This window comes from Eschrichtius robustus, chromosome 8 (assembly GCF_028021215.1).
Source record: "Eschrichtius robustus isolate mEscRob2 chromosome 8, mEscRob2.pri, whole genome shotgun sequence".
Lineage (NCBI taxonomy): Eukaryota > Metazoa > Chordata > Mammalia > Artiodactyla > Eschrichtiidae > Eschrichtius > Eschrichtius robustus.
Genome location: NC_090831.1, coordinates 106,568,503 through 106,810,212, shown reverse-complemented (window position 1 = coordinate 106,810,212; position 241,710 = coordinate 106,568,503). Strand labels below are relative to the sequence as shown.

The window sequence follows — 241,710 nt, the reverse complement described above, 5'->3', positions numbered from 1 at the left end:
CCAATGCAGGGGACACGGGTTCGAGCCCTGGTCCGGGACGATCCCACATGCCACGGAGCAACAAAGCCCGTGTGCCACAACTACTGAGCCTGCACTCTAGAGCCCGCGAGCCACAAGTACTGAAGCCCACGCGCCTGGAGCCCGTGCTCTGCAACAAGAGAAAAGACAGTGAACATACCTTTTACTCCCAAAAGTTTCCTCGTGCCTCTTCCCATCCTCTCCCATGCCCAAGTAGCCACTGATCTGCTTTCCATCACTGTGGATTAGTTTGCATTTTCTTGAGTTTTATATAAATGAGATCACACAGTATATTATAGTAATTGGGCTTTGAGCTAATAACCTTGACCACAGAGTTGCATCTAGTATTTGGAATCCATGAAACAAACCTCCCTGCATAACATCAATGGTACTCAGAGTTTTATTCTCTAAAAAGGCAATATTGGAAGGGGAGAAAATAACTTGAATATGGAACGGTGTTTGGAGTAAGATTATCAAATTCTGGGGATCAGCACGTTGCCCTCACCATCCTGCTCATTTTCTGGTTAAACAGTAAAACTTTGAAGCCTAGTCCAACCCTAGGTCCTTGCAACGACCAGTTGACTTTTCTCTGTTTAAGGAGTTCGGCTTTTATCACCAAAAGCTGTGTCTAGGACTGGAAAACATGTGGAAGGGTTAATATAACTCTCCCCAGCCACTGAAAAGTAACCTTTGGAATATATATCCTAGTGTATGTCAAGAACATCCTCTCCACAGCTATAGCTTTGAAATCCAGAACTCTTATTAATGGTTCTCACTGCTTACTCTGCAGTGTTAACAGATTGATTCAGACGAATTCTTACAAACAGTCTTGTTACTTTTGGGCATAGCAAGGATACCCACCTAAATTTCAATTTAAAAGGGAACTGTTTGGGATCAGGTACCCTAATGTAGATATTGTGTTCCTGCTTGACACTGTCTAGTGGAAGTAGAATGAGAGTCTTGCACCTGAACTTACCTAAGTCTGAAAGTTCCCATGGATCTGTTCCCTTATTTCCATGATTGACTTAGCCAAGAAATTTTAGTCATGATTATGTGAAACACAAATCACCCGCTGGGGCTATTCCCAGCAAGACTGTACTAAACTAAAGTAACTTGTAATTTTTATGTACCTGTTCTATAAAGATCAATAACTGAGAATGTAGGGTAAATAAGACAGGAACTTTTGAATGGCATCAGGACCTCATGAATGCAAAGTATGTGTCCATCTTGTGTAGCCCGGGTATTAAATCGTTTTACAGGGATGAAAGCCAAAATCCAAAGAAGTTAAACATTCAAGATTATGCAACAAGGTATGCCTGATTTTTGTGAGATGTATTACTAGCAAATGAGAAAGTTGCCTGTGAGAACATTCCTCTGACAAAAATGGGGAAAAGCTGTCAATATTTCTCTCCTACTCCACAAAGACTGAAAAGTTCTTTAGGTCAGTGAAAAGCTGAATAAGGGGAAGGAGTCTTGAATTAAAAGGGAATATTTTGTTGGGTACAAGGATGAACTTGGTGGGGATGAGGGGCCTGCAGGAAGGATGTAAGGTAAACTACAGGGTGCTAGAGGGGTATATTCATCCCCCGGGCCATGAGCATCAGTATTCTGTGGATTCCAACTTAAAACACTAGCAGAGGCCACTACCAACCGGAACTTTAGCGTAGCTAGGGAGCAGTGAATGGCAACGCATTGTCCTGCCTTTAACCTCTGGAACTTAGAGTATCTGTTATTTTGGGCGGGGAGGGGTAGTGTTCATCCACCACTGGCTACAACACACAGATCTACAAGAAATGACGGCCAGGTATGCTGTTTTTTTGTTTCTGCTTTTATTTTTGTTTTATTTTTAAGAAATCAAAATATAAGTAGAAGCCCAAGGAAGATTTTCAGCAGCCACTGAGCTGCCTGCAGTGTTGCAGAAGTCAGTCAGATGTTCCTGCCAAGCTTTGTAATTCATCAACTCGATATGACTGGTGAGAATGACACTTAACCTCAGTGTCTTCCTTACAAAAACCGTGAGAAACGCATCAGATAAATCCCAAATGAGGGACATTCTAAAATGTACCCTTAAAGCCATCTAAGTCATCAAAAACAAGGGAAGTCTGAGAAACTGTCAGACCAATGGTGGCTAGGGAGACATAATGACTAAATGTAATGTGATCATTTGGATGGGATGCTAGAGCAGAAAAAGAGTATGCGATAAAAACTAATGAAATCTGAATAAAGAATGGAATTTAGTTAATAATGATGTATTCATTTTGTTTCATTAGTTGTGACAAATGTTCCATAGTAATGTAAGGTATAATGTAAGATGTTAACAACTGGGGAAACTGGCTGTGGGTTATATAGGCACTCTATTAGCAACTTTCCTGTAAATCTGAGACTATTCTAAATTTGTTTATTTAAAAAAAAAATCACTAAAATCTGCACAGGGCACTTAACCATATAAAGATGCTAAGCCTTGTTCATAATGAGAAATGGTAGACATACTATTTCTCACCTATCAGGTTGGCAAAAATCCAAAAAGTTGACACTATAATCTGTTGAGACAGTGGGGAAACAGCCACACTCACAGATTTATCAGAATTTTGCCAATATCTAGCAAAATTAGACACATATTTATCCTTTGGCCCAGAAATCCCATTTCTGTGGAGCCATCCTAAAGATATACAGGCAAAAATATGAAAATACATAAATATGCACAAGCCTATCCACTACAGCGTTATGTATAATAAGTAAAGATTGGAAACAATTCCAATACCCACTAGTCAAAGGTAGTCAAAACAAAAACCTGTATCCAATTAAGCCTCTAGAATCCAGGGTCCAGATCAAAGTACCAATTTATAGGAAACACAGACAAAATATGTTAACAGATGCAGTCAGGAGCATCTAGGCAAAAACAAAATGCAGAACAAAAAATGCAATTTCTTCCACAATTAAATGGCAAGGGAATAAAATTTCTCTAGTTGTCTTAAATTTTTAAATGCTAGATATTTGATAAAAATTAATTAGGTGCGATATTGTAGTTTTTTAGGATGTGCTTGTCTTTTAGAGATATATACTGTTTATACCTGAAATATGTCTAGGATTTGCTTCAAAATAATCTCAGGGTGGGGGTGTGGTTGGGAGTTTAGATGAGAAAGACTATGAATTGATTATTGTTGGAGCTACTACATGGGAATTTCATACCATTCTCCCTACTTTCACAAACGTTTAAAACGTTCCCTAATAAAAAGATAAGAGCAGAATTGTTCAGGTCAGAAAATTACATCTATGAGCCAGATTCAAACAGTGAGCTACCAATTTGTATGCATTGTCCTAATATATTTAATAGCATATGAATATACATGAGGGTAACAGATTGTAATGGTCCCTAGTTGAAATCCACCCCTTCCTTTTTCACCATTTATTATGGGAATTGATTTGGACAGGATTTTAGACTCTGCACACATTTAAAAGTTCACGCCCTTGCTTCAGCCGGCTTCCTTCTGGAAAGCAAAGCCAGCCAGCCTGAGTGCTTATGAAGGCCCCACTGACTCATCAGCCTGGAAGGCAAGCCCTCCCTGTGTCAGCGGCCCCAGAGCAGGAGGGCAGGTGCTGGGGGAAAGAGGGCCAGCTGGTATGAAACATATGGTCTAGTAGGATAGCATGGGAGCAACCGGTACTGGAAAATAATAGCTGAGTCTGTTTTTTAATATTTATTAATCCAAAAATATGTAAAATTCCACTTTCTACCCCAGGTTCTTGGACTCTAAAGGGAGGTAGCTGCCAGCCTTAAGTATCTGGTGTAATACCCAAGTGCTCATCTCTATCTCTGGAGGAAGATGAGGAAGTGGGGCTCAAGCTAGGGAACCCCAATATCCGGTCCATGCCCTGCAGAGGACCTGCCAGGGAGACCTGACCCACAGCACTTGGCTCTTTTTGCCAGAAGAAATGGGGGCAACCGCAAGTATGCGTCACTCTGGGGCAACTCCCTCTGTACAACTAGGCCCCCTGGAGTTGGGGGGAGTTCCTTCCCTCCTCACTGGTGCCGATGGCTTAGTTCCCCCAGTTCCCCCACAGCCAGCCCAGGAGAGGCATATCCAGGAAGACAGAGTCCTCAAAGCAAAACTGGCTTCCAGTTTCCATCAGCTTCTGAGGAGAACCTGGAACTCGGGCCTCTTTTCCCTCTTATTCGTGACCCAGATCCACTTCCAGAGGACCCAGAGATAGGACCCTGCCGCCCACCAGGTGCCCACTGAGGCCGTCGCACCTCCACATCAGTCTGCACAGCCACCCTGGAAGCCTGGGCCAGTCACTGTCTGCAGCCTCATTACTGCATGCCAACTGGGTGCATGGGCCAGGGCCCCTGGCCAGCACTGAGGCCTGCCACAGGAGGGGCTTGGGCCACAGGCTGCAGCTGCTGCTGGGACTGCCAGATGTGATGGAGCTCCTTGAACTGTTCTACCATGCGGTCTTTGAGGTCTGGGTTTGAGATCTGTAGCCGGATGCTATCAGCCGACCAAGAAAGCTCCCCTGAGAACATCTCCAGCAGCAGCCGAGCTGCTACAGGCACCACCTGGGGGGCAAAGAGGAGAAAGGACAGGGAGAACCTTGGCAGGGCTGTCCAATCCAGTTGTGCATGAGGGCGTCCTCCAGGGGGCGGGTGGTGGGCTGCATCCACCAGGAAGACGGGGCACCAACTTCTACTTCATAAAAAGGCTGCTTATGTGTGGGCAGCACTGGTCCTTGATTAACTCTGATCACTGAGTTCACACTACCCAGAGGGCCCTGCGCCTCCACCCTGGGGCAAGGGCCTAGCCCCAGGATTCCCCAATATTCAAACCAAAGCAGAGTTGGGGGGTGGGGGGTGGGAGTATACCTGTACAGTGATGAGCTTCTTCTCTCGGGGTTTGCGATCAGGCCACTCCTCCCCAAAGCAGAAGAAGATCTCAAACGGTGGTGGGGTGTTGGTCTGGCCCTTCTGGAACAGGATGAGCTCTGCATTGAAATTGAGACCCTTAGTCAGAGGCTGGCACCATGCCCCTGGATGAAAGGAGACCAAGAGGAACACGACGTGGGGCCCTCACCATTGAGAAAATGCTCCAGGCTGAAGAGCTTGGTCTTGACCTCCCGCTGGATGGGGTTGGGGTGTGAGCCATGGGCAGAGGCACAGGGCCCGCTCCAGAACACCTTGCACTGGCACAGGCGGATGGCATACAGATCCTGGCCTTGTAGCTGGAGGATGAGCCCGCGGTCCAGGACATCCAGTAGCTGGTTGGTATAAAAGCGCTGCTTGTCGCTGGGGATGTCCTCGGGGCTGGGGAAGTGCACTTGTTCTAGGCTCACAGGGCCAAAGAGCTCCACCTGCTCCTGGGTGGCCTCCAGCTGGCTGTAGAAGAGCCGGCAGCCATGGGGGTTGCTGATGGTGAGGGCCCGGGGTGGCCTCCCCCGGTACTGAAACTTGATCTCCAGGTCGGTCACTGCAGGGCAGAGGGGCAGGCCCGCCCCGCCCGTGAGCCCCATGCCTCCCCATTCTGCAACCCACTGACTTTCTCTGCCTTCTCTGCCCCATGGCCAGGCCATCGTCAGCTCTCCCACTTCCTTCCTCCACCCAAGCAGGGACTGGCGTGGGCGTTTTTGTTCTCGTCATCCTCCACCTTCCCAGCGCTGCTTTTCCCTGCGCAGCCCCCCGGGGTCCTTACGAGGCAGCATGTGAGGGCTGATCAGCAGGTCGGGCAGGAGTTGTTCGCCTGTTGGGGGCAGGCTGGCAGCCAGGGTCCCAGGCTGTGGGCTCGGCAGGACCTCAGAAAGCAGCTCCCCAAAGTCAGCAGGGTTGCCAGGGGCAGGGCCCAGGAGGCTGGGGTCTGGAGCAGGGGGACCCAGCACCACAGGCGGCTGGAGAGTGGGTGGCCACTTGACATCCTCTTTGGGTAAAGAATAGGGTGCCATGGGGGGGCCGGGCTGCACTGCTTCTACGGAAGGTGGCGGCGGACAAAGCTTCAATGCCACTTCCAGGAGCTGCCTCCCAGGCCCACCTACTCCCAGCCCTGGGCCACCCCCCAGCCTCCCTTCAGCCCCCTCCCAGGTACCCGTGGTACCTGCAGCTCCTCCTTATACTAAACCCCCAACCACACCGCCTCCCAGCCCCACCTGTGAGGCTCAGGCTTGGTAACATCCTCTGGAGCTGAAAGGAAGACACAGGCAAAGGAGGAGGGAGGAGGTCAGAGAGAGAGAAGGGAGGACAGGTTATTAAATTGATCTGATGCTAAAGAATGAGACCCACAAGGCAATTCCCTGGCCTTCCGCTTAGGCGAGGCCAGACCCTGCCTCCAGGCCCAGCTCGGCCACCCCAAGCACGTCAGTAGGCTCTCAGTGCCCCAGTTTCCGCCTTCTGCAGGTGGTAATACCTACTAAGCCCCAACTGCTGAGGGTGAGACCATGTGTGAGCATGCTTTATACCAACAAAGTCCCAGGGAGGTTCAAGGTGGTGACTTTGTTCCTGTCTCCAGAATCCCGAGAGAAGAAACTCAGAGAAGAGCTGCAGAGACAGAGCTGCAGCAGAAACAGCTGCAGAAACAGTTCCATTCTCAGAGGAATGGAACTGCTCCATCCTACAGCGGAGTAGGACAGCAGAAACACCCTAGCAAGGCCCACCGCATCAGCGCAGGCAGATGCTGCGAAGAGCGGCCCCCGAGCTCACCTCTTCCTCTTCCTCCTCCTCCTCCTCTCCTGCACCGAGAGTGTAATCCTCACTGGGCTGTGACTCTGCCGAGTGAGGGAGAGAAAAGAAAGACAGGAAGGGAGTTCAGTGGGGGAGGAGGAGGAAGGCCACCAGGGCTCCATGTGGCAGCTCCTGCTGCGGCTTCTCCCCCTGCCCAGAGCTGCCCAAACACAGAGTGAGTGAAGGGCCGCACAGCCACCAGCAATCACTAGGGACGCCCCTGACCCCACGGCACTCTGCTCCCTGGGCCACCCGACCTACATTCACTGGAGCCGAGAGCCAAGAACCAGGATGGGTTGAGGAAGACAAACCTGGGGGCCTGGTCCATGCCAAGCCATTCCTGGCCTCACAAATGATCCACTCCTGGGAGCCCTGGATGTTATGACCTAGCAGCATGCCCCCGACCACTGCTCGTTGGAGGGGCCCCTGGCCCTTCCTGCATAGCCTCCCAGGTGTCCCACACAGGGCCAGACAGGATACCTGCAGGAGTGGGGCCATTGGAGCAGACCTCGTAGATCTTGTAGGGCTGAGGCGGCATGTCCCGGGGCCCATCATAGATGAGGTGAAAGTCACGGCTCTTGTTAAGGGCACAGCGCAGGTTGGCCTTCCACTTGGCCGGATCAGCCTCATCCACCCCCTCGGTGTACTTTCCCGTCTCCTTGGCCCAGGCCTAGGTCAGAAAGACAAGACAGGTGACCACAGAGAGCCTCACCCCTCACAAAAGCCCCTCCTGGCCAGTGGGAGTCGCTGCTGTGCGGTGAAACCTTCAGCGACACACTGGTGGAGCCCAAGTGTCCGTTTGCAAGGTGGGAGATAGGAGGCCAGTCCCTTGGGGCTCCAACAAGCTAAAGGAAATCTAGGTGCTTTGAAGGGCATTGTACTCACTGGTCCTAAGGTGGCAAATAGGTACAATCTCTGAGGAGGATGGGGTAACATGGTGGATAAGAGCATGGGATCTGGAGCAGAACTGGGTTTGAATCCAGAATCTGCCACCACCCGCTGTGTGCCAGGGTGGGTTACTTTGCCCCTCTTTGCTTTGATCTCCCCAACACAGTGCCTACCTCACAGTGTGGCGGTGAAGACTCAGGGCTAATGCACATAAGCTCTCTGAACTGTGTCTGCACTCGGGATGGACTCCGTACACTTCAGCTGTTGGTATTATTATAATTATCATTATTTTTTGGCCTCGCTGCACGGCTTGCGGGATCTCAGTTCCCCGACCAGGGATTGAACCCGGGCCGTGGCAGTGAAAGTGCCAAATCCTAACCACTAGACCACCAGGGAACTCCTGGTATTATTATTTTGGAGGGCAATTTGGTTGATATCAAGATTGCAAATGTTTCTGCCCTTTAACCCAGCAATTTGACTTCTGGGAATTTATCCTACGGATGCAGAAACATCCACACAAAAGTTTGCACGTACAAGGTTATTCACTGCAGCTCTGTTTACAAAAGAAAAAGACCCCAAATAATCTAAATGTCCATTAATGGGAGCTGGTTAAATTATGGCCAACCCATAGAATGGAATACTGGGCAGCAAGAAAAAAAAAAAAAAAACAGGGAAGTTTTGATATACTAACATGTTGTAATCTTCAAGAAATGAGGTACAGAAGAGTATGTAAACATCTACCATTTTTGTCAAAAGTTGGGGAAAGAATAGGTATATATTTGCTTGTATATGCACAAAAATCTCTCAGGAAGGATAAACAAGAAACTGATAATACTAATTGCCCCATAGGAGGGGGTTGGGTGGCTGGGGGACAGTCTCCCATAAGGGAGACTTTTTGCTGTTAACCATTTTGCACTTCTTAAATGTTGAATTGTGTGACCATGTTACCTATTCAAAAATAAGAAATGGATTTGAAAGGAACCTTGAAAAGGTAAAAATACCAAGTGCAAAGACTAAGAAATACATAGCCAAAGCTTTAAAACGAAGCATTCCCTTTGACCCAGAAATGTTTAACGAGGAACTAACCCCAAAGAAAATCATTTAAGATGTGCCAAGGGTAAGAGTTTAGAGGGCGTCCATGGCAATGTGGTCTTCAACACAAGAGACCCTGAAAGCCACCTGAGGTGTCCAAAAACTGGGACTGGGTGACTAAAGTGTGCTTACCCCTCCAATGGAACATTCAGTGGTCACTAAAGGTGCTGTGGCATTTGTTGGAGAGGAAAGCTAGTCCTGATGTTGGGTGAAAAATACAGGTTATAAAACAGAATCTATGGTTTGATTCCATGTTTACACTTCATATACACACACATGCATAAAACTGAAAACGCAAGCAAAAAATATTCATAGTAGTTACCTCCTAGTATTAAGATTAAGGGGGAATTCTGTGGTCTTCTTTTAGCGTATGTGTACACCAAACGTGCACCCTGGACAGGCACTCACGTGTGATGAAAATGACACAAGAACAAGGAGGAAGAGAAAGAGTTACAGGAAGGTCTCCTGGGGGGTCCTTCAGTCCTCACCGTGCTCTGGGGATCAGGTTAGAAAGATGTGCACTGTGATGATGCCTGCGGCCCCTTAGCCCAGGCCTGGGGTCACCTGCAGCAAGGCAGCTAGGAGAGTGGCCAGCCTGAGATGTAGAGGGAGTTCTCTGCTAGGGAGGGGGGCCTCAGAGGTCCAGGCAGTACGCCTGTCCAGGGCTTACCTTGAAGATGGTGTTATCTCCATCCTGGCTGGGGCCGTGCCGCGTGGCATGGCGCCAGGGGATATAGAAGCATTTCTTTTCGCCATTGACCCACTGAAGCCCCGGGTACTGGCAGCTGTTCACCTGGGCCACCAGCCAGGGCTTCAGCCGTACGCGGCGGGGCGGAGGAAGGGCAGCGGGGGCAGGCTGGTTCATGGCAAAGGCGTCTGCCGGAGAGAGCAGAGGGGGAGCACATCAGCACGTCAGCTGGCCGTTCCCTGCAGCAGGGGACGTGGGGGCGCTCGGGGGGCCGAGGCACGGGGCCGTTAGGGCTTTCCCTTCCTCCAGCACGGGCGGCCGGAGTCACTGCCGTCCATCCAGGTGCTCAAGTCAGTTCTCCTCTCCAGCCACCAGCTTTCCTGTCACAGTGTCCCTGCATGTGGGCTTTGTGTTTGGGGGGAAGGAAGGAGGGGGTGTACAGCTCTAGTGGATGCTGTGGGTGCCCCACCCGGACGCCCCGTGCCAGGCAGGGCATCAATTCCCCAGCTGCTGTGAGGGCGGCACAGCACAGAGCCGCCGGTCGCCAGAGAACCGCCCTCGGCTGCCTCACTCCCGGGCCGGGCCCACCCCTCCACACTGGGGGGACAGCCCACAGCCAGTGGGTGACTGACACACGGGGACAGAAGGCTGGTCCCCTGGCTTCAGGTGGAGCAAATGTGCGCTCCAGGCTCCTCGTGGGTTCGGGCTGAAGCCAGCCTCCAGCTGAGTCCACATCCTGGCTTAGCTTTCTTCCTGCCCCAGCCCTGCTCCCTCCCTCTCCTCCAGAGAACCCCTCACCAAACCACCTTCTAGGAAAGCCGGCTAAGACAGAGGTAGAACCTGTGAGTCAGGGAGGGTTTTCCCACCCAGTCCTCAGAGATTCCTTTCTTCCTCAGTTTCCCTCAGGGATGAAGCTTCCCACCCTCCCCTGACCTGGACAGCTTGAGAGAAATCCCATCAGCCAACTCCCTCTACCGCCTGCATCACTGGCAAGGACAGCCGCCACCAAATTTAGAACTTACCCTTTTCAAGCCATCAATTCCTAGACTCTGGTTCCTCCCACCAACCATGCATTCATTCAGCAGCACCTAGTAAGCATCTTATGTTTGCAGGCCCTGTGCTGTGGGATCCACAGAGGCAGGGTCCCCACTGGAGTGAGTGCCACCCCCCGGGCCGCAGTCTCCGCCTCCCTTGTCAGAGGCCAGCTGGCCACAGGGAACCCCTGCCTCCTTCCCTCCACCTGCCAGCCCCTCTCCAGACCCAGGACTGAAACTTCTCTTCACTGTCCTGAGCCCCCTCTTGCCCCGCTCCACTCCTGGGTAGTCTCTCCCCTGCCATTGCCCTTAACCTGTGAGCCAGGGTCAGAGACAGAAAGGACCGAGCCATCATAGACCCCCATCCTGAGACTCAGAGGGGACTCTGTCGCTGGTCAAGGAAGGAACAAAGGGCTGAGCCACGATGAGAAATCAGGCTGCCTCCCGCCCAGGGCTCTAGTTTCTGAGCACATGTGAGTTAGGTGGGTGTGCAAGCGTGTGTGTAAGAGGGCACACACTGCCCCGGCACCATGCTCCTCTCCCACTTCCTTGGTACCACTGTCCCTCACACAAGATGCTCCACAAGTAATGGAGAGGGAGTGGTGGCAATGAGGATGGGGTGGGCCAGGGTCTTTCCCAGAGGCCGTGCTTCCTGGAACAAGGGTACCCACACTTGGCCTCTGGGGTGGGCCCCCCAGCACTCACATGCCCCTCTCCAGAGTGCCATGGGCGGTCCTGAACTCTTCTCCGTTGAGGTGAGTGGTTTGGGGCTCTTACTCAGCCTTGCACTGCCTCTTCCCCATCTTGTTTACCTTCCAGGTGGGTGGGCGACCTCTTCGAGGGCAGGAGTGCCTCCTGCTCTTCTTCCTCACCACTCGCCCCCCTCCCGGACACCCTGCCATTCAGTGGACCAAAATAGGACTTGAGAAATACCTACCAGATGTTGGAAGCATCTGTCCTCCAGCTGTTTATTCCCCCCACCGCCGCCCCACAACCAGCCCTGCTCTCCCCAGGATCGTCCTCTGACTCAAGGGTGAGACCAGACCCAAGAGGAAGGCTGCAGGGGCTGTGATGCAGGTGAGGGTCTCAGGGGGGCAGGCCTGTCAGGGAAGGAATGACTGAAGGAAATGGGGTATCTGGGTAGGTGAAGTGAACACTCAGTGGGGTGGGAATGAGAGGTACCACCGTGTGACAAAGAGACTAGGGTTGAAGTCAACACCCAGACAGCCTCCACTGAGACAGACTAGACCCAGGTTGAAGAACTTTCCAACAGCTAAAGCCACCCAACCACAGGCCGGACTGCTGCTGGGAGCAACGGTTTCTGGGAGTACACAAGCTCTGGCGGGCTTCCTGGCCTGCACTGGGACACACACACACACACACACACACACACACACACACACACCCCATCCTCCCAGGCCTGCTTTGGAATTTCCCCTGAAATTCCCTGCCCCAGTACCTTGCTGGGTAGTGGCAGCTAAGTGCCACCTCCACGCCGCTAAGGAGTCTCATCTGCAGGCCTCCCCTCAGAGCAGTGCCCAGCGCTGGGCCGGGACCGGGAAGGTGGGAGAGCGTCCAGCCCTGCCCCCAGGCCTCAGAAGATGGGTGGCTCGGTTCCCTTTTCTGCACTAGCCTCCACCCAGCCCCAAGGGAAATGAAAGTGGCCAGACCGGACAACTCGGAAACCTGACTCACTGTGAGCTGGGGGAGGGAAGGGATGTGGAGAAAATCACATTTGGGTCCCCCAGACCAAATTCTCAATCTCTCACCTTGTAGCCCATCCCCCACCCCCCAAGCCCGCTGGCAGTCACTGTACACGGTGTGGTTCACAGCACCGGAGAACCTCACCCAATATGTATTTGTAGCATCCCCACCCTCCCAAAGGCCTGGGTCCTAGAATAGAGGGGTGGCAGTCACCAGTAGCAGGCCATTCTGGCTAAGAGAAGGTGGACAGAGGAAAGCTCTGTTGACACAGAGGACAAGGCAAGCTTTCCTGATGACCCACACACATGGTCAGCCCGCAGCTGTGCCAAAGGTGGTGCGGCTGGGAGGCCAGAAAGGTCGTGTCCTCTGCCCAGGGCAAGAAGGAAGTCAGGGCGAGGAACACTGCCTGGCCTGGGCCAACACTGCTCTTCAACACAAAGGTCTTGAAATTATAACTCTGACCTCTTGACAGTAAGGTGCAACCCCTTCAAGCAGTACAGGGAGGGGCTGTGGAGAGAGCCTCCCATGACAAGCCTGACCAGGGCCAAGAGAGAGTCTGTCCAGCATGCCACAGAAGTGTCTTCAGCCACAGGGGGTCTGCCTGCCTCCAGGTGCACCAGGACCAGGCTCAGCATCAGCTCCCCAAGGAGGCTTCCTCCCACCGGGAGACAGGCTTAGATCTGATTCAGACTATCCCAATGCCAGGAGTTCCGAATTTCAGTGCCTTTGTGCTCCATCCCTACTTTCCCTCCACGTAGAAGCAGTAGCCCAGATTCCCAGGGTGTCCCAGAAGCTATAGCACAGCGCTGAGAAATTCCATCCTACAGCCCCTACCTGCTGCTGGGAGGAGGACTTGATTTTCCATCAGAGGTCAGGCTAGTCAGGGGGTCTGCCCTGACTCCTTGACAGCTGAGCCGGTCTGCAGCCCTCAGACCTAGCCTTGTGGATTTGAGCACTGGAGAGCGGAAAGGCGGAAGTGCTTCCATGGGAACATCAAAGGAGGTGTGGCCTGTTGAGGACCCGAGGAAGCCCCCAAAGGTGAAGGGGCAGCCAGGAGCTCCTCCTGAGGGGGGGAGGCCCCACATCTCCTGAAGTCCCAGGAGCCAGCCACCAGAGGAGCCTGGAACATTGTGGGCACCAGGGACCCCCTAGGGGAGGAAGCTCTGCAGCCCCCAATAGTGGGCAGATCAGCAAGCCCTTGCACCTCCCGAGTTTATCTGATTCAGACGTCTCCCCACTGTCTCCACACCAGGCTCCTGGAGAAGGCAAGGGGTTCCCTGCCCCCGGCAAGACCTTAAGCCCCGCCCCCTCATGGTGAATTGACCACACCCTGAGAATAGCTGAGGCTCTGGGGCAGCTGATGCGGCGAAAGAAGCTTTTCTCGGCTTCATTTCGGGGGCACGGTGGGGTAAGGCCAAGGCGCAGGGGGAAAACCCCAAGATAGGCCCTTTAGGTAAAAAAGGGTGGTTTCCCATAGCTTCTCTTGACTTGCTGGAAGCCCGAGCGCCCTAGCCCGATAGCTCTGCTCTGGCCCGGCTGCCCCTCCTGAGGGCCTCTAGCTTCCTCCATCGGCCCCGTCCTCGTCCTTACTGGTCCTGGTCACTCGTCCCAGGTCTGGGCGCTCGTGGAACCCAGGCCCGGCCCGGCCCTCTGGACCGCCCCCGCCAGTGCTCCCCGGGTGGCTTGCCCGCGCCTCCTGGGCCAGCCCACGAAACCACCACCCCCCTACCCCGCCCGGGGCGCTGGCTTAGGGTCTGCCTCTCGGACGCTTCTCCGGCTGGTGGCGCCCCCGCCCTCGTCCCCCCTCTGATGTGCCCAGGGTGGCGGCGTGGCCGGGAAAGTCCCCCTCGCCCCTGCTCCCGAGTGCCGGATCCGGCGGCTCTGGGGTCGCGGAGACAACCCCGGCGCAGGTGTTCATCATCTCCTATCCCGCATCACGGTCACGCTGGTCTCACTTTCCCTCCGCTTTTAGACTCTTAATTGTTTCGTTTCTAAGTTCGGGGGAAGGCCGTAAAGAAACTAGTCTAAGAAGTATCGCGCCCGTGGTTCCTCTCTGTTAGAGGAGGGTCAGCGCCTTCTTTTCTCGGCCACGAGTCGAAGGACGGCCGGCGCCTCAGCCTGACACCATCTTACTACACACTCTCTGCCCCAATTCTTGCCATTGGCCTTAAGATCCAGGGAGGATGAACCTTTTTAAAACTCATTCTCTTACTCGAAAGGATGAGAGGTGCCAGGGGAAGAGGGATCGGAGTGCACAGAAAGGGGGAATCGGGGTTTGCCCCTCCCATGGCCCAAGCCGGGCGCCCGGGCGCTGCCCATCCTTGGCGGTGGCGAGACGAAGGGAGAGAAGCAGCAGAGCTGGCGCCCCTGGCAGCAGTGCCTACTGCGCCGCCCGCGCCTCCGGGCTCCCCGGGCGCCTTCGGGACGAAGGCTGCTGGTGCGGGGCACCCCACGCTGATCAGGACGTAGGAGGCATCTTGGAGGCCGCCAGAACGGCGGGGCGCGCCCTGCCTTACGCGACACCCCCGCGTACCCCCACCGAGCTCGGGCGCCAGGAGAAGCCGGCGCTGACCCCTCCCGCCCGCCCGCCCCGCTCCGGTCCCCCGCCCGCCGCCGGCGGGTGCCCCGCGGGCGCGGAGAGGAGCGCGCCGCAGCCGGGACGTACCTGTCTGCGGTGCGCCCGGTTGGCTGCGCCCGGGAGCACGGGCCAGGCGGTGGGGCCGAACTGCGCCCTCCCGGAGCCGCGCTTGTCTGTCCGCCCGCCCTCCCGGCACTTCCGCATCACCGCCCCCGCCCCTGGGCCGAGGCCGCCGAGCCTGGGTGCGCGGGCAGCGCTCCGCCCTGCCCCGCGAAGCCACCGTGGGGTCTCCGCGCAGACCCAGCGACCGAGGGGCCGGGCTGAGCCTCGGGCCAGGCTGGTCCCCCTGCAGCCCAGGGCCTGGGGGAGACGCCAGGCGGCGAGGTAGCCTGGACTGACTACTGGGCTCCTTCAGCAACCGGGAAGCGCGAAATAGTCGTTCGACACCCCTAGCCCCCCACCCCACCCTGCCGCTGTGCTCGGCTGGGCCCGGGAGCTTCCCAGCCTGTCCCTCCGGGAGCTCAAGATCGGTGCGGACTTTGGCGATCAACCGAGCCACGTACCAGCGCGGTGGGGCGGACTGATAGACAGCCCCCGGCCCTCGCCCGCCAGCCTGCGAACTCTACCGAGGGTCGCCGGCACCCAGCCGAGGGTCGCTGGCACCCAGACTCAGACACCCCCTTCACGACGTGCCTGCAGACAGGGATCCTCAGGCTACTCTGTTCCTTTCTAATTCTCAACCTTCGCACCTGCCTGCCCCAGGTCCCCTCCCTGATCACCTTCCGGGCCTCTCAGGGTCAGCTCCTTGGTCGCTTGTCCCACCTCTTCACTCACCGCTATCTTGACTACCCGTCTGCCGTTGTGAACGCTTTTCGGTTCCACAAGTGGGCCTCTTCGCTGGCCTCAACCTTCACACATCCTGTTCCCTCTTCAGGAGCATTCTTCGCTTGGGAACTCCTGCTCGTCTTCAAATGTTGTTTCAGCATCACCTCCTTTGGAAAGCTTACCTTGACTTCCCTTCCTAGGTCAGGTTCCCGACCTCTGAGGCTCGTCCTCGCTGGTTTTCACTTAGGATTTTAATGTCTGATTCCCACTGGAATCAGCTTACTCAGGGACCACTCCTGTCTTTTCGTCTTCTATTTTCTATAGTAATTTTTAATTAAAATCTTTTTAAACGAAGGAAATTTACGTCAGTTGATTAAATTTTAGGTAGAAACTAAAATACATAAGTTCTAAAAAACACTATTTGCCCTTTAAAGTTTAGAGCCTGTATTTTTAAACAAATACAGCCATATTAGTTAGTTGATGAATCAGAACTTTGACCTTCCCCTCCCCTCTCCATCTCTGCAGGAATACCTAGGTTGGTCTTTACCCCTGATCTTTATCATGACTCTTTATGTGTTGTCTGTTTTTCTTCTCTCCTGCATCTCTCTCCCTCTCCCCCTCTCTTGTATAGCCCTAATATAAAAGGGAATATAATTATATGTATTTTATTATTTGTATCTGCTGACTCTTTCACTCTTTTATATTTTTAAAATTTAAAGTGTGGATGCAGAAAATGAGGATAGGGAGATTGTTTTGTATTTCTTTCTTTAAATGTGAAACTGCTATTTACTTGAAAATGGTTGCCCCCAAAATACGAACCTTTTTCATTGGAGGTCAGTTGTGCTTAATAGAAAGTATTCTATGTTGGACTAGAAAATATATCTGGAGCAATAGTCAAGAGGAGCCTTCCTTTATTGTTAGTTGCACCACACACAGCCTAAGGGAGCGTGAGACTAGGATTCTGCACTCTGCCTCCCCACGATCCCGTGTCCTCAGGTGAGGCCTCCCACCCTTAGGGTCTCTGAACTTTGTCAAGAACCATTCGGGGGCTGTGTGTAGAAGAAGGGGCACTGCCCTTGAGCTTGCAATCCAACTCTGCTGCATTCAAGCTCAGCGACCTTAGGCAGGTCGTGTGACTGTCATTCCCTGTGGTAAAAGGGAGGTGATGTTATTGAGATCGCAACATTGGCGTGATGCTCCAAGGATAGGGGCTATGCAGGGGCTCCACTCGGCTTGGGTGCTGCCTTCCCCAGACCAGGGGAACCTGAACCAAGAACCACTCTGGGCCATAGACATGGCATAAGGAGGAAGGGGTGAGGACAGAGAGCATCACTCAGGCTCTTCCAAAATTGAAGGGTCCCCTTGCTTCTGGATGCTGTCTTATGGTGAAGTGCAAGCAAAGGGGAAGTGAGACTACACTGGTGACCCCCATGTGATCACTCCCAGTCCCCCGCAGTGGGACCGGGGTACACGGGGAACGAGCAGACTCGACCTCCACAGCCCCAGGAGCCTCAGCAGAGATGTGTATCCAGGCCTCTTATTCCCAGTGGTGAGACAGCCCCTGCCCCGACTTCCCCTGGCCGGGGCATCAGACTGAGGGTGTGGTGAGAGGCCTGATTCCTGTAGAAGCCACCGTGAGTGTGTATCTGTGTATGGGGATGGGGGAGCCACATCACCAAAAGGAACCGAAAGAAGCTCAGGGTGAGTGGTGGGGAGAGAAGGTGGAGATCCAGCAGGCAGCTGGACAAGACCCCCTCCCAACTCTGGACCTGCCCCCCTCAACACAGGCCTGGGCAGATGACAGCTGGCTTTGCCCGCAGTACCTCCCATCCAGGAGACCCATCTCCTCAGTCTGGGCTGTCGGGCTTCCCCAGGCTGGCCTGGTCCTCAGATGTCCTCCCGTTTCTGGGAACTTGCTGGCTAGACACTGGGCTCTGGACTCCAACAGGGCTGAGTCACACCCTGGCTCTACCACTCGGGAATTGTGTGACTTTGAGCAAAGCTCGGACTCTCTTGGAAGCCCCATTTCCTGCCTGTAAGGTGAGAATGATAACATCACAGTCACAGATGGACTGTGAGGCCTACATTTAACAAATGCTCAGTGAGCGCCTCCTACGTACCAGGAGAAAGCGGCGAACCAGAGTCTACTTCGTCTAAACACCCTGCCTTCCTGGAGCTCCCATTCTATGGAGTGAGCTAGACAATAAATGCTTCAGTAACAAAATTGGGGGGACGGGGCGCTTCATGGGTTGTTGCACAGTCAGAGCAGAGGCGCCACATGATCTGACTTAGGGTTTTACATGGCCACTCTGGCTCCTGCCTGTAAAGCACATAATACCACGTCTGACACGCGAAAGTGGTAGCTTCACTGCTACCGATGCCCAGGACGCCACAGCTGGGGCTTCCTTCCCCTTTCTTACTAAATGCTGCCTCCTCAGAGCATTCTGAGGTGTGAGCTGGAAGTCCCCCACTTGGCCAGCAGTGTCACGCAGACGCCTCTAGACCTCTTATCCCACCCCACCCCCTTCCAAATCTGCACTCTTTCTATCTCTTCAAATGGCCTGAGTCCCAGGAAGCTACACAGCCACCCTTGTCCATCCCAGGTCCTGGCTCTGTGTTCCCTTAACCTTGTTGAGAACAAATGCTACTTCCCTTTTCCTTCGTGGTCAGCCCCTCTCCTCTCCCTAATCCTCTGCAATCTGGCTCCCACCCCCTTTCCCACGGATTCTGCTCTGGACCTTGGACCCAGAGCTCCAGCCATCCCTGAGATCCTCAGGTACGCCTCAGAAACTCCAGTCTCTGCATGTCTTCTTTACTTAAACTCTCAGATCCTGAGGTTTCACTATTGCCTGGGTTTCTCACCATCCACTGTAAATAAATGCCCTGGGATTTCGCTCCTCGCTCAGCTCGGTGTCTTAGCACCCTCCCGCACCCCGCGCTGCCTCGCCCCTGCCCTGCCTCTCAGTGCAGTCGTCATTGGTCCTTCTGCTGATTCTTCCCCCACCTGTATCTTCCACCCCGACACCAGGATGCCTCTTGCCCAGATCCTCATCTCCCCACTCTGCCCCCGCAACTACCCTTGGTCTGATTCAGACACTCCTAAAATCTGCTTAGCTCAGTGTTTTGCTCAAACCACTTCCCTCCCCAGTACTGGGCTTTATCAAGGAAGGGGCTGGGGCCAGAGCCTCCACCCTTCCCGCCTGTCTGGAGGACTCACTTGAGAGCATGCAGCACTTGGACAAGGAGGAAAAGGAAGAGGAGGAAGTCCAACCTGGAAACCACAGTCTTCCAGGGCTCCTGCAGTGGGAATGGCTGAGCCCCTGCTTTGTGGGGACGGAGGCCACCCCAGTCCCGCAAGAACCAGCTGTGGACTTCAGAGTCCTCTCTTGTCCCAAACAGACTTGGTTGAAGCCCAGAGTCCATAGGTGTTCCCACCGGGGAGAGGGATCCCATCCAGACACACGAGGACCACCCGTCATTTGATGTGGGATGCAGGGGGCCCCGTGGCTTATCAGCCAGATTCATCTCAAGCCCCTGCAACTTAGAACGAGGGCTCGGGATCACCCCTGGGGCAGGACTGTTGTGCCTCTAAGGTGGGAAAGGAGGAGGGACTCACTTGTGTCCAGGATGGCAGGGTCAGCCCAAGGGCATGGGGGGGGGGGCTCTTCTCAGCTCACATCTGGACCTCAGGATGGTGGAAAGATGACAGAACCACCCTGGATGGGAGGGGACTCTGGGGATGGCTCTGGGAGTCCAGAGGAGGCACTCTCTGGCCTGGAGTGAAGTGTGAGGTTATGGGAGGGGGCAGGGGGCATGATATTCGTCCCACGTGGCCTCTCAACACTTCACCATGGGAGGGGGATGTCCCAGCTGCCCCTCCCTGGCCTCCTAAGGGGTGGGCTGGCTGGGGGTTGTGGCCTGAGGACGTCATGTATGTGGTAGAGGCAGGGGAAGGAGCTCTTGGGGGCCAGGAGCCAACAGGGCTGTGGGAACAGGTGTTTGCTTCTTGCCAGCCAGGTACCCCTGGGCCAGGGCTACCGCCCTGTAGGAGTCAGGCCTGGGGGCCCCAGATGGGGAACCCCCAGGCTGCTCTGCTGCTTCTGTGGCCTCTGAAGCTGGGGGCAGAAAGTCAAGAAAGCAGAGAGCCCTGAGGGCTGAAGGACCCCGGGGGGCTCCTAGATCAGGACCTACTCTGCTCTCTTGGGTCCTCCTAGAGAAGGAGGGTGTCAGGACTTGCTAGAGGGGAGTCTGGAGGGAGTTCTGACCAGGCCAGTGTCCTGGAATCTCAGTGTTTCACAGTTTTCCAAGCCAGGAGCCAGCTGGAGCTCTGATGCTCACCCAGGCCCCCTGTGCCAGGCCGACTGGGGCCATAAGGGTGCTGGTGGGCATGCAGGACCCAGGAGTCTCCACCGATCTGTGCCAGTCTGAGGACCAGTCTCCCTGATTTCTTTCAGCCTATTCTCCTCCCTTTCTCCTGGAGCAGCACTTCCAAAGCTGCAGGGAGGCTGACATGACCTGACAGCTTGTCCAGGGGCCATCACCGGGGGTGGAGGTTGGGGTGAGATGGGAAGAAGAAAGGGACACCTGCTCAGGTAGGAAAGAACTTATGGGGGCTTCCTCGTCACCCGCTAACTCACTTCAAAAGCTTTGCTTTGCAGTAACACATCAGGGGAGTGCCTGAGAGGACTGGGCAAGAGGGCGGTGAGCCCAGGGATCTTGGGTCCACCTGGAACTCGGCCGTCTAGAGAGCAAGTGTGCTCAATCCTGCGTCCTCCTGCGGTTCAGGAGCCACGGGGGTCAGGAAAGATAGTAGGCCATGGGCTTCTTGCAGAGGGACAGCCCATCCCAAGCTACAGAGAAGAGCCAGGAGAAGCACCGCCAGGCTGGTGAAGGCCCTGTTGGAATGGGGCGTGGTGTTCTGGAGAGGCAGGCCACCTGCTGGGCTGGCTGGAGGAGCAAATACAGCCAGGTAATACTGATGAGCCCCTGAGACATGCAGGATACCGCTGAGCACTTTTCATACATTACTGCATTTAACTGTCGCAACCAGCCACCGTGACGTGGGCATCATTCGCACATATCCCCATTTACAAAGAAGCGAGTTGAGTTACTTCCTAACCTTGCAAACTTGAGTGAGTTACTCATCTTACTTCTTTGTATTCTTAGCATAATCTCTGGTGCTCCTTGGCTTGAAGAAGCATCACCCTGATCTCTGCCTTCATCTTCACACGTTGCTCTCCTTGTGTGCATGTCTCTGTGTCCAAATTCTCTTTTTTCATAAGGACGTCAGTCATACTGGATTAGGGCCCACCCTAATGACCTCATCTTAACTAATTACATCTGCAAAGACCCTATTTCTAAATAAGGTCACATTCAGAGGTACTGGGGGTTAGTACTTTAACACATGAATCTGGGGGGGACACAATTCAACCCATGACAGAATTTAACATGTAACCTACTCTCCACCAAACACTGGAGTCACATTTAATTCTCCCATCAACTGTACAAGGTAGGGATATGTATTATCTTCATTTTATAGATGAAGACACTGAAGTTCAGAAAGGTTGGGCAATTTACTCAAAGGCACACAACAATTAGTTAAATGAGGCACTGGGATTTGAACTTGACCACGAGTGATATTTGATCACTTTAGAGTCAGACAGACCTGGGTTCAGGTCCCAGCTGTGTGACCTTGGGTAAGGCATTCGGCCTCTCTGAGTCTCAGTGTCCTTGTTTACACAAGGGGTTAATACTATACTGTCAGCAGCGAAGAACTGCTGTTCAGCAGTGGGGGGGTGAGGTCTAGCCCAGTGCCTGGCACACAGTAGAAGAAGTGACGTTAATTTAAACATAGCAGTAGCCACTTCCCAGAGCACATCCTGTGTTCTGGTGGTTCTGGGTGGCAGCCTCACTATGGCCAGCTGTCCTCACTGAGTCCCTGGGGCAGGCAGAGCGAGGGAATCATGCAGATCCCACACTCTGCCAGTCCAGAGCTCCCTGGGGCTATCCCCCCACCTCCAGCTGCCCACCTGACATGCTCTCCACTGGGAGAAGAGAGGGAGCTGGCTGCTAGGGGCCTTCTTCCTCATGTTCAGGCCCCGGGATGTTGTCTGTATAGAAAATGTGGCCCGTGTACGAGCCAGAGAATGATCGTGGCCCCTGAGAGAAGCTGCCCGCTCCCCAGCTGTCTCTTCCTCAGGAACAGGCCCAGGAGAAAGCATAGGGTCAGAGAACAGAGCTGGGTGGGTGGATGTGGGACTGCGGGGAAGGGCTGACCACAAAGGGGCAGCATGAAGCGATGGCAGGTGTTCTGCATCTTGATTTGATCGTGGTGATAGTCACACAACTCTCTGCACTTGCCAAAGCTCAGAGCTGTACACTAAAAAGAGTGAATTTCATTGTATGTGAATTAAAAATAAATAAAATTTTTAAACAATAAATGCTGGAGAGGGTGTGGAGAAAAGGGAACCCTCTGGCACTGTTGGTGGGAATGTAAATTGATACAACCACTATGGAGAACAGTATGGAGGTTCCTTAAAAAACTAAAAATAGAACTACCATACGACCCAGCAATCCCAATACTGGGCATATACCCTGAGAAAACCATAATTCAAAAAGAGTCATGTACCACAATGTTCATGGCAGCTCTATTTACAATAGCCAGGACATGGAAGCAACCTAAGTGTCCGTCGACAGATGAATGGATAAAGAAGATGTGGCACATATATACAATAGAATATTACTCAGCCATAAAAGGAAACGAAATTGAGTTATTTGCAGCGAGGTGGATGGACCTAGAGTAGAGACTGTCATACAGAGTGAAGTAGGTCAGAAAGAGAAAAACAAATACCGTATGCTAACACATATGTACGGAATCTAAAAAAAAAAAAAAAAAAAAAAAGGTTCTGAAGAACCTAGGGGCAGGACAGGAATAAAGACGCAGACGTAGGGAATGGACTTGAGGACACGGGGAGGGGGAAGGGTAAGCTGGGACGAAGTGAGAGAGTGGCATGGACTTATATACACTACCAAATGTAAAATAGATAGCTAGTGGGAAGCAGCCGCATAGCACAAGGAGATCAGCTCGGTGCTTTGTGACCACCTAGAGGGGTGGGATGGGGAGGGTGGGAGGGAGACGCAAGAGGGAAGAGATATGGGGATATATGTATATGTATAGCTGATTCACTTTGTTATAAAGCAGAAACTAACACACCCTTGTAAAGCAATTATACTCCAATAAAGATGTTTTAAAAAATACATTAGATAAATAAATAAATAAATAAAAATTTAAAAAGCCATTCAGAAGATCCAAATTCTAAATGTCAAGACGTTTTAGGAATAACTTAACAAATTTATTTAGGTTGTGGTTTCCTTTTAATGCAAGCAAAAGACCGATATAATATAAATATGCCTTAAAGAACACTTTAAGTAAGTTTTAAATAAAAATTCTAAATAATTTAAAAAAGAAAAGCAAAAGAACAGGTCATCACAGAGAGGCAGGGGTGGCACCTGACCCCTACCCTCTCCGTTTCTCCCTCCCTCCAGCCTGGATCTTCTGGGCTCTTCCCCTGGTTGTCCTGCTATACCTCTGCTGACTTCCTCCCGCTCGCAGGAGGCTGAGTATTGTCTCTGGGGTTTGATGACTTCTATCAGGCTCCCTGACTGCCCCAGGGACACAGAAAAAGGAGCTACCCTCGGTGTGGGTGGCTGCAGGTAAGAGGCGTGTGAGGCAAGGTTGTGGCAGGACGCAGGTGGAGATAAACGGAGGCAAGTTTAGAACATTTGCAGAGATGTGAACAGGATTACGAAAGCCACTGTGAAACTTCCAGGCAGCCAAGGCCTAGCATCAGCAGGGAACTGTCACCACCCACAGAGTGGCTGTCCTCCAGGACCTGCGACTGTGCGAGATTGGGGGCTCTACCTCTTCCACTCTCCCACCCTCCTATTTCTTGCCAGTGCCTCCCCTTAGCCAAATCCACCCAGAATCCAGAGGCCAAGGGAGTCTGTGTCATGCAGGTCCAGGTCAGCCGCTTTGGGGCATGAAGTAGGGCAGAAAAAAGCAGAGGGTGGTGGGGACATGGGGCAAGAGGAGAGAAACCAGAGCCACTGGGAAGGGAGGACTCTCATGGGGAAATTGGGAGCATACCCTGGGCCCATGGTTACCTCAGGCTTCTACCTAGGGACAGCCAGGCATCCCAGCTATTCCAGGGTGGGAGTTCCTAAATGAATGAATGAATGAATGATAAATTTGAAAATGGATGAGTGACAGAAGGAATGGGAATGGACCTGTTCCTATTGGCACTAAGAAGAAGGTGGATCATTTTTCCCAGGATCCCCACCCTTGCAGGCCTTTAAGGACTATTTCCAGAGTACCCACTTTGGGGCCCTACACAGGACCCTGAGCAAGAGAAGCAGAGGCCATGGGCTGGGCAGGACGGGGGCAAGGTGGGCCATCAGGTACTGGGGAGCCTGCAGGTCCTGTAGGATGAAAGGCTTTGCTCCTCCTCCCTCACACTGGAAACCTACTCTGGGGCTGCCTCCCGTCCTGCCCCACCCTGCTCCCCAGGCCCCGCCTTCTCCAGCTGGGCCACTCAGGGACATAGGCTGGGTTCACAGGGCTCAGTCAGGTGTTGGTGCTGCAGGGGAGGGGAGGCACAGCAGGGTGGAAACCAAGGGACCTGTCACCCTGATTAGTACAGTGTGCACGTCTGCAGAGCAGCAGCCAGGATCCCCAGAGCGGGCCTCTTGGCGGGAGGAGCAGAGCCTGGCCTCGGACCCGTGCATGCTCTCAGAGTACCCTGGGAGGTAAGGCAGGTGGTAGCTGATGGGGAAAAGGAGGGTAGCCGCCATTCCCACCGAGACCTGACCCGACAACTTGTTGGTCCCTGGGGGCCGAGGGGAATTGTGGACCAGCTCTGGGGTCTACACCGAGAAGTATTCCAGGTGCAGGTTGGAGAAGCAGGGGCAATTACCAGGGGAGCCTGACCACAGGGCCACCAATAAGCCACGCCCAGACCTTAGAACACGCATTTTCCTGGATCTGGACATCCGTCCTGACTCATAAAATCTGAGGTGACCCTGAGGACTGTGCAGCCCCACAAAGCTCCATCAAAGCTGCAGCCTCTCTATCACTGGGGCTGCCACCCTGTGGCCATCTCAGTGCCTCAGTCCTCCCTCCTGTGCGCCATCGTCCAAGGCCATCCTTCTTCAGGCAACTTTCCTGCCCACACGCTCTGCCCAGGACCTTTCCTGGGGACAACTTACCCGGATGGGACAGGAAGACAGTATAGTAAACTGTCCAGAGGTAAGCCCTAGAGTAACCACTAAGAAAATAGAAAAAAAATACAGTTAAAAAAAAAAAACTCATTAAAGGAATAATAAAAATGTTATACTAGAAAATATTCACTTAATGCAAAATAAAGCAGTCTAGGCGAAATAGAGGAACAAAAAGGAAATGATAAATTTAGAAAGCAAGTAAAATGGCAAATGCAAATACAACTATATTAGTAATGTGAATGGATTAAAACAAGATCCAACAAAATACTGTCTATAAGAGACATACTTTAGATTTTTTAAAAAATATTTATTTATTTATTTTTATTCAGTGGCTGCATCATGTCTTAGTTGCGGTGCGTGGGCTTCTCTCTAGTTGTGCAGTGCGGGCTCAGTTGCCCCGCGGCATGTGGGATCTCAGTTCCCTGACCAGGGATCAAACTGGCGTCCCCTGCGTTGCAAGACGGCTGCTTAACCACTGGACCACCAGGGAAGTCCCAGAGACATACTTTAGATTTACAGATACAAAAAGATTTAAACTAAAAGAATAGAAAAAAGTTTTATCATGCAAACAGCAACCATAAGAAAACTGGAGGCTATACTGTCATCAGAGAAAGTAGATTTTAAAACAAAAAAAGTAACTCAAGATAAAGAGGGGCATTTTATAATGATAAAAGTGTAATGCATCAGAAAGGTGACAATTGTAAACATAAGTGCACCTAACAACAGATCCATACCTCACTCCGTATACAAATGTTAACTCAAAATGGATCAAAGATCTTATATGTAAGAGCTAACACTGTAAAACTCTTATAAGAAAACACAGGGATAAATTTTTCTAACCATAGACTAGGCAATGATTCCTTAAATATGTTACCGAAAGTACAAGCAAGAACAACAACGAAAAAAAAACAGATAAATTGGACTTTATCAAAACTAAAAACTTTTGTGCTGCAAAAAAAAACACCACAAAAAATGAAAATAACCCACAGTATGGGAAAAAATATTGACTAGCCATATACCTGATAAGTGACTTGAATCTAGAATATATAAAGAACTCTTACAACAAAATAATAGAAAGACAAATAACTCAATTTTTTAAATGGGCAAAGGACTTGAATAGACATTTCTCCAGAGAAGACACATAAATGACTAATAAGCTTGTGTAAAGATTTTCAACATCATGAGTCACTAGGGAAATGCAAATCAAACCACAATGAAATACCACTAGGATGGCTGTAATCAAAAAAATCAGATAATAATAAGCGTTATCAAGGAAGTAGAGAAATTGGAACCCTCATATGTTGCTGATGGGAATGTGAAATGGTACAGCCACTTTGGAAAACAATTTGGCAGTTCTTCAAAATGTTAAAGGTAGAATTACCATATGATGCAGCAATTCCACTCCCAGTAATATATCCAAGAGAAATTACAGCATATGTCCTCACAAAAACTTGCACATGCATCTTCACAGCAGCATTATTCATAATAGCCAAAAAGTGGAAACAACCCAAATTCTATCAACTGATGAATGGATAAAGTATGGTACATACATACAGTGGAATATTACTTGGCAATAACAAGGAATGAAGTACGGATACATGGTAAAACATGGATAAATGTTGAAAACATTATGCCAAGTGAAAAGCCAGACACAAAGGATTACTTATATGAAATGTCCAGAATAGGCAAATCCATAGAGAAAAAATGTGGATTAGTGGTTGCCTAGGACTGGGGTATGGATGGTGGTGGGAAATAGGGGGTGAATGCTGAAGGGTACGGGGTTTATTTTTGGATGACAAAATGTTTTAAAATTGATTGCAGTGATGACTGCACAACTCTATGAATATACTAAACTATTAAATTGTACTCTTTAAACAGGTGAATTTATGGTATGTGAATTATATCTCAATAAAGCTGTTACCCAAAATAAAAGCAAAACATACAGGAATTTGAGGTCACTACTCTGTGCCAGGACATCTGGTGCCTCATTATGGCCCCAGCTGTGGTTTTGACCCACTGGCCTCTACTCCCTTGCCATCTGACCCCCTCTCTTCATATTACCTGGAAGGAACAGCTGCCACTTCCCCTCCCTCAGCCCCTGTCTAAGATCTTGCTTGTCTCAAAACTGTGGAGCGGGGCTATGGTGCTGAGTGAGATCAGGTCCTTGACCAGAGGCCCCGTGGCAAGTCTTGGCCCAAACTCCTGCAAGACTGTCTCTTCTGTCTCTAGGGGGCCTCATTCACGTCATAGCCAATGTGGATCTCTTACGAAACTTTCCCAGCCAATGGAAGGGAGTATTCTGTCTTGAGAAGCTGCACTTTTCACTAATTTGCACAAAGTTGCCTTACAGTCTGAATATGCGCTGTTCTGTACAGTAGCTACTAGTTACATAGGGCTATTTCTATTGAAGTGAATTAGAATTAAATAAAAAGTAAAAATTCAGGGGAGTTCCCTGGCAGTCCAGTGGTTAGGGCTCCACGCTTTCACTGCCGAGGGCGCGGGCTCAATCCCTAGTCGGGGAGCTAAGATCCTGCAAGCCGCGTGGCACGGCCAAAAAATAAAAATAAATAAAAATTCAGATCCTCAAGTGCACTAGCCATATTACAGGGGCTCAGTAGCCTCATGGGACCGTCGTATTGGACAGTGCAGATATAGACATTTCCATCATCGCAGACAGTTCTATTGGACTGTGCTGCTCAGAACCACTGGAAGAGGCTTTGTGGGATCTTGAGAGCAGGACCATGAGGGATGGGAAGAAGCGAAATGGGTGGGAAGAAGAGGAAATTGCAGACGGGAAGCCACACATGTCTCCTCCCCTCTTTGCCCCACCCTCTTAGCTTCTCCAAGCCCTAATGGGATCCCCAGGGAGCGGTCTTTGAGAAAAAAGACAGTCAGAAAAGAGATTGGGGAAGCCCCAGGTTCTCCAGTGCACCCAAGGCTGATTGGCAAGCTTCCCTCCAGGCTGGAGAGCCTTGTGGCTTGGAGGTGCCTGTGTGGCGCCTGGAAATATTTTGCCAATACCCCCCACCAGGTCCTGGCTCTGCTGCGAGGTTCAGATATGCACTCTGATTGCCCTGGTCTTTCTTTGCCAAAAACAAAAACAGAAAAATGCACACACACTCCTAAGATCCCAGCAGGTTCCATCTGACGAGGAAGTACTGAGTTCCGACTGTGATATTAACCTGTGAGTGGTGATGGTCTAGTGTGTGAGCTGACACTGGTACTTGAGTAGGCATGCTGCAGCTTGGCACAGTCCCTGGAACACAGTGAAGTGGACCCCTGAAGGCCTTTTAAGGGGCAAAGGAAGTCCTTCCTGGAAGGGGGCTGGCGGCCTAGTTATTCTGAATTGCGGGGAGAGGTGGCCGGCTGTGGGACACAGCTGTGGAATTAGAATCTCAGATCTGTGATAAACAGCACATCCCCCCACCCCACCCCACCCCCGTCACAGCTGCTCAGCCGGTCAGCCGGGGTAACCTTCTCCTGGGGTGAACATGATGTTGTGAGCAGGGAGAGAGGGTCCTAGGGGAGTAGGGAGGTGGAGACAGGAGCCACTGAGGGAGGTGACTTGGGGGCAAGTTGGTGACTCGCAGGGGCAGATGGGGATGGGGGTTGGGATGCTGCACATCCTGTTCCCAAATACCACGTCCAGACGACATCGTGTGGCGCACACATGCTTGCACGCGGTTGTGTGGGCCACGTGAAGGGTGTGGAAGAACAGACCTTGTTACCATTGGTTACACCAGATGGGAGCGATGGGCAAGGAAGGGCTGGAGCAGGTGTAATGATGGGCTTTGCCTTTATTCCTTTGTGGTAGTTTATTTCATTTGTTACAACTGGTGTGACTTGAAAGGTCAAAATTTAAGTACAAAATTTAATCATTTACTAATCCCTTCTCTCCCTCCCTCTTTACAGCAAACTTTTGCTTCCAGCCACCAAAGCCAGAGGGAGAACCAAGCTGCTGCTATTGACAGTACAACCTGAAGGAGGTAAGGAACAGAAAGTAACTTATGTTGGGATCTTCTGTGTACCAGGTGCTGCACATGTGTCAAGCACACGTCACATGTTTGTTGCCTCATTAGACTCTCCCAGCCTAGGGTAGAGGTTATTACTTCCTTTTCCAGATGAACGATTTTGGCTTAGGGAGGTAGAGTAACTTAGCAGAATATGTGGTAAGGTTAGCATATCAGCTAAGGGCCCAGGAGAAAAGAGAATTCCCCTCAAAAGGGTTTAGCTAAAGAGAACTTAAAGGAGGGACCATTTACAGATCTGCAGACACAGTATAAGAGAATCACCAGGGAACTAACAATAGCAGGGAGCCATTGCCACTCCCTGGGCTGAGCGGGTAAGGGGAAGGAATAGTGGTACCATGGGAGCTGTGGTGAGCAGGAGGAGGCCAAGAAGAAATACCCCAACCGCTATCCTCTCCTGCCCTTCAGGCCCTGCCTGTGCCTCTCATTGGCTGACCCAACAGGAAGCCAGAGGGCACGAAAGCCAGAGTGATGCAGTCTGTAGGGGCTGGAGAGGGAGAATGAATGGAAGAAGTAGAAAGGGAGATCAACCAGCACAGACAGTCAGTGGTGGAGCAGGATTTGAACTCAGGACTCACTGACTCTAAACCCTGGAGCCCTTCTGCTGCCCTACATAGCCACACACGCTACTGTGCCCACACACCCGGCTGGGTCCCAAACACCACTCCATACATGGGGACATCCTGTCAAGTAAGGACTCAAGCCTGGGCCTGAGATATTCCGTCTTTCTCTAGCCAGAATGTTCCTGTTCTAAAGAAAGTACTGGATTTTGGTGAGGATGGTGGCATCTGGTTCCACTAGCCCAGCAGAGAAATGTGAGCCCTTTATTCCAAGCCTGACTTTTGAGTGCGCCTGCGGTCATGTGCTCATGCCCCTCCCTCTGCCAGGATCCACATTCCCCTTCCCTTGGCCTGGCCCGGGCGTTCTGGCTATCGTTATTCCTGATTCATTCATCCCTATATTCCTGTATCTGGCTCAATACCTGGCACCAAAGAGGCTCACACTGATCAGTCACGGTGGAAACTCAACCTCTCTCCAAATAACACCCTTTCCTCAGGGCTCTGGGATTTTATTTCACAGAGCGAGTTTTCCAGACGCTTCTGTACCTTCTGTTGCAGATAAAGAATGTTAATATTGTCTTTTCAGGTTGGGCCTCAGCAGGAGATGATGATGATGTCAATAAAAATAATAATATATTTTGGGTGTTTAAAATGTGCCAGGCACTGTAAAAAGATTTTTATATTCATTGTCTCATTCGTCAGACAGCGCTTATGCAAATTCTCTCAGCTGCACCTTATTCCAGTTCTCCACAGGCTGCAAGCGGCTCTGCACAGGTGCATCCCAGTGGCGTCTTGCCTCAGGCCCTGGCTATAAATCTCTCCTGTTTGGCTTTGGAATTTCTCTGTTGCACCCTCGGTAGCCCACTTGAGAACTCATTCACACCTAACTGAGAGCAGCTAATGCCCTCCGGTGCTACCCTAGACCAGTGGGGCACTGATGTCAATGTGCTTCCTCTTTCTGGCTGAGCTGCTTTCATACAGATGGTCCTGTGGGACTGGACACACAGATGCCCATAGCAGCGACCAGCTCCTCCGTAAGGCAGTCTTGTATCGGCTTTTCATCCTTCCCTGTTTTGCTCTCCCTACCCCTCATTCCTGCTGCCTGGGATCATATTCCAAAATAAACTTGCATGTAAGCCTTTGTCTCAGGCTCTGCTTTCAGGGAACCCAGGCTAAGACAATCCTTATAACAATCAGGACGGAGGTACTATTATTATCCCCACTTCACAGGGGAGGAAGCTGAGGCTTAGAAAAGTTTAGTAACCTGCCAAAATCATACAGGGGGTAAGGGCAGAGCCACTGAAACGTTTAGGAAGGAAGGAGAGGGTGTGAAACGCTCCTCTCAGGAGAGGGAGATTGGATTTACCAGGGAATTGTAATAGAATTTCTGGCAGTCTTGTGTGTCTGTTGAGGTTTGTGGCCATGAATTTGAAGCAAATCCAGTCACCCAAGGGCCGGGATGTTCTCCAGCGATACTCAGGTGCTCCGACGGAGGTACTGTGGGAGGGCAAGGGTGAGGGGTTGGGCAGAGCAGTAAGCAGCTGGGAGCCAGGGTGACCAGGGGTGTTGGGGGGCTTGGGCTCCTGGTGATGATAAGGAGTGTGGGCCCTGGGACCCCAAGGACCTGGCATTGAATCCAGGCTCTGTGGTTTACTCCCAGCATGACTCTGAGCAGCTCACCTGACTTCTCAGATCCCTCATCTCTAAAATGGGAATAAAGGCATCCTCACCCGCATGGTTGGGGGGACAGTTAGAGATCCCATAAGAGAAGTAATAAGAGCTAATGCCTACGTGCCCAGCCCCATGCTGAGTGCTCTTTCCAGCCGTTAATTTACTAACCCTCACAAACACTCTGTGAAGTGGGTGCTGTTAGAGCCACAGGTCACAGAGAAGAAAAATTAGCCACTGTAAGTTAAATGACTTGCCTGAGGTCACACAGCAGAAAGCATCAGACTCAGGATTTGACCTGGTAGCCCTCACCAGAGTCTGCTCTTAGCCTCTCCTCCACCCAGCCTCCCAGGAGACCTGCCTTCTAACAGGCACCATTTTCCTTAACCCTGGTGGGAACAGAGCTGCCACTTCTTAGTTCCTTTTCCAGCCGGCTGGCCCTGGCTTTCCTCTGCTCCTGTGAGCCTAGCTCCAGGCCAGCTGAGGCCAGTTCTCAGCATTGGCTCACATTCTCCCCGTCCCCTGCCGCTAACTGCTCAGGGCCTATTAGGGGCCCACACTTCTGAGGAGATACACTGCTCTCCCTTAAGGTACTTGGAGAGTGGGCTTGAGGGACCTTTAGCCCTGATGTGGGCTGGGGGGTGGGAGCAGGGAGCAGGGTGGCTCTGATTTGCTGGCCTTTATGGGGAGGGAGACTGCTTTGGCGGGCTTCACGGCTCCACCCTCCATGTCCCTTCGCCTGTGAGCTTGGGGCCCATCCCCACCTCCCCTGCTTCCAGCTGCACTGAGGAGTTTCCCAGCCTTGTGGCCCACGTGACCAGCTTCTCTCACTTCCTCCCTTTGGCCCCCTCCGCCTGCTGAGCCCAAGGCCCAGCCCTGCCCCTGGCCCGGACCCACCCCCCCTACACACACACACAGGCCAAGCCTGAGCCCAAGAGCTGGAAAATGGGCTGGAGAAGAAAGGCCTTGGCATTTGGGGCCAAGCCTGGGGCTGCTGGGGTGGATAGGAATGGTGAGTAGAGTCCAGGAAAGAAATGTAGAGGTGGAGAGAGGAGACCGGGAGCAGCACCTCTTGTTTTTATTTATTTACTGAGCACTTAGTCTGTGCCGACCACTACCCTAGCCTAAATTCTTTATCTATCTAGTCTCTCTTAATCCTCACTGTAAGTTTATAAAGTAGATATTATGATCCCCAGTTTACAAACAGGGAAACTGAGGCAACTAGAAGTTAGAGGCCTAAGGGCGAGTGGAATTGGCCAAGCAGGGATTTGAACCCGGCTCAGTTTGCTTCTCCTGTAAACAGGTGAGGAAGGGAACCCCAGGGTGACGAAGTTACCCAAGGGGCTGGGAGACCAGCTGTCCCAGAGCCCAAGAGTGATGAGTCTGTGGGGTTTTAGAGCCTGCTCCTGGGTCACATGCAGGAGAAGTCGCCCCCATCCCGTCCCAGCTTCCTGCTCTCCCGGGGGCTCCCCTGCACCTCTGAGCCAGGTCTGGGGTCAGGATGGGGCCGGGCCCCGGGGTCGGGTCGAGGTGCCCGTCAGGAAGGCAGGCTCCAGGGGGCGGGCTGACAGACACCAGAAGCCCTCCCTGAACAAAGGCTGGGTGGGAGGCGGCCTGGCGTTTCCACACCCCGCCTCTCCCAGCGCCTGCTGTGCGGCGACCACAGTCAGCAAGGCGGGGTGAGCATGGCTAGGGCCGCGGCCGCTCTGCTGCCCCTCGTTCTGCAGCTCACGGGCCTGGCACTGGCCCCGGGGACCGGCAGAGGTGGGTCGGGGCACCAAGGGCTTGGGGGCAGACAGGCAAGACCTCACCTCTTGCTCAGCCCAGTCTGAGGGAACGGCTGGGGCCGGGGGCCGCCTCCATGGGCCCTGCCTCGGGGTGCGTGCGCCTCCCAGGCCAGCCTGAGTCCTCCCCGTCGGTGGAGGAGCCAGCATGGTCGGGGCAGCACGGAGACTGTGGCATGGGGTCCCGGAGCAGGACAGGGCTTCCTGCTCTGGCCTCGAGAGGAATTCCTGCAGGCAGCGGTGGGGGAGAGTCTGCCCTGGAATCTGGGAGTCTGAAGTTAATTATTTGTCTTGAGAAAGGGGAAAAAAAAGAAGGCCCGCCATGGGAGCTGACTTTGAGTCTCTGTGTCTGGCTCTCATCCAGAAGGACAGGCAGGAACAGGGAGGTCAGGGCCGGGACTGTGCAGGGGGGGAAGGGAGGGGAGCCGAGGACAGGTCCACGGGGAGCAATCAGGCTTTGTGCAACAATCAGGAGCTCTTTCTGCAGGTCTCTCCAGGCAAAGGACCGGCCCGATCTTCCCTGAGGGTCCCAGAGGACCCTCAGCTTCTCCCCGACCCCTTTCTTGGGCCTGATTAAGCAGGCCTGGAGGGAGTGGCCTGAAAGGAGGAATCATGGGGGTGGGGTGGGGTGTCGAGCTGGGGTGGAGGGTTTAAGATACTGGGACCCCATCCTTGCCCGCCCTTCATGGGGCTGGGAAGGAAGCGAGGTACAGGGGCCTTACCAAGACAGAGAGCCATTCCAAGTGACGACACCCTGCCCAAGGTAGGGGTGTGGGTGGGGGGCGGGGGGGTAGCAGGGTGGGCTGAAAAGATGAATGGCACTTGGGAAATCTCACATTTGGACTTGCTGCTGGGAACCTTCAGATGTGTGATTTAGAAAGGTTGTGAAAGGAGAAGAGGAGCACGTGGAGGCAGGGAGTCTTCAGCCTCCTGAGCGGCGACAGAGGGTAGAGGAGAGGGGCTGGGGGGGATGGGTTGGGGGATGACTGGCTGAGACCAGAGACTGATGGACTTTGGGAGGGGTACAAAAGAGAGAAGCTGAGCCCCAGATTTCTGGGTAGGTGGGGATGGCATTAACGAAGCCGAGGAACTCAGGACAAAACAGGTTTGGATGAAAGAAGACAGTTTAGGTCTTGGACGAGAATCTTCAGCCCCCTTTGGTGGAGGCAGTGGCGGGCGGGGGAGTGAGCAATATTGTTCCCCCGCTTCACGGGACTAGTGTCCACGAGAAACCCTTTTAGCCACCCCCAGGCCCAGCCTCACTAATGAGCTGCCTCGGTGGAAAGACCCCTCCCTCTCCCTCCACCTCTTCCTCTGCTCACTCACTTCCTGCTCCAGACCCTCTGCTGCCCCGCCCACCTCTGCTGGGAGGAGGGATGATGTTTGTGGGAAGGACACCTGGAGTCGGACAATGACCCCACCACCTTTGTTTCCCCGACGGTAGGAGAGGGATCAGAATCAGGTGGAAGTGGCCGTCCCCAACCCCAGGCCTGAACTCAGAGGTGCCCCCTCCTAGGACCCAGTGTGCTCCAGAACCCGGGACAACCTGTCTTCATTCTCATGGTGCCTTGAAATCTAGTTGGGGGCCCTACCAGCACCCTCCCCAAACCCTTCAAGAAATGCAGCCAAGTCCCGCTTTCTGGAGCCCACTCCGCCCTGTGTGGAGTTCCCAGGGCCCTCTGCCACAGGCCTGGAAAACAGTGGCAAGGCTTGGGAGTGGCGGCAGAGGGAAGAGTTGCCCCTCCCTGTGCACGGAAGTGGTGCCCTTTCTGAAGGTGAAGACAAGCAGAAGGAGGCTGGGGTTTGCCCGCAGACCCCAGGTACCTGAAAGCAGCCCCGCCTTTCACTCCTCTGTCTCCCTCTCCTGCACTTCAGCCTGTGCTGGCTTGTGGGCCCTCCCAGCATGACATATCAGCTCCCCAGGCTGCCCCTGGCCAAGTCCGTGGCCTGAGTGAGGCTGGATGACCCTGGCACAGCCCCCATGGCTGGGGACCCCTGCAGAGTCAGGGCAGGCTACAGGGAGGCCCTGATCTAGATCCTGCCCCCAGGATCCCAGTGAGGCGGGGTCCCTAGGGCTTTTATACCTGCCTGAGGCTCTTACTACTTGGGAAAGCTGGTCTAGGTCACTTTCGTGCACCCAGGGCTCTCTCCTCCTCCTCCTCCCATGCTTTCACTCCAGCCCCCCTCACAGACCACCTCTCCTTCCCTGGATGGGGGGTGGCAGGTGGACAAGGGTGGGGCACAGGATAGACATCAATGGGAAGACAAACCCAGGAAGCCTGGCTAGCCCCTCACCGATAGGCCCTCCCTGGATTCTTGTGCTTTCAGGGGGGGCCGTCCCCAGGGAGTCTCTGGGGCTTGCTGACATCCACGACTATCAGCTGCAGGCGCCCGCCCACTCCTCAGCCCCTGCTGGGGCCCCCCAGAAGCGGTGGCGCCCCCTGGAGGAGCGACTGGGAAGGCTGGAGGCTGAAGTCACAAAGCTCAGAGAACAGGTACCACTGGAGGCAGTGGGTGTGCGTGGGGCAGGGCAGGCCTCATGTAGTGAGAGGGAAGGAGAGAAGGGGGGCCCGCGGGACCCTGAAATAGAGTTTTGTTTTAAATGTACATAGAAAGATTCTTATCTGAACGGTTCTTTTTCTTTTCTTTAATAAATGTATTTATGTATTTATTTATTTATTATTTATTTTTGGCTGCCTTGGGTCTTCGTTGCTGCACGCGGGCTTTCTCTAGTTGCGGCGAGTGGGGGCTACTCTTCGTTGCGGTGCGAGGGCTTCTCATTGCGGTGGCTCCTCTTGTTGCGGAGCACGGTCTCTAGGCGCATGGGCGTCAGTAGTTGTGGCTCGCGGGCTCTAGAGCGCAGGCTCAGTAGCTGTGGGGCACGGGCCTAGTTGCTCCGCGGCATGTGGGATCTTCCCGGACCAGGGCTCGAACCCCTGTGCCCTGCATTGGCAGGCGGATGCTGAACCACTGCGCCACCAGGGCAGCCCCGACAGGCGGATTCTGAACCACTGCGCCGCCAGGGAAGCCCTGAACAGTTCTTAACATCGGTTCTTTCATACCAGGGAAGAACCTCCGGGTCTTTGTTTTGTCAGATTTTCACATTCTTTCGTGTATTCGGCAAACATTATGGAGCACGATCAGGAAAGATTTCCGATAGAAAAAGGTCTTTAACTGTTGGGTCACAGGCACTGAGTCCCCTTTTGTCTAAAGGAGAGGACTGGGGGCCCGTGATCCCCTGCGAGCCTATCCAGACCCCAGGCTATGAGAACTGGGACTGTTTGAGCTGGATTCTGCCTGGAAGGGGACCCACTTTTCTCTGGAACTGTCACGTTTCCTTCTCATCCTGCCTTGGCTTTCACACCCCACAAATCTGTGGGAGTTGGTGGGGAAAGCTGAGCCAGTGCCTCTTACCCCCAACCCTCTCTCCCCAGCACAAAGACCTGCAGGGGAGGGTGAGGCAGCTGGAGTCCTGTGAATGCCACCCGGCTTCGCCCCAGTGCTGGGGGCTGGGTCGGGCCTGGCCCGAGGGGGCTCACTGGGAGCCTGATGCCTGCACAGCCTGTGTCTGCCAGGACGGGGCCGCACACTGTGTCCCCCAGCCTGGGCTGCCCCATTGCCATGGTGAGTGCCATCCGCCTGCCCACCGGCACCACCTCAGGGCCCGGAAATGGCCCTGAGCGCCTGAGCGACAGCACCATCTCCTCCTCAGGCTGCAGCCACAACGGTCAGGCCTATGGCAATGGGGAGACCTTCGCCACAGACGCCTGTACCACCTGCCGCTGCCTGGTGAGCTCCTGTGACCCACCCTGGATACCCCATACCTGTTCCCCTCACCTGTCTGCCTCACCTCAGCTACCTGTCACTGCAGCCTGGTGTGCTGAATGTTTAGAAGTGGGGTCTCCCTGCCCATCCCCCCAAGCCTTGCCACTGGCCGCCTTCAGCTGATTCCTAAGAGTTCTGCTTTCTGGAGCTCGATCCCCACGCACACAGTGGGGTTCTTGTCTTCCTATACCTGCCCCTTCGCCTGTGGACCCTCAGTGTCCCCAGTCATCCATCTGTCCCTGCCATCTACCTGCCTCTGCTCCCTCACTTGGCTCCACACCCACCTATTTCTTTCCTCACCCCTCCACTGAGGAAGCCCTTGGTTCCCTTCCTAGGATCTCTCCACGCTGGGGAATTTGCTGGCACCTGGAAGAGATGGTTTCCGAGGGTCGAGAGTGGCAGGAGATGATGGGGGAGGGGGAAGGATGTCTCTTTTCTGTCCTTGGGCCAAGGGTAGCCCACGCAGTCTGAGCCAACTCAGCCTCTTGCACCTCTGGTGGGTCCCAGCCTGGGGAGAGGTTTCGGTTCTGGAGGCCCTGTCCTCCAGGGTTCTGATGCCTACTTTCCACAGGAAGGAGCCATAACCTGCACCCAGAAGCCATGCCCAAGAGGACCCTGCCCAGAGCCGGGCGCGTGCTGCCCGCACTGCGAGCCCGGTCAGCCTTCTGCCAGCCCCAGCCCCACCTCCTGCACTCGTTCTGGGGCCCCAGAGCCTGGCCTGCCACCTGCCACGTGTCCAGAGGGCGTCTGCCCACTCACTCTGGCAGTGGCTAGGGTTGTTCAGAAGCGAACCCCAAGTCAGCAAACGCTGCCTCTGACTTGGGACTGAACCAAAGGCTCTCTACATCAGCAGTCCCCAACCTTTTTGACACCAGGGACCAGTTTCATGGAAGACAATTTTTCCATGGACCGGGGTGGTGGTGGGGGAAGGTTTCGGGATGATTCAAGCGCGTTACATTTATTGTACATTTTATTTCTATTATTATTACATTGTAATATATAATGAAATAATTATACAACTCACTGTAATGCAGAATCAGTGGGAGCCCTGAGCTTGTTTTCCTGCAACTCGATGGTCCCATCTGGGGGTGATGGGAGAGAGTGGCACCAAAAGTATGTTGCTTATGTCCAGTCTATTCCATAAGATGCAGCTTAATTGTCACTTGCCACCCACCAATAGGGTTTTGATATGAGTCTGCAAGCAACTGATCTATTATGGTCTCTGTGCAGTCAAACCTCTCTGCTAAGGATAACCTGTATTTGCAGCCGCTTCCCCGCGCAAGCATCACCGCCTCAGATCATCAGGCATTAGATTCTCATAAGCAGCACGCAACCTAGATCCCTCGCACGCGCAGTTCACAGTAGGGTTCGCACTCCTATGAGAATCTAATACCACCGCTGATCTGACAGGAGGCGGAGCTCAGGAGGTAATGCGAGCCATGGGGGGGGCAGCTGTAAATACAGATGAAGCTTTGCTCGCTCGCTTGCCGCTCACCTCCTGCTGTGCGGCCCGGTTCCTAATAGGCCACGAACCCGTTACCTGTCCGTGGCTCGGGGGTTGGGGGGACCCCAGCTCTACCTGATCTTTTTCCCTTCCTCAGGCAGCTTCTAATCTGGTGAGAAGATAAATGTATATAGCTAGTATAATACAAGATTTCAGAGCCAATGAACAGATTAAGAGGAGGTGGAGAAAGGTCATAAGTGGTCAGTCGCCAGAGGAGAGGGCAGGAGGGCAGGGGAAGCCCACCCCGACTAGGTGATCAGGGAGGGCTCTACATACAACAGGTCATCCGAGCTGGATCTTCAAGGGAAAGTGGGGTTTCACCAGAAGGAAAGGGTGTACTTGAAGGCCCTCTAGGCAACAGAGTGGGGAAAGGTGTGTTGCAGGAAATCAGACTGGGAAGGCCAGTGGGAGCAAACTGCTGTAAGCCTTACAGTTTGGACTTTCTTCTGTGGACAATGGGGAGCCACTGAAGGCTGAGAAGCCAGAGTGTGGCATGTTCAAAGAGGCGTTTTTGGAATTTTCATGTGGCATGGGCTATATGCAGAGAGACCAGTTAGGGGGCTATTACAGTGGTTGCCTAGGCATGGAGCCAGGGATGGCAGTGGGCTGCAGAAGGAGGGGTGTTTCCAAAGAACGTAGTTGGATCCCATGGAATAGTGGACTCTGAGCTTGGGAAACTAGTGGTGCCAGTGACCTGAAGACAGCTGGAAAGGAGTGGAGGCAGTGGCTATTACTGGTTCATAGTCAGGAAGATAAGCTTGCCGGGTTTAGCAAATAAACATATAGATACCTGGGACTTCCCTGGTGGTCCCGTGGTTAGGACTCCATGCTTTCACTGCTGAGGGCCTGGGTTCAATCCCTGGTCAGGGAACTAAGATCCTGCAAGCAGCACTGCCAAAAAAAAAAAAAAAAAAAAAAGGATGCCCTGTTAAATTTGAATTTTGTATAAATAACATTTTTAAATACAAGTATGTCCCGTGCAATATTTGGGACATACTTATACTAAAATATTATGTGTTGTTCATCTGAAATTCACATTTAACTGGGCATCCTATATTTTCTCTGGCAACCCTACCCCAGGAAGAATGGCAGCTGCTAGTTTGAAAGGTGGGACAGAGGCTTAGGGACTGGTGAGGTCTGGAAATGTAGCCTGAGAGTTTTGGCCAGAGATGAGGAGTAAAGTCTTGGGAGTCGTTGGATCTCCCAACAAAGAAAAGGGACACACACACACATAGCTTGCAGGACACGTGGTGCCTCAGGGCCACTGCTAGCACATATAATGTTTTTGGTGAAATTTTTAAAAAGGCACACTTTCCTCAATGCTTCCATGTGTTGTAAAATAATGGAAATCTAGTGATTATTCGAGGCAGATACTATACTGCCATCTGCTGGAAAGTTGCAGTAAGTATACAAATCTCTGAGAATCACCTGAATGGTGCCCCTTTGATGTGGCGCCCTTGGCCGTGCTTTCGCCCCAGTTCTCTGGGTCTCTTACTTGGGGGCCTGGCCCTGGTTTTGCAGGCTGTACTGGAGGCCACAGGAGTGGGGAAACGTGGCAACTGGAGCCCTGTGTCATCTGTACCTGTCAGGTAAGGGAATCAGAGCCTTGTCCCATCCACCACCCCACGTCCCCACCGCCCGGCTTAACCCCAGGCCTGGCAGCGCCAAGCCCAATCTGGGGTCCTGGCAGGGCTGCTGCTGCCACCCCGGCATTGAGGCCTGGAGCCTGCTAGGCCTGCTAGGCCAGCAGAGTAAATCGGCTTGGGCAGTAGAGGAGGAAGGAGGGCTCAGTGTCTACCCTGCAGGCAGGGACGGTGCAGTGCCAGGGGCCCTCATGCTCAGAGCTCAACTGCCTGGAGAGCTACACCCCACCTGGGGAGTGCTGCCCCATCTGCCGGCCAGGTGACCTCCCCCCCACCCTGCCCCGCCGTCCCCTCAGCCCCAGAGGGTTCCGTACCTACTTGGGGTCATGCCTTCCCTCGGGTAATGTCCACCCACCCTGCTCTCTGCTGACCAGTCCGTCATCCTGGCAACACTCCCCAGGCTGTGAGTATGAGGGGCAGCTTTATGAGGAGGGGGCCAACTTCCTGTCCAGCTCCAACCCTTGTCTCCAATGCTCCTGCCTGGTGAGTCCCCCGCACCTTTGCCCAGACCCTGACCTTCCTGGGACACCCCCGCCTACCCTGGGTCACACCTGCCACTCTTTCAGCCCCTCACATACTTTCTGAGGCCTGGTGCCAGCGAGAGTCTCCCTCCATCCCCACTCTGTGGCCCATCCTGCTGTCTCTGGGAGCCAGACCCAGGGGCAGTACAGCTATGGGTGCATTACAGAGGAGCCTGGTTCGCTGTGTGCCCATGAAGTGCCCGCCCATCCCCTGCCCTGAACCAGCCCTGAGGCCCGGGCACTGCTGCCCAACCTGCCAAGGTGAGCACCCTGCCCCTTCCCTGGTAGAGCTCCAGGGAGGGCTGTTATGCCACTTCTTCAACCCAAAGCCCACTCTGCTGGCCTCTGACCTGCGGGTTCCGTCAGTGGGGGGAGCCATGCCTGGCCATCCCTGCTCTGGGGCTGGAAGGCCTGGGCTCAGATTCTGCCCTTGTCAGTGGTTATGTACCTCTGAGGGAGTTACTCCGTGCTTCAGTTCCCCATTTGTAAGATGTGTGTAATGATATGTACGTCAATAAACGTTGACTATTACCTGCTTTGTGCACAGAAGACACAGGGTGGGCCCTCGAGGCAGACCACTAGAGGGCGACACTAAGTCCATGCCAGTACTCTTGCAAAGGCAGGATTAGATTATGCACAGATACTATGGAAACTCAGAGGAAGGCGACCTAATCCAGCCTGGGCAGAGAAAGGAAAGCATCCTGGAGGTGGCGAGTCTGCAGCGAACCTCCAGGTTAAAGAGCAGTTAGCAAGGTGAAGGGCGGAACACGGTGGAGGGCATTCCAGGAAAAGAGGGCAGCTTGGGACTGACACTCAGTGTGAGGTGGGTGTGTGTTAGTCGGGAAGGTGCAGGCAGGCAGGAATGGCCAAAACTTGCACTGAGACATGGGGAGGGGCCAGAGACAGGTGGGTGTGGCCATGCTGGCCCTGGAAGGCCTGGAAGGGCAGGCTAAGGAACTTGGGCCTTAGCCAGCCTGGGGCGCTGGAAGGCTGAGGCGAGGGGGTCCAGGCAGAGGCAGGATCTGGTCTGGTTTAGGCTCAGAGGAGAGCCCTCAGAGGGCATGTGAAGGAGGGGGTTCTGGCTGAAGCTCCCACCAGGCCTCCCTCTGCCCATCGCCCCCCAGCCCAAGGCTGCACAGAAGGTGGTTCTCACTGGGAGCATGGCCAAGAGTGGACCACACCTGGGGACCCCTGCCGGATCTGCCAGTGCCTGGTGAGTCTCAGTGCTGCTCCTGGGCTGCCCCCACCCCTCCCTGACCCCAGGCCCGCCAGATTCGTTCCTTCATTCCACTGAACACATCCCAAAAGGCACTGTGAGGGGACAGAGATGGAGGAGCCCTAACCCTGAACACCATGAGGGTGGGGAAGGGGTCGCGCCCTCAGTATGTCTAGTTCTGAGCACAGTAGGTGAGCAGGATGTCTGTGAACCAAAGTCGAGGAGCTTCAGGTTACAGGAGTGAGGCTGGGCGGGCTATGACAGGCAGCCCAAGCTCCAGGGAGGGAGAAACACAACTGGCCTGAGGCATCTAGAACTCTGCTGTCTGATCAGGAGCCACTACATGTGGACACTGAGCCCTTGAAATGTGGTTGTCCGGTTTGAGATGGGCTCTAAATGTAGAATATACATTGGATTTCAAAGACTTAGTACGAAAGAAAGGAATGTAAAATATCTCATTAACACTTCATGTTGATTACATGTTGAAATAACTTTTTGGATATTTTGGTTTGAGTGGAACATAATATTAAAATTTAGGTCCATCTGTTCCTTTTTACTTTTTGAAATTTGACAACTAGAGAATTTAAAATGACATACGTGGTTTGTGTTATATTTCTATTGGGCAGAACAGATCTAGAATATCTTCATGGGGGGGGGGCGGTGTTTACTTAGGTCTTAACCGGTGAGTAGGATTTGAGCAGGGAGAAATGGTGCTATAGACTGAATGTTTGTGTACTGCCCCAAATTCACATGTTGAAATTCTAACCCCCAAAGTGATGGTATTAGGAGGTGGGGCCTTTGGGAGGTGATTAGGTTATGAGGGTGGAGCCCTCATGGATGGGATTAGTGCCTGTATAAAAAAGACCCCAGAGAGCTCTCTCGTCCCTTCCACCATGTGGAGACACAAGCAATTAGACAGCCATCTATGAACCAGGAAGGAGACTCTCACCAGACACTGAAACTCCTAGCACCTTGATTTTGGACTCCCCAGCCTCCAAAACTGTGAGAACTAAATTTTTGTTGTTTATAAGCCACCCAGACTATGGGATTTTTTATTACAGTGGCCTGAATGGGCTAAGACACCAGGCATAAGGGAAGAGTCAGGGCAAAGCCTGGGGGAGGAAGGGGGTCACACGGAGGCCTAATGTCCAGGCAGAGTGCACGCCAAGGAGGGCTGTGGTTCATGGGGGCTGAAGCCAGAGTCACAAAGCTTCCTGACAGCTTGCCAAGGACTAAGGACTCCATTGTGAAGGCCGTGGAGCACCCAACCCCTTGGCAACCATGTGCTTCCCCTCCCTGTTCACACTGACAACCCACCGCCCCACCCCGACCTGTGAGGAGAGTCACTGGCAGCCCAGACACATATGGGGCTAAGGTAGTGAGCCCAGGTATAGGTGTGAACTCCAGGGATGGGGTCCGTCTGGGAAAGACCATGGGGAGTAGCAGCAGCTACTATCTGTTAACTGTCAGCTTCCAGAGGTGGATGCCATACCACACACTTATCTTATCCCCAGAACAAGGCTATGAGGGCAGGTCTATTATTGTCTCTCTTTTTTTTTTTTTTAGATGAGTAAACTGAGGCACAGAGAACTTAAGTGGCATGCTAGGTTATACATCTATATTAGTTTCTTGGGATGCTGTAACAAAGTACCACAAAAGGAGTGGCTTAAACAACAGAAATTGATTATCTCATGGTTCTGGAGGCTGAAGTCCAAGACTGAGGTGTCGGCAGGGTCGGTTCCCTCTGAGGGCTGTCAGGGAGAATCTATTCCAGGCCCCTCTCCAGCTCTGGCAGTTGGCTGGCGATCCTTGGCATCCCGTGGCTTCAGTCTTCATCTTCACATGCTTCTCTCCCTGTGTGAGTGTGTGTCTGTGTCCAAATTTCCCCTTTATATAAGGATACCAGTCAATGGATCAAGGGGCCACCCCACTCCAGTCTGACCTCATCTCAACTTAAGTGATTACCTCTGCTACGACTCTACTTCCAAATAAGGTCACAATCTGAGGGGGTTAGGACTGCAACATAAGAGTTTGAAGAGGGACACAATTTACTCATAGCAGTATCTAATAAGTGGACAGCTGGGATTCGAATGCTGTTTCTGCCACTTGGATGAGCTCTGACGGCCCATTCCTCTGCCTACTCTGCCCCCTACCAGGAGGGCCACATCCGGTGCCACCAGCGAGAATGTGCCAGCCTGTGCCCATACCCTGCCCGGCCCCTCCCGGGCACCTGCTGCCCTGTGTGCAATGGTGAGTCAGCGGGTGGATCCTGGAGGGGCTTGGAAAGCTGATGGACGGCCCAGCTCGAGCCTCCCATGAAAGCCAGGACACTGAATGGCATGGGGCCCTGAGGAGGGCCTAAGGCACCCTCTTCCCAACAGGCTGTTTCCTAAATGGGCGAGAGTACCGCAGCGGGGAGCCCGTGGGCTCTGGGGACCCCTGCTCCCACTGCCGTTGTGCCGTGAGTGTGTCTGCCTGGCAGGGAGGGCCTGGCTTCTGGGCCTGCCTCTCACAGGCTGACCAGGTCCTTTTGGCAGAACGGGAGTGTCCACTGTGAGCCTCTGCCCTGCCCACCGATGCCCTGCAGACACCCAGGCAGGATCCCTGGGAAGTGCTGCCCAGTCTGTGACAGTGAGTGGGGGGCTCGAGTCACCAGGGGGAGGGGTGGGCACTGCCCCGAGAGAGGCTCTGGGTCTCGGAGTGGGGTGGTTGCTTCCGGTGGACTAACAGGAAGCCCCCTTGAGCTAAAGTACAGGGGAAGTCCTTTCTAAAGCTGAGCTCTGTCACCACGGGTGAGGGATGAGTTCTCACCTCGCCTCATGGCACCCTGGGCACGTGGGGGCTGGGGGAGGCTGGCAGGGCCTCCTGGAGGACAGGGGTGGCTGTCAGGGTTGCGGGTGGACGCCTCGGGTGCTGTGAGGCTTCCCCATCAGCCTCCAGCCCTGTGCCCCAGTCCCTCTGTCGTCCTAGCCAGGCTGTGAGTACCAGGGACACCAGTATCAGAGCCAGGAGACCTTCAGACTCCAAGAGAGTGGCCGCTGTGTCCGCTGTTCCTGCCAGGTAGGCGGTGCCGCTGTCTCACGCCCCGGATCTGTCTTGTCCCTTGAGGGCCACTCACCCAGCCTCCCTCCTAGGCCGGCGAGGTCTCCTGTGAGGAGCAGGAGTGCCCGGGCGCCCCCTGCACCCTGTCTGACTCTGGCCCCCAGCTCTGCCCAGGTGTGTGTGTTGGGGGGCAACCACGAAAGGGTGCTGCTTCCAGCAGCTAGAGATGGAGGAGTGTTCCTTCACCGTAAGGGGGGGCATTCCTAAGTTCACCAGCCATTCCAGAGCGTGTTCAGAGGCTGCTGTGGGGATGGCAAAGCCAGTGTCTTGGGAAGGGTCCTATGGTCTGGGAAGGACAGGGATGGGTGGAGGTGTCCAGGTTGCCATGGTGACAGCCCTCCCGCCCCTCATTGTAGCCTGCGTGCTTGGTGGAGAGGAGTTTGCTGAGGGGGTCCAGTGGGAGCCTGATGGTCAGCCTTGCACAACCTGTTCCTGTCAAGCTGGGGTGCCCGTGTGCAGGGCTTTGCTCTGCTCCCCAGCCCCCTGCCAGCACCCCACCCAGCCCTCCGGTGAGTGCCCTGCCTAGATCTAGCTTTCTTCTCCTGCCTTGCCCAGCCCACCCTGATCGGCTGGGCTGTGATCACCCTGCTCTACCCAGGTGCCTGCTGCCCCAGCTGTGAGAGCTGCAACTACCACGGCCAAGTGTACGCCAACGGGCAGAACTTCACAGATGCAGACAGCCCTTGCCACACCTGCCACTGTGAGGTACCTCCCCAGGCTTGCTGCTGCCCTGCTGAGCCCCTCCTGGGGCCCACCCCCATTGCCCTCTCACCTGCTCCCAGGATGGGACCGTGACATGCTCCTTGGTCAACTGCCCTCCCACAACCTGTGCCAGGCCCCAGAGTGGACCCGGCCAGTGCTGCCCCAGGTGCCCAGGTATGTGCTTACTGTACATGTCTGGCTTGGTGAACCCTTGACCCTGCCACTCCATGGCCCCATGGGCCCAACGGATACCTTAGAAAGCAATGGCCTTCTGAATTGTTTTCAGTCTGACACAGCTTGGGACTCTCTGGAACCCACAGTGTATGGGTGGGAGAGATGAGTAGACATTCGTTTGTCCCTTCATGTTACGACACCACCCTTCCCCCCTTTCTTGCACTTCCTCTTCCAATACCCCCACCACGCACATCTATTCATATACCTGTATAAGCCTGGTTCATGCAACAAATGTTCAGCTTTCCTACGCAAGACACTGGGAGCTGGGATGCTGTGTGCCCTGATCCCCGCCCACACGGAGAGTGTGCAGGGCGCGTATCACAAACACAGGCATGCACACGCATGAGCCCTTCAGCTCTTCACCCTCAGAGGCACACACAGCTGCCTGCAGGTAAAGGAACTAAACACACACACACACACACACACACACGCACAAGTGTGTGCTCAGAGAGATATCCTTGTCCGCATACACAGCCCCTCCTCCTCCTCCTCTCCCTCCATGGGGACAGCTTCCAAGTGACACTTCTGCAGTGGCTCTGGACTCAAGGGTAGAGGGACTGTCAGCCTGCTCCTCGCACTGTCAGTCTTTGTCCCCACTCCTGCCCACCCGCCCCACTGCCCAGACTGCATCCTGGAGAAACAAGTGTTTATGGATGGCGAGAGCTTCTCCCACCCCCGAGACCCCTGCCAGGAATGTCAGTGCCGGGAAGGCCATGCCCACTGCCAACCTCGGGCCTGCCCCAGGGCCTCCTGTGCCCACCCGCTGCCTGGTCCCTGTTGCCAGAACAACTGCAATGGTGAGGCGGACGGGATGGGGGGTGGTCCCTTGGGATGGCTTGGCCCCATCTATAGGCCTTTAGGGCTGGGAGGGCAGCATGCCCTGGGGGAAGGAGGGCCTCTCCCAGGCCCATAGCTGCCCCCTCCCCCAGGCTGTGCCTTTGGTGGGAAAGAGTATTCCAACGGAGCAGACTTCCCCCACCCCTCTGACCCCTGCCGCCTGTGTCGCTGTCTGGTGAGTCTGCCACCTGTATGGGAAGGAAGAGTGGGTGGGGTGGGGGGGGCACTTGGGGAGACCAGGAGAGGTCCGCCAAGGTGAGGGTGAGAAGGGGAGGGGTCTCCTCCACCTTCTACCACTGACTTGGCCGGGCCTCGTGCATCTGCAGAGCGGCCACGTGCAGTGCCCGGCCCGCCGCTGCCCGCCCTTGCCCTGTCCAGAGCCGCTCCTGTTGCCAGGAGAGTGCTGCCCGCAGTGCCCGGGTAGGAGCCGCACCCCTCGCCGCTTCTCCGGAGGGACCCCCCCTCGGCAGCCCTCCCCCCCGCCTCGCTGACGCTGGCTCTCTGGCTGCAGCCACCCCCTCTGGCTGCCCTCGGCCCGGGGGCGGGGTCCCCGTCCGCCACCAGGAGCACTTCTTCCAGCCCGACGACCCCTGCCGCCGCTGCCTCTGCCTCAACGGCTCCGTGTCCTGCCAGCGGCTGCCCTGCCCACCGGCGCCCTGCGCCCACCCGCGCCAGGGGCCCTGCTGTCCCTCCTGTGACGGTAACGCCCCGGCTGCACCCGCCCGCACTCCTTCCAACTCCACCCCGGAGCCTCACCTTCTCGGTCCCCCTCTTACTCTGCGTCCCTCTTTATCTCCAGGCGGGGCGCCACCCCTTCTCCCCCTTCCTCCTGGCCCGCCCCTCCGGGGGCGGGGTTCTCACTAAGAAAGTGGGGGAACGGTGCGCACCCAGCCCGCAGGGCCCGGGAGGTAGTGCGCCCGGTGCGCCGCCTCCATGGCCCCCCAGCCCCTCGCCTGCCCCCCAGGCTGCCTGTACCAGGGGAAGGAGTTCGCCAGCGGCGAGCGCTTCCCTTCGCCCACTGCCCGGTGCCACGTCTGCCTCTGCTGGGAGGGCAGCGTCAGCTGCGAGCCCAGGGCCTGTGCCCCGGCACAGTGCCCCTTCCCTGCCAGGGGTGACTGCTGCCCTACCTGTGATGGTGAGGGGACGGGAACTGTACGGGTGGGGGGACAGGAGGGCGGGGTCAAAGTCATCTTTACTGCCCTAGAGTGGGTCAAAAATATTTATTACCGTAAGACAAAAGCCCTGGACCAAATTCTGTGTGGGTTTTCCCTATAGATTGGACAGGGAGCTTTTATCTTTTTTCTTTTTTGTAATATTTATTTATTTATTTATTTATTGGCTGCGTTGGGTCTTAGTTGCAGCACATGGGATCTTTCGCTGCGGCGCAATGTGGCGCACCGGCTCAGTAGTTGCAGGCGCGAGGGCTTAGTTGCCCCACGGCATGTGGGATCTTAGTTCCCCGACCAGGGATCCAACTGGCGTCCCCTGCATTGCAAGATGGATTCTTAACCAATGGACCACAGGGAATGCCCTGGACAGGGAGCTTCCTTACAGGCTGAAGGGGAGAAAGTTTGCCCTTTGGCCAATCCAACTGCCACTCCCCAGACCCCTTTACGCACCGGCCAAGACTGAGCCCTTCCCTCCCCACCAGGTCTCTGAGGCCTTGGGCTCAGGCCAGGCCCAAGCTCAGAGCTGGATGACTGGTCTCCTCTCCCTGATTTCTGCCCCTCCCCCCGCCCTCCCTGTCCTCTCTCCAAGGCTGTGAGTACCTACGGGGGTCCTACCTGAGCAGCCAGGAGTTTCTGGATCCCCGAGAGCCCTGCAATCGGTGTACCTGTCTCGGCGGCTTCGTGACCTGCAGCCGCCGGCCCTGTGAGCCTCTGGGCTGCAGCCACCCGCTCACCCCGTCTGGGCACTGCTGCCCGACCTGCCAGGGTAGACCTGCCCTCCCACTGCCCCTCTCGACTCCCCGGCCTCCCTTCAGCTCCGCGTCCCCTGGTCTGGTCACTGTCACCCCTCCCCCGAGACAGCCACGCAGCAAGCCCACAGCCTGGGTTTTCCGGGGGTTCCTCACCCCATACTCGCGCCCTCCTCTCTGTCCCTGCTGTCACCTCACGCTGACTGTGAGGGGCACCACATAACCACCCCTGTGCTGCCAGACCTTTCTGCTCTTCAGCTGTCTCCCTGCCTTCCTAAAATATCACGTCACCAGACTCAAAGCCACTCAGTGGCTCCACTGCCCTTGAGTCACCCAACCACATTTGGGCAACTTCCTTCCCCCGTGGCTTCTAAAGAAGCCACCCTCCTGAGCCCAGCCCACCTCTCACCTTCATTTCCAGTGTGCCCATCCCTCTCATCTTCCTCCCACAAGGGCCGGTGGTGTGTGGTCCCACCCTCAGTCCTCCCCCGCGCTTCATGCATGCAAGTCCCACCACCGTGGTCTGGCTGAAGTCTTTCCTCCCGCCCCTCACCTTCCCAGCCACTCATCTCTCTTTCTGATGCTTAGCTAAGCTTTGGTAGAGGACCCCAGGCCCGGCTGTGTGTGTGTGTGTGTGTGTGTGTGTGTGTGTGTGTGTGTGTGTGTGTGTGTGTGTGTCTGTGTCTGTGTTGGTGTCTGTGCGTGTGGCAGCAGAGGGATCCACTGATTGCGGCTCTGCCTTGTATTCCCCCCTCTGCCAGGATGCCTCTATCATGGGGTCACCGCCGCCCCCGGAGAGACCCTTCCTGACCCGCTCGACCCCACCTGCTCCATCTGCACCTGCCAGGTGAGGCGGCCCTTTGGGGGCTTGGAGCCCTTCATCCCTTGATCCTCCTCTCTGGCCAGAAAGAGGTCGTCTCCTCCTCCCAGGGTACACGCTGCCTGTGACATCCATCAGGACAGGATTGGGCTCAGGCCTCCTGGGCTGAGGGAGGGGGTCTGGGCCTGGCAGGTCAGTAGGGGCACACCCCCATGAGGCCACGTGTGGCCTGGTTTGAGGGTGTGATGACATGGGAAGTGGCAGCGTGACCTCTCTCCCCCAGGAAGGCTCCATGCGCTGCCAGAAGAAGCCCTGTGCTCCAGCTCTGTGCCCCCATCCCTCCCCAGGGCCTTGCTTCTGCCCTGTTTGCCACAGTGAGCACACATGCCCCGGCTCCCCCACCCCACCCCACCGCCGCGCGCGGCTCCCCCTCCCGCTCTGCCAGACCTGGTAGCACAGCCCCCGCCCAGGAAACGTGTCACCCACAGGCTGCCTCTCTCAGGGCCCGGAGCACCAGGACGGGGAGGAGTTTGAGGGGCCCACAGGCAGCTGTGAGCGATGTCGCTGTCAGGTGTGGTAGGGAGGTGGCAGAGGGGGCAGGGGCGGGGTCAGCTGGTCTGGGGAGCAAGTCGCTGACCGTGAATCTCCTGCAGGCTGGCCAGGTCAGCTGTGAGCGGCTGCAGTGCCCACCTCTGCCCTGCCCACTCCAGGTCACAAAGCCGGGGAGCTGCTGCCCTCGCTGCAGAGGTATGCCTGGCCAGTGGGGCTGCTCCCTTGTTTCCGTCCCTGGGTCCCGTGTCCCTCCATCGTCCCCACCTCCCTCCCCTCAGCTCTCCTCCAGACTTCCCACCTCCCTGTCCACCCGTCTGTCCCTCCCACACCTCAGCCCTTGAGCTCTCACCACATCCACCTTCAGCTCTTCCTACCTATCCCTGCCCCTGGCCTATCCAGACCGTCTCCCCTTCTAGGTGCTTATTAGAATCTCCTCGAAGCTGCCGCATTCCTAACCACACCCCATTCATAATGATAATTAACGTTTATTGAGCACATACCATGTGCCGGACCCTGAGCTAAGCGCTTTACACATACCTCATTTGATGCACACAACGATCTCATCAAATAGGTATTATTATTAACTTTTCCTATTTTACAGATGAGAAAACTGAGGTAACATAACTTACCTGTGGTCACTTAGCCAGTAGATGGCAGAGTCAAGATTTGCATCTAGGCCGTCTGGTTCTAGAGTAGGGGCCTTTTTTAGCCTGTGTGGGCCCTTGCCCCATACATTGCCCAGCATGGTATAGCAACTGTCAGCGTCTCCTTGCCCTGAGATGAAATCCCCATTTAACGGATGGGGAGGCTGAGACTTGTAGAGATTGAGTTACCTTGGGCACATGGTTACTGATGGAACCTCTCATTCATCCCACATGCATTTATTACACACTTGCTGCAGGCCAGGTACTGTTGCTGGTGCTCAGATATAACAGACAGTGCCTGCTGCCTGCCACTGGGTCTAGCAAGCAAGCAGACAAGGAATGGGATTAGAATCCAGGTGTTCTGACCCCGACCCAGTGTCTTTCCCCTCCATCACAGGCAGGAGTTCTGTCCCAGGCCACCTTTCCACTGTATCCCTGCAGAAACCCCTCCTGGCACCCACATACCCTACTGAGCACCCAGGGTGAGGAGGGTGGGTCAGGGGCAGACATGCAGAACCCAGACTCAGAGCTCATCCCTGCCCACCTCGGACACAGGCTGCCTGGTTCATGGGGAGGAGCACCCTGAAGGCAGTAGCTGGGAGCCCCCCAACAGCCCCTGCTCCTCCTGCATGTGTCATGAGGGTGTCATCACCTGTGCCCGCGTCCAGTGTGTCACCTCCTGTGCCCAGCCTCACCTGGGGCCCCGTGACTGCTGCCCTCGATGCTCTGGTACTGGGAGCCTGGGGTGGGGCGGCGTGGGCAGGGAGGCAGTGCCCGGTCAGCATCTCCCTGCCATTGCCCTGGGCTGGGCGGCAGAGATGCATCGTTCCAGGAGAAGTGGCCCCCATTCTTATGCACACCCCACTGTCTGAGGCTGGGGGGCCTGGCATTGCTGCCAGCCTGAAAGCTCCCTGATTCTGTTCTGCTCTTAACCCCCCGCCCCACCCCTGCCAAGACTGTGAGCATGAGGGTCAGAAGTACGAGCCGGGGGAGAGCTTCCAGCCTGGCGCAGACCCCTGTGAAGTGTGCACCTGTGAGGTAGGGGAGGGCAACGCTGAGGGGCAGCCTGGACCCTGCGGGGAGCAGGCATTGTGGGGTCTGAGTCAGGAGTGTGTCCCTGTGGCCGGGGAGTGAGGCAGGGGCTTGGGGTGAAGAGCCGGCAGGGCCAGCAAGTCTGGGGGGACAGGCAGTGGGCAGGCCCTCCTGGCTGGAGTGTAGGGTGGTGTGGGTACAAGGTTGCGGGGAGATGCCTGGGAATTGGTTGGGGGCCATATTGGGGAAATTCTATTTGAAAGGTAAGGGTGAGCCAATGAAAGGGTTTTGAGCAGGCAAATGACATCATAGATCAGGAGATTAGGCAGTGGGATTGGGGAGGCGGATGGCATGGGAGGGGGATGGCATGGGAGTGCAGAAGGGTCAAAAGCCGCATGAAGGTTCAGGTCCACGTGACTACAGGGAGCGGGCACTGTCATCTCTGGGGGCTGGGGCATGGGGTGAGGAGCAAGTCTGAGGAGACGCTGAGTCTCTCTGCACACTGTAGTCTGACCTGCCCAAGGCAGATGGAGGAGCCTGGAGTCCAGAGGAAAGAGGGTGGCTCTCAGCTTCCATGGCCTGGGACCCACCCCCTGCTCGCTCGCTCGTTCAGCTGCAGCCTGAGGGAACTCCCAGCCTTCGCTGTCACCGGTGGCAGTGTCCCAGCCTGGTGGGCTGTCCCGCCAGCCAGCTCCTGCCCCCTGGGCCCCAGCACTGCTGCCCCACCTGTGCCCGTGAGTCCCCGGAATGGGGGGGGTAAAGAGGGCAGGGCTGCCACCCCCAGAGTGACACTGGAAGGGCCAGCCAGCTCTCCTCCACAATCCCAGCCCCAGCCCTTTCCTGAGTCCAGTGGGTTGTTCTGGAAACCTGTACCCTGGAGGGTGAGACCTGTAACACCCTAAGGGGAAACGGGAAGCTAGCAGGACCCCTTGACTCTGAAGCCTGGTGCATCTTGTCCAGCAGGTGACGCTGCAGGGTTGCAGTTGTGCTGGCTGCTGGCTCCTTGAGGGCAGGGATATTAGGACCAGAGGGGCAGTGAGTCACCCAGCTACAGAGGTGGGGAGAGGTGTTCTTGTCAACACTCGCTCGGATGTGCTGCTGCAGGGAAAGAGGAAAGGCACGATATTTACTAAGCACCTACTGCATGCCACGCACTGTACTTGGTGCTTTTAATAAACAGCATCACATTAAATTCTCAGTTACCCAGTGAGGAGGTGTTATTACTCCTTTTTTTAACAGATGAAGAAATTGAGGTTCAGAGAAGTTGATTAATTTGCCCAAAATGGCACAGGCACTGAGTGCTGGAGCCGGGATTGGAACCTGGGGTACCTGGCTCATTGTGCTTCCTTTCAGACAATAAGTGGGAGGGGGAGAAGGGCGGGCAGCCCAGTGGTCCTTAGTGACCTCAGGCTGAGGAAGCCACACTTTGTCCGTTTTCAGGCCCTCCATGCTAGCAGCCTAGCAAAGTTCCTTTTCAAAAGTCCAAACTTTTCTTTGCTGGAACAAAAGGAAAAGGGATCTGTCATTCCTGGAATCAAGGTGTTAGGGCCATAAGTATGCCCTGGGCCCAAAAAGCCCGGGGACGCAGTAAGGGGATAAGGGGTCAGTTAGGCTTTGTCCCCCACCCCCATCCCGGCAGCATCTCCCATACTGCGTTCTTGTCTTCACAGAGCCGCTGAGTCCCTGCACGGAGCACCTGCGGGGGTCTACGCTGGCCCCGCCAGACCCCTGCTACACCTGCCAGTGCCAGGTGAGCCCTCCTTCCTTGGGGACTCCTCAAGCCCCCTCTTCCTCCTCCTCTGTGGGCTGTGGCTGCGACTTCTCTTCTGCAGCAGCTCTGGGCTTCCTACTCACCCCCGACATTTGCCCACTTGTCCTGAATGTCACATTCTGCCTAGGCCCTGCTCCCTCCCTGCTGTTCTCTACCTGTAGTGTTCCTGTGCCCTTCCACAGGACCTGACTTGGCTCTGCATTCACCGGGCCTGTCCTGAGCCCAGCTGTCCCCTGTTGGAGCGCCATACCCCCCCTGGGAGCTGCTGCCCCGTGTGCCAGGGTTCATGCCCAATTTTGTTCTGCATCCTCAGAGCCCGAGCCAGGAGGGGTGGCATCCATGGGCCAAGTGGGCAACCTGGGGTGTGCACTCAGAATGCAGGCTTTGTTCTTTTGTAGAAAGGGAGGGCTGTTCGTTGGGGTGGAGTAGGGACCCATGAGGTAGAGGGAGGCAGGGAATGAAGCCTGGATTCTCAAGACCTGGCCTGAGGCTTGGCTCAAGGACCCGAGGCCCACTAGCAGGGCATCGCACTGCTGAGCTGGCAGCCGGCCCAGAGGAAAGTTCCAGCTTCTGGCTCTTGCAGCTTCCGGGACACTCTGGACATCCCGAGCAGTGGTGCAGGGTCTGCCATCTAGTAGGCCCCATGGTGCTGGTTGAAGAAATCAACACCATCAGGGTGCTAATTGGATGGGGTGGGCACCGCTCTGCCCTGGCCTTCAGGGTGAGCTCATGCAGGCGGAATGACAGTGCTCTCCCATCCCCATTTCTTCCTCTTCAGAATGTGTGGTGGAAGCTGAGGGCCGGAGAGTGGCAGATGGAGAGAGCTGGCGGGACCCCAGCGACACCTGTATCACTTGCACCTGCCGTGTGAGCTGGGGGTGGGAGGGTGAGGGTGGAGGACCTGAGAGATGGATAAAGGGAGGAGCCTCTGGTCACTGGACCAGAGAATATGGGGTCTTCGAGGTAATCAGAAAAAGGCGCCCCCTCTGGGCATCCCTGTGTGAGGGCAAGTAGCTGAAGGTGCATTTCATCCCCTACTTGAACATGAAGGGGCTGTTCTTGTGAGGCAGGGGCAGAGGGAGAGGGGGCTCCCGCCCCAGTCCCTGATCCAGAAGGTCTCCAAGAGTGTGAGGCCAGGGACTCCAGACCCTGCCGGAAGTCCCTAGAGCTATGGCATCTGTCCTCAGCGGGGCCGCGTAGAGTGCCGCCTGGAAGAGTGCCAGGCCCTCTCCTGCCCCCACGGCTGGGCGAAGGTGCGGGAGGCTGGCAGGTGCTGTGAGAGATGCCAAGGTGCGGACCAGGGAGATGGGGGGGTCGGGGAGGGGGGAGGCGGGAGCGAGACCCAGTGTGAGGGATGGGCAGCGGACCCTCGCCCCTTACTGTCCCCTCAGCCCCCGCCCAGTGGTGCGCGCACCAGGGCCGGCAGGTGGCCTCCGGGGAGCGCTGGGCCGTGGACGCCTGCACCAGCTGCTCCTGCGTAGCCGGCGCCGTGAGCTGCCAGAGCCAGCGCTGCCCGCCGCTGTCCTGCGGGCCCGTGAGTGCCGCTGTCTATGGCGGTGGGATGGGTGGCCACTTGGCACCGCCCCACTGGGTGCACCGGGGAAGGAGGCGGCTGGGCTTGCCCGGGTCATGCAGTTCCCGAAGCAGCCACGAGGTGGCGCTCTGACCCCGCCAGCAGTAAGCCCAGGAGCCCTGGAGCCTTCCGGGCGATCCTCCGTCCCCCGGGAGGCTTTGCGTGGGGCACGGCAGGGAGCGCAGCGTGTCTGACGGTGTCTGGGGCGGAGGCCAGGACGAGGCCCCCGCCCTGAGTCCCGGCAGCTGCTGCCCCCGCTGCCTGACCCGGCCCGCTTCCTGCATGGCCTTCGGAGACCCTCATTACCGCACCTTCGACGGCCGCCTGCTGCACTTCCAGGGCAGCTGCAGCTACGTGCTGGCCAAGGACTGCCGTGGAGGAGACTTTAGGTGCGCAACTCCCTCTGCCTTCTCCCTGCCCCCTTACACCCGTCCCTGCTGACCACTGCATCTGGGCCTCCCACGCCGCAGCGTGCATGTGACCAACGATGACCGGGGCCGGAGCGGCGTGTCCTGGACCCACGAGGTGGCCGTGCTGCTGGGAGACGTGGCCGTGCGGCTGCTGCAGGCCGGGGCGGTCACGGTGAGTAGAGCCAAGGACCCGGGGAAGGTCGGTCCCGCGCTTTCCTCTCCGCTGTCCCGACGTCGCTCCTCCTCCCGCCTCCCTTCTCCTCCAGGTGGACGGGCGCCCCGTCGCCTTGCCCTTCTTGCAGGATCCTCTGCTGTATGTGGAGCTGCGGGGACGCACGGTGATGCTACACGCCCAGCCGGGGCTCCAGGTGCGGCCGGGGCGAGTGGGGTGCAGGGGAGCCTCGGGCCTGTTCAGGTGTCTGTACCTGTAGAGGGAGTGGGGATACCAGCTACCTCCCAGGCCAAATGAGGCCACAGAGGTGAGAGTTCTGCTGGATTCTGAAGGGAGAAGAGGAATCAGGGTTAGAGACCTCCACGTGTGATGAAAGGAGTTCTGAGCCTGGTTTGCGATCTTGACTCAGCCACCCACACACTGGGGCTTTTAGGCCATTACCTTAAGCCAATCCTCTCTGGGCCTCAGCTTTCCCATCAGGCAAATGGGGGAAGGGTTGGGAGGGTGAGCAATGTCAACTGCCGTCTCCTGGGTGGCTTCAGAGATTTTTTCCAATTCCCATGTCAAAGAGTAGTTCACTCCCTGGCCTCCAGCAACAAGCACATTTGTAAATTCATAAAATAAGGCTTGTCTACTCTTATGATACAGACTCTAATTATGCTTTGTCCTCGGTAAGGCCTGAATGCCCATGAGAGAGTGACTCTCTGGAAGTGGGTTGCATTTCATGGGGGCGCCGAGTTCATGGAGGATGAGGGGAGAAGGTGCCCTTTTGCGGGAGCTGTGGGTGGCTCTTCATGTCTTCTGTGTTTGCCCAGGGCTGACAGGGCAGGTGCCTACTTGGCCTTGGCCAGGGCAGCCTCCCTTCCAGGAGGCAGCTCCACCCGTCCATTCTCCTCCCCTACAGCAGGGGGTGTGCTGACACCGCCAGGGTGGGCACTGGGCTTCCTGGGGCCCTTGCCTTTCCCCACTCTCCAGTCCCAGCCTCTCTGCACAGGTGCTGTGGGATGGGCAGTCCCAGGTGGAGGTGAGAGTGCCTGGCTCCTACCGGGGCCAGATTTGTGGGCTCTGTGGCAACTTCAATGGCTTTGCCCAGGATGATCTGCGGGGCCCTGAGGGGCTGCTCCTATCCACTGAGGCTGCGTTTGGGAATAGCTGGCAGGTGAGTGGCACAGGAGCTGGGGGGCAGCGGGGAGGCACAGTTGAGCATGAATCTCAGAGCAGCCCTCTGGTATGGAAAGGGAAGTTTGCACACAGGTGGGTTTTGGGGCTTTCAAGGAGGTTTGGGGCCTTCTTGCCTGCTATGGTGCTGGGGGAGGCAGGATGGCGTGTTGAAAGCGTTCTCATCATCTGAATCCCCAAGCCCTGCTTTGCCGCTCATGGACTGTGTGACCTTGGACAAGTCACTTACCTGCTCTGGGCCTTGGTTTGTCCATCTGTAAAATGGGGACAAAGAAAAAGTAGCTGATGCTTCCTTTGCTGTTCTTATAGGGAGGTTTATGAGGCTAAAACAAAATATTTGGTGGAAAGTGCTTTGAAGAACATAGCACACAAAGGTCGGCTGCCAGTGGACGCTGCCATATAGAGCCGCTTTCCCCACCTAGGTCCCAGAGGGGCCAGGACCTGGTCGGCCCTGTTCTAAGGGCCGTGAGGTGGATCCATGCCGGGCAGCAGGGTACCGTGCCAGGCATGAGGCCAACGCCCGGTGCAGGGCGCTGAAGTCCTCCCCGTTCAGTCGCTGCCATGCTGTGGTGCCACCAGAGCCCTTCTTTGCCGCCTGCGTGTATGACCTCTGTGCTTGTGGTCCTGGCTCCTTGGCTGACACCTGCCTCTGTGACGCCCTGGAAGCCTATGCCAGCCACTGTCGCCAAGCAGGGGTGACTCCTGCCTGGCGGGGCCCCACGCTCTGCGGTGAGGGGGCAATGCCCAGTGCGAGTTGGGGGAGGGGTGACACGGAGGGCTCAGGTCTGGACAGCGTAGGTACAGGGAGGGTCACGGGGTGGGCCTGGTGACTGGGAAGTGACTCTGCCTTCCACTCCACCTGCAGTGGTGGGCTGCCTCCTGGACCGTGGCTTCGTGTTTGATGAGTGTGGCCCACCCTGTCCCCGCACCTGCTTCAACCAGCATGTCCCCCTGGGGGAGCTGGCGGCCCACTGCGTAAGGCCCTGTGTTCCTGGCTGCCGGTGCCCCGCAGGCCTGGTGGAGCACGAGGCCCACTGTATCTCACCCGAGGCCTGCCCCCCAGTCCTGCTCACTGGGGACCAGCCACCCAGCACTCTGCCCAACCCCAGCCGGGAGCCCCAGGGGCCACCCTGAGCCAGGACGACACCGACCAGGATTCATCAGGCTAGAAGTCTCCCCTCGGAGAGAAGCTCCCATATTCCCCGGGCATCGGGAGCCCGGGTCTGGGCCCCGCAAAGACCCCAGCCGTGTGGAGTCAGAAGCAGTAAACTAGGGGACTGCCCTAAGGTTTCTCTGTGTATATGTGTGCTGCCTCTGGGTGCTGCGATGGTGGTGTGGGCTCTTTGGAACATGAGGTCCAGAGGTCAGTGTCCCCAGAGTCAGGGTGGTAGCAGCTGTGGGGTGGACCTTGCCCACTCTCTGCGCCTGCATCTCTGGGCTGCCCCTACCTGCCACACCCTGGTGCTGCCTGGGAAACCCTGCGATGGGCAGAAGGAGGACCCAGGTGTCCTGGTTCCAGCCCTGTGTTTACATGTAGCAGGCACGGCCTGTGGCCCCCGTGTGCGGCCCCCTATGGGGCCCTCTGTGGATCCATGCGGAATCCTGCAGAGGCTGAGGAGCACTGAGAAGGGGCTCAGTGCCCACGTGGCATCCCCCTTTCCTTGGGGATATTGAGTGCTCAGGCACCTCCTGGGCCACCCTAAGAGCTGGTGACACAGGGACCCCATGCCTGGGTGGGGAACAGGAGAGACAATGTGTCTGTGATGACATACAGACAAACGTGATGAAATACACACACACAGCCCCCTCAGAAACCCAGATAAACACGTGCATGTATCCTGCGTGTGTTCGCAGCTACACCCACCCCTGATGGACATGTGGGCAGGGGACACACATGTGACTTTCGAAGACATCCTTATAGGGGAAAGAACATGGGTTTTGAAATAAGAAAAAAAAAGATCTCTTTCTTTGACAAGAAAAGTCTCTTTTCAAAGAGAACTGTATTTTGAGTTCTCTCTGCCACCTACCGGCTATGTGACCTTGGTTTTTTTAGGGACCTTAGCTAAAGATTGGGGTTGGGGGGACCCTAGTATTCCAACAGGGAGTGAAGGGAGGGCGTTGGGCTGAACCAAGACACACACACCGCCCCCCCACCCCCCCACCCCACACCCCCCCCCGCCTGCTTGCTCAGCCTGCTTCTGCTGGGGCCCCTTTCATGGAGCGGTTCCAAAGCGGCAGGCAGGCCAGGCTGCTCATGACGGCAGGGGATGCGAAGATTACAGACCATCACATATGCCTCTTCCCTCCCCTTGTCATTACTTCTACAAACTGTGTCCTCATCTGCTGTATCTCGTGTGTTGCGGAGAATAAACAGAGTGACCCATGGACAGCTTGGAGCAAGCACTAGGGAAGCGCGTTACCGCTCACACTCGGGACTACGTTTTCCCAGAGCCTGTTTCTCGTGCTGTCTGTCCCCAGATGAGGGAGACAGTGCCATGTGTTAGGTAGGACAACTTACTCTCTGGGGCCCGGTTTTCTTTTCTGTGAAATGGGGGTGAAAACGATACCACCTACTTCATAGAGTTGCTTCAAGGAAGGATTACATGTACGTAGCATTTTGTGTCCTGCCATACAGTTAGTTGTTGGGAGCTGCTGCCTGAATTGGGCATATATCACATACCATATAATGCAGTTGCGAGCTTCATACATACAGTTGACATTTGAACAACATGGGTTTGAACTGCACGGGCCCACTTATACTCAGATTTTTTTCAGTGGTAAATACTACAGCACTACACCATCCCAGGTAGGTTGAATCCTCAGATATGGAGGGCAGACTATAAGTTATATGTAGATTTTTGACTGCAAGGAGGGTTGGGCCCCTAACCCCCGTGTTGTTTAAGGGCTAACTGTACGTATAAAATAGATGCTCATTTGGGACTGCAAACACACGCACACACGTCATTCTCTATCAGGGCCACAGTCCTCACCCCACACTGCCACCCACGTGGCCGAGAAACCTGCCTCAGGGTCAGGTTTCTCTGAGACTTGGCTGAGGCCCAGGCCCTGGATCAGATGTCAGGGCCCTGCGTTACTGCGCTCAGCAGCCCTTGTCTCCTCCTTGCTCCGTCCCCAGCTCCTGATCCTCCTCCTCTCTCCAGGAGCAGCTGGGGGAGGGGAGGGGGGTGGACGTCCTCCCCGGCCCCCTGCCCCATGGAGCAGGCAGCCACACCTGGGGGCCTAGGGCTCCCTTGTAGCCCCAGGCAGGCCTTGGCCCTGTACCAGCACCTCTTCCGGTGCCCTGCAGGCCTGGGCCAGCTCTGGGCTGCCCTGCAGCAGGTGAGGGTGACAGGGCAGCGTCTACAAGGGGGCAGGCTCTCCGTGGGGTCTGACTCCACCTTGCCTCCCCAGGTGGGAGACGGCCGGACCTGTCCCTCAGGCCTCGAACTGCCCACCGTGCTGCTGCAGATGGAGCGGAGCCGGCGGGCCCAGGAGCAGGTAGGCGGCCGTCGGCCAGGGAGGGTGGCAGAGGGCAGGGTGCGTGCCCGCTCACATCCTGGCACCCCACCTTCCTGCAGCTCCTGTGGGATTTGGAGCTGCTGACCGGGGCAGGGCTGGGCCTCTCTTGGCCCCCCTGGGCCCAGTTCTGCGGTCTGAGGGACCAGGCCTGGTGTGCGTGGAGCCAGTGCAGTAAGCCCCGTGGTAGGACGGATGGGGGCTCTGAGCGGCTGACGAGTGGGGTGAGCTGGGGTGTGGCTGAGGGAGGGGGGCGGTCAGTGAAACACTGGGGCACTTGTAGTGGTTGAGAAGTGGAAGGAATGTGGGCTCTGGAGACAGATGGATCTGGGTTCAAATCTCTGCTCTGACGCTCCCTGTGGACCGTAAGCCTGTTTCCTCAGCTACAAAATGGGGAAGATAATAGCTCTTTTTCAGAGGGCTGCTGGGAGGATTGTGAACTCATCTGTGTAAAGGGTTTAGCACCATGCCTGGCATACAGGACCATTCTGGCTTGCTACCGTTCCACAGTGAACTGTCTTGGTCAAATCAACAGCGTGGTGACACCTAGAAGCCTTCAGACATGGCTGCAGCAAGGGAGGAAAGCAGGCCTGGCGGGGCCCAGAGGGCAGAGGCACTGATGCCCAGGGTGCCCCAGAGATGAGAGCCTGAGCAGCCCCAGCCCCAGGCCCCTCCCTCCGGGGCTGGTGGCTGGTCCCACCCTTCTAGGAAGGAGGGTGCTGTGGTGACTGGGAACTGGGATGTGCCTCCCAGTCCCGGCTCAGCCACCAACTGCCTGAGGCCCTTTGGGCAGGTTAGTAGCTTGTAGCAGGAGGGGGTGTTAGTCATGACCACTAAGGAAGTGTCCAGCCAACACTTTTAGCCAAGACTGCAGTCTCATCTGAAGGCTTGAGTGGGCAGGAGGGATCCATTTCCAAGCTCCTTGACTTGGAGGGGAAGGCGGGGGGTCACAAGGGCACAGATGCCAGGAGGAGAGATCACTGGGGGCTGTTTTAGAGGCTGCCTGCCACATAGGGGGATGATGCCCTGTAGACTAGGGTACCCCCCCCCCATCCTTCCAGAATTCCAGGCTGTGCCCATCGCCCCAGGCTGAGGACTCCCTGAGCCAGGACTGTCAGCTCCTGGAGGGGTGAGTCTCCCAGGGAATTCTGTCCGCTCTGTGTTGGCACACAAAGTGACCAAACACTGGACCCTTTGCCCCATCTCGCTCCACAGCCCTGCCCAGCGACCCCTCCTCCTCGTGCCCCCAGATCCTCCTGGGGTTCTCACTCAGTTATACCCATATGGTTGCCCCACAGCCTCTGGACAGGGTAACCTTGAGTTCCAGCTCCTGGAATCCAGTGGCGGGTGCCGGCGTGGGGAAGGCCTCCGTGGACTGAGTTTCGGTCTTGGGGTGGGAAGGCTCCGCAGCCTGCTGTGGGTGAGGAGTCTGGCAGACAGGCTGCCCCCAGCCAATCGGAGCCCAGATGCAAGAGGTGCACCTGAGGCATCCTTTGCATTCCTGCAGGGGGCTGGCAAAGGACCCATCGTCAGCCCTGGATCTGAGTGAAGCCAGGTTTGATGCAGACCCAAGGTGGGAGAGCCCCGGCATGCCTGCAGAAGGGCCCACATCTGGTACGTTGACAGCAGGGGTTTGCAGCCAGGAGAACAGGAGCCCCTGGGCTGGAGTGGCCAGCCTAGGTTGGGAGGAGCGGGGAAGCCCTCACCCCAAGTCCCAGGATTCCAGTCCATCCTCACCTGTTCTTTGCCTCATACCTTTTTGTGGGCTGCCAGGGGCACCCAGGGACAGCAAGTAAGTTTTCTTTTATATGCCAATTCCACCTGATTGGTGCCAGCTGTCTCAGGCACTGTGTCCAGGAGGATTCTGAAGCTAAGCTGGGGCTCAGAGGAGAAAGTGCTGGGAATGACTGTCTGTCCTCCCTGTCCTCCAGCAAGGAGGGAATGGAATGGCAGCTCCAAGCTGCCTAGCTGCCACCCTCATGCCAGGCCCTGGGGAGATACAGGGCACAAAAGAGACTTGGCCAGTCAGTCGTCCTCATCTCTGAGGAGATCACAGCCTAGTGAGAGGGTGTGACAATAAACAGGCAATTAGAATTCAGTGGGATGGATGCTGTGAGCCCTGGGCCTGTTAATTTAATTTAAATGAAACAGGCTGTCAAATGATTTGTTAATAATAAGCCTAGCAAAGTCATAAGCTTTTAATTGTGACATCATGCATGGGAGAGAGGAGGAAAGTGCCGATGATTATTTTCTGATTGACGGAAAAATTTTTACAAGTATATTATCTCTTGGGAATACATTGATGGGAGACATCTATTACAACATTATAACCAGTGAAATAAATGATCTAGTAAGTCAACAGATCAGAATTACAGAGGGACAGGGTTGGAGGTTATTTTCACAGTTCATGGCAATAATTTCTGAAGGCTTGGGAGTCTTATCAGACCTCTTCAGAACTCTTCAAAAGACAGATTTGTTTTCACAGAGAACATTCCCATTTGGTTACTGTTATGAATATTCACACATCCATATTGCATAAAGATGGCACTTCTTGTGAGAGTTCTCAATTTAAGACCTTACGAGATCAGGTTCTTCTAAGTAGTTTTATGGATGCAAAACGATGCTTCTTCCTCCACAGCTGCAAAGGAGCAGCGACATTTCATCTCTTTTTTTAGATTCCTTTCGTTAATTATGAAGACTTGCAGTTTTTAGGCTAGCCTCTGGCCTAAAATTCCACTTCTTGAATTTCATTTGGTTTTGCTGTCGGAAACCAAGAAAGAGCTAAAGAGGATTATCCTTAATAATAGGAAAGTCAGGTGCATATTGTGGGGCTGGACAGGCACACAAGGACAAAGTGCGGGTGTCCTTATGAGGGACTGAGGAGCCTGGAAAACAGTCCCTTCCTGCTCCTGGGCCTCCCCTGGCGGTTTTGAGGAAAAGGGTGTGCAGGTTCCTCGGAGGTGGTCCTTGGCTGGGAGGATGAGGAAGATGGGGTCGGCTGCTGGCAGGCAAGCCTGAGAAGCAGGCACATAGCAGACTGTGTAAATAAAGGTGGAATGATGAACTGCGACGGCCTTGGAGTTCCAACACCAGCCCTCAGGGTACCCCACCACCACATCCCCTCACGTGCTGGGGACTCCCCAGGCTTCTTGGTTCCAGTTCTGTGGGATGCGTGTGAGGGCCTGGGACATGAGCAGAGGGCTCTCAACATCTGTCTGTCTCCCTCAGGCTGCTCACAAGAGCTGAACCTCACCACCAGCAGTAGCTTTGGAGAACCAGGAAGCTCCGAGTTCAAGGTGAAAGGGTCGAAGCGTCCTGGGCAAGACCCCTCTCAGATTGGGGACAGCAGAGGTGGGGTCTGTCTGGGAGGAGACTGCAGGGGTGAGAAGCCCGCAGCCAGGTGGAAGAAGGGGCCATCACTGAAGCACCTTTTACACTACATAACATGGGTTTTACGAATTTAGGAATCGGGCAAGTGCCCTAATGGAAGTGAGGCCCACTGGGGTAGCCACTGGGGTCTCCAGGCTCCCCTGGGGGAAGTGGCCCTGGCACGAGGATTCCCTCACAAACCTGGGAAAGCTGCTCTTCCTTCCTAGGAGCTGGCCCAGAGGGAAGATGGGGAGCTAGCAGGGCCCATGCCCCAGAGGCCCCATCAGCCACCATCCAGAAGCCTCCAGGAGAAGAAGCTGGCTCAGGGAGCCCCAGGGCCCTCAGGCCTCCCCTCCCAGGGCCTGCCAGAACCCCAGGATCCCCTGGAGGGGCTGGGCTGGAGCCTGGGCCAGGAGAGAGCAGAACTAAAGAAACTGCTAAGAACTGAGATTCCTCAGAGTCAGAGAGAGGAGGCCCCTCAGGATCAGAGAGGGAAGGCCCTCCAGGGGGAGGACAAGGAAGTTCCTCAAAGTAAGAGAGAGAAGACAAACGAGGGTCAGAGTGGGGAGGCCCCTCAGGCTCTGAGGGAAGAGGTCTCGGAAGGTCAAAGATGGGAGACCTTTGAAGGTCAAAGACCTTCGAAGGTCTCGGAAGGTCAAAGGTGTGAGAACAAAGAGGCTCCTCGAGGTCAAAGCGGAAGTCGCCTTAAGTGCCGGAGAAAGGAGGCCCTCCCGGAGCAGAGTGAGGATTCTCCTCAGGGCCCGGAAGTGAAGATGCTTCAGTCTAAGGAGCGCAGAGGCCGTGTCTCACAAGCCTGGGAGGTGGCTCGGGGAGAGGCACCTACCCCGCCCCGGAAGGAAGGCGGCTCCCTGGGAATTCCGGGGGGCTTCTGCAGGTCCCTGGGAGAAGAGACGCCGCAGCCTGGGGGAAGGGAGGGCCCGGACCCGCGGGGAAGGACCACCCAGCTGAGGCAGGTTAAGGCCGGTGGCCCGAGAGGAGAGAGCGCAGCGGCCGTGAGAGAGCAGGGGCCCGCCCGGGAAGGGGCGCCGGCTCCCCTTACGTCCCCGGGGCCTCCGGCCCGGCCGCCGCTCCCACGCCCAGGAGCTGTGTTGCTAGCGGCCCTACGCACTGGTGGTTCCGGGCAGCGGGAGCGCCCCGCAGCTCTCCCAGGGCACCCGGGCCTGCTGAGCGATCCGCACTCGCTTCAGGGCCCGGGAGGAAGCCCTGGCCCGGCGGAGCAGGAGCTGGGCAGCTCCATAGGGCTCCCGGGCGCCCTCGGGGGGCAGAGGGGAGGTGCCGAGGCCCCCAGAGCCTCGAAGACCGCGTGGCCCGAGTCCCCGAGCAGGGACAGGCAGTCGGCGGGCGTGAGCGCGGCGCAGCAGGAGACGGCTCTGCAGCGGCTGCTGGAGCTGCACAGTGAGGCCAGACGTCGGCGGCAGCAGGACCGCGAGCAGCAGCGGCTCCGGGTGCGCGGCCGGGCCGGGAGGGCGGGGCACCGGGGGGCGGCCGATCGGCTGCTGACAGACGCCTCCTCCAGGTCTTGGAACGCCTCCGCATCGCCAGGAACCGCCACTGCCGCGTGCACCCCTTGGGACCCCCACCGAGCCCGGCTCAGCTCCCACCACAGGCAAGACCCCTAGGAGAAGGCGGTGGGGCCGCCAAAACCCTGCCTGGGCGGTGGGCGGGGCGCGACCTGTGTCCCTTTGACTTGCGCGCACCGCGCACTTGCGATGACCCCAGCGGAGCGGGAGGGGCCGGCCTGCCCGGGTGCTGCCCTCTGCTGGCCGCATCGAGCCCCGGGGCTGGGAGGCGCGGCGCTCAGCCCTCGGCCCCGCCCCAGGAGGACGCGGCCGAGCAGCGGCGCGCCCTGCGGGAGCAGCTGAAGCAGATACAACGGGAGAGGACCGGGCGGCTGCGAGCCCTCGGGGCCAGGTGAGGGGGCGGGCGGGGAGGCTTGTGGGGTGGTGGCGGTCCCTTTTGCCTGGCATCTGGGATGAAAGGCCACTCTTCCCACAGGAACACCCAGAACTTCCAGCAGCTACTGTGGCCCCCTGGCTCTGAGGAGCCTGCGCCTGGAGAGCGTCGCTCACTTTTCCCAGCCCCCTCTGGTCACTGCTGAATCCTCAAAGGGACGATTAAAGAGACGGGGATTTAAAGAAAAAGCAAGAGGGCAACCTGTAGGTCAGAGGTAGTTTCAGAAAGGCCCAGAACGCAGCCTCAGGGCCTGGGAGAGCCAGACACAGACACACATGGCACTTTTGGCCCAGCAAGTGTGTTATTTCTTCTTCCCTCCCCTAAGCCCACTGCCTGGCCCACGGTCAGAGGGCCAGGTCCTGGGGGTCAAGCAGTGCGAAGGCCCCATTCTTGCGGAAGAAAGATTCAATGCGGCACGTCTTGCAGGAGACCAGTTCTTGCTTCACTGGGGGGCCTGGGAAAAGATGTCAGAGGCCAGGAATGGATTCCTGGGAAAGGAACTCGCAGAGCCCGGGAGCCCTGCCTGCATAACCCTAGGAATCTGCCTGTGTTGTATCCACTTTGTAAGTGTGAAAAAATAAAAAGAAGTGCTTCTGAGGAGTGGGGGCTATGGGGAAACAGGGAGCTGGCTGGCTGCCCGGATCAGCAGTGATGGCCAAATGCCAATCAGCTGGGTGCCAGCATTTCCCCCAGCCTCAGAATCCTCCATGGAGGCGGGTGGTGGGACTCCCAGCCGTGCTTGTTACAGACAGAGCTAGACTTCTCTGGGGCAGACAGGGCTTCTTTCTACCTCCTGCTCCCCTTTTGGGGTTCACCTCCTGCTTTCATTTGGAAATTGCTCCCTTTCCTCCCCACTTAGGGCCCTGGGGGAAGTAGGGGGATATTTTTTAGGCAAAATTTCAACTGTGTTTATCACCAACCATCCACCTTTTCTGTGCAGGAGCTGGAGAAAGCATGTGACTGAGTAGTCTCACTTGAAATTCATGACCACAGACAGCAAAGGGACATGTCTCATCACCCAGCAAACCCACAACACTCCCTGGCATATTATTTTCCCCACACCTTGACTCTTCATCTCAAACTGCACCATTGCCTTCGCTCCTCTCCTGCCCAGCTGATGACCATGACTCAATCCAGATGGACAGCCTTCTGGCCAATACCATCTCCCTACCCCTCGCTGTGTCCTCTGCCTTCTCCAGTTTGATCCAGCCTCTGGAGCTCCCTGGGTAAGCCCACCCAGTCTCGGGGCTTTAAAGAGCACCTATATTCTGATGACCCCCAAAACTGCATCTTCAGCTCTGACTTCCCTCCATAGGGTGACTCCCATACACAGCCGACTCGCCGACACCTCCAGCACAAAACACCCAACACTGACCTGTCTTCACACCCCCCCCCCAGCCCTGCCCCCCCCACCAGTCTCCACTGCTGTAGCTGCTTCAGCCGAACACCTGGGCATGGCCATTGCATTCTCTTTCCTTGTCTCATTCAAACCATCAGTAAGTTCTCTTGATTCTTCCTCCAAAACATATCCGGAATCTGTTTCAGCTCTACCACTAATCACCCTAGCCCAAGCCATCATCATCTCTTGCCAGGATAGCTCAGCCATCTGCCAGAGTCTACTCTTGTCCCTAAAAAGGCCATTACCTGCAGAATAGGGTGATTTTTTTTTTTAAAAAGTATATCAGCATCATTTACCTGCTTAAAACTCTCCATGACTTCCCCTTGAATTTAGAGTAAAACCCAAACTCCTCCTCCTTGTCATTTAGCTCACTCAGCCTTTAGGTCCCCCGAGAGGCCTTTCCTGACAGTCCAGTCCAAAGCCGCACACGCCCCCGTCCCCCTCCCCCACCATGCCTAGTTTCATCATGGAACCTGGCCCTCTCTTGCTCTTATGTTTATGGCCTGGACCCTCCACTAGAATGGACGTCCCCGAAAGGAGTGTCCATGTGCCTTGTGTGTCTAGCGCCGAGAGCGCTGCCTGGCTTGTGGCAGGTGCTCTGTGTTTGTGAGGTGAATAATTTCCGGGAGGTTAGGGCTCACCCAGCTGCCAGCCATATGTGAGGTTGGTGGTGATGGGGAAGAGGTAGCGCCTCTCTGGCATGTCCAGTTTTCGGGTGTTGAGGTAGCGGTAGCGGCCCTGAAAGTCGTGGGAGATGCCTTCATACAGCAGGGCCCGGGTGGCAGGCAGGACTGGGTACATTTCTGACTGAATAGGAGCCTCCAGGGCAGGGCTGGGGGCCTTGGAAGGAACTGCTTTGGGGGCGGGCGGGGGTGAGAGGGGGGCTTTGGGGGGCAGGGCGGGCAGCTTGAGGGGTTCACGGGCTGCAGTCTTAGCCTTCTGCTTGGCCTTCACCATCGACCCATACTTGTGGTGCCATTCACAGCGCAACATCTTCTCCCTCAGATACTCCTCCTTCCAGAAGTTCTGCCGCACTGTGTCCATGTTAAGTTGCCGAGACATGGTGGCAAAGGAAGGAGCAGGACCAGGGTGACTGCAGCTGAGGGGTGAGCACAGCAAGCAGAGCCCTTCTGACAGCAGGTGGCTGCCCAGGGACAGTCGCTCGGCAACCGAGCCTCACCTCACACAGGGCCATGCCCTCAGCACGCCTCACATGCCTTGCTTGCTGAGGCAGCCTCAGGCCGGGGCCCGCCGGCTAAGAGCCTTGATCCCCAAACCTCTTGCTTGACCCAGGCTAGTATCACAGGCTTCCAGGTTTCCTGTGATTTCTGCTTCCTTCCCTTGAGGTCTGGTCCCCTCCCAGCCAATACAGACTCAAGCTGGGGTGCCAGGGGACTGGACGCAAGCCTCCTTCCCTTCCTCCCTGCCAGAGCTGGCTACCTTTAATTCAGAGGACCAATCTGGCACAGTCTTCCTGGTCCAACTCCTCTATGCCTGGATCTTTGGCAGAACCTTTTCCAGCCCTGCCAATCGAATCCACTCCCCCACCCCCTCCCCGCAACAGCTTCATCCCACACGTGTCCTTTCTAGCACACAGCCTCAGATCCGAGAGAAGCAAGAACATTACTTTAATTTAACATCAACAAGGACACTGTGTAACAGCACAGGGAAGAGGTAATGGAGAGAAGACGCTCAGGCTTCCTGTACCCTAACCAGCCTTGATTTTAATGGCAGAGCCCCAGCAAACTGGAAGCACCTCACCTAGCCTCTCGGTGGAGTGGGAAGGGGCAGGGAATCGGAACTCAGAGGCTCGAATCTTAGAGGAGGGCTGATGGCAAGCCTGGGGAGAGGCCGCGTGGCTGAGGGGAGTCCCCTAGCGCAGGTCTTCGGCCGTGAACATGCCCCTGGCCCTGCGCAGGATGGAGTCCTTGGCAGCATCATAGGGGTGCTCCTTGGATGGGATCTCCAGCACGGCCGGAATGGAGCGCTGGTGGGCATCGAGCGCGTGCCGCACCATCTCTGCGATGTACTGGTTGATGAGGATGATGCCGATGTCGTCCCGGTTTAGAAACTGCCTGTAGGGAGAGATGAGAAGGGAGTCCAAGGCAGCCCGCTCTGAGTTGGTGGGCTGGGCTGCAGAGGGGAACGAGCTCGATCCAGAGAGTGCAATGGACAAGGATGCTACACTAAACTCTCTTCATTCTATTTAGAATCAATTTCAGTCCAAAGCTAAGGGCCATGGCTTCTACCTCCCCTGCTTGGAAGGCTCCCAACTGAACTGCTAATGAAAATGAGGGTGCATGCTGGTGTATTCCTTACGCTGCCTTCGGGTAAGAAAGGGAGAGGATAAGAATATATACGTCTGTCCCTTTGTATCTGCATAAAGAAAAAGCAGAAAGATAAGGAAAAAACTAAGTGGTTATGGGGTGGAGGAAGGAGGTAATGAAGTAGAAGAGGTCGGGGTGCGAGTGTGACTTCTCAACGTATATACCTTTTAAATATTAATTTGTAAACCACATGAACCTTTCAAAAGAAAACATTAAATTTTTTAAGGTTGAGGGGGCGCTGTTCAGACCACTCAAGGTCTAGGCTAATGAGGGCAGGGCGTGGGTCAGAGGGGAAGTTTGGCCTGAGCCAAGAACACAACACAGGAAGAGGAAAATCAGTAACGAAGGAATCACACTTTCCACACAGAGAGAACCCGGCACCGGGCTCTTACTTTCTTGTGATCAACCACCCATTCATTAATTTATTTACTCATTAAAAACTGTTTACTGAGCAGCTACTCTGTGCCAGACACTAGGGCAGGTTAGACTTGATGACTTCTGAGATCCCTTTTGGTTGGAAACTTGGGAAATTCTTGAAGTAAAATTTGTCCTTCTCTCATGACAACTTGGGTCACTTTACCAGACTGCTTAGAGATCAGCAGAAATCAGCCTCCCAGGTCAGAGCCTATCACACCCCAGGCAGCAGGAACCAGTCTCAGCCGGTAGCTCAGGGCTGGGCTGTTTAGGGGGAAACAAGCGAGAGTGGTTTGTTCCTGGGACTTGGCACCGGGGCCCTAGAGAAGGGGTGTGGGAAAGAATAGGGGGCTGGCACCCTCAACTCTAGTCACCAGGACACCTCCTGGATTAAGGGACATGCCTGCACCCACATTTTGAAGCTATTGCTCTTAACCCAGAACAGGAAGTGAAGATTTGAAGTGCCTGGTCTCAGCAGAAGGTAGGACAGTCCTGATATTGTCCGCTGTGCTCAGGACAACGGGAAATTCCAAGGCGACTGAGGAGAGCTACACAGGCAGAGTGTAGCCCTGGCTTAAGAAAGGCAGAAAGGGTGGGACTGGGTTCAAATCCCTGCTCGCTCTCGTCTGAATCACAGAGTGTGCCTTAACCGCTCTGAACTTTAGTTTTCTCACCAGTAAGTGGGAATAACCCCTACCTCACAAGACGATTGTGAGCCTCTGAGGGAGATGAAAATACAAGAAAGCCCAAGCCCACTGCCCGTGTGTTCACTGAGTGTGTGGTTCCTTTAGGTGTCAACTCGCAAGAGAGTCGAGTGCTTGCAATGCCCGGAGCCTGCTCTACGGGTGAACTGGGGGAGCCCCTGCAGGGGAGCTGAGACTAGCCCCCTCCGGGCCTGGACGCTCCGGACGCTCAGCTCTGGCGGGCCAGGTTGGGCCGAGGGGCGGCGCCCGCCCGTCACGAGCTCTGTTCCCCTTCTTTCCTGACACACGGTCATGTGACGGGGGAGTTTGTGGACCCGACATAGCCCCGGTCCCACCGAGGCCCAAAAGGGAACTTGGGACGCGGAGACCCCCCTCTCCAGAAGGGGAGGTGGACCGACTTCCCCGACCCTCGAGGACGGGGTCTGACACTTCGGCCAACGTCTGGAAGCCCAGGGCCGCCCCCGCCTTCTCCCCGCGCTCCCACCAGGCAGCTGAGGGTCCCGTTCAGGCCTCGCGGGCTACCGTACCGGAAAGTGTCTTCGATCTCATTGATGGTAGTATCTTTCTCCACCACCAGGAAATTAGGGTGGCGGTTCTTGTTAAGCTCCCCTATGCCGCCCAGCAGGAAGCCAGTCACCGTGTCCTCGTCTCCGATCACCGCAATTAGCTTCCCCCTCCCCGCCATCCTTTCAGTCCGGCAACGATCAGCCGCAACCTCCGGGTGTCACCAAAGCCCCGCCTCGGCAGCGTACATCCTTTTCGGCCGCACCCCCAGTCTTTCGACATGCGCAGTTCCACCACTCCGCCTCCCGGGACATGCGCGTTAAGAGCAAAAGCGCCTGAATCCGAATACGACTGCGCCTTCAAGGGAGGTCCGAACCGGCGGGCTACGATTCCCAGAAGTCCGCGCGGCGTCGCCGTCTCTCGGAGGCGCGTTCGATCGGTAAGTTCGACAAACGTGTTGAGGCTACTGCTGTTAGGCGCCGAGACGCCAAAGAAGACGGTTCCTGTTCTCGAGAGTAAGGTCCGAGTCTGTATCGTGTATGTATGTAACTGTGACACAACTAGTGTTATTTATTCAGTTAATGAAAGGATGGGCAAGTTAATGATGATACTCTCTAGTGAGGTAGAGCGTTGACAAAGCAGTGTGTCAATTGCTAAAACGTGAGAAGTACGTGGAAGCACACATCAGGTGTAACTAACCCGTGGGAGAGGGGGCGCGCAGAGAAGGTCGCCAGCGGGATGAAGGGCTAGAGATGAGGACGAGAGGTTGTTCTCAGGAAGAGGAGCAGCACGTGCAAAGACTTAGCGGGGACTAGAAAGAATAAGTGCCTTTAAGAAAAGATAAAGAATCTGGAAGTTATCCTGAGAACAAAGTTGTTCTGAAGCCACTGAAGGATTTTAAGCAAGAGAATGATATGGCCAGGTTTATGTTTTAGCGATAGCTTTGAGACCGTGCTGTGTGTGGAGGTAAGACTAAGGTGGAGAAACCATTGTGGTGAGAGATGGTGGTGGCCAGAAAGAAGCCAGGGGGTGGGGATGGGGAATGTGAGAGTCAGGTGGAGTCAAGAGATATTTAGAGACAAAAATGGACAGAACTGGGTTTGGGATTGGTTATGTTTGGGAAGTTAGACCAGGTGACTTCCAAGTTTCTGGCCTGTGCAGCTAGGTGGACAGGAGTAACATTCCTCAGAGAGTGAACTCTATGTATGAGATGAACATGTCGAAGGAGAGAGGTCTGCTCGCTCCTCCACCCTTTTAACAAAAAGGCGTCCTGCATCTGGCACGTGATTTGCAAGTTTAGAGCACTTGAGACATCCAGATGGTCTGGTCTAGTGGTTATCTGTGTGATGGGCCTGGGATTTGGACATACCTGGTTTGAATCTCGACCCTGCTACTTAGAGGTATGATTTGGGACTCATCACCAAAGTTCTCAGGACCTTGATCTCTTCAGATAATACTATGCCCACCTCATAGGCTGTTAGGATTAAGTGAGGTAGAGGCACTAAATGCTCAGCACCCGTGGCCATACTGCAGTTGGGGGAGAGCAGCTGAGCTGGATATCCATAAACACATCCACTCACAGGTGGAGGGCAGCTGAAGCTGAGGAGGCCAGCGAACCTTGCAGGAAAACGCTCCCATCTGGGGGCGAGGTGGGAGGGAAGGCAGAGAGTGAGGAAGGGTGCCTGTAGAAGCACCTGGCTCAGTGCCTGGCACAGAGCTGACTCTTAACGGCCACGAATGGTTGGGTACTTGAGAAGGGATCCTGCCTTTAAAGGGTCTGTCAGGTAAAGTAGGGAGCTGAGACAGTGCCGCATTTATCACACACGCCTTCATTCAACCAGCATTTATCAAATGTGGTCATGGAGAGGCAGAGGACACAAGATTGATAAAATACAATTCTGTCCTCAAAGAACTCCCTCGGGACTGAGGGGAGAGTAAAAAACGTCACAGGTAGTGGGGTAGACCTACAGACGAAAGTGAGGCCCTAGAGGGGTCTTGCAGGGGAAAGGAAAGAAGAAACTTAAAGAGGAGCCAGGAGGCAGCCTATTGAGTGAAGAGGCGGGGGGCGGGGGTGTTTGGAGCCAGGCCACGTGTGTTGGGTTTTCTTTGGCCTACCCACCACCATGTGCCGAAATGTCTGGGATGAGTTTAGAGTTGGGGGATCAGTTGAGTGAAATGCTGCTTTGCCCTGCTCTGGCTACTCAGTTGCTCCTTTACTCATTGGTCACACTTGCCTGTATCGGACCTCCCAGGATCAGGGAGCGAGGTCTGAGGCCGACCCTCAGATACAAGATCACAGATGAGGGTAGTAAATGCAGCCAGAGATGTGCCCCAGGGCAGTATGAGAGCCGGGGGGCAGGTCTGGGAGGACAGGAAGGGGTTCGGGAAAGCTTCCTGTTGGCCAGGAAGATGAGGAGGGTGGAGAGGCAAGGGTGTTCCTGGGCAGAGTCCCAAACTGCAGCACGGCTGCCTGGGAAACTAGAGGTTGTGGAGAGGGTCAGAGGTTGTGAAGAGGGTTAGAGGTGGAGGGTGCAGTGAGGAATGGGCACAGTGCCCGACAGGGGGCTGGGGGGCTTTTTTGAATGAATGGGTAGGGAGGCTGGTGTCTGAACCTACAGGCCTTGGAGGCCTTGTTAGGACACTTAGACTAGCCTGGAGAGAAGGGAGCCACAGAAGGGGCCTGGACCAGAGAGGGCCATAGTCCCTGTGATGTGACCCCACCCTTTGGCTGCAGTGTGGAGGGCTAGTTGGAGGGAGCTGGCTGGTGGGCCAGGAAGGCAAGTGGAGGGGCCAGTTCAGGAGGGAGGCCCTAAGCAAGGTCAGGGCTGGAGGTGGGGAGGGAGCAGGCCCAGCTTTGACCCAGGACCTGGCTGGAGTGAAAGGTTGCTGGGTTTGTGCCTGCCTGCTGGGTGAGCAGCATTCCTGCTTGAGCCAGTGCTATTTTAAGGTCCTAAAAATATTGAGAATATCCTTGAGATCAGGCTGAGTGGAAACTGGCCTCCTGGTGGTCCTAGGGCAGTCTTGTAGAACATAGTGTCCACCTCCCTCTCCGACCCACCAGCTCTCCAGGAATCTGAGGACCAAGCCCACATCCCTGGCATGCCCGCCCCCCCCCCCCAGCCCCTTCTTTAAAGCATTCTGTCAACATTCCAGACCTTCCCAAATAGATGGCCCAGAGGGGGCGGCTCTCTGCCCCAGGCCCTCCCCCTTGACCTGACTCAGTCCTCCAGGGGAGGGGCGGCCAGCCTCTGCTTCCCAGGGCCTGGTTCAGTGTCGGCAGCCAGAGGTGGCCGGCAGCCAGAGGTGGCCAGCCGTGGGGAGCATCACACAAGGAACAGCCAGGCCTCTGCGACAGGCCGCACTTTATTTGTTTTCCACCTAAACGGCTCCCAGCTGAGCCGCATGACATGTGCAAAAGCCCCCCAGAAAGCTGGGCCTCGCAGTGTGTAAAAAAAGGCCCCCCATGGGGCAGAGCTGTGCAATCTTAAAAAAAAAAAGAGAGAGAAATCAGTCCCCCAGGAAGCCTGGCTGGGATCTAAATTGCCCAGGGCCAGGGCACGCGCCAAGCCTGCTGCTGCTGGGTCCATTTTCTCCTCCGATTGTGCTTTCTCTTCCAAGTCAACGCTCTGGGGTTGTGGCCACCAGAGGGGCCGGACGCAGTCCTCAGCGGCAAGGAGGCCCAGCTGGCAGTGCGGTTTGAGGGCGACCTCTCTCACACATGCAGACACCCCCAGACACGTGCTCCCCCACTGGCCTCAGCCCCGCCAGAAAACTCAGGGCTTCCCTGGCCCCCCAACCTCCAGTTTGCCCTCATGTCACATCTGAGGCAGGGACACTGCCCTGAGACGGACGAGGCCTTCCAACCCGGGGGCCTGGCAGGGAGGGGGCAGTGCCACTCCTTCCACCCCCCCGGGCAGGTGTTTGTGGTGTCTGATTCTGCGTGCGTGCATCTGGGTGTGGCCTATTTGTGTGTGTGTGTATGTGAGTGTGTTTGGCCAGAGGTGGGGGCCGAGGCTGGGGGAGGCACTTCTGGGATTCAGGGCACATTGACTTTGAAGGGGCTTCCAGGGACACTTTCGTCGCCCCACTTGACGATGAGGATGTAGTCCCCTTTCTCCTTGACGGTGTAGGTGACGTTGTACACCCGGTTCCCCATGTGCTTCACGTACACCTCCTCACAGGGGGTCTTGGGCCCGTGCACGCCCACCATCATCATGTTGGTGCCTGGAGAGAGAGGGAGCGAGGGACAGGCTCACCCCAGGCCCTTGGGCCCACGTTCCCGCGCACCTGCCCGCCCTGGGGTCTGCCCCTTTCCCCCCGCTGCCTGCCTGCTTTGCTGCAGTCCACGGTGAACGAGTTCTTCTGGCCCACAAAGGCCTGGGACAGCCCAGGGCCCCGTGTCACCACCTTGCTGGCATCTGAGGAGAACTTGGGGATGGAGCTATAGCTGGAACCCCGACTTGAGGACGACTTGGTCACAGTCTCCACCAGGACCGTGGATGTTTCGTGAAGGCTGTGGCCTCCAGACAGCCGGGGACCTGAGAGGCAGAGTGGGGTGGCCACGAGCCTAGTCAGAGGCCTGCTCTTCCCCGGGGGTAGGCCGTGTGCCGGCGCCGACAGCCCCGCGTTCCCTTCCTCAGCTGCGGCGTGCGAGGAGCGGCAGCCCGTTCCAAACAGGGCTCCAGGGCAGGCTTATCTCGAGGTCTGGAGCCTCGATGGCTCCCCCCCTCCACTTCTGGGCTTTGCCTGGGACCCCAAGTCACAGGGTAGAGTCCTGCTTTAAAAAGGAACATGTGTCCAACTAATCCTTCACGCAGCTTCCAAAAGGAAAGCTGGCTGAATCTTTACTGAGCTCTGTCTTCTTGGAAGCCAGAAATGTGGGAAGAGGAGGGCAGAAAGTTAAGTGAAAGCTTGGGGAGCCACTGCAGGGAAAAGATGAGTCAAGTGATGGACAATAAAGAGGAAGGATTTGATTTTTTTTAAATGATGTACATGAGTCCACGTGGAGAATGGGGTGACGTGTAAAGCCAGGCCCACTTTATTCCTGGTAACCTGACCCCAATGTTTGGGGCATATGACCCGGATGTGAATGGCCACCGGAGCCAGCCAGTATGGAATGGGCTGGAGGGACCTTCCCCCACCCAGGACACTCACCTGTGACTTTGGCCTTGAAGGGGCTGCCCACGATGTGCTGGGGGCCACCATACTTGATGGCAATGAGGTAGTTGCCAGGGGCCATGGGAGTGTAAGTGACCACGTGGCCCTCAGGACATTCCCGACAGTCCAGCTGCACCTTGGAGGGGCCGTCGATGGTGACAGACAAGGCCCCCGAGCCCGCATTCAAGGTGTTGACAATGAACTCCGATGACACTCCTGGGGACCAGAGGTAGCAAGGGTGTAGACAGGAAGGGCTTGGGGCCCAGAACTGGGATGGGCCCAGGCTCCCCGGAGCAGGTCTGTGGCGGGACTCGGGCTCAGCAGCGCTGCCCCGCCTCTGGGGCACACCAATGTCCACCCCTCCTCCCCAGCCCTAGGCACTCACCTGTAGTGCCTCCCTCGAGCCCAGGACCATAGGCTGACACCAAGCCTGGGTCCCCAGCCTGGCTCTGCTCCCCAACTCGGATCTTGAAGGGACTGCCAGGGATGTGGGCGCCGTTGAACTTGACGTCAATGGAGTGGACGCCATTCTCATGGGGGATGAAGCGGATGGTGTGCTTGTCTGTGGGTCAGAGGTTGGTGGGTGAGCCTTTGTCCTTCCCTCCCCTTCCCAGAAGGCCCTAGCCTGGCAGGGGCAGGGCCAGCTCACCACTGTCCAGCTCGGAGACGTAGCACTCCTCCACCGCACCCGAGGGCGTGTGCACCCTAGCATCAATCACGCCCCGTGCACCGTTCAGCTGCACCGCAAAGGACGCCGGCTGGTTCACCTTGAGCCCCGTCTCCTGCAGAGGCCACAGAGGGTGCTCAGACTCCTAGGAGGGTCTGGAGGGCTCGTCTCTGCAGCCCCGCACTGATCTCACTGCACGCCCAGCCCAGACGCTCCCTCCTCCCGCCCCCAGCCCGGACCTGCCGCCCGGCCCAGCTCAGGGAGGCTCTGAACAGGGCTGTGAGGGGAGGTGGAGGCTGGGTCTGTGGCCTTGGCATCCACCTGCTATGAGGTGGGGCCACCTGGCTGTGGCTGGGCATGGTGGGGATGAGACATGATGTGCCCTGTCCTGGTTGAGGAGGTAAGACCCAGAAACCATAAAGCAGGCCTGTCGGCAGAGAAGCCAGTGCTAGGACGGTGCTGTGTGTGGACTGCAGACACTCAGTAGCTGGGATGAGGAAGGAGGGGTGTGGCCTAGACTGCCCTGGGGGCACTCAATGGGGGAGGTGGGCCAATGGGGAGGCTCCCAGGGGAGGTGAAGATTGGGGCACAGAGCCCAGTTCTAGAGCAGGGGTAGGGGACCGGGGAGGAGAGGCACAAGGGCTCCTGAGGGGCAGCTAGAAGGGGGAATGGAGCCCCCTGCTGTACAGACACTGGGAGAGAGGGAACATCTGTCTGTCTGGACCTTCCAAGGTCACTGCTAAGTCCCTGGCCACATGGGCCTGCCATCCTTTGCTTCTGCCCATCTCTCAGGGTGGCAGAGGGGCCGCACTCCCAGGCACACACCTGGAGGCTAGTGACGGTGAGACGGCGAGCGTCGTCTGAGAGGGAGGCCACGGGTACCACAAAAGGGCTGTCTGGGATGTGCTCATCGTTGAACTTGATGGAGACCTCATAGTCACCTGGGGAGGGAAGGCCAATCAGCACAGGCCCCAGGACTGGGGACAGCAGGGTGGAACCCCCTCCACCCTGGCCTCATCCCAGAACAAGCTCCGGGGTTGGAGCTCAGCTCTGGAGACAGACGTGCATTCCCAGGAGTGTGGGGTGGAGGGAGACAGGGCAGAGAAAGAGCGGCATCCCAGGTGAAGAGTTGGTTCAGTAGCCCCATCTCCTGCCTGGGCGAGCAGAAACCCAGTCTGGAAGGTCAGACAGGCCCAGCCCCGTGGTGGACACCCACCTGGTTCCTGGACGACATAGGAGACCCCACAGGAGCCATCTTTGCGGTCCTCAAATGCAATCTCCGCCTTGCTGGGACCCTCCACAGCAATAGACAGGCCCCCGGCACCCGCTTCTCGGGTCCAGATGCTGAACTCAGCTGGAGATGGAAACGGGACAGGGGCGGCTCCTCAGCACCATCGTCCACCCTGGTGGCTGCCCTGCCCCCGCCCCCCGTCCTGGCCCCCTGCCCCTTACCTGGCACGCCGGCCACCCCTCGCTCCAGCCCTGTGCCTCCAGCTCGCACCTTGTGGGCACCGCCTTCACCCAGCGGCCCCACGGTGAACTGAAAGGGGCTGCCTGGCACATGCTGGCCGCGGTACTTGACCGTGACCGTGTGGGGCCCCATCTCCTGGGGCACAAAGCGCACACTGTACGCGCTGTCCTCCCCCTCCACGATCTCTGCGGCTTCCGTCTTGCCTGATGGGCTGGTCACCTGTGCGGTCATGTCCTGAGAGCTGGCCTCACCTGCAGCGGGTGGGGAGTGTCAGGGCGACACGGGGGCTGCTCCTGGCCCTGGCCCTTCCCTCCCTCCCTCAGTAAAACCCCCTCCTCCACTCAGACCAACAGCCTCCCCCTCCTGTCCCACGAGACGGAGAGCCCAGCCTCCCCGTGAAGACCCCAGCCCGGCCCCGCTCACCCTCCTGCTGCCGGGTGATGCTGCCAAAAGAGCCCAGGCGCTCCCGGCCCAGGAAGTCCCCGAAGACGGCGGGGAAGGGGTCTCCGCCAACCTGGGTGGACTCCTCCACCCGCACCTCGCGCTTGGTCTCCCCGCCCCGAGTCTTGCTGATCTCCGTGCGCTCTGTGCGGGTGTACGTGTGGCTGCTGCGCGTGAAGGTGCGCGTCAGGCGCTCCTGGGCCGACACCATCTGGAACCAGTTCCCTGTGCGACGCGTGGAGCGAGGTGAGAAACGAGCCAGCAGGACAGAGGCCGTGGGGGCAGGCCCTGGGCCTTCCCCATCGCCCTGCCACCACCCCCCACCGGCTCCTTCTGCCTCCCACCTGGGATCTTGAGGTTGAGGTCACAGGTGCTGCCGATGGTGGCAATGGACGGCGCCTGCCTGCGCCGGGTGATGCTTTCCTTCATGCGGCCCTCGCCGGTAACCTTCACCGTGAAGGGGCTGCCTGTAGGGGAGAAAGGGAGGGTCGGGCGTCTCAGATCACTCGTCGCTGGCCTCCTGGCCTGTCCCAGCGGCAGCCCAGCACCTTACCAGGCACGTGCTTGTCGGCAAACTTGATGTTGATGATGTAGGTGCCGGGTTCAGTGGGGCAGTAGGTAACTTTGCACGTGCCGTCCTCCATATCCTCACAGTTGATGTCCACCTTGCTAGGGCCTTCAATACTCAGCCCCAGGCCCCCATAACCTAGCGGGGAACAAGGGACGCGTCTCCCTCAGTCCCCACTGCCGTTCTGCTCCCCCCTCCCCAAACTACAGGCTCCGTCCAGAACAGGCACCCAAGGTGTATCACAACCACTAACAAAAGATGGCTCAGCAGGAGGAGAAGGGGTGAGCCAGGCACTGACCCAGAGGGTCGGGGATAGGTAGTCTGGAAAATTCCTTAAGGCAGGCCTCTTGGGTTCTAGTGAGCAAGGAAGAGACAAACTCAGTAAAGCTGAGCTTTCTCTGAAACATGGGAGAAGTGACATGGGGACATTCACTCTCCCCAAAGGAGCCCCAGAATGTGAATCTCAGCAGAGAACGGCCAGGAAGTTCGGGGAGGAGTGTATGGCCAAGGGGCACAGGCCAGGAAAGGACCAGTCGTCACTGGAGGCACCAGCTGAAATGAGGGGTCTCTGGGGCATGAAGCACCTGCATTACGAGTGTCCACGATGAACTCCGCCACCTGGAACGTGTGTCCCTCGGACAGGCCCTTGCCCCAGACCCGCACCTTGCTGGCATCCCCGATCTCAGACGGTCCCACCAGGATCTTGAAGGGGCTGTTGGTGACGTGCTTGCCGCTCTTACGCACACTCACCACGTGCTCCCCAACCTCCTTGGGGGTGAAGGAGATGCCTGTTGGGAGGGAGGTCAGGCATGAATGGAGCCCTGGGCATGGCAGTGTTCCTTCGCGGGTGTCCCCGCCTTCCTCCCCCCACCCCCGCCGCCCCGGGCCCCTCCTGTGGCCCCTTGCTCACCAATGTGCCGGTTGGGCAGGCGCTTCAGCAGGCAGGGCTCCTCGTTGCCCGAGGGGGCACGGATGCTGGCGGTCAGCAGGCTCAGGTCACTCTCGGTGATCTTCAGTGACACATCCGTGGAGGTGCCCACGTTCAGCTGTGACGTCCTCATCGAGTCATCGCCTGGGGGAGAGTTGGCATGTCAGGCGGTGTGACTCCAGGCAGGCCCTGCCCTCATGGAGATCAGGAGACTTCCTGGCAGCCCCTGCTGGACTCAGCAGAGACTGGGGACCACCCAGAGGCACAGAGAGACCAGGGAGAGCGCAGTCTCCATTCACACCCAGCTCCTCTGGGGATGCCCCAGTCCTGAATGGGTTAAATCCCTAATTTACACGAATGTAAATCCTGAGTCACATGATTGTGTGGAACCAAAAAACTAGACTGGGCCAGACAGCCCAGACCCCTTTCCCGCTGTGTGGCTCTGATCAAGTTGCTCAGCCCCTCTGGGCCTACTGCCTTCCTCATCTATCAAAAGGGATTATCAGTACCCTGACATAAAAGACTCAACAAGATATGTTTTCAGAGGGTGGCTGGATGTTTCTCACCTGCTCTAGAGGATAGAGTGTTCCTTACATGTATCCAAAAATGACCTCTTCCACCTCGAGGGGGCCCTACCCTAATGCCCCGGTGACTTGAACATGCTGGGCTTGCACATCCGTTGTGTGCTGGGGTGTGTGCGGCAGGCTGTGTGCCCACACGTCCACCCACCTGTGATCTTGGCTGTGAAGGGGCTCCCCGGAATGTGCTTGTCGTCAAAGCGCACGATGATGCTGTAGTCTCCAGGTGCCGTGGGGAGGTAGGACACGGTGCAGGTGCCATCCTTGTTGTCCTTGCAGGTGATCTCTGCCTTGGACGGGCCCTCCACGGCCAGGGACAGACCCCCTGTGGGCGGAGGGAGGGCTGAGCTCAGAGGTCCTGCCCTCACCCCTGCACTGGCTGCCCTCACCCAGCTCCCCTCACCTTCCCCAGCATCCTTGGTGACAATGGTGAAGGTGGCCGGCTTGTTGACCATGCCGTGGCTCAGGCCTGGCCCATAGGCACTGACGTGGCGGCTGTTGATGGCATCCACGTAGAACTGCAGGGGGCTCCCTGGGGGTGGTCGGAGAAAGAGGGCTGGGTCAATAGGACAGGAGCTGCCTGAGCCCACCTCGGCCCCCGCACCTCCCCACAGGCTCCCTGCTGAGCCCTGCATCTCTGCCACAGGGGCCTCCCACCAGGGCACCAGACTTCCCAGGCCTCACATGGTGTCTGCACACAGCAGGTGCTCAATAAAGATTTGTTGAAAGAAGGCAGATGAGGATGAAGTCACTATGGGCTCCTCTCAGCCCAGCCAAGCCCAGCCTGGCCCCCGACTCACCAGGGATGTGGTTGCCGTCATACTTGATCCCCATCTGGTGCAGGCCTTTCTCGGTGGGTGCGTACCTCACCGTGATGGTGCCATCCTTGTTGTCAGTGATGCTGGGCCGGGCGGTCTTCCCGGAGGGCATCCGTACCTCCCCTGCCAGACAGACAGTTAAGTGGGGGACCCCAGTTTCTCCTACCTCAACCCCCTCTGCTGTCCCAGGCTCCCACTCCTGTGTGGTTCTGCTTCTACCCCAGAGGTCAGGCACCAGGAGACAGCCTGGAGCATCAGGATGAGCCCTGACCTGGGAGACAGAAGGCTGGAGTCAGTTCCAGCTCTGCTCAACTTGCTGGGTAGCTTACTTCTCTGCTCTGGGCCCCAGCTTTCATCTCTAAAGAAGGAGCTGGGCCTGGACGCAGGTGTCCTCCCTTTGAGCCCTCATGCCTCAAGGCCCCGGGGCAGTACCTGTGAGCTCCCCTTTCTGCACAGTGAAGGGGATGACCAGGTTGAAGGGTCTCAGCATGGACTCCATGGGCTCCACGGGCACCACTGGCTCCTCTGTGGCCTGTGGCAGGTGAGAGGGAAAGTCATTGGCTGGGGAAGGCCTGGGGAGCTTGGCCTGAGCCATGACTGAAGTCAGAGAAAATGAGCAAAGAAAAAGATGGTTAATGGTGAAACCAGAGGGCAGGAGAGGCACGTCAGCCGCAAGAGAAGAGGTGCCGTGCCCAGCTTGGGGATCCGTCTGCCCAGCCTGACTCCCGCCTGCTCCCCAAGATGACCCCAAAACCATGCCCCAGTCCTGGCCACTGAAGAAGAGAAAGAAGAAATGAAGGAAGAGAAGGAGGGGAGTGAGGTGTGGCCTGGGTGGGAGGTGGCAGTACCCAGTGTGCAGGGTAGGTAATGGGCCGGTGCAGCTGCAGCAAGTCAGAGGGCTCCTCCACGTGGGGCATGGAGTCACACGCCTGGGAAGCCAGGCGCGGGAGGGCACAGGACGTAGCAAGCCGGTACACGCCAGCTCGAGTGACCATGAGCTGACGCAGAGAATGGCCCAGGGACCTGAAATCCCGGGCTGCCCACGGGGCAGGATGGATATCTTGGGTGCTTTACCCTCTGGAGGGCTTCATCGTCCTGCAGGGCCACCCTGGGGAGATGTACAGGGACAGTGGGCCCGAGGGTCAGAAGGAACACGGCAAGTTCCACCAGAGAGAGCTGACCAACCACCAGAGGGGCCTGAAGCAGGGCTGTGCTCACCTCCTGGGTTGGGAGGCTGCAGGGAAAGCAAAGACTTGACTCTGGGGCATTCTGGGTCCCGGATCCATCAGACGTGGGGAGAGGTTCTGGGATGCCCTGCTACCACTAAGAGGGCCCGGCCCACCTCCCCAGCCGCCCTAGTCCCACTGTGGCCGCGGAGCTTACCAGCACGTGGAAGGGACTGTTGGGGACGTGCTCGCCTCCAAAGCGGATGGTGATGACGTACTTGCCCGGCTTGGGCGCTGTGTAGTAGATGTCGAAGGTGCCGTCGTGGTTCTCAACCACATCCACATCGAGCTCCGCCCCATCCGGCGTGGACACTGTGCACGTCACCTTCCCCTTGCCTGCTGCCTTGGCGTCCACCGTGATCACCGTCTCCTCCCCAATCTGGATGCGGGGGCCCAGGCAGGCACCTGCCACACAGGAGTGCCCGGTCAGGGGTCCGCGGTACCTGTGCCCAGCCCCCCGCAGTTCCCAGCTCCCCCACCACCTCAGCCCACAGCAGAAAGAGAGGAGAAGGGGCACTCACCCAGGCCGTGGCCTCCAATGGACACTGGAAATGGAGAAAAGTGTAAGCCACACAGTGCTCAGGATGGGGGTGGGGAGGGGGAGGGGCAGGGGAGGCGGGGTGAGTGCCCACCTGTGACCAGGCACTTGCTGGCGTCCCCAGTGGGCAGGGCATGGATGCGGAAGGGCGAGTAGGGGATCTCATCGCCGCCATACTTGATGGTGATGGTGTACCGGCCACTCATGTCCGGGAGGTAGGACACGGTGTACGTGCCATCCCCATTGTCTCGGATGTTGGCCTTCTTGGGCTTACCCTCAGGGTCCTGGGGGAGGAGCAGAGGTCAAGGCCGGCCTGTGCCCAGAGCCTGACCTGAGAGAGGGGCGGCACATGGACTCACCAGGATCTGGACAGTGAGCAAGCCCTCCCCAGCATCGCGGGCATCGATGGTGAACTCCACAGGCAGGCTGGCAGGGATGCCAGAGGCATTAAGCCCGGGGCCGCTGGCCCGCACCTTGCTGGCATCGTGGGCTGGAAGCACCTTGATCTTGAAGGGGCTTGAGGGGCAGAAGGGACGGACAGTTGGCTCAAGCTCGGGGGCAGAGGGAATCCCGTCTCGTTTGGGGCCTGGAGTCCTCCCCACATTCATGAGCAGGGGAGATGACAACTGGCAGGGAGGAGGGACCAGGTCACAGCCTGAGTCTGGGGGAGGGTCACACAGGTGTGCCCCTGACAAAGCCTGAGCATTTCTTCTCCATTCTCCAGGAGGATGCTGTGAACTCTTTAAAGAGGAGGATGCAGGAGGCTGCCCTCTCCCACCTTTTTGTAGCTACATGGTGCCTTTTCCCAAGGCACTAATTTTGTAAATTTTGTATCTACATGGGGGGACAGCCCAGCCAGAGGAGAGCCCCTGGGGGTGTGCCACCTCCGGGGTGGAGAAGACAGGCAGGGGGCCCTGAGGAAGAGCGGGATGGGGCAGCAGAGACAGGGTGAGGCGAAGACAAGTAGGAGGGGTGTTTCCAGGGCCCTGCAGTGGCCCTGCAGGTGTGGCCCTGGTGGGCGCTCCCCAGAGCTCAGCACAGCACAGGAGCCCAAAGCTGGGCCTCACCTGCGTGGCACCTCCTGGTCGGCGTACTTGACAGCTACTGTGTAGGGCCCGTCGGTGGCTGGGGTGTAGTGGACGGTGTGAGTGCCATCTCCATTGTCACGCACCTCCACAGGCTCAGCCACACCTGGGCAAGGGGAGCAGGGTCAGCAAAGCCTCTTGGCACCCTTTCTGCCTCCCTCCACCCTGCCCCAGACATTCCATACCTGTGGGGCTCAGCACGGCCACCTGCAGGGCGGCCCGGCCAGCTTGGCTGCAGTCCACCCTGAAGGTCTGGGGTACCCGGGCCCTGACACCGGCTCCCAGCCCTGGGCCTGAGCACTTCACCTTCCCAGGGTCCACCACATCCTTCACTGGCACCCGGAATGGACTCCCTGCAAGGAGAGGGACATCAGCCCCTACCCCCTGCCCAGGAGGGTCTCCCTGACACCGAGGAACGAGGAGGAGGACGCCTTCCCTGCCTTTGAAATGCCCCAGGGAGACCAGACCAAATGTGCAAAGGCTTAGGGACTTGCTAAGAAAATGTAAACAAGGAAAAATAAACTTGGCTACTTGGCTACAGACTGCGGCTGGGCAAATCACTTATTTAGACCACAAGCCTGGAAGAAGGCCTTCCTAAATTAGTAAAATGTTAAAAGTGGAGTATTTGTAAAAGAAAATGCATTTTTGCCAGCGTGAAATTAGATGAGGAGAAATGTCCAATTTCAGCAGGCCCGAGTTATGCGATAATTGAAGACATAACCCCGCCCTCCCCACCCCTACCCCTGCCCCTGCCCCGAGCAACTCGGCCACACAGGAGGGCAGTGGGGTTCCCTGCTTTGCAGACAGTGAGAGGGAGAGGGTGTGAGAGGCTGTCCTTGCTGAGCCAGCGACAGAGGCTTGGGCTGTGTCTGAGTGACCGAACCCACGAGGTCTGGCGCTCCAGACAAAGGGCCAAGACACCAGTGCTGGACCTCTGGGAATGAACTGCGCCCACCGCCCTGCCTCTTGGTCATGACCGCAGCAATTGCCTGCTCCACGTCCTCCCTGCTGGCTGGGCTCGGGGCTTTCCTGCTCTAGGGATGAGTCCCCACACCTGACTTCCTTCCAGTTTCTCTCTCGCTGAGCAGGCCTCCTGCTGCCCTCCCCGAGTCCCACCGATCCCGTGCACACCTGGGATGGGCCGGCCCCCGAAGGTGATGTTGACGTCGTAGTCTCCAGGGGTGAAAGGGATGTACTCCACGGTGCAGCTACCATCCTTGTTGTCCTTGCAGGACATCTTGGCTTCCGACGGGCCCTCAATGGCTAGGCCCAGGCCCCCAGTGCCAGCTCCCCTACAAGATGACACCCCTATATCAGCTCCGCTAGGACCAGTGAGTGGGGATGGAGGAGAAGCTGAATGGGGGCTGGGGGCCCAGCTGAGAAGGGACTAGCTACAGGGGCTGGGACACTGGGGGAGGTTTGCACCCTTGACAGGGGATAGGCTGGGGATGAGGCACACACAGAAGGATGAAGGGGGAGGGCAGGTGGCTAGGATCAGGGTGGCCACAGCATCAGGGTCAAGGTTAGGAAAGGTGGGGGGAGGAATACCTCGTTTCCACAGTGAAGCGGTTAGCCTTGTTGACCAAGCCACCCTCCAGGCCTGGCCCAAAGGCCCGGACGCGAGTGGGGTCACAGCCCTCAGTCACGCCCACTCGGAAGGGGCTCTTGGGCACAGCTACGTCATCATACAGCACCTCCACCAAATGCACTCCTGGAAGTCAGCCACACGGTGCAAGTCAGGGTGTGTGAGGCCCCTACCTCCCCAACCCCCTGAAAATGCTGGCATCAGATCCCCACCGGCCCCGCTCAGCCCAGCCCCTCACCCTCTTCATAGGCCGTGTACTGCACTCGGTAGGTGCCATCCCCGTTGTCTGTCATGTAGGTGTCCGTCTTAGCGCCCGAGGGGTTGAGTACGCGAGCCGTCACGTGGTTCCCACCCGTGGCTGTTAGGGATCTTGCGTCCACAGTGAACTCAGTGGTCACCTCACGCAGGACACCTGGCTCCCAGGAGACGAGAGCTCAGCATAGGTTGGGGGCAGCCTTCACACAGCTGCTCACCCCTGCCCGCCCTCCCTCCCCAACTCCGAGGCCGCCCCTCCTCCCCACCTGCTGCTCCCCAGCCTGAGCCCTGCCACCCCTCGGCCCTGCGAGCTCCGGGCCCCGCCTCCCACTGCCCCTGCCTCCGCTCCCCTCACCACACAGTGTCACTCTGTTCACCTGAGTCTCCCCACCAGGCTGTGCGCCCCCTGAGGGCGGGTCTGGGTCTTACGTTCCTCTGCACACCCCCCATGCCTAGCCCAGGGTCTGGCCCCCAGCAGATGGTAACTCACAGTCACCGAACTGAGCTGAACTGTCTCCTGACTCATCACCCTCAACCCCAAAGCTTTCCCTCTGTACCATGGAGAGCAAGGTTCTTAGCTTTCTCAGATCAGCCGATGAAAGTTGCGAATCTCCCCAGGAAAATGCAATTTTTTTTGAAGCTCCACGTCCTGCCTTTGGCTTAGGCACCCTCTTCTGGGGTATCTGAGCCCTAAAGACTCAGCACTGCCCCAAAGCCCTCCCTTCACCACCCCCAAGCCCTCAGCCCTGCTTCCCTCCCTCCCTGACTGGCGATGTGACCAGCTCCAGGCTCCTCTCTCACTCACCGTGGGGCTCCACACCGGGTCCCGAGACCTTGACTCCACTGGTGTCGACAGCGGGCTGCACGTGGACGCGGGTGGGGAATTTGGGTACAGGGTGCCCGCCATACTTGATGGTAATGGTGTAGGTGCCGGGGAAGGCAGGGCTGTAGGTGATGTGGTAGGTGCCATCGGCATTGTTGTGGATCAGCACCTCGGCCTTGACACCGGCGTCCGACAGGATCTCGATGGTCAGCTCAGCCTCGCCCGCCTCCGAGCAGTCCACAGTGAAGGTGGCTGCCTCGCCAGCCTTGCCGCGCTCCAGGCCTGGACCACTGGCCCGCACCTTGCTCGGGTCGAACACGGGCCGGATGGTAGCCTTAAAGGGCGAGCCGGGGATGTGGGCTTCGGCGAACAGGATATTGATGGTGTACTCGCCCGGCTCCGTGGGCAGGTAGCTGACAGCACACGAGCCATCGCCATTGTCCTGGCACTCGATCTTGGCCTCGCAGGGGCCCTCCACGGTCAGCCCCAGGCCACCTGTGCCCGCCCCCTTGGTGTCGATGGAGAAGGGCGCTGGTGTGCCTACCAGCCCGCCCTTGAGACCAGGGCCGTAAGCACAAACCTAAAAGAAGGAACAGGTGTGTGGGCTACCTATACCTGACCTCACCCACGAGGCCCTCATGGCTCTCAAATCAGCTAAGCACTTTCAACTGTAGCAGCTACCACAGGCTGAGTCCTTATAACAATTCCAGGCGAGAAAATGCAGGTAGAGAGATTAAATAATTTGTCCCAGCTGGTGGACCTGGGATTGAAGCCCAGGTCGGATCCAAGGCCAGGCTTTTAATAGCTGAGCTGTCTCGATATAAGCTTTTATATGTAGGATGGATAAACAACAAGGTCCTACTGTATAGCACAGAGCACTATATTCAATAACCTATGACAGGGACTTCCCTGTCCGTCCAGTGGTTAGGACACTGTGCTTCCACTGCAGGGGGCATGGGTTTGATCCCTGGTCGGAGACCTAAGATCCCACATGCTGCTCAGTGCGGCCAAAAAGAAAAAATCCTACGACCAACCATAATGGAAAAGAATATTAAAAAAAAGAATGTACATATATGTATAACTGAATCACTTTGCTGTACAGCAGTAATTAACACAACATTATAAATCAACTATACTTCAATAAAAATACAAAAAACAAAACCAAAAAAAAACTAAGCAGTCTCAAAAGCAGGTCCTGAGGTGGGGGACTGCCTCGGCCCTGGGTCCTTGGTTATGCTCACTCCAGGACATAAGGCCCTCTGGCCTCTGCCCCTGTGACTTACCCAACTTCGCTAGAAGCCCCCAACCCCCAGCTCCCACCAGCCCCTATTTCCTCACCTTGGAGGGGTCAGGGGGCAGGACACCCTCCACGGCGAAGGGGCTGCCAGGCACCGGGTGACCATCGTAGGTGATGTCCACCTTGTAGGGCCCCTCCTCAGGGGGCATGTAGCGCACAGCCTGGGCTTCAGCTCCACCCCCGGGCTCCAGCTTGCAGGGGATTGGTCGTCGGGAGGGTGAGGTCATCCGCACGTCCAGCTGACCCTGACCACCAGCCCCTCGTGTGTTCACAGAAAATGCCTGTTCTTGTCCCACAGCCACCTCTGTGTAGACGGCAAGGGACACCGTGAGCAGAGACTGCAACACACTGCCCACCCCCCCAGCTCTCCTCACTCCCAGGGCAGCTCTTGCCCCACTTACTGCTGTTGAGGCCTTGAACTTTGACTTTGCTGAGGTCCAGCGGGGGTGCCACATTCACCACAAAGGGGCTCTTGGGGACAGGGTCTCCACCATAGGTCACTGTCACTGCCATGTTGCCCTGTTGGGTACAACAGAACTGGGTGGCTTAGGCACAGCCTGGCAACATGCCTTTGGCCGATGTGGACCAGAGGCTCAGAGATCCACAGCAAGAGAGGATGGGAGGCAGGAAAGGGCAAGATCTGGGAGGCTAGATGCAGAACGGGCCCTGTGAGACTGAAGGAAGGAGACCCACGACCCCATAGCCGGGACGGCTGGAGCATGGAGGGGGCGGACACACCTGCTGCACGGCCGTGTACTTGACAGTGTAGGAGTAGTCGTGGTTGTCGATGATTTCAAAGTCTCGCACAGCTTCTCCCTTGGCAGCCCCGGCAAAGTGCACGTCCAGCTTGGCCTTGCCGGCTCCCTTGGTCAGCACCGTGAAGTGAGTGGGCTTCCCAACTTCCACACCTGGGGCGTCACCCCGAGATGGTGGTGAGGGGCTGGCGGCCACCTAGCCCCACCCCCAGCCCAGCCCAGCCCCGACTCGGACACCTACCTGTGCGGTTCAGCCCAGGGCCCTCAGCCTTGACCTTGCTGGCATCATGGGATGGGTCCACCTTGATATGGAAGGGGCTGGCAGGGATCTCCTGGAGGGAGAAAAAGCTTGGTCAGGGTGGACACGAGCAGTCTCTGAAAAAGTGCCCTTTGTTTCCTCTGAGGCACGCTGCCTACACATAGGAAGTGCGCGATCAACGGCTGTAGAATTGTCCCCAAACGACTGCCTCTTAAGCTGCTGACTGAGATGTGGGCCGGGGCAGGGTGGGGCGTGCAGCCACCCGTGACAACCAAAACCCAAGCGTAGGGTACCTGGTTGGCAAACAACACCATGATGGTGTAGCGGCCGGCCCCTGGGGGTGTGTACTTGACTGTGAAGGTGTCATTGTCATTCTTGATGATGTCAAAGTCGATGTCAGCCTCTGCAGGGCCCACCACGCCGGGGGCGCACTTGATGCCAATGCTCACATCGCCTGAGAGGAGGCAGGCACGAGGCCATGAGTCGGGGGCTCAACAACCTCCTGCACTTGACCAGTCCCACTACAGCTGGGACCAGGTGGAGGGTACCAGCACCTCCCACCCAGACCCCGCCCGGCCCCGCCCGGCCCCGCCCGGCCCCGCCCCACTCCCTGGTCCTCAGCGCACCTTGCCCCGCCTCGCTGCAGTCCACCGTGAAGTAGGTGGGCTCATTAGCCTTGAGGCCTGTCTTCTCCACGCCAGGGCCGTACACCTTCACCCGCTCGGGGTGACTGCCCTCTCCCACGTTTACCTGGGGGAAGAGTCGGTGGTCAGCACGGTGCCCCTCCCTCAAGGTCTATCCCCTTCCCTAGCACTTCCAAGCCCAGCCTTAGCAGGACCAGTCTTAGCATCTTCGCAGGGGCCTTGAGGTGGGGAGCGATGACAGGGCCCAGGGACAGCCAACATCTCCTGTGTGAGGCTCTGCCCTCCCTCTGGGGCCCCTGGCAGTGGGCACGGGGCAGGGAGCAAAGGACATACCCGGAAGGGGCTCTTGGGGACGTTGACGCCTCCCCAGGAGATGATGATGGTGTGCTTAATGGGCTTGGTGGGCACGTAGGAGCAGCGGAAGGTACCATCGCCATTCGGGATGACCTTGATGTCAATGGGGCAGCCCTCTGCGTCCTGTGGGCATCAACCAAAGCAAGGTTCTTGGAGTGCCCCGGCCTCCTAGAGCACCAGCGCCCTCTGCTGGCCGTGGGCCATCCTCCTTACCCACCGCCGACCCACTCACAGGCCCCGCCCAGCCACAGACCTCAGACCAGGAGAGTCTAGTGCCACGAGCTCTGGTGGCCAGGGTGCACCCTGGGAACAGGGAGGCCAGGCTCTAGGCCATCTATGTGGCCTGGTCTCACAGCCTAGGTCTCTGAAATGTGTTGTCAGGGGAAAGGCTCAGCTAAATCAACGTTCCTAAAATTGAATAAATAACCTTTTAAAGAAGAATCATCCTCTTGGACCCAAGAACATATTCATTAACCTCGAGGGGTCAGTGGACACCATCGTGAGAAACTCAGCTGGGAAACCAATGTCTTACTCAGTCAAATCATCTTTCAATTGCAAATTATTAGTACAAAAATATACATTTGGTAAAATATGTTTTTAAGATTATCATCAATAAGAAAACACAAAACTTTAAATTTTCCATAGTTCTAATGGAGCCATGAGAATCAGTCCTGTGATGCCTGGAGGCCCCTTTCTCTAACTTGCCCCACCCTCCCAGGGTCCCTGCTACAGCGGCGAGGGGCACAGAGATGGGGCAACACCCCACCTGGGCATAGAGCTTCAGGTCTCCCTTGCCAGCAGCACGGGCATCAATGGTGAACTCTGCTGGCTTGTCCACGATGCAGCCAGTGGGCTCCAGGCCGGGCCCAAAGGCCTTCACCTGCGCAGGGGCAAGAGCGGAGGGCTGGGTTGGGGACTGGAGGAGGGCCAGTTCACCTTGCCCCAGGCCCGCGGGAGCTGGGACCCCCACCTTGTCCGGGAAGCAGTCGGGTGGAGCTGGCTGGATGTGGGCAATGAAGGGCGAGTCTCGAATGTCCTCATCGTCGCAGATGACGTGCACGGCGTACTCCCCTGGTTCTGTGGGCCAGTACCGCACGTCGCAGGAGCCATCGCCCTTGTCATCACACTCGATCTTGGCCTGTGAAGGCCCCTCAATGGAGAAGCCTAGGTGAAAGATGGGGAGGGTCAGAGGGCACAAGAAGCAACTTGGACACTCAGGCAGGTCCCCGGGGCCTCACTCTCCCAGCGTCACCACCCCGATCACCCCACGTCCCATCTCCCAGTCTCATCTCAACACTCGCTAGCACTCCCACCTCCTGACCCCAGTCACTCCCCAGTGTCCTTCCATCACACCACTCCCCCGCATTCCCACCTATCACCACCCCAGCCACTTACCCAGCGTCCCCACCTCCGTGCCAATGGCCTCCACCACAAAGTCGGCTGACTTGCCCACCTGGCCAGTTTCCAAGCCGGGACCCCAGGCCCGCACCTTCTGCACTCCTGCCTCTGGGCTCACCTGCACCTCAAAGGGGCTGGGCAAAGAGGGAGCTGGTGTCCACGCTGGGAGCTGCCCCCACCAGAGGTACTCCTCCCCCTCCCTTCCCTCAGAGTCCCAGGCAGCCCACCTCCCTCTCCCACCCTTTGAGGGCCCAGACCTGGAGGCACGGGGGCCGCATGGTGCTTACCTGCGGGGAATGGCATAGCCTCCCCATGTGATGGTCACCGCGTACTTGCCAGGCACCACGGGGTAGTACTCGCACTCGAACACACCGTCCCCAGCCTCCCGCACCTTCACCGGCTCCTCTGTGCCTTCTGAGGAGGTGTGGGAAGTGGGGGGGGGGGGTCAATGCTCTGCGAGTCCCAGCTGTGCTCAGTCCCCTCAAGGACCCTTGGGACCCAGGCCCAGCCTGAGGATAGTGCTGCTAGCAGGCACTGTGTAGTAGGCACTGTGTAACAGCCCAGGGCAGCACACCGAGAGAGCAGCATTCCCAGCTTGCACACTGGGAGATGGAGACAGAGGTCAGACGATGTGCCTAAGGTCCCAGGGAGCCTCTGGTCAGTGTCTCTTTGGAGCCCCCCAGGGGGGCATGGTGCTGACCGTCACTGCCCTCAGGGGCTCAGAACCACTGGCTGTATTTCCTCCCTGTGCCCCGACTCCCACCACGGCCCTGGGCCCTGGCACTCACTTGGTCCCTTGACTGTGACCTTGAGCTCCCCGCTGCCAGCACCCTTGGTGAACACCTTGAAGTCAGCCACCTCTTTGACACGCACGCCCTTGGGCTGCAGGCCCCGCCCAGAGGCGCGGCAGGCATTGGGGTTACAGGCTGGGAGGGAGAAGAGAGGCGATGCTGGGGGCGCCGAGAGGCCCTAGACAGAGCCTCAGCCCTCACCTCTCATCCCCCACCTCGCTGTGCACAGTCCCCCTGACGCCCCCCAGGCACAGGCCATGGCCTCATGCAACCCTCCCCCGTGCTCCCTGGTACCCCCGACACAACTAGGGCTGCCGAGAGCCATGCTGGGCAGGGAGCTGGCCACGGTGCCCCCAGCCCCCCTCATCAGGCTGCTCACAAGAAACCCTTCCCACCGGGCTCCTCGGAGTCAGTGTCGCTTGGGACAAAGGCAGGGCAGAGCCTGAGCAGAGACTGGAGCAAAGAGAGACAGGAAAGGGCCTTTCACCTACCCCAAGCCACCCACCTAGAGCCATCTGAGCCTTCCCAGAGCCAACACAGCAGCTTTAGGAACTAAGTCATGCCACAAAACACTCAGCAACACCATGGAACAAGAGATACGCATATAACCGGAAGCCTGCCACAGATCACAGGCGATGCACGGAAGTCAGCCTGCCACAGGACACTGCTAGTGGCAATGAACCCAGACTTTGCCACCGAACACAGGCCAAAGAACGGTGATCTCAGCCTGCCACGGAACCCATAAAATGGCATGGAACCCACGGGCTGCCACCAAACAGGCAACGACATATAACCCAGGCCTGCCACAGAACACAGACAATGGCAGAGAATCCAGGTACGGCCACAGAACAGGCAACGGCACGGAACCCGGAGCCTGCCGTGGAACACAGGCAGTGGCACGGAACGGAGGTCTTATATCACGGAAATCATCAGGCAAGTGGCAAAGAAACTAGATCTGCCACAGAACATAGGCAAAGGCGCGGAACTCGGGGCCTGTCACAGAATGCCACGGAAGGGGGGTCGATTCCACACTGCTTGGGCCATGCCACACAGCACAGGTGAGGCCAGTCAGCTATGGCCATGCCCGGCCCCGCCTCCACTGGAGTGTACTAACGTGGCGTCACTCTCTTGGCCTGGTGGACGATGGGCACGGAGGGGGCGAGCGGCGGCAGGGCCTCTGAATGGCAGAGAGAGGACCAAGTGGGGGGGGGTCACTGCTTGAGGGCCTGGCGTACAGGTGCTCACGTAAATGCCCCCCACCCACGTGGCCCTGTCGCTTCCCCCTCACCCCTTCCACAGCAGCCCCTGTCTGGTATCCTTCACTGTGGCCTCCTGAGCCTCCTGGGGGCAGGGGATGGACAGACGAGCTCTCGAGAGCCCCACCCCTTGGCTCGCTCTTCTGCCCATTTTAAGCCTTCAGATGGCTCCCCACCCGCCCCTGGATGTAGTGCATCATTTCCCGTATATCCTCAGACTCGGAATTCGGAATTCGGTGGCAACGCTCTCTGTGTCCTGGCGTCGGGGAGGGGGATCATGTGGATGGGTGGAGGGCCTTTACCTTCTGCCACGTGGACAGGGAAAGGGCTGCGGGTGATGGGGGCACCGGCGAAGGCCACGTGCACCGTGTGGGGCCCCTCCATCACAGGCCTGTATGTGCAGCGGAACGTGCTGTCGCCCTTGTCCTCCAGGGCCACCTCCACTGTGTCCCGCCGGCCCTGCGGGTCCACGATCACCACGGCAACATCACCAGTGCCGGCCCCTGTCGTGACAACAGCCATCAGCCCTCATTCTGCTTGGGGCTCCCTCACCCTGAGACCACTGCCCTCTGGCTGGGACTCTGACCCAGGCCCCTGCATACGCCCCACGCCCAGTCAGGGGGTGTCAGGTGTAAGGGGGCCGTCCTCACCCGCGGTGTAGATGTCAAAGTAGGTGGGTTTGTTGGCTACGTTGCCCACAGGCTCCAGACCAGGACCACGGGCTGACACCTTGTTGGCATCCCCCAGGGCCATGCCCACGTTCACCTCAAAGGGGCTGCGTTCGATGTTCTGGCCAGCAAAGAGCACGGTCACCTGGGGGTCAGAGGCCAAAGGTAAGCTTTTAGAGGAGAGCAGCTCTGAGAGGGGGTGGAGGAGCAGAGCAGAGCCAAGGAGGGTGGGAGGCGGGTGGCCGGTGCACGGGGGTGGGGTGGGGTGCGAGCTGAGACAGGGGTCCATTCAGCCAGAGCCGAGGATGTGAATGGAATGGGGAAGACGGGGGGGCCTATAGGGAGATACCTTGTGCAAGCCGGCGACCTTGGGCACGTAGGAGACAGCGTAGGTGCGGTCCTTGTCGTTGTTGGGAACCACCTTTGCCTATTGGGAAGGGAAAAGATTGGCAGTCAGAGCCCCTCCGGAGCCCACAGCTCCTGCAGCCCCCATGGTGAGGCGTCCCCCATCTCCAGCATAGAGGGTAGCTCTGGCAGCCATCTCCAGGCCATTCCGGTTGTTGGCCTGTGGTCTCTGTCCAATCCCCAGTGGCCTCTCCATACCTCCTCGGTGTGGCCCTCGGGGTCCTCAATGTAGACCAGCACCTCGCCCACGCCAGCATCCACTGTCTGCACGGTGAAGTGCGCGGGCTGCAGCACGGTGTTGCCCTGGGGCTCGATGCCTGAGGGGCAGAAGGCAGAGCCAGAGAGTTTAGGGAGATCCATCCTAGCCTGTGCCCAGCTGCCCGGGGAGGGCTGTTAGGGCTCAATACATACCAGGTCCGTAGGCAATGGCCTTCTTGGGGTTCAGCTGCTTGGAGCGAACAGGGGCACCAGGTTTGAGTTTGGCCTTGGGGAACTGGGACAGGTAGGTCATGACAGAATGCTCATCCACGTTGGGGTCCACAATCTCCTCGGGAGCAATCACCTGCCATGAGGAGGAAGGGAGTTAGAGGATGCCCTCCTTAGCCAGGAACCCCGGTTCTCACCCACATCCTGACCAGGTATCCTTATAGACCCAGCTCCACCCTTGGCCCTCCGGCCCCTTTACTCTCCCACCGCCCCGCCCGCCAGTGTACCTGGGGCACCCCGAGCCAGTCGTCCGCCTGCTGCATGGCCTCCCGGGCGTTCTCCACAGGCTGGTTGGGGTCCCAGGCCTCCCAGTCAGGGCAGAGGCCTGGAGAGATGGCGGAGGGAGTCGATGATTACGGGAAGCAGTCAGCCAGCATGCAGAGCATTTGCTCATCCAATACCCTCACAGGCTGTGGGTTCACACTCCCTCCCATGCAGCCCTAGGCCCCTGACCAGCCAGGTTCCTGCTGACCCCCGGTGTTATGGCCCATCAGCTGGGATGCCCATCGCTGTTTAGAGGCACGGCAGCCCTCCCTAGCACCAACAATGAGGGCTTTCTGCCCCGGCTGACGCAGCCTGGCACCAGCCCTGCCAGCCGGCCTCCTGCCTACCAGGCCCCAGCACTGACCCTGAACACCAAACCCCTGTGAGGGCATCCCTCGCAGAACTCTCCTGCCTCATCCCAGCTGCCTCCGGGTGGGCAGTCCCTGTCCCACATATGCTTCTGACCCATCGCCTCGAAGGTCTCCTCACAGCTGCCCTGAAGCCCTAGGTCTCCAAGCACTTCCCACAACAGCCTCAGAGAATAAGACTCTCTCTCCTTCCTGACTTCTCCCTTGGGGAAATGGAGGCACTGAAGGGCCTGTTTGGAGAGGATGAGTTCTTCTCTCTGGCCACCCAGAACCCAGCCCTTCTAATGGGAGGAATGCTGAGGCGGCCGCAGGTCACTCCTGGGAAGGGGTGCAGGGGTTAGGGTGTGCTTGGTCCAAGCCAGAGCCGGAGAAGGAGGGCGCTGCTCACTGGCGGGGAGAGGGCCGGCTCAAAGGCTGGAATCCATGACTGGCCAGAACAGCTGAGCTCATTGCTGGCAGCCGCACCAGCCGTGGGCAATGGCTCAGCAGCTGGGAATGCTTCCCAAGTGGCCAGTGCCCCCGCCTCCCACCCCCTGCTCCCTGGCTGACCCCAGGCTGGGGGAGGATTCACCCAAGGGGACATGGCTCCCCAAAGGCAGAGCTGACCGATAGGGGTGGAGAAGACCTATCTTTCTCAGGAGATGAGAGTCAGAAAGGGAGCCGTACGTTGGGTACGGCTCTCACCTGTGATGCCTCAGTCTTCTCATGGGCCCTCAGCTGCCCCCACCTGAGCAGGCCAGGGCTTACATCGAGAGAGGGCAGGGCTGGGTCACCTGCCACTGGGCAGTGTCACACCAGCCTCAGCCCACATCATCCTGAGCTTCAACCCCTTCTCAAAGCTGTCCCAGGGGCTCACAAAGAACAGCCTTCTCTGGGTCTAAGTCCTGGCCTTCTTTGGAAAGCCAAAGTCCCACCACATTTGCTTTCTGCTGGCTGAGCAGAAATGACACCCATGTGGCAAAGTAGGAAACAGGGAGTTGAGGCCCTGGGCTCTGGTTCAGTTCTGCCACAGATAAGCTGTGTGATCTCGGACAAGTCACTGGCCTTCTCTGAACTCCAGTGTCCTTGCCTGTAAAACCTTTTCCTGCCACTGCAGGATCTGGCAACTCATCAGGAAGGGTCTAACTCCAGCAGTGATTCTCAGCTGGGGCAGGGGGTCCTGATCCCCCAACCCTGAGACATGCGTTCTGACAAACACAAGCCTCGGCATCACCAGCTCGTCCCAGCTCCCCTTCCGGGCTCAAGGGTCCATGGTGTGCTGCCGGCCCACTTACCAGGGGCACAGTTGTCCACCAGGGCGCCCAGAGCTTTGCCATCCTGCCAGTCACGGTTGAAGTTGGTGATGGGCAGCTGGGGCACCTTGTTCTGGATCCAGCCGAGTAGACGCTGCTTGGGTGTCTGCTTTCGGGCATCTTCATCGTCCTCATCCTCCCACATGGGCATGGAGATGGAGTAGTGCAGGATCAGTGTCCAGATCAGTCCCAGGATCAGCTTCAGGTTCCCATCTACGATAGCTTTGCTGTCTGCAGAGGGGAGAGGCAATCTGGGCTCAGGAGGGCGCCACTTCTAGCACAGTGCCCTCCCCTCCCCCGCCCAGCTCCTGAGGCTGCTGCTTGAGCGCTGGGTCAGGCCTCCTTCTTCTGGAACCTACTCCTTCTCTGACTACCAAATTCTCCATCCTGTGAGGCCCGGCCCTTGATGGAGCCCTCCTCTCCCTTCAGAATGAGGCTGCCTCCCAATGTGTTCCTTCAGCGTGTAGTTTCACCTCTTTCACGGCACTTGTGCGAGCCTCCTAGCAGGCTACAGGCATCCATGCAGTTATGCAAGATTGTAAGCCTCTCAGGGGCAGACACTGTTTTGTTTTGTTTCCTTTCTTTTTTTTTTTTAAACAGTTTTAATGAGGTATGCTTGATGTACAATAAACTACGTATTAGAAAGTACAACTGGATAAGTTTTGACAACATGTATATACCCACAAAGCCATCACCACAAATCAAGATAATAAACATATCCACCCCTCCTCAAAGTTTCCTTTCCTTTGTGATCCATCACTCCTGCCCCTCCTGGTCTATCCTTCCCAGGCAACAACTGATCTGCTCTTGGTCGCTATAGATTAGTCTGCATTTTCTAGAGTTTTCTATGAATAGAATCATACAGTATATACTTCTTTTGTCTGCCTTCTTTCCCTCTAGATACTGTATTTTATGTCTGCTCAGAGCCTAGAACTTAGTAGAATCTCAATAAATATTGGTTGAATGAATGAATATTTTAAAAACTGAAGTTGGAGAGGAGTGGGACCAACGTGGTTCCAGCCAAATTCTACTCTGAACGCTGTAAAAGGTTTTTGGAACAAAGTTCTTGGAGGAGGGGGTGGGTACAGTGCACATTCTGTTAAGGCTTGAAAATCATGTTTTCAAATGATAGGGACCAGTAAGATTTCACAAGAGCCGGGGGCGGGGGGGGTGGGTGGGGAGTGTTACCCATGTGGACTCAAGTCTCAGGAGCTGAGGCTCTCGACCCATCCCCTCCTTTGAGGAATACTATGGACCAGAACTGGTACCCCGAGATTTTGGGGGCCTAGTTCCCTTTTAACAGCCAGAGAGAAATATCCAGGAGCCGGGAGTGGCCTGGAGTATAGATCATTGGAAACCAGCTTACCTGTAAAGGACAGTGCAGGCCTGAAATCCATCAGCTTCCCTGAGCACTGCTTTTAGGAGGTTGGGAGGGGGTGGAAGACTCAGCCTTGTTTACTGGTGTTGCCCAAGAGATGGGAAAGGGTGGAGCTGGAGGTGCCCCCTTACGTATCTTTTCCTGCCCCCCACCAGATCTTGGGGGATGGCCTTTGGAGGGTAAGGCCTGGGGAACCCCAGTATCGCCCCCTCAACCTGATCCCAGGAGGGGAATCTCAGTCTCTCTGTCTCTCTGGCCTCAGGCTCTGGTCCCCTTGGCTCCGCCACCCTTTCACTGATTCATCCTTCCTTCCCCAGCAGCTCCCCAGGCCCGCCCCCTCTACCCCTGGCTCCACTGCAGCACAATGGTTTGGCAGCTTGCAGATTCCATGACACACTCACTCCCAGCCTCCTGGTGCTTTGGTGCGGTCTCTCTCAAACACACACAGGCCCACAACACTTTCACACAGTCTTGACACCCAGGGCCTCACAGCCTCTCACAACCCTGACAGCCTCCAAAGCTGGTGCTCGCATGCCCAGAGTGCTACTTGCAAACTGCAGCCAGATCTCTGGGAGGGAGGCCTTGAGGCTGCTGGGGCGGGGGGTACGGGGAGCGGGGACGTCAATCCCATCTGCCGCAGGGAGAGGTTTCTCCCCAGCAACTGGCCCTGGGCCAGACAGCAAGTGGTCCTGGTCGGCAGGAGAGGGGTGGGCCCGGAGTCCCACTCTGGGAGCAGTGACCTTCTTCTCCCTCCTCCCCCTCAGAGGCCAGGCAGAGGAGGGGAGCTCTGCTCAGGCCAGGTTCCCTCCTTCCCACCCCAATGGGGATGCCACCAAAGGGCTGGGAGGAGCCCCAGAGCCAGTCCCTGAGGCCACCCCAGGACTCGAGTGGAGGGGGAGAAGAGAGGGCCCAGTGAGGGAGGTGCCGGGACAGCTGCTGCCCCCTCCAGCCCCTCCCTCGGTGGTTGGCTCCAGGAGAAGGAATAGCAACTGGGGAACAGCTGCGGGACAGAGCTGCCTCATTGGCCTCTTTGTTCGGAGGGGCTGAGGGGCTGGTGGGGTAAGGAGGCCACACAGCTCCTTCCAGCCCGGCTGAGTACCCCTACCTCCTTCAGGGGGACCGCTCAACCCCCAGCTCCCGCCCCACTCCTAGAAAAGGATGTGGGGAGCCGTTCTGACCTCCTCCCAGGTGCCCAGATGCTCAGCTTCAGTCCTGAGACGATGCCCAGAGACGGCCCCCGCCCCAGCCCCTTCCTACCACTTAGCGGGACAGAGGAAACTAGAGGAAGCACGATGCCCGCCTGGCGGGGAACCACCCCTTACACCTTCTCCGGGTTGGGCAGCCCCTGCCGCCTGTGCCCCCTCCCATCCAGCCTCAGCCTCAGCCTCAGGCCCAGCAGCTGAATTGCTGACAGCTTATCTCATCGGGCGGCGGGAGCGAGCCACTTGGCCCAAATGGGGAACAATTCCCTGCAGGAATGGGAAAGGAGGGCTCCCTCCCGCCCCCAAACCAGCTTTTGCTTCTTCCCCCTCTGTTCTGAGCCGGCCTCTCCACCCACAGTTGAGCCAAAGGGGCCGGAGCCAGGCACCACCACGGGGGAGGGGAGAGGTGTGCTCTCAGGAAGGACGAGGCCTGGAGAGGGGCCGAGCGCCCCGCAGCGGGGAGGGGAGGGGAAGGCTGAGCCATTTCCTACGAAGTCTTGGTGAGGCCCCAGGCTCTCTCTCCCCTCGAGACCCCACCTGGGACCGTCAGTCCAGTCGGTGAAATCCCAGCTGCTGGGGGCTGACAGGCCCAGGGCTGACTCCTCTCTGACCCCGGCCCCCCGCAACCCCACGCGCTCTCAAGCAGCCCTCACTCCCACTACACACACCAGGGCCCCTCCCCACGACCTGTCCTCAGGCTTGTCCTTCTGGAAAGCTCAGAGACATCTGCTGTGTCACAGCGGCAGGGCTATTTCCAGGCCAGAGCGGGTGGGGTGGGGGGCAGTATTGGGGCAGGAGGGGGTAAGGCCTAGAGAGGGGACTGGCCGGGGCAAAGGGCCCCGGACTGAGCTCAGCTGCTAATTCCGGAGGCCTAGAGATGCCCCGAGGGAGAGTGGAGGTGGACAGACCTTCCATCATCTGAAGAAGTCTCTGGGGCAGCCTGGGGGGCACCGGACGCCCTGTGAAACTCCCCTCCTGCGGCCCTGGGGTGCACCCCGCCAAGGGGCCCTTTCCTGCAAATCCCATCGGGGCTCTTAGGAGCTCGCCACAGGGGTAGGGCTCTGCCCCAGGCCCCCGGCCTGCAGGGATGACGGCAGGGCTGTGAGGGGAGGGCCAGCTCCTACCCTCTCAGAGCCCATCCCGGGTTCCCCAGCTCCCAAGCCTGGGGTGCCTCCCCACCCCCACCCAGCGCTGACACACCTTCCAAATCTGGTTACACTCAATGACTTCCTCCCTTTTTCAGGCCTTCCCTTCCTCCCCTCAGCCCAGACCATTTGAGCTGCAGCCAATCGGGGCTTAGGGGGTAGGCGGGGGGCCGGGCGTGGACCGAGGGAGCCCCCTCCCCGGCCGGCTGAAGCTGGTGGAGGACAGGCAGGGGTTAAGGCTCTCGGAGCTCGCTCAGCGCCTTTTTAGGTTTCCGAGGCTGGGCCCTGCCGGCCCTGGCCCCTGGGCCTGAACCCAGCTGCCGAGAACATATGCCCGCGGGGGACCCGGGCCCCGCGCCCGCCCGGCCACCAGCTCTCCCCCTGCTCCCTGGGATCGGGCAGCGATTGGGACCCGCCTTCAGCCGCTCCTCCCCGGTGGAGGTGCTGGGAGGCTGGGAAGCCATTTGCTTTGTCTGGGGGGAGGTGCCCCCGGGAATCAGTAATGGGCATTGGCCCTGTCCTCTCAAGCCTGGGCTGGGGGTGCGGGTGGCAGGAAAGGGGACGAAGGGGAGAGGCGGGTTGGTGAGAGTGTGCGAGGGAGGCTGAAGCTGGAGGGCTCAGAAACTGTCGGGTCTGGACTCCCCCGGGGCCCCCTCGGGATGCCAGCCGACCAGAGCGGGGTGCGAAAGCAGGACCCGAGGGGGCCTGCGTCGGCGGGCGGGAGAGCGGGGACAGGGTCCTCTCCCGGCGCCGGGGCTCTCTCTGCCCTCTCTCGGCTCCCCGCGCGCCCACCCAGCACCTGAGTCCTCTGTCCCCGTGGGCCAGCCCCTCCTCGGGGCACTTCCCCCTCCCCGCCCGCACTGACCGATGGACACGAGCTTGATGTGCTCGCGCTCGAGGAACTCGAGGGCCACGGACACGTTCTCCAGCTTCATCTGGCGGAAGTTGGGGCGCGGGTGGAACTTGCGGTACATGCGTTTCTGGCTGAGCACCTCGAGCAGCGCGATGAGGCGCAGCCCGTCGCTGAGGTCGCGCTGCAGGTCGGTCAGGCGCTTGCCCACGCACTTGAGGTGCTCGTTGCACCAGCGCGTGAAAGTGTTCTGCTGGATCTTCTTCCACGGCGCGTCCTCCGCCAGGTCCTTCTCCGTGGACGGCATGTCGTCCGCCTCGTCGCCCAGGCCGAGGCCGGGGGCCTCGGAGTAGCCGCTGTTGTTCATCATGCTGGCGCGGGCTGGGGCGGGGGCTGCGCTGCCGGCTGGGCTCCGGCTCGGGGCTGGCTGGGCTCGGGCTCGAGGCGCTGTCGGGGCGCGATCGCGGGACTCGCGGCTCTGCGCTGCGCGGCTCTCAACTTCTCTCGCGCCCCTGGCTGGCGGGACTCGGCGGGCCTCCTCGGCTCCTCGGCCGCGCTCTCTCTCTCTCTCCCTCCGGGGGCGGAGCGGTGCCCTGGAAGTGCGGGCCGGGCTGGGGCGGGGGGTTTAAGAAGCCCCCGGGCCGCGTTCCCCCCGCCGCGCCTGCGGCCCCCGGCTCCACGTCAGAGCGCCGGCCTCCCAGGAATGCCGCCCGGCCCGCGGGTGGGGGCCGAGCCGAGCCCGCCGGCCCCGCCTCCCTCCCTCCCCTCCCCCACGCGGCCCGCAGGCGGGAGGGGGGCCCTCGCCCCCGGCCCGGGTCTGCTGCACCGGGGAGGCCAGGGCCCCGGAGCCGCCGCGGTGGAGAGATGACTAGCGGAGCTGGAAAATGGGGGGAGTGAGGTCTCCCAACACCCCAAAACTAAGCTTCGTCGGTCAGAGATGAAATATACCCCCGCCCCGCAGGACTAAAGAGACACAAGGGGAAACTGAGGCCAGTGGTTAGGGCAGAACACACTGATCTGGTGTTGACAGAATCTTCTGGGTTGTTTGGTGGCAGGGCTGTTCACAGGGCCTGGGAGTCCTGGCTCCTAGCCCAGGGTATCGTCCACCTGCGGACAGGGAAGGGAAGGGTGTGTGCTTGTGCGCAGACGGACTGAGAGGAAGTAACGACACTGCCCACGCCAATTAGGGAGAAGGCTTGGGGTGAGGGTGCCCCACTTTACAGGTAGAAAAGTCTCATTTGAAGCCCAAACCCAGGGTCCCAAGGGAAGGACTGCGTCTACCCCTGACTCAGTGTCCCTGTCACCAGCCCTTTGTCCTCATCCTCTCAGAATGAAGCTGAGCTCAGGAAAAGAGCAACCAGTGAGTCACACTGTGCTCCGCGCCCCCCCCACCACCACCAAAGTCTGACTCAACCAAGGTGATGAGAGGGGAGGGAGAGCCTCTGCCCTGTAGTACCAGGGAGCCCCCTGGGCGATGTGCCCATTTGGGTCACAGGGCAGATCCTTCCAGTCAAAGGCAGGTTAACCAGACAGAGACAGAGAGAACCCTGCCCAGAGTAGTCAAGGGGAAACGTGACGGGGGCTGGTGGGCAGGGAGAGCCCCAAGGAGCCAGCCAGGATGCCTGGGCAAGGCTGGGCTCAGGGTAAGCCAAGGGCAGCTGACAGCAGGGAAACTGAGGCACTCAAACAGAGGAGCTGGCCTGGGATGAGGTGAAAGAGCTGTAGAACATACTTTATATTAAAAGAATATATATTCTGCAATTCTGTAGGATACATGGATTCCACACCTCCTGGCACCCCCTTTAGGCCAAACTTCCTCAGCTTTCCCATGCTTCTGGACCCATAAGTTTGGGCCCCAACTCAAGCTGTGTGATGACTGAAATTTGGCAAGTTTCTGGTGAATCATTTGACCTTATTCCTCTTCCCCCACCAGGCCCAGTGAAAAGGACAGGGAGAGTGGGCATCTTTGGGGGCAGAATGAGGGCAGTCCTTGTTATAGAGATTGGGAAGAAGTTCAGGAGCTTTGTGGGGGGCAGTGCTTATGGTGAAAGGGGTCCATGAATGATTTCTTTCCCTTCTCATTAGTGAGGGAGGGGGAGGAGTAGAGAAGGGACCAGAAACAGAAAAGGGACCTGCTGTGCATGACTTAGGAGGGGGGAGCTCTGGGGGCCCTGATAGTGACAGGCAAGATATAAATAGCTTGGGCCCTGCGGCTCATGTTCTGTCGGCTGCCTGTGATGAGGTGCTTAGGAATTCCACCCTCCTCTTGGCACCCCCTTCCCTATCTCCAGAACTCTCATTCCCCCATGCCACCTTTATACCATGGCCAAAACCAACCATCAGGCATCAGTGCTGTCTGTCTACTTGAGAGGCTGAGCTCTCCTGTGGAGAGACGTCCACCTCCTGGGGACACATGACATGTAGCTGGGTTTCATAAGGGAAGTGTGTGTGTGTGTGTGTGTGTGTGTGTGTGTGTATAAAAAGGCAGACTTCTGACACCCAACCTGAGGTACCAGCTCAGGGTTCAGTGATGAACAAACTGAGGTATAGATCCAAGAAATGATGGATTCCTCTCCCTGAGCCTCTGGGGAGAAGAGAAAGGGGTAAAGCCGGTTTGCCTGGAGCTGACAGCCCTTCACAAACCCTAATGGCTCACAGTCCTGTTTTGTGGGCGTTACCTGAGGTCCCCCAGTAACTTGAGGGCCTCGCTTAAGGTGGGGGGAGTTCAGAGGGAAGCCAGCGAGTGGACAAACAACTCCCTTCTCCCCCTTCTCATTCCCTCTCTCCGAGAGGTGTGTGTGTCTTTGGCCCCAGGGGAGTGAGTGGATGGTCGGCAGAGGGTGCCCAGTGCCAAGGATGGTTCCTGGTACCCTTCTCACCCTGCCTGCCCCAGAAACCAGAGCCCGTTACTCTCCAGGATAAATCAGGGCCTGACTCAGGCCCCAGCCAGCCAGTCAGTCAGCCTGCCCAGGCACAGGCTGGTGACTCAGCCCTCAATATAGCCCATGAGCCTAGGCCCCAGGCCTCGCCATGAGAGCTGGAACAGACCGTGCACAATGCTGGTCCAGGGACCTGCCAAGTGAGGGCCCCTCCCTGAGGAGGGCTGATGTGCTCCTCTCAGAGCCCGGCAGGGGCTCAGAGAGGGGCTTACAGGGGGTTTCATCAGCTGAGTTTTTGCAGCACTGCTGGCGGTGGCCACAGGCTGTACATAGCCCCCTGACTCACCACCCGCTGACCTGTCTCAGGAGACCAGGTTGCCTGGCCTTTCACCTGGCCCTGCCTCTCCCATCAAGGGGCACTGTTGGTCAGCCAACATTGGCCATATTTAACTTGAGCGGAGCAGAATCTGAGTGAGCGTGTCCAGTGGGCCATGTTTGAAAATCCTGTTCTTCTGGAACCAGGGACATTTCCATAGCCACCTGTGATGGCACCAGGCTGGCCAGGCTCACAGCAGGCACTTTGTTCAATCCATGATACTGACTGTGGCCCTGGCCCAGGTGTGGCAGGGACAGTGTAGTAGGTTGGAAAGATCCATAGGCTGAATTCCAGCCTCTTCACCTCTGGTTCTGTAGCCTTGGTCAGGTAATGGAATTCTTTGGGGCCTCAGTTTTTCCGTCTGCAAAATGGAGTTAATAGTACTCTCATAGGGATTTTTTTTATGCGTGAAGATGAAAGGAGATAACATGTAAAGTGATTAGCATGGTGCTGGGCAGCTAATAGGTGATCAGAAAAAACCAGTTTGCTTCCTCTGCTGGTATCCTGGGGACCACATGGGTTCTGGTGAGCTAGGCCTTCCTCACAGCTGCCTCTGTCCCCTGTAGAGTCCACTGCCGGCATCTCCCACTGCTCCCCTCTTCCCTTCCTTGCATCCTAACACTCCACCTGCCAGAATCAGAACCAGAGTACTTCTGATCTTTAGAGCTACCCACCATGCCCCCCAAGAGCAGCTGGTCCTTGACAGGGGTGGCAGGTGGTGTGCTCTACCACGTAGCCTGGGAAGGGAAAGCAGAGGGGTCCGTGGTGCAGGGAGAGAGCAGAAAGGAAGCAGTTATGCAGAGGGCAGGAGAGGGGGGGGAGATGAAGGCCACTGGAGGTGTTTTGAGTCCTTGGTTCTATCTGTACCTGGGCCTGGGTGCATGCCTGCCTGTGGCTTCTAAGAGACACCCCTGTGGACTCAAAGCTAACTCCAGGGACTGTTTCACATTCAACACAGGCAGACCTGTTAACTCTGAACAGTGTATCTACAAGACCAGAAAGCACAGAGCCCAGATCAGTGAAGAGGATGGCCTTCCAAGATGAGCTGACACGGGCAAGTGACCTAAAGGGAAGAGCTCTGTATTCTAAACAAAAAGGCTGAAGAAAAGGACCACTTCCCTGTCACTGCCAGCTCTGGGTTTGGGCCTGAGAAGGACCAGATGAAGTCCTGACTGGGGGCCGACTGCCTACCAGACCATGACCTCCACCTTGGCTTCAAATACGAAGTTAAAGCAGTGATGCTCAGTGGTGGGTAATCTTCCAGTCCTCTCCACCACACACGTTCTCCAGCCAACTGGTGGCCGGAGTAAAGCTGGTAAAAAGCAGGGTCTCACTACACTCAACAGCAAGGGGACAGTGCTAGCAGGTGGATTGTGAAGGAATTTCAATTAGGTTACAACTGAGAATACACAATCTAATATAGTGAAGGGCAGTGCTTCTCAAATTTTATCGTGCGTACTAATCAGCTGGGGAATCTTGTTAAAATGTAGATGCTGTGTCAGTGGGCCTGAGCTGGGGCCCGAGATTCTGCCTTCCTAACAAGCTAACAATGCTCATGCTGCAGGTTCGTGGGCCACAACTTGAGCAGCAAGGAGCTAGGCCACACTAAATGAGCATTATCTTTAAAGAGGAGTCATTTAGAGGGAGCAAAAGGGACCCACGGCACTGCCCTCAACCTGCCTAGGTACAGCCCTGTGATAAGGGCAGGTCACGATTTCAGCTCTGGCCCCAGGTCTGCTAGGAGGACTCCCAGTCAGCCTGGTCACTCCTCTGGGCTGCACACAATTTAAAAACCTCCTAATTCTAAATGTCCTTGCTCCCCCTAGGGAAACACTGTGGAAGAAATGAATTCATTTAGTGCTCAGCAGTGCCCACCTCAGTACACACTCTATAGGTATGTGTTGGCTTTGTAGATTTGGGTGAATGGAACAAACTCCTTTGGTATCAGGTAGAAAGGAGGCAGAGAGAGGGTCCCAGGAAACCAGCAGTCACGGGGGCCATTCTGCCCACTATGGCTTATGAATATACTTGGGGGCTTTCATATGGAAACATTCATGATGAGAACAACCAATCACAAAAGGTTCCGCAGGAATGAAGGTCAACAGGAACACTCATAAGTTACCCTCATCATTCTGCTTATTCCCACTTAGATCCATTCTCAATCCTCTGCCCGGCTCTGAACTCCAGGAGGCTGACCCTGAAAGACTGTCGCCTGGGCATCTCTGCTCTCTGGCTCCCAGCTGGGATCAGCCAATGAGACACACCAACAGGGAACTGGAGAGTGGGAAGAGAGGGTGGGGGAAGCACATAAACTTCCCACTTCCTCATGGCTCTGATAAGGGCCACACCCCCCTATGGCCACCATGTGTGTCTGGGGCCCCGTGCCAGGCCTCCAGCTCTTGCTTGCTCCCTTTTCCCCTTCAGGCCTGCGACGGTAGCCAGTTTCCCCTGCTGCTGGTGCCTGGGGACTTCACTATTCCTCGCTGGTTTTCCTAACTCTGCCTTCTGTACGTAGTCTGTTCATTAACAACTCTTAGGTTAAAGCCTTTTTTTTTTTGGCTGCACTGTGCAGCTTGTGGGATCTCAGCTCCCCAACCAGGGATTGAACCCGGGCCATGGCAGTGAAAGCCCGGAATGCCAACCACCTGGCCACCAGGGAACTCCCTTAGTTTACTGCTGGGACCCTGAATGATTATTAAGTCATCTCTGAGAGCAAATCCCTCGAGAAGTCATAAGAACGAAGCCACGAAGGCCCACACGCAGATCTTCTCAGGGCACCCTTCTCACAGTAGACAGACGTGGGCACGAGACCCAAGGGAAGGTCATTTGGCCCCCCGTCACACAAGTACCCAGATCATTCCATTTCTCTGTGCTTAGGTAAGTTCCCTTGAGATTAGGGTTAGTAGGTACAGACCAATCCAGCTGCGATTCGGTTGGCAGCACAAGGAGCCAGCATCATTTCTTTCTTTCTGTTTTTTTTCCTCAGCCTCATTTTTGAGGTCACTTGTAGGGTGAGAAATCGTACGTAGGAGCCAGAGCCTTAAGTGAGCACCTGGTTAAAGGGGAACTGCTCTGTTCTGGTTGGGCTGTGAGGTAGCTAACAAATAAAAAGCCACAAAGTCTCATGTGATTCAGTTGATATTTAATTACAAGGAACCCAGGTTCTTACACGAGGCAGGAGATGGGAGCCAGCAGTTCCCCACAACAAGCCTTTCCGGCCTGAGTGGCTGAGGCTAAGGAGATGGGGACACATGGAACATACGGGTGGGGTGGGGGCTCTGGCACAGTGTGTCCTGCCCAAAGCTGAGGGTAGTGGCCACTGCGGATCTGCCCCCTCGGCTGGCCCAGGCCTGCCATCACTCCAGGAGGCAGAACTCTGTCTCCTGCGGTCGCATGTTGGGTAACACATACAGAGCCACAGCTGCAAGGGCCAAGAACACCATAGGCTTCCACATCCCAAACACGTTCTGTGGGGACCAAAGACAAATGGTGAGTGCCCAGCCTCCTGAACTCCTCCCTAAGCTAGAGATCCCCTGCCTACTGGTGCTGGAGAGATACCTCAGGAACATCATGACGGTCCAGTCTCTCTTATCTCCTGGGTAACCGCTGCAGACAATGTGGGCTTAGTCCTGGCACCACTAGGTATATGGAACAACGCTACGTGGATGACCTGAGCTGGCTGCCTGTACTCATGCCCCGTGGGGTGAGAAGAACCAGCTCCTGCGTGCAGGAGCAAGCTCAGAAGCAGATTTCAGAGAATCCAAATGGTTGCAGCAAAGGATCAGATGCCAGGGCGAGAAAAAGAGGGTAAATTTGGGCCCTTGGGAAATGCAGCAGCAGCATCAAATGCTTGATGGAGGAAAAGTGAACTCAAGAGGATGATAAGACTGGGGGGGAAGCGAAGAAAGTGCACCAGAGTACAGCAAACATGAGGTTGTTAGGCAGCCCAGACCGTTTGTGGAGAATGATGTCCTTGAAGGAGACTGAAGGAAGTTGGTCACTGGCCCAGGGCGGCAAGCACCAGGGTCATTAAAACACCTCCCTGGAGAAAACAGGAGAAGTAAAGAGCAGGCTGATGGCAGCCTGCTGTGCAACCATTTGTCCGTGACTGATGAGCTGGATGAGGGCCTAGAGAGGGACCCTCTAGAGGCTTGCCCTCACCTGTAACTCGGGTGAAGATACGAAGGTGGCTGGCCACCCCTGAGGATGAGGTGAAGCTGGTTGCAAAGGTGAGTGCTTTGAAACCACAGGGTCAAGACTAAAAATAAACACAAAGCTTCATGGGTGAAAACAGTGGACAATGGACTAGATCTAATAGAGATGAATGGAAAATTCTGCCTTGGATCCAAAAAATCAACTGCAGGCAGAGAACGGGGAGAGAACGCTTAGCGTATGCAATGTGCAAAGGGCTTTTATAAACAATACATGAAATAAGTTAGCAATGTGATATTAGTTATCAGAGAGCTAACGTGATCTGAGGCTGCACGAAGAGGCTGCTGTATGGTGTCTTCCTACTTACTTGGGAGCAACCAATGAAGAGAGATGATAAAGGGAAACAGGATTGGAATTTTATCTGATGCTTATATTAAGTCTTAGAATCTGATTCACAATTTACTGGCTGTATTACATGACCCCCCCCATGCCTTAGTTTTATCACACATAAAACGATAGCTACCTCAATGGGTTATTGTGAGAATTAAATGAGTTAATACTTATAAGATGATTAAACAGTGCCTGGCATATAGTATGCATTATGTAAGAGTATGTTCTTTTTATTATTTATGTGGTGTTTTATCATTTATAAAGTACCTTCATGTAAATGAACTCATCTGTTCCTCGCATGAGGAAGCCAGAGGATTTATCGTCCTTTCCTTACATCTGAAGAAACTAATGTTCAGGTTATGCATTTTGCCCACTGGGACTAAGCCCTAAGAAAGAGAGACAGACTCGCCCAAGCTGTCTGCCCGCTTGTCAGCCACACCTTCTACTCTACTCTGCTGCCTCGGTTTCTGGATGGGAGCCGCATGCTGGGCCGTAGCCAGGCTCTGGGTATAAAAGGCTCCTCCAAGAGGACGCTTACCCAGGAGTTCCTTCCTCTCACTCTGGTCAGGCCTGGCTGGGTTTGAGTTGGTGAAAGGTTATGGCTGAATGCTTTGGGTCTCATCCCACACGGACCCAGAAATCTGGGAGTGTACCGGGAGGAACAGGTACAGGGAGAGACCCCACTCACCAAAGGAGTTAAAGGCTGACCGTGGTGAGTAACTGGAATGTCTAAAAGAAGAAAGGAGAAGGGTTGAAGAGAAAAAAAAAAAAAAAAAAAAAAGTGAGGAGGAAAAAAGGCAGGACAGAAAAGGAAATAGTGATAAATGCTACCCACAAATGCTCCAGCGGTCACCCTGAACCTATGCAGTGAGCCAACTACACTCCATTTACAGGGATGTTAGAAGAGAGGGTGGGGGAGTGGGAGTGGCAGGGGGAACGTGGGAAAGGAGCCAAAACAGGCCACGAGAGAAAAGTTTATGGGTTCTGGAAGGGTTCTACTTGGGCCATAAGACTACATTCTACCTCCTGAATTTGGTGTCCTGTTGACAGATCAGATTACACGGACTGGTGCCCAGAATATATCCGTTTGGTTCCCTGAAAACACTGCATTTCTGGTTAGTGGAAACTTTTCACCAATACCACATTCTCTCCAGAAAGCCTAGCTTGGGAAGCCAATTACAATAGAATCTGACCCCCAAAAGGGATGTGGCATTCTTGTTCTGATTTTTTGGAGACTAGAATCCCCAAACCAAAGAACTTCTCAGTAGAAGGTATATAATATGATAAGAGTTTGACGCCAAGGCTGAAGGACGAATCGAGGTTGTCCTCATACAAATGACCTTTGGGGATCACAACTCTCCAGACCTCCTCTCTCACCCAAGTGGGGAGGCAGTGATTCCTTATTTTGCCATCCTGGGTAGCAACCGTAGTGAGAGCTTGGCTCTGGGGCTAAACAAAGACAAAGGGCAGCCAGGCCAGCCTTGCGGTCAGACATCAGCTCATCAGAAGCAGTCGAGGGAGCTTTGAAAGTAGCCACAGTGCTGGGATCATTCAAATTTTTCCCAGCCAGAGTACAGAAACTCAAACTATGTCAATGGCGAGCATTCCAATTCCGTACAAGTTAGGAAGACATTCTCCAAGATGTTATGGGCTTTGCAGTAGCCCAAGGAAAAGCCAGGGCTAAAACTCAGACCTGACTATCACCTGTTGTAAAATGGCAAAAGCAAGAAGCAAGCGGCTCAGAGAAAAGGGAAAGAGGAGAGGCCAGGGCAACCTGCACCCTCCCTCTATCCCTCAGAAGGAGGGGACGCAATACCAGTACCTGCGTTAGGACGACGTCTCGGCCCACCAGCACCAGAGCAAAGCCGATATGACCACCAGGCCTACGAGAGGCAAGGAGAAGATGGGGGGATCGGGGGCAGGGGATGGCTGCAACATATCAAATGAGAAAGAGGCACGAGGAGAGACCAGAGATGAGAGATGGTATAAAAAGACATAAACACATGAATCCAACAGATAATGAAGATGATAAAACAAAGGGAAAAGAGAAAGAGATCAAGAGGTTAAACAACAGGTAAGCGAGAGCAGCGGTATTTCTTCTCCGCTCCTCGGGCCTGGTTCTTCCCGTGGGTCGCCTACAGGAGATGCAAAACTGCACGGGTTAAGCAGCGGCGTAGGTCCAATTCGGGGCCACATTTTTGGCTGGTCATATCCCTCTTATATCTTGTCAAGCAAGGGTTATCTGCACCTAGACCTTTCTTGTAGGTCAGTAACTGTGGAAAAGGGAAGCTCCAGAGAGTAAAGCTGGGCTTTCCAGATGAGCAGGATGTCTACTTTGCCTGGGTCACTCTAGGAAGGGTAGCCTCCTGCCAGGCCACCTGTCCCTTTGTTAGCCGCATGTTCTGGCTGTTTGCCACCAAGTCTCAGCGTTCTGGGACATCCCCTAGGAGTCTGATGCTGTCGTTGTGAGACAAAACGCACTAAAACAAGCTAACAATGGAGAAGGGCTAGTTTTTGACTGCAACCATCTCTTACAGAGACAATGAATTTGCAGGCGGTAACACATATGCCAGCAGAGCTGCCTGTAAAAGATGCAGGACCCACTGAGGCAAAGGGACACCTCCATATGCAGACACAAGGAATGTACTTGATTATGATGTAGAAAAATCCAGTTTCGTGTTTAGAAAGCTGGCACATGAGGCAAGGAGATCTATGAGGCTCTGAACCGGCATGTGGCAGGGTATGAAGAATTCAAAGAAATAGAACACTGGGGAAGGGGCTGTGGTTACTCCTACGTTTCACGTCCTAAACAATGGGCCTCTGCCATGAGGTTGACAGAGAACCGTAACTGGGTCCTTAGCCAGTGCTGCAGACTGAATGGACTGAACTGCTGAAAATTCCAGATAACCTTCGAGCTGACTGGGACATCCCACCACAAGAGATTTATTTTCTTCCCCTGTGTTTAAAAGGACAGAAAGAACCTGTACTGCAAACTGAGGACTTATTCAGGTACTACTCAAACCCTTCGGAAGTCAGAGCCCCCAGTTAACTTCAACCAGGGCAGAGATTCAGTTAGTATATTCCTGTATAGATGTACCAGTTGTTAAAATACAGAAATAGTTTTGTACAGTTGGTACATTACCCAGGATACTCTCACCCGACCTCTCCAGATGTGGTAACTAAAGGGTCAGGGCTCCGGCTGGTCTCCCAAGACTGGCCAATGGCCCTGCTGTACAGACGGAAACATTCTATCACTTCCGATCGGCCCTGGCCCCCACTCTCATGCCCTGTAATACTACATAGAGCCCGGCAGGCAACAGCAGCCTCTCCACGCCCCTCACGGCAACAGAGGTCAGCCCTAATAGGGCACCTCGGGAAAGCAGGACTGGGTGACTCGCCCAGGCTGACAGAAATGCGTGGTGCGGTGCCAGGGGAGGGTGAAGAACCCTCCTGAAGTGAGTAACGAGGGTTATGACCACATAAATGAAAGGAGGCAGGACTCCAAACAGCACGCCCCGGTTCCCAGAGAAGGTGCTCTCTGTGAGACAGTTCCACAGCCTTTCCCGCAGAGACGGCTCTCTCCAATCCCACCTCCACCTCCACCTTCCCCAGTGCGATGCCTCAGAGCTTGCTGGCCTCTACTCCTGTAGAAGTCCATCCAAGGGCTGGGTCACACCCGAACGCTGGGCACCTGCGCCCAAGAGCCCATTTCCCACATGATCCTGCCTTTGGCTGTGGTTACCTTTTTGCTCTCAGAAAGCTTGAGGGGGTTGCTTCCCTCTGAAGCTTCATTCTCCTCCTCCTCTTGGTTGTCTTCTTCTTCCTTACTCTCCTGGTTGTGGAACTCTTCATATCTCTCCTCCTGATCTTCTTTGAATTTAACCTCTCTAGGACCTGATGGCTCAGAAACTAGTTCATCCCAGGACTCCTTTGTTTCGTCCTCAATTGCCTCCTTCGTTTCCTCTTCTATTTCCTCTTTCGTTTGATCGTCCAAGGCCATGTGGCTGGCCTGGTAGTACAGCACCACCTCCAGACTCTGTGGGGCGGAGGCAGCGCAGGATGGGGGATGCTGTTACCTGGGAAGATGCCCACTCTCATGACGATGCTTAACTAACTCAAGAACACGCTGCATCCCACAGTGCACAGACAGCACTGTGCCCTGGGACTGAACTGATGTCCTGCGCACAGTGTGGAGGGTAGCCACACCCAGCCTCTCTGGACTCGTACCACATCTATCTGGCCATTAGCCATTTCCAACCGTTCCCAGAGCTAAAGATTCTGCACCTCAACTGCTGCTTCCTACCCCTGCCTGGTGACCCCCATTTTATCCAGTCCTCTTCCACCTATATGTACACAACTGCTTTGAGTAAATCCCTCTCTTTCCATCCATTTGGTCCTTCTCTTGGGCATGTGACCCAAGAAGAACAACAGGGGCCCCAGAAAATTGCACTGGTCTAACTGAAACAGTCATCCAGCCTAGGGGCTCCAGGTCTGAGTGGTCTGTATTCCACTCTCCCCTTGACCTCACAGGAAAAGGGAGTACCAAATTGCTATTAAGATAGAACTACTCTAGACACATTAGAGATCCCAGAAGCTTCTCTACAAATACCTCATCTGGTCGGAATGGTGGTGAAGGTGATTTTCCTTTCTAGCATCCCCTTTAACTTTCGGCTTATCTGGCTACCAAGGTTACTACTCACCTTTCTGGTCTCAAAGCTGACCTCAGAACTCTCCAGGCTTGGCTTGGCCACGTTTTTACTTTTAACCCCATTGGCATTCTCGTTCATGTTCTGATTGCCATTCGTTCCCTTGGTTTCTTTGGTAACAGAGGACCTCTCCTCTTTGAGCTGGTGAAGCTCTTCCTGGCAGCACTGCAGCTGCCCCTCCAACTGCTCCTGCACGGCCAGGAGCCGCCCCTGCTCATCCACGCTAGCCTGGTACTGTAGCTGCAGCTCCCGCAGCTTGGCCTGCAGTTCTTTGATCTGTTGGTAGTGGAGGCCCAGTTATCCACAGCTGGGCCTACGTGATCAGCCTGGCCCCTGCTTCAGAAATCTCCCTGCTAGAGCCCAGGGGGACGTAGATAATACAGAAAACATTAAACTGTTGAAAATGAGCCTCTAAAGCAGTTTTAGAGGTTCTCCCTCCCTTGAGGCACTTGATGATTTACATCTAACATGATCAAAAAAGGATGACTAAAATTATGTTTTTACTGTGAACTGTCAGGGGGAATGACAAAAGGGCTAACCCCTTCTGAACCGTGGGGCTTTATTACGTGGTTGTTTTTGATGGGAACTCCTACTTTGCCCAAGCTATTTCTCTAACAGGTACAATCATTACTATAGGAACTGTGTTGTATCCTCCCGAGACTGGACCTGGGCGCCTGCACCTCACTCTGGAAACAGAGGCAAGTGTCAACCCTGCTCCCTACTCCCTGGTTTTGTCTTTCCTGGTTTCTGGCAGCACATCATGGCCTCCTTGGGCAGGTACCAATACTAAGCAACCTAGGCCCACGTGTTTCTTGCTCTCTGAGCCTCTCCCATGCGTACAGTGACCCCCACTGGACAGAGGACTACTCGTCAGAGACAATGCCCTCTGTCCCATTCCTAGTGGATGCAGGACACTCTGCTTGGCACTATGAGAGATCCAAAAGAAGACACAGCCCTGTCCTTGAGGTGCTTACAATCTAGTTGAAGAGACAAGGTGGAATACACACAAACTAAAGAAAATTGGAGGTAAAAAAAAATACAACTCTCCAGAAGTGCTCTAGGACAAAAGAGAGAACAGAAGTGGCAAAGGGGAAAAAAAAAAATCATTCAAGGAGTCTTGACGATCAGTAAATCCCAGCACAGTGGGCGCCTGGGAAATGTCCATCAGTGGCACAACAGACCGCCCAGCCTCTCGGGGTTCAGCCCCTGCTCTGTCCCTCTGACCAGGAGGAGGGCAACCGTGCAGAGCTGGCAACGAGCTCCTGTCTCTCTCCTCAGCCTCTCTGAAAGGGCTCCGACCTCCTCTGGCTCTAGGGACTCCTACCTGAAACCCTGCCTCCCTGAAAGCAGTTACCTCGTGCTCCTCATTTTGGGAGGCAGCGGTCTTCTCGAGGCATTCCACGCACTCCTTGAATTCCTTCTCGCAGGCATCCAGCTCTTCCTTCAGCCCTTTCTGCTTGTCTAGCAGGTTTCTCATCCGCTGCTGCAGCAGGTCGTGCTCCTCCTGGCTGAGCTGGTACATGGCCTGCACTCCCTGCAGCTTGATCAACACCTTGGCAACCGTGTCCTCAAAGCGCTGTGGAGGGCAGGGGACTGATGACGGCACCCTGAGGAGCCCCTGCCCTCCGCCCACTCTCTTCGCTAGGCCCTTTCTTGGGTACAAAACAATGGCCACAAGGATCTGAAGCTGCCCAGGGGGAATCCTGTATTTCTTCCCATAAAGAGCACCATGACTGTGTCGATGAAAAGTCCTGAATCTTAGACTTCCATCCAGACGGAGCATCTCCGTGTGAGGCGGGCAGAGGACCTCATTTATTTCCTGTAAGTTACCCTGCTCAGCTCTGAGCCCACTGCCCACTTCACCTCTTGTGCCCTTCCCCGTGACTTCTCTCTTAATAAGACAGGAACCTTCTTCCCCTATCTGACCTGACATCTGGTTACTTTTACCTCCATGTCTTCGGGCTCGGCGAGTTCGTCGTCCATGCTGCTGCTGACGTAACTCTTGTGACAGGTGTCAGAGCTACTGCTGGTGCCGTAACTCCTCTTACAGGCAATGCTGCTGCTGCGGTAACTCCTCCCATAGGACTCCCTGGTACTGGTGCTACTGTCATAGCTCTTGAGGAGGCTCCCTTCGCTGGCCTGGCTGCTGTTGTAACTCTTGTGATAGCTCTCGTTGTCATCCATGTTGCAACCTCTGCGACAGTCCTCGTTGCTGGTGGTCGTGCTCCCATAACTCTTCTTGTAGGACTCGAGGCTCACTTTCACAGAAGGGGACTGGACTTGGAGCATCTGCATTTCTTCCAGGCAGAGCTGCAAGTCGGCCTGCAGCCTCTTCCGCTCCTCTAGAAGCCGCTCCTGCTCCTGCTGCAGCAGCTCCTGCTCGGTCTGACTGGCCTCGTACAGCTCCTGCAGAGCCTGCATCTGGGCGATGATCACCTTGGACTGCCAGGAGTGGGTGGGGAAACATCATCGTTACTCTGGACACTGCGGTCCTTCTAGCTGCACCCCTCCTGGTGCGGATGTCTGAGAGCACAGGTCAGAGCACTGCACACCTAACCCTCCCGTCTCACCACAGCCTAGATCTTTGACTTCGCCTACAGGTAACTGGCACGTGTCAATTTCTTGCTCACTGGAGAAAATCTCTCTGGGACAGACAGTCCACGATTTTTGGCCCCCCGTTTCTGCTGGCTTCCATGCTCTGGTAACTTCCTCTCTCCCTGGAGCAGCACTGAGTGGATCGCAAGGTCACTCGGGCTCCCTCCCCTCCCCTCTTCTCAGTCAGGTGTATCCATTATCCTGACCTCTGGGGCTCAGTCCCCTCCTCCACCCCCAATTCTAAAATCAGGCCTGGCCTTGAATATGAGCGTATGAAGAACTTCTTCCTCAGAAGATGCAGACTTGGGATCAAGGTCTCACTACAAGTCCCTGTCGTAGTGAGGGACTCCGCCTGCCTCAATTCCGAATCTGGCCCCTGGGCATGTTTTCCAGGCCCTCGGGGCCTGGCTTCTTGGCAGCTGATGCCCAGGATGAGATCTGATTGGTTAAGGGAATTTTTTTTTTTTTTTAAGGGAATATTTTATACCTGGTTCTTGGTGTCTGCTATCCAGGCTGAAATCTGACACCCCTGAAATCTGACCAAATCTCAGTTTGGACTTCCGCTATTCCCTACCTCTATCTGCCTGTCTAGGCTAATATCTGAACAAATAGATTGAAATCAAATAAATTTCAATTTCAATAAATTGAAACTGTCTACCTGCTCTACCTTGCCCCCAGTGAGGCCTCAGACCAAATGCATCTCCCAACCCTGAACAGACTTGTCTAGAAATCTCCTTCAGGGTGACCTCAGAGGCATGACCACTTGCTGGTGCTTGAGACCCATGGATTCTCTAGTCTAACGTCTCTGACCTGGCTGTTATTGCCACAAAGTTCCAATGAAGACAGTGAGGTCACTACCAAGAACCCCACATGCTGGTAATTCTTCCCTTGGAAATAAATGGCCTCAGATGTGCCTCATGTAGAACGCCAAAAGGTTACAGATTTTGGTCACTGGAAAGCTTACTTCTCGATTACCAACCAGCTCATGAGGAAAGGATGGCATGTTTATAGAGTCAGTCCTAAGGAATCCAAACAAACACTAAGTTGATCTACTTCCAAATACGTCTGGAAAATGAGATGTTGAAGAGATTGAGTCAAATTATCAGGAGATCACAAACTTCCAGGTCATCTGGATTCTAAGTGTTCACAGTGCTTCAACTGGGCAACCATCTGAGGGAGCAGCTAAGGCCGTACCTAAAGCCACATCTTAATGAGCCCCTGAGAGGCTGAGAGGGTAGAGCTTTAGCTTCATCCTCGCTCCTGGCAAAACAGGCCTTCGGAACTCTGACCCCTCTGTGGAGCCCCCTTTCCCTACAGTGCTGCTGCCCCCAGAACTATCTCCCTGCCTCTTGCTATAGTTACCTTGTTATGACCACATTTTGAGGACTTAGGCCATTTGGAATCCTTCGGATTCTCCAACACTTCCCGGAAATCAGACTCCTTGAAACGTTGCAGTGCTCCGTGCAGTTCTAATTGTTCTTTTAACATACTTTCTTGATTCTGTATCAGTTTTTTCTGCTCCTCCTGCATGCCTTGGTAGAGCATCTGTAGTTCACACAGGTCTTGTAACTTTGTAAGGAGCTCCTGACTCTGTGAGGCAGAGTGGAAGGAAGGGGGCTAGAACTGTGGTGGTTACACAGCAAGACCTCTGCCTCCTTCCTGCTCGGGACCCTTCCCTTAAGGGGGCTGGTTCTGCACAGCCCATCTGGGACAGGAGGGGAGTCTCTCTTTGGAGCCCTGCTAGTTGAGTAGTAATGACCCATATGTTTGGATGCATTTTGCAGTTTGCAAAGTGCTTTCAAGTACATTTTCTCCAGACGGACTAAATATCTAAATATAAATGCTGGACAGATTCCAGAGTATAGGATGTATTTTCAGATTTAGAGCCCTAATCAGCTATGTTGAACAGTTTTGTTTGAGGAGGTTGGTGAGAAAGTAAGGAGTGGTTGCTTAAGAAGAGAAAAAGTTCCATCCCCACCCTTTTACTTCTCCCAAGCACAGTCACACCTGGGCAGCTCCTCACAGCTAGCAGCTGCCCCTGGCTGTGATTACCTTGTGGAAGAGACCAGATCTGGGGAGCGGGAACGTGAGCCTGTGCAGCTCTTCGTGCAGCTGGCCCTGCTCCTCCTGCATCCTCCTCTGCCTCTCCAGGAGCTCGCACTGCTCCATTTGCAGCTGCGCCATCTCCTTCTGGCTGGCCTTGTACCTCTCCTGCAATTCTGTCAGTCTGAAGAGCAGTGCGTCACACTGTGGACGGGGCAGGGCGCGCAGGGGTGCTTACTCTGGGAGGCAGGCTCCCTGGCATTTCTCTGCCCCGTGCGGTCAGCAGAGCACTCCGTGTTCTCTTACCTCTTGTGATTCACCAGGGTCTCCCACCCTGTAGTCACCTTAGACTGATCACCCCAATCTGCATTGCGCCCATACAGGCCTAGATGCTGAATGGGAACCCCAGCAGGCTGCTCAGAACTGAAGTTTGGCTGTGCTCTAAATTTTGCCTACTAGTTCTTTCTGAGGGCAGTTTTCAAGGGAGGTTATCAGCGCCCCTCCCTTCTCATTTCCCCACCTCCATTTCCTCTGGTAGATACCATTTTCCCCATCCTGCAGGGAATTCTAGTTCCTGTTACTCTCCAGTTGTTTCTATAACTAATTATGCTCCTTACCAATAAGGACTTACTTTCACCCTATTTTCCCCATTTTTGTTTTCATAATCAGCTTTAAGAATCTTTAGAGAAGTATGAGCTATTGCTGAATTTGGGTTGAGAGGACTAAATCATCCCATGATTCCAAAAACCCAAATCTTCTAATATCAAACTAATCTCAATGTTCTTTTAGGAGGAGAGAAGAAGCTGGCTCTGTATGCCAGCATGCTTCTCCCTTCCCATAGTTTCTTCCACTAGGAGAGAAAGTGATGAGCAAGTTATGGACCCCCTGGACCTCTAAATGGAGTGGGAGTGGCGGGGGGGAGGGAAAGTGAGTCTGGGTGTAGAAAGGCAGGTGGACTATTGGGGCAGCCCAAATAACGTCCCCAGTTCTGTGTCTTCTGAAGGCCTTTCCCTGGGGACACAGCCAGCTGTCGGCTGTGGCAGGAGCTACTGAGTATTCTGGCAGAAGGCGACTAGCTCCACCATCTTTTGGAATCTTGCACCTTTTTTGCATCATGCTTGAACATTTTTCCATTTCCTGTCAGTGGTCAGGAGCTCAAAGTACTCAACAAGGCTAACTAATAATGACTTGCATTTTACACACTATGGAAAAAAGGGTAAGTGAAGAAGGAAGGCCTCATTTATCACTACCAGGATTTTTTACGAAAAGAAAGTGAGATAAGAGTAGTATTCTGTTCAATTTAAAGAGGGTAAAATTCAAGTTTGGAATTTAACTACTCTGAAGTCACAGAATAAATCCTGAAAAAGCCTGGGTTCTTCTCATACCCAATCAGCACTCTGGGCACAGACCGTGCCTTTTGACAAGAGCACCTACAATCTGCCTCAGAAAACTGGACCTTCTCTTTCTAGTTCTAACAATCGTAGTTGTGTACATGGGCCTATGTATATGTTCTTTTCCACGAATGACAAGATATCACTACAGTTCTAACAATAAGGTATAAATGTCTACACAAATGAAATCATGTGTGAAATCTTCAGGTGTTCAGACTGGATCCAGAGGTATTGATTCTACTAAGCTGTGGCTTGGGCTCAAAGTCAAGGTCAAGGCCAAGTTTTAAAGTTAACAGCATGGGGCTCTGCCTCTGTTTTCTGCCTTTCCACATTCATCTGTGATTGGACAGGAAGTCCATCAAGCCTGTCGGTTGGATGACTTCATCTTTTGCCTCTATACCTCCGCTCTCCAAGGCTCAGGAGATCTCACCTCTCTTAATTACAATTACCTCATCAGCACACTTTCCCCTGTCCTCTGGGATGGACTGGGTGGTCTGGAGCTGCTGCAGCTCCTGCCGGCAGAGCACGAAGTCCTGCTCGAGCTGATCATACACGTGCTTTTGCTGCTCCAGCGCATCCTTGCTGGTCTGGTACAGCCGCCTCATCTCCTGCAGCTGGGCGTGCATCTCTGCATTCTGGGGCAGGGGAGGCAGACCCCGCCATCATCCCAGAAGCCCCCGTGGCTGCACTCTCTCCTCTCAGGCAGGGACTAAAGGGTTCCTGTCCTTTCCAGTTCCAATTTCATCCCAGCGGGGACTACCTGAGATGGACCAATCCCTAACAGGCTCTATACAGAGACCTGGGACTTCCTCTTTTGGAAGGTGGGGAAGGGAAACGGCTTCCTTTTTACAGCCCTTTCTGATTTAAAATCGAAGGAAGCTGAGCGCATCATGACCCTTTGAGATCACGTTTCCATGAAGCACTTTTTTTTTTTGAAGCACTTTTTTATCTCCCTCATCGACAGCTCCTCCACAGAACTCCACCACCCCACTCCTCCTGTGGACCTGTCCTCTCACGGGAGGCTCTGCCGTGCTACATTCTCCCTCACCTGAAGCTTCTTTTACCTTCTCTCTGCTCTCTTGGAAGGAGGCCACGATGCCCTTGAGGTGCTGCACCTCTGCCTCGTGGCAGCGCAGGCTGTCCCGCAGCTGCTGCTGCACGGCCAGCAGCTTGTCCTTCTCACACGTGATGTTCTGGTACTGCAGCTGCAGCTTCTGTAGCCGGCACTGTAACTCCTGCGGTGCAGGGGGCCTTGGGCAGTACCTCCGGGATCCTCAACCCACTCACGCTTCTGCTTGAGTCACTCTCAGACACAGACAGGCTGAGAATCCACTTCTCCCTGCCCTGCACTTACGGGTGTCCTCTCACCTAACAGAGGACTCGAGGGCGGCTGGAGTTCCGTACCTGTGGTGCCGCACAGGTGGCAGCTGGAGCTATTTCAACACTCAACTCTTAACCCCCTCCCCCCAAACCTCTGGCACCTAAGCGGCCCCTCACCTCGGGGTCGTTGTTACCTTCTCACTCTGGCTTTCTACGACTGCGGGTTTCATAACTTTGAGCTGCCGGAGCTCAGCCTGAAGCTGTAGCTGCACCTTCAAGAGCTCGTTCTGCTCACCCTGGCTAGCATCGTACTTTTCCTGCAGGGCACAGAGTCTGGTCCTCAGCTCCTCGCTCTGAGGTGGGGAGGGTGTGGGAAGAACGGTTACTCTCACGAATCAGCAGACCCCTCTCCAGACCAGAGTGGTTCTTTTCCAGACGCAGACATCTTGAGGCACCCCCACAGGCCTATGGTTTAGTTTCCTTTCTGCGGCAGACACTCGATAACGACTACCATTTCTAGAATGCAATGCTGTGTGACTTCTCCAATTGCTCTCTGGTAGATGACAGCCCTGGTTGCAGGGCAAGAGTCAGCAGAGCACAGCCTTCCTCTGCGCTCATCCTCACCTGAAGTGGCGACTCCACGTAGACCCTTCTGCCCTCCCCGATGCCCTTCCCCTGTCAGTGTTTACCTGCGTGACACTGTGGGAAGTCTGAAACCGAAGCACCTCATTCTGTGCACACTTGAGCTCCCTCTGCAGCCGCCTCTGCTCCTCCTCAGTAGTCTGGCGATGATGCTGTAGCTCTTGCAACTCACAACTCAATTTCTCACACTGTGTGGGAAACGGAACAGGAAGGCAGATTTACGACAGGTACCATAGGCACGCTGGGAACAGGCTTGGGCAGAGTATGGCATTCCTTTTACCGGGATATTCAGTAAAAGGCCAGCAAGTGAGACCCTGGAGTCCTATCTCTTGCCACAGCACCTGCCTCCTTTGTCAGCCTCGTGCCTAAGGAGATGTTGCTGCCACAGGCCAGGAGAAGGTGGGAGCGAGGCCGTAAAGGGGCCTGCCTTTCCCTACCTTGTTCTGCATGTCACGCATCTGCTCCTCAGCTCCCAGCAGCTGCTGTCGCAACAAATGCATTTCAGGATCAGGCTCCAGGAAATCCTCTTCTGAAGTCTGAGACTCTGCTGACTTCATATTCCGTAGTGCTTGGGACTCCAGCCACCTTTCTGTTGCTCTTCGTGTCCTGTAATCCAGAACCCCAGAGTCACGTTTGGGAGAGAGCTCTGCCCGGCACCACCTGCCAAGTGTGCTTGGTCCTGATGCCTTCATTTTAGGCAAAAGGAGCCTTCTATAGTGACTCACCTCTCAAACACAGCTAGGAGATTATAGAAAAAGTCCCCAGCACCTAAATCTGCAAAGGCATGTCTGGCTCTGGGAGACCCTAAGAGTACTAATCCAGGCGGACTCGAGGCTGGGCCTGGAGTCACGCCAGCTCCAATCTGGAGGTGATATACCATTAGACTGAATCAAGCCTGGGAGGACAACAAAGGAATTGCTTCTTATCTACTCTAGGGCAGAGCAAACCAGACCTAATGCCTAGAATGGAAGAAAACTAAATTTTAGAACTCACTCAATTCTAGTCCTGAGACATCGGAGTTGGACCCCAAGACCTACTTCTTGGCAGTATCCATATCCTTTGGATACCATGGAAAGGACCGGCTCACCAGGACCGCAGGGAGGCTCATTAGCCTGGCACCTGCCTTCACCTGAGTTCTACTCAGGGAAAAGCCCAGTCCTGAAGAGCCCCGCCAGCCTCCGGCTGTACCTCTCACTCTCCAGATCCGCAAGCTGGCCCGTGAGGCTGCTGTTGCTCTCCTGAAGGGCCTGGTACTCCTCGTTCAGAAAGCGGCAGCGGTCCCGCAGTTGCTGCAACTCTTCTGCAGAGGACAGGCAGAGAGGTGAGATCCCAGGGAGGAAGCACTGATGAACAGCCCCCAGTTTTCCTGCCTAGAAATCTGGCTGCAGAAAGCTGAAGAGTTTCTTTTTCTAAAGACAGATGAGATACCACATGCAGAGGCTTAGAAGACAGGGCCCGGAAAGTTCCACACTGCAGTGAGTCTTTGTCCTCTTTCAGTTAGCTGCCCTTCTTTTCAGCTTCCCAGAAGATTGCCCTGTGTGCCCATCTTCAAAACCCCAACCAAGGGGGTGGGGTAGGGGTGGCAGGGGGAAAAAAACCAACCAAGACAGAGTCCTGAGAGTTTTAGGAGCTTGCGAGGGTTTAAGTAAGTTTTTGGTTTACTGTATTTAAAGTTTCCATTCAACTGTTTACAGTTAGTTTCCTCTTACACTTTTAGTACAGAAAGCTGAGAGTGTTAACTGCCAGATGTCATACTGCCAGTGCCGGGCTTTTACTTCCTTTATTACCACACCAAATCCAGCGGCCTGCACATGGCCAAGAATTCTTTCTAATGATCTTTTATCTGCTGACAAAAAAGCCCACCCCAACCAAACCTACAAATCATCCGCAGGCATCAGCAGAGATCTGGTTGAAATGTCCCAGCACATGTCCCTAAGTTCCAGATACCAATACTTTTTAATGCTGTGATAACATAAACACTCATATCTGTTTTGTTTCTTCATGATTAAGAATTATTTCTCTCAGAATACTAACTCCGCTGATATTTAGAGAACACTAACTTGCTCAAATTAGAGCACAAGGCCTATCTTACCTGCTTTGAGATTCAACACCCTGAAATTCACTTCTAATGTTCCCTCTTTAGTCCAATCAAAAGTCCTCGGCATACTCCAGATTATCATAGAAGGAAGGAAGGAAACTAATCTTTAATGAAAACCAACCACGTGCTAAGCATTAGACTTGATGAGCCCAGCCTCAGATCCAGTTGTGTGTGAGTGCTTTCAATACACTAGGCATTTCATTTAATCCCCAAAATAGTCCTTTAAGGTTTTCTTTCTTTCTTTCTTTCTTTTTAAATAGACTTTTAGTTTTAGAATAGTTTTAGATTTACAGAAAAGTTGCAAAGATACTGCAGAATTCCCCGGGAGTGTTCTCACCTAGTTTCCTCGATTGTTAACATCTTCCCACGGGTGCATTTGTCATGACTCAGGAATGAACACTGGTACTTTACTGTTAACTAAACTCTATACTTCATTCAGATTTTTCTACATTTTCCCTAAGGTTCTTTTCCTGTTCCAGAATCCCATCCAGCTATAAAGTTTTATTAATCAATTTTTTTTTTTTTTTTTTTAAATTACACTATACTAGGTGTGCTTTATTTATTTATTTATGGCTGTGTTGGATCTTCGTTTCTGTGCGAGGGCTCTCTCCAGTTGCGGCAAGCGGGGGCCACTCTTCATCGCGGTGCGCGGTCGCGGAGCACAGGCTCCAGACGCGCAGGCTCAGTAACTGTGGCTCACGGGCCCATTTGCTCCGCGGCACGTGGGATCCTCCCAGACCAGGGCCCGAACCCGTGTCTCCTGCATTGGCAGGCAGATTCTCAACCACTGCGCCACCAGGGAAGCCCTATTAATCAATTTTTATAGCTATGGAAACTGAGGTCCAGGGAGATAATAACCAGGCAATTTATCCTGCTAATTAGCAGAGCTGAGATTCTGAACTCGGGTCTGTTTAACTCCAGCCCAAGCGTTCCCACTGTGCTGGCTTCCCTTTCCTAGTACACCAGTCCAAAAGCGCTTCTGAGAGGCCTGCTACAGCTGGGAAAACTTGCAGTTCGTTGATTCCTCGTTGATTGCCTCTGCTTGACCTGGCCTAGTACAGGGCCTCGCATTATACCCAGATCATAAATCTAGCCTCAGAATAAAGGCAAACGCTCTGATGTCATGAAGCCTAGCAACTAGCTGGGAGACTCTGAGCAGAGCTCTAAGCTTTTGAGTACTCACGTATTACTGGAAATAACCTCTGTTCCTCTCCAGCTGTCTTGTGCTCTGGTTTGCTGCCCCCTAAAGCTTCTACTTGGGGAGGGCTAAAGGAGGCTAAAAATTAGCATTGTGGGCATTCTGGGACTTGGGAGCAGTACTGGGAACCCCTCACCCCAACCCACACAGAAAGTGACCCAAGTAAAGCACCATGATGCCAGAGCAGTGGGAAGTTTTCCAAGGTGACCGGCCCCTATACGCCCACCCCAGAACTGGAAACTTTCCCAGGAAGGGCTTTAGCATAGGCAATGCCCAATGGCTCTCTGAGGAAGAATTCTCAGGGTACTAGCTCCATGGTGCTATTTCTTACACCATTATGGACTGGTTATATGACATCAAGTTTTTCTCTCTTACAGTCTTGAATCCAACATGGAAGCTTTTTCTAGAGGCTCCCAATTCATGATCTAAGCCCACCTTCCACCATCTTCTTGTGTACTAATTCCCTCTGCTTGATTTGACTGACAGACCAGGAGGAGGGCTGGCTTTCTCATACCTTGCATCTCAGAGAAATCTGAGAGACTTAAACTATTGGATGGGTCAGAGCTCTTCATTTCTATTTCTGCACGGAGGGAGGTGATCTCCATCTCATACTCTCCTCGGATGCGCTCCATGTCCTCGAGTTCATTCTGCATCCGGCAGAGATCCTCCTGCAGGGAGGCTATGTCACTCTCATGTTCAGTCGCAGAGTCCTCCGCTGCTTGCCGCAGATTCTGGATCTCAGCCTGGGCCAAATGCAACTCTTGTTCTATTTCCTTAAGTTCACATTCTTTTTCACGCTCTAACAGGGAAATCTCCTCCCGTAGAGACCGCAGCTCACCTGCAAAGCCCAAAGACAATCTTGAGATGATCAAGAGGACAAGTGAACTAATCTACCATATTCTAGAAGCACAAAGTTAAAGGCAGACTTATTTCTTATCTGGAAACTCCTGACAACCTGCTCTCTACCCCATCAGAGAGGTATAGCTTCACCTGATATGGAATAAAGGGAATACCTAAGAAGAGAACAGAGTGAGTCTACGTAGCAAGGTGCAGTAGAAAAGTAGATCTTGAGGTTTGGCAACAAAAACAAATTAGGCTACTCCAAACAAAAAGTATTAAGAGCTTCTATGAAATCGCCTGACAGTTAAAGACCAAACCTAATTTACAGCATTTTACTGATGCCCTGAGTCTTTCCAAAAAGCCCCTTACTAAAAAAATTTACACAGACTATTCTCATCTATTCAGTCTGGGAACTTAGAAATCACAGAGCCTCAGATCTCCCATGAACTGCCTGTGTAAGTACTGGTCCCAAAACAATGTGTATTTAGAGCTCACAGCTGAAATTCAAATATAGGTTCATCTCATGAGAACCAAACATGGGAAAATAACCTAGATGCCAATCAATAAGGGATAGCTTAAATTGAAGAAGGTAAAATAGAATATTGGCAGCCATTTAGAAGAAAGTGGCAGATCTGTAGAGAAGACATGAGAAAGTTTCCATAATATACTAACTAGGAAGAAAAATGAGCTGTAAAATACATGGTATTATCTTATTTTTGCAAAAAATATTCATATGTATAATATATAACACAAATATACAAAGACATAGAAAAAGATCTGAAAAGATATATGTCCTAAACCATACAGAATAGTTGCTTCCGAGGAATGAGACAGCATGTGAGAGGGACTTTTACTTTCCACATCATATATATCAGTGCCGTCTGACATTTCACAACAAGCCTATATTTTATAATAGGTTTTAATTTACAAAGGAAACGTGTCAGGGCTCTCAGTATCCGTGGAGCATCTCAAGGTGTCTGGACAGAGGTACCCATCCAGGATCAGGAGAACCTAAAAGTGGAGCGAGAGTAAAAGGCACTGCCACCAACAGAGCATTCAAACTTTGGGAGTCCGGATTCGGGAATTAGTGAGGATTGGGTTGGGAGGGCCAGGACCTTCCCACAAACTCTTTGCAAGGCACACTGTCCCCATCCCTTGCCCCCGACTCCTGTTCATTCTACTCACCCTTCAGATTTCAACTTTCCCTAGCCTCTCCCCCAACCTCCTCAAAAAATTAAGCAAAGCCCTCCATTAAATGCTCTCATAGCCCCTTGTACTTTGCAGTGTGTCTGTGTATATAAAACGTTGGTCTCCCCTTCACTTGTAAGCTTCATGGAGACAGGAAACATGTCTGGTTTTCTCACCATTACAGGTTCAGGATCTGCCAGAGAACCTAGCATAATGCACTCAATAAATATTTGCTGTATTCATGCATAAATGAGGCAGGGATACATCTAGTCCACAAACTTTTATTGAGGACCACGGGTACAGAATTACATGTTCGGGGTGGGAGGGAGACGCAAGAGGGAGGAGATACGGGGATATATGTATATGTATAGCTGATTCACTTTGTTATACAGCAGAAACTAACATACCACTGTAAAGCAATTATACTCCAATAAAGATGTTTAAAAAAAAAAAAGAATTACATGTTTGGGTATTTTTTTAAAAACTAGAACAGAACACGGAGGTTTGAGAAGAAAAATTTGGACACACTGCAGACATAAATGCCGAGCGGACCAGGTGTCTCGGAGGCGGGGGTGCGGGGTGGGAGTAGCACGGGGGTAGGTCTCCTGCCAACCTCACATGGGCGGCTCCGGCCACATCTTTTGCCAGTCTCTCCTTCTCTACAACCAACCTAGCTGTCTCCTCTCTTCAGTCTATTCGACAAGTATTAATTGATCACCTCTGTGCCAAGTCCAAACATCTCCACTTAGATTCTCTGACTTCCTTCCTGTTTGAAGGAAACAAAGTCCTTGCTCTTTCCACTACCGAACGGACACACAAGTCAACAGGCCATTAGGATAAAGGCCTGGGTGGGTTTTCTGTTGGAGGGCTGACCAACCTCTACTTCCCCACTTTGCCCTCAATGTTCGGGTTCCAATCTCCCTTAGGTTCTCCTCTGGGGTCTAGCCCTAAAAAATGACATTCTCACATGCACTGGGGAACGGAGGAAGGTCGCGCTCAGCCTCAGAAAGCTCTTAATTAGAAACACAGAGGGGCGGAGGGGTGGGGCTTGCAGGCAGCCCCCAGGGAGGGGCTTATCGGCAAGATGGGCGGGGCGGGCCCGGCTGGGAGGTGGAAGGGCCTGATCAGGGCTCCGAAGAGCTGGCGCCGGTTGACAGCGAAGCTGGGGCCGTCGGGGCGAGGCCGAAGACCCGGGGAGGGGGACACAGTGAAGTCAGTTCTCACTCACTGGTTATGGCCTCCATCTCGCCAGAATTCCCCCGCCCCCCCCGGAAGCGGTCTCTCTGGGGGGGCCTCCTGCCGTCAGCCAGTCCCAGCCCCCGAGGGGCTGCGGCGGCCGGAACGGCCTCTCAACACCAGCTACCTCTGAGGCCGCGCGCGCCCCCTCCTGGCAGAAACGGGCAACGCGCGTGCGCAAGGACTCGGTTTCCTCCCGCGAGGTGGGGTTTGGGCGCCTTCACCAGACCCGCAGCCCCACCCCCACCCCACCCCACCCCACCCCCGCGCTCAGATGAGATCTAATGCTCTACTGGATCCTTTCCTCCATCAGACCAACATGATCTACTGTGACCCATCCCCCCAAAACCAAAACACCAAAAGCTCTCCCTTGACTTCATTTCCCTTATTTCTCTGCTCCTCTTCAAGACATGACTACGGGAATTATGGGTACTCACCTTCTCCATTTCACCTCCCCTTTCCTCTTCGATCCCGATACAATCAGTCTTCTATCTTCACTGAAATGTCTCAGAGCCCTCCATCTCACCAAATCCAATGGCCATCTTACCTGACTTAGCAACTTCTGCCACCGCTGATCACTGTCTCCTTGAAGCACTTTCTGCTCTTGGCTTCCAGGTCACCAGATGCCTCAGTAGTCCCTCCTACCTCAGTCTCTTGTTCATTTCTCCTCCCCTATTGGACTTTTAAATTCTAGAGTACCCCTGGGATTAGCCCCTTTTCTCTCCTCTTTCTATATCTCTCCATGTGATTTCATGGTGATCTCCCTTGGATTCAAATGTCATCTATATGCTAATGACTCCCAGATTTATATCTCCAGTCCTGATTTCTTCCCTGGTTCTAGATTCATATATCCAGCTGCTTCCTTAATATATTTACTGAGATGTCAATAGCTATTCCAAACTCAACATGTAGAAAACGTGTCTTAAATGGTTACCCTGGCCCCAAAATGTGTTCCTCGTCAAGTTGTCCTCATTCCAATAAATGACACCACCGTCTATTCAGTTTCTCAAGGCAAAGTCATATTTCATGTCTCTCTTATCCCCCAATCCAATTCAGCAAGTCCTGAGAATTCCAACTTCAAATTACATTCTCAATCATCTCCATTTCTACTGCTCTAATCCCTCTAATCCAACCAACCATTATCTCTTGACTGGACTATTGCAGTTATTTGCTGACCAGATTCACTGTTTTGACCCCTTTCTCTTCATCCAATTTCCACACAGTAGCTGAAGTGCTCTTTTAAAAATGTAAAGTGGGGACTGCCCTGGTGGCACAGTGGTTAAGAATCTGCCTGCCAATGCAGGGGACACAGGTCCAAGCCCTGGTCCGGGAAGATCCCACATGCCGGGGAGCAACTAAGCCCGTGCACCACAACTACTGAGCCTGTGCTCTAGAGCCTGCGAGCCACAACTACTGAAGCCCGTGTGCCACAACTACTGAAGCCCACGCACCTAGAGCCCGTGCTCTGCAACAAGAGAAGCCACCGCAATGAGAAGCCCACACACTGCAACGAAGAGTAGCCCCTGCTCGCCACCAGCCCACGCGCAGCAATGAAGACCCAACGCAGCCAAAATAAATAAATAAATTTATTTTTAAAATAAAAATGTAAAGTGGATCATATCCCTCCAGCCCTGGCTAATACCCTCCCATGTTTTTCCACTATACTTAGAATAAAAGTCAAACCTCTCAGCTGACCTATAAGGCCCTCTGTAATCTGAACTCTGCCTGCTTCTCAGAACTCTCTCTTACCCAAGTCCTCCACATGCACTTTGCTCCAGCCACAATGGCCTTTGTTCTGTCCCTCAAACACATGAAGCTCATTCTTGCCTCTGACCTTTTGCAGTTGCTGGTTCATCTGCCCAGTGTGCACGTCCCCCAGATCTTCCTCATTATTCAGTTCTTAGCTCAAATGTCCTCTTCTCAGAGGACTTTTATAACTACCCTATCAAAAATAAACTTCCATCTTACCCCGTCTCTCCATATCATATTGTTATATTTTCTTCATAGCATTTATTGCCACCTGAACTGGTGGTGTTTGTCTATTTTCTGCCTCTCCCCATTAGAATGTACTCTTCATTAGGGGAGGGATCTGGTCTATCTCGTTCACAGCTGGTCCTCCAAGTATATAGGCACTCAATAAATGGTTGACAAAACATTTAAATTAGCCCTATTTTACAGTTAAGGAACTGAGTCTCAGAGAGATAAAAGTGACTTGCCCAAGATCACAAAGCTTGTTATGTGGCAGAGCTGGGCTCAAGAATCTAGGTGACCTGAGACCAATGCTCACACTCTTTTCCCTGAGCAACATAGCTTCTGCAGTTTCTCTCCTTCCCCTCCCCTCCCACCTCAGCCTGTTTATTGTCTACTTTTCCTGCATCTACCTTTGCTTACATCTTCTTTCCCTTCTCCTCTCCCACCTTGGCTTGCTCCTCTCCAGGCCTGCTTGCTGGACTTCCTTTTTTTTCCATTTATACTTCTCTTTTGGCTTGATCTCAGTTCTCCCTGGAGAGTCCCTGCAGTTTTCTAGGACAGCTCCCAGGAACCTTCCAAAAGCCCACAGATGTAACAAAACCTGCCTCTTTATTTGGCGGTGCAGTGGAATGTGGGACGACTGCCTTGCTGCTTCCCAGACAAAGGCACGTGGGTGTTAGAAGAAAGGGCTTTTGGGGCCACCAGCTCGGTCCTAGGGAGCAAAAGAAGCGTTCTCATCTGCCTCCCTTAAAAGATGCAGAGAGTCCCCTCCAGTCACTTCTCATTGGCTCACTGCTCTTCCCATGATGCCCTTGGAGGGACAGGCAAAAGCAATCTGGTTTGGAATTCAACCTTGACTACCTACCTGTGGCACTGACCAGGAGAACAAAGAAAAAGGGATGCAGGTGTGAGGGGGAGAGACTGAGGAGAGAAAAAGGAGAGAGCCTCGGAAAGGGGGTGAAATGGGAGGGCAAGAAAGGGAAGGAGGGGGAACAGAAGAGCCAGTTAGAGGTGCAAAAAGAAAGGAAATGAGGTAAAGAGGAGGATGGAGAGACAAGGAAAAAAGGGCAAGAATAGTAGAAGAAAATGAGGAGAAAGTACCGAATTCGGTTCCAATGGTCTGCTATGTCTGCTATGCCTCAGCCAAAGCCTCAAGAAAAAAGTACTCGGATGACCACCTGCCCTCCAGTCCGAGCGCTAGGATTTACCTTGGAGCTGCTGAATCTGCTTGGTGAACACCTCTGCCTGCTGGGCGCTGGCCAGCCGCTCATCCTCCAGGAGCCCTGCAGTGACGGGGAAGCTGGCATCAGGCCTGGGATCCAGGGCCTTTGGGCCCAGGCCCTCCGGCCCCATCACAGGTGCTCACCCTGCAGCTCCAGCGAGTCGTCCTCATGCTGCCCTGCCAGTTCCCGGGTCTCCTCCAGCTCTGCCACCAGCTGCAGCACCTGAGCCCTCAGCTCCTCCAGCTCCGTCTCCGTGAGGCTCAGGCCCCGGTGCTTGCCAACCGACAGGGAGCCCACGCTGCCACCTTTCTGCACTTGATCATCCTCTTCTTCCACCTCTTCTTCCTCTTCTTCCTCCTCCTCTTCCTCCTCGTAGAGAGCTGGGAGTAACACTTCCCCTAGGAGAGACCCACCCCCCGCCACCAGCGAGTAAGAGCCAACTTCCTTTCCACAGTCCTTAGAGGGCCCTCCAACTCACTGTCCCAGGGCAGAGATGGTATAATAGTGCCACCTGGTGTCCCCCAAGGAGCCCCTGGGCAGGATGTGCATGCATGAGGAGCCCTCAGGTGTGAGAGTCAAGTTTGGAGGTAGCCCATCCCCCTCCCGGGCCCTTTCTGGACCAATGTTGCCCCTGCTGGCCTCCAAGTACTGCCTTCGGGCAGACTGGGCAGCCAGGTGCTGGCTCAGCCATGTGAAGCTGGCACAAGGATACCGGCTTCTTCCATCCTTGTCTCTGGGTAGCAGGACAAGTAGCCAAGAAAGAATTCAGACACCGGATGTATCTTTAAGCCAAACAGGGCAAGAATTATAGTTTGGGGGTTTGTACAAAGTTTACAAATGATCCGGGTGGCTTGTGAGAAATTAGCCTTTCCATAATAAGAAAGGGTTGCCTGTCAATAGGCAGAGAACGAGAACATCTGAATGAAATGATTCTAAATGTTTTATTGGACAAACACTGGGGCCCTTTCAAATATATTCTATCAAATAGCCTTTCTGGAATTTTCTACCAGGTCCACTTTTCTTTCCCTGCTGAGTGTCAGGAGATCTCCCTGCTGACCACAAGGCAGTTTTAAGGGGGAAGTCACAGGTTGTACTTGCGTATAAAAGATAGCCTGACATTTTAACGCGTTCAGAAACTGGGGTGTGCTAGTCCTCAGCCTCTGGCTGGCGAGCACCCCCTCCTTTGCTGCAATGCAGTTCCTCTAAATAGAAAATCTTATTGGATGGTAATAGTTTGCTTTGTTTTAAAATTTGGAATCTCTGATCTTTGTCCAATAACCACAGCCTAAGATTCATCTGGGACTCCTTGCATCATCTGTCCCCCTTGGGGGAGCAGGGTTGTCCATATTGAGTGTGCATAGGGACCCTTCACAGGAAGTCCTGGAAACAGGACCAGCATCCTTCCAGGCTCCTGGTGTTGGTGGGGATACATGTGTGTTGGGAGGTTGGCCTTCTCACCGGCCCCGCTCCCAGGCTCCCTCTTTCAGGCGGTAAGATAGCCTAGAGAACCAAAGCCACAAGGCTTCCATTTGAAGTTAGTGGTGGTGGCACCAGAAAGACAATTCACGTGCTCGTTTCCCTGCTTTTCAAAATAAGAGACAGCTTGGGATCTGGGTCTGGAGGCAGTGAGAACAAACCCCCTGCTGACAGGCTGCTTCAAAGCTCTGTCCAACAAGGCCTCTTTCTGTCTGGCAGCTCCCCCGGGACACACAACCTGGTTAGCTGGTGATTAGGACTCCAAAGGGATGTACCCTGAACTTCCCTCAAGGCCTGAGCCCTGAGAAGGGGTGGAGGGGGCTGAGCTGAACTGGGGGGAAGGGCTGTGTCCTGGCTCAGAGTTTTGGGGGTCAGAGGGAGGAAGGAGAAGTGAAGGGAAATTGGGTGAGGGGGATGGAAAGAAAGTTTTTTGGGAAAACTCACCCTCCATAGCTTGCATCCCCCGCCGTTCCAGGGACCCCCAGCGTTGGCCTTTCTTCCTCTCACAACCCTCTGACACCTCGTAGGAGCCTGAAGTGGTCACTGTGGGTCCTGTGAGCAGGGAGAGAGGAGGGATTGTGGGATGGTAGGGGCGGCTGGGGCGCAGCTGGGGGCGGGGGGAAGGGACACACCTTCTAGCCCTTTGGAGCCCTGGGTTTTTCATCCCGGTGGAAGTACTTGGCTCACTCTGCCAAGAGCTGCGACTCTCCTCCCCAGGCCGTCCCTCAAGCTGGGCCTACGGGGACACCGCCCTGACTGCCCAACCTCTCCTGCACCCCCGTTCCAGGCTCCTCTCCCTTGCACAGGCAGAAAGGGTGTGTGTCTCTTTAGCCCAGAGGGGAGACAGGGGGCAGATGGGCAGGGATGGCAGAGGGCGGGATCCAGTACAGAAGAGGCTGAAAGGGTGAGGTGGAAGGGGAAGGGGTTGATGGCGGGCAGGGGTCGTGTGGGAAGGGGCTCTGGACCGGAGCCGCTCCCCTCCCCTACGTTCTCTCCCTGGACTTCGTCCACCCCACCCCCGGCCCGCGCTCAGAATAGTTGGGGGTCCGAGCCGGTGCAGGGTCTGGAGCCCCCAGGGCTGGAAGTACCGTTGGTCTGGAGAGACGAGATTGAGAGGGCTCCGGGGAGGGACTGCCAGGGAGGATGCGGCCGGTGTGGGGAAGACCCAGCCCGGAAAGATGGAGACCAGGCCTGGGTGGGAGGCGGGATGGAGGGAGGAAGACTTAGGACGTAAAGGTGGGGAGCAGCGGAGGGGAGAGAGGACGTGGGGGCCTGGAGGGAGGAGAGATGGAGAGGAGGAAGGGGCGGCGATGGAGTGGTGAGGGAGGGACGCTCTGACCTGGGCCCGGGCAGCTCCAGCCCGCGGCGCCCGCGCCGGCCCCGGCGCCCGCCTCCATGGCCGCTCGCGCCGCCGCCGCCGCTGCCCGGAGCAGACGCCGCCGCCGCCGCCGCCGCCGCCGCCACCGCCTCCGCGAGGCCGGGGACCAGAGCCGGATGCTCAGGGGAAGGGAGGGCGGGCCGGCCGAGGGGGCGGGGCCTGGCCGGGCCACCTGACACCTCCCCCGCCGCCGCCCGGAAGCCGGCCCACCACCAGAACTCCCGGACCCCGTGCCGGCGGGAGGGTACCGGGAGGCCGAGCGAGCGTGTCCCCGACACGCCCCAAGGCCCGCGCCGAGGGAGCGACCAGGTCCCCTGGTCTGGCAGTGGGTCCTGCTGGCAGTTGGCTGAGCGGGGAGACCGCTCTGCGCCATGTGTCAGGGCCCCGTCCCCCGGCCTGTTTTCTCCAAAAGCACGGATGCTTACACTCCCCTCGCTTCCTACGGAGCAGGTCGGCGCTGCCGCCCAGCTCGGCAGTAAGCGCGGAGCCCCGGCCGCTGGCCCCAGCCTCAGAGCTGCGTGAGGGCAGGAGGAGGGAAACCAAAGCCAGGATACTCGAACCTCGGGGCCCTGATCCCTCTGCTGTCCCCGCGCCTCCACCAAGCCAGAAGCAGGGACCCTCTTAAGAGGGGCCGCTCCGTGGCCCTACGCAGTCCTTAGTGTCCGAAGAGCTCTTTTCTCCACCGCCTGCCTTCCCACCTGGCCCCATGCCCGCTGGGCTGCGAGCCATGACCCTCACTCAGCCTGCCCCTGTAGCCTGCTCAGAGTGGGCACTGCTGATTTTCACTCTCATGGAAGGGAGATGTGAAAGCTCAGAGGGCTTATTTCACTTACTTCATCATTCATTCGAGGAACGTCTACCTTATGCCAGATCTTGACGAAGCAATTGTTCTCACATCTCTGCAGGTCTCAGCCAGGAAAATTAAAAAAGGGTACACTTGGGAACCGGGGCGCCCCAGCACATCCAGAAAAGCACTGGGAGATTCCTAAGCCAGGGGCACACACCAATCCCTTCTCTTGTGCATCCACTCACAAGGTCATTGGGCATATATTGTCAGTGTCACTCCCCCCGCCCCCCCACAAGGCTCCCAGGTTCACAAGCCCTCTATATTCCTCAGAAGGGAACCTTTCTTTGCCTGGACATCTCCTACTTATCCTTCAGCACTCAGTAGGGAGTCATCTCTAAGCAGCTGTTCCTGACGCCCCACTCCAACCCCATTATATGCCCCTGCTGTGCTCTGCCCTGTCCTTCTTCCCTCTAGGGCAGCGCCAGTCACTCTGGGTTGTCAAGGTCAGGTTTTTAATTTTCTGTCTGCCCAGTTTCTTGAAGACTGGGAAGTTATCTTAGTCATTTTTTGTATCTCCAGCATCTGACAAAGTCCTTCACACGTAGAATAAATGAGTAAAGGTAAATCTCCCAATAACACAGTCAATGCTCTGCTTATTTTAACATATGAACTCACAATTAAGGAGTTCAATGTTGCCTATTAACCATAACGTTGCCTCTAAGCCTCTCTCTGTCTCTCTCTGTCTCTCTCTCCTCACCTTTCTTCTTCCCTCTCATACCCCCAGCCTCGTATGTGCTCTGAGAGATGGTGAGCACAGATCAAGATGTTTCGTTTGCTCCCCAGAGGACAGGGCTCCACTCCAGACCCTGTGGTTAAGGTGATAGAGTTGTGGGGAAAGACTGTTCAGCAAGCCCACCCAGACCCTTTCCAGAGGGTCCGCTGCCGATTTCAGGCCTGTCCAGACTTGGGGAGCAGGGCAACTGTCAGGGATGATGGAAAGGGGTTGGCGTTAGGAGGGTGGAGGGCATAGGGCTCCTGGGAATGACAGAGTCTAATGCTGGAAGCAGAGTGGCTGTTTGTTCTGCCCCAGCACAGCTCCTTCTGGTCCTGGCTGAACCAGCAGGGTCAGATAGCAGACCTTGGCTGCTGACCTCTTGGCTAATGGAGGGAGGGACAGGGGAGGAAGTTGTCGACTGTAACATCCAGGGGTCCAAGCTCTCCTCAGGGAGCTCTCATCCAGAGTATTAGGACTAATCTCTCCCTGGCTCCAGGGGTGCAGGTCACGACTCACCCTTGATCTGAGGAGCATTCGGAGGAGATCTGACCAGTCTATTCTCAGGACCCAAATATGAGTAAAACCCAGACCAGTACTGGGTTGAGGGTGAGAATGGAGATAGGAGGCTGGAGGAAAGGGCTTAGCAGGTATCGGGGGGAAGTGGACTGTGGTCCAGGGATGCATCTCTGAAGGGCTAGGAGTGGTGGGGATACCAGCCAGGTGATCAGCTTAGGGGGATAATCTGAATTAATCCTTGTAATCCATGGACACAGGATTCAGCCTCCCTCCTAATCCCATCCCAGCAGATCATCCTCTCTGAGGACTGATGCAGCCATTTATCCCCCTTTCCCCTTATTTCTAAAAGCCGAGATTCTTTCATTAAAAAGAAAAAAAAAGTGAATCTTTTACAGATGCAAAAAGTACAGTATATTATACACATTCTTCTGCAAACTTTCTTTTTTCCTTAACTTTTTTTTCTTTTTACATTTATTCATGCTGTTTCATATAGCTCTAGGTCATGAATTTTAACTGCTGAATTCTGTTCCATTGTTTGAATATACCACAACTGATTTATCCATTCTTCTGCTAATGAGCATTTGGGATATTTCCAATATTCCATCTTGTAAACAATGCTGTGATGGACAGTGCTGTGCATGCCTTCTTGGCATATATGTAAGCACATCTCTAAGGTAGATACCTAGAAGTAGAATTTCTGGGTCATAGAATATGTGCACCTTAAAATTTACTAGGTATTGCCAAATTGCTCTATAAAGCAGCTGAACTGATTTTTACTCCACTAACAGTGGCTGTCAATGCTTTTTTATTTTTTATTATTTTATTTTTAATTAAAAAAATTGTTTTTAAAGATTTTTTTTTAACGTGGACCATTTTTAAAGTCTTTATTGAATTTGTTACAATGTTGCTTCTGTTTTGGTTTTTTGGCCGCGAGGCATGTGGGACCTTAGCTCCCTGACCAGGGACCGAACCCGCATCCCCTGTATTGGAAGGCGAAGTCTTAACCACTGGTCCGCCAGGGAAGTCCCTCAATGCTTTTTTAGATTCACTAACATATTTATAAGTTTCTTTGCTCACCATTCCTTCTTGCATTTCATTCCTTCCTTCTTATTACAGTTTCCTTCTTATGAAGTATATCCTTTGGTGGCATTTCAGTGAAAGTCTTTGAGTGGTAAACATTCTTAGTCTTTGTCTTAAAAGGTCTTTATTTCACAACACTTAAATGGAAATTTAGTGGGCATAAAATTTTAGGTTGACAGTTCTTTCAGACTTTTGAAGATATTCTATTTTTTTCTATAATCTTTTGCTGCTAATAAGAAGTCAGCTGCCAATATAATTGTCTCTCTAGGCAAACAAGTTTTTAAAATTTTTTTATTTTTTGTTGCTTTCGAGGTTTTTCTTTTTCTCTTCAGTATTCTCCAGTTTCACCACAATGTGTTTATAAGCTCAGTTCTCAATCTGAGGACTGTGTCTTTCTTTTATTTTGGAAAATTATCAATCATTATCTCTTGGAATATTATTGGGTTGGCCAAAATTTCAAACGAACTTTTTGGCCAACCCATACATTTCCCTCATTCTCTCTCTTTCAGGAAACTGTATGTATATTCAGTGTGATGGTGTAATAGGCATATTCTTTTCCTCATGTCTTTTAACTATTCTTTCATATTTTCTATCTCATTACTTTCCCCTTTCCCCCCATATTTTGAACAATTTCATCAGCTCTATCTTCCACTTTACTACTTCTCTTTCCAGCTGGGTCTAGTCTACTGTTTAATGTCTTGAGTCTTCAATGGTATGTCTTCCATTTCCTAATTTTTTTTTCCCTCAATGAGCTGCTTTTTTTTCCATAGTGCAATATTTTCAATATGGTTTACTTTCTTGTCTTTAATCTTTTAACACTTTTAAGAATACTTATTACACAGTGCTTGTCATGTTGTTGTTCTATTATGCACAGTTCTTGGAGTGTTAATTGTCCTGTTTGTTGTGTCTGCTGAGTCTTCCTTAGGTGGATTGCTTTCTTGTCTAGTTTATAAGATTTTTATTGTGAGTTCTTCTTCAGTAGGTGTTTTTGATAGTTCACTTTTTAGTGAGACTCCCATATACCTTGGGGTATGAAAACAGTCTTGGAGAGCTCTTTCTTGCTTCTGTGAGGCTGTGTGGTATTCCTAGGGATTTCAAGTTGTCCTAAACCAGGTTTATATTTAATTTCTCTGCTTGAGGATTCAGCATCATGCAAATAACATAAATCCAGATGCAACACAAGCATTTTCTCAGGCTCACACTTCAATTTCTCAGGGTTGACTTGGATTTCTAACCCTTTTCTCTGCTTCGTTGAACTGGCGTGTGCCATTTTAGTCTTCTTTCCATGGATAAGGTAGATCTTTGATGTTCTGAGCTTTATGCAGGGGGTTCAGTCCCAGCTCTTTGTCTCTGGTGGGCTGAGGGCACTTAGCTATAACTGAAAGCATTAGAACACATCTCATGTCCCTGGTATATGTCTGTGATCTGTGTCTGAAATGAACCATGGGCTACTGCGATAGTCCCTCCTCCTTCTTTGTTTAGTTTTATATTCTTTCTTTAATTCTGATATCTGGGAATTTCCCTTTTTAAACCAATTTTGCAATTGTTCATACATTAGTTTTTAAATTCTGTTTTATGTAGTATTTCTGTGTGTGTTTTAGGGGACACTGGGTGAAGAGAAACTACATTAGTTCAGTCTGTCATGTTGTCAGAATTTCCTTTCCAGATTCTCTTTATCTTTAGTAGTATTCCTAACAATCCCTACGTTTGTGTGTTATAGTTTGCAAAGTGTTTTCACATACGGTTTCTGATTTAATCCTCTCAACTTTAAGAAATGAATATTATTGTTCCCATTTTACCAGTAGGAAAGCTGAGACTCAGAATTGTAACTTTATTCCTAGCTTTTGGACTTTGAAGCCAATGCATTTCATAGCTTGGGTTTTACATGGAGAGTTTGCCTTTTCTTGACCTCCAGCTCAGGCCCTGATTGTTCTGACCACCTGCTCTTTATCTGAGGCTCTCTGAGAGGCTTTCTGCCTAACACGAGGCAACGCTTTGGCTCTACCTTCTCAGGTTCAGCTCCTGGAGCTATGCCAATTCCCTTCTGCCCGGCTTGGCCTCAGCGGAAATAATGGGGTACATACAGGCCATGGCTAATGGGGAGACTGACTGGCAGCTTGTCTTCAGGGTCCTTTATTCACTCACCACTGGGTCATCTCTGCTTCAACTTGAGAAAGGGCAGGCAATGTGTACTTGTGTGGCGGGGAAAGGGGAACAGAAAAAAAGAAAAATCTAGGAAAAGTAGGGCTCGTCTGGGATTTGAACCCGGGACCTCTTGCACCCTAAGTGAGAATCATAGCCCTAGACCAAAAAGCCACTGAGGGTTACTCTTTGCCAGCTGTGTCTTCTTTGCCACATCAGCAGTAGCCGCAGTTTGTGGTTCCTAGAAGGGCCTCTCTTCTCCGTCCAGGCTGGCTCCCAGCCCAGGTCGGCTGCACCCCAGCAGGCCTTGCCCCTCGGCTCTCTCCGCTCCTCCCTGGCCCACTGTGGAGCCACACCGTGATTAGGCAAGGTCCCGTCTTCCCCGTGACCATCCAGTTCTCCCTCAGGGCTGCCAAGTGGAGTTCGTGGGGTGCTGCTGGGGAAGGGCAGGGAGGGAGCCAGTCTCCAGCCAGCCCCCCTTCCGGGAACCCCAGGGCTGAGGGGGCCTGCCTGGCATCTCCTGCACCCATGAAGAGCCACTCTTCTTTCTTACCTCATGATCAGACCACCAGAAAAAAATCCTCCAAACTCATCTGCCTCCTAGGTGAGGACTAAGAAGTCTGTCCCAGATCACCCTTGACTAGGTGATATTTGCTAAATTACTCAGTTTCTTCATCTGTCAGGTGGGGAAGTAACACCTGCCCTGTCTGCCTTACAGGGTAATTTGAGGATCAGGTGAGAAAACGTATGTGAAAGCACTCTGCAAACTGTAAAGTGCCGTACAAAGGAAAGGGGTTATTATGATGGCAACGTGAGGGCAAGAAGAAAATACATGAGAGGAAAGCTGCCACTTAATGCTTACTGTGGGCTGAGCAGTGTGATCTGTGCTTTACAGATCTTACTTAACCTCATAACAGCCTTGTGACATAGCTGTCACCCCACTGTAAGAAAAAGAAACGTGCCCAAATTCAGCTTATATGAAGCACATTTATCTGAATCCAAAGCCTGTTTTAAATGCGATACACACTGCTACCCAGACTTTCTAGAAAACCAGAGATGGGAATACATCCTGTAAATACCCACACTTCCTCCCTCACCCCAGCCTGCCCTGTTCATCCCACCCAGGGAAGCTTCAGGGAAGAGCCTGCCAATCGGCTAAGGGTGGCCTGGGTGGGGTTCTTCAGGCTGGGATTCCCCAAATGAGAGTGAGGGGGGAGGTCACACCTCAGAAACTGGGGCCTTGTAGGAGACCCAGTAGGCTCTGTCTGGCTCTCTCTTTTGTGCTGCCACTGTACCACATCCATCACACCCCCAGGACCCTTGTTTGCCTCCGGGGGGGGGGTCCCCTCTAGGAGGCTGGGAGCTTCTGGGGGGACAGAGATCTGTCTTATTGATCTTTGGATCCAGCCTTGTGTCTGGCACTTGGCAATCCTGCTGACAAAACAAACAACTCCCAAGCATTTCTGGGTACCCGGCCTTAGGTAAGCACTCTACCAGATTAATCTCATTTCATCCTCACAGCACAACTGCTGTTGTAGGCATCTCTTAGCAAATGTCTGTGGAATAAACGAATGCGTGAATGAGGGAAAGAAAGCAAGCCAGGAGTGTGCACCAAAAAACCACCAGGGGCAACAGATATTCAGGTGGATCTTCATTACTTGGCTCGAGGTAAAAGCCATAAGCCTAAAGAAACCCTCCCACCATCCATGCAAAAGCAGGCTTCCTAATAAACCAACGCGTCTGTTGGATATGGGGAAGAATGGCCCTCGCTTTAGAGAACATATTGGCTAACATTCCTTTGTACCCAGGGGATGAAGTTTTATTATCCCCATCCAGGAGTGTCTGGACCAGATGACTGGCTCCACTAACTAATCATGGCCAGAGAGAAAAGCAACAGGGTTTTCATCTATTCTCAAACCAAAGGGACTTTTTTTGGGTAGCTGTTCCCCAGCTTTAAACTGGCTTATAAATAAAAGCCAGTCAACGCGTCATTCCATTACCTCAGTACACATTTCCTAATTGTTTCTCTCGCTGGGTGTGCCAAGGAGTGAGGTGGCTCCAATCAAGGGCGCCAGGGGGACTTTGCTGAGAATGTTTCAGGGCTGAGAGCGGGATTGGGTCCCAGCCAGTGCTTCTCTCTGGGGGTACTGTTGGAATTTGAGGCAGGATCATTCTCAGTGTGGCCTGTCTAGAGCAGTGTCCTGCCCACTCAATACCAGTAATCCTTTCTTTGCCAACAGCCAAAAAACACCCCCCTCCCATCCCACACACTTCCAAATGTCTCCAGGGTAACAGGGTGGGGGAGAGGAGGGCCGCCCTGGTGGAAATCCATTGCCATCTACCATGCATTGTTTTCCAGGCTAAAATTATTGTGGCCTTGATCTAGGCTGTAGGAGTTTAGGCCCTCAGTGGTTCATTTGTCTCTGTATTGCAAAGCCAGCAGGTGAAATTCTCTGGGAAGAGTCTTGGCTCTACCTCTGGGGGGTTTCTGCTCTTTCCTCCCAGGCGTGAAGATGGCATTCATTCAGGCAAATCCTTGGACGATTCCTCATTTTCACAAGAGCATGTAGAACTTTCCCTTATCTCACCACTTGTCTGGTCAGTACTTAACAAACAACATTGTCACAACACATTTCAAGCTCAACACATCATTTCATCCTACGCATCAAAAACACAGCAAAAAGTGAACACTGGTTGCTTCTGGAGAGGGGAACTGGGAGCCTGGGTGGGAAAGAAATGTATTTTTCACTGTATATTCTTTTGTACTTTTTGAATTTTGAGCCCCAGGCATATACAATCCACTTGAAACAGAAATTAAATGATAAAAAACTAAGCAGGGAGAAGCAATGATTAGAGAGGCTAGGGAATAATCCCTTTCAAGCCTCTAGAGAGTTGAAATGTCCCTCTGGATTAGAGTAGCCTGGCAGAGCTGGTATTTGGCCCCCAGCCGAATGGTTCTGGTTTATGTCCAGTTCTGAATCATGCTTTGTGTGGAGCCCACATTGAGGGTAAGAGTCAGCAGGAGACCCAATCCTGTGAAACTGGTTTTTGTGCTACTCAGGAAGGCTGTGGAGGACATTGTTTATTGTATCACACCGATGTCTCCTTTGTGAAACCCCATTCTTGTCTGTCATAATCTGAAGAACAGTTGGTTTGTGTTCACTTTCTGGACAGTGAATTATGTAATTCACTGGGCAGGTCTTGGATGAGCAGACAGGATGACTGGCAACTTGGGCACTGTGGAGCTAAGGGCAGGGGCAGGTGTGAACATGGCGTGAGAGGGGCAGTGAGCAAACTAACCTCGACCTGGCTGGGGGAGGTCTGAGTAGGAAAGGTACCCTCCCTGGGTAGTCTCACCATGAAGAAACCGGCAGCCTGGGATGCCTTAGACCTCTAGGCATTGTCGAGTTGCCCCTGAACTGTTCCATGAAGGCTGTTACTAAGGTGCTCCAGGGAACTCTCCATTCCCTGCCCCTTCCTGCAGCCTGAGGCTGCTTCCCAGGCTGGCTGTGAGCCCAAGATCCCTGGAGAGGGACACTTAGGGGGCACCTTCCACAAAGGGGCAGATGGCGTGTAAACACCTACAGGGATATAGTAGTGCCTGAAGTCAAAGAAGAAGGGTGCCGTCCAGAGGTCCACTCAAAGGGAAAAAAAAGGGATGGAGGGTCTTCATTAAATATGCGTCAGCATCTCCCAGGCCCTAATGAGCCCACTCCTATTCCTTCCAGCACCTGAGCATTGCATGTCCGGATTCTTTGAGCCCAATCTTTTATCCTCTGAAGAACATACGATCGGCGTCGGGGCCACAGAAGGTTTAGGTGGGGGCTTAGGGTCTTTAATCCCAAACTTCGTCCTTAGGAGGCTTAGGATCAGTGCTGATCTTTCAGGGAGCTCCAAAGTGGCTTTGGAGGAGAGGTTCTTTGGCAGGGTCGGGGAGAAGTGGTGGCGGGAGGATGATCTAAGAGGAATCAGAGGGGGTGGCGGACATCCCATGAGCAAGATGTCAGAGGAGGAGGAGTTTTTTCTGTTCAAGAACATCTCCTTGGTGGGGCCGTGGGATGGGCCTCAGTACCACCTCACCCCTGTCTGGGCCTGCCACCTCCAGGCAGCCTTCACGGGCTTTGTCCTCTTTGTAGGGATGCCACTCAATGCCACAGTGCTGGTGGCCACACTGCGCTACAGAAAGTTGCGGCAGCCACTCAACTACATTCTGGTCAATGTACCCCTGGGGGGCTTCATCTACTGCATCTTCTCTTTGTCGTCTTCATCACCAGCTGTCATGACTACTTTGTCTTCGGCAGCCATGTTTGTGCTCTGGAGGCCTTCCTGGGCTGTCCAGCAGGTACTGCAGCAGAAGGGGGCTGGGGGGAGGCAAAGGACACCGCTCCATGATTGGAACCAGGGGCCAGGCTGTTGGGTGAGAGTGGGCCCCAAAGAGGAGTCTGGGGGATAGAAGTTTGGTGCTCTTTTGAATACTGAGATATAAAGCCACCCAGACTAGAAGTTTGACCGAGTCCCAAACTCTACTTCACTCACCACTCCAACCTTCCCTCCCTGTGCTTTCTCCACCCCATCTGTATTCCACTCTGCCTGCCAGGATGAGTGGGGCTGTTTACCCTCTTACCCTCACATTTCATCACAGGTCTGGTGACAGGCTGGTCCCTGGCCTTCTTGGCCTTTGAGCGCTACATCATCATCTGTAAGCCCTTCGGCAACTTCCACTTCAGCTCCAAGCACGCACTGACGGTGGTCCTGGCCCATTGGTATTGGCGTCTCCATCCCACCCTTCTTTGGCTGGAGCCGGTGAGAGTGCGGGGCCGTTGTGCTGACTTAGCTAGAAGCTCAGCTTGCGAGGACGGGAAGAGCGTTGGGTATAGTCTTTGACCTCTAATTTTTAAAGAGCTGGTGGACTAAATAAGGGAAAGGGCTGTGGGAGACAAGTGCTAAAGTTTACTCTGCAGTTGCAATTGCTAAAGGCTCGCTGGTGAGGACAGAAAATACTCACTGCCTGAAGTCACTCTGGGTTCTAAGTGGAGAACACAATCCAAGAATCTCAGCTCCCTCTCTACTAATTGAGCCTCACAGTGAGCAAGTGCTTGGTCCCTTGCAGGTTCGTCCCCGAGGGTCTTCAGTGTTCCTGCAGTCCCGACTGGTACACCGTGGGCACCAAATATTACAGCGAGGACTATACCTGGTTCCTCTTCATTTTCTGCTACATTGTGCCTCTCTCCCTCATCTGCTTCTCCTACTCTCAGCTGCTGGGGGTCTTCAGAGCTGTGAGTGCCTTTCGTGAGGGTCAGGGAGGAAGGGATCACAAGGCTCTAGGTGAGAGGGAAGAGCGGGTAAGTGCTCTAGAACATAAAACATTTGGAAATGTCCATAGTCAGGTAGAGGGGTATCAAAAAGCAGTGAAGGAAGTGGGGACAGGGAGATGATGAAATGGAATGAAGAATAAGGTGGAGTCATCCCTGCTCAGGTATATCAAGCGATGCATGTGATCTTTTCCATTGTCACAGACCAGAGAGCTGCCTCCATCTTGCCTTCCTCAAGGAAGGGGAAACAGAGGGACTAGGCCAAAAGCTGGGACAGCAGAGAGACAATTAGAGTAGATGGCCCCCTAGTTGAAGAGTCCAGACATCTGGGAGTTCAGGGCCAGGGATAAGAGGGTGTGATGTTTTCTGTGCTCTTTCCAGGTTGCAGCTCAGCAGCAGGAGTCAGCTACAACCCAGAAAGCTGAGCGGGAGGTGAGCCACACGGTGGTGATGATGGTGGGATCCTTCTGTCTCTGTTGCACGCCCTATGCTGCCCTGGCCACGTATATAGTCAACAACCGTAACCATGGGGTGGACTTACGGTTTGTCACCATTCCTGCCTTCTTCTCCAAGAGTGCTTGCGTCTACAATCCCATCATCTACTGCTTCATGAATAAGCAGGTGAAGCTCTCTATTTATATTCCTAAGACCTGGTTCTTCTCAACAACGACTTTTAACTCCAAGCACCTTGGACTCCACTCAAAGGGTTTCTAGGGGTGAACAAGGAAGCCATGGAAACCCCTGGCAGGCTAGAAAGCACTTGGTAAGTAAGCACAGGGATGAAGTCATGGTCATCAAGACAAGATGACAGAACCCAGGGAAGACAACTTGAGCCATAAAATTCGAGTTGCTCCAAAGGGCAGGATGAGAAGTGAAAAGGCTTTCCGTTTCACTGAAAAACTGATAGATCAACAGTGCCCCTAAATTTCCATTTCACGAGTTCTTAATCCTTTCCAACTTCTAGTCTGCACGACCATTTATGTGAAACACAGAAATCACAACACATGCATGTTTCTAAAACAGCTTATCATCTGAAGGTACCAGGTAGCTTCCTATCCCAAATCCTGAATCTAAGCTAAAAACCCAAACTCAGACAAATCAAGGAGGGTTCCTGTCTTGTAGAGCTAACACTCTGCTTTGAGAATTGTTATTTTGTTTCCTCAGTTCCAGAGATGGATTCAAAACTAATGTGAAACCTCCTGGATAGAAACAGAATTGGCAGTCTTTTCCCAGTTGGGAGCACTTTCAAGTAATGGTGGGGTGGGTGGGCGGGGCTATTCTGGGGTCACTTTTGACAGTGCTCTTATGGGCCAGGGTGGTTTGTGAGGTTTCCCGACAGTGAAATTCTACACATTCTCAGAGTTAGCCAGAATGTGTAGGGATTATCATTGTAGACCCAGGAGTAGTGAGTAGTCTTAGCCTGGAATATAGCTAGCTCTCAGTATTGGGAAGATATAATCAAAACCACCTGAGGAGATCCTGTGTATAAGGCATTGTGCAAGGCTTTGAGGATACAAAGAATGAGATCTTTTTTCCCTTATGCTTCCTGATGTTATCTCCTTGGTACTGGTCTACCAAGGGGACTATCTCCAATTCTGCTCTTTCCTCCAGTTCCGAGCTTGCATCATGGAGATGGTGTGTGGAAAGCCCATGACAGATGAGTCCGACACGTCTAGCTCCCAGAAAATGGAAGTTTCTACCGTCTCTTCTAGCCAAGTTGGCCCCAACTAAGGAGCCATATTGGCCTGTTTGCAGCAACAAGGATTTTACATTTAAGGAAATTTCTACTTTCTACCTTCCCTGTCAAAAACCATACTACAACACAGTAAATGGGAAGGGGAGTGATAGCAATTTGAGGTCAATTTTCCATTTTCCTACTATTTCCTTCCTACCTACACAAAGCTACTGTTCCAGCTGGGTCTACTTCAGACCACCCCAAAGGCCATCTCAACAATCATCAGTTTCTACTCTTAAGTGGCAGAATTTATAGCACTTGGAGAACAGATTTCTACATACAAGGCAACTGTAAAGGGGTCTGGCTGATGATTTTTCAGCAGTGTATACACAACAATTATTTTCCTTTTTAGTAACATTTTTTCCCAACTGGGGATCTATTCAAAGATGATACATTTTGAATTAAAACAAACTTATGAAAACATTTTAGAAATGGGAGAGACATTAAAAAAAAACCTTTAGGGTTTCCCTGGTGGCACAGTAGTTAAGAATCCGCCTGCCGGGACTTCCCTGGTGGCGCAGTGGTTCAGAATCCGCCTGCCAATGCAGGGGACATGGGTTCAAGTCCCGGTCCGGGAAGATCCCACATGCCGTGGAGCAACTAAGTTCGTGCGCCACAACCACTGAGCCTGCGCTCTAGAGCCCGCGAGCCACAACTACTGAGCCCGCGAGCCTAGAGCCCGTGCTCCGCAACAAGAGAAGCCACCGCACTGAGAAGCCCACGCACCACAACGAAGAGTACCCCCCGCTCACCGCAACTAGAGAAAGCCCAAGCAGAGCAACGAAGACCTAATGCAGCCAAAAACAAATAAATAAAATAATAATAAAAAAAAAAAACCCTTTAGTAGGTCCCAAATGAGTTTGAAAGAACTTTCTTACGCTGTCACTGCCAGTAATTGCTATCGCTTTGGCTGGGACAGCCATGCCCGCAAACCCCTGTACCAGCATGAATATTCCAGGTGCTTCCTTTCCCCCCACACCTATCTGGCTAAACCTATATATCTGTCTTAAGCTGTGTATTTACTAAAGTTAATAGTTTAATTCCCTTCATGTTCTCAAAATGAATTTGCACATCTCAATACCATTTATATAAACTATACAAAATTGTTCAAAAAACTGTTTTACCTTATACTCCCTCTCCCCACCCCATGAAGAAGAGACTTTTTGAAATAAAAATCAAGATAAATGTGTGTACATTCAGAAATGGCTTGTGTTTGGTATCAGGCAATTATGTAATGAGCAGCTGGGCTCCTCTCCAGTTATGTGGCCTAAGGGAAGCAGAGAAGGGTTACAGCTGTAGAAGGATGCTAGAAGATTTCAGGAATAGGAAGAAAAGAGTAACCAATTTGGGAGAAGGCAGTAACTTCTCTGGGTTGGGGTGGGGGGTATGATAAACCTTCTAGGAGAGCTCTTTTTCTGTGCCATTTTATAACACCCATAATTCTACGCAAGAGTTCCATTTCTTAAGAAAATAAAGGACATACATAACCCACAGTGAATGTAAACAGTTTTATTTAGAAACAGATAGGTACCTGTTTGCATTATAGAATATAAAACTGGGTTTACACTCTATAAAAAATAATCAGTATCCAAATTCAAGAGAGCTAGCATTCACAGAACACACAATGTGGGTGTGCAGCTACTGTTCACCAGCCTCAGGCTTGATTTAAACCAAAAGGAAAAAAAAAAAATCCAGGGGGATCATTAGAGATTAGAATACAATGCTTACTGATGAGCACCCAGCATCCGGAAGTTGCTGTCTTAGCAGATGGAGGTTTGCTTTCTAGGTGCGTGACTTTAACATAAGGCCTGGGTTCTCTGTACCTAGTGACCTATGAGGATCTCCTGCCACACAATTCATGATGTGCCCTCTCCAAGCCAGGGTTGGTGGCATTATTAATTATCCCTGATCTTCTTAACAATAAAAATGGGGAATCTGGAAGGCAGAGAATTTCCACTCCCTTATATTGGGGTTAAAAGAATGTATCCGCTCTCAAGAGCTCAATGCAAAGGCTGGGGTGAAGTTACACGATATCCGGCTTTTTACCAGGCCAAGTAGCCCACCTCAACATGATTGTGGAAGACCAAAGGATACACCTAGGTTCAGATTATAATAATCACCCAGCACCACCTGAATGTATTATCCAGAAAGATATATGAAATAATAAAGGTTAGATATATATATATATATATGTATTTGTCTTAGTAACCTGAGGGCTAAAAACTTGGAATATAATAATTCTCCTCAAAAGAGGTCCATCTGTATGAAAGGGACCAAAAAAAGACAGTTTCCTGTTACGTAAAATATAGGTAAAGTGAGTTGGGAACAGAGGTGGTTTCTTCAGCTCCTTCTACAATGTCCCTCTCTTTGATAAGGAATGGCAATGTTAATTCATGATAAACTTTTTTTTGGCAGTGGGGAGATGGGGACATAGGGAGTGATGGGTCAAAGGCAGGAAGGGTGAGTGATGGTCCTCAAACCAAAGAGCCCTCTCATCTTTGAGTCTTGGCTCAAGCTCTCCAGCTGACACAGAAACAGGCCTGGTAGTAAGTGGTTAGCATTCTGAGGTATGAGGATCCCTGGTAAATTCAGCAGCATGTGGTTTTTGGAAACCAGCCCACAAGATAAGAACACTGCAACCAAGCCCCTAACTAATACTGCTATTTAACCACCGTCCAAAAGAGAAAGGAAAGAAAAAAAATCCCACCACACTAGGAGGTTCTAAGCTTTCATTTAAGGTGGTCCAAATAATCTTCTCTTTATTTTATCTAAGAGTTTCTTAAGAGAATCCTCATTCAGTGATCATTTCTCTCATTAAAGGCGCTTTCAATGACATGATTGGAAAGGAGTACATTTTAACTGCAGTGCAGATTAATTCCTTGGAACACCTGGGGAAATAGGCGCTGAATGGGGGCACTTACAGCGATTCAATAGGCAAGACAGTCTTGAGCACTTCAATAGACGCATTCCCAGAAAAAAGCATGTGCCCTAAAAACACCTGTATTTTTCCTTTAGTTTTCCAGCTGTTTCTATGTATAGCTCTGTAAAGAGATCACACTCAGTACTTGACTGACTTTCAAGACAGTGGCCCTAACTCTTCCCACCACAGCTGTGCTTGACAAAATTAGCAAACAGCTAGTCTTACAGGGAAGGAAAAAAAAGAATGAATGAAACCAAGTTGCGTCAAGCTTCCTTACAGCACAGGGATCGGTCCTTGCCCAGACAATGCCAGGGCCTGGACCTGGAGCAGCTGAATGAAATATTCGGCCCCTACTACTTATGCGGTATACTTTTCAATAGGCAAGTTTAAGTGTTATCTCTCTAAATATAAATTGTGGGGACTATTTCTTCCCTTTTCTCTCTCTTGAACATTTCTTATTGATCTCAGGCTTAAAATTAATTAAGTCAGAATTATAAAAATTATAATGATAAGGGTTGAGAAAGCGTGAAGGGCTAACGTTTGCCTACAAAGTGTGAGTTGAGGATCTTGATCCTTCATATCATACGCCCAACCAGAGAACAAATACAAAAATAAACACACATGTTATACATAATACAAAGTGTAAATCTACAAACACAAGTGTACTAATTAGAGTTTTTCCTCAGAAGCACAGTTTCCCTCCAGTCCCTCAGAGAGGAGGAGGAATGGGGACGGGATTTTTAAGACAGCTTTTCACGTCTTAAAAAGTTTGTAATAACAGTCTCAGTAGCGCAAACAATTTCATGTGAAACCAGAAGCTGTAAAAATAAATTACTTTTGAAGAAATGTAGGTTCCTCTGTCTGCAGCTCAGAACTCGTCATGTCGTACTAAGGCCTCACCAAAATCTGTGGCCTGGCTGCCCACAAATAAATCATACTTGTCAACAATCTCCTCCTTGGTAAGCTTGCCATCCTGAAAGTAGAGAGAACAGTGAATTGATGCAAAATACATTTCTCATTTCAAATTTAGAACACTGTTATCGTACAACAGGGGTTAGTCAAGATTTACGATTCTAATTCCCACTAAATTAAATGTGAACTCAATCCTCCCTGCCCACCCCCAACACACACACACGCAAAGAGGGAAGAAAACAGCAGTTGATACATTTTTCTTACCAAGGAAGTTAAAAGTGGAAGGATGGAAATAATATAGCTCAATAGCTCAATGCTAGGGATATGGGTTTGTTTTTTGAGAAGAAAATGCTCCCTTTCGAGCAAAATGTGGGACATCTCCTAGATATGGGTAAGAGATAGTCAAGGATAGCCAGGAAAAATACTTCAAAGTGAATCAAGTCTTTGTCTAACAGGAACAATGAAATATGCTAATATCAAGCACAGTCTTCAACTCCAAAATGACCTAGTCACCAATCAGATTCCAGACAGAACCCCAAATGAAGGCTCAGATACTCATCTCAAGAATTATCTAGGCCAGATTCCCAAGGGACAACTACATGAGTTTCCTTTTCTCACATGCCTCAGGACACAGCACCTGGCTACTGAAGTGACTGAGCAAGAACTCAAAACAGACTGACCCTCAAAAAGGCTCAATAAGAAACTGCATTAGGGGCTTCCCTGGTGGCACAGTGGTTAAGAATCCGCCTGCCAATGCAGGGGACACGGGTTCGAGCCCTGGTCCGTGAAGATCCCACATGCTGTGGAGCAACTAAGCCCGTGCGCCACAACTACTGAAGCCCGTGCCTAGGGCCTGTGCTCCGCAACGAGAGAAGCCACCACAATGAGAAGCCCACGCACCACAACGAAGAGTAGCCCCCGCTCACCGCAACTAGAGAAAGCCTGCGCACAGCAACAAAGACTCAACGCAGCCAAAAATAAATAAAATAATTAAAAAAAAAAAAAGAAACTGCTTTAAAACCGAAGATCAGTCTAAATAAAAGAACATTTAGAATTCTAGAATCCCCCAACTTTAGACTGATTTTCAGTCTGCTCGAAGGAGAGCATTCAAATCTCTGAAAAAGGTGACAGGGCTCAGCAGTAACACTGCTCTTTTAATGAACTGAATGCCTTCTCAGATAACTGATTAAGGGTAATTTTAACAGGTTTCAGAGAAAAGCTGATTTATAAGCTCCTACAAATGACTTAATTTTAAAAAGCATATCTGACTTAAGAAGGAAACAACCAGCTTTGAGTAGGCAAAATGAACCTGTAAAAGATAAAAGAACAAAGGAAATAACAACAAAAAAGCAAAGATTTCTTGGGGTTCCAAAGATAGCAGATGATGCATGCTGCGCACAGGCTATATCCAGAGGCTCTTTCTGAGGCTTAAATTCCTCCAATGCTGGGAACATTGGGCAAAGGGATTTCTAAAATGAGATCAGACAGCTAGCGCTGTCCTGTAAGTTTTCAATCGCCAACTTTAGATCCACAGCAGACTCAGACTAATTAAGACCTTAAATGCTCTATGTACCTCAACAGATATTCTTTAGGCAATCCCCTAGAAACAGACTTCGATCACTGATAGATTGGGCCTGGACAGACTTACCTTGTTTTGGTCGGATTCATAGACTAGGTGCCTGGCTTCTGCCTCTGCATGATCATAGTCTGAGGGAAGGATCCAGTCTTTGGTCTCTTCCTTATCCATCTTCCCATCACGGTTCTTATCTCGAAACTCAACAAATTGTTCTCTCTCTGTCTTTACCCATTCTGGCTCATCAGCATTCCCATCATGGCTGTACATGTCACCTGTGTGAATACACATCCATACAAACGACGGGTTTGTCTTTTCTCAAAGACTGCCCCATGCAAAGCTGACCTGACCCTTTTTCCTCATTCATCAGTTTGGAACCTAATAGCAGTTGTAAGTATATTTTAGGTCACAGAGACCTTAAGAAGCAAGGCGTTTTCCTGATGTGTGATTATTGATCTTGCAACAAGAATATTTCCAGCTGTTGGTCTTGAATGATATGAGAGCAAAGAGAATCCTTTAAAAAAAATGCAGAAACAAAGGGAGATGACTAGCATCAAGAAAGGTGAAGACCAGGACTTCCCTGGCGGAGCAGTAGTTAAGAATCCGCCTGCCAATGCAGGGGACATGGGTTCAATCCCTGGTCCAGGAAGATCCCACATGCTGCGGAGCAACTAAGCCCATGTGTGCCACAACTACTGAGCCCACGTGCCACAACTACTGAAGCCCATGCACCTAGAGCCCGTGCTCCGCAATGAGAGAAGCCACCACAATGAGAACCCTGTGCACCACAACAAAGAGTAGCCCCCGCTCGTTGCAACCAGAGAAAGCCCACACAGCAATGAAGACCCAACACAGCCAAAAATAAATAAATTTCTTTTTAAAAAAATAAAAAGAAAGGTAAAGACCAACTTTCGTAAGATAGTTGTTCCCTACATCCCATTTCACTACTAATTAACCCGACCACTAGTTTTAGAAAGATGTGGTTTTAAATCCTCAAGAAAACTTGAGAGGTCTGTAAGTCAAACTGTCTACCAACCAATTACAGAGTATACTTTAATTTTTTTTTTTAAGTATTTAAAAGTTTTATTTTTGGCCGCGTTGGGTTTTTGTTGCTGCGCGTGGGCTTTCTCTAGATGCGGCGAGCGGGGGCTACTCTTCGTTGCGGTGCACGGGCTTCTCATTGCAGTGGCTTCTCTTGTTGCGGAGCACAGGTTCTAGGCACACGTGCTCAGTAGTTGTGACTCGTAGGCTCCAGAGCGCAGGCTCAGTAGTTGTGGCGCACGGGCTTAGCTGCTGTCAAAATTCTTTTAGGAATTACATGAGTGAAAGTCTGAAGACTCCTAAATTACACTGTATCAAAGTAAGTGTACATGCAGTCCATGTAAGGTATGGGAACACACCTAATATAAGTCTAAGTAACTTCTAAAGAGTTATTTACTTGTGATGAAAGTAATTTGTATGTTGGGACCCATAAAATGGAGGCTGCCTCAGTGGCCGGGCCCATGCCACAAATCTAAACCTAAGTCAGCCCACACTGCCAAGAAAACCTAACATGTATCAATCACAACCCTCCAGCTCAGCTTCAGTCAACTTACCTTACCCTTAGAAAAGACGACCTGCTATCTTTATAAGGAAATCCCTGACCTCCTAGCCAATCATGTCCTGCATCCGAGTTGCCCCTCTAATGTTTTATAAAGCCTGCTCTTGCCCAAAACCCCCTGGGAAGAATGCCCCACTGCTTGTGAGGTACTTTACTCCCCCAATCATGGATTGTTTTCCCTTGAATAAAGGACATCAAACTTGTTACTAAATTCTACTATTTCCGGCATTTGACAGTTGGCACTGTCATTTTCCTGAACTTGAGGGTTAAGAGTAGAACTACTCCTTTCTGTCTTAAACACAAATTGGGAGTTTCAGAGCAGGTCTTGCCAATTCTTTCTTCATGTTACAGCACATTCAGAAAACACAGTATTTGTATGATCCACTGGCCAGCACCCTGCCCTAGCTGTCCTGAGGGTCAGGGAGACCTTTCACTATATACAGATTGGGAAATTCTGAATTAGGGAATACGTGCGTATTAGGAAACGCACGTTAGGAAAACGTGCGTTTAAAAGACATATTTTTCTTTCTTTCTTTCTTTCTTTCTTTCTTTCTTTCTTTCTTTCTTTCTTTCTTTCTTTCTTTCTTTTTTTTAAAAATTTGGCCACACCACACAGCATTCGGGATCTTAGTTCCCCAACCAGGGGTCAAACCCGGCTGCCGCAGTGAAAGTGCCGAGTCCTAACCACTGGACCGCCAGGGAATTTCCTGAAAGACATGCTTTTAATAGAAGCTTGAATATACAACATAATGTAAGTGCATCTTAAAGCTAGAAGAGTAAGGATAAGAATACTATTTAATTTTCTATTAAAAAATTCAACCTATATAATGATATTAAGGAATTACTAATTTTTTGACATTTTATTTAAAAATTTTTAGAGATACATATGTATCTTAAGAGAGATATAACCAAATATTTACAGATGAAATGAGATTGGGATTTACTTCAAAATAATAAAGGAGGTAAGACGTGGATATGGATTTAAAAGGACTGGCCATGGGTTGATGGCTGCTGGGACTGAGCCTAAGTACAGGGGATTCATTATACTATTCTATTTAATTTTGTGTATGCTTGCAATGCTGTATAATAAATTTAAATGGTTCAACAGTATAACTCTGGGGACTTCTTAATGCTAAATGTAAGAGGCAAAGACCATTTGTTTCTTTTTGATCTTTCTCCTCAACAGGGCAGAAACTAGCATACCCCTAGAAACTGGAAGATACTGTTTGGGAGACTTTTTAGCTTTACAAAGCCCAGCACCCAAGATGTAAAAGTGTCTGCATTAGTTGATGATTTGCAAAACAAAGTCATACACACACAGTTGATAGTTTTAGTAGTTTCAAGAAACAATTGATCTATATGATGGGAGGGAGATAGAAGTATCTCTTTATCTGGCCCCAATGCTTGATAAACGATGGTACTTAACCGTTATAAAACGTTAATTCCTCTCAAGAGGTTCAAAATGAGTTCCTACGTTTTAGCGATGGTGATAAAATGGCAAAAGCCAAGAATTGAAAGATAAAATATTAAAAAAAAGAAATAGTCGACTTTGAAATGGGCTCAGTAAATGCACCCAGGCATTTATTTCCACTGTGCTGATGAACTCCACTAAAAAAATCATTTTGGAAAAAAATTCCATCTTCCCACTGCTCACCCCTCTCAAAGTACATCATGGAGTCTTAGAAGAAAAGAGTATTCAAGGAGTAATTCAACTGGAGTAACTCTAGAAAATAAATAGCAGGTATAATTAGACAAAATCTGAGTAAAGGAGTGACTTGTTCAATGGACTGAAGTGACATACAGGGATAGAGGTAAGGGCTTAAGTCTCCCTTTCACACTTAAAATAAACATTCCAGGTAAAGATCAGAAGCCTAAAAACAAATTGTCTTATGAAACACAAAACCAGTGGTGCACTAGAATTAAGTTACTATGAGTAAAAATAAGAATTGGAAATATAAAATTATCTAAAATCTTTTAAAATGGAATGACATTTGTAACAAAGACATTTGTAACATCTTCCATCTCTTCTCCTTTACTTACGCTAATTTCCATCACACTAATTGTGAAACAATTTGCTCAACTACTTGGTAAGAGGCAGCTCCTTTTTTTAAAGCAATGGGAAAATCTTGAAATTATTTTGAGGATAATAAAAATAGCTTTAGGGACTTCCCTGGCAGTCCAATGGTTAAGACTCTGCACTTCCACTGCAGGGGGCACGGGTTCGATCCCTGATTGGAGAACTAAGATCCCACATGCTGCACGGCACGGCCAAAAAAAAAGCTTTACTTGAGAGAAAGGTATAGCATCTAAAATAAACAGAAAACTTGAAGGTATAGTAGCATCTAAAATAAACAGACAACTAGGAATTCCCTGGCAGGCCAGTGGTTAGGACTCCGAGCTTACACTGCTGAAGGCAAAGGTTTGATTCTTGGTCAGGGAACTAAGATCCCACAAGCCGAGGTGTGGTCAAAAAAGAAAAAGGAAAAGAAAACAAAACCAGACAACTAAAAGGAAAAATGGCAGAAAGGAGTGATTTTTAAAAAAAGACGGAAGGAAACAAATTAGAGAACCTAGACAGAAAACATGAATAGAACACAGCAAAAAGGAAAGACTAAGAGGAATCAACAACTCTTAGTCACCCAACTGTCTCTTTTGTTCTATTTCCCAGTTTCCTAATGCCAGTCTAGGCTCCCTGCAACTCCTTACTGTCAATTCCACAGGGCATTTGGGATGCACTATTTCACTGCTGTCCACTACAGTAGCCACTGGCCACATGGGGCTACTGAGGACTTGAAATGTGACTGGTCCAAACTGAAATGTGCTGTAGTGTAAAATAAACTTTTGAAGATTTGTATAAAAAAAAACCCTCAATGATTTATATTGATAACATGTTGAAATTATAGTATTTTGGAATCTTAGGCTAAATAAAATACACTATTGAAATAAATTTCATCTGTTTCTTTTTATTGTTTTTGATGTGGCTATTAGAAAAGTTAAAACTATATATGTGGCTCACATTTACATTTTGATTTGCCAGTGCTGCTACAGACACTTTATCATGACCCCCTATTCCTCATGCTGGTCTGACTTAATGATGTGCTAAGAGTTGACCCATGGGGTAAATTGTTTCTATTGGTGAACATATCTTCCAAAGCTTCTCAGCTTCTTCTAAGAAAAACACTAGAAACAGACTTACCAATATACTCCTCCAGATCAATGAAACCATCAGCATTCTTATCTATATCTTCCATTGTTTCCTAAACAGAAGAGAGTAATTAGACTTAGTATCTGGATGAGTTAGTTTAGGCAATTATTTGTCATTCATTAAAATACACACACACACACACACACACACACACACGTGTTTATGTAGATGTGTGTGGGTATGGTTAAACCATAGGAAATTGTGGTTTTTCTAGCTGAAAGAATGGTAAAATATTATCAATTTTTTATGCTTCAGCTTAAAATAACTAATAGTCTTCTTGAAGGAACACTTAATAGTGAACTATCCCATCAAGCCCATGATGATCTGGTAGCCCTAGTCATGCTTAACTCTAACAGGAGATGTGACCAGTGAGTACGTCTACAGCTACAGTCTACGTTTTATCAGTAACTGCCTTCTGTGAGAATTCTTTAGTATCACTGTCATTACTCAGTGCCTGATATTTTAAAAAATAGGATTTCCCCGCATGCTTACAGTACGAAGCCACCAATGAAGGGCAAAATACATAATCTGATGGTACGTATTGTCATACTAAACAGAAAGCCTAAAGCACCATCGAGATCACAGAAAAACAGAGTGACAGAGCTTGGACTCAATCTGGCCAGCACTTGTATCGCAAGTCATTCTTCTAAATACAGAGGAAAGGCTAAAGGGGAAAGCATAAGCAACAAAAAGAGAAAGCTTCCACTGAGAATTCTTGCTCTCCCCCACCCACCTGCACTACTATATCCTTCATGTAGTCATACTCCTCAGGGTGCAGGAAAGCTGTGAATTCCTCCTTTGTGGCAATGAGGTCTCCATCCTTGTCTGCCATTTTAAACCTCCGCTCATCTCTAACCATCATCTGTTTATAGTTAAATCCATCATCAGGGTCTGGATCATCTAGAAAAGAAAAATTTAGGTCAAATCTTAAAAGACTTCCAGAAAACATGAAAATGTATGGGGAATCAATTCCCAAGAAAGATAAACCAAGCACTGAAGAATTAACTCTTGATTGCTCAGGTAAAATTGCAGCAGTATAAAGACATCCAGTTTTGGTAATCAAAGACCTCAAAGTCAGGTCTGAGTTGAATGTAAATGCTTGCCATTCAACATGGAACCCTGGCTCCTGGACTGTGTAATCCGTTATGCAATGCTTCACTGTCACTGCTCTTGGGGCAACCAAAGAGCTTGAGTTTTCTAGATATAGCCAAGGGGCAGCGGTGGTTCTAAAGTCATACTGAGTTTGAATCCTAACTCTACCACTTCTTAGCCATGTGACCTTGGGCAAGTAACTTAACTGTACTTCAATTTACTCATCTGTAAAATGGAGATAATAACAGTGCCGGCCTCATAGGATTGTTATGAGGCTAAATAAGCAAATAAATAGAAGTTAAGTGCTAGAACAGTGCCTGGCACAGAATTGGCTTTTAATAAATGTTAGCCACTGCTATGTTGATTAAACATTAGGTTCTCATTAAAAAGCCAGATATCAGGAATTTCCCGGCGGTCCAGTGGTTAGGACTCCGAGCTCTCACTGCCGGGGGCCTGGGTTCAATCCCTGGTCAGCAGAACTAAAATCCCACAAGCTGTGCAGTGCAGCACCCACCCGCCCCCGCCAAAAGAAGCCAGACATCAAAGGCCTTCTATCCCATTATAGGACATCTGGATTCAAGTACCAGAACAACACCACTTTGAATGGTCACATTGTCGCTTCTTAAGCCAACTCAGAAATACACCACGAGATACAAATACTGTTCACTACCCCCCCTCCCCGATTTTTGTAAAATTCTAGAAAATGCAAACAAATTCGAGTTACAGAAAACAGATCAGTGGTTGCCTTGAGGATTATAAAGGGACACAAGGAAACTGTTGGGGGTGATGGAAATGTTCATTTATTTCGATTGTAGCGATGAGCTCACCGATACATACACGTGTCAAAACTCATCAATTGTGCATTTTACATACGTGCAGTGTATCGTATGTCAGTTTTACTTCAATAAAGCTGTTACAAAAGATAAACATTAGATTACAACCAAATTAAATTTGGATTTATCCATCTGTTAGGATGTTGAACTGCACAAGCAGTAGTTATTTAGTCTCTCTGTAAGAATCTAGAAAAATGAAATTTTGTTTCTTTAAGTTGAAAAAATGTGGAGTTCATGGCAGAAAAGGAAAAAAAAACCTTTTCAATCTGAGTTGCTAGATATTTGGTATAGACCAAATAAGGTAACATGTGAAGATATTTTGAAAGGAAAAGACACCACATTAAAGGTAAGAAATGATTGTTCCTACAACATATTGGTCAAATTTAAAAAAAGATACAGCACTAGTTTTATGAAAAAGACCCACAGGGTCCCTTAATAACATTACACTGTTGACTTTCGATACGGTAGTTCAATCTTTCCATACTTTAAGCACAGTTAAAAACAACAACAATAAACTACTGCTCTATTTTGAGAGATGAGCAACTTGAAGCTTCATTCTTTGTTGAGTGCCAAAATTCAGTGAGATAGTTGACTGAATCATGAGGCTTTGCGGACCCTATACGTGTATACTCAAAGCCGTAACAGGTTAGAGACAAAGAATTTAAGGAAAGTACGATCTTTCGCAGATACTAAGTCATTTCTTCTAAACAAATAAAGCTTCAGTACAAACTATGTAACATAAATAAGAAAGATAACAGAAGACAACTTATACATTAAGAGTAGATTCTTAGCTAAGAGCCCTTCTCTCCTCCTTAGTTAAAACATGGTGACTGAAATCAAGTAGCCCGATAACATGCACATATATAAGGATGAAAAAGGAAGCTTTAAAACTTTATTTTTAATGACTAAACTCATGTGCCTATCATCACTGCTCAGAGTGCCGTTATCTGTCTTAAGCACCAGTTTACTGGGCCATCTGGCCTGGGTAGGCTCGTGATCTAGTTTTGGTATAGGCAGGGTGGATCATAGTATCTCATATTTTACTTGTGGCAGAGACAGGGTTAATGTTCCTTTTGTGGAAAGCAGATTAAAAGCTAAAATGATTTATACCTGAACTCAGTTGAACCAAGAACACGCTTTCACAAAAACTCCTCAGCACTTTTGTAAGGCACCTCATTACCCCGAGCACCGTCCACCCACAGGCCTCCAGGGAAAGATGCCTTATAAAGACATTGTTTCTCCAGCCAGAGCTTCAGCTTATGCAGTCTCAGTCAGTAGAAATACCCATTACATTGAATCATTTGCCCTGTGAGGCAACAAAGCTCTCAACAGATTTTTATGCACATAATCATACAAAGAGTTTAAGATTCATTCTGGACAGCAAGTGAGTGACTAGATTTGAGCTGAGATTTATTAACACACCATTCTATTGAGATCACCAATAGCCTACCCACTGCTTTACATTTATAATTAATTCCAAATAAATCAGGAGGGTGTTGGGTCTCAGCCAGAGAGCAAGAAGCATGGATGCCTCTCTATCTGCACTGACTTTTTAATACACGTGTTTTTAATTGGGTGAAGGATATGTTTGGTTCTTGGGTAAGTGTCAAGCATAGAGAGAGACTGCCACTCTAGTCTTAGGAACGAGAACAAGCCTGATACAGAAATAAAAATCTGTTCAACAGAAATGCATGCAGTCCTGTAATTAACACGGACAGCTGGCTATCCAGTGGGGGAAACAGACCATCATACACTCATTGCTTGTTAGTCAGTGACGGAGAATGCCTGCTTTAACCCAGAAATTTACTTAATTTCCAGAATAAAAATGCAAGAAGTAACATTTATACATTCTTGTCTCAAACTGTAACCATGTGCAATAGAGGAATCTCACCAACAAAAACACCCTAAGTCATCAACTCAGTAAGATCGCCACCTAGCATTCAACAGCAGGCAAGTGTAATAAGTAAAAGAAAATTACTAACAGGTGGCCCAAGCATACAAGCTACCAAATCAACAGAAAGCAATCAAAGTCACATTTATTTGCCTTGAAGCATTTGCAAAGCAGGCTGACAAACTCATGTGCCAGAGAAAACAAATGGGAAATAGTTCATTTCTAAACTTCAGTAAGCAGACATACTGAAATAGTTAAATTTCATCAAGGAAAACTATTATATTTGATCTTTATTTTATTAAGGAAAGACAGTAATTTTCCTTCTATTCTCACCAGTTACAAAGAAATCTAATTTGGTCTGAATTTCAGGTCCAACACTTTAATGTGACCATGTCAGGCTTTGACACATCTCAAAGCCTCTTGCTTTGCATTGTTGGAACAATGTAGCCTTTTAAACGAGATCTACTACAAAAATGGTCTCTCTGAGGGATGACAGCAAGAAAAAATGGGGAAATGTATCTGAAATGCCGAAGATGTAAAAGATGTCAGACCTTAGAAAACCAAAATAAAACAAATTTTAAAAAATACATAATATACAAAATCAAAATTAATAAAGGGAAGGAGAATCAGCTCAGCATCAAACTATCTCAGATAAGCATAATTTTTTCCTTTCCTTCACTGTGTGACCCATTTGTTTCTTTGACTCAAGACCATGGTCTCTGCCAGGCTGACATCTTGCCCCTTACCCAGGTAAGTGCCATAAGTCACGTTTCTGTACTCATCCCAGGAGATTAAGCCGTCTTGATTCAAATCAAACTCCTGCCATTGGTTTTCAACATTGTCATATATGTATTTCTTCTGGGCGTGCTTAATCCAGGATTTCAGCTCCCCCTCCGTCACAAACCCATCTTTATCGGCGTCTATTTTATCTACAATCATTCTACAAGACAAAACAGTTACGTTTCAAGGTGCCGGCTCCACAAAGCTTTTTCCCCCAGATAGTAGGGACCTACCTAAAACGTAGCCGTAGGTGGCATTTTTATACTCTTCCCAGGAAACGAGGCCGTCCTCATTGAGGTCATGCCCCTTCCACTGTCGCTCTACATCCTCGTAAATCCAGCGCTTTTGTGCAAATTTAATCCAGTCTTTGAGCTCATCCACAGTGACAAACCCGTCCTTGTCGCCATCTATTTTACTTACAATCTTTCTGTAGAAAATGCAGAGAAATCCAGCAAGAGGTTAAAAGGACACAAGGCTCTGGACTTCGCCAGGTGTGTGCTGTGGCCACAGGGGTTGCCCAGAGCTGAAGCATGGAAATAAAAATTGTTTCCAAAACAAAACTGCCAGACAGGCCATTGAAAATTTTTCTCTTAAGTGCCCGTTGCTGGTCTGAAATGAGACATCCAGACAAGGCAAGCACAGTCCATGGCTGGTGTACTTGGATCCAAAAGTGAATCCGGACTATCCCTTTAGAGGTAGGTTTCAGCCAGTGGTCAGAATTCAGGAGTGAATATCCATTCCTATCTGGGTTCTCCACTCTTAGTATCAAACAACATGCAAATCCTTACATTTTTCTTTATTGCTTTTACGAGAATCTCAATTTCTGGGTAAACAATCACAACCACTGACTTGGTTTTCTAAAAATTCAAAAATTTAAACCAGACTTTAAAAAATTCAGCTGTGTTTTCAAAAAAAAAAAAAAAAAAACCGAAACACTTCTGTTAAAAATACAGAGATATCAAAAATAGTTCCAGGATCACTTATACCTAAAGTCAAGATTACTTTTTTTAAAACCCCAAAACAGGTACACAGAGACAGAAGCATGCTTACTTTTAAAAATGGCTAGCAGTTTATTATACACTATGTTGAACTGGATTTTTACATATAAACACAAAACCAGAGAGCTCTGAAGAAGTAATGTGGTAAGAATGTATATTCCTGATTATGAGAATGTTAATAAGCTGAGAGGGTTAGGGTGCAGATGATAAAGCAAAACTACAAAGCTAAAGAATCAATATACTTTGCCCTCCATGAGTTTCTTTCTTCTAGATCTGTTATGTTAATGACAGACATTTTTTTAATGACTTATTTAAGGATTTCAAAATATGTGCATGATATGAAAACTGCTGTATAAAGATGCAGTCACTTACTTATAGAAGCTAAGACAGCCTATGTAAAGTCACAAGAACTTTAAATCAAAACTTCCAATGGGGGACACTTCCCTGGCGGTCCAGTGGTTAAGACACCGTGCTTCCACTGCAGTGGGCACAGGTTCGATCCCTGGTGGGGAACTAAGATCCGGCATGCCGCACAGTGCGGCCAAAAAAACAAAACAAACAAAAAAACCCAACAACTTCTAATGGAATTGAAATCTTGGCATACTCCTATGCTCTATTATTTGTAGGACTGAGAAAGACTGTCGTTTGGTAGCAAATAATGTTTTTCCCCAGTTTGTATTCATCTCATGAATACAACAATGGAAAGTGATTAGAATCACAGAATACAAGCAACACAAATTCATCTTGATATTGATATGCTGTTAGCCATGATTGTCTATTACTTAAATCTTATAATTAACAAACATTTTCCTTCAGAGAATCTTACAGCTTTTGCTCTAAAATGTAAAGCAGTAAGAAGTCACCTCAAATATCCTCCTCTATCTACATGGACACAGGACAAAAATTTTTTGCAACTTGAACCTGTAGAATTTTAACAATATTAATAAATTAAGTTTTAACCGCCCCCAAACTTCTGCATTATCTATAATGGGATCCAGTTTGTGTCCGAAAGATATTGGCTACCAAGACTGCCACTGTACCATTAAGAAAAAAAGGGCAAGGTACTTATTCCTGAAACAAAAATTTAAACTATTATAAACAGCCTAAAGAGAAGGAACACTCAGATAAAAAAGGCATATGACTGTTTAAGATGGGCTTTTCCTAATGAAGTTGGCCAAATGCCATTCTATTCATCCCAACAGAAATATCCCAAATGGTTTAATTCAGAGGTTAGCAAACTTTTTCTGAAAAAGGACAGATAAGAAGAAATTTTCACTTTGTGGGCCACATACGGTCCGTCACGTATTTTAAAAACAACAAAAATAACCACACAACCATTTAAAAATAAAAAAGCCATCCTTATCTTGCTAGCTATCCAGCCTGCAGGCAGTTGTGAAAGTACATTGGAAGTGGGCATGTCCTATTTCAGGCATGAAGCTCTAAACTCTGATCTTTAAAAGCCTGTGTAAATTTATGAAGCTAATGGTGTTGTATTTCTATGACACTGGAGAACCCTACAGATCCATGATGCCACTAAATAAGCACTCACTCCAGGACAGACACAATGTACCTAGTGGATCTTATATTATTTCTAAGAGGTAACATATGCCTCTACATTTCAAAAGGCATCAAACAAATCCTTTGGCTTTTTAACAACCTGGGTCAATAAATGGGCTCCAGGAGGGTTCAAAATATTCCAGAAATTTTCAGCATGCAAAATTTTACATATATTCATATGTGTGCACTTACCCTTAGCTTTCACTAGACTGCCAAAGGGACTGGGCCCGTGACCCAAAAAAGGATGATGAACTGCTTTAGTTCATTTCTATAGCAAATATATCAAGGGTGAAAACTTTATTAAGGACCACCACCTCAAAATAAATAAATCATCATTTGAAGGACACATAAATGAAAATTAAGTATATTTAGACTTCTTGGGGGTGGGGTTGAGAATACACACACAAGAAAAAATCTTCCATTTGTCAACATTCTTCATAAGAAAAAGGAACTAAAAACTGGATATTAAAATTGTTTTTAAGTGCTTCCTGAAGTCTTTTAGGTATTATAACTAAGGATTTAAAAATAGTAGTGAATTTTTGCAACTACAAGCATAGACAATGATCTTATCTCCTAATAATTACTGGCCTCCTAGATAGATGGGAAAGGGGGAATCTGTTGTTCCCAACCTCTGATGCATAGTCACGTACCAAATAATGTGTAGAAATGCCACAGTAAGTTAAAAGAAAAAAAAAGTTCACCTGGAATTCTTGCTTGCAACAGTACATCACCTTATAAACTGGAGATATTTGCCATTATCTCCAATTTGGGAGAGGAAAATAGTACTTAGTTCATTCATACATTCCATGAAAAACATGATTTTAACCATCTTATTCTAATCAAATATGGAGTCCGCTCATGTGTTGAACTTTTGATATTTACTGATGACAAAAAGAAACATTTTCTCTCTACTGAAGACTGTTAGCAGAGCTATTCCAGTACCTACACAGAGCCAGAACACCTGGATTGACACCAAACCTAAGGGCCCTTCATTATTTAACAGTAATTCTGCACAGAGACATGTGCAGACCAAAATGTAGGCTGGACATGCATGTTATTAACAGGCAAGACACGAAGACTGAGAACACCCTCATGCATCCCTATTTTCAGCCTGGAATGTTAGCACAGTTATAAGATTAAGATTAAAATTAAAAGTGAGCATGGTCCCTCAAAGTTAGAAAAACAACCTAACAGAAGACTAACTCTTTGATAAATTTCTGTTTTCTCTATCTACTTTCAAATGTTTTAGGAGTTTCTCATTCTACACAGCAAAATCTTTTGATTGTTTCTGTGAGTGTTTAAGAATAAAATATTATATCCTTCAGTTAGCAGAAAACCCGTTGAAAGAATAAATTTATTTTGAAGTACCACCCAAAGCAAATCCTATAATGCCTTCTAATCACAGCACTATCCATGGGCAAAATATTTTTGGAAATTCCTATGTGGTATAACTTTTCAGACAAATCTCTTGAATATAGTTCAGAAAGTTACACCAATGGTAGCCTTTCATTGAGGAGAAAATGTTCACTAAATTAACCTGCATTTCCTTAAAAAGCAAGGCTTTGAAAGAGCTAAAAAAGACATTCTCAGATCCTCAGAAATAATCAACTGGAATTCTACCAAATCAACTCTTTAAATAAAAAGATGCCTGCTGAGAGAGCCACAGAACCTGACTATGGCCCAGCTGTTACTGAAATAGCAACACATACTCTGACATTAAGACCACTGCTTATTACAACCTTCTAAAAGGCAAGGTTGAGGGACTTCCCCGGAGGTCCAGTGGTTAAGACATCGCCTTCCAATGCAGGGGGTGCAGGTTCGATTCCTGGTCAGGGAGCTAAGATCCTACATGCCTCACGGCCAAAAAACCAAAACATAAAACAGAAGCACTATTGTAACAAATTCAATAAAGACTTTAAAAATGGTCCACATTAAAAAAAAAAAAAAAGCAAGGTTGGTTTGGTTTTGTTTTTGGTTAAGCAAATATCTGACAATGAAACCAAAGAGGGTGAAGGACATCCTTGGAAACCATAAACTCTACAGAAATTAGTCAGTCCAGGAGTCTAATTTGCAGTTTATTATCCACTCAAAGACTTGGCATGGTCAGTAATAAATAGGTGACAGATAGTTTTTAAAAATTAAAAGCAACAGGATTGAGAAAACCCCCATGTAATGTTCCTTTGGGGTCAAGATGATGCAGTTTAAGCTGAGTCCTACAGTATCTGGCAATTTTATGCATAAATGACTTTGCTTTGTAGAATGAGGTAAAAACTATTATTCAATGGAGAAATGCAGGAAAGTGCTTAATTAAATTTTAGTGGTAGCAATTCTGTGGTTAGTTTTCAGAAGATGTAGTTCAATACAGCTTTACTGAGTGACTGAGCCAAAAGAGAAAAAAGGAATGAGTTGATTTATAAAGAAATGTCATTATTCTAACTAACCCCCTGAGAGCTGGCACCTTACCCAAGTCTTTCCTTGCTCTCTTCTGGTGTCAGCTGATCAAAGGTTTTTGCTTCTTCAGCACCCAAGAAGGCATCATGGTCATAATCAAAACTCTGAGCATCATTGTGAACTTTGTCACTGAGCTGAGGCTCATGGTGTACACGGTCCTTCTTTTCCGTGGGCTTGCTCAAGGCAAAGGCTGTGCACAGGGACAGGCATGTAAGGAACTGTCGCAGGTCCATGATAATCAGATCTTAAAGAAAAAAGAAAGGTAGTTCATTCAGGAAGCAGTATGCTTAATAATGAAACAAGAAATTAAAAGCTCACATCCAGTTACAATATTAATTTGATATTATCCCAAATGTTATTACTTAATCCATAAAAAAAAAGTATGGTAGAACATCAGACTTCCCAGTTTTACTCTGAGAAATATTCACCAGTTTTCCTCATCTGATTGTAGGCTGACAAGGAATTACAGGAACAAGGAATTACTAGGAACATCCACCTTGTAAGTGGTCTCACTTCAAAAACACCAAAGTAGAACTTTACTCCTTTTGCCCAAGTTCCTAAGATTTAAAAGTGAAAGGACCAAGATTTAAATCCAGACCTACTGACTCCAAATAGTTTACTTTTGTATTATATCAGTGGTCTGGTCTTCAAACCTGGCTGGTTATTAGAATCACCTAGGAAGCTTTATTAAAAAAAAAAAAAAAAAAAAGTTTCCCCTACTGAATTAGAATCTCTGAGGCTGAACCCAAGCATTTGTAGTTTTAAATGGTTTCCAGGTGATTCTGATGGTTGTCAGATAAGAACCAATGATCACCTTCAAAGATCAAACCACTGAGATGGTACAGTGATGGATAACTGCCTTATCATTCTGTATACTTGTGTTTCCCACACCTACCCAGGTATAAGGACCACCTGGAATACTGTTCGAAGTACAGATTCCCCAGCTCTACACTGTACGTTCAGAATCTCTGCAGTCACAGGTGATTCTGATGAACAAGCACAAGGCTGGAACATCTTATCGAAAACAGTGACAAAAAATCGCAGAGAAGCTGCAGGATAGAAACTGTTTAGAACTCTTGACAGATAACCTATGGTACTGTCCAGAGAGGTTAAGGTTTTAGAGAAAACTTTAAAATTAAAAATCAAGGCGGTATATGGGAAAAGAATGTAAAAAAAGAGTGTATATATGTATATGTGTAACAGATTCACTTTGCTGTACACCTGAAACCTACACAACTTTGCAAATCAACCACACCCCAATAAAAATTAAAAAAAAAAAAAAAAATCAAGGCGGGAGAGGGGAAAGACCTCCCTGGTGGTGCAGTGGTTAAGAATCTGCCTGTCAATGCAGGGGACACGGGTTCGAGCCCTGCTCCGGGAAGATCCCACATGCCATGGAGCAACTAAGCCCATGCGCCACGACTACTGAGCCTGCGCTCTAGAGCCCGCGAGCCACAACTACTGAAGCTCGCGCTCCTAGAGCCCATGCTCCCCAACAAGAGAAGCCACCGCAATGAGAAGCCCGCGCACCACAATGAAGAGTAGCCCCTGCTCGCCACAACTAGAGAAAGCCCGTGCACAGTAACGAAGACCCAACACCACCAAATATAAATCAATCAATCAATCAAACAATCAATCAATCAATAAATCAAGGGGGGACATCCCTGGCGGTCCAGTGGTTAAGACTCCATGCTGCCACTTGCAGGGGGCATGGGTTCGATCCCTGGTGGGGAACTAAGATTCTGCATGCCGTGCAGTACGGCCAAAAAATAAAATAAAATAAAATAAAAAATAAAAAAATCAAGGGGAAAGAGTTTCCGAGGCTTTCATATTTTAACTAATCCTTTATCAGTAGAACACAGATTCTGAAGGCTTCTCCCCCCTGTGGTGAGTATAAACTTTTATAATTTCATATTATCACTTACTCATTTTCTCTTATGACCAGTCACTCCCTTAGTGGATGGGTAGGTGGTTACTGGGCATGAGGCCTGTTGTAGCTTGAACTGTGTCCCCCCTCAAAAGATATGCTGAAGTCCTAAGCCCTGCACCTGTGAATGTGACCTTATTTGGAAATAGGATCTTTGCAGATGTAATCAAGTAGGATGGGCTCTAATACAATGGCTGGTGTCTTTATAAAAGGAGGGAAATTTGGATACAGACACAGAGAAGAGAATGCCACATTATGAAAGAGGCAAAGATTAGAGTGATCATCTACGAGCCAAGGAACGTCAGTGATTGCTGGCAACCACCAGAAGCTAGGAAGAGGCAAGGAAGGATCCTCCCTTAGGGCCTTCAGAGAGCATGCCCCTACTGACACTCTGATTTCTAATTTCTAGCCTCTAGAACTGTAAGAGAATAAATTTCTGTCCTTTTAAGCAATGTAGTTTATGGTAATTTGTTACAGCAGCCCTAGGAAACTAATACAAGGCTACAGTACAGAGGGACACAGCATCACATGAAAGTTAAATGCATTATCTTGTCCTAATCTGCAGATTAGCCACAGGCTTCACCTTCCACCAGGATGTCACCAGTGGAACTATCTAATCTAAGGCTCATATTTTATATATAAATTTTTTTTTAATTATAAAAATTCTTTCAGCATTGCTTCTAACTCAGTGATCTCAACCTAGACTGTACCCTAAAATCACCCGGGGAGTTTTTATAAATGACCACTGAACCCCTCCCCCTTAACCATAAATATTTTAAAAAGGCAGCCAAGTTGAGAACCAGTATTCTAACCAAATTCTCAAATGGCCATAATAATATCTTAAGAAATATGACTTGAGAGTACACTTAATATGAAGAAACTGCATGTATCTGATCCTGCCTCAAAGTTTTGGGAATTAGAAGGAAGAAAGTGAATTGTGTCAAGGGATAAAGAAATCACATATGCCAATAAATTAGACATATTTTAATGTATCCATCTCCTTGTAACCCCCAAATAGTAACTAAAAGAAGTTACATTGTATTTGCTTGGATTTACAAAGCATTTTGGATTTAATAAACTAAAAAATGCTTAGCACAGCTAACGGTGAGCACGTTACGTTACATAAAAATTCCTCAAAAGTGGAAGGAAAGCAAATAGAGGAATATGTTTAATGCTAACACAATTTAGCTGATTATACAAAGGCACAACCTGAGGTCTCCTTGAGCAACTTTCAGGCTGTAAAAGGGCATACAAGGGCACTATTTGTGATCAATAGGAAAGCAGCTAAGTGGGGAGGTCCAGAAATGGCAGAGAAGGATACATCAATAGAGAGTAGAAAGTGTTCCAGAGTAACTAGGACAATGCCAAAAAGACAAACAGAAATGTTAGCTAAGGAGATAATGGGAGGCAGTCACTTCCCCAAGAGCCCATTTCGAAAACACACAAAAACAGTAATTTTGCTGGACAGTTGTTAATACAGATGAAAACCCATCAGAGGAAACAATGTGGCAGCACTGCCATAAGACCCACAGAGAAAGGGGAAGAAGGTGGTACTATTCTTAAGCTGTTCACCAATGTTAGGACTTGGCTATGCTTCTGAAAGTTTATCAATGTTGTTTCGTGCTATCCCATCAAAATACCCAAATTTGTATACAAAGATGTTTCAATTCAGATGTTCAATGATAATAGTTTATAATGATTTAAAAAAAAAAGGAAAATGAACTAAACCAAAGTAGTGACAAATACATATTAAATCTATATTGTGGAACACAACATAGTTTAAGAATGAAGCTGACCTATTCACACTGAAACTGACAAGGCACCAAGATATGTTCAGTGAACAAAAACAACAATAAGAAAGCATGTTGTAAAACAATGTCAGGATCTCATTTATATAAAAAGCAAAATCCAACAACCTCCCCAGCTTGTTTACATTTGTATAAAATATAACATATATACACGAAAATGGTGTGGAAGGATAAAGATCTATCTGTAAACAGCAATAACCCCTAGGCTGAAAGGAGAAGACATGGGGGTGGGTGGTAAGGTTCGTGTGGAGTGAACTTCACTACTGTACTGCTGTGTTGTCTTATTTTTTGTAAATGAGCACACAGTCATGTGTATTATCTTTTTATGTGTATTACTTTCTAAACAATAGCATAAAAATTCTTTGCATTTTTAGGTAGCAAAGCAAACATTTTCAAGCCATTTCTCCAGATTGGAAAAGGAGATTGAAGGAAAAACACACATTTATTCTTAAGACACAAACCCTATTTTATAAAGTAAAATAACGCTCCCCTAGGAGAATAACACTCCAGCCCACTCTTCAATAATTGAATCTAATCAATCAGATCAGTGGAACAGTAAAGAGAAAATCAGATTCAGTGGCTCTCTCAAACATCACAGTATGCCTTTATTTTAGGACAAAATGAAACTTCCATTTCAAACTACAAATAATTCTTTAGACAAATAAAATCCTTTAGAGAGAGAAGGAATGAGTTTTATGTTGTTATTTTGTGATATATCCAAATAATATCTATAATGTTAGAGGCTTACAGAATCAAGTAAAATCAAGAGTCACTGCAACAGAGGATTTTCCTTATGTCTAGTAACAAGGGGGCTTCCCATGCAGGAAAATTTTATAAATGATTAATTACATCCCCAGAATAATACTCTAACAACTCTTGCATAACACTCTGACAACTTCTGCAAACCCCAAATGTTATAATATGAATTAATGTTTTTTGTTTTTTTATTAATTTTTTAAAATTTATTATTTATTTATTATTTTTATTTTTGGCTGTGTTGGGTCTTCGTTTCTGTGTGAGGGCTTTCTCCAGTTGCGGCGAGTGGGGGCCACTCTTCATCGCGGTGCGCGGGCCTCTCACTATCGCGGCCTCTCTTGTTGCGGAGCGGAGGCTCCAGACGCTCAGGCTCAGTAGTTGTGGCTCACGGGCCCAGTTGCTCCGCGGCATGCGGGATCTTCCCAGACCAGGGCTCGAACCCGTGTCCCCTGCATTGGCAGGCAGATTCTCAACCACTGCGCCACCAGGGAAGCCCTGAATTAATGTTTAAGCCCACTAACACTATCAGGGCCTGGGAAGGATACTGTGTAAAGTTTTGATACCGTGTAACATAAAGAAATGTAACAGATTGATTCACTGTGATTTAGAGGGAAAACTACATTTAAGATTGAGGTGTAACATCTTGATACAGTGATAAAAGAAGAATTTCAGAATAAAAGCCAAGTGATTCAGCTTTATCATTTATCCATCTCTCTATCTTTCCCTTCTCAATTAAACTTTCAATCCTGCCCCTCCACAGGTTCCTCCATTCTGTCAATCAATATTTCTCAGGTCTTCATAATCCAAAATCAGTCTTTTTCAGACCCCATTATTCCTTCAAGCATGCTCTTCCCTTTCCTTCATCCATACGGTCTCTAGAAACTGCTGTCTCTGCTTCCTCACCACCTACTGTCACCCTGAAATCTGGGTTTCTATCACTACTGATGAAACTGCCTAAAAAGGTCATCAAGGACCACCTGCTGGACAAAGCAATGGTCCTACCTTTATCTCTCTGCAGCGGGCAATGAAAAATCTGCACTTTAGTAAGTTTTAAAAACTATGCACTTTGTGCCCACATATAATATATCAACTCCTGGCTATTAGAAACTAACAAAAGGCCCCTTGTTTTATGAATATAGACACTAAAAAAAGAGACTACTAAATTTATCTAAATCCATATACACATAAAAATGTCCAAATAGAAACAAAGGATATCTCCCAAGACAAAGGATATCTCCCAAGACACAGAATATACAATGTGGAACAATGGGAGAAGGCGTATAAAACAACTTCTTACACAAGGCATCTGAAGAACTACATTAGTGCAGTTATTTCTGAAGCATATTTCTCTTTTCAACCAAATGGAAACCAAATAATAGAAAGCTAAGACCCTTCTCTTTCTCCGTCATGAAAGCTATTCATCAATGGATAACAGAACATTAGGAAAACATAATATACTACATAAATGAAGGACTTGGTTGTATGAGTTTTTACCACATGGTCTAGGTGAGTCTGGCCACAGGTTTGTCAATTTTGTTTACCTTTTCAAAGAACCAGCTCTAGGTTTTGTTGATTTTTTCTATTGTTTTTTAAATCTCTATTTCCTCTCTGATCTTTATTATTTCCTCTTTCTGCTGACTTTAGGTTTTGTTTGTTCTTCTTTTTCTAATTCTTTCAGGTAGGGTTAAGTTATTTGAGATTTTTTTCTTTTCTGAGGAAGGCCTGTGAACTTACCATGTGATCTAAAGGTAAATCAATGGTTGTGAAAAATGCATCTCCCCATCTCCCATTTCTCAAATGACCTATAAGTTTCTCTTCCTCAAATTCTGTCCCTCCTTCACCAAGGGTAACATTTAATATTTTTTCTTAAACAGAAAACTAGACCCGCACTGTCCAGGACAAGAGCTACTAGCTACATGTGGCTACCAAGCAGTTGAAATGTGGCTAGTGTGAATTAAGAAGTGGTGTGGGGCTTCCCTGGTGGCGCAGTGGTTAAGAATCTGCCTGCCAATGCAGGGGACACGGGTTCGAGCCCTGGCCCGGGAAGATCCCACATGCCGCGGAGCAACTAAGCCCGTGCGCCACAACTACTGAAGCCCGCGCGCCTACAGTCTGTGCTCCGCAACGAGAGAAGCCACCGCAATGAGAAGCCCGAGCACCGCAACGAAGAGTGGCCCCCGCTCACCGCAACTAGAGAAAGCCCGCGCACAGCAACGGAGACCCAACACAGCCAAAAATGAAAATAAAAAATAAATAAATTAAAAAAAAAAAGAAGTGGTGTGTTACACTTTATGCCAAAAGAATGGTATTTTTGTATGTATTGGATTAAATAAATTATTAATTTCACATGTTTAAAATATTCACCTGTAAATCTAAAGTTACATATGTGGCTTGTATTATACTTCTATTGCATCACGCAATGTTAGAGACACAAATAAAGGGCTAGAACAGAAAAGGTATCAAGTTACTATCATACTTTTGCAGCACATCACCAATAACGGTCTCCTGCAAAGTTATTTTCATGAATTGCTCCAGTTAATTTATAAGGAAAAAAAGGTAACAGCATAGACTTGAATTTCTTTCAAAAACAATGATAAGCCTTAAGAATTAGTTTTATCCATTCAAAAATTTCCCTGACAGCTCTAAATTCATGCCATTTCTCCCCTCCTTCCCAATCATTTTTTATAAAAATCCACTGGTCACAGAACACTTAAAAGTAAGTTTTTTCAGGGGAATTTAGATGTCTGGATTAAATTCAACTTCTCAAGAACGTTAACAGTGGGTGACCCCACAGTTATTCTGGTTGACCAAAGACCCACTGCTCAATGTTAATAGTGGGAGAAATGGGTGTGGTGGTAAAATTCCAATTCTGTGAGTTGGATATTTAGGGGGCGGGGGGGGGAGAAAAAAAGGCATTCCTCTATAGTGCAGCAAAAGCAGAATCTCAATACTTAAGTGTCTACTTCAATTGGGGATTGAGGGCAAGAGCCTGACAGCAATTTAACTATACTAAGGCTCAGGTTATAAAGTCTAGGAATTAAAGGTATCTGGTTATCTATCTGACCTTCTTCACTTACAGACTTTAGTACAAGTACCACCAATGGATTATCATATTAAAGTAATAATGTCACCCTTCATGATTTGATAAAAGTTATGATAATGACAAGCCATTTATTCAACATTTCTCTAGTGATCGATGGAACAAATTTACATTAATATATTCTAATTCATTCTAGTTCATTAATATATTCTAATTATTTGTGTGACTGAAGGCATATGTTTATTAGTTGAGTATATAAAAGTGCAAACTTTGGCTGTAGAAGAAAAGCTTTGAAATGACAAACTATTACTCAGGTTTCATTAGTTCTATAACCAAAGCAACCCAGTATAAACTTAAAATTTTTCTTGCTACAGAGTAAAGAAAATTTCCTTTAAGAACTAAGTTCTTAGAAACTCTGGGAGAATCAAAGTTTCCTTTTGGCAGATGAAACTTCAATACATAATTAATTACTATAGGAATACTATGTAAAATGTAGCGACAAGAGTTTTGGTCTCTAGTTGTAATTTGCTGTGCATGTGTAACATGCATAAAATGCTTGGGAATCCTTGCTTTAGTGCCAAATGTAAATAAATATAATTTTAAAATCCTAGATGAAAAGACCTACCTACTATGATCACTCCAGCTGGAAGTGATCTGCACACATTCCTCTAAACTTTTATAAGACTTGTTTGTACCATTCCACAATAATGATCATAGGCTATCCTAAGTTGTCTCCTTAGCTCCTCTGTAGATGTACATTTTTGGAAGGCAGGGATCTCAGCTAATATAAATTAATTCCCCTCTACAGTCCTTAACACAGTGTCTTGCACTTTCTGTATACCAAAACATTTTATTGGATTAGTTGGACGGTACTTGGGAGCAACACAGTTCCTGCCAGCTGCCAGTGCTCCCCAACCCCCAATTCCCCTTACCGGATCTGGCCATCAGCCAGCAACAAGAAAAGTGTTATTTCAGCTGTCTTAACTCTAATACATAAATCACAGCATCAACAACATCCATATTTAAGAGTTCATAAAGACAGGGAACTAGGACCTTACGGCCTAGCAAGCATCTCCAATGGCTATCCCTGGCTACACCATGCGTGTGCCACACGCAGAGAAAATGCGTGTTAAAATCAGTGTACTGATCTCCAGTACTGGTGCAATGTACATAAAATGCCGTTAAGTATCTTTTGACACATCACTGGACGAATGGAAGCAAACGATTATATTAACAGTGATGATTAAGAGTTGATTTCAAAGCTGTATCTGAGTACTATCCACTCAGACACACTCCATTCATCTTTGTTAGCTCGTGTTTCTCCCAGTTGTGATTCTCAAAAGAATCCTATTGGGGACTGCTGAATCCCTGTAAATCTCAGATTAGGCCCAGGTAAACTCAGATCTCTCGCCACACAAATACAATTTACAGGTTACCTCTGGACCCTCATTTGTACTACAATACATAAATTCTTCAATGATGACCACCGTTGGGTACCCGGTTAACTAAATCTACTGAATGAGGTCAAACATGCATTTGTCTTGTGTCAAGTCCCATTCTATGGCAAAGAATAATTTATCAGAAATTCCACGGTTCTCCACCTCCAAGCTACAAAAACAAATTAGAAGCAACCTTATTCCTGACTCATTAACGTAGACTTTATGGTTCATGCCAGGAAGTGAATGTAATTCAACTCTCAAAGACACTATTCTGGGACTTTGTACACTTAGGAATTCAGATCAAAGGCCCTGAAGTTTTAGCAGGAGACCCAGGGAGCTTTTTGCCTTGATGCAAAAGCAGCTTTTGGAACTGCAAATCACACGACTCTTAATCAGGGCAGCTGTAGGGAATTAAGTTTATTGATGAACACAGCATGCCAAAAATCAGAACTAGGGTCTGGAGCTAAAAGCAACAAAACAAGGTAAAGATACAACCCTTTAATGAAGCTTTTAAAACTACTTTCCTTCGCTGACCGAAGCATGCGGCCAAACATGGAAGCTCGAAATATTCCGTCTTTTCTTTAAAATTATAGAGAGTTAAAAAAAAAAAAAAACATAGTGTCTTCATGCTTTCTTCCCCCTTGTTTCTACACCCTCAAAGTCAGCGAACACGACCTTTTTGGCAGATGCAGATGTCCTCTCGGGATGTGGCCCTGCGGCGGAGCTGGTGGACACAAGCAGGCCCAAGTGTGGGAAGTGGCAGGGAGCTGTAACAATAACGCTATCTGACTGCACTCCGACCTTCAGGAGATAAACAAGAGTGACCTTTTCGGACGAGGGGCTTGGTGACTGGCGGGGCCCAGGGCCAGAGGACGTGGCAAGCCAGGCACGAAACTGTACCCCACAGGACGCAAAGCCGGGAGCCGGAGTTCGGAGGGACCCAGGCCCCTTCCCAGAGCGCAAGGGAAGGCGAGCGGCGGCCTCCGACCCAGGCTGCGCACCGAGGGTCGGGCAGTCGCGAGCAGCCTCAGGCCCCGGAACCCCGAGCTGGCAGAAACAGAGGCCCTGAGACAAGGAGGCCCTGCCGCGCCGGGAGCGACGCCCAGAGGACAAAAAGAAAGTGAACAAGGGGGAGGCGGCGGCGGAGGGAAGTGCACGGTGGTACTTACCTCTCCCCGTTGCGCCCGCTGCCCAGGATGCCGCGGCTACAGCTCACCCACCGGCTCCGCTCTGGCGCGCAAGCACCGCCCAACCGGAAGCGGTTCCGCGCCCCGCTGCTGTCTTCCACGCCGGCAGCCTCCGGACCAATCACCAACAAACCCGCCGCGGACGCACAGCTTCCCCGGACAGCCATTGGCCCTACGGTCTCGTGGTCCGGATTGGCTGGAAAGCGCCACGTCCCCGCGAGCGCGCCGAGTTACGTGGACAGGATTCCTTCCCAACTCTCGTCCCTGGCCTTGTGGGGTTGGCGGGCCCCAGCCCCTTACTCCGAGGGGCGTGTGGGCGCGGCTGTCCGACCGCCACGTCCTGGTTCGCAGCGCTTGACTCGGCCTCCATAGGGCTTCTTAAATTATCCTACTTAGCTTCATGCCCACAAGAACCCAGGGCCGAATTAATCCGACTCTATCAGTCGCCAACTATTGATATATTGAATAATCCCACCCCCTCCTGTCCCTTCAGCTCTGCCGCCTAAATGGGGTATCGTACAGGATTTCAGTCGCTGGCTCCGGCTTCATCTCCCACCACTTCTCGCGTGTCGCGCTCGGGCCACCACCAACTCGGTGTTTCCTAACTGCCCGCCCTTTCACATCTCCATAGTCTTTCATTATCAACCAGGAGTGAGGGCGTTTTCCAGATTCTCTGCCTTGTGAATGACAATAGAAGTCCCGGTTCACAGAAATCACGGTTTAGATGTTAGCTCTAGAAGCCTTTCCTGACCTCACTAGGCATAGTAATTCCTCCCTTATTTACCTTCATAGCACTTTGCATCTTTGGTACACTTTGCCAAATTTTGCTATATAATGCTGCTTATCCATTTGTCCTCCTTCAGACTAAGCTCCAGGGGAGAGATCTGTCTTTATTCATCTTTGTACCTACAGCTTTGAGCTTACTGCCCAGTTCAAAGTAAATGCCTAATAATGTTAAGTGAACTGAATGGGTGGAACCCAAAGAATGTCCCTGATTGAAGAGGAACACAGGAAATTATTAACTTATTCATTCATTTTCAAGTCATGAAATTAAAGTTAAATAAGGGCTACTATGTTTGCAGTGTCAATGGACTATAAACCTGTGTTCTTAGCTCATAAAGCCTCTATAGTTTAAAATCCAGTTGAGACACGTGGTATGCTCATGAGAGAGTTAAATACAAAGCAACTCAGTTTACTTTAAACATCAAGATGAGAGATTGACAACCAGTGGGAATTCAAAGTTGTGGCCCTGACCCTTGGTGGCAACCAGAGAGGGCTTCCTAAGAAGGTGTGACTCAGGCTAGACTAAGAAATTTCTGAATGCCCTATTCAGCAAAAGGAATAACAGGAACAAGGGCAAGCAGGGGACAGAGTAGGAGGTAACTGCTTAGGTCAGGTAGGGGATGAGGGAGGTTAAAAAAAAAGAGGGGAGGGGGGGAGCCTGTGCTCTGAGGAGCCTGAGCTGAAGGCAGTGGGAATTGTGGGTCTTCTTCTGAAGATTTCTAAGCTTGTACCTTTGTGAGGTTGAAAGTGTTCTTTCAGGGAGGTGCATCTCCTAATAGGGGTTAACTATAATAGAACAGGTTGCATCAGGAGATATTTAAAAAACTATTTTGAAAATGCCTCCTTGAAGTCAGGCACTGCACTAGGTGCTGGTGAACCCACAAAGAATAGGACATGGTCCCTGCCCTCAAGGACCTGCAGCCTAGTGGCAGAGCTACCATCCTGGAAGTGTCCTAGAAGAGGCTGGATAAGGTAGTGGGACTCTGCCAGAGATGGGGCCTGTCAACCCTGAGATTCCCTGTGGATGAGGGCTTGGCTTAGGCAAAGCAAGAGAAATGCAAATGAACACTTCTATACAAGGGAATTTTAAAAAGTGGGAACAACAATTTCCTGGACTCAGTGACTGCTTGGAAGAAGGAAATGAAGAAGGAACACTCAAAAATTTAAAGCTGTAATCGTAGGAAACTGGAAGACGGGGGAACTGAGTTGAGTTCAAGACATGATGAGTCTAAGGTGATGGCAGAACATCGAAAAAGAAAGAACCAATAGGCTGGAGGAGATAATTAGGGTCACTGGCCAGGCAGCAGCTGGTGGAGCCATGAGAACCAATGAGCTTTCTGAGGAGAGAAAAACAGATTAGGCCTCATGGGAGCCCAAGGGTTAGAAAGAAAGCAGAGGAGGAAAAGGACATGAGGGCTGACACTCATAAGAAGTGTCACCATAGCTGTACCAAAGGCCCATCTAACTGTGGATTCTGTCTCTGAGAGAAGCACTGAAGGACTGTTTATGGCAGGTATAGTGATGTCAGCCTCCAAAGGCTGATGATGTTCTTCAAGCATCCCAACTCTGCTCATGTGGTGCTACTGAACATTCACTCCACAAATGAATGTATTGTTTCCTGTATGCAAGACACTGTTCTAGGCACTGGGGATACAGCAGTGAACACAATGGAACAAACTCTCTCATGGTGCTCATATTCTGGTATGCAGCCAATAAACAAGATAAAAAAGCAAAATATACAGAATGAGAAGTGGTGATAGGTACCACGGAATAATATAAGGCAGGAAAGGAGGAAAACGGGTGTCAGGATTATCAGGAGTGGTGTTGCTGTCTTTGAGAGGGTGGCCAGGGACGGCTTATGAAGAGGATGACATGTGAGTGAACATCTGAAGGTGGTGAAGAACATCCCGGGGAAAGGGAACAGCAAGGGCAAAGGCCCTGAGCTGAAGCCTGCTGGAGTGTTTGAGCAGCAGCAGGAAGTCAGGGTGGCTGGGTACAGTAATTGAGGAGAGGAGAGGACATGAGGTCAGGGAGGTAGTAGCAGGGATGGAGGTAAAGGGGAGAGGGACACCATGCAGGGCCTTTAGGCCATTGTAAGGACTTTAGCTGCTACTATGAATGAAGTGATGTAGAAGAGACTGGCTAACTATTTACCAAACTGTTTCTTCTTCATCCTGTGACACAGCTAGACTATATTTCCCAGCCCCCCTTACAGCATGGCCATGTGACTGAGCTCTGGCCAAGGGAAGAGAGGCAGAAATGATGTCCACTACTTCCAGTACTGGCCATGCAAACCTGCCACATGCCATTCTCCAAGCTCTTTCTCTTTCTGTGGCAACCCTGGAAACTGTGTAGTGCAGATAGCAAGTCGCAAGATAGAAGGAGCCCAGGGTCCTGTTAAAGAGCCACCCCATGAACAGGATCACCCTTTTTGGACTTTTCTGTGTGTGAGAAATGAACTTCTGTTGGTTATTTTATGCCATTGATATATCAGGGTTTATCTCTTACAGAGGTAGCATTACCTTGACTAATACAGATGGGAAGCCATGGGAAGCCATTGGAAGGTTTCCAGTTCTCATTGGAGCAGAGAAGTGACATGACCTAAGATTTTAAAAGGGTCACATTAGATTGAGATGGTTAACATTAGAAACAAGCAACCCACTTAGGAGGCTTTTGCAACAATCCAGGTGATGATGGCTTGCTCCAAGGTAGTAACAGTAGAAATAGTGAGAAGTGTCAGATTGTGCATATATCTTGAAAGTATCAATAGTTTAAAAGGGTTTCCTGATGGGTTGGAAATGGGGTGGAGAGAGAGGAGTCAAGGATGACCGCAAGGTTTTGAGCAAGTAAAAAAATGGAGCTGCATTTACTAGGATAGAAAAGACCTTGTGGGGAGCAAGTCTTGAGGGATACTATTGAGAGATTAGTTTTGGACATATTGAGATGCCTATTAGATATTCAAATGGAGATGTCAAGTAGGCAGTTGGAGCTCACGGTGTCTGGACTAGAGATAAAATTTGGGAGTAACTGGTTTATGTGTGGTATAAAACCATGTATTTTGATTAGAAGAGACCCAAGACTGAGTCCTGGAAATTTCTAGTGTTTGGAGATGGTGGTGGTGGTGGGGGTGTTGATGAGAATGAAGTAGCAAAGGAAACTGAGGAGAAAAGCCAGTGAGGGAGGAGGAGAGCATAGTGTTCTAGAAGCCAAGTGAAGGAAGTGTTTCCAGGAGAGATCACGTATGTTACGCGCTAAAAGTGAGGTGAGGACAGATTGACCATTGGCTTTAGCGATGTGAAGATCAGGTTTGGTGGGGTAGTGGAGGGGTTAGAGAGAGAATGCGAAGCAAGATGTTGGAAACCCTTTCAGGGAGTTTACTATAAAGGGGAGCAGAGTGGGCAGAGGGGCCAAGAGAGGTTTTGTTTTATTTTGTTATGTTTTTAAATGGAAGAAATAACAGTTATGTTTCGGAGAAATACCAGCATGTTTGTTACTGATGGGAAGGACCTAGGAGAGAGAATCAAACTGATGATGTAGGGAGAAGGGAGAGTTGCTGGAGCAATGTCCTTGAGTAGGGGAGATGGGATGGGATCCAGTACAAAACGGGAAGAGTTGGACTTTGCTTAGAGTGAGACAGTTCTTCTATATTAACAAGGAGAGAAACTCGATCTGCTGGTCCGATTCCAGGTAAGTGGTAGGCATCGTGGTGAGAACTTGGAGTTCTCTTTCAGTTGCTTCTATGTTCTCAGTGAAATGGGAAGCTGGGTCATCAGGAGGCAGTGGGGGGTTTAAAGAGGGAGAAGATGTGAAATAGCCATTCAACAGAGAGAACATATGAGGGGAACATAGTATGATCTCCAGGCAACATTAAGGACCCTCTTGAGGCCTGAGATGATGACTTTGAGGTGAAAATGGTTAGTATGTCATGTGGTTTTTCTCCAGGCAAGTTTAGTGGCATGGTGCAGTTGGTGGAGAGTTGGACCTGGTCAGTGAGTAGAATAAAGTGGAAGAGACACAAAGGCGCTGAGGGTACTTGCAAGGGAGTGATAATATTCAGGATGGATTCTGGAATCTAGGCTGGAGGGGAAGGGACTGAGGATGTGAGGAGAGTGAGGGACAGTGAAAACCCAGAAGGAGCAAGAAATTGCAGGATTGGTGGGGTCGAAGGATTATTGAACTCAGGGAAATATAGGAGATGGTATAGTTGGAGAGTAGGAATAATGGGGTGGGGTGCAGTTATTAATGACAAACTCTAGGGTAAAATCAGGGGGGTCAGTGGCTGAGGAGGGTGAAGGACAGTAACAGCGACCAGGGTATGGGAAGGATCATCTATGTGCATACTGAAAGCACCAAGAATTAGGACATAACACATCCTTGGCAAGAGTGATGATGGTCCCGGAACTTACTTTTTAGCCCTCCAACCATTTCAGTCTGAAAACCACTTCAGTGAATGGGGGGAAGGGATAGTTAGGGAGTGTGGGATTGCCATGTACAGACTGCTGTATTTAAAATGTATAACCATTTGCTGGGGCTCCGCTGCGGGGAGGAGGATGCTGAGGAGGCGCCGAGCCGCACCGCGCTGCGGGGGAGTCGCCCGTGCATACGCGGGGCCCATGGCCAGGACCACCAGCCAGCTGGGGCTTCCCTGGTGGCGCAGTGGTTAAGAATCCGCCTGCCAATGCAGGGGACACGGGTTCAAGCCCTGGTCCAGGAAGATCCCACATGCCGCAGAGCAACTAAGCCCGTGCTCCACAGCTACTGAGCCTGTGCTCTAGAGCCCGCGAGCCACAACTCCTGAGCCCGCATGCCACAACTACTGAAGCCCGCGCGCCTAAAGCCTGTGCTCCACAACAGAAGAAGCCACCGCAATGAGAAGCCCGCGCACCGCAACGAAGAGTAGCCCCCGCTCACCACAACTAGAGAAAGCCCGCGTGGAGCAACAAAGACCTAACACAGCCAAAAATAAATAAATAAATTTATTAAAAAACAAACAAACAAAAATAAAATAAAATGGATAACCAACAAGGACCTACTATATAACACAGGGAACTCTTCTCAATATTATGTAACAGCCTAAATGGGAAAAGAATTTGAAAAATAATAGATACATGTATATGTATAACTGAATCACCTGAAACTATCACAACATTGTCAATCAACTGTACTCCAATATAAGATAAAAAGTTTTAAAAAAAAGTTATTTTGTCACTGCCCCCCCCCAAAAAAACCACTTCAGTGAAGAAAAAGACCCCCCTAGGATATCCTAAATCAAAGCAAGACATCCAAAAAAGCTTTCCAATTAGAAGGTTGGGTAGCTTTTCTGAAATACTCATAGTCTGGTTTTTATTGAATGTGAAATATTCTGCATTTTAAATAGAGGCCAGTCCATGGGCTGTCTGGCAGACCCTCCTTAGTGACTCTCTTGATCTATAATTTGTGAACCCCTGATTTTACCTACACTTCAAGCCTGGAACCTCTGATTTACCTGTGCTTTGAGCCTGTGTCTCTTCTCTTTGGAATCTCTAATAAGCACTAACAAGATATGTCAACATTTCAAGGGGGTGTCATATGCAAAAGAAAGTGAGCCAGTGTTTGTAGGGCTGAGACAATAGTAAACTTTGAAAGTTTGAACACAAAAGAGAAACTCTGCCTACTTCACAGACCTTGTCTTACAACCTCCTGCAGGAACCTTTCTGCAGCCTCAAACCCAAACCGCCATTTGGAACAGCAGGGCCAGGCTAGCAAGTTCAAGTTAGGGAATGCACTAAGGAAGAAGGTCTAAAGCTTGAATCAGAAAAGAGAGACTAACAAGAGAAACTGGCAAAAGGGACATTTAAGGAGAAGCCTTTGGCTGGAATTCATTTCTGTCTCCTCATCCTTATCCAGAGGAATCTGAGCAGAGAAGAAAACACATATCTCTTTTGGTATATGGCCTTACTTTCAAGTTTTAAATTAGATAAATAGAAGCTCGGTGAGGCCTCTCTCAGAGGTGTACTTCTCTTGTCCTCTCTTCTGTTTCTTTCTGTCACCACTTTTCTGCACCTTCCCTCTTCTCTGATTTCCACCCTCCACATTCCTCTTCACCCCCGTTTTGTTCTCTTCCACCTCTCCTCTGGTCCTGATCCTCTTTCCTTCCTTCTCTCCATCGTGGTCCTGGTCCTTCTGAGAGCACGTCTTCTTGTGCTGGAACGGAGGTGAGGTGTGGTGATGTGCAGTGGTGAGGACATGAAGTTATGGACTGGAATGATGCTGGAATAATGCTTCTCATCCAGGAGCCATGCTCCCAAGTGGTTCTCCAGGGAAAGGCTATGTTGTCAGCGTGAGATGGTTCTAGTTTTTCCTTAGTTACAGCTTTCTCCTCCCCTCCATCCAGAGTCCCTCAGAAAGCTGAATGCTGCAGAGTGGCGTTGGCGAGGGTTGCGTAGATTCTCTCCAGTGTGAAAGGGTGGCTCAAATAGAACTTCCTGTAGGTGTAGGAGAGAAAAACTTACAATAAGATATAACGCCTTAAAAGCTCTTCAGCAGGCACCTAGATACTTCTGTTAATTTTTAAAATTGTCAACTATTAATAACAGGTAACTTGTAAGAGTTAGTGGTTTATTGATAATATTTTACCCTGGAAAACATATAACCACTTCTACCTTCTTTAAGGATCTCTCTCTGGTCAGACAGAGGCACAAAGGAAGTACTTAATGAATAATTGTTAAATGAATACATGGATGGATGGATGAGGCTTGGAGCTTGGGAAGATAAGGGCTGGGCCCCAGCTAGGGCCCCTAGCTCCTTCCCACTCTCCTCAGTGGAAGGTTGGGGCTCCCAAGGAGCTCAGGGAAGGAAAAGGAGCTCCCCACCCCGCTGCAGAGGCAGACCCTCATGCCTCCCACACTGCAGGGAGAAGGCAGTTCTAGTGACGACAGCGTCTTGCTAGTCTCTGTCCCTTCAGAGCCACTTGCAGGAACTCCCAGGGGCCTCTGGTGGCTCTGGAGGTGCCATACTCAGGGTTTCACTCAGGCCAGTTGGAGGTAGAGAAGAACAGGGCGAGAAGAAAGAGGGCTGAGGGCTTCCCTGGTGGCGCAGTGGTTAAGAATCCGCCTGCCAATGCAGGGGACACGGGTTCGGGCCCTGGTCCGGGACGATCCCACCTGCCGCGGAGCAACTAAGCCCATGCGCCACAACTACTGAGGCTGCGCTCTAGAGCCCGCGAGCCACAACTACTGAGGTCGGCACGCCGCAACTACTGAAGCCTGAGCGCCTAGAGCCCGTGGTCCACAACGAGAGAAGCCACCACAATGAGAAGCCCGCGCACCGCAACGAAGAGTTGCCCCCTCTCGCCGCAACTAGAGAAAGCCCGCGCGCAGCAACTAAGACCCAATGCGGCCAAAAATAAATAAATAAATAAATTTATTAAAAAATAAAATAATAATTAAAAAAAAAGAAAGAAAGAGGCCCCCCCACTCCCACCCCACAGCCTCCTGGAATCATCCCCAGGACCCTAGGACCTGAACCCAGACCTGAGGTAGGATTCCAGGCCTGTCCCAGGAAGGCAGCTGGATTAATCCCATCACCGTACCTATGAGTGGTGCCAGCCGGGGCCCGGTGGAGGCTGCCAGAGTGCTGAGGAGCGAGAGGGGCTGCGGCCCAGAGGGGTTCTCTCTTTCCCACTCTCCATAGGTGAACGACTCCCTCCAGCTGAGGTCACGGGTGCAAGGGATGGAGTCTTCACTGGGACGTTTTTTTTCTAGGTCAAAAAGGGAATGCATTTGTGTACTTTAATTCACAGAGCACTCTCACAGAGTCCAGCCAACATTTGCGAGGTGCTTATTATGGGCCAGGCACTGTTCCAAACAGTTACAGGCGTTTTGCTCTTTTAATACTCACAACAACCCCCGAGAGGTCAGTGCTGCCATAGTCCCCATTTGATGCATGAGGATTCTGAGGCCCAGCAAGGTTAAGTCACTTACCCGTGGTCACAAAATGAGGAGGCAAGGCCAGGATTCAAAGCCAGATAACCAGGCAACAGAGCCCGTGTTTTTACCACTACATCATGTGAACAAGGCAGTACCAGTAAAAGGAGGCAAACAACGTGGCTTGGAGAGGTTAACCAAGTGAATTTCCCTAGGAGATTCAGCTAGCGGAACTGGCAATGGCCTTGAACCCAGATGGCCTGAAGCCAGAGCCTGTTCCTGGTCCACTTGGCTTCAGCTACACAAAGGGTGGCTTGCAGCCTAGCAGCCTTGGCATCACCTAGAGCATGTGAAAAATGCAGTCTCAGGTCCACCCAGACCCACTGACTCAGAATCTGCATATTAACAAGATCCTCAGGGGATCATTTGCACGTGAAAGTTTGGGAAGCACTGTGATAGGTCACACCACCCACTGATAGGGAGTTGAAAGATTCAACTACACAGGTAAGCTTGGGGACGCTGACTTTTCCAAATGTAGCGCCCGCGCTCTCTCTCTCTCTCTCTCTCTCTCTCTCTCTCTCTCTCTCGTCATCCAAAAGTTACGAGAGGCTGGGGTGTGACTGTGCTTCCGAACTGAAAGGGTACACTACCTGGCCCAGAGAGAAAAGAGGGGTTCCTTCAGCTCCAAGGAAAGAACAGGGTCCTGAGGACACCCCAGGATGATTAATTGAAATCAGCCTAGGGGCATCTTGGGAACAACAGTTCCCATGACACAGATGTCCTATGAGTCTGAAATTCTAACTGTTCTCTCAAGTCCTAGAAATAAGTTTGAAATATTCTCTATTTCTGTCTTCTTCAACTCTAATCTCATGCGGTATGTTTTGAGTGTATGTGTATGTGTGTGTGTGTGTGTGTGTGTGTGTCTGTGTTTGAATGTATGTAGAAAAACATTAATGAATCACCATTGTATTAGCAGTCACATAATATGAGAAAGCACTTCTAGACTTGGAGAAAACGTGGGCCAGCAATCAGCTCTATTTACCATATAGAACAGGGTTTGTGAATTGGCAGCCTCCAGGCTCACTTTGGTTTGCAGATACCTTTTGTTTGCCTACTAAGTGTTGGCCTGTACTGTACTTTAGTATTTTATGAAGTTGGGGGGGGGTATGTGATATAAAAATTCAGATTTTTGTTTTTTCTTGAAAAATCAGAGTATCTGGCAACCCCAGGCCTGTGTTGCAGCGTGGCAACAATTAGTTGAAGCTTTAATTGAAACGTTCACTTTTTCATGCCACTGTCCCCACCACTCCCTATTGTCTCCTCAATGCTGAAACCAAGTGTCAGCCCAGCTGTTGTTTTACCAATGATAGAGTTGAGAGAAAACCCAGCCATTTCTTATATCTATGATACTTAGACTCTTTACTCCTCTATACCCCCTGCAGATGTTTGAGTTGCAACCCCTGGTTTGGATAAAAGTTGGCACAGCTCCCCTGGGATCTACACATTCCTCTAAATCTCTAAATATAACATGATATTCTGGCTGCCTCCTGAGCCAATTTGGAGGAATAATTTCTTAGTGGTGTGGTGCACAAATATTTATTGAGCTCCTATTGTGTTCCCAGCCCTGTGCTTGCCACTGTAGAAATTCAGAGGCACCAGAAAAATTTAGTATTGGTTGAAGAAACAAGACTTAAGCCTATGAAACAATTAGGGATATTACGTTGTGTAAGAGAGGTTATGAGCAAGGAGAGATTTGTCTGGGCAGGAAGGTGTCGTGAGTGGACCTGAAAGGTTAGGTAGGATTTAGGATGGCGTCAGGAGGAAAGGAGGAGAGGGGGATGAATAAGGCATGGGGAAGGGTAGCTGAGGTTTGACCAGAGCAGAAGATTTGGGCTGGAGAACAGGAGGAGTCAGAGGGCTCCCATTTGAGGAGGGGACAGTGACCAGGTGAGATGGGTACAAGGGGAAAGTTCATGCAGGATCATTCGTGCCAAAATGAGTGGATCTGGGGTAAACTAGAACCCGGAAATAAATAGGGAACAGGGCTGCTGTTTCCAGAATGGGTCATGCTGTCTCACACAGACTCTGTGTCTCTTCCTAGAAACCCCGCCTCATCCACCTTGGCCAGCCCACTCTTACTCATCCTCTCTGACTCAGCTCAGACCTCAGGCCTTCTGGGACAGCTACCCGGGAGGAGTGAGGGAGGCCTGCCTTTGTGCTCCTGTGGCACCCCAGGCTTGAGCTTTGAATGTTGCCTGGAAGGAGAGGTTATGTAATTTGGGGATTTATCCATCTGACTCCAAAAATTATAAACCCCTTGAAGGGGGTGCTGTGTCTTTCTTCGCTGTGATTCCAAAGCCGTCAACAGTGTTTGGTGCTTACCAAGTGCTCAGTGCATGCTTTTGAATGAATAAATGAATGAATGAACTAGCAGAAGATTGCTGCCGTGAGCCAGGCAAGAGGTGATAAAGTGGACTAGGGTGGGATCTGTGGGAGTAGAAATGAAGGAAAGAATATAAGAAACATTTGAAAGAAAGGAATTAATAGGATTTGATGCCAAATTGACTATGGTGGCCAAAGATCCCAGAGGAACTCAAACTAAGGTACAGGCGGATGATGGCAACCCTGACAGCACCAGGAAAGTTGGGATGGGGTGCTAGAGGCAATCTTACTCCTATATCTGCAGAGCAGAAAATTCTCCGAGACAAGGGTGCCCCGTGCCCTCCGTTACCTGGACTGTGCTTTTTTTTCTCTGTCTTTCTGCTGCTCCTGGAACTCCAGCCATTTCAGGATCAAGGAAATGGAAGTCAAAAGGAAAAGAATAGAGCATGAAACTCTCATTTTAAATCTTGTTTCTAGTTATATTTTCCCTGATGCAACAAAAGCTTTAGAGGCAGATATAAATGTGAAAAAGGCCAGCTGTGGCTATATTGGGTGGGTGTGACGCATATTAAAGTACCAGAAGAAAAAATAGGGAAGGGGGAGGTGGGATGGGATGGAGTTTGGGCAGCAGAACCCAGGCTGCTGATTTTGCTGAGGTGGAGTGGGTGTGACTCCATCTGTTTGGTCCTGCATCTTGGCCATTTATTTTATTTGCTGTACGTTGCATGTTGCTGCCAATGTGCAAAAACTGCTATAACTGCAACCAGACTAGAACCTGCCTAAATGAGGAGAAAAATCATCACTTGGGGCTTCATGCTGAGAAATTAAAGAGAAGAAACTAAATGTCTGTACAAAGCAATTATTGAGATAAGGAAGCAAAAATTCAGTGTTCCCTGTTTCTCACATCCCTCTGATCCTTCTTGTACATGACAGCCCAGACTCGGTTGCCATGGCTCCCTGGCTGGTCTCTCCACACCTAGCCTCCCTCTCTTCAAATCACTGTCACTGCAACAGCCAGCGTGACCTTTTTAAAATGTAAATGGGATCACGTCACTTCCCTGTTTAAAATGCTGCTAAGGCTCCCATTACACTTAAAGTCTAAATCCATTCGCATGGCTTCCCAGCCCCTGCCTGGCTTGGTCCCTGCCCACTTCTACGAATGTTGTCCTACCACCATCCCCACTTCCCCACTGGCCTTCCTTCCCTTTCCCTGCAGTCACCAAGCTTCTTCCTCAGGGTGAAGCCTCATTTGTTCCCTTACCCTGCACAGCTTTCTCTACCCTTTATCTGGGTTGTGCATGTTTCTCCTTCAGGTCTTCGACTCCTCTGACCTCCTGGAGATATTAAAAGCTAGCTGTGCCAGAGATTGCCAGTAGGTCCCCAGCATGCCCTTTTCCCTTCTCTCTCCGGGGCAGAACATCTAATTTTGTGTTGGGTCCATGGCTATGTGGAATGGAGGCTGCATTTCCCAGCCTCCTTTGCAGCTGGGTGTGGCCATGTGACTGAATTGTGGCCAGTGAGGTATAAACAGAAGCCGTCCTTCCCAGAGTAATAAAGAAAATCTGTAAGTTAACATTCTGAGACAGTCAAAATATCTTGCTATTAGATATCAAATATCTTCCTCCATTAGAGTCCAGGGCTCTCCAGCTCAACAATGTGACATCTTACCTTCTTACATCTTCCTTCATTACAGATCTCTGTATGATATACAGAGTGACAACCCCAGTATAAATTCTTTAACAGCGGGCAACTAACAAGTCTGTTTCTTGTGTTAATACTTTTTCTACTTCCAGATCAAGTTAGAATTAATAATACAAGCTAATTTTTTTTTTTTTGGCCGCGCCGTGTGGCTTGCGGGATCTTAGTTCCCTGACCAGGGATTGAACCCGGGCCCTCGGCAGTGAGAGCGCAGAGTCCTAACCACAGGACCGCCAGGGAATTCCCTACAAGTTAATATTAATTGAGAGCTTATTACATCCTCCTGTAAATTTGCTGAGGATGGGCCAAGCGCTTGATTCATGTGAGCTCATTTAATCCTGACACTATCTGCTTGAGGTTGGCAGTACCGCAATTTCCACTTTATAGGTGTAAAAACCGAGGCCCAGCAGAGTTAAACAATATGCCCCCAAGGGCTCATAGTCAGAGTGGTGACTTGGGCCCAGGGTTGTGTGAGCTCTTACCCATTATGAGAGATTGCATCCTCTGAGCTCTCCTGGTTTTCAGTTTATTACTGGCATTCACAAATAAAACTTTCTTTTTTTAAATTCTGTCTCTGAGTTGCTGGTCCCTGTTATGACAAAAATCTCCTTCTCTCTGACACCTCGTTATTCTATTCTGGTGACATTTACTAATTTTTTTCTGTTCTTCCTTTTCTTTGACACCACAAATCAAGTTCACTAGGACCCTGGTTCCCATTTTATCTTTGCTCTCTGGCCATGGTGCCCTGTGGTCTAAGTGCTCTCGACCTCTGTCTCTCTCATACCAACCAGTCTTAAGACGCAACCCTAAGTCATCTGTACATGTAAGGACATTTCCTCAGGCATGGAGAAGACAGGCCTGCATGAGGGAGCTTTCCAGAAAACATTAAAAAAAAAAAAGGTGACCATAGAAGCTCCATAAAGTTCAAGCAGAGGCCAGTTAAGTAGGTAAAGGAACCCAGTGATAGATGATGACATTTTAAACAATGTTTTGACTACTTTTCTGTAGGACTAGAAACTAGTTTAGAAATTAGGTTTTACTTTTCCACCTGTGTTACTAATTTATTCTTAATATTGAAGAAGCTACTTTTCATTTTTTATAAAATTCCTCCTCTGGGGTTAAGCCCACGATGCTTGTGGAAAAGGAGAATTAGGCAAAGAGCCCAGGAAAAGGTTGCCCTGAGTCAAGAACACAGACTGAATACTGAGGGGCAATACTTCATGCACTTCCCTGTGCCCATTAACCAAGATAACTTGGTTTCTGGATCTCCCAGCGCAGACCATCTGGGGATGTCATGCTGGCTGGATTTGAGTCACGTACCTGAACTGGTTGTGCTGGTGCAAGTCGGCAAAGATCTGAGAGAGGGCCTCACTCTCCCCCTTGGCCATCAGCTGCGTGAGGCTCTCGCTGGGCTGGGAGGCTTGGAGTTTCTTCTGCACTAACTAGATGGAGGAAAAAAAGCAAAACCAGGTGGTTAAGTTCTTAGCGTCTCTGCATTTTCCTAATATCATGGTCCAGACCCTAAAGGTTAGAACTCAGCTGTCCTATCAGACAGAGCCACGCCAACTGCACAGAGAGGCAATTCTGAGGCCATATCTGTTTGTTTATACCCCCGTACTGTTATAAATATCCTTTGGTGTCCCAAGAATAACATTGTCTCTGAAAACTTTAAACATAATTTAGTAGATAAGCTATTCTTATTAACATACCTTAATATGTTATTGAATAGCCCATTAATATAAACTTTAATAAAGCTTATGCTACTTGGTTTTATATTTAAATGGAAAGGGATTAAATGTTTATTGTAGGAATGTAATGTTTTTCAAATTCATTTCTCTAAGAAATATCCTACGTTGAGCTACTTTTTATGCCAGAGTAAAACTGCCTTTTTCCCTGTTGCCTGTGATGCCCCACAGATGCCCCAGTTGTGCACGCTGCTCATACTCATTCAATATTTATTGAATATCAACTACGTGCCAGGCACTGGGGAATCGAAGTGAAGTAAACAGATAAAAATCTCGGCCTTCCTGGATTTTGTGTTGTAACTCAAGTCAGGCTTCTGTTCTTTATACTCTATGGCCTGGGGCAAAAAGGCCCAGGTGGCTTCCCTGAATTCTATCAAATATTTAAAGAAGTAGTAACACCAATTCTTCACAAACTCAGAAATAGAGGAGGAGGGAACACTTCCCAAATCACTCAATAAGGTGAGTATTACCCTGATACCAAAGCCAGGCTATCACAAGAAAACTACAGACCAATATCTCTAATGAACATAGATGCAAAACTCCTTAACAAAATGCTAATGAACCAAATCCAGTAATATATAAAAAGGATCATACACACCGTAACCAAATGGAATTCATTTCAGGAACACAAGGCTGGTTTAACATCTAAAAGTCAATTAATGTAATATACTATATTAATAGAATAAAGGACAAAATATGTGATCATCTCAGCAGATGGAGAAAAAGCATCTGGCAAAATCTAATACCCATTCATGATAAAAATTCTCAATAAACAAGGAATAGAAGAGAATTTCCTGAACCTTATAAAGGGCATCTACAAAAATCCCATGGTTAACATCATACTTAATAAAAGACTGGATGTTTTTCCCCTAATACCAGGAACAAGGCAAGGATGTCTACTTTTGCTACTTCTATTAAACATTGTACTGAAGGTTCTAACTAATGCAATAGGGCAATAAACAAATAAATGGATCCAAACTGGAAATGAAGTTAAGCTGTCTTTATTCGCAGATGACATGAATGTATGCACATATGTAGAAAATCCCAAGGAATCCACAAAAACTACTACAACTAATAAACAAGATTAATACACAAAAACCAATTGTATTCCTGTACACTTTCAATGACTGATGCAAAAATTAAATTAAGAAAACAATTCCATTCACAATAATATCAACAACAATCAAATACTTAGGAATATATTGAACAAAAGAAGTGTAGAACTTGTAAACTGAAAGCTACAAAACATTGCTAAGGGAAATTAAATTAGATTGACATAAATGGAAAGACATTCGATATACATGTATTAAAAGACTCAATATTGTCAAGATGGCAATTTTCCCCAAATTGATATATAAATTCCACATGTCCTTATCAAAATTCCAGCTGGCTTTTTTTTTTTTTTTTTTGTAGAAATCGACAAGTTGATACTAAAATTTACATGGAAATGCAAAGGATCTGGAATAGCCAAAACAATTTGAAAAAGAGCTAAATTGGAAGATTTACAACACCCAATTTCAAAACTTACTATAAAGCTACATTAATCAAGACATTGTGGTATTGGCACAAGAATAGGCAAACGAATCAATGGAACAGAATTGAGAAGCCAGAAATAAATCCTTACATTTATGGTCAATTGATTTTTGGCAAAGATGCCAAGACAATTCAATGTGGAAAGGATAGGCTTTTCAACAAATGGTACTAGGACAGTTGTATATCCACATGCTAAAAAAAAAAAAAAAAAAAAAAAGTACTTAAAAAAGTACCCCTACCTCACATCATACACAAATATTAATTCAAAATGGATCAGAGACCTAAATGTAAGAGCTAAGTCTTCTAGACTTCTAGAAGAAAATATAGGATAACATCTTAGTGACTTTGGGTTGAACAAAGAGTTTTTAGATATAACACCAAAAGCCTGCTCCATAAAAGAAAAAATTGATAAACTGCATTTCATCAAAATTTTAAACTTTTGGTCTTCCCTGGTGGTGCAGTGGTTAAGAATCCACCTGCCAATGCAGGGGACACGGGTTCAAGCCCTGGTCCGGGAGGATCCCACATGCTGCGGAGCAACTAAGCCCATGCGCCACAACTACCGAGCCTATGCTCTAGAGCTCGCGCGCTGCAACTACTAAAGCCTGCGCGCCTAGAGCCTGTGCTCTGCAACAAGAGAAGCCACCGCAATGAGAAGCCCGCGCACTGCAACGAAGAGTGGTCCCTGCTCGCCGCAACTAGAGAAAGCCTGCGCGCAGCAACAAAGACCCAACGCAGCCAAAAATAAAAATAAATAAAATAAATAAATAAAATAAAATTTTAAACTTTTGCTCCTCAAAAGACATCATTAAGAAAATGAAAAGACAACTCACAGACTGGGAGAAATTATTTACAAACCATACATCTGATAAAGGACTTGTATCCAGAATATGCAAAGAACTCTTACAACTCAATAAGAAGAAAAAAATCAATTTAAAAATAGGCAAGGGACTTCCCTGGTGGTCCAGTGGTTAAGACTCTGCACTTCCACTGCAGGGGGCCTGGGTTTAATCCCTGGTCAGGGAACTAGATCCCACATGCATGCCACAACTAACAGTTTGCATGCCACAACTAAGAGTTTGCATGCCACAACTAAGGAGCAGGCGAGCTGCAACTAAGAAGCCAGCCTGCCTCAACTAAGACCTGGCACAACCAAATAAATAAATAAAATAAATATTTTTTAAAAAAGTTTCAAGAAAGATTTGAATAGAAATTTCACCAAGAAGATATATAAATGACTAATAAGCCCATGTAAAGTTGCTCGACAGGAAACCCTAATTAAAAACATAACACATCCACTAGAATGACTTTAATTAAAAAGATAATACCATTGTTTTGTTTTTGTTTTTGTTTTTTTTGGCCATGTGGCTTGTGGAATTTTAGTTCCCTGACCAGGGATTGAACCCAGGCCCTCAGCAGTGAACGGAGTCCTAACCACTGAAACACCAGGGAATTCCCAACAATACCACTGTTGGTGAAGATGCAGAGAAACTAAAACCCTCATGCATTACTGGTGGGAATGTAAAATGGTACTGTCACCTTGGAAAACAGTTTGCCGGTTTAAACATAAACTTACCATATGACCCAGCAATTCCAATTCCTTGGAATCTACCCATGACAAATGAAAACATACCCTAACATACATCTATACAAAAACTTGTACACAAATGTCCACAGCAGCATTATTCATAATAGCCCCAAACTGGAAACAATCCAAATGTCCATCAACTGGTGAATAGATAAAACATGGTATATCTATACAATGGAATACTATTCAGCAATTGAAAGGAATAAATTATTGATAATCTGTGACTCTACCCTAGAGTTGGCCCCATGCTATGATATGGATGAACTTGAAAAACCTTATGCTAAGTGAAAGAAGCCAGACACGAAAGCCTATATATTATAGGATTCCATTTATATGAAATGTTTCAGAAATATGAGTAGAGATTGAAGACAGATCAATGGCTGCCTAGGGCAGAAAGTAGGAACAGGGAATGACTGCAAATGGGCATGAGGGAATTTTTTAGAGTGATAGAAATGTTCTAAAACTGGATTGTGGTGATGGTTGCACAACTCTATACATTTACTGAAAATTTTGAACTGTACACTCAGGTGAATTTTAATCAGTAAAGCTGGTTAGAAAAGGCCTAAGGCAAGGCTTCCCAGGGTGCCCCCATATCAGCTCACTGAAGCTCTACAGCTCAGCTCTGGCCTTGGCTGAAGGAGCCAATGGTGCCCACTTACCTGTGAGTCTCCTGAGGGACTGCAGCTGTTCTTGGGTACCAGGCAGTGAGTGATGAGAATCCTAGGGTCTTTGGTGGTGATGGACAGGCCCTTCTGCAGAATCTGAACCAGTCGGATCCAGAAGTGGAAGACAGTCTCAGGATGGTCAGGGTGGAGCCTTAGGTAGTAGATCTTCTCCGTGACTGTCCTCAACCGCAGGATACGTTGAAAGCGGTCACAGACCTGGAGCTCCACAAACTTCAAAGGGAGAATCCTGAAGGCGTGAGGGAAGACACACATTGACAACCCCATTGCTTCTGATCCAACCCTGTCTTCATTAAAATGAGGAGTGTCTCCTTCAGAACTGAGGCTTTGGTGGGTAGGAGAGAGAATGCTTAGCACAGTGGTGCTCAAACTTTGGGGAGATCAGATTCACCTGGGGAGCTTGTTTAAAATGCAGACGCCTGAAGATACCCTCAAAGATTCAGATTCAGTAGGTCTGGAGTGAGCCCCTGGAATCTGCATTCTAACCTCTCCCCATCCTGCCGTGATTCTCATGCTGGTGTTCCCTGGATCCTGCTTGAGAGGGACAGCCTGGGAGTAAGGTAGCTGGGATCACAGGGCTTTTCAATTTCCTTCTTGACAGCACAACAGGAGCTGGGTCCCACTGTCCAGCTTGTGCATTCATTGACCTCAATGTCTCAATTACTCTTCCCAAAGGAGCTAAGATTCAAGGAGCTGGCTTTGGATCTAGTATTAGTCAGCTGGGTCTGGGCTGTACTAGCCATAGGTGTACCTAGAACATAATGGAGAGGTCTATCACTGAAGCAACATGGAGCAATGAAGGGTTTACTTGGACTTCTGGGAATATCTAGAGATTCTTGAGATATCCTACAGAAGAGGCTCAAACATCTAAAAGGGCCGTTTCATCCCCGATAAGCATAATGTTACAGCTCCAAGTAAGACTTCGTTCCACTCACTTTACCAGTAGGAAGACTGCAATGCAGCAAGTAACTTGTGACTCGAAAATTATTTGAGCCTAGTTAGTTGCATAAGGACTAGAACCTGCATCTCCCAGCCAGTGCTTCCATCTGCCAGACTGCCTGACTTCCCTGCCCCTTGGCCCAAAGTGGAGAGATTTCCTAAGAATTCAGTGCAGTGAATGCAGTGAGAAGGAAAGAGGGCATGTAGACTGGCCCTCACTCCTGTCCACTTTATGCCCCCCCTTTGCCCCACTTCAGGATGCTTACCTCTTCAGGATGATCTTGGGGGCTGTAGTTGGTTGGTTCCATGTCTGGCTCTGCCCATGGTGCCATTTGACGCTGGCCATGAAGAGGATGTTGGGAAGAGGCAGGCAGGGCACAGAGGAGGTCACCCCAAGGGCCGTGGTGTTGGAGGCTTTGTAGATGTCTATCCAGTTCCTGCCCTTTTTGACCTGCAAAGCAGCACCCCCAGGGCACAGTCTGAACACTGGCAGAAGCAGCAGTATGTTTTAGGCGGGAGTTTCTCAGACTCAGAACCATTCACATTTTGGGCTGGATAATTCTTTGCTTGGGGAGGAGCTGTCCTGTGCATTGTAAGATGTTTAGCAGCGCCCATGGCCTCTGCCCAATAGATGCCAGGAGCAATCTCCACCCTCCCCCCATACAAACTGTGATAACCCAAAATGTCTTCAGACATTGCCAAATGCCCCTGGTGGCAGGGGCAAAATCATCGCTTGTTTGGAACCACAGTTTTAACCTATATTGGTTAAACAACTGTACCAGTATTTACTTTACCTACTATTAGCAACTGCCCACAAGAGTTCCTTGACATGTGTCACACTTCTGTGAATCCTCCCCAGACTGTTTCCTGGATTTTCTTTGAAAAACCTGTCCTTTGGTACTTTCTTGAGGGGCTCTATTATCTCCTGTACCTTTTCTGCACTGTCAGGTCCCTGTAACTTCCAAGTTCTGTTTATTCTGGGTTCCATCTGGCCTGAGGGGAGCCCAGACAAGGAAACAAAAATGCGCTGAGTGCCGTTGCACTAAGGCCTTTGCCTCCTTTGTTTCATGGAACAGCTAGGTCAGTCCCACCCTTTTTACAGTAGAGGAAACTGGGATTCAGGGTATGCAGGTCACCTTCCTGATGACACCTCCTGATAAGAAAGCAGTGGACCGGACTCTGAGCCCAGATCTCTCTGGGCGTCCAGCTCCTGTTCTTTCACCCACCAACATTTCTGTTCTGAGCCCTCAAAGGGCAGCTCATTTTACTGCCTCTTTGTTCATCTGCTTTGAGCTGACAGCCTGGAGGAGGAAGTAAATTGAGGGAGGAAGCTACCAAATCCTCCACTCAGAGCAGACAACACTTGACCTCTCTCTCCAGAGCGACTGCAGAAGAAAACCTATCTGGAGCTCTGCAAAGTCAGGGTCAGATGGGGGTAGCCTTGCCTTAGGTTCCTCTCTTTGCCTCAGCTGTCACTCCACTCCAGTTCCAGGGACAGACTCTCCGTCACATTGTGGGAACAGATTTAGAGGAATCAAGGAGTGCCATTCTGAGCGGCCCAAGAGTACCTGGACAAAGTTGCTTTCAAACACCACTGATTCAGGAAACAGGTTGAATTCTGGAGAATGAACCATCTGGCAGAGCAGTCCCTCCTCCACACCCAGGCCCACTCCAGGATTTGGTTCCCTATCCACAGGAAAGAGGCCCCTGAATTCTTCCCAGGCATTCAGGGAAGGGAAGGTTGGATAGGATCTTGTGACTTTTACTGTCTTCTTCGATTTGTTCCAAGTCTTTCTATGTGGAACTGATGACAACATTTCCGCACATGCTCAGGGGCCTGCTGCGCGTTTGTCCTGGGATCTCTCTCTTCCCTTCTGGCCTTGGGCAGCTGGCCAAGGCCTGGGACCACCAATCAGATCACAATGATGAATGGATGACATCATGAAAAACCAGGGCAGGCCTGCAGGAAAGGGAAATGCAGAGGAGCCTCCCTTTTCCTCCAGAGTGCTTTTACAGCTTGTTTAGTGCCCTGACAGGCCCCAGCCCTTCTCAGGACCTGAGCTCCCCCAGAACTTGCTAAGAAAGTACTAAACCAGGCACAAAGCAAAGAAGGAAGGCTGTTAGGAAGCTCCTTCTGCTTCTAAGAGGAAAATACCCTCCCTGCCTTTCAACCCTCCCTTACTCTGAATGCGACTACCCCCAAAGAGTTTTAAAGGCTGTTGTCAATTTAAAACCCAGCCTTCCTGAGCTTTGTACCATGTGGGCCCCACATGCCCTGGTTTATCTGCAGTAGCCTTTGCTGTTTCTGGAAGGAGTTGAGGGGCTGTAGGTGCCTGCTCTGTGTTCTCCTACAGCTGGCTGGCTACTTCTGTGGGCCTTATTTCCCTGAGGAAGTCAAACTGAAGAACCGCAGAAACAAGTAGTTTCTTACCCAGAGGCTGGCTTGGTGAGGGTACCAGCTGAGAGGAATAGAATCCCAATGAGCAGCTCTGCTGGATCAACAAGCCCTGCTTCCTCATCCTTGAGCCAGAGGAAGAAAGACCCCAGATCTTGGGGTGGCTAGATCAGAGGCAAAGAACCAAGCAGGCCGACTGCTATTCAAGTCTATTTCAGGGAGAAATCACATTCTAGTTTGGACAAAATTCCAGAATCTATTAATCATCAAGGTACATTCACCATTAAGGTAAAATACAGTCAATTTAGAAAGCAATTTGACAACCAACATATGCAAAGTACAAGCATGGAGGTTTATTTTTGTATTTCATTATCAAGTCAGGGAGAAGGCTGAAAGGTCACGAGCCTTTCCTTATCTGATTCCATCAGCTCCCTCTCTGAGCCATTTCTATTACGCCCCTACTCTCTCGGCTCCCTCATGGCTAAAGCAACTTCTGCACTCACGTTCCTTGTTTTCCTTTGTTTACCATGTGGGAGAAATGTCTTCTATGGTAACATTCTCTAAGGATGGGGTCAGAGACTGCATCCTGTGGTTTACATTTCCCTGGAAACAACATACAGTACAAAAGTGATGGCCGTTAATACGCTGATATGATGCTTTTCACAGTTAAAGCTTACCTGAAACAGTAAATCTTATTGGCTTAGATACATGGTTTGGATATATTTGGCCATTGAGACATTCAAAAATTCCCTTCAATATGGAAGATGACTTTTTCTCTTTACAAGCCTGTTGAGCCCATTTTTGTGGTGTGTAGAGGGTGGCTTTTTAGCACCCAGTCTAAATAGCTAGTTGTGAGGAAGCAAGCTTTCAGCTCTAAACAAAATGCTAAACAATGATAAAATGGTGCCTTAAGTTCCTATTCCTTCCTACCTGCCCCCATCAAACCTCAAAAACTAGCACACTGAATCTTTTAAAAAAACATTTGACAGATACTTAGTTTTCTATCCCAAATCCATTCTCTTCATTCCTTTAGTAATAGAATGGTTGGTTTTTAGTTGGACACAAGTTTCTGGAATAAATATTACATTTCCTGGTCTCCCTTATAGCTAGGTAAGGCCATAGGATGAAAAAAAAAAAAAAAAAAAAGAGGTAAACTCAAGTGTTGGGTGAAATTTCTATGAGGAATCATTATGGGAAGGGGACATGCTCTTTTTCACTCCTTGTTTTTCCCTTCTGACTGGAATACAGACTTGATGGCTGGAGCTTGAGCAGCCCTTTTGGGCCATGAAGTGGCATGCCGAGGATGGTAGCATAGCAAGATAAAAGGGCTCCAATTCCTTGCGAATCATAAAATTATCATACTAGTCCTGAACTCTGTACCTCCAGACTTCTTTTAAGTATGAAAGAAATAAAGGTTTTCTGTGACTTTGAGCCAGACTTAAAACAAGCTGATAGAACTATATAAAATGACTATCTACTCCTCTGGAAAAATTTTACAGGAAATTATGGTACTATTTACCAATAATTCTAAGCAATGAAGAAAATAGGGTTAATTTACAATCAAGTTGGACCTTAAGAATGACAAACAGGGCTTCCCTGGTGGTGCAGCGGTTGAGAATCTGCCTGCCAATGCAGGGAACACGGGTTCGAGCCCTGGTCTGGGAAGATCCCACATGCCGCGGAGCAACTAGGCCCGTGAGCCACAACTACTGAGCCTGCGCGTCTGGAGCTTGTGCTCCACAACAAGAGGGGCCGAGACAGTGAGAGGCCCGTGCACCGCGATGAAGAGTGGCCCCCGCTTGCTGCAACTAGAGAAAGCCCTCGCACAGAAACGAAGACCCAACACAGCCAAAAATAAATATAAATAAATAAAAATTTAAATGTTAAAAAAAAAAAAAAGAATGACAAACATAATTTCTGGAAAAAGTTGTATAAATATATATTCCAGTAATATGAGTAACTTATTGGTTTTGTTTTTCTGTGTATACATTGATGTTGATGCTGTCACAATTGTTGACTTTTGCACATTTACTGATGAGCACTTTGGTGAGAGTCTCCTCGACTATGTTGATTGTCCTTTGGTTTGAGGCTAAAGTCACTTTGGCAGGGTTGGGTATCATTTCAAAAGCTTGCTCAAGAATGACCAGGAGGGACTTCCCTGGCAGTCCCGTGGTTAAGACTTCTTCTTCCAATGCAGGGGGTGCGGGTTCAATCCCTGGTCAGGGAGCTAAGATCCCACATGCCTCAGGGTCAAAAAACCAAAACATAAAACAGAAGCAATATTGTAACAAATTCAATAAAGACTTTGAAAATGTCCACATCAAAAAAATCTTAAAAAAAAAAAAAAAAGAATTATCAGGATATCTGGTTGTCAGTTGAGGCTAGGCCCAGGTTTTGTGGGGTTTAAAGCTTATACAGTTTTGGAGACCCTTAAAAATAAAAAAGACTGGAAGGAGGGGTGAATCAGGAGTTATTGTTTAATGGGTACAGAGTTTCAGTTTGGAAAGATGACCAGGCCTCAGAGATTAGTTGTGGTGATGTTTGCACAACAATGTGAATGTATGTACTGCCACTGAACTGTAAACCTAAAAATGGTTAAAATAGTAAATTTTACATTGTGTGTCTTTTACCACAATTAAAAAAAAATGCTGGAGCATAAAAAATGAAATTTTAAAATCCTACAAAAGTATGATACAAAAATTGCTGGAGGTCCTCCTAAGGCCTTGGAATGGCCCATGTGATTAAGGAACCCTGAAGCTTAAGCTTTATTATCTTCATGGTAAATATGTTCCATTTAAATATGTGTCACTATTTTAAAAAAAAACTGGGACTTCCCTGGTGGCGCAGTGGTTAAGAATCCGCCTGCCAATGCAGGGGACATGGGTTTGATCCCTGGTCAGGGAAGATCCCACATGCCGTGGAGCAACTACGTCCATGCGCTGCAACTACTGAACCTGCGCTCTAGAGCCCGCAAGCCACAACTACTGAAGCCCACATGCCCTAGAGCCTGCGTGCCACAACTACTGAGCCCACGTGCTGTAACTACTGAAGCCCAAGCTCCTAGAGCCTGTGCTCTGCAACAGGAGAAGCCACTGCAAGGAGAAGCCCTTGCACCGCAATGAAGAGTAGCCCCCGCTCACCGCAACTAGAGAAAACCCGCGTGCAGCAACGAAAACCTAATGCAGTCAAAAATTTTAAAATAAAATAAAATTAAAATTAAAATTAAAAATTTAAAAAATTGTATTACATAAGGAGTACATGTGCTTGTAGAATAATAGAAAATACAGACAAGTTTAAAACAAATAGCATATTCCTACCTCCCAGAAAACGTCACTGTAACAGCTACACGTGTATGTACTAAAATGAAATCATACCGTAAAAATTGTTTTATAACTTTTTCATCACCTGTTTTATTCAGTCAACACTCTCTACCTTTGTGTTTTGGTATTTTATCTCATCTCAGTTAATTTCCAGGCTATATTAAAATTTATTCAATTAATTCCAATTATTCTTATAGCTGGTTTATCCAACTCAGTATCCAATCCAGGACCACAATGCCCCTTAAGTTTATTTTAATCTCATCCAGTTCCTTTTTTAGAACACTTACTAGTGGAAACAATTAAGTCAGTTGTCCTACAGAATGTCCCACCTTCTGGATTTCTCTGGTTATTTCTTTGTGTTTAGCTTGCTTCTCTAGCAACTATATTTCCTATGAAATAGAAGTTATATCTCGGGACTTCCCTAGTGGTCCAGTGGTTAAGAATCCATATTGCAATTCATAGGACGCTGGTTCGATCCCTGGTCGGGGAACTAAGATTCCACGTGGTGCAGGGCAACTAAGCCCACGCGCTACAGCAACTAGAGAGCAGCCTGCGTACCGCAACGAAGAGCTTGCATGCCACAACTAAGACCCGACACAGCCAAAAAAATAAATAAACAAATTAATTAATTAATTAATTTAAAAATAGAAGTTATATTTCAAGGGCATATGGATTCAGGTAGTAGTCACTATTTCTTAGTAAAGAGCTACCATGGGATCTATGTAAGATATTACTATCCTCTCCTAAAGAATGTCAGTAGAAATACATATAAAGAATACATGACAGAAGAAAAATGATTTCAGAAAATAGAATAAATTCTTTGAAAAGTATCTTCTCTGCACTCTAAAGGAAACTGAATACAATATGGGACCCTATGGAACAAAAATTCAAAGATACCAAAATCAGATGAAAAGAAGACTTGAAAAGGTACGGAAAAAAACAGTAAATATCTGAAAGTCACAATAGAAGCCACAAGAAGTAGAGTTGATATGGCAGAAAACTGAGTCAGAGTGCCATGGATAACACATTTGAGAATATCACACAGAACACAATAAGAAAGGTGAAGAGATGAAATGATTAGAAAGAAAATCACAGCTATGTGAGATGTTTATATTGACCCAACATACAGCTAGAGTCCTGATGAGGAGGGAACAAACGGAATTGAAAAAATAGTCAAAAGCATAAAAGAAAAGCCATTTCTGAAACAAAAAGACTCAATTTGGCAAATGAACAGGATTTCCTATATTCCAGGTAAATCGAGTAAAGAAACCACTGAGCTCAGAATAGCTCTTCTGAAGTTCCTAAATCTCAGAGATAACAAAAGCCTCCTACTACAAACATCCAGACGGAAGAAGCAGACAATCTACCAAGAAGAATAAAATGAGACTGACCTCAGATTTCTTTCCAGCAATTTTAGATGGCATAAGACAATGGAACAATGTAGAAAGAGTGTTGAGGAGGAAAGGATGTGGCCCAACAATTCCATAAATGGCTAGAAATTAGTTCAAGTGTCAAGGTAGCAAAAATAATCTTAAAACTCTAAGCTCACTGGAATAAATAAAGCCATAAGCTGGTTCTTTGAAAAAGAAAACTTAGACGAACCACTAGCTAACACCTTAAGTTTTAAAAAGGAAGACATAAAACATAAAATTTGAAATAGGAAAACACAAATAAGTACAAGTAATAAGGAAGTACAGGCTCCTGGGTAAAGGTAGTAACATGAAGCTGTATTACTTAGAGTATAATCTAGGTAGTCAAAAGCCCCCAAAATACAGTGAGTTAAACAAAACAGAATTTTGATTCTCTCTTACATAGTGGTCCAAAGGTAAGCAGTCCATAGCTGGTAAGAGTATCTCTGCTATTCTCAACAGGTGGGTTCCAAGGTGGTTGCTCCAGCTCCTGCCATTATGTTTGCATCCTGGCCAGTGAGAAGGGGAAAGGGGAAGGGGAGTGTACACTCTTTCCTTTTAAGGGCATGGCCTGGAAATGGCATAATCACTTTTGCTCACATCCCATTGGTTGGAATTCTGTCACATGGCCACACCCAGATACAAGGGAAGCTGGGTAATGTAGCTTTTAGCTGGGTGGCCATGAGCCCATGTAGAACTGTAGAGTTCTATTATTTATTATTTAAGGATGAAGGATATTGGTGGATTATCAGCAGCCTCTGCAAAGAAGCATGTCACAGAATTACTCCCTCTGACATCCACAGTAAATACATTTTTTTTTTTAACGGCAAAATTTTAACTAGTGACACTCTAACCAGGAAGGAGGTTAAGTGGTGGGCAAAGGATAGGGAAAACAGAAAACCTGGGTATGGCCTGATAATAAAGAAAGCAAGTTAATATAATTGTGTGTGTTCTCACAAATTACCCACCACCCCCAAAAGGAGAGAGGCAGCCTGAGGGATGAGTAATCAGCTCAGGGAAAACAACAGTAAGAAAAATCTTCAAGGGTAGAAGCCCTTATTGATCACAGCACTGCCTCTGTAGAGACAGAAAAGCTCAGCTGGGCTCACCGTTTTTCAGATCTCCAGGCTGAATTGACAAAGATTATTCCATGAGAACAGGATGCATCTCCAACTAGAGAAAAGGACATTTAAAGGGCCATCAGGAGAGATAGCATAGCCCAAGATCTCACCTGGACGGACAGTCCAGAAGAGACTGGAGATGAGAAGTGAGTTGGAGTGAGGGCAGAACAGGCAGGATGTAGCTGAGGGGCTGGGAAGGGGCGGGAGAGAGCCTGGGGGGAGCGATGGCACTCATGGGATTGTACCAGGGCACAAGCGATGTTGTCAGGGACTTGCTTCCCTGAGAGCTACGGAGGTGTGGGACCAGCAGAGCAAAGGAGCAGCCCCAGGGTGAGGTGAGAGCAGGAGAAAGTGGAGACAGCAAAGTAGGCTTAAAGTTGTTGTCTGTTCAAGTATCATCAAGTCAACCAGGAAATATCCAGGAGCAGGTCAATACTCCCATATGATGGTCCTCAACCTTGTCAGACCCAAGTCCCCTTTTCATGGCAAATATTTTGTTAACACCTCTTCTGCTGTTCTGAAATAAAATACAGTGATTATACCATATATAAATATAAATGTATACACATATGGGTTTTCAAAATCGATGTGCTAGCTCAGCTGTCATGTAAAAGGAAAAAACTATAATAAAAATATATATTCTAATATGTAAATGCTTGTGTATGACTCTCAGAAGTCAGAATGAAAGCTAATCAGAGACCTGTACTCAGAATGCAGTAGTTACAAAAAAAAAAAAAATAATACCCTTGAAGGTGCATTGAACTGGCTTCTGAAAAACAGTAAAAGCCCACTATAGTTTGACAAGTGAGGTCCCAAATAGTCAATCAGGTGGTGTGGCGTCAGTCTGAAGTTAATAAAATACCTGAGGTTAGCCTACTCAGCCAAGGGGCTGGGAGGTGCAGATCCAATCCACTGGGGTCCCGCCTGCAGTGTGGCGCCACCTGGTGCCAGTCACTCGCTCTGCTACATCGTCAAGAATCCGGTCTGCTACATCGTCAAGAATCCGGGTCTTGGGGTTGGGCTGGGCCCCTGGTTTAGCAACTAGGCTGGGCTGAGCCTTCAACCAAAGGTCTCAGTGATGACGGCTGACAGAAATGGGCGCAAGAGGGACTGACACTTGTGAGAAGAGGCCCAGAGGCCATTGGCCCCACTGCCCTCTGGACTTTGAGACTCACAAGCTGCCCAAAGTTCGTTCCAAGCTGTTCTGGGCTTTACTTTTCTCATCTGTAAGGTATAGTTCAAAATAACAGCTATCTCACACAATTGGGAAAATTACATTAGATTGTGGAAGTGGAGACAATTTGAAAAATGCAAATCGTTTACAAATGGAATGTCTCGAGTGCGCGTGTGTGATGATCTGATACCACTAGTTGCCACATTCGTCTTGCATTTGGCATGGCCCTTGAATGGTGGTGACGGGAGGGATAGATATGACAGAAGTTCCTTTCGTTCTTTGTGCAAGGCAGCGTGGAGACTTTAGGGGGCTATAAGACCAACTTAGAATAAATTATGACTACTTCTTTGTTTGTTATGGACACATGGTGTGTTTCCAGTTATTGTTGCAACTATTAACATTCAAAAACAAGGTTTTGCTTGGGGGCATAATAAAAAAAATGTATCTCTCCAATGGGGAAATGAGTTGATTCATCCTAAATCAGGCAGGAATCAGAGACAGATTCAAAAACCTGAACCATCCTCTCTTGGTGTATTTCTAGATTGTTGTATTTCTTTTTTTTTTTTAATAAATTTATTTATTTATTTATTTTTGGCTGTGTTGGGCCTTCGTTGCTGTGCGTGGGCTTTCTCTAGGCGCAGTGAGCAGGGGCTACTCTTCCTTGTGGTGTGCGGGCTTCTCACTGTTGTGGCTTCTCTTGTTGCGGAGCACAGGCTCTAGGCACGCAGGCTTCAGTAGTTGTGGCACGTGGGCTCAGTAGTTGTGGCTTGCAGGCTCTAGAGCTCAGGCTCTGTAGTTGTGGCCACAGGCCTAGTTGCTTCGCAGTATGTGGGATCTTCCTGGGCCAGGGCTCGAACCCGTGTCCCTTGCATTGGCAGGCAGATTCTTAACCACTGCGCCACCAGGGAAGCCCTAGATTGTTGTATTTCTGGTTGTTTCCATTCAAGTTATAGCTCCTGGAAGTGGCCTTAGCCTTAATAATTCTAGATTTTCATTTATTATTTTTTTAATTGCCATTGGTAATTTTTTTTATATATATAAATTTATTTATTTATTTATTTTTGGCTGCACTGGGTCTTCGTTGCTGCACGCGGGCTTTCTCTAGTTGCCGTGAGCGGGGGTTACTCTTCGTTGTGGTGCGCGGGCTTCTCATTACGGTGGCTTCTCCTGTTGTGGAGCATGGGCTCGAGGCGCGTGGGCTCCAGTAGTTGTGGCACACAGGCTCAGTAGTTATGGCTCGCCGGCTCTAGCACGCAGGCTCAGTAGTTGTGGTGCACGGGCTTAGTTGCTCCGCAGCATGTGGGATCTTCCCAGAGCAGGGATTGAACCCATGTCCCCTGCACTGGCAGGCGGATTTCTTAACCACTGCGCCACCAGGGAAGTCACTAGATTTTCATTTTAAATGCTCATTTTATGAAGCTTTACCATTCTCAGTGGTTGTTTTTCTTTTGAAACCATAGTCTTGGATTTCTCAAGATTGACCCCTTGTGGGCTTTTTTTTTTTTTTTTTTTTTAAGCAAGATAAGGAAGACTTTATTTGGGACAAGAGGGGTGGGGGGACTAACACAACAGGTAGACGGACCGCCGCAATGGAATTTTGCAGCTGGGGAGCGAGATCGGGCTCAACTCTGAATGCAGGATGGATAGGTGGCAATTCATAGCCAAGGAGCAGGGTGAGGAGAAGTGGATGGAAAATTACTAAGAGGAAGCATCAGGGGTAAGGAGGATTCTGGCTAAACTGACTGACAGGATTCTTGCTGAAGAGAAGACATGTTTTGTTTTGTTTTCTAAATCAATGGCCTGTGGTTCTGAGAGTTCATTAGTGGATCCCTTGGTGGCCCCAGGATGCAGGTCAGGACCTCTCATTTCTACATATTCACTGTCCCCAGGTTCTCTGCTTCCCCTACCTGCTGTCTCGTCAATACCACTAGAGTCTCAATGGACCTGCTGTTGATTATTTCTCTTGAGACTTACGAGGGCGTTTGTGAAGCTTTCATCTCACTTCCATCACACATTTTAAGTGGGTCCATCTTGGTATTATTCCTTGAGGACATTTTCTCTGAATTCCATTTCAGAAACTTTAAGATGCATTCTTACATTGTTTGGGGGATTGTTTTTGCAAATGTCGTGTCCTGGTGGGCTCTAAATGACTCTGGATAACAATGTTTTATCCCTTTTCCCTTTTAAATGATGTGTTTATTGGCCATTAAAAGCTTTACCAATCCCTTATGTTGTGTTATTTTCATCTAAGAAATAGTCTCTGGGAAGTCAATTTCACTAAGTTCATTCAGCAAAGGCTGTAGTTTGTTCCCTCGTTTGCGGGGAGGAACAACATGGGGCAGCCGGAGCTGGCTGTGGCAGAAATGGATTTACTTAACAACCTTTAACTGGGTACATGGCAGGAACCAGGCACTGGAGGAAACACAAATGAATAAGACACCTGTGGTTGCCATGTTTACATAGCATCCACTTTTCTGGGGATAGCAGCACATCAATTAGACTTCATGGTTGTAGGCACAGGAAATGACAGGCCAACCTAAGCCAAAGAGAATTCTTTGGAAGACTATTGGGAGGTCTTGACAACAGCTGAAAGTTAAGGGAACCAGACTCGGGGGATTTTGGGTTCTTGTCAGGAATCAAAAGAGGAGCAATAAGCTGGATGGATGACCGGCCCCTGTCACATAGCCAGCAGTGCCTGGTCAGAATGCTGCCCCCACTGCCACACCTTCGTTTGTGGGGATGAGCGACATCCTTGCTCAAGATATAAAATTCAGGAGGGGGCATCCAGTTAGCTAAGTCCATAATGGACCTGAAGGGTGAGGGGAGGGAATGGTTACTGGAACCAGAAAGAGATAGTTGACTGGAAGAGGCTGCCATGAGAGGAGCAGTTTCCTTCTGTTAAGGGACACACAGCCAGCCTTATGCTACTACAAGGGAGGGAATAATTGTCTTGACCCCATCCTCCCCTCTCCCTCTGATCTCCTACCTGGACTTCCCACTGGCCAAACCCACCTGGAGACCCCAGGCAACGGGCCCTTTGATGTAGGCTATACAGATCAACTTGTACAACAGGCAGGAACCATAGGCATCCTGGGGCATGGAGAGGGTGGAGAAGGGAGAGAGTGAGTTTGGAGGGAAAAGGGAAGGTAACTGGCACAGGTAGGCACAAGGCCAAAGCTAGGTTCCTGGGCCATTGAATGTTAAATGGAAAACCACAAGGACAGAAAACATGGTGGAGACATTAAAGCCAGTGACAGTGTCCCAAACAAAGTGTACATTAAATCCAAGTCCTACATCCTTGGTGCTGCTCTGGGTCTGCATTTTCTAAGCCTGTTTCTCCAATTGTCTCTGATTCTGTGAGTCAGCCTCCAATGGCATGGGGTGGTGGGTACAAAACCCCAGCTTTTTCTGCCGAAGATAGAGTAGTTCCTATTGCTTGCAGCTGAAGGACTCTGATATCGAAATTGGTACTAGAGAGTGGATTGCAGGTTATAGGTCCCCAGGGAGTTGATTACCCTAACAAGATGGAATAGAATGCAGCAAGATTCCAGCAAAATTCTGGGAGGGGAAATTAACTGTCAGTGGCCCACAGCTAATTAAATTATAAGTTGCTGATAATGAGGACCATTTGTTGGCTGAGGGCATCTGGGGAACAAGGTGGCTGCTGCCTTAGGACAATATAAAGGGTATGAAGACTTCCAGGACACTGGGGTACAATGGCTGCTTCTGATGACACTGAATAACTCAAAGAAAGAGAAAAAAATTTCAAAGAACTCAAAATCTGGTTCTTTGGGTTGCTGAATTTTGAAGACTGCCGAAGTCACAGCTTCAATCCAGTCTTTTATGTAAAAGAGAGGCGCAATGAAACAGAGTGAATCTCTAACAACTGGAACAGGAACAGCTGACAAGACTTGGAAGACCCAAATCCTCAAATCCTTCTGGAAATTTCCCACTGCCTATCCCTTGTGAGAGGAAGCCTTTCCCTTCTTGCAGGAGGCTGCTAAAAATTCCCCTCAATGTTAGGAGGCTGATAACCAGAATTCGATTCCACGATGTCCAGTGGGTGTTGGGTAGATAAGTGTAGAAATAAATGTAGGGAAGAGAAAGTATTTACCCAGGAAAACATATTGTAGAAATTTGACAATTTGTACCTGTAAAGTCTGGGAGTATCTATTAGAATAAATTTTAAGGCATTCCATCAAAGAGGGAGAACATAATTTTAGATAGGATTGATTTTACTGACATGGGTGCTCTTCCCAGAGATTATGTAATGATTGTGCTATTTCTCACAGCTCTGTATGTTTCTGATAGTTTCCTGTGTTGGTTAAAGTGAGCTTGGATTCAACGCAATTCACGTTAAAGAACAATGAGAGATAACTAATAAGAACCTGCTGTATAAAAAAAATAAAATTAAATTAAAAAATTTTAAAAAAATGTGTAAAATATACAAGTGATGGCAAATGTCTTTTCAGTGTAAAAATCCCCCATAAAAAAAAAAAGAACAGTGAGAGGCCAGAAATTCCTTGATACAATGTAGAAAGAGGAATTCAAAGGCTTTGGGAGGCAAGAATACTGACTCATCTAACATGTATCTGTCCTCATCCAACTCTGTCCTTTGAGAAGACCCTGAATACTTGCACATCTCCAAGGTTTTGAGAAAGCATTAGAATGTTTAACAGGCTCTCTGCAAGCCAGTAAATGGGCTCCAGTGGAGATCTCGGTGGAGAAAAGAGGATTCTGGGGAGCACTCCAGGAGCAGAAGCATAGTCAGGCTTGGTAATCAGAGCTGAGAATGGTTTGACCTTTTGAGATCTGGGTCTGTAGTTAGTTAATTAAGGGTGCTTTGGGGACATTTTTCATGGCTTCTGGCTGCTGGTACTTCTAGTTGGGGATTTACACTTTGTGAGTTTTACTTCGCCTGGGAGGAAGCCAGACCTCACTTAGCTAGACTCTGTTTCAGCTCAGGTACATCCTGCAACCTGGGTTCTCCCAAGCAGACTCGCTTGCTTGGGAGTGAGAACATAAGGAAGTCAGCACTGCACAGAGTCTCGTTTTCGGGGCCAGGTGGCAGTAGAAGTGTCTGATTTTAGAAGACTCCTGGCCCAGGGTCACTGGTGGGGGCTGTAGTGTATGTGCAATAGCGGGGAGTGGGGTCTTTGTTGGAGCAGTCCTGCTGTGGTTGGGCCATCATTCTTTGTCCTGGTTGCATAAGCCTTCAAGCCATTTCTCTCTTTACCTTTCTGCAGAGTGTGTCAGCTATTGGATAGCCTGTCCCATGTTCATTTCATGCCTGAACTAGTGAGACTTGGTTGTTGACAACTAAAAAAATCAGGGCTGACTTAAGTTCTCTAGGAATAAAATTGATAGGCAGTGACTAAGGTCATTTGTGTCATCAAAAGAATGATGATAGCTAGCTCTGAGGAATATGGTTACAGAATCATGGCTGCTCACCACTTTTCAAGCCTCAGTCAATACTCAGACCCAGAGCTCCTCAAATGAAGGGAAGGCCGGAACCCTTAACCAAGGACCCTGTTATAAACACCATGGAGCACCTACTATGAATCTTTCTCCTGGGCATCCCCAAAGAGACTTTAAGCCACTGACAAGGATAATGTGCCCTCGTAAAAGGGAAATGCACAAACAGTCAGGGACCATGGGGACTCTGAGTTAACACCAGTGGGGGGACCCAAAAGGCTACTGTGTAGTCTGCCGGTCAAAATGGAATGCCTCAGATTCAACGTTGAGTAAAAAAACTGTTTCAGAGGAACATACAGAATATAACATCATCTGTCTAAACATTTTATCCCTATCCAAAACATGCACGTGGGTAAAACCACCTACAAACCACTCAAAGATAGGTAGGTGGTAGGTAAGTAGGTAGGTAGGTAGATAGATATACAGATATAATATATGGACAGATATAGAGATACATAATGATATATATAGATACACATATCTATCTGTTATCTATTGCTGCATAATAGATTACTCCCAAAACTTCATATGTTTATCCCCAAAACACACATTTATTATCTCACAGCTTCTATGGGACAGGAATCCAGGCATGGCTTAGTTGGGGTCTCTGCTTCCAGATCTCTTATGAGGCTGCAATCAAGGTGTTGGCCCAGGGTCTCTCATGAGACTGTAATCAAAGTATTGGCCAGGATCACCATCACCCTACAGTTCAACTAGAGCAAGATCCACTTCCAAGCTCACCCCGTGATGTTGACAGGATCCAAATTTTTACCATCTGTTGGCCTGAGGGCCTCAATTCTTCGCTGGCTGTTAGTTGGGGGCTACCTTTGTTTCCTGGCCAGGTGGTCTTCCCTATTGGAGCACGCGTATGAGAACAGCCAGAGAGAGAATGCCAGCAAAATGGAAGTACAGACTTATAATCCAAGCCACTTGAAAGTGACTTGCTATTCATTAGAAGCAAGTCACTAAATCCAGCCTACACTCAAGGGGAGGGAGGATTAGGGGTATTACACAAGGGCAGGGATGCTTCTAAAAGGAGATATATATATATATATATATATAATTTTTTTAAATTGTAAATTATAAGCAGCAAATTCAGGATAATAATCATCACCTCTGGGGTTCAAGGAACTGAGGACCTAACTGATTAACTGAGGAGGGTGACAGAGGGACCTCAGCTGTACAGCCAATATTTCTGTTCATAAACTGCATAGCAAGATGCAAGTTTCTCCTGCATAATTTCTATTTTATCTTAATTTTTAAATTATTTTCATCAGCATTTTACATGAACATGGTATACAAAGTCAAATCAAGGCCTGTTATCAAAAATAGCAGTCACAGGACTTCCTTGGCAGTCCAGTGGTTAAGACTCCACGCTTCCACTGCAGGGGTGTGGGTTCGAACCCTGGTGGGGGAACTAAGATCCCACATGTCACGCAGCCAAAAAAAAAAAAAAAAAAAAAAAAAAATAGCAGTCACTTGTCCACATACCCTCCATTACCTCATTCATTTCTCAGAAATAACTAAACTCTTTTAGATATTTCTTTGAATAGTTATCCTTGGATCTCTCAAAAACACACTTACATTGTTACTTCTTGATTTTTCAGTTTTGGGTATTAGCTACTGATTTCCAACTATAAAAGATGAAGATGTATTCTTTATCACCTCCCTCCTCTCCCACACCTTCCCCCCAACCTCCACACAATTGCCTTTCACCCATCCTCCAAATACAGTTCTTGCTATCTTTGATTAAATCTATATTCTATCTCAATGTACATAGTATTATGAATAGTCACAGACAAAAAATGACTCCAAAGAAAACGACTAAGGAAGCAATCAGATGGACTTACCAAAAGCCCAAAGTTGCCCAAAGTAGACAGCAAGAGTCAATAGATCGGGACTTCCCTGGTGGCACAGTGGTTAAGAATCCGCCTTCTAATGGAGGCGACATGGGTTCGATCCCTGGTCCGGGAAGATCCCACATGCTGCACAGCAACCAAGCCTGTGTGCCACAATTACTGAGCCTGCGCTCTAGAGCCCCTGAGCCACAATTACTGAGCCCACGTGCCACAACTCTGAAGCCTGTGGCTCTAGGGCCCGCATGCCACAACTACTGAGCCCGCGTGCTGCAACTACTGAAGCCTGCTCACCTAGAGCCTGTGCTCCACAACAAGAGAAGCCACCGCAATGAGAAGCCTGTGCACCACAACGAAGAGTAGCCAGCCCCCGCTCGCCACAACTAGAGAAAGCCCACGCGCAGCAACAAAGACCCAATGCAGCCAAAAAAAAAAAAAGGAGTCAATGGATCAAAGCAAGACAGTTTGTTATAACAGCACAGCAAACAGCAGGAGCATCAGCATGGCAGTGCCAGGCCCCCAATCCCCACAGGGCAACATGATGGGCCCAGATGAGGGCTATGCCTGCAGTGGATTGCATTGCAGCTGAGGAACCCAGGTCTAAGGGCTCAGCAAACAGTAACTAAACAGTAACCAAACCAGTGCCCTTCCCCAAGAGCAAGTCATCGTAAGGTAGTCATGTGTTAGTCACCTTGATCTATTTAACTATCTATGTGACTAGCTACACAAATGGCTCAACGTCAGAGGACAGTTAGGCCTTGAAATCTGGCTTCCTCAGCAAGGATGTACAGAGATGCTTGAGGCCATGGCAGAGTGCCTCTCTGAACACAAAGTCAGACTGTGGTGGACATTTATTATTATCAGCCACCAGACATCCATTCTCCTAATTGTTCTTTTGTAACAGCCCCCAGTTTCCTTTGGGGAGACTACCCAGCCTGCTGCAGCATTTGACGAAATGTTCAATTAGCCATCCTTACCTGAATCCCCAGAGTTGTTCTGGTGTCAGGGCGTTCCAAGACTGACTTTTCAGCTGTCCCTTTGATGCCGTGAGCCAACTCATATTTTTCCAATAAATTCCTTTTGGTTTAAATTAGAGTCAGCTTCTCTTACTGGCAATCAGAAAACTTTAATATAAAATGGTATCTCTTCTCATAGTCCCACCAAGGAAACAGACAGGTAAGCAACTACAGGGGTGTGAGAAATGCTGTAAAATGGGCACACGCAGGGCACAATGGTAGCATAGAAGAACTCCATCAATAAGGACAAGTATCATGAGAGCAACAGGTAGAAAACGCAAGGACAGGTATTTGAATAGAGTGAAGGATGTGCAACATCCTTGCACTATCTAAACACACGGTGTATTATGGAAACCACAAGAAATTTGGCATGGTGGAAGCATGAGGTTCAAGGGGAGCAGTGGCCAGTGGAGAGGCTGGAGAGATAGGCTTGGTCATTTTGTATCAAAGAGTTTGCTTTTATCAAGGGTGAAGTGATGGATTTATGTTTGAGAAAGATGGATTTTTAGAAGTATAGATGGGAAATGGATTGGGAATAAATCGAATTCATAAGAGTATGAACTTCAGAGTTAGACGGACTGGGTTCAGATCCTGATTCTGCTACTCGCTCCCCATATGACCTTAAGCAAGTTCTTGAACCTTTCTGTGGCTCGGGCTCATCATCTGTAAAATGTGATCATAGAGTATCTACCTCCTAATGAGTGTGTCGCTTAAGTGATCTTTGTAAAGTCTTAGCATAGTGTTTGGCATATAGTAAGTTTCTAATGAAATTAGCTATTATTGTTACAATGATGACAGAATCTGGGAGACCAATTGGGGTTACCACAATAATCTAGGTGAGAGCTGATGGAGGCTTAAACCAAGGCAATAGAAATGAGGATGGAGATCTCCTAAATGTTTGTAAACATACCATATTAGGGATACTTTTGAGAGTGGAATGCGTACACATTAATAACGATACTAGAACAACAGGCATAAATTGGGAAGGGTGGTCACCCTTCACATTCGTCTTTTCTAAGTTCTGCTTCTAGATGTCCCTCACCAGCATCAACAATGCTCAGCTTGTTTGATTGTAACATGCTGAAAGGAAATTTGTTGTTTTAATTTTTACGGGAGGCAGGAAGAAATCAACAAACACTAGGCATCCTCTCAGCTCAGAGTCTTTTCTGACCCAGTCTAGCTAGGATTTACCACTCAGCCCAACTGAGCACGCACAAGGGGAGGGCAGTCATGTTCTTTCTCCTTCCATCACTGTATTACCCACGTGTGAACTATAGGGAAGCAGGTCCTCCAGCCTTGATTTGCAGAGCAGGTGGCTCAAACACCATGTCAACCTAAATGGCTTCCCTGTGTCTCCAAAACAGGGCTCAGTATCTCTCCCATATGCTCCCTAAAGGCAAGTATCATGTCCATCTGTCTTGTTCTCTCTAATATACCCAGCAACTAGTGCAGTGTCTGGCACCTAGCAAGAGCTTGATAAATGCCTACTGAATGTTGTGGTAGTATTTCTCAAGTCAGTATTCCCCATTTGTCCAGAGGTTGGTCAAGGGTCCTGTTCTATCCCTGATACACACAGACACTGTGTCTTCCACTTGGGTTTCATTAGGTCCTGGGTTGGAAGAGTCAATCAATTAGGACTTCCAGTGATGGGTGGTCACCATCTTCCTTGACAGAAGCCCCATCTTCATTAGCAACCAAAGTTTGCATGGCCAGGATGAGCTTTCATAGCTTTACATTAACACAGGGAATGGGGCAGGAAGACTCGCGTTCTTGTTTGAGGTAAGTGGGGCAACACAAAAACATCTCCTAGTTGGTCGCCATCATTCTCAGGATTCTTTCACTTTGGGCTTGTAGCAGCCCTGTCTCTGTTTCCCCCTATCCCTTTGTAAGAGGAAGTTGGATTTCTCCCCAGGTCCTTTCCTCCGGACTGGCTTTCTTGGCTTTGCTTGGCTGTTTGGGGGTTTCAACTGAGATAACAGAATGTTTTTCCATTTATTTCCCCAAGGAGTGAGCTACTGCTCCTAATTAGTCCTTCTCCAGCCCCTCCCCACCTCCACCCCCCATAGCACAAACTACAACAATTAGGGACTCACTTGGAGGTTTATTGGTGGAAGTACTGAAGCACCTTGTTATAAACACCATCTTACCTCTCCCATGGTCATCTGGGCCACAATAGGAAAAGAGCACTATAGAAGGTTGTAGCAAGTGGACTGAACGAAGCCTGGGAAGATGACCCTGTCTTGGCTAGGTGTTAGGGTCCCAGGAAGTTCTCTCCTAGGGAACTGGCTACAGGAACCTGCAGGAAGTGCTCCTCTGGATTCTCTTGTTCCCAGAGACTGTGGCTCAAGGTGGCTCTCATGGGTATATTCGAATTGACAGGGGATGCCACTGGAGAGGGTGTCTTGTCTTAGCAGTTGAAATTGTCTTATTTCAGCGGTGGTATCGGTGTTTCTGGAGTAGCCCAGGATGTCGGGGTCATTGAAAGCAATAGAAGAAAAAGAAAGCATTGTTAAGAATCTAATTTTAAAACTTTTTAAATTACGTCTTTTCCAGCATAAGTGCCTTGAACCTAGATCTAAATATGGAAATGATGGGCAGTGGCAACATGTATTTATGGCATGAGGTACTTACAAGCAACTTGAGCAGAGAAAGCCAAGTGGGAGGGAGGCTGGAGCGAAGGCATCTCTGCTGAAGTGGAACAGATACCCCTCCAAATCTTAAGCCTTGCTTTTATGTGTTGAGAATGTAACATGTTTTGAGTCAAAGGCAAGACCTGAACCCACTGGGATCTGCCTGATGCCCACTGTAGCCTGCCAGGTATCAGCATAAGTGCAAAGAAAACCTCAGACAGTTCTCCAAAACAATAACAACTGAAAAAAAAAAAAATCACAACCACTTGTGTGTCTAGAAAAACAAACATTGGGCTAAAATTTTTTAAAATTTTGATTTCAAGTGAAATACATGCTTATTTTAAATGAAAAAAAAAACCTATAAAAAAGCACCCAAAAGAAAATAAAAATCACTCACACTTACTATTCAGAGATAAGTACAGTGAGTTGTTTTTTTTTTTTTTCCCAATGAAATTAATTTTAGGGTTATTTAGCCAGAGACCGGCAATATGGCCTAATAATCTAAAAATGTCTTTGCCACAAAACACCTAGAAATGCTGGATAAAATATAATCTACACAATTTTAAATGCATTGTTAAACTCACAAAAAGTAAAGTAAAAATCCCAGGGACCAAAATTAAAGATCAGTGAAGTATGAGCTAAAGTGGGGCTGCCTGAGGGACTGGCCAGTCTTGGTGACCCAGGCCTTGGGTTTTTATGGCCACGAGACACAGGAGATAAAGTCTTGGGCCCGAGCTAGGTAGGGCATTAACTGAGGTATTTACATAAGTCCAGGACTTGCAAAGCCACCTTCTCGGCAAAAAGGGACACCAGAAAGAAATCCGTCCAGTGCCACAAGCTCATCTATATCAACTTGGATTCTGGGTCAAAACAAAAGTCTCTGCTGAAAATTCTTATCTTTGGGACTGTCCCAATACTGGTTTGAGGTCTGAAACGATATATGGTACAAGAACTTCCAAGCTGAGAAACTAATATAAAAACTTTTGGACTTACCTGGTGGCGCAGTGCTTAAGAATCCGCCTGCCAATGCAGGGGACACGGGTTCGAGCGCTGGTCTGGGAAGATCCCACATGCCGCGGAGCAACTAAGCCCGTGCGCCACAACTACTGAGCCTGCGCTCTAGAGCCCACGAGCCACAACTACCGAGCCCGTGTGCCACTACTACTGAAGGCCGCATGCCTAGAGCCCGTGCTCGGCAACAAGAGAAGCCACTGCAATGAGAAGCCCGCGCACCGCAACGAAGAGTAGCCCCTGCTCTCCACAACTGGAGAAACCCATGCACAGCAACGAAGACCCAATACAGCCAAAAATAAATAAATAAATAAATTTTACATTAAAAAAAAATTTTTTTTTTTCTCCTGAGCCAGTAATATCTCTGATATGGAATCAAACTTACAATGGCTCTTTGGGGTTAACCCCTGCCCCTCCAATTTAGGCCAACATGAGTCCCACAGATAAAGGCCTGTTTGAGAAAAGCTCAGATAAAATATTACAGCTACAGACAGCTCCAAGGCCCACAGGTTATCAGTATCTGTGTGAGAGGAAGCAGAGAGAAGCAACAGGGCATCTGATGTGCCTGTAAACAGGAGAGCTCCTACATCTCCCGCAGCTTCTCAGTGGTAAGTGCAGCCAGCCAATTTGAGAAGAAGGAAACTGGAAGTAAGTGCAAGGGGTCCGTGGTACAGTCCGAAGAGGCTGGTGAAGTATGTGCCTTAAGAACTCTCAAAACCACCAGAACACTCTCCCTTGCAGGACGCGTCCTCAAACAAGGAAAAACCACTGGAAATGGAACCCAAATTGAGTAGGACAGGAACAATAAAAGCAAAGGAAAGAGAGAGGTCAGGGAAAGATAGGAGGGAGGAACACAGCCCTGGAATCCTAAAAAATGCAAGGCCATAAACACTTCACAAAAACGACACAAGAGGGAGCTCTGGAGCCCAAACCAGAAAGCTGCCTTGACCAGCCTCTCACCCGCAAAGGTTCAGGAAAACCGTTCACATCAGAGATCATAATCCAAGGCAACACAAAATTATATAAGGAAGAAAGAGGTTGGGGCTTCCCCGGCGGTCCAGTGGTTAAGACTCTGCCTGCCAATGCAGCAGGGTGCGGGTTCGATCCCTGGTTGGGAACTAAGATCCTGCATGCCGCCCAAGGCGGCCAAAAATTAAAAAAAAGAAAAGAAAAGAAAAGAAGCTATGAAGCATCATAAATCCTTACAGACGATGGATGCACACTAAAAAGATGTGCCTGCAAAACAAATGAAAAGTGCAACCTAGCATTTCAAAATGAGCTAAAAGAAGTTAAGACAATGACAGAACATATGAAAGAAAAACTAAGTCAGAATTTAAAAGATTTATAGGAATTCCCTGGCGGTCCAGTGTTTAGGACTCTGTGCTCTCACTGCCGAGGGCCGGGTTCAATCCCTGGTTGGGGAACTAAGATCCCACAAGCTGTGTGGTGCGGCCTAAAAAATAAAAATAAAAAAATATAAATAAAAGATTTATAAATGCGGTGATACAACTGAGAAAAGAATCAGACATTTCTAAAGAAATAAAAATTACTTCCAAAACGAAGCCTAAAGCCAGAAAGAACAGAAAAACAAACAAACAAAGCAGATAATGCCTTAAGAGAAACAGAAGGGTAAAAGCAGGAGAGTTTCAAGAATAAAAAAGAGAAAGTGGCAGGTAATTAGATACGCAAAGATGATCCAACATACAAATAGTAAGAGTACCCAAAGAGGAAAATTTTACATTATAATTCGAGAATACTATCTTGAAGTTGAAAAAAAAAAAAAAGACTGGAAAGTACATATAAAGGCGCACCATGACCTGGGAGAACTGACCCAGCATGACCACAGCTGGGACCCTGCCCCAGAGCAAGGCTATGAAAGCACTGAGAGAGAGGATGTGTGGAGAGTCCTTTGTATAGAGCTGCTCCTTCGTTCCCCTCCAGCTGAACAACAGAGGCTTCCTGGGAACACCCAGAGACCTTGAGCAGTGGCCCCTGGGGTCTGGGAGACCCAGTAGGTGGCGGGGCACAACTCCCACCCAGGAAACATGGAGGGTGGCAGAACCAGGAGAGCAGGTTTCTTTGATGACAGAGTGAAGAGGAGTTGCTTCTGTGTCCAGGAGGCACAGTCCTCCCTCCAGTAGCCGGTCAAAGTCTGAGAGGACATTTCCTGAGGACAAGATGTCAACTGTACCGGAGAGAAAGAGCCCGCCTGGAGCCACTGTAAACCCTACCCGCAAGGACTCCCTTAAAAGTGAGGGGACTCTGACAGCTAGTGCCTGAGTGCATGGACGCCTGCAGAGCCAGGGCCTGAGTGGGGGTCTTGCATTGGGGTGAGGACTTCAAGGAACCCAAAAATGTTCCTAAGAGAAAAAGCCAGCTTTAAAATCAGGAAACAGAAGGAGAGGAGTGACAGTCCAGTCCCCATAATGAAGGGCCATCTTAACATGAGGCCAAGCTGACTGAAGGGGGGTGATGTGACCACTTTAGAGTTTTGATAATTTTCAGGCACTGGATGTTTTAATTTCAGAACTGATGCTGCTTTTGCACTTTAAAGGGACCAAAGAACTCTTTTATATTCTAAGAGGGAGCCCATATATGCTATGGGGCCTGCCCAGAGACCAGCTTTTATCCAGGGGCAAGAAGACAACTTCTCCCGCTGAAAAAATTATAAAGGAAAGGAAAAAATTTTGCATTTTGATGATACCCTACAAGTTGTACTTCTTCAATGTATCGATTGAACAATCTTGCTTTGGTTTTCTATCTCTTGTTACAGAAAGAATCTAACACAATGACTTAGTAGATTAGTAAAACTTCGGAGCCAGCAGTGGTCTCCCATGTGGGTTAATGTCTATTCTGTCCATTTTACAGAATAGACAAGTGAGGCAAGGAGGCCTTGGGATTGTCTTACCCAAGGGACCCTCGCGAGTTGGGACTGGAGATAGTCAATATATAACTCCATGAGCCTGCTTTATTGCCCTTCTTTGAATTAATTTATTCATCCCTCACTCCTTTTACTGAACACCTTCCATATGAAAACACTGGGGTTTACCTAGGGATTATTCAGATCAATCAGCCACTGACCCGGCTCCCAAGGACAGGCTTATAATAAAATTAAGGGGACACGTCACATGCAAAGGTCTAAAGTGAAAAGAAGGAACTGAGATGGGTAGGCAGAGGGTGTCACTGACCGCCGCCCCGCCCCCGCCCCCCGCCCCTCACCCCTCCCCGCGCCATGGCTCTGCGCTGCGGGAAGGGATGTCGGCGCTGCCTGCACGGAGGACCCACCTGTCTGCTGTGAGCTGGGACCTTCCTGAGAGATTCGAGAAACAGTCACGGGTCTGCTCGGCTGCCAAGAGCTTTCATGGAGCTTTCACTGGACTGGCAGGATGACAGGAGGCTGCTTCCAGACTGGATGGAGAAACGTGCAGTCAGATGGCCAGGTCTGCTCCCTGATAGCCCTTGGCTTCCTCAGGCCATAACCTTGAAGGAACTCACTTGTGTCTGCCAGCCTAGTCCTGGGAACCTGCTCCTTCAACATCAAGCCCTCGAATCATCAGACCAAAAATGGGGCCCTAGCAGGATCACCTCCTCTCCCTGATGGGCTGCTGTGGCCACCTGCCCAGAGCACAGGCTCTGAACCTTGTGAACCAGAGCAGCAGAGCTGACTTTCGAAGTCAGCGATAGAGTGCCTAAAGTATGCCACTTACACGAGACGAGTAAAGTGTTTCCATCCTGAAATCGGAAGGTTTAAGGCTATCCAATCTATCAAGCTTTTCCTTCCTGACCTTCTACCCTAAGCAGGTACTGGGAAAGCCTTCTATGGGTCAAAAGAAAAGAAAAGAAATCCTTAAATAAACTAAAAGGGAAAAGCAAATCCTTAGGGGAAATATTTGCAAAAACATGAGATTAAAGGCTTAAAAATCCTGATATATAAAAAGCTCTGGTTTACAAATCAATTTAGAAAAATGCAAAGCTGCCAATAGAAAACTGGCCAAAGAACACAAGAGCCAATGCAAAAAAGAAAAGGTCAGTGTTCAAATTCATTGAAAAATCAGAGAATCCACTTTTTTTCAGCCTATCATACTAGAAAATTAAAATTTATACTTCTCAATTGTGATAAGGATACAGTGACATAGTCACTCATATTATTGGAGAGAGTACAATTTGGTATGAACTTTCTGGAAATAATCTGGCAGTATGTATGTATCAAGAGTCTTAAAAATGTCTGTACCCTTTGAATTCTGCTTCTAAAAATCAATTCTGAGAAAACAATCAGAAATGTGGACGATACGTAAATGCTTGTTGTAGCATCAGTTACAATCATGAAAAGTCAGAAACAACTCTGAATGTTAAACAACTCTGAATGAATGATATTAGGGGAATGGTGAAGTAAATTTTAACCCATTCATACAACTGAATAGCATGAAATTACCAAAATGATGTATATAAAGGGCTTCTAAAAGAAATGGGAAAATGCTTATGATATAATCTAAATTGGAAAAAAAAGCAACATTCAGAAATGTATATATATTTAATGTCCTCAAATATATAAATTGAAAATTAAGACGAAAGAATAGAAGGAAATATGCCAAAATGTTCCAAGTGATTGCTTGGGGCTGGAGAGAAGCAGGGGTGATTTTTCTGTAATTTTCTGATTTTCTTCAGTGAGCATTATTCCTTTATAACACTGAAAAAAAAAAAACCCCAGCAAAAAACAGCAAACAATTTTTAAGTGAGTGAAGTACTTTATAGCTCTTTTTTTGGGAAACAAAGTTAATTTACTTTTTATGTCTGTAGACCTCAATTTGGTGTGTGCGTATCATTGACCCTTGAAAAAGAAGTCTGCTCATCCCCACACAACACTAGACCGTAATACCCATCAATTCTCGGGAGGTGATATGTTTCCGATTCCCAGCTGACCCTATGGATCTCTTGGCAGGATCTTGGTGAAACTTACTGTTTCGGTGGAGCTGCAGGGCAACTTGGGCACCAGGCAGTGAGAGAACTGGATTCTCGGGTCTTTTGTGGTGATAGACAGACCTCTCCGCAGAATTTTCACCAAGCGGATCCAGAATTGAAACACAGCATCTGGGTGTTTTTCGTGGAGCCTCAGGTAGTAGATCTTTTCAGTCACTGTCCTAACCCTCAGGATGCGTTGGAGCCGGTCGCAGATTCGTAGCTCCACGTACTTCAGTGGGAGAATCCTGGACACAATCAGGAAATTCCCATGGCAGAGGCATCAGTGATTTTAATCAACCAAGCTGGTGCCTTCCTAGAGCTTGGGTCTACCTCACTAGGCGCTCACCTCTGCTTGGGGGACACCCAAGGGAGAAAGCTCGTGGTCTGAGAATGGGAATGATCACTAAGGCCGACTCTTCTCTGATTTCCAGGGCCTTAGTTATTAAAGAATCTGCCCACACCAATAACAATGGCTGAGAGTCGATGTATAATATCTTGTTTAGTCCTCACAACAACCCTTTGATGAAGGAAAGATAAGTAGTATTAATTCCATTTTACAGAATTTGAAACTGTGGCTCAGAGAAGCTAAGTGATTTACCCAAGTTTAGACCTTCTTAAGTAGGAAATGGAACTAAGGTTTTCTGGCTCTATTTTCAGGTCTCCTCCTCCCTAGATCCTGATTAACTGTGCTGAAAGATTAAGAAAATGGACGGAGGTCTCCTATACATCCAGTATTTTTTTTTCAATCTCAACACCTCATAATCTTATTTGACTATCATATCGCTCACCTTTCTTTTTGAAAACCTCTAAGTCGATATTGACAAAAAAAAATAAGCAAAAGGAAGCCAAGATTCTCAAAAACTAGGCAGAGACAGGGACTGGTGCTCTATCACAGCACCAAGCACAGCGCTTGGTGCACATAGATACTAAGTAAATACTTGTTAAATGAATGAATGAAGTCTACATAGTTCATCAGCTAAAGAACACTGTCCTTTCTTCTCAGCTAAAGTCCAGCAAAAACTAACACAACATTGTAAAGCAATTTTACTCCAATTAAAAAAAGAAAATTATGTTGCTAAAAAAAAAAAAAGAAACACAAAGGCAACAAAATAAAAAAATATATAAGTAAAGTCCAGCTGCAAAACAATGCAGTCATTCATCCCGCCCCTTCCGGCCCCTCCCTCAAGCCTTTCTTTACCTGCTGAGGGTGATGACTGGGGCACTACCAGGTGTGCTCCAGGTGGAAAACTGACCCTGGGGCCAGGTGACATTGGCCATCAGGAGGACGTTGGGGAGTGGCAAGGAGGGCACCGAGGAGGTCACCCCGAGGATCACAGTGGTAGACCCTTCACAGACATCCATCCAGTTCCCAAGCTTAGTGACCTAGAAATCAGCCCCAGGCACATGGGTCAGAGAGAAGCAGAAGACAGGGATGGAAGGTTACAGATGCTAGAAAATGGCTCTTCAACTTGGCGACAGGCTTAGAGCACCTGTGCTTCTTGCAGGTGTGTGGCACACTGGACTGGGTCATGACCTGAATCTATCCTTCCTGCGGGTCTCCCCAGAGAGACTTAACGTTCATTGGCAACAGGAACGCTGTGCTGCCCTTCTTCGTGTCCTTTGCATTACTAATTTTAAAAGGATGCACTAGTAAGAAGCCAGCACAGGTTTCTTTCTTCCTTTCTTTCTTCCTTCCTTCCTTCCTTTTTCTTTTTCTCCCTTCCTTCCTTCCTTCCTTCCTTCCTTCCTTCCTTCCTTCCTTCCTTCCTTCCTTCCTTCCTTCCTTCCTTCCTTTCTCTCTCTCTCTCTCTCTTTCTTCATTCATTCATTTATTGGCTGTGTTGGGTCCCCATTGCTGCATGCGGGCTCTTGTCTAGTTGTGGCGAGCGAGGGCTACTCTTCGTTGCGGTGTGCAGGCTTCTCACTGAGGTGGCTTCTCTTGCTGTGGAGCACGGGCTCTAGGCGCGCGGGCTTCAGTAGTTGTGGCTCGCGGGCTCCAGAGCGCAGGCTCGGCAGTTGTGGAGCACGGGCCCAGTTGCTCCGCGGCATGGGGGATCTTTCCGGAGCAGGGATCGAACCCATGTCCCCTGCATTGGCAGGCAGACTCCTATCCACTGCGCCACCAGGGAAGCCCCAGCACAGGTTTCTAATGGTCTGGAAGGGAGATTGTGAGAAGAAAGTTCCAGAAGGGGAGGAGAGTGAGGAAAGAGCTGTTGAACGGAGAAGACTCAGGCAGCCCAACTTGAGGGAGGTTTGGGGAGCTTCCCCCAGGATGAGGGAGTGCCGGGCTTGTTGCTAGGTCTTGAGTGTAATAAGGACCTGTTCTCTTGCAGCACTCGGGGCTGTGGCAGGACAGGGAGATGGAGGCCTGGCACTGGGGCACAGTGTCTCAGCTAAGACACCCCTACCTCACTCTCCAGGGCGGGCAGAGAAGCACCAGGTCTGTGGCCTCTAAGGAACCACAGGGACCAGGGTAAGGAACGTCTGAGGAGTGACCCCTACGCCCAGAGGGCCTTCTCCCGATATCCTAGGCTTTGCAAGACCATCGGGGCCATTCACAGCCCGTGGTGGAACTGGGGACCAGGGGAAAGCCCCAGGAATGACTGAAATGTTAGTTCCCACAAGCATGAGTATAGATGGTGCCCCAAGGAAAGTGAATTTTGATTTTTGAAAAAAAAAAAAAAGTAACATTTCTTGGAGCCCATGTTGTGGAATGAAATTCATATGTGCTACAAAACACAGAGGGCCACACACACTGAGAGTAATAAATAAATGTTTGCGGGTGATGTTTCTTGGCGGTGACGATAGTGATGTCACGTGATGCTGAGGAGAGGGAAGGGAGGGAAGAGCATAACCACGTGGGCTGGAGCAGTTCAAGGCAGCTTTTAGCTCTGCCGTGGGCCAGCTTCAGCAGGCAGTCTCTCCCCCTCCCTGGCACAGTCTGAGTCTCTTGCTGCCTGAGTCGCCTAGCGTCCATCCAGAGAATCTAAACAGTTTTAATACTAGGCCAAAGAGAACGTATTAGGAGAATAAACCTGCTGCCATAATCTCACACCCAAGGACATGACTAGAATTTGGTATCTTGAGTCTGGATTTCCCACGGTACTGCTCATTCTCCTCTGAGTGTGTGTTAGGCATGAGCACACCACCCCCCCCCCCCACGCCTCCCATGCTGCCAGCTGATCGCCCAGCTATGCAGCTCCCTGGGGCAGCGCAGGGACCAGGGAGCACCCAGAGCCATGAACCTTTGGGGGACCTCGTCAGAGAATAGCTCGCTGCTCTGTGAAGGGGTCTCCAAATTAAGCCAACACCCACCTCCAATTGTTCCCACCCTCTCTCCTGTGACTCCTCATCACTCTTCAACTCCACCGAATGGATTCCTGACTGCAGACCCTCCCGTGCATTCCAGCCTCCTGCCTCCACCCAGGAACTTGAAGTCCCTCTGCCTGAAAGGTCCTCCCCCTGCTCTTCTACCAAAGTCTCAGCAAGACCTCAAAGAATGGCTTACGACCCCGTCTTCTGGGAAGGCTTCCACAACTGCCCAGGTTGAAGGAGTGCTCTGCTCATGCTTTGGGGTTCAGCTCGTCCAAACCCTCCGACACAGAGCTTTCTTAACAGCTCCCATTTTATACTATGTCCTTTAAACCTACAAATTCACAAGCTTCTTGTCCAGGGACACTGTCTGATCTCTCTTTGCATCTCCTGCCTCTCACACAGCTTGCTGACTGGTTATGCCATACCTGCAATGGAGCACAGGTGGTCACCAGCCAGACCACTGGAGGGAACGGGGTAGCACCTTGGTAAGATGTCACAGGGATTGAAATGACCGCCCCGCACTCCTGGTGTCTCCATGCTTCCCAGGCCACAAACACTCACTTCCATAGGTCATATTACTAGTCTTCTGGGGGATGGTAGAATGTGGGCAAGGCTAATTTATCCAGGGACCTTGGTCTCATGCAAGGGTATTTGTATAATAATATCCCAGAAAGAAGGTTGGGTTTCAGAGCAGGGATTCCTACAGCTGCCTTCATCCCCTCTAATCAGCCAGTGCAGACTAGCGGCCCCGGGAGGGTGCCTATGAACCCGGCCTGGAGAGTGGGTTCTGCTGTCTCCTTCTGCAGGTGTAACTCTATTTCCCGAAAGCATCTGACCTCCAGGGAGTCCCGTGATGCTGTAGGCACAAACTGAGGTGAACTTGGGACCCAGACCCTCTCGTTTCTCTGGCTCTCCTGGCTTCTTCCTCCTCCCCAGGGCTTTCAAAGGCCTCGGCATTTTTTGGACCAATCCCCGGGAACAGGTTTGGAAAGGGAAGGAGAGCTGGCCCTGAGCTGCACAAGGGTACCTGGATAAAGTTGCTTTCAAACACCATCGAGTCAGAGAACAAGTTGAATTCTGGAGAATGAATCAGTTGACAAAGGAGGCCATCTTCAACCCCAAGTTCCACTCCAGGGCCTGGTTCCCTGACCTCAGGTGGGAGGCTCCTCATTTTACTCATTGGTTCTTGGGAAGGATGGGCTGGGGAACATCCCTGGGGCTCCACTCAGACCCAGCCCAACTCCACGGTGTTGGTGTGACCACCACTCCCCTACCTCCACAGCTCCACCTCCCCTCCTGACTTACCGGCTGTCCCCCAGGCTGGGAAGGGCCTGTCGGCTCACAATGGCAGGAATGACATCAGGGAATGTGACCGGTAACAACAGGAAAGGGAAAAAAAAAGAAGAGGCAAGGAAGGACTGGGGGTGAGCAGGATGTTTTTCTCCCCTTTCCTACTCACTACAAACTAGCAATAATGTAGCCTGCTCCATTTTTCAGTCAATCTCCCCACACACGAGGAAAACAACTCTCCCAAGGTTATGGCCAGACTGCGAGCTGCCACAGCAGCAAGGGAGGCTATCGGGAAACCCACAGCCTTCAATCCTCCCCACTCAGGGCGACGCCTCTCACAAAAATTTCCTCTGTAAATGTGACCTGTTTGCCTAATGTCAGGCCGTCACTGGGCCAGGAGAGCTCAAGATGGGGCCCGCAGTTCAGCCCAATCTTCCCTCTCCCATCGCATGGGATAATTTTCTTTTCTTTTTTTTTCTTTTTTTAAACACCAGGCTATTAACCAACCAAAAAGGTTTATTTATTTGGAAACTGAGCAAATGAGCAAGTGTGATACAGTGTATGCTGGAGCATCACAAAAAAGACCATGAGAACCAACTGTTAAATCTCTAGGAATTTTAATGAGTCAGTTGTTAAACACAGCCATTATTAAAAATTTAATAATATAAACTTACAATTAAATAAGTTATATAAAAAACAAGGTAATAGGGCTTCCCTGGTGGCGCAGCGGTTGAGAATCTGCCTGCCAATGCAGGGGACACGGGTTCGAGCCCTGGTCTGGGAAGATCCCACATGCCGCGGAGCAGCTGGGCCCGTGAGCCACAACTACTGAGCCTGCGCATCTGGAGCCTGTGCTCCGCAACGGGAGAGGCCGCGACGGTGAGAGGCCCGCGCACCGCGATGAAGAGTGGCCCCCGCTCGCCGCAACTAGAGAAAGCCCTCGCACAGAAACGAAGACCCAACACGGCCAAAAATAAATAAATAAAATAGCGTTCCCTTTAAAAAAACAAAACAAGGTAATAAATGCCCAAACTCATCACTTCTTAATTATTTTACTATATTTCATGTCTCTCTATTCCCTTGAGGTTATCTGCATCTATTACATCTACATGGTAGAAATGATACGTAATGTTGTGCTACCACTGCCTCTCTCTTCTCAGTGTGTACAGAAAATTCATGGTGGTCACTGTCTTGAGACCAGCCATGCTGGGAGTTACTTACACCATGGAAATCAGCCAATGCTACAAATTTGGCCTTGATTTATTGTTGTTTTGACTGTCTAAAGTGATAGAGAAAATGCCAATGATGCCGATTAAAAGTGTGTCTGTATTACTGAGCCTGCGCGTCTGGAGCCTGTGCTCCGCAACAAGAGAGGCCGCGATAATGAGAGGCCCGCGCACCGCGATGAAGAGTGACCCCCACTTGCCACAACTAGAGAAAGCCCTCGCACAGCAACGAAGACCCAACACAGCCATAAATAAATAAATAAATAAATAAAATTAAAAACTTAAAAAAAAAAAAGTGTGTCTGTAGCTGTTAAATTGTGGGCACCAAAAAAAAAAAAAAAAAAAGAAATCTGAGGAAATGATCTTCCAGTATTTGAAAGGTATTATCTAAATTAGTAAAGAAGTTGCTTGTCTTTAACATTAACAGATCAATTCCAACATGCAACTTTATTTCACATTCCCCTTATTCATTAATGTAAGTGGAAAAATCAGCCAACATTCATGTCAGAACTACACTGGCTTGTCAGTTACATAGGTTGGCTAGGAATACAAAGTTTGACAAAAATCCATGAAAGCTTTCTATGAAAATCAATTGACTATCTGAAAATTACAATAAAGAGTATTGTATATTCTATTGTTAGTTGTAAATTGTGTGCTATGTATAAATTTTATTAAGTAAAATTTTATAAAGTAAAATTTACTAAGAAAAAAAACATGTATACTGGACTTCCCTGGTGGTGCAGTGGTTGAGAATCCGCCTGCCAATGCAGGAGACACGGGTTCGAGCCCTGGTCCGGGAGGATCCCACATGCTGCGGAGCCACTAAGCCTGTGCGCCACAACTACTGAGCCTGTGCTCTAGAGCCCGTGAGCCACAACTACTGAGCCCGTGTGCCAGAACTACTGAAGCCCGCATGCCTAGAGCCCGTGCTCCGCAACAAGAGAAGCCACCGCAATGAGAAGCCCACGCACTGCAATGAAGAGTAGCCGTGTTCGCCATAACTAGAGAAAGCCTGCACCCAGCAACGAGAACCCAATGCAGCCAAAAAATAAACAAAGAAATTTATTAAAAAACAAAACAAAACATGTATACTTATACATATTATACATATATTTTTTCCCTCAGAAAGCTGGTTGTTAAACATTTACTATCACACCATTGTGGTGGCACCAACTCCTCCCCTCCCACTGCAGTCTCCTGTCCCTAGTATCAGGACAAGAAACTTTCACTTAAAGACTTCTTCAGGTTGCATGAAGTTGAGGAGGAATGAGCCATCAGTTTTCCCTCTCAGACTTCGGCTGTACAGCTACAGGCTCTCGCACTTTGGCACTTGTTCAAGGAAAAAGCCAAGGGGTTAAGTTAGTTCTCTTGTCTTTTAGACTCCTAAGACACACACTGCTGTAGTCCACACATGACTGGGGTTAAATCTCCTGGTGTTTCTCTTATCAGGAGGGAAACCTGCTTCTCATTGTTTTCCCAAAGCGGTTGCATCAGAAGCAGGAGCTTATATCTCATTAGCTCATTTCTTCTTAAGACTTCCTCATTAGAAGAGAAAACTTTTCTTCTTTATTGATGCAAAGTCTATAATACCAGGCATTTAAACATTCCAACACACTTAAGGTTATTACTTTTGCTTTCTTATCACAGTGCTCTCTGTTCTTGACATTTTTTCTCGTTTCCTTGTAACAAAAAATAGGAAATTTCTCTTACAATGTTTGTAGCATAAACCAAAAATTTAAATGACACAGAGAACATCAGTATGACCACATGTGCTAGAGTACCTCACTTACTTGTGCAGACAGTTCTAGTGTGAAATAAGTAGAAGAATATTCACTGCAACATTGTTTGCAGTAACAAAAATCCATCAACAGGGCACCAGTTAAATTATGATACAAACCCTAACCTTAACCCTAACCATAACCCATATGATGTAATTTTTTTTTTAATTTATTTTTGGCTGCGTTGGGTCTTCATTACTGCATGCGGGCTTTCTCTAGTTGTGGCTCGTGGGCTCCAGAGCGCAGGCTCAGTAGTTGTGGCGCTCCAGCTCAGTCACTCCACAGCATGTGGGATCTTCCCGGAACAGGGATAGAACCCATGTCCCCTGCATTGGCAGGCAGATTCTTAACTACTGCGCCACCAGGGAAGTCCTGATGTAATGTTTTGCAGCCAATGAAAGAATAAGGTAGCTTTATACATACTGATATGGAATGATTACCAAGACCTATTAAGTTAAAACAAGATGCAGAACAGTATATCTAGTATGCTATCACTTGGGTAAAAAGAATTTTAAAAGAATATATATCCATATATTCTTTGAACATGCTTGAACATGCCCAGAAATTTCTGGGAGGACAAAAATGTGGTTGCCTTGGGAGGGGTAGGGCATTGGTAACTGTGGTGAAAAAAAGGACTTATTTTTCACAGTATATATATTTTTGTTAGTTTGAATTATTTACTATGAGCCTGTATTTCCTCTTTAAATAAATAATTTTAAAATAAAAAGGGTTAAAGAAATATCCCATGTATGGCTCTACAAATATTTACTGAGAAGATACTATGTACAAGGTATGCCACATAATGGAAGAATCACTACAACACTAAATGTAGTCTGATCAGAGTTGTGGACATGGTCAGGGCTGTCTTAGCTACATATTTGAAGAAATAAGGGTGGGAAACTTTCCAAATATAATAAAAAATATAGACCTATATCTATACAAAGAATAAGAACATTATACATTGTAAATATGTAAGTAAAATTTTTAAATATACATATTAAAATACGTAGTGCATATAATTTTTAAAGTTCTTTAAATAACAATTGTTTAAAAATTATAACAATGTAATATGTAACATCAAATTTAGAACACATGTAGAAGTAAAATACATGACAAGAATGGCGCAGAGGATGAGAAGGAAGAAATAAAAGTGTACTGTTGCATGGCTCTGACAGTATACATGAAGTAGTATAATACTACTTGAAGGTAGACGATAATAAGTTAAAGATGTCTATTGTAAACCCTAGAATAGAGGAACCATTAAAAAAAATTAGAGAGGTATAGCTGATAAATCAACAGTGGAGGTAAAATAGAACACTGAAGAATTCTCAGTTAATCCAAAAGAAGAAAAGAAAATATGAAACAAAGAACAGAAGAAACTTAGAAAAAAGAACAACAAGATGATAGATTTAAACTCAACTTTATTGATAATTATAATAAATGTAAATAGCCTTAATACTCCAATTAAAAATCATATATTGGGACTTCCCTGGTGGCGCAATGGATAAGACTCTGTGCTCCCAATGCAGAGGGCCTGGGTTCAATCCCTGGTCAGGGAACTAGATCCCACATGCATGCCGCAACTAAGAGTTTGCATGCCACAACTAAGGAGCCTGCCTGCCACAACTAAGACCTGGTGCAACCAAATAAATAAATACATAAATATTTTTTAAAAATCACATATTGTCTGTATAAAAAACACAGCTATGTATAAGAAATCCACTTAAAATATAAAGAAATAAGTTAAAAAGTCGAAGGCTAGAGTAAGATAAACTACACAGCCACTAAATCATATGTCAGCTGGAGTGGCTATATTAATATCATACAAAGAGGACTCCACGACAAGGAATAATACAAGTAATAAAGGACATTTTTAAAAGATAAAGAGGTGAATTTATTAAGAGAAAACAAACCTAAATGTATATACATCCAATAACAGAGTTTCAAAGGCATGAAACAAAAACTGATAGAACTAAAAGGAGAAATAGACGAATCCATAATTAGGGTTGGATATCTCATCATTCCTTTCTCAGAAGTTCACAGAACAAGTAGACAGAAAAATCAATAAGAATACAGAAGACTTGAATAACTATTGACTAACTTTATTTAATTGATACTTAGAGAACACTTCACTCAACAACAGCAGAATCCACATTCTTTTCAAGTGCACATTAAACATTCACCAAGGGACTTCCCTGGTGGCACAGTGGTTAAGAATCCGCCTGCCAATGCAGGGGACATGGGTTCGATCCCTGGTCCGGGAAGATCCCACATGCCACAGAGCAACTAAGCCTGTGCACCACAACTACTGAGCCTGCGCTCTAGAGCCTGTGAGCCACACCTACTGAGCCCACACGCCACAACTACTGAAGCCTGCGTGCCTAGAGCTTGTTCTCTGCAACAAGAGAAGCCACCACAATTAGAAGCCCGTGAACCACAATGAAGAGTAGCCCCCGCTCGCCACAATTAGAGAAAGCCCGCATGCAACAACAAAGACCCAACGCAGCCAAAAATAAAATAAATAAAAATAAATAAATTTATTTTAAAAAATTCACCAAGGTATACCATATGCTGAGCCATAAAACAAGTCTCGATACATTTTAAATAATTAAAATTACAGGGGGTATGTTTTCTTATAATGGGATTAAATTGGAAATCAATAAAAGAAAAATAATTGGAAAATGTCAAGTTATCTGCAAATTAAACAACATATTTCTAAATAACCCATCATCGAAGAAAAAAATCACAAGGGAAATTATAAAATATTTTTTATAAAATGAAAACACAATATTTCAAAAATTTTGAGATGCAACTAAAGCAGTGCTTAGAGGGAAAATTATAGCTTTTATGCTCATAGCAGAAGTCCAAAAATCGATTAACTAAGCTCCATCTAAAAAAGCTACAAAAAGAACAAATTAAATTAAATAGAACGAAGTAAATAATAAAAAGAAATGGATGAAATAGAAAATGGACAGAGAAAAATCAATGAAACCAAAAGTTAAAATTTTTTCGAAGAGCAATAAAATTTATAAAAATTGAGAAACCTGTAGCTAGTGGGATCTAAAATAAAGAGAGAAAACACAAATTGCCAATCCAGAAAAGAGGAGACATCACTACAGAGCTTGGGGATTTTAAAAGTATAATAAGGAAATAGTTTTAACAACTTAATGCCAATAAATTTGGCAACTTAGATGTGCTATACAAATGGCATCACATAGAAATTACTAAAACTGACTTAGAAAAAACTTTTACTTTTATTTATTTATTATTTTATTAAAATTTATTTTTATTTATTTATTATTTTGTGGCTGTGTTGGGTCTTTGTTGCTGCACGCGGGCTTTCTCTAGTTGCGGCGAGCGGGGGCTACTCTTCGTTGCAGTGCACGGGCTTCTCATTGCGGTGGCTTCTCTTGTTGTGGAGCACGGGCTCCAGAGTGTGTGGGCTTCAGTAGATGCGGCACGTGGGCTCAGTAGTTGTGACTCATGGGCTCTAGAGCGCAGGCTCAGTAGTTGTGGCGCACGGGCTTAGTTGCTCCGCGGCATGTGGGATCTTCCCAAACCAGGGCTCGAACCCGTGTCCCCTGCATTGGCAGGGTGGATTCTTAACCACTGCGCCACCAGGGAAGCTCCTTTGACTGACTTATAAAAAACTGATTTAGGAAAAATCAAATGTATGCACCCATCAAAGATACTGAATTTGTTATCGCACCACAAATAAAACTCTAGGCCCACACGGCTTCACTGGAGGAGGCTATCAAACATTTAAGGAATAATGTCAATGTAATACAAACTCAGGTAACAGAGTAGGAAATAGTTCTCAACTTGTTTTATGAATCCAGCATTACCAAAACCAGATAAAGACAATGCAAGAAAAGAAAGCAACAGACCTCATACCCGCATTACTTGTGAACATAGACACAAAATTCCTTATCAACACCACAGAAGAAGAGATATATCATGTTCATGAACTGGAAGATTCAATATTAAGATGACAATTCACCCCAAATTGATCTGTAGATTCAATAAAATCCCAATCGAAATTCCAGAAGGCTGGGACTTCCCTGGTGGTGCAGTGCTTAAGAATCCGCCTGCCAATGCAGGGGTCAGGGGTTCGATCCCTCGTCCGGGAAGATCCCATATGCCACGGAGCAACTAAGCCCATGCGCCACAACTACTGAGCCTGCGTTCTAGAGCCCACAAGCCACAACTACTAAGCCTGCGTGCCACAACTACTGAAGCCCATGCACTAGAGCCCGTGCTTCGCAACAAGAGAAGCCATCGCAATGAGAAGCACGTGCACCACAACGAAGAGTAGCCCCCGCTCACCGCAACTAGAGAAAGCCCACGTGCAGCAACAAAGACCCAACGCAGCCAAAAATAAAATGAATAAATAAATAAATTTATTTTTAAAAAAGCCCAGAAGGCTTTTAAAAACAGGCATTATAAAAGGAAAAGATTGATTATAGGCATTTTTAAAAATAAAATTTTGAACAAGTAACGCATTCACACATACAAACATCAAAAAGTATCAAAAGGGAGACGATGAGTCTCCTTCCCACCCGTCTTTGGCTCAGTTCCCATCTTTCTCCCAAAATGAAGCCATTGTTGTCATCTCTCATTTATCCTTTTAGACAATGTTTCTACATATTTATGCCAATATAGTACACTTAACTTTTCCTACCCCTTCTTACATAAATATTCTAATTCTAATAAGTCTTATGAATATAATGTTCTCCAATTTAGAATTCCTCAGATTACATAAAACTACCTGCTTTTATCAATTATTTAATTCTGCATTTCATATTAAGCAAAAGGGGAAAAGGAGTCCAAATTGACCTCATACTTTTACAATATAGATATGCCTGATGTGTATGGACAAGGTCTAGGAGAAAAGGGTAATAAAAAAAAAAAAGAAACAGTAATAAAGACAGCACTCAAGTGATGAATTATGAGTTAAGTTGGTATATGTTTGCCATGTAAAGCAAATCAAGTTTGTTGGCATTACTGATGTTCTATGAGCAAAGCAGCATGTAAAATAAACATAGTAAGTTATAGCCATTTTATAATTTTAATTTTGTTACAGGAAGTTTGCTTAGAAACAAAATCTCACATGTGCCCACATAAGAATTACCTCAGGGGTGAAAGAGCTCATTGTTGACATATTTTGCTGTACTGAATTTTGAGGAATCCTTGAAAAAGAAAAAGAAATCATGCTGTAGACAAAAGAGCTGCATACTGGAAACAGACCACCAATTAATTCAGTGATATTGTCTAAGTCATTTAGTTTCCTTCGGTTTCCTCTGTGGTAAAATGAAAAGACGCCGTCCAATACACTAGCCACTAGCCACATGTGATTACTGAGCACTTGAAATGTGACTAATCCAAATGCAGAAGTGTTGTAAGTATAAAATACTCACCAGTACAAATACACACTTAGTACAAAAATAAAAGAATGTAAGACATCTCATTAATAACTTTTTATGTTGATTACATATTGAAATATTTTTAATATATTGGGTTAACTATAATTTGTTTAAAATACCTTTGCCTATTTTTCTTTCAATGTGATGACCACTAGACAATTTTATATAATATATGTGGCTTGCATTATATCTTTACTGGACAGTGCTAAACTAGATCATATCTTTCAGTCCTTAATCTTCTGATACCTACCTTAAGCTTTAGGAGTGCAGCCCTTCAAACCCAGAAAGCATCACACAGCATACGCTTGAAGTATTTCCTTCCTTTCCTTCCATTCCACGAGATAGCACTAGAGTTAAGGTTTCAAGCTAATAATTAATATATATTTTAAAATATTTAAATACATGCAGTTTTCTAAATATGTTGTGCTTAGTTTCATCTCCATGCCCTTCCTCACACTGTTTGCTCTACTGGGAAACTTCTTCCTAACTTGATAGCCTATTCATTTTTTAAAATTCAGATCCTCTGGGAATTCCCTGGCAGTCCAGTGGTTGGGACTCGGCGCTTTCACTGCCGTGGGCCAGATTCAATCCCTCGTCAGGGAACTAAAATCCTGCAAGCCACATGGTTCAGCCAAAATAAAAAAATTAAAAATAAAATAAAATAAAATTCAGATCCTCTAAGCTTTTCCTTAACATCCATCTCCTGCCGTAAACAACTTTATGTAGCCACTGTCCTATACACATTATTCTATAATAAAACCATGAAATATTATTTGTTTACATGCATCCCCCCTTTCATCTTGTGTATGTTATCTGAGGTAGGTAGTGATGAGATCTTAGTCAATGCCTGGCACCCAGTAGGGGCTGTAAGCAATGTATCAGTCAGGATAGGCAAAGTTAGCAAAAAACCCTACGTCACAGTGGCTTAAGACAACAAAGGTTTTTTTCTCACATGCACTACATGTTCATCAGGAACCAGTTGAGAGCTCTACTCCATGGCATCCTCACTCCAGGACCTACACTAATGGAACAGTTCCATTTGGAGCATTGCTGGTCACTGTGGCAGAAGGAAAAAGAGGGCTTTGGAGGTTTTTGAACCTGTGCTTAAATGCTCCAACCTAGAACTGACACAAGTCACTTCTACTCACAGCTTATTGGCTGGAACTAATTACATGGCCCCATCCAGCCACAAGGATGTGAGGAAGTACAATTCTATCATGTGCTTGGAAGACAAGGGCAGAAATATTTGGGGAACATTAATGAGGACTACTAATGACCCTTCTAGTCAGTATTATCTCCCAGCTCACTATTCCTCGGCAGGTGGAATATATTCACTATATGTTCCCCCCCACCAAAGGAAACAACCCAAGAGTTCCCTATAGTCACAACGTCAAGTTCAAATTAAAGACTCTGAGTGATGCACAGTAGTTCCTATACCAGTTTCAGATGTGGCGTGAGCTAGAGAACTATAAACTAAAAAGACAAGCCACGTGCCACACACCTAGTAGACACTGGTGGAACAGGGACAGGATAAATGCAGTTAAGGAGAGAGGGGACAAGTGGGAGACACAGCAGCCTAGTGATTGTGATGTCCCACTCTGCAGGTGTGATGAGAGCCCCTTACCCTGACGGAAGGGAATATTTCTTGACTAGCCCCCAATTCTGCTTCTTGGGAGGGCATCCTTAGGCAATTGTTCTGTTTGAAGCTGTGAAGATTTTAGGGTTGTTGTTGCAGCATAACCTAATTTGTCCTGACTGATATGGAGACTGGAATCTAGAGGAGGGTGTTGCATACTACAAAAAAACAAAAACAAAAACAAAAAACCCTAATATGTATGACAATAACATGTGGAGGGCAGCAAAGAAATCTTATTGGAGGCTGGAAGGATGGCAACCCATGTCATATAGTAGCAAAGTATTTGGTGAAACTGTTGCCTGCAGTAACTTACAAGTCATACTTTAATAATCTACCTAATAAACTAGGAGAAAGCGTCAGAGAACAGAATTTTAGCAGCAGGAATTGTATACAATTGGTTGCATTGACAAAGCTCTGCAGGATGAGTTCAGAAGAGAACTGGCCAGCTTGCAAGTAGGCATAGGGATCCAGAGAGACTATGGAAATCATACGGGTTCGCAGAAGCAACTGTTTCTCATCCCTAAATGGGAACAGATAAAATGGAGAAATGTTTGGAAGTCACTCAAATGACAATTCAAACTCCAGTGACAATTCAAACTCAGCTTTGTAGGGAGGGTGACCAACCATCCTGGTTTGCCCAGAACTGTCCGAGTTTTAACACTGAAGGTCCTGCAACCCTGCCAGGCACAGGGACAGTTGCTTACCCTACTCATAAGAAAGATCAAAACAACGGTATGGCCATCATATCTTTGTTAAAACCTCTGAGTAGTTTAAATTGTTTTAGAGCCAAGACCTCATGAAGGCTGTGGCACCCAGTAAACCATTTCAATTAAGCTAAACTGCTTGGGGAAGAGACTTCAGGTGCAGCTCTCCAACTGAAAGATCAAAATGCCCCAAAGTAATTGGGGAGGCATGAGAATGAGAAAAGACATCAAATTTAAGAAATATGTCTAGAAAAGGGCAGCTACTGGCACATGACACTGCCTGAAATCAGAGATAAAAAGCCAACTGTATTTTTGAGAGTACTCTGTTACCAACACAAGTCACGTAAGCCCAGCCAACCACAAAAGACCAGGGAGTACAATCTTACCATGTGCCCATAAGGTGCGAAGCTGGAAATATATGTAAACAGCACTAATGACTACCATAGTGCAATAAATAAAAGTGATGCCCAAACCACTGGTTTCTAGGGTAGTGGCACTTAAGCTTAAGAACACTCAGGAAGTAAAACTGACTTAGCAGAGGACACCATGCACCATTCTTACCCTTTGGCAAAAGCAAATCAAACTCACCGTAAACAAAATGATGTGTACACCAACACGAGTGTGTAAATTACCATAGGCAGAGGAGGGAATGTGCTTCAACATGGGGTGGGGATGGAGGAGGGGTGAATTGAAGAATAAAAAAAAAAGACCTCCAACTTTATGGAAAGGCCAAGTTGCTAGGTCTGGGAGAGCAGAAACAATCATCTGTGAGGTCCAGACATTTCACCAGCTGACCTGGAGAACAATCGGAACTGAGTAATCATTCTGGTGGATAAGAACATAGACAAAAAAGCCATAGCCTACTGGACTGATAGTCTTCTTTTTTCCAGAGACTGAAGGTGAGGGGCTGGAAGAAATGATCATTTTTCTTTTTCTTTAGATATGGACAGAGTCAAGAGAGAACTATAATGGCCTTGGCCTAGGCTCAGAAAACTGGTTAATACAGGGCAGACCGAAGCACGCCTGCCTCCAAGTTCAGAGGTTTATTTACCTTATATTTTTTTGTTTGGTTTGGTTGTTTGGTTTTTTTGGCCACACCATGCAGCACGTGGGATCTTAGTTCCCCGAACAGGGATCGAACCCACGATCCCTGCACTGGGAGCACACAGCCTTAACCACTGGATCACCCAGGGAAATCCCTACTTTATATTTTAAACAAAGCATTTTATGTACTTTCCTGCTCCAAAGTTTTAAGATGTGAAACCTCAGATCTGCGAATTAAGACCCTTCCCTACCACTGATTTCAAGGGCAGAAGTCAACAAGACACACTGTAGAAATATACATTCAACTTTATTTCATTAGAAAAATTTATTTAAGCCACACGGTGGCCAAAATGCCCATGTCCTGAGCAGATGCTGTCATCCCACTGCCCTCTTCAGACCAATACACACACACATACATGCTATGTTGGAGGAGTGACTTAAAAATGTAAAACAATGAGAATGGCACATAGAATACTCCACCTTCCCCCTTCCTATAGCCAACCCACAAACCTCTTCAACTGTTATCCGCACACAGAGGAGCTCTCATGGAAGAGAAACTTAACACCAAATAAACTGACCATAAGACACCCAAGCACAAAGGAACTCTTGGCAGATGCTTAGAAAGTAGGGTTGAAAATAACACGATCTCCCAACAGTGGAAGTTGCAGCACAAGTCCCCAACTAAGAGAAGACAGAGCCATGCTGCCAAGGACAGCAAAGCATATGGTGGACTGGGGAGAAGAGTGAGATCACTCCATTCCACAGCCACAGGCGACCCACTCACATCTGTGTATTAAACAGGCTTTTTCCAGAGCAAGGAGTATGCAGGTGGAGAGGCCCTTCAAGGGCCTAGTAACAGTTAGTTCTCTGATAACACTGATGCTGAGCTTGCCTACCCAGGAACTGGTACAGCTGGACGTATTTAGGCCAGTGTTCCAAGGTTACAGCCGGTGGAGGGAGGTCTTATCACACCCCTCCGGATGGATGGTCTGGAAGGCCCCTGGGGACTCTGTGTTGGCTAGTTGACCTCTGGTGGTCCAGGAGCTCCCAGGAGATGGGCTCTCCAGTAAGCCCCCCAGGGACTCCATCAGTCTAACGAAGATGGAGAGCAGGGTCAGCACCACACCTAAGAGATAGAGGTTCAGCATATGCTTCATGGCTCAAAGGATCCCACTCCTTTGTAGAGCAGTAGAGCTGCCTTCTGCTTCTGGAAGGCCTCTGGATCCTGAGGAAAGAGAGCGAGGTTAATCTCCAGCCTTTTGGGATATGCGTGCCTCTGACCTTGACCCTGGAGCTAAGCAGGAGGCTCAGCCAGCCAGGGGGACAAGGACCACAGCAGAATCTCCAAGTATATTTACACTGTAAACTCCATGGCTGGGGAACTAGTCTAGCTTCTTGGACTAATTCAAGAGCATTCCTTAAAACTTTTACTTCTCCTGTAGGGTATGCACAATCCCTGTTCCACAGTCCAGGGACCAGAAACCTTCCTGAAGTAAAAACCCAGTCCTTTTGGGCGAGGGTGGGCGGAGGTGGGAATATAAGAAGATGCCCTTGAGAAAGCAAAAGCAACCTGCCTCGAAGTCTCCCTCACACCTCAGTCAGGTTCGAGTTAACCATAAACTTTTTTAAAGTCAAAATAATTCTAAGGGAGTCAAATCTATCAAGTTCACCTACTTAACAAGCACACCTTGAATACCCACAACGTGTGAGGCACCTTGGAAGGTACTAAGGCCACCGGAGGAGGCCCTGCAGACACGAACCCGGCCCTCATGCGCCTAACAGTCCAGGGGCGACAAGGCAAGAAAACAGGCGGTTACTACAACAACCCGCCAAGGGCTGTGACAGTAAGGAGATGCTAAGGGTGCTCTGGGAGGGCACGGCATGGGGTCCTAACCCAACGCTAGCGAGAAAGCAGGGCTGGGCGGCTGAGTGGGGCCCCGGGTGGCGGCGAAGCGAGGCGGGACGCTCCCGGCAGCGTAGTCCCAGGCGGGGATTGCCAGGCGGCGCGCGGCGCAAGCAGCCTAGGGGATGGGGGCGGGCAGCCGGGAAGCCCACAGGGCCGCTCACCTCCAGGAGGAAGGGCCGTGAGTGGCCCACTCGCTGTAATATCTGGTAGTGCGGAGTCGGAAGGAAAGTCGGCCAACCAGCAGCGCGAGACGACAACCCAAAACCCTCTCCGAAGACAAAAGCTCAGCCCGCAGCAAAGCGCGGAACAGGACGCACACCACGCACTTATAGCCGCGGTACGGCCCGAAGCCCGCGCACGCGCACTGGAGCCCTGACTCACGCAAGACCGCCGCCCCGCCCCTAGGCGGGGGCGGTCTGGGGTCCGGGGCTGTTCTTTGCGCTTGTGGTCTGGGCTGTTTCGAAAGACACACGTCCTGCGGCTCTGAGTCATTGAGGTGGGCAATGGGACTAGACGTGTGGGTTAAATTCGACTGTCTTTTCTTGCTGCAGGAAACTTTTGAAGGAATCAGAAAGGTCATTTTTCCCTCATACCAAGTCGGTGGAAAATACACCTGAGACGCCCCAATCCAAGGGCCCGCATATTGATTGTATGGGATGAAATCCGGGCGGCGGGGGATGGGTTCTTCA

At 50.1% G+C, this 241,710-nt stretch overlaps 12 protein-coding genes and 1 long non-coding RNA gene across 22 annotated transcripts; 3 read left to right on the top strand and 10 right to left on the bottom strand.

The window, feature by feature from the left end:
- Positions 1–3,703: 3,703 nt before the first annotated feature.
- Positions 3,704–14,881, bottom strand: IRF5 (interferon regulatory factor 5). Of its 3 annotated transcripts, none has more exons than XM_068550092.1 (9): positions 14,793–14,881; positions 9,372–9,577; positions 7,202–7,391; positions 6,701–6,765; positions 6,151–6,184; positions 5,703–5,972; positions 5,088–5,480; positions 4,880–4,998; positions 3,704–4,576 (listed from the first exon to the last, which is right to left on the bottom strand). In XM_068550092.1, exons 2-9 carry the CDS (start codon positions 9,564–9,566, stop codon positions 4,331–4,333), a joined length of 1,512 nt encoding a protein of 503 aa, XP_068406193.1. In that variant the 5' UTR covers positions 9,567–9,577; positions 14,793–14,881; the 3' UTR covers positions 3,704–4,330. The 3 variants fall into 3 exon arrangements, with proteins under 3 accessions (XP_068406193.1, XP_068406194.1, XP_068406195.1); XM_068550093.1 differs by having other exon boundaries at positions 5,703–5,924; XM_068550094.1 differs by lacking the exon at positions 5,703–5,972.
- A 9,134-nt stretch (positions 14,882–24,015) lies between these two features.
- On the top strand, positions 24,016–57,773 carry KCP (kielin cysteine rich BMP regulator). The gene is given in 42 exon segments (XM_068549412.1): positions 24,016–24,335; positions 28,719–28,792; positions 35,175–35,341; positions 36,281–36,470; positions 36,559–36,635; positions 37,243–37,327; positions 39,697–39,764; positions 39,981–40,301; positions 40,507–40,600; positions 41,464–41,552; positions 43,712–43,805; positions 43,937–44,016; positions 44,093–44,186; positions 44,530–44,615; positions 44,690–44,771; positions 45,014–45,166; positions 45,256–45,362; positions 45,440–45,533; positions 46,103–46,390; positions 46,523–46,605; positions 46,757–46,850; positions 46,942–47,130; positions 47,395–47,565; positions 48,189–48,365; positions 49,110–49,195; positions 49,452–49,542; positions 49,639–49,739; positions 49,822–49,915; positions 50,920–51,093; positions 51,320–51,402; positions 52,010–52,130; positions 53,067–53,146; positions 53,350–53,449; positions 53,946–54,034; positions 54,355–54,457; positions 54,559–54,701; positions 54,957–55,129; positions 55,211–55,322; positions 55,417–55,518; positions 56,317–56,481; positions 56,924–57,230; positions 57,367–57,773. Coding segments are annotated over 42 exon segments (5,670 nt in total). The 3' UTR covers positions 57,636–57,773.
- Positions 57,774–59,969: 2,196 nt separating this feature from the next.
- Positions 59,970–65,172, top strand: LOC137768337 (collagen alpha-1(I) chain-like; the record flags this gene model as incomplete). Its single annotated transcript, XM_068549821.1, has 7 exons — positions 59,970–59,999; positions 60,080–60,241; positions 61,079–61,146; positions 61,525–61,631; positions 63,246–63,313; positions 63,614–64,852; positions 64,924–65,172. Coding segments are annotated over exons 1-7 (1,923 nt in total), but the record flags the coding sequence as incomplete, so codon positions are not given.
- A 532-nt stretch (positions 65,173–65,704) lies between these two features.
- Positions 65,705–67,821, bottom strand: SPMIP1 (sperm microtubule inner protein 1). The gene is made up of 2 exons (XM_068549413.1): positions 67,401–67,821; positions 65,705–65,814 (listed from the first exon to the last, which is right to left on the bottom strand). The coding sequence occupies exons 1-2, from the start codon at positions 67,819–67,821 to the stop codon at positions 65,705–65,707; spliced, it is 531 nt and encodes a 176-aa protein (XP_068405514.1).
- Positions 67,822–68,370: 549 nt separating this feature from the next.
- ATP6V1F (ATPase H+ transporting V1 subunit F) lies at positions 68,371–70,971 on the bottom strand. The gene is made up of 2 exons (XM_068549414.1): positions 70,732–70,971; positions 68,371–68,834 (listed from the first exon to the last, which is right to left on the bottom strand). The coding sequence occupies exons 1-2, from the start codon at positions 70,887–70,889 to the stop codon at positions 68,633–68,635; spliced, it is 360 nt and encodes a 119-aa protein (XP_068405515.1). The 5' UTR covers positions 70,890–70,971; the 3' UTR covers positions 68,371–68,632.
- Positions 70,972–74,053: 3,082 nt separating this feature from the next.
- FLNC (filamin C) lies at positions 74,054–102,364 on the bottom strand. 3 transcript variants are annotated; one of them, XM_068549411.1, is made up of 48 exons: positions 101,676–102,364; positions 97,068–97,316; positions 95,389–95,486; positions 95,087–95,237; positions 94,874–94,992; positions 94,620–94,697; positions 94,253–94,415; positions 93,905–94,105; positions 92,344–92,481; positions 91,843–91,969; positions 91,553–91,689; positions 91,128–91,321; positions 90,924–91,037; positions 90,137–90,280; positions 89,786–89,909; positions 89,453–89,613; positions 89,142–89,232; positions 88,884–89,053; positions 88,547–88,664; positions 88,187–88,449; positions 86,831–87,428; positions 86,009–86,182; positions 85,734–85,896; positions 85,317–85,477; positions 84,371–84,538; positions 84,168–84,291; positions 83,460–83,616; positions 83,195–83,384; positions 83,084–83,107; positions 82,720–82,967; positions 82,185–82,265; positions 81,769–81,868; positions 81,319–81,459; positions 80,922–81,050; positions 80,670–80,843; positions 79,923–80,084; positions 79,597–79,800; positions 78,998–79,150; positions 78,789–78,911; positions 78,427–78,669; positions 77,985–78,254; positions 77,749–77,886; positions 77,358–77,473; positions 76,515–76,647; positions 76,251–76,427; positions 75,863–76,081; positions 75,037–75,246; positions 74,054–74,932 (listed from the first exon to the last, which is right to left on the bottom strand). In XM_068549411.1, exons 1-48 carry the CDS (start codon positions 102,028–102,030, stop codon positions 74,745–74,747), a joined length of 8,163 nt encoding a protein of 2,720 aa, XP_068405512.1. In that variant the 5' UTR covers positions 102,031–102,364; the 3' UTR covers positions 74,054–74,744. The 3 variants fall into 3 exon arrangements, with proteins under 3 accessions (XP_068405512.1, XP_068405511.1, XP_068405510.1); XM_068549410.1 differs by lacking the exon at positions 82,185–82,265; XM_068549409.1 differs by lacking the exon at positions 82,185–82,265 and having other exon boundaries at positions 80,670–81,050.
- A 5,676-nt stretch (positions 102,365–108,040) lies between these two features.
- Positions 108,041–134,796, bottom strand: CCDC136 (coiled-coil domain containing 136). 5 transcript variants are annotated; one of them, XM_068549406.1, is made up of 18 exons: positions 134,724–134,796; positions 133,829–133,936; positions 132,052–132,306; positions 131,894–131,968; positions 125,965–126,288; positions 123,343–123,454; positions 122,592–122,760; positions 122,202–122,342; positions 121,707–121,865; positions 121,257–121,427; positions 120,642–120,827; positions 118,811–119,005; positions 118,121–118,348; positions 116,111–116,605; positions 115,518–115,739; positions 114,158–114,439; positions 113,200–113,493; positions 108,041–108,382 (listed from the first exon to the last, which is right to left on the bottom strand). In XM_068549406.1, exons 1-18 carry the CDS (start codon positions 134,779–134,781, stop codon positions 108,272–108,274), a joined length of 3,585 nt encoding a protein of 1,194 aa, XP_068405507.1. In that variant the 5' UTR covers positions 134,782–134,796; the 3' UTR covers positions 108,041–108,271. The 5 variants fall into 5 exon arrangements, with proteins under 5 accessions (XP_068405507.1, XP_068405503.1, XP_068405504.1 ...); XM_068549402.1 differs by lacking the exons at positions 120,642–120,827; positions 121,707–121,865; XM_068549403.1 differs by lacking the exons at positions 120,642–120,827; positions 121,257–121,427; positions 121,707–121,865.
- A 9,257-nt stretch (positions 134,797–144,053) lies between these two features.
- OPN1SW (opsin 1, short wave sensitive) lies at positions 144,054–147,105 on the top strand. Its single transcript, XM_068550192.1, is given in 7 exon segments — positions 144,054–144,318; positions 144,321–144,404; positions 144,705–144,813; positions 144,815–144,865; positions 145,173–145,338; positions 145,756–145,995; positions 146,986–147,105. Coding segments are annotated over 7 exon segments (1,035 nt in total).
- A 1,498-nt stretch (positions 147,106–148,603) lies between these two features.
- Positions 148,604–177,168, bottom strand: CALU (calumenin). 2 transcript variants are annotated; one of them, XM_068549400.1, is made up of 7 exons: positions 177,061–177,168; positions 166,934–167,165; positions 162,149–162,342; positions 158,053–158,219; positions 157,311–157,371; positions 152,590–152,789; positions 148,604–151,002 (listed from the first exon to the last, which is right to left on the bottom strand). In XM_068549400.1, exons 2-7 carry the CDS (start codon positions 167,152–167,154, stop codon positions 150,898–150,900), a joined length of 948 nt encoding a protein of 315 aa, XP_068405501.1. In that variant the 5' UTR covers positions 167,155–167,165; positions 177,061–177,168; the 3' UTR covers positions 148,604–150,897. The 2 variants fall into 2 exon arrangements, with proteins under 2 accessions (XP_068405501.1, XP_068405502.1); XM_068549401.1 differs by lacking the exon at positions 162,149–162,342 and adding an exon at positions 161,882–162,075.
- Positions 177,169–179,150: 1,982 nt separating this feature from the next.
- Positions 179,151–198,150, bottom strand: GARIN1B (golgi associated RAB2 interactor 1B). Its single transcript, XM_068549820.1, has 8 exons — positions 197,902–198,150; positions 196,600–196,784; positions 195,371–195,623; positions 191,166–191,287; positions 188,497–188,534; positions 185,427–185,599; positions 183,904–184,044; positions 179,151–179,198 (listed from the first exon to the last, which is right to left on the bottom strand). The coding sequence occupies exons 1-8, from the start codon at positions 198,148–198,150 to the stop codon at positions 179,151–179,153; spliced, it is 1,209 nt and encodes a 402-aa protein (XP_068405921.1).
- An 18,200-nt stretch (positions 198,151–216,350) lies between these two features.
- GARIN1A (golgi associated RAB2 interactor 1A) lies at positions 216,351–227,194 on the bottom strand. Its single transcript, XM_068550090.1, is given in 7 exon segments — positions 216,351–216,524; positions 216,526–216,550; positions 221,026–221,099; positions 221,101–221,148; positions 222,698–222,944; positions 223,898–224,082; positions 227,042–227,194. Coding segments are annotated over 7 exon segments (906 nt in total).
- A 2,462-nt stretch (positions 227,195–229,656) lies between these two features.
- On the bottom strand, positions 229,657–236,066 carry LOC137768664 (uncharacterized). The gene is made up of 3 exons (XR_011074773.1): positions 235,982–236,066; positions 235,440–235,497; positions 229,657–230,209 (listed from the first exon to the last, which is right to left on the bottom strand). It is a non-coding gene; the product is annotated as an uncharacterized lncRNA (long non-coding RNA).
- Positions 236,067–239,396: 3,330 nt separating this feature from the next.
- HILPDA (hypoxia inducible lipid droplet associated) lies at positions 239,397–241,360 on the bottom strand. Its single transcript, XM_068550089.1, is given in 3 exon segments — positions 239,397–240,122; positions 240,125–240,340; positions 241,183–241,360. Coding segments are annotated over 2 exon segments (189 nt in total). The 5' UTR covers positions 240,273–240,340; positions 241,183–241,360; the 3' UTR covers positions 239,397–240,081.
- Between the last annotated feature and the right edge of the window lie 350 nt (positions 241,361–241,710).

Excerpts from the sequence above, each read along its gene's own strand:
- IRF5 (XM_068550092.1), bottom strand. The coding sequence starts at position 9,566 with ATGAACCAGCCTGCCCCCGCTGCCCTTCCTCCGCCCCGCCGCGTACGG. Across the intron at positions 5,481-5,702 it reads CAGCCCTCACATGCTGCCTC|TGACCGACCTGGAGATCAAG; the intron begins GTAAGGACCCCG and ends TCTGCCCTGCAG. Across the intron at positions 4,577-4,879 it reads AGAAGCTCATCACTGTACAG|GTGGTGCCTGTAGCAGCTCG; the intron begins GTATACTCCCAC and ends TTTGCCCCCCAG.
- SPMIP1 (XM_068549413.1), bottom strand. The coding sequence starts at position 67,821 with ATGTCTCGGCAACTTAACATGGACACAGTGCGGCAGAACTTCTGGAAG. Across the intron at positions 65,815-67,400 it reads CACATATGGCTGGCAGCTGG|GCCCCCCAGTGAAGCAAGAA; the intron begins GTGAGCCCTAAC and ends ATCTTTTCCCAG.
- FLNC (XM_068549411.1), bottom strand. The coding sequence starts at position 102,030 with ATGATGAACAACAGCGGCTACTCCGAGGCCCCCGGCCTCGGCCTGGGC. Across the intron at positions 79,801-79,922 it reads CCTGCCCAACCGGCACATTG|GCATCTCCTTCACCCCCAAG; the intron begins GTGAGCAAGGGG and ends CCCTCCCAACAG. Across the intron at positions 78,912-78,997 it reads TGCCGACAAGCACGTGCCTG|GCAGCCCCTTCACGGTGAAG; the intron begins GTAAGGTGCTGG and ends TCTCCCCTACAG.
- GARIN1B (XM_068549820.1), bottom strand. The coding sequence starts at position 198,150 with ATGTTGTCATCAGTTCCACATAGAAAGACTTGGAACAAATCGAAGAAG. Across the intron at positions 196,785-197,901 it reads TTGAAAGCAACTTTGTCCAG|GTCAAAAAGGGCAGGAACTG; the intron begins GTACTCTTGGGC and ends GCTGCTTTGCAG. Across the intron at positions 185,600-188,496 it reads GAAAAAAAAGCACAGTCCAG|AAAAAAAACGTCCCAGTGAA; the intron begins GTAACGGAGGGC and ends TTTTTGACCTAG.
- CALU (XM_068549400.1), bottom strand. The coding sequence starts at position 167,154 with ATGGACCTGCGACAGTTCCTTACATGCCTGTCCCTGTGCACAGCCTTT. Across the intron at positions 152,790-157,310 it reads TGATCTGGAGGAGTATATTG|GTGACATGTACAGCCATGAT; the intron begins GTAAGTCTGTTT and ends GTATTCACACAG. Across the intron at positions 151,003-152,589 it reads ATGAATCCGACCAAAACAAG|GATGGCAAGCTTACCAAGGA; the intron begins GTAAGTCTGTCC and ends CTCTACTTTCAG.
- ATP6V1F (XM_068549414.1), bottom strand. The coding sequence starts at position 70,889 with ATGGCGGGGAGGGGGAAGCTAATTGCGGTGATCGGAGACGAGGACACG. Across the intron at positions 68,835-70,731 it reads GAGATCGAAGACACTTTCCG|GCAGTTTCTAAACCGGGACG; the intron begins GTACGGTAGCCC and ends CTCTCCCTACAG.
- CCDC136 (XM_068549406.1), bottom strand. The coding sequence starts at position 134,781 with ATGGAGGCGGGCGCCGGGGCCGGCGCGGGCGCCGCGGGCTGGAGCTGC. Across the intron at positions 115,740-116,110 it reads CCGAGCCCGAAGACATGGAG|CGCTTTGAGGACACGGTTGC; the intron begins GTAAAAGTAACC and ends TGCCCTCCACAG. Across the intron at positions 108,383-113,199 it reads AGCTTTCTGAGAGCAAAAAG|AACGTGTTTGGGATGTGGAA; the intron begins GTAACCACAGCC and ends TGGTCCCCACAG.